Source organism: Salvelinus alpinus, chromosome 5, assembly GCF_045679555.1.
Source record: "Salvelinus alpinus chromosome 5, SLU_Salpinus.1, whole genome shotgun sequence".
Classification (NCBI taxonomy): Eukaryota; Metazoa; Chordata; class Actinopteri; order Salmoniformes; family Salmonidae; genus Salvelinus; species Salvelinus alpinus.
The window spans coordinates 69,855,017-70,082,041 of NC_092090.1; the positions used below are offsets into that span (position 1 = coordinate 69,855,017).

The 227,025-nt window shown below is 43.6% G+C and overlaps 7 protein-coding genes, 1 long non-coding RNA gene and 1 pseudogene across 16 annotated transcripts; 5 read left to right on the plus strand and 4 right to left on the minus strand.

The window, feature by feature from the left end:
- Nucleotides 1-402: 402 nt before the first annotated feature.
- On the plus strand, nt 403-14,706 carry LOC139576627 (septin-5). Of its 3 annotated transcripts, XM_071402920.1 has the most exons (12): nt 403-615; nt 778-791; nt 9,797-9,887; nt 10,545-10,631; nt 10,750-10,873; nt 11,668-11,802; nt 12,060-12,177; nt 12,361-12,462; nt 12,576-12,672; nt 13,001-13,136; nt 13,326-13,428; nt 13,531-14,706. In XM_071402920.1, exons 1-12 carry the CDS (start codon nt 570-572, stop codon nt 13,594-13,596), a joined length of 1,119 nt encoding a protein of 372 aa, XP_071259021.1. In that variant the 5' UTR covers nt 403-569; the 3' UTR covers nt 13,597-14,706. The 3 variants fall into 3 exon arrangements, with proteins under 3 accessions (XP_071259021.1, XP_071259022.1, XP_071259020.1); XM_071402921.1 differs by lacking the exon at nt 9,797-9,887 and having other exon boundaries at nt 491-615; XM_071402919.1 differs by lacking the exons at nt 403-615; nt 778-791 and adding an exon at nt 8,493-8,802.
- Nucleotides 14,707-16,661: 1,955 nt separating this feature from the next.
- LOC139576629 (platelet glycoprotein Ib beta chain-like) lies at nt 16,662-23,789 on the plus strand (annotated as a pseudogene).
- Nucleotides 23,790-35,082: 11,293 nt separating this feature from the next.
- On the minus strand, nt 35,083-40,014 carry LOC139576632 (uncharacterized). Its single transcript, XR_011675155.1, has 4 exons — nt 39,710-40,014; nt 37,805-38,023; nt 36,196-36,264; nt 35,083-35,444 (listed from the first exon to the last, which is right to left on the minus strand). It is a non-coding gene; the product is annotated as an uncharacterized lncRNA (long non-coding RNA).
- A 10,546-nt stretch (nt 40,015-50,560) lies between these two features.
- Nucleotides 50,561-53,783, minus strand: LOC139576634 (phospholipid phosphatase 5-like). Its single transcript, XM_071402929.1, has 8 exons — nt 53,456-53,783; nt 52,862-52,995; nt 52,644-52,752; nt 52,316-52,406; nt 52,050-52,113; nt 51,811-51,935; nt 51,370-51,540; nt 50,561-51,225 (listed from the first exon to the last, which is right to left on the minus strand). The coding sequence occupies exons 2-8, from the start codon at nt 52,930-52,932 to the stop codon at nt 51,056-51,058; spliced, it is 801 nt and encodes a 266-aa protein (XP_071259030.1). The 5' UTR covers nt 52,933-52,995; nt 53,456-53,783; the 3' UTR covers nt 50,561-51,055.
- Nucleotides 53,784-54,026: 243 nt separating this feature from the next.
- Nucleotides 54,027-88,367, minus strand: LOC139576633 (histone-lysine N-methyltransferase NSD3-like). Of its 4 annotated transcripts, none has more exons than XM_071402925.1 (24): nt 88,034-88,367; nt 84,767-85,848; nt 84,374-84,533; nt 84,111-84,265; nt 83,176-83,799; nt 82,921-83,065; nt 82,709-82,809; nt 82,518-82,563; nt 82,253-82,383; nt 81,881-82,006; nt 80,366-80,492; nt 79,685-79,888; nt 79,373-79,552; nt 76,764-76,910; nt 74,630-74,786; nt 74,027-74,229; nt 73,661-73,773; nt 73,114-73,260; nt 72,810-72,932; nt 70,638-70,754; nt 68,975-69,116; nt 68,765-68,871; nt 63,619-63,823; nt 54,027-63,423 (listed from the first exon to the last, which is right to left on the minus strand). In XM_071402925.1, the coding sequence occupies exons 2-24, from the start codon at nt 85,802-85,804 to the stop codon at nt 63,143-63,145; spliced, it is 4,779 nt and encodes a 1,592-aa protein (XP_071259026.1). In that variant the 5' UTR covers nt 85,805-85,848; nt 88,034-88,367; the 3' UTR covers nt 54,027-63,142. The 4 variants fall into 4 exon arrangements, with proteins under 4 accessions (XP_071259026.1, XP_071259027.1, XP_071259025.1 ...); XM_071402926.1 differs by having other exon boundaries at nt 76,764-76,787; nt 82,921-83,068; XM_071402924.1 differs by having other exon boundaries at nt 82,921-83,068.
- Nucleotides 88,368-96,397: 8,030 nt separating this feature from the next.
- On the plus strand, nt 96,398-112,587 carry LOC139576635 (endoplasmic reticulum-Golgi intermediate compartment protein 2). Of its 3 annotated transcripts, none has more exons than XM_071402931.1 (14): nt 96,398-96,418; nt 100,934-101,085; nt 101,404-101,512; nt 101,778-101,824; nt 102,040-102,107; nt 102,298-102,338; nt 102,669-102,770; nt 102,913-103,008; nt 103,228-103,283; nt 103,458-103,556; nt 103,964-104,061; nt 104,181-104,343; nt 106,722-106,801; nt 112,147-112,587. In XM_071402931.1, exons 2-14 carry the CDS (start codon nt 100,977-100,979, stop codon nt 112,222-112,224), a joined length of 1,146 nt encoding a protein of 381 aa, XP_071259032.1. In that variant the 5' UTR covers nt 96,398-96,418; nt 100,934-100,976; the 3' UTR covers nt 112,225-112,587. The 3 variants fall into 3 exon arrangements, with proteins under 3 accessions (XP_071259032.1, XP_071259031.1, XP_071259033.1); XM_071402930.1 differs by lacking the exon at nt 96,398-96,418 and adding an exon at nt 100,444-100,607; XM_071402932.1 differs by lacking the exons at nt 96,398-96,418; nt 106,722-106,801; nt 112,147-112,587 and adding exons at nt 100,456-100,607; nt 105,826-105,965.
- Nucleotides 112,588-115,406: 2,819 nt separating this feature from the next.
- LOC139576640 (300 kDa antigen AG231-like) lies at nt 115,407-120,126 on the plus strand. The gene is made up of 6 exons (XM_071402939.1): nt 115,407-115,691; nt 117,140-117,282; nt 117,489-117,553; nt 118,081-118,191; nt 118,634-118,735; nt 119,513-120,126. Exons 1-6 carry the CDS (start codon nt 115,581-115,583, stop codon nt 119,839-119,841), a joined length of 861 nt encoding a protein of 286 aa, XP_071259040.1. The 5' UTR covers nt 115,407-115,580; the 3' UTR covers nt 119,842-120,126.
- A 5,942-nt stretch (nt 120,127-126,068) lies between these two features.
- Nucleotides 126,069-224,834, minus strand: LOC139576641 (ras GTPase-activating-like protein IQGAP2). 2 transcript variants are annotated; one of them, XM_071402941.1, is made up of 38 exons: nt 224,501-224,834; nt 213,294-213,393; nt 185,595-185,751; nt 184,898-184,975; nt 183,896-183,972; nt 180,500-180,567; nt 179,560-179,673; nt 179,125-179,303; nt 178,243-178,330; nt 177,746-177,909; nt 176,831-176,918; nt 176,529-176,692; nt 176,145-176,305; nt 168,798-168,922; nt 168,155-168,318; nt 162,006-162,096; nt 161,694-161,861; nt 145,226-145,368; nt 144,642-144,812; nt 144,419-144,502; nt 144,191-144,262; nt 143,989-144,058; nt 143,626-143,834; nt 143,176-143,316; nt 142,918-143,081; nt 142,358-142,582; nt 141,008-141,148; nt 140,306-140,390; nt 139,822-140,054; nt 137,262-137,394; nt 134,020-134,122; nt 133,695-133,836; nt 131,408-131,495; nt 130,999-131,211; nt 130,732-130,892; nt 130,322-130,465; nt 128,798-128,906; nt 126,069-128,559 (listed from the first exon to the last, which is right to left on the minus strand). In XM_071402941.1, the coding sequence occupies exons 1-38, from the start codon at nt 224,544-224,546 to the stop codon at nt 128,446-128,448; spliced, it is 4,977 nt and encodes a 1,658-aa protein (XP_071259042.1). In that variant the 5' UTR covers nt 224,547-224,834; the 3' UTR covers nt 126,069-128,445. The 2 variants fall into 2 exon arrangements, with proteins under 2 accessions (XP_071259042.1, XP_071259041.1); XM_071402940.1 differs by having other exon boundaries at nt 145,226-145,371.
- LOC139576642 (proteinase-activated receptor 3-like) lies at nt 163,366-167,737 on the plus strand. The gene is made up of 2 exons (XM_071402942.1): nt 163,366-163,680; nt 164,088-167,737. The coding sequence occupies exons 1-2, from the start codon at nt 163,593-163,595 to the stop codon at nt 165,155-165,157; spliced, it is 1,158 nt and encodes a 385-aa protein (XP_071259043.1). The 5' UTR covers nt 163,366-163,592; the 3' UTR covers nt 165,158-167,737.
- Nucleotides 224,835-227,025: the final 2,191 nt, after the last annotated feature.

Here is a 227,025-nt window from a genome sequence, read left to right on the forward strand (position 1 = left end):
GAAACACACTTGTTGTCAGAGTGCTTTGTTTACAGGTCATAGGTATGATGATGTGCATTTGAGTGGCCATGTAGAAAAACAAAGGCAATGGGATTGAATGGAAACCGAGGTTTCTAGTTGTCAGGCCTTCTAGACATCTATCAAATTGAAAACACTAGATAAGAAGCTGCTGTGGAGGTTGGTGTAGCAGTGTTGCTAAATGGTGAAAAGCTGATAATATCACAGAATGATGCATGGATAGGAAGCATGCCACAGTCTTATTCCCTTACACTTGGTGCACGTCTAGATGTTGAACAATTAAGATTTCAAACATATGAGTGAGAAGTTTGAACAGCATTAATTATGGAAGCTGCATACAATATTGATGATATGGACAGTAAGATCCTAGGAAACCTCTCCATCCACGATTGGGTACCACATAGAGGAGGGCGGGGTTCTGCACGATATTGCAACACCCTCTCCCACAACCTGTCTGGCTGCTGTGGTAGCGCGGAGAAGGAACGGACGCCTGCGTTTACCGAGTAGTCCGTCCGTTCTGAAGCGACACGGAGGGGAGGAGAGCGGTGAAAATGACGACCAACATCAGATACAAGAGCCGTATCCCGATCAAATCGGGTAAGCATAAGGATAATAATTACGATTATGCATAAAGGCAATTATAACGCGGTCTATTTCAATGATTGTCTTTCTCTGTCGGTCTCTCTCGCCTTCTAAATTCTCTATGGGCGTCGTTCTGCATCTCTCCACCTGTGTTTCATCCCCCACAATGACCAACAGACGAGACAATTGAGGTAAGGAAACGTTTATTCCTATTTCTATAAAAAAATATACATGTACAAAATTGTTATCTGTGCTCAAGGCTTTTGATGTAGGTCTAGGCTGTTAGGCGATACATAGAATCATATTTCATATCAAGCGTGGTAGGCTAGACACTCAGTTTTTTCCCAAATTCGCTTCGTATGGCGTCATATAGCCTATGTAGCAGGCCTTGGCCTAGCAAACGTGAGCGGCATCATCATTCCGATGCCCTAAAGATTACTGTTGTTGTCTTGCCACCGCAATACAGGGTAGAGTGAGCATCACACAGCCAGAAGGATAAGATGTAATTTATGCATACAGACAGACACAAGATGCATACGCAGCGAGTGGTACCCAAGGGCTCGCCTCTCATCCTCGGGCATCCATACATCATTCTAGGCAAGCCACTTGTTGTGGGTGTGACAGTGACCCGCTCCCTATAGTTACTGGAAAGCCTATTGGTCTAGTCAGTGAAATAACCAGCTGTTAATTATCACAGACTTTAGATCAATCTCTCTCTGCATCCTCAGTACATCACAGCTCTATATCCCCTCATTGTTTTCCCTCTGTAATCCTGGGGTTGCTTGCAATGCCATGGTTGTGGGTTTGAGTCCCACGTGGACCAGAATGAAGAAAATGTATGCACATGCACTTACTGCACGTAAGTCTCTCTGGATAAGAGCGTCTGCTAAATGACTAAAATGTAAATCTATTGGTCAGATGAGCTCCATTTGATAGATTCCCTTGAGTGATCCCTGTGTGTGTCCATACGTAGCTCAGGTGGAGCTTGGTGGGAGACCAGCAGCACACTGAGTCTCAGGTGTATCGATCTCCTCTCTCTTTGCTCTGGGGATGATGATGACAGAAGCTTTAGATGCTGTTCTGTTCGTAGGTTGTTACTGGAACCTTGTGTAGCTACATTGTGAGTAGGCAGCAATGGTAACTAAAGGCATCATTTTAGCAGAAGTCTATCTCAGTCAAAGCTAATTGCAAAACATTGTACGGCTTCTATATCCTGGCCTTGTTGACAGTATAGTGTTACGGTCATTCAGAGGCTATGGCTCCTGTAGGTCCACTGGTCCTTGCTGATCTATCTGGTGTTCACACATACTGCAAGCAAACATAATTCTTATTGTTTGAGCTGTAAGCTGGGTTTGCTGCAGATAGATTTTCAGTAAGCCTGTGAAATCACATGGGCAGCATTGCGGAATGAACCTCGCTCGAAGACCTTGACCTTGATTACTACATTGCAGTTAATACAGTAGCAATAGCCTGTGTGTGGATTTGGAAATGTTCAGCGTGGCCGTGTCCCCCAAGGAATTTCTTCAATTGTTTTTCCCTGTAAGGACTGTTAATTTTTTTTATATTGCTGAGATTTTATCATACTGTTTGTGCTATGCAAAACTGTGTTGGAGATATTCAAGTAGCATGTCTGTTGCCACAGCACACCCACACACTCTGCGTGACCTGGCCGGGTGCTTAGGGGGAGTGGTTTCTTGGATAGTGAGAGGGACTAACCAGGAGTAAAGTGTGTGTGTGTCAGTCAAAGGTCTGATAGGGGGTGCATATATTTGTCCTGTTTCACACATATACAAGTGTGTAGTATGAAATGGAAATGTGTTTTTTGCATATCCCACTCCACCTGAGACCCTCAGAGAGTGGGGTCACTGCCAGGGTGTGTGTATGAGGGAGATGCAGAGGATAGTCTGGGTGAATCACATTCAAATCATCCCCCTTTGCCCTCCTCTTTCTTCCCTCCTCCTCTTTCCTCCTGCTATGATAATTATTGTGGCTTGGAAGCATCTTTCTCTTATGCTTCACCAAACTGGGCCTGCCAATCAGTCTGGTGTGCTGGTACGTTGCCAGGCAACAGTTAAAAAAATAATAATATGATTTTCATCACTCTCAGACGCTGGGAGAGGAACCTATCCGGAATTTCTCAGGAGGATTGACGCGTTTAGGCTTAGATTTAACGACACCCAGTTATCACAGATCTACGATGCTGTAGAATCTATAGTTCTCCTTGGCACTCGTATACTCACATGGCATGGTTTCCCAGGTCTAAATCAGGCGTGAGGAAAGATGTACTCATTAACTTAGCTACCTATGAACACACACGCCTCACAGTTTCTGATCGGAAAGATAGTGTAGGATAGTATTCACACAATGTATTTATCAGCCGAGGCCATCCAACTCCTATTCATGGTTGTCATGGGAATTCCAAGCCTATTTTGATTCATTACCATGGTCCTACTGGCACTCTGTACAGCATTCCAAATGTATTTTCCTACCACACCCTCCACTAGATTCACATTTACTTGCTTATAGCTTTTAATAGAAAAGGCCCCTATCTGTGTATGGTTGTTTACAGTAAATTGCCTGACCTGGTAGCTCAACTTTCAACTCTCCTGAGGGATTTCTGTGTGTTTGTCTTTGTTCTTTATCTGAACTGAAATGTTTCTGCTCTCTGGCACCTGATGTCATTGTCACGCTGAAAACATGTATGCAATGCCAATGATCCAGTAGAGTGAGTGTGTGAGAGTAAGAGAGGGAGTTCACAACCACCCACGTGAATAACAAGTTTATCTCTAACCCCAGGTCTCCCTCTCTCCCTGTACAGCTTGCCATGTCTCAGCCTTTGGGTAGGCTGTTGAAAATAACCCATGCCTGACCCAGATAGAAGGATTCCAAACCCATTTTCAAGAATGAAGAGTTTGGGTGACCTTGATAACTTGGAGATTAGATGATGTTAGGGGGGGAGGAATCAGAGATTTGGGAGCTAAGATCTAATGAAAATGACGAGGAGAATTAGAGGACTACCTTTACCTCCTACTGTGGGAAGAAAAGCTCCCTTGAGGAATTTTGAAAGATGCTTAACTGACAACTGTAAGATGAATGAAAGCCATATAATGGACCATTAGGAAGCGGAACCTTCTTACTATGGTGATGCAAATTGAGCCGATAAACGCTAAACACAGATTCTGCATCGTTTAGAGGACATTACCAAACATTATCTGATAATGAAATAATAAAATGTGTTGTCATTATGGCATGCCCAGTTAAACCTGTCCTTGGCAAACACTATAAAGGCCATCAGTATGTGAACACTTGTTTTCTTCCACTCATCTGCAGGAAAGTCTAGTTCCCAGTACCTGTGACGCAATACCTCTACTTTCCACTGTATTGTATCCTGGGGGACTCCCTGGTGACCAGCCCCTTGCTGCTGAATGGGCAGATGCTAATGCTAGGATACGCTGGTCAAGTGTCCCTCTATTCCCCCAGTTTTAAACCCCTGTCCCATTCCCGCCTAGGCAATTCATGTAGATCTGAAAGGATCATACAGTGCATTCGGAAAGTATTCAGACCCCTTGACTTTATCCACATTCTGTTACCTTACAGCCTTACTCTAAAATGTATTAAATTACATTTTTTCATCATCAATCTATACACAATACCCCATAATGACAAAGCAAAAACAGGTTTTGAGATTTCGTTTTGCATATGTATAAAAAAACAAAGTATTTAGTCCCTTTGCTATGAGACTCGAAATTGAGCTCAGGTGCATCCTGTTTCCATTGTTCATCCTTGAGATGTTTCTACAACTTGATTGGAGTTCCCCTATGGTAAATTCAATTGATTAGACATGATTTGGAAAGGCACACACCTGTCTATATAAGGTTCCACAGTTGGCAGTGCATGTCAGATCAAAAACCAAGCCATGAGTTCAAAGGAATTGTCCGTAGAGCGCCGAGACATGATTGTGTCGAGGCACAGTTCTGGGGAAGGGTACCAAAAAAAAGGCTACAGCATTGAAGTTCCCCAAGAACAGTGGCCTCCGTCATTCTTAAATGGAAGAAGTTTGGAACCACCAAGATTCTTCCTAGAGCTGGCCGCCCGGCCAAACTGAGCAATTGGGGGAGAAGCGCCTTGGTCAGGGAGATTACCAAGAACCCGATGGTCACTCTGGCAGAGCTCCGGAGTTCCTCTGTGGGACAACCATCCAGAAGGACAACCATCTCTGCAGCATTCAGGGCTTTATGGTAGTGGCCAGACGGAAGCTACTCCTCAGTAAAAGGCACATGACAGCCTGCTTGGAGTTTGCCAAAAGGCACCTAATGGACTCTCAGACCATGAGAAAAAAGATTATCTGGTCTGATTGAACTCTTTGGCCTGAATGCCAAGCATCACGTCTGGAGGAAATCATGCTGTGGGGATGTTTTTCAGCGGCAGGTACTGGGAGACTAGTCAGGATCGAGGGAAAGATGAACGTAGCAAAGTACAGAGAGATCCTTGAAAATAACCTGCTTCAGAGCGCTCAGGACCTCCAGACTGGGGTGAAGGTTCACCTTCCAACAGGACAGCGACCCTAAGCACACAGCCAAGACAATGCAGGAGTGGCTTCGGGACAAGTCTCTGAATGTCCTTGAGTGGCCCAGCCAGAGCCCGGACTTGAACCCAATCGAACATCTCTGGAGAGACCTGAAAATAGATGTGCAGTGATGCTCCCCATCCAACCTGACAGAGCTTGAGAGGATCTGCGGAGAAGAATGGGAGAAACTTCCCAAAAATAGGTGTGCCAAACTTGTGTCATACCTAAGAAGACTCGAGGCTGTAATCGCTGCCAAAGGTGCTTCAACAAAGTATTGAGTATAGGGTCTGAATACTTATGTAAATGTGATATTTTTGTTATTTTTTTTACACATTTGCAAAACTTTTTAAACATGTTTTTGCTTTGTCATTATGGGGTATTGTGTGTAAATTATGGAGGAGGGGGACAATTGAATCCATTTTAGAATAAGGCTGTAACTTAACAATGTGGAAAAGTCAAGAGGTCTGAATACTTTCCGAATGTATGTGGTGGCTAACAGTTCCACCTTGTGATCTGATGGGTCTTTAGAGATCTACTGAAGTGCTTACAAGGATGGGCTACGGGTCAATTTGGAGCTAGGCTGTGGAAGAGCCTATTGTTTTGCTGAATGGACAGACGCTAACGCTAGGCTACGCTATGCTAGCCAAGTGTCCTTTAGAAGGCCTATTGTTGCCAGGCCAATTACACGCTGTTAGATTAGCATGCTGAAGAGCCTAGCACCCAGAGACTCACGTCTCCAAGGAGAACAAACACTACGGATGGGGGGATGGGGGTCCAAAGAGCCTCTTTCTCTCACACTCATTCTCATCTTCAGTCTCTCAATCTTTCAAATTCCACCGTCGTTCCCTCTCTTTCCCCCTTCACCCTCTTTCTCTACCTCCCTCCATTCCGCTCTCTTTCCCCCTTTCTCTTTATCTCCTTCCCTTTCTCTGTACGCATCTTTGGTCTAACACCCTGCCACCGTTTTGTTTCTGCTTTCGGACTTAATTGTGTGTAAAGGCATGGTTGGACAGGACTGAGATGTCTTCAGGAAAGGTCACCTCTCTTTATAGCTACATCACAGAATGTATCCTCTCCACATCTCCTGTCTCTGGAGGGTGTGTGTGTGTGTGTGGCTTGAGTCTCTATGTATTTGCATACTTGTCCACAGTAATAGGTGTGTAGTTTACTGCTGTGACCTTTTTCAGAAGAGCTTCCTGAAAGACCACAACAGTCAACAAGTAGACCAGTGCATCTAACTGTGTGGCTGACGGATCTCTGGATCCATGCCTATGGATCCAGCAGGAAGGCTGTGTGTCTCTCTCTAAAGGGAAGGAAGTCACTGAGCATTCAGACTGTATATATTTGACTTCTAGTTTCGGTCAGCTGTGTGTGTGTGTCACTCTATCATCAGGAGGACTGGGCTTGGCCTCGGATGACTGTCAATTTTTAATCCCCAGCACCTCACATTGTGGAGTGTTTTGACTGGCTAGCCCCTAATAACACACAGGCAGAGGCCAAGGTATCTGTGGTTGTGTCCCAATGGGCCCTGGTCAAGTAGTGCTCTATAAATGGAATAGGGTGCCGTTTGGGAAGCATACAGTGTCAGTCACAGCAGACAGACAGGTTACTGGTTTCTCCTATCATATTTCATCCAGAGGTCAGGACAGACAGACACAGGAAGTAATGGATGGGCTGGAGATGGTTATTACTGCCTGACTGTGTCCCTGAAAAGTGGCGTCCACATGGCCTCCCTTAAACACTGTCCATAGGATGTGCTTTATTAAACTGATGATGTCAGCTGTGTGCATGTTTACGTGTGTGCACGTGCATCAGGTTGTGTGGGTGTGTGTGAAGTTGAGAGAGAGAGCTCAAGGTGCAGTGACCTACTAGAGGCCAGAGGGACAGCTGGCCAGTGAGAGAGAAAGAGGGAGGGGCCTGAAGAGGTATATTGTCATGTCACTCTAGGACCTCTGTTCTATTCAGAGGAATCCCCCCTTTTTTGTTTCACTCTCAAGAGTAAAGTTTTCCTTCAATTGCTGGTATCTGATGTGTGTTCCTATCTCTTCCTAAAAACAGTAGCCTGGCTATATAGCACAGAACATTTCTGCTGCCAATGCCTTCATTGTGTACCACCTGTTCTGTTAAGCTGGGCTCCCATGTGGCGCAGCGGTCTAAGGCACTGCATCTCAGTGCAAGAGACATCACTATAGTCCCTGGTTCAAATCCAGGCTGTATCACATCCGGCTGTGATTGGGAGTCCCATAGGGTGGTGCACAATTGGCCCAGTGTCGTCTGGGTTTGGCTGGGGTAGGTTGTCATTGTAAATAAGAATTTGTTCTTAACTGACTTGCCTAGTTAAATAAAAGTTAACAATTTAAAAAAAAATAAAAGCTCTGTCTCCCTCATGTGAAATAGCTTGGTATTACAGCTTCTGGAGACGTCCCATGAAGAAAAGTCCTTGGGATCCACAGTGTGTTCAGGCTTTTGTTCCAACCCTGCACTAATACATCTGATACAGCTATTCAAGAGCTTGATTAGTAGCTACACGAACATACCATAGATAGAATGTCGTCTGTAGATGTGCCCATTCTGTCTGGGGTATCATAGCTTTCTGAGCTCGTTGTCCTGAAACCTGTGTCCCGTCCTGAACCCACCACTGAACGCACACACACCATAGGCCAACATCTGGCAACAATTGTCCACCACGCCCTGTCTTGTTTCACAGTGTGTGGAGTAGTTGGGCCTCTGGTACCACTCTGGTACCACTACACACATTTCTAATGAGAGAACGGCTCCTTTCATTCTTTTAGTGTAATTTCCACAGCCATGACTTGTTGTTGTATGGCTGATGTGCAGTCTAGACGTTGGCTATGTTCTTCATTTAATCATTCATCTCTGGCTAGTGTTATCCCAGGGGTGGGTTGAGTCCCTACTAGCTTCACAAAGCTCTGTGTGACAGGTTACTGACTCGTACAAGTCCACACTTGAACCACACAAAGGGTTTGTATCTCTGTTAAAGGACACTGTGTTCTTTGACAAATGATCACTATTATGGTCAGATATGGGCTAGATAGTTTAGCCCTCCTGTCTGTCTCTCGCGCTCTCTCGCTCTGGGCTGCTATAGGTCGTTACTGTAGCAGTCAGTGCTTTATTTATCTAACGGTCGAAAAGGGGGAGGGACAACAGGGGGAATGAATGAGTGTCTTTTATTCCTTCACTTCCCCCCCCATCCCTCGCTTCCTCCCCTTAACTGCTACCTCTTACTACCTTTCTCTCCTCCCATTTTATTTCCTCCTGTCAACCCCCCCCCCCCCCTTATTAGCTCTCTCTCCTCTCAGTATTCCTCCCTACCTGTCTGAACAGGGAGCAGTGGGGCAGAGGAGAAAGGGTGGAAATAAAGGGAGATGAGGAGAGAAGGAGTAGGAACAAAGGACAAAACAGGAAAGACGAGTGTGGACGAACGGAGGGTTACAGAGGAGTAGAGGGTGCATAAGAGAAGCGTTCTGGCTGCGTGTGAAGAGGTTGCTCTGTTTTTGTCCTCCGTTGGAAAACATTTCCCCTATTGGTGTTGGCTTGGTATGGATGCTATCATGCTGCAGGAGAAATTGGTGGAACGCTTGCTTTGCCCTCGAGTCAGAACCTCCAGGCAGAAGGTAAAAAAATCTGGAACAGGCGAGAGAGGGGATAGAGGGACACAGAGGAAAGAGAAGGGAGAGGGGGGTCAATGGCTCACACACTCACGTCAGCTAACTCATAAAAACACCTTTCTGTCTCTCTAACATGTCATGTTAGTATGGAGGTGGATAGGACATACTGTTGTCTTATGTCATGTCCTGATGGGTTCATGACAGATTTATGGATAGTTTGTTTGTTCTGTCTGTGGGATTTGTGTTCCCACACACACCCTAGAAGTAAACCAGAAGTTTGTATGATTCCTCATAGGTTATGAATCCAGCGCTGTAGATTTCCGTGTTCTCTGTGTGTGACTTAAGCCCTGGCTTTATTCCATGTGTGTGTGTGTGTGTGTGTGTGTGTGTGTGGTTAGTTAAGCCGTGCCCCAGGGGCTGTCGGAAATGCATATGACAGGTTATGACAACTTATAATAGACCCTGACTGAGTATTTCTTTGGCATGTGTGTTTGTTTTGGGTTTAAAAAGGACCATTCAGGCCTGGTCAATACAGCCTCTGTCAGCCTCTGTTGGCTGCCAGACTCTGGCCTTGGTAGACTGGCAAGGCTATGTGTGTGTGTGTGTGGAGTCTTCAGTTCTGTAGGGTCTGAGTAAGGAGCAGCTTTGGATGATGTGTGAATGGTGTCAGAAGGGGATGGGGAGAGCTGCCAGATAGACAGCTGTGCACGCCATTGTGTAGTGGAAAAGTCATAGATCGGTCATACTTTTCTCTCACTGTGTGTGGAAAAAGCACAGCGCCAGGTCTTAGAGATTTCAAAATGGAATGTTATGAATGCATTTCCCCCCTTTCCTCCCTCCTATTGTCAATGGGTTTTTCCAAACTGTAATTGTAGCATGGTGGGTGGAGTTTGAATTTCAACTGTATTTTAATTTCAATGGTAGTTTTGTGCTCATTCATTCAGCTCTTGGGAATGTTGCTTTGAATTGATCTCTCTCGCTCTCTCTCTTGCTCTCTTAGGAGAAGCAGTATGTGGGTTTTGCTACCCTCCCTAACCAGGTGCACAGGAAGTCAGTGAAAAAGGGATTTGACTTCACCCTCATGGTTGCCGGTTAGTGAAAGTATTGATTGTAGCCTTCTTAAAAAAGTCAAACGACCCAGTGCTATTAAGTACTTAGTGTGTGTTCATGAATGTTCACTCCGGCCTCCCGAGTGGCACAGTGGTCTAAGGCACTGCATTGCAGTTGCTAGCTGTGCCACTAGAGATTCTGGGTTATTAGAGTCCAGGCTCTGTCGCAGCTGGCCCTGACCGGGAGACCAATGGGTCTGCGCACAATTGTCCCAGCGTCGTCCGGGTTAGGGGAGGTTTGGCCGGCAGGGATGTTCTTGTCCCATCGCGCACTAGCGACTCCTGTGGCGGGCCGGGCGCAGTGCACGCTGACACTGTCGCCAGGTGTACAGTGTTTCCCCCGACACATTGGTGCGGCTGGCTTCAGGGTTAAGTGGGCATTGTGTCAAGAAGCAGTGCGGCTTGGTTGGGTTGTGTTTCGGAGGATGCATGGCTCTCGACCTTCGCCTCTCCCGAGTCCGTACGGGAGTTGCAGCGATGAGAGAAGACTGTAACTAGCAATTGGATACCACGAAATTGGGGAGAAAAAGGGGTAAAAATACATTTAAAATGTTCACTCCATGTTAGTGTTGGCTGTGTGTGTGTGTTGCTGACTGTTAAAAACATGTTGTATAATGCTGTATGTATGTCATGTTACAGGAGAGTCTGGTATGGGTAAATCTACTCTGGTCAACAGCCTGTTCCTCACAGACTTGTACAAGGACAGGAAACTTCTCAATGCTGAGGGTGAGAAACACACACACACACACACACACCTTCCAATGTCTACAGCTAAATAAAATGCCATCTCATCAGAGGCGATCTTCCCTCCCTCCATCCCTACCTCTCGCCTTCCCTTTCTCAGAGCGTATCAACCAGACAGTAGAGATCATTAAGCACACAGTGGACATTGAGGAGAAAGGAGTGAAGCTGAAGCTGACCATTGTAGACACACCGGGCTTTGGAGACGCTGTCAACAACAATGAATGGTGAGACTTCTCTAGTCCTCAGCTAATCCTGGCCTAGCCCTGCCCTGATCCTACAGACTCTTTAACATTTTACTACAGTGGGCTAAATCAGGGTCACACAGCGTGATTCTTGGAAGTCTTAAACAAATCTACTTGAAAGAAAAGTATACACCTCACACACATGGGTTATGGGCTTAAAAAGAAGACACCTGTACCATGTCAGATATAGAGTTGAAATCTATTACATTTTGAGTTTGCATCCCAATATTACACTTCATAAACTGTGTGGTTCGAGCCCTGAATGCTGGTTGGCTGAAAGCCATGGAATATCAGACAGTATACCACGGGTTTGACCCCTAATTATAATTTTTTTAACTGTTCTAATTACGTTGGTAACCAGTTTATAAAAGCAATAAGGCACCTGGGGGGGTGTATATGGCCAGTATACCACAGCTAAGGGCCGTATCCAGGCACTCTGTGTTGCATCGTGGATAAGAACAGCCCATAGCTGTGATATTCTGGCCATATACCAAACCTCCCCGGGCCTTATTGCTTAATTATATACATCACAGAAGACTGAAATGTAACGAAACCATTTGACATAGAAACACCCGATTTTCAGCTTTACATTTGTTTTAATGAATAACATTCCAGCCATGAGGCCACTAGAGGGTGATTTGGTCATTTTGACTGCAGGAAAGGGGTACGGCTTCTGTATGGGTTAGTAGATTGACCTGAAATAGGAATGATGGCGGCAATGAATCTTGTATGTTGTTCCTGTAAGCCTTGACTGATTGTGCCGTGTGTGGGTGTAGCTGGAAGCCCATCACCGACTACATTGACCAGCAGTTTGAGCAGTACTTCAGGGACGAGAGTGGACTGAACAGGAAGAACATCCAGGACAACAGAGTCCACTGCTGCCTCTACTTCATACCGCCATTTGGACACGGGTAACACGCATACACAGACAGAGGAATGTGATGGGCTAATGATCGGTATAGCTGTGATGACTAGATCGTAATAAAACATCCTGAGTGTGATGACAGGAGGAGGATATACCTTTAGGATACTATGTAAACAGCACCAATACAACTTAACCAGCAAACACTGTTATTATTCTCCACCTTACTCATAGTCAGTGTGCGCTTTTCCTACATGGCACGCGCACACACACACTGACCAGGTTGTCTCCTCCTATCCCTTGTAGACTGCGTCCAGTAGATGTGGAGTTTATGAAGGCTCTCCATGAGAAGGTGAACGTGGTTCCTCTCATCGCCAAGGCTGACTGTCTCACTCCCAGCGAGATCAAGAAACTCAAAGACAGGGTGAGTCCATCAGAGCAGACAGACTGCAACTGCTGAAGCAGGTCTCGCGTTATGATGGTAAGGTTGGCTGCAGGAACGTTGGGAAGTTAGTCATTTTAATTTGGTTTAGTTAAGAACAACTCCCTCAGCTTCTGCCCTCCCCCTCCAAACAATGTCTCACCCAGTGCAATGTGGTGTGTGTAGGTCCGTGATGAGATTGAGAGGTTTGGCATTAAGGTGTACCAGTTCCCAGAGTGTGACTCTGATGAGGACGAGGAGTTTAAACAACTGGACAAAGAACTGAAGGTGAGACACACAGCTGGACACTGAACATCAATAAGATATCCACAAGTGGAACGAGACCACTAAACTCAACCATCCCTTGTCAATCTATCATGCCAAATCCTGTGTGTGCGTAGGAGTGCTGTCCATTTGCAGTGATTGGCAGTAACACTGTGGTTGAGGCCAGGGGCCAGAGAGTAAGAGGGAGACTTTACCCATGGGGCATTGTGGAAGGTGGGTGACAACAATGGACATAACAGTATTACTCAGGGCTTTGACTCTAAGTTGCATGGTAGAAGAGCATGCTTTTCCTCACATAGTAATTTTTCCTTCAAAAATTGTCATAACTCAAAACTGTGAAAAACGACCAACTATCGCTATGTCTCAACCAATGCATTATGATTAGGCTCAGTTTTCTTGCTCAGAACACGTGGTCAAGTAGAAATCCATGTCCCTAATATTACACAGTGCATCAGTTCTGGTGGATACAACAGAAGGAATGTTTTATCTTAGCAAATCATGTCAGTGTAATATGACCCAGTTTGTCTGTTTTATGTTTCAGTGGAGAACCAGTCTCACTGTGACTTTGTGAAGCTGAGGAACATATTGATCCGCTCCCACATGCATGACCTCAAAGACGTGACCTGTGACATGCACTATGAGAACTACAGAGCGCAGTGTATACAGGACATGACCAGGTGTGTGCTTGTGTGCACGGCTGTGTGTGTGTATATATATATATACTGTAGAGGTCAGAGAGAATGCAAAAGAAAGTATGAGTAGCTTGGTTTATTGCTGGTGTTGAGAATTTTATCTTTAGTTTTGTTTATATTGCATGCCGTTGTGTATGAGTCTGTATTCATGTTCCCTGTGTGTTTTCCCCTCAGTAAACTGACACAGGACAACCGAATGGAGAGCCCGATCCCCATGTTGCCCCTGCCCACCCCCGACGTGGAGACCGATAGACTCATCAAGATGAAAAATGAAGAGGTAATTCTGGGTAACATCACCCATACAGGCTAGTCTCCAGTTTATAGAAAGATGTCCTGCGAGTAAAGACAAAAATGGCATTACCACTCACTCTCTCTGCAGTTGGCGAGGATGCAGGAGATGCTGAATAAGATGCAGCAGCAGATCCATGATGGGAAGGACCAGTGAGCCCCTCCCCGGCAGACCCAGACTACAACCCCATATGCTGGCCAGCCACTGATTTACATCCACAACTTCAGATGAACAAATGCAAACAATACCATACATACCAACATGTTATTTACTGATGTAATCAGCATTGTGTTGGAGGGGGGCGGAAACAGTTGCTGTATATTCATTCATTGGTCATTTGTTTTTTTTGGTGCTTTTTTTATTTGGTCTGTCCTGCAAGGAGAAATGTGTGGATTTAGTTTTTTACTGAACCTGGTGTCCATTTTGAACCCCATTTAATATTTTGAACAGTCCTCCTAGCATATGACATAATATAAACATTTTATTTAAATGACCTGTTCAATGTATCTAATTTATAAATATGCTGAATACTTTGGGGATATTCTGTCAGGTTATGAATACGCATAAGAGGTTTTGTAAATCGGCAATATTACTGATACGGTTTGAGTCTGTTGATTTTGAGTGAGTGTGTCTGTGTGATTTGAGATGTAGGACCCTCTACGAGAACCTTATCCTGCTTTGATACTGTGATAATCTGTTTTCCCTTTCAGTAGCATTTCTTGTGCTTTTGGTACAGACTTAATAATAGGCTACCTAAGAATCTAAACAAATGTAACTTATTACCTTTTTACTACTTCAACTTGTTGGGAAGACCCTTTTCGTTTTTCTTTTTTTAACAGTGTCTTGGCACTTGCAAGTCAGATTGAAAATGTCTTCAGCGCCATTTGCTTACCTTAGTGCATTGAGACCCTTTGACTTTACATAGCTAATGAAAGGGTAGGTTCAGTAAGTGGTGCATGTGCGAGCATGCTGAAGTTACTCATAACTGCTTAGAGCTTAATTTCCACTCTCATATGATGCAATGTGTTTGTTCTTAAATGCATTTTGAGCTATGCCTCAGTACCACCATGTGACGGTAAAAATAGGCCAACTTTTAAGAGCAGCTACTGTATATGCTTTTGTCCAATATAGCATATAGTGTGTGGTGTATGCTGCCCTCTGGCTGTGTTGTTCAGGATGGTGTTTGGCTTTTTATAGTGCTTGTGCTCAGAAAACATGGTGGAACTAGTGACCCGTTTATGATGATGAATAAACAGTCTGGATTCATGTGTTTCTTCGTTTATTTAGCTGTATTATTTCCTAAATAAAGTATATGGTTTCTAGTACAATCTTACGGTCACTAATATTTAGGCAAGCACGGAGCCCTAAAGCACAATACAGGGACCAGGGTGCCATTTGAGACATAGCCCTGAGACATCCTGTAGGCCCTATGCAGGCAGGCCTGTATGAGGGAAGTCTTTCTACTGTCATGACGTGGCCCTCTTTGGGTATAGCGAGTGCCTTCTCCCTCTTACACCCAGGTTCTGTTATCTCAGGTCGTACATTTCTATTGGAGACTCCTCATGGCCAGGCATTATAGTCGGAGAGACTTTCACAGTAGAACAAAGGAACTTCTTCTACATCACAGAACTTGAGAACTGAACAATATCCATGTTTTGGAGAATGTGGAAATGTTTGGTGGAGAATTCAGCTACGACCGGTCCATTTTGTTCTATGATTGTGACCTCAGACCAGCCACATTAACATAACTCTGTTTATACAGGAGCCTCCGTTCTGAGGCTTGCATCTAATTATTGTATAAAATTAATGAGTAAAGATAACTATTTGTGTAATGTGAGAGAATTGTATTTCTGTTTAAAGTTTCACTAAGTCATTGGCCCGCACCCATGAGCACAGACATCGATCTGGTGTCATGGGACAGCCTTTTCTGCTGAATAAAAACCCCACCTGGAGAAGCCCACTTTAGACCATGCGTACCTCGATTACCGAGAGGGCTAAGGTTTGAGTAGAGACCATGCGTACCTTCAGTATAAGCTAAGGTTGTAATGGTTGTTAATCTCTGAGACTATCGATACCGACAGAATAAGAGCAAATCTTCAATACTAATTTCTAGTCTGCAGCTAGAATTTATGTCGACTGAATGCAAAGACCGACAACCGCCGAAACAACTATTCTATAAGAACATTTCTGAATGGGACTCTGAAGTATCCATTCTAACAATGAAAGACTTCATGGGAGAGAGAAGTTCAGATTAACTTTCCAGTAGAAAGACGGACGATTCCAACAGAGATCATGACGACACACAGCGTAAATATATATATTGATTGCAATTATTCCCGAATGAGTGAACGTTCATGTGCAAAGGATTAGCATTTAAATTATTATAATTATCAACTGTGTAGTGTCTTTTGTCTTTCGCGCCCTTCTCAGTCCCTTTGTCTACCAAGCGTCATACCGGTTTAGTCCACTAGGGAACCTCCCCTATCATTTCCTTGTAACCATACCTACTGTTTGTTTGTTATTCATTTCTGTGATTATTTAGTTAGTTAGTAAATAAATGATTAAGACAATTGATGTATGGATGATTATTAGCAAAGACTGGGTTCGTGCAGATAACCAACAATTTGCGACGTTTGGAATGAGACTAGCGTGAGGTAAAGAATAATTAATTAAAAGACTAATTGATCAGATATTAAAATATCTGAAGAGTTATATTAGGAAAATTATAACTTTGTAATCTGAAGATGTTCCTTGGTGCCCCGACTTCCTAGTTAATTACAATTACATGATTAGTTTAATCGCGTAATAATAATTAAAGAGAATTGATTTGATAAAATAACAGTCTTCAATTTAATGATGCCAAAGACACGAAACTACCGTAGCTGAATAAAGTACTGAGTCACAATTTATCTCCTTGGACCTCACTACCCCTCTTGCCCACAGTGTCAGATCTATCACTAACTCAACTGACTGTATGGAGCTGAATGATGGGAAGGGCCTTGCTGCAGCTATAGTATAGTTACTGTGGGAGATGGTGAACCTACGAGCCGTTGTAGGGACAGTTTACCCTGGGTTGTACCAAGAGAGAAGGAAGTATTAACTGTATTCATAAATCCCCCTGAAACTTACATCTGGCCTCCCAGACAGGAGCCTCTGTGGGCAGTAATAAGGAATAAAATGCTGCTGGCATGAAATAGATATGTCCTTCCTGTGTCCCATCAGAAGAGCGTGTGTGCGTACATGTGAGTGTCAGGGTGCTTTATCAGTGCAAGCCAGCTGTGACTTCATACACTCTCATGCCTCTGAGTGACTAGTAGCACAGTCTCACCAACCACTCCTGCCACGAACACACGCAAAGGTAAGTCACCATCTCCTAACCATAACAAGACCATTACACCTTTCAGTATGACCATAACTTTACTGTTTTATTAGGCTGTCTCAGTGTATGATTGGAGAATGGTCTCAGATGTCTGAATAACCTGTCAAAGAGAAGTTTTTCTTCCAGCAGTAGTTGTAGAGAACTACTGTGGTGTATAATTGAACTGGGTAACACTTCATTTTAAGGGGTCCTTTTTACAGTGTAATTACATATTACATATGTAATTACACTAACAAGTATTGTAATTGTAATAATTCATAGTTACACTTTAATAACATGTAAACTGGTGGTAATTGCAGTCTGTAATTACAGGGTTGTAACAATGAATGCTTCTTACCGTGCTTGTTACAAATGTTAAAGTTTCCGATTCACCCTGCACAAACCACATAAGTGTTAGCCAATTGAAAACCGACCACCTCATTGACACAACTCTGCAATAAAGATCTGGAGTCTGAGTCCCAGGCCCAATGGCAAAAACGGGTTTACAAACGGTTCACGTCAAAAAATACTTTAAATTGTTAAATAATGGGTCAATACCTTTAAGCACCAATTATTTATTTTTAGACACGTTACATTGTAGGTCTAAGAAGCTTGTTTGAATAATGGTTTCAGTGGCGATTTTAGCATGTAAATGTTGGTGGGGCAACAGAAAAAAATTGTGGGATGCATGCCAGCAAAGCCACAACACAACACTAAACAATACATTAATTGCACTATACACTGCGACAGCTGAACCTTGTCTGGCAGCGAAACAGTTAATTCAGCCTCATTTTCTGCCCTTTAAAAAAACATAGCTGATATGGCTGACTTGCTTAAACAAATGTGGTTTCTACTGACAATTGAGATGTACAAACTATGCATAAGGGGACGACAAGCGAATAAAAGGCTATCCGTAATTTTGATTAAGACATCAATGAGCGAGCTAGGACAGACGTAGTCAGAACTATTTGTTCAGCACTTTTGACATGTACAGCGATAGAATTCAGAACATGGGCTGTTTTTACATTGTTCTCCCTGTACACCAAGTCAGAACTGTGAGATAAATAAAGGGGGCATATAAGCAGAGAATGAAAGCTTTTACAATATTCTATGATTACATTTCTCAAAAACAGGTTACAGGATACATGTGCACCACCAAGTCAGAACAGTAGGCAAAATTAAGAGGTGAAAATAGACCAAATTATTAGGGTGAGGCACATGGGCTACCAACAGCTTACTACACAACATACACTTTGTATTACTTTATTAGCTACATATACATATCTCCCTGGCATATTACATCATTTATGCAGCAGCATACAATACATTTTTGGACTCACCACTCATTTTTGAATTTGCGATTTCCAACTTGTTGTCTCATGTTTATGACCAATGGCAGATGAGCACATACACATTTTATCTATAATTTCTCTTAATTATTTATCTTCATATGACAAGGATTAAAAAGGATTTGCCAGTAGATTGTCAACTTCATTCATGATGATGACTGCTAGCTAAGATTTTGAAAGTATGATGTTGACATGATCAGTCCAATCAAAGCTACTGTACATATAACATGATTTGACGTTATTTTATCTGTGGCCAGTGACCTTGAGCCTTGTTGGATGGGCACTTCTAACGTAACTCTATGGCAGCACCCAAGGGGATTGCATTTTCTAAATCTACCATTAGACTTGGCGGTGACGTAGTATCCCCAGAACACTGAGCCAATCACGGCGCAACACTACATATTTTCTGCTGGCTTGCCCCACCACCACAGAAGCACTGAGCTAGGCTGAAACACTTGCATTTTGGAGCTGCTTTACTCAAGGAAACAAAAAAGAGACCATGTTTGCAAGCGAATTTATTAACTCAATGATATATATATTTGTTCATTGTTTGCAAACTGATATGTGACACATATTAATGGCAAAATAACATGCAAAACAGGCAAGCCCATTTTCTTCCCAAAACATTTGGGGCAGAGCCCCACCTGCGTCGCCACTGAATGGTTTATAAATGCACTTAAAATGGTCATAAGACCATAATGTAACCTTGCAAGGGTTTCACTGTTGAGGAACATTCTCACTTTTGGATGGGATGCATTGGTGCAATTATTTATTTATCCAAGAATGAAGGTGTCATGTCAAGATCTGCCCTTCTGCTCAACTTAGACGAAATAAAGAAGTTCTCGAACCTCCCCTCAGGAGTTGACGCTGACATCATGTAACAGTGAGCAAAGAACGGGCGGAGGTCAGTTTGCAAAATCCAGACACGATTGCTGAGAAAGTGTTGTAGGTCAAAAACGTCATCGCAGGAATGAGAAAGTAAGTTTTCCATGCAATTTGTTTAGCCTTTTTTGATACTTGAATTTAGCATAGTAGGTAGTTATTTAGGTATCCCTGTACCCCAAGGGTATTACCCGAACGAGAGCACGAGCTGTTCTGGATGACTGTGTGATAACGCTCTCGGTAGCCAATGTGAGCAAGACCTTTAAACAGGTCAACATTCACAAAGCCGCGGGGCCTGATGGATTACCAGGACTTGTAATCAAAGCATGCGCGGACCAACTGGCAAGTGTTTTCACTGACATTTTCAACCTCTCCCTGACTGAGTCTGTAATACCTACATGTTTCAAGCAGACCACCATAGTCGAAGGTAACCTGCCTAAATGATTACCGCCCCTGTAGCACTCACATCTGTAGCCATGAAGTGCTTTGAAAGGCTGGTCATGGCTCACATCAACAGCATCCTCCCGGATACCCTAGACCCACACCAATTCGCATACCGCCCCAACAGATCCACAGATGACGCAATCTCAATTGCACGCCACACTGCCCTTTCTCACCTGGACAAAAGGAACACCTGTTCATTGACTACAGCTACATCACTGTTCATTGACTACAGCTCAGCATTCAACACCATAGTGCCCACGAAGCTCATCACTAAGCTAAGGACCCTGGGACTAAACACCTCCCCCTGCAACTGGATCCTGGACTTCCTGACGGGCCACCCCCAGGTGGTAAGGGTAGGCAACAACACGATTCTTAACACTGGGGCCCCTCAGGGGTGTGTACTTAGTCCCCTCCTGTACTCCCTGTTCACCCACGACTGCGTGGCCAAACACGACTCCAACACTATCATTAAGTTGCTGACGACACAACAGTGATAGGCCTGATCACCGACAATGATGAGAAAGCCTATGGGGAGGAGGTCAGAGAACCGTCAGTGTGGTGACAGGGCAACAACCTCTCCCTCAATGTCAGCAAGACAAAGGAGCTGATCATGGACTACAGGAAAAGGCAGGCCAAACTGGCCCCCATTAACATCAACGGGGCTGTAGTGGAGCGGGTCGAGAGTTTCAAGTTCCTTGGTGTCCACATCACCAACGATCTATAATGGTCCAAACACACCAAGACAGTCGTGAAGAGGGCATGACAAAACCTTTTCCTCCTCAGGAGACTGAAAAGATTTGGCATGGGTCCCCAGATCTTCAAATAGTTCTACAGCTGCACCATCGAGAGCATCCTGACCGGTTGCATCACTGCCTGGTATGGTAACTGCTCGGCATCTGACCGTAAGGCGCTACAGAGGGTAGTGCGTACGGCCCAGTACATCACTGGGGCCAAGCTTACTGCAATCCAGGACCTATATAATAGGCAGTGTCAGAGGAAAGCCCATAAAATTGTCAGAGACTCCAGTCACCCAAGTCATAGACTGTTTTCTCTGCTACCGCACGGCAAGCGGTACCAGAGCGCCAAGTCTTGGACCAAAAGGCTCCGTAACAGCTTCTACCCAAGCCATTAGACTGCTGAACAACTAATCAAATGGCCACCCCCCCCCCCCCCTCCAATTGTTTTGTTCACTGCTGCTACTCGCTGTTTATTATCTATGCATAGTCACTTCACCCCTATCTACATATACAAATTACCTCTAACCTGTACCCCCGCACACTGACTCGGTACCAGTACCCCCTTTATATAGCCTCGTTATTGTTGTGTTATTGTTATGTTATTGTGTTACTTTTTATTATTTTTTACTTTAGTTTATTTGGTAAATATTTTCTTAACTCTTCTTGAACTGCACTGTTGGTAATGGGCTTGTAAGTAAGTATTTCACGCTAACGTCTACACTTGTTGTATTCGGCGCATGTGACAAATAAAGTTTGATTTGATACATACCCAGCATGTTAACGTTAGCTAGCTATATACTTGTGTCAACACAAACACTATTATTGCTAGCTGGATAACAGAACAACTGGCTAGGTAGCAGCTTGGTCTAGCTAGCTGTATGCCTAAACTATAGAAATCATGATGACGATAAATACGGGTAAAGTGTCTATGCTAAATTATCATACATTATTTTTCTCTACCACAGATTCCCACAAGGCTTCAGACTCCATGATGGGAAAATGCTTACAAAAAAAAAACTGATGAAGACAGTCAGAGACAGAGTTGTCGATTTCTATTGTTACTTGTAATGTTAAAAATTAAGAAATAGACAATCCCATTTTTCTAAATTAGCTAGCTATCTAGACTACTCGCCATACTAGAGGCTACAGATTTGAGTCACCACTAAAATTGTTATTTTTATGTTATTGAGTAAGCCTATATCTTTGCTTAATCTAATTAATTAATGTATTAATCTAACAATAAAAATACTTGTTATTTTGAAAGAAATGTCGGGTTTTTTACATGTTGCAATAAAGTTGACTAAAGTAGAAGCTCATCTTTTGTTTGTAGGTATTTTCACTTGGTAATGAGTAATAAGTCATTATATAGAACTTGCTCACAGGTAAGTATAAAGTTACACTTAACTTTAAATAGCAAAATCCTGTGTAACAACTAGCGACAACCTTGTACTTATGCAGATATTACAGATATGTACTCTGTGGTGTATTACTGTGTTGATTTTCTGACTTGGATGACGCTTTCAGAAGCTGATGATTCGATTGTCAGAATGGGTAACATACTTTGTAGGTACACAATAATTACAAGTAAGTACACCTCAAGATATACTTCATTTTAACTAGCTAAATCCTGTGTAACACCTAGTAATTACATTGTACTTATGCATGTATTACATGTACTCTGTGATATACTTGTGGGTTTAACCTCTCACTTGGATGGCAAGGAGGTTCAGGTTGTCATAATGGGTAATGTATTTTATTTATTTTTTATAATCTGGGATGACACTCGTATGGAAGAGCCCAGTCAGTGAGGTTGACCTTTATCTGATCTGTTTTTGTAAACTCAACCAAGTTAACCCAGATGGTACACTTTGTGGGAGAAAGTGCTAGCAACAACATTGAGTGGAGATTTTGAAGAGTGTGCATTCACGGATAGGTAATTCGAGTCTATTGAGCCTCCAACCGTTGTAGTCTCAGACACCCAGAGCATCTGTCCACAAGGGGTTACAACCTTGTGATAGTCAGTACTGAATCAGATGCAGCTGAGAAGAAACTAAACACTAAATTGGTGAATTTAGTGGAAACTTGCCCATTTGTAACAGGCATGGTAACAAGCATTTGTTGTTACACCGCTGTAATTACAGACTGCAATTACCACCAGCTACATGTTGTTATTACAGCGTAACTATGAGTTATTACAATTAACTACAATACTTGTTACAGTGTAACTACACGTGTAAATGTAGTGTTACCCTGAATTGTTATTAAGATCAAAGGTTAGATGTCATTTTCAAATCCTCAAAATAAACATTACACAGTAGTAACTCGTTCTTCCGTACATGGTTAGATGTTAGTTATGTTTATAATATTAGGTTAACACTAACTCCAACTTTAACTGTTACATGGAGAGGGGCAGGTGATCTGCCTGACCCTGAAACGCTGTCCCAAATTGTGAATCCTCACTGTCCCTATTTTCTCACAAGTTATTTTATTTAACAAGGGGACTATTCCAGTGTTGTTACCCATCACTTTTTTTTCAAGAATTCAAACTAGCATCTTTGGCACCCGCTCTCCGGAAATATGTATTCCTTTGCGTGGCTATCTCCCTTGCTTGGAATGACATGTTCTCTTTTAATGACTGATTTCTCACACTAAAATGATATCTACATCCCTCACATGGCAGAGACGTCCACAGACATGAGTTGTAATTGTTTCCCCTCCACCGTTTCAGTATGACATATCCTCTCTCTCTCTCCAGAGTTGACAGTGAGGATGAGGGGGTTCCTGCCATGTGTGACCCCACTCCTGGGTCTTCTCATCTTGTTGACCCCAGGGAGGGTTCAAGGATCATCAAGCTGTCCCCTGTACTGCTCCTGTCATGGTGCTCAGGTAGACTGCAGCAGCCGTGCCATCACCACCTCTTTCTTACCCTCCCGCTTCCCTCCTGCCACCACCGAGCTCCGTCTCCACGACAACCAGCTGACCACGCTCCCAAACAGCCTTCTGGACTTCCTCTCCTCCCTCCGCTCCGTGTCGCTCCACGGAAACCCCTGGGCGTGTGACTGCGGTGTGCTCTACCTGCGTGCCTGGCTGCTCCGACAACCTGCCAACTACACCAGCCACAGCAACATCACCTGCAGTTCCCCTCCCCGCCTGCGAGGGAGGCTGGTGGTCTACCTGGCTGAGGAGGAGGTGCTGGAGTCCTGTCACTACTGGTACTGGGACTTGGCACTGGCCTCCCAGGTGTGTTTGTTTGTGTTTGTGGCGGTGCAGGCGGGGCTGCTGGCTGCTGTGGTCGTGTTCCTGAGGAGGTTTGAGAGCCTGTCCCGCGAGGCCCGGAGGACCACAGAGGAGAGCTTTGCTGTGGGGGGAGGGGCTTACGAGTAATGAGTATAGTGAGTATGAGCCCATGAAGGACAGCATCATCTGACGAGGGGAAGGGAGGGCCAGGTAGGCAAGGAGAGAGAAGAGGGAGAGGAGACACTTGAAGGGGACAAGCTGGTGAGCAATAAAATGATGGAGACCTTTCAGGTCTGTGGTAAGAAAAGATTGAGGATGAGGAGAAAAGGACTTGTTAGATTCACTGGAAACTGGAGATTCCAGAGAAACTCGCAGGACAAGAAATTAGGCTAAATCGAAGTGGTTCTGCATCTATTTTCAGAGACTTCTTGCAATGTGTTTGTTGGTTACATCAGTCAATAACGCTGTTAGAATAATATATCATGCTATGAATCAATAGTACATAGAATATAACATTTAATTTACATTTAATAATGCTGTTTTGTGTCATTGTTTTAAAGCTGCTATTTATAATTTATTTAGATAGCAATAATAAAACAAACAATTGTAAATGGGTGCATTTTTAAAGGTTTCGGATGAATATATACTGAACAAAAATATAAACGCAACATGCAACAATTTCAAAGATTTTACTGAGTTAGAGTTCATATAAGGAAATCAGTCAATTGAAATTTCACATGACTGGGAATACAGATATGCATCTGTTGGTCACAGATACCTTTAAAAAAGGATCAGAAAACCAGTCAGTGTCTGGTGTGACCACCATTTTCCTCATGGAGCGCAACACATCTCCTTCGCATAGAGTTGATCCGGCTGTTGATTGTGTCCTGTAGAATGTTGTCCCACTCCTCTTCAATGGTTGTGAAAACTTTCTGGATATTGGCGGTAACTGTAACATGTTGTACACGTCGATCCAGAGCATCCCAAACATGCTCAATGGTGCAATGGGTGACATGTCTGGTGAGTATGCAGGCCATGGAGGAACTGGAACATTTTCAGCTTCCAGGAATTGTGTACAGATCCTTGCGACATGGGGCCGCTCATTATCGTGCTGAAACATGAGGTGATGGCAGCGGATGAAAGGCACGACAATGGGCCTCAGGATCTCATTACGGTATCTCTGCATTCAAATTGGCATTGATAAAATGCAATATTGTTCATTGTCCATAGTTTATGACTGCCCATTCCATAACCCCACCGCCACTATGGGGCAATCTGTTTACAACGTTGACATTAGCAAACCGCTCGCCCACACAACACCATACGTGATCTGCGGTTGTGAGGCCTGTTGGACGTACTGCCAACATCTCTAAAACGACACTGGAGATGGCTTATGGTAGAGAAATTAACATAACACTTTCTGGCAACAGCTCTGGTGGACTTTCCTCCAGTCAGCATACCAATTGCACGCTCCCGCAAAACTTGAGATTGTGTTTTGTTACAAAACTGCACATTTTAGAGTGGCCTTTTAATGTTTACAGCACAAGGAGCATCTGTGTAATGATCATGCTGTTTAATCAGCTTTTGATATTCCACACCTGTCAGGTGGATGGATTATCCTGGCAAAGGAGAAATGCTCACTAACAGGGATTTAATCAAATTTATGCCCAAGGTTTGAGAGAAATAAGCTTTTTGTGTGTATGGAAAATTTCACAGATCTTTTATTTCAGCTCATGAAACATGGGACCAACACTTTACATGTTGCGTTTATGTTTTTGTTCAGTGTAATTACAATATGATGGTGAATCAGCACAATTTATATTTATTTGTAATACATGTTTGTGTTTATGTATTTTGATACAGCACGTTAGCTATTGGCTATTTTCTATATTTTATTTGGACGTTTTCATTATATAACATTCCTAATTCAGCCCATTAAAAATGACATTGGAAATATGTTTGTGAATTTTCATTCCAGTCGGAATAGAAGCTTGTCTAATTGCCTGCAATGACATCCGTTTTTTAGACCTAATAACTACAGCCAGAGCCATGTATTTCTACTCTATACATGGATCTAACTACAATAGGCTATTCCATATACTTCCACACAGCGCAGTGTAGACACCATTATACACATACACAGTATAGCTTTGTCATAATAGCTATTGTTTGTCAGTTTCATCACATAAAACATAAATATTCACGGGATCATTCAAAAATATTGCAATGCATAAAGCAATAGCTTGCGGAATAAAGTTTTAAGGAAGGAACTTTCCATAGCTCTGTCTGTGTCAGAACACAACGATTCATGTTGTTTACACGTGAGCTTCAGTGGAAAATTAGCTAGCATAATGGTGAACACTTTTGAACTTCTCTATCAAACATATTTGAACATATACAGTGCCAGTCAAAAGTTTGGACACACCTACTCGTTCAAGGGTTTTTCTTTATTTTTACTATTTTCTACATTGTAGAATAATAGTGAATACATCAAAACTATGAAATAACACATATGGAATCATGTAGTACCCAAAAAAGTGTTAAACAAAATATATTTTAGATTTTAGATTCTTCAAAGTAGCCACCCTTTGCCTTGACAACAACTCTTGACATTTTGTCAACCAGCTTCATGAGGAATGCTTTTCCAACAGTTTTGAAGGAGTTCCCACATATGCTGAGCACTTGTTGGCTGCTTTTCCTTCACTCTGCCGTCCAACTCATCCGAAACCATCTCAATTGGGTTGAGGTCGGGTGATTGTGGAGGCCAGGTCATCTGATGCAGCACTTCATCACTCTCCTTCTTGGTCAAGTAGCCCTTACACAGCCTGGAGGTGTGTTTTGGGTCATTGTCCTGCTGAAAAACAAATGATAGCGCAAACCAGATCGGGTGGCATATCACTTCAGAATGCTGTGCTATCCATGCTGGTTAAGTGTGCCTTGAATTCTAAATAAATCACTGACAGTGTCACCAGAAAAGCCACACCATCACACCTCCTCCTCCATTCTTCACGGTGGGAACCACACATGCGGAGATCATCCGTTCACCTACTCTGCGTCTCACAAAGACATGGCAGTTGGAACCAAAAATCTAAAATTTGGACTCATCAGACCAAAGGAGAGATTTCCACCGGTCTAATGTCCATTGCTCGTGTTTCTTGGCCCAAGCAAGTCTCTACTCTAAAAAGTTGATGTTGAGATCTGTCTGTTACTTGAACTCTGTGAAGCATTTATTTGGGCTGCAATCTGATGTGCAGTTAACTCTAATGAACTTATCCTCTGCAGCAGAGGTAACTCTGGGTCTTCCATTCCTGTGGCGGTCCTCATGAGAGCCAGTTTCATCATAGCTCTTGATGGTTTTTGCGACTGCACTTGAAGAAATGTTCAAAGTTCATGACATTTTCTGGATTGACTGACCTTCATGTCTTAAAGTAATGATGGACTGTTGTTTCTCTTTGCTTATTTGAGCTGTTCTTGCCATAATATGGACTTGGTCTTTTACGGAATAGGGTAACTATTGTTCTACAATGTAGAAAATAGTAAAAAGAAAGAAAGACCCTGGAATGAGTAGGTGTGTCCAAACATTTGACTGGTACTGTATATATATATATTTTTTTAATATATATAATTTAGCCAAACAAGGTGGAAATTTATGACTGGGATATACTTTACAGACTAACAACATGAAACATGGTCAAATAGCTCAAACTGAGTGATTACATTTATTTAGCTTTGCACCATAGTTTTTCCACCCCAAAAATTATCACACTTCCTGAATGTGGTGTCATTGTAGGAAGGGGTTGTTTTCTTAAATGGAGAATTACAACTAACAGGATGGAAAGTGATATCAGGGGCATACAGAAAAATCTTTAAATAATAAATACAATAAATCATGAAAAAAACTTTATTGATGAAAGAGACTTTAACTAGGACTATAAAATAATGAAGAAAGATTTTAAACATTGTATTATTTTATCGCTTATATTTCTTGTGGAAGTTGATAACACCTGGGGACATGGCAAAAACTGCAACATCCACTGACTAAAGCTTTGGAAATGCAGAAAATTCCCTTTCAGGATCCATATCTTGGTCTTTTTAAGGTAAAGGACACCTGAATTTATATTTATAGCCTTTTGGAATCCACATTTTACACTAAATATGAACTGATATTTCCTGGGGACAGAAAAGGAACCACATTGTAGGAATGACCCATCTAGCTGTTTAGGCTCTTCCTACCAGTTGTGTGTTCAAAACCAGTTAGCAACGCATTAATATCAAGTACCGACATACAGTATTTAAATGGGTACTTGCTTCACTCACTTCTTTGTCAATGTTACGCTCTCTTTGTGCGATACATACTGTAGAATTCCTGTCTGTTGAGTGCTGTGAGATGGGGCGACTGAGGAAGAGGCACAACTGGAAGGGACAGAAGCAGGATGTTTCCGAAGAAACGGCCCTGACCAAGAAACAAAGGAAACATCTGCAGAAAGTCCTGGAGGTCAAAGAGAAGAAATCCAAGATAACATGTTACATCTGCCTTCTCCGAGCCAGACCAGCCCAGTTTCCGTTGGTGTAAAATTATGAGCTGTGTCACTGGAAATAGTTCTGGCCATAAAACACAAAGTACTCTATTCATCATCATCTCCCTCCTTTGATCCCCAGAGGGCAGACATCCTAACCAAGCTGGGTGAGGTGCAGCTGCCTGACTGAACTAAAGCTGCTTTACACCACCTTAATACTGGGCACAGGAGACGAGCAGTACCAGACCCAACTGTAAGGCAGTGGGACTGTGCCATGCCATTGTAGCAGCAGCATTTGGTTTAGTAACACTTTCCATATGCTCAGGTGGGCTGATGAACAGGGAATAGATTAGATGGAGTGATGATGTACTGTAGGCTTGTTTATGATCTGGATTCTGTGGTGTTCTCTCTTTTTCAGGACTGCTGATGAGGTAGTTGACGGAGCCTCAGGGACCAGGATCAGCAGTCTGCGTGGATTCAACAGGAAGAGGAAACAAAGAGCACAGGAAGAGTAGGAGGAAAAGGAGAAGAGTAGTGGTTGGACTAATCTGATGAAGAGGTGGATGATGGAGAATGGAGGTTGAGGCCACTGATGTCCCTGAATCTAAAGAGCCGGCCGCCTCCTGTCAGGAGATTGAGGTGGAGGAGGTGAAAAGGAAAAGAAAGAAGAGAAAAAGGAGGAGAGAAGTCAGGCCCCCTAGTAAAAAGTAGGGGAGGAGAGAGGAGTCAGGCCCTTCTCCCCAGTAAAAAGTAGGGGAGGAGAGAGGAGTCAGGCCCCCTAGTAAAAAGTAGGGGAGGAGAGAGGAGTCAGGCCCTTCTCCCCAGTAAAAAGTAGGAGAGGAGAGAGGAGTCAGGCCCATCCCCGCAGTAAAAAGTAGGAGAGGAGAGAGGAGTCAGGCCCAGCCCCCCAGTAAAAAGTAGGAGAGGAGAGAGGAGTCAGGCCCATCTCCCCAGTAAAAAGGAGGAGAGGAGAGAGGAGTCAGGCCCAGCCCTCCAGTAAAAAGGATGAGAGGAGAGAGGAGTCAGGCCCAGCCCCCCAGTAAAAAGGAGAAGAAGAGAGAAGTCAGGCCCCCCAGTAAAAAGGAGGAGAGGAGAGAGGAGTCAGGCCCATCCCCCCAGTAAAAAGGAGGAGAGAGAAGAGTCAGGCCCTCCAGTAAAAAGTGGGAGAGGAGTCAGGCCCAGGCCCACAGTAAAAAGGAGGAGAGGAGAGAGGAGTCAGGCCCATCCCCCCAGTAAAAAGGAGGAGAGGAGAGAAGAGTCAGGCCCAGCCCAGGCTATCACGCCTCAGGATATGACCCAGATGCAGACACAGGAGGCGGATAGTACAGTTCTCAGATAATTTATTATAACACGGGGGCAGGCAAAGGGCAGGTCGAGGACAGGCAGAGGTTCATAATCAGTTCAGAGTCAGGCAGGTACAGGACGGCAGGCAGGCTCAGCTTGTGCCATGAATTAATACAAAAAATAGCTGATAACTGCAAAACAAACATCCTGGATAACAGAGAGAACCAAACTATTTATTGAACAGCATTTTGATATGCTCGAAAAAGAATCAGATACATCGAAGCGAACAAGAGAAGACCTCTCTTCGGGCTCTGCGAGCGAAACTGAAGGGAAGCCGCCTTCTAAAATTCTAAATATAACTTTGGAGGGGGAGGTTTTTATAACTGTCTCCAGAAGATAGAGCATTGCTTTCAAGCTTGGGTGAGCAGTTAAAAAAACAGGATCTTTAGCCTGGGCTACTGGTGGAGGATGAGGCCTTAAAAACAGGAATGAATTACAGTAATAAAATGGAAGAAATACAAGTGGAAAGTCAGATATTGAAAACTACCGTGGACTCCAGTGGCGACCCGTCATTCAGGGCAGGGTCTCAAACATGGTCTCTTTTTTGTTTTCTTGAGAAAGGCAGCTCCAAAATGCAGGTGTTTCAAATATGATGGAGTCATATTATATTATATTTTGAAAGAGGAAGCAAAATATTTAAACATATGTTGTCTTTTCTGTCTCCTCCGTTTACACTGAATGATTTCTTTCCTAATAACAATAATAATACTAATAATGTAAAAGAAAAACCTGTGTGAAGCCAACTTACAGAAGAGGAATGTTTTGAGGCAATTAACATTTTTCAGTCTGGAAAAACACCAGGGCTTGATGGTACACCAGTAGAGGTACAGTGCCTTGCAAAAGTATTCATCCCCCTTGGCGTTTCTCCAATTTTGTTGCATTACAACCTGTAAATTAAATAGATTTCATGTAATGGACATACACAAAATAATCCAAATTGGTGAAGTGAAAAAAAAAAAAAAGAACTTGTTTAAAAAATATATTTTATAAATAAAACTGAAAAGTGGTGTGTGCATGTGTATTCACCTCCTTTGCTATGAAGCCCCTAAATAAGATCTGGTGCAAACAATTACCTTCAGAAGTCACATAATTAGTTAAATAAAGTCCAACTGTGTGCAATCTAAGTGTCATATGATCTGTCACATGATCTCAGTATATATGTATATATACACCTGTTCTGAAAGGCCCCAGAGTCTGCAACACCACTGAGCAAGGGGCACCACCAAGCAAGCGGCACCATGAAGACCAAGGAGCTCTCCAAACAGGTCAGGGACAAAGTTGTGGAGAAGTATAGATCAGGGTTGGGTTATAAAAAAATATCCTAAACTTTGAACATCCCACGGAGCACCATTAAATCCATTATTAAAAAATGGAAAGAATATGGCACCACAACAAACCTGCCAAGAGAGGGCCGCCCACCAAAACTAATGGACCAGGCAAGAAGGGCATTAATCAGAGAGGCAACAAAAAGACCAAAGATAATGCTGAAGGAGCTGCAAAGCTCCACAGTGGAGATTGGAGTATCTGTCCATAGGACCACTTTAAGCCGTACACACCACAGAGCTGGACTTTACGGAAGAGTGGCCAGAAAAAAAGCCATTGCTTAAAGAAAAAATAAGCAAACACGTTTGGTGTTCGCCAAAAGGCATGTGGGAGACTCCCCAAACATATGGAAGAAGGTACTCTGGTCAGATGAGACTAAAATTGAGCTTTTTGGCCATCAAGGAAAACGCTATGTCTGGCGCAAACCCAACACAAAAATATAATTCATCTCAAATTTCGTGCACAAATTTGTTAGTGAGCACATCTCCTCTGCCAAGATAATCCATCCACCTGACAGGTGTGGCATATCAAGAAGCTGATTAAACAACATGATCATTACACAGGTGCACCTTGTGCTGGGGATAATAAAAGGCCACTCTAAAATGTGCAGTTTTGTCACAACACAATGCTACAGATGTGCAATAGGCATGCTGACTGCACGAATGTCCACCCAAACTGTTGCCAGAGACTTTAATGTTAATTTCTCCACCATAAGCTGCCTCCAACGTCATTTTAGAGAATTTGGCAGTACGTCTAACCAGCCTCACAGCCGCAGACCATGTGTATGGCGTTGTGTGGGCGAGCGGTTTGCTGATGTCAACGTTGAGAACAGAGTGCCCCATGGTGGGGTTATGGTATGGGCAGGCATAAGCTATGGACAACAAACACAATTGCAGATACCATGACGCAATCCTGAGGCCCTTTGTGGTGCCATTCATCCCCCATCATCATGATAATGTACGGCCCCATGTTTCAAGGATCTGTACACAATTCCTGGAGGGTGAAAATGTCCCAGTTCTTCATTGGCCTGCATACTCGTCTGGATTACTGCAACTCGCTGTTGGCTGGGCTCCCTGCCTGTGCCATTAAACCCCTACAACTCATCCAGAACGCCGCAGCCCGTCTGGTGTTCAACCTTCCCAAGTTCTCTCACGTCACCCCGCTCCTCCGCTCTCTCCACTGGCTTCCAGTTGAAGCTCGCATCCGCTACAAGACCATGGTGCTTGCCTACGGAGCTGTGAGGGGAACGGCACCTCCGTACCTTCAGGCTCTGATCAGGCCCTACACCCAAACAAGGGCACTGCGTTCATCCACCTCTGGCCTGCTCGCCTCCCTACCTCTGAGGAAGTACAGTTCCCGCTCAGCCCAGTCAAAACTGTTCGCTGCTCTGGCACCCCAATGGTGGAACAAACTCCCTCACGACGCCAGGTCAGCGGAGTCAATCACCACCTTCCGGAGACACCTGAAACCCCACCTCTTTAAGGAATACCTAGGATAGGATAAAGTAATCCTTCTAACCCCCCCCTCCCCCTTAAAAGACTGAGATGCACTATTGTAAAGTGGTTGTTCCACTGGATATCATAAGGTGAATGCACCAATTTGTAAGTCGCTCTGGATAAGAGCGTCTGCTAAATGACTTAAATGTAAATGTAAATGTACTCACCAGACATGTCACCCATTGAGCATGTTTGGCATGCTCTGGATCGACGTGTACGCCAGCGTGTTCCAGTTCCTGCCAATATCCAGAAACTTCACACAGCCATTGAAGAGAAGTGGGACAACATTCCACAGGCCACAATCAACAGCCTGATCAACTCTATGCAAAGGAGAGGGCAAATGTTGTTCACACCAGTTACTGACTGGTTTTCTGATCCACGCCCCTACCTTTTTTTTAAGGTATCTGTGACCAAAAGATGCATTTCTGTATTCCCAGTCATGTGAAATCCATAGATGAGGGCCTAATGAATTTATTTCAATTGACTGATTTCTTCATATGAACTGTGACTCAGTAAAATCTTTGAAATTGTTGCATGTTGTGTTTATATTTTTGCTCAGTATGATATTTAAAAAAATGTGTAACCTATATCCAAGAAGAGAAACTTAGGCCTTGCTCCAGAGAAATAGAGATATGCCGGTGGCATGCTACGACACCAACACGCACTTCTTTATGTCAGATGTCTACTGCGTCTGCTATTCAGATATACTGTAGATGTACAGGAGGCTAATTCGTAAATTGACTATCAGAATATTTTGTACAAAGATAGGCATTATATTGTTACATTATAGGAGTAACTCTGGTAGGTCTGAAACATTCTTCCTCACCTCAAGTTCAACTGTTGGAGTCAGTTTGAGCACCAGTGCACACTGCCTTCATATTATAGGCTTGCCGTAGCTAAAGCTTAATAAAAGCCAGAACACACCAAACCTTCACAAAACGTTCTAAAATGTATTAGGGTAATATCAAAAGTAAGTCAAGCCATTGTTTATAGGGAAAATACGAGCAGGCTATTATATTGCGGAAAACAGAGCATTACAGTTGGAACTTAATTTTGCCAAAGAAACTGGCTCAACAGAAACAAAACACTTACGAACTGGTTTAAACTTTCACAAACGTTTTGAACAGGCCATATTGCAGCAATTACCAACAAAGGCAAGTGCCAATCATACCCAACAAATGAAAGAAATAGGCTAATGTGATTTATTTTACAACAGACCTACTTATAACCTATCGTAAACTAATAATAATTATAAAACAAATGATTATAAATAAATGTAAGTTCCAAAATTGCATCACCTAAATAGGGAGTTCCACGGTAACCTGCCTTCTTCTCATCTTAGTCCACTACAATATTAAAAAGTATATTAAATTCCCCTTGTAGGCGTTTCACTACAGACATACTCTTTTTCCTCTCTTCTGTTTTACTTCAATGAAAAAGGCCTCCATCTTGGAATTATATTTGGATGAATGTGAGCATGCCTACGGAAAACTTTTTAAGTAGCCTAATCAGATGAAAACATTGTGACTGGTTGTCTTTATGCCACATATAAATGGTAATACATTTAAAAAGTTAAAAGATAAATATTTAGGCTGTATTGAAGCGTTAGGTTCTAGGTGTGCGAGGAATGGGCGCTCGGATTGGAGAGGAGGCAGAGCATGTGTTAAACTTTCCGGAATAACTGGGCCTGCCGGGAGCATACGGAGAATGATGATCTGCAACAGACTGCGCATTCAGTATCAGAAGTAAAAATACAGCCAGACTGGCCTGTTACTGTGCCTTTCTAGACATTATAAACTGTCGAGAGTAGACCCACAACTGATCTAAATCGAATGAAACATTAAAATCGCATGACTTTTGCGCTGTTATTCAACTGACATTTTCACTGCAGCCTAGAGTAGAATGTTGTACTCACTTGAAAACAATAATGCAATTATTCAATGCATTGTGGTGTTGTCGGTTAGTCTAGTTAGGATACTCGTACTGTCCCTAAACAAGATCAATAGAGGAGATTTTTTAGCTGTGTGTCTCATGTCTTCACTGTTCTTTCATGCTCAGTGATGCAGCTGGCCTCAGCTGTTCTTACTTGTCGATTCATGTTAAACATTTATGCAACTTTGAACGCTTTTATGTGTGGTATGATTGCTAGTTAGTCTATTGCAGATCTGGACAAATGATCCACCTACCACTATTGTTACGTTGAATGTTGGATAGACCGTTAGACTGGTAGACTATACTGACCTGTGGTATAGTAAAAGTTAGCACTTGGAAAAGCGTAGTGCATAATGGAAGTACCAAAACACCCTTGACATAGGGGAGGCGCATGTAAGCAGAAGAGGAAATTTGGCTAGGATGGAAGAAATGATATAGTAAAACTTGCAAAAGAGTGAATGTAAACCAGGGAACAAACGCACTACCCTCCCCTGTGCCCAATAAAGAAAACGACACCCTCTCCAAAGCAAAACATTTTCTTTGACAACCCTCCCCTATTTTGGACCCCCCTCATTAAATTGCAATCTGTCCATTATTATTCTTCATTTTCTCCCTATTTCTCTCATCTCAGTCCTCTTGTCTGCGTACTGCCAGTAGATCCATAAAGCTAAGCACCAGGATGTGGCCAAGACCTGGCCTCACATCTAAGACTGAGGACACTGATACTGACACTGTTGCATGCCAAGCACCCACAACCAAACCAGCCATACTACTACAGTGCCCACAACCCAACCCCATTACCTATACCAGACAACAAACGATATTTTGACTGTTCTGTAAAGAAGGGTTCAGGGGAAGGGGAAGTCTTTTACTTGGACCATGTGTCCTTCTCTGGTTGTACTTTGATGGATTTTTAAGACTGACCGTGCTCGTCTAAATCCTGGTGATTAGAATGTTGAACAGAAGAAAAATCGATGTGGATCTCTTTTTGAAGATGAAGCCTGACACACATTTGAAAAAAGCTTTTTTTTGTGTGAATATATTTATATTAAAAACAGATTGACAGATTTTGCTGTGCATCTTTCAGGACTGCTTCTCCAGATATTGCACCAGGGTAAGGTCTTCATTCTTCAGGCTTTGGTAGAAGTACTTCTGTGCTTCATCCCCCTTCCTGATGATCATGGTCAGTAGAGCCTCATTCTACCGGACCTCCGTGGCTTTGCTGTTCACCTCCTCGATCTCCTCTTCATTCAAAACCCCAATATCACGGAGGGTGCTGAGGATAGGACGTAGGAGGTTTATTCTTTTCTCCAGCTCCCTCCGGTGTTTCAGCAGGAAACTAAAATGGCTAGGAGGAGGAGCAGCCATGGGGCTGTGATGTGACACTGCTCGTGACAGAGAGGTAAGAGAGAAAGAAACAGAGTAGACCGAGACAAATTAAAAGTGCAGTACTCAGCTTTCTGCATCATGGATGTTTTCTAAGTTATGTTGTCTTCTATATTTTCATATAGAAGACAATTTGTATCCAGACTTATTTGCACCCTTGATAAAGATGATCAAAAAACACTGTATAAAATAGTTACAAATACTGTAAAAAAAAAAAAAAAAAAGGGAAATTATATTATTTTATACTAGAGCAAGAGATAGAGGTCAAAATTATTACCAACCCTGTTGTCAATACCTTTCAATACCTCACCTTGCGAGGAAAACAACACAATGGGAGGGATCTTAGACCATTCCTTTGTACATAATCTTTGCAGATATCCTTTGTCTACGCTTATGGATTGCCATCTTCAATTCAAACCACAGGTTTTCAATAGGGGTTCAAGTCCAGATACTGACTTGAAATCTTTTTGGATTTGGGGGGTTATCTTGCTGGAAGATCCACTTGCGGCCAAGTTTCAGCCTCCTGGCAGTGCCAACCAGGTTTTTGGCTAAAATGTCCTGGTACTGGGTAAAGGTTGACCTTAACAAGGGCCCCAGGACCAGTGGAAGCAAAATAGCCCCATAATGTCAAAGATCCACTGACTAGTAAGCTACATAACTAAGGTGGCTGTGTTCTAAATTGGGAGTGATTTTACAGCTTGCATTGATGGTATAAATAGTTAGATTACAAATAAATAAAACATACTTTACCAGGATAGCATTTTGTCGGACAGAGATCTCTTTGGTCCTTGCTATCTGGAATCCTTGGGACATCCCTACCTGATTGATGTTGACATTTTAAATGGTTATGGTAAGGTTTAGGTAAGGGTTAAGGTTAGAGTTAGGGTAGGGGTTAGGGTTGATCAGTAGAAATAGTACCATGGATAGTACACAGTGCCTACAGAATGTATTCACACCCATTTACTTTTTCACATTTGGTTGTGTTACAGCCTGAATTTAAAATGGATTAATTGTATATATTTTTTTGTCACTGGCCTACACACAATACCCCATAATGTCAAAGTGGAATTATGTTTTTCGAAATGTTTACAAATCAATACACATTGGAAATCTGAAATGTCTTGAGTCAATACGTATTCAACTCCTTTGTTATGGTAAGCCTAAATAAGTTCAGGAGTAAAAATGTTCTTAACAAGTCACGTAATAAGTTGCATGGACTCACTCTGTGCAATAATAGTGTTTAACATGATTTTTGAATGACTACCTCATCTCTGTACCCCACACATACAATTATATGTAAGGCCCCTCAGTCGAGCAGTGAATTTCTAACACAGATTTAACCACAAAGACCAGGGAGGTTTTATTGCAACACAACACATTACTGAGTACCCCCCTCCATATTTTCAAGTATAGTGGTGACTGCATCATGATATGTGTATGCTTGCAATTGTTAAGGACTGGGGAGTTTCAGGATAGAAAATGGAAAATGCTTGGAATGGCGCTAAGCACAGGCAAAATTCTGGAGGAAAACCTGGTTCAGTTGGCTTTCCACTAGACACTGGGAGATTATTTCACCTTTCAGCAGAACAATAACCGAAAACACAAGGCCAAATCTACACTGGAGTTGCATACCAAGAAGGCAGTGAATGTTTCAGAGTGGCCAAGTTACAGTTTTGACTTAAATCTACTTTAAAATCTATGGCTAGACCTGTAAACGGCTGTCTAGCAATTATCCACAACCAATTAGAGAGAGCTTGAAGAATTAAGAAAATAGTAATGGGCAAATGTTGCAAAATCCAGGTATGGAAAGCTCTTTGAGGCTTACCCAGAATATGTATATGTGAATATGTAAATTGATATTTCTGTATTTCATTTTCAATACATTTGCAAAAAATATCTAAAAACATGTTTTCACTTTGTCATTATGGGGAATTGTGTGTAAATGGGTGTAAATAATATATTTAATCCATTTTGAATTTAGGTTGTAACACAACAAAATGTGGAATAAGTCAAGGGGTATGAATACTTTAAGGCACTGTATGTATTCAGAAAAAAATTGCAAGAATTGACATTGCCAACAAACAGAAATGTGTTCAGAAGAAATAAATATACACAGCTACTCCCTTGAAAGAGATCAATCATCTCGAAAACTAAAACAGATAGCTTGCTACTGCACACAGTCCATTTAAAACGTTTTACTTAAAGGGATAGTTGGGTAATTATCTACTTCAGTCAGATGAACTCCTGGATACAATTTTTTTAAATCTCATTGCCAAAATCCCGAACTATCCTTTTAATTAAGGTGAACTGTGCAGCTCTCTGCATCATGACTGTTGGCCTACCTAAGTTATTGTGTTACCTTTTTTTGTTGTTGCCTGGCCTCTTTCAGTATATCCAGAGATATGCTCAGGGCCGTCCCCAGAGTTATCTCAGCAACCTTCTGCGTTGGATAAATACCTTCATCCATTCTTCTGGGATAGAAGGTTCATGCTCATCACACTTTCCACTGAATCACCTTGATTATGTCCTCCGCAAGCTCCTCCACAGCGTCAAACATCTTTTCTGCCATGTTATATCACTAGACGAGGAAGAGGTAAATAATGAAGAACAGTGTAATAACTATTTCAAATCAATTATTATTCCCCAAAAATCGCTATGATATTTCTTTTTTTAAACAGTTTAATCTTTAATTTCAAAATGACCCCAGTTGGTAGGCTAATCCATGTACTGTAGGGTTGTTCCATCCCGAGAATAAATCACTCATCCCGGGTAACCTGGTATTTCCCAAAACCGTAAGTGCCATTCGAAAGCATTATAAAGCATATAAATGTCTGGATTTGATTAGAGCTTCGATCAGCATGAAAATTCTAACCTGATGAACCTATTAAATAGATTTTATAAGCCTCACATTAACGACATTTAATGAGCCCAAGCCCAAAAATGCCCAAATGATTGTGCCATTATCCAATACATATACTGTATGATGTAGGCTACTGCACATTACACACGACAGATTATAAAACGGGTGGGTCTAATTCTGAATGCTGATTGGTTAAAACCGCATTCCAGCCGGTGTCTATTCCACAAATTACCACCGGCTACGGTAAAATTTCTATTTACTCTGTTCCATTTGACTACGCAATCCACTATCTCATCAGCCCGGCCAAGCAATTTATAAACTTGATCTCCACTATAAAAAACATCTAGACATTATTTCACATTTATTTTAGACTAACATTTCATTTTCAACAGCGGAGATTTGTATAAACCTTGCTGTCTGTCTCTCCAACATTTGCAACATTGTTTCAATATTCAAGCCTTCTTTTCGATCTACAGCTGTCCTATAGTAATGAACGCGTCGGGACGAGACAGACAGGCAGGCAGCGTTTCTCAGCCAATTGAAATCATGAATCAGCAGGCATCATTGTTGTGGATATATACAAATGTCAATTGAAAAAATCTATAAAACGAAACGAAGTGCAGCTACTGTAGTTTGCAGTCTTTCCAGCTTCAGTTTGAAGTGATTGTGTTAGCTGTGTTGTTGGCTAGCTCCTCTGAACAACTTTGTACTGACGAGTGAGCACATTTTCTATGCCAGGCAATTGTTACGGGTGTATCCACAAAAAGCTTAAACAAATGCAAATGCAGCTACTTTGCTGTTATTCTGGCTGCATTTTTTTGACGTGACTGTAAGTTAGCTGTAGTTGGCTAGCTAGCAAGCAAGGGATAAGAACGTCGCCAGCCAGTATGGCAATGGAACATTTAGAACGAACGACTGGGTTGCGTCCATAGATCCACAACAAAAAGAATGAACGACTGGGTCGTGTTTCTGGCAACCGAACTAATAGAACGAACAACCAGTCAGCTTAGACAGCAACCGTAGATTTGTGTCGGGTCTATATCTTGTGATAGTATGAATAAATTCATCAAAATAAAAATGTTTAATGGAAATATGTCAATCATTATTTGAATATGTTGGTAACCCGTCGTATAAAATTATAATACCCTAGAAGCCAGTGTTTGGGGGATATAGTGGTACGGTTTTCCTCTTCGACTTCTTCTCGGGCCTAACAACACCCGTGCCAATATATCCTCAAAACACCGGCTTCTCTGGCATTATCACTTAAAGAGAACAAGCAATTCTGGTGCTGCACAGGCAGCCTACAAAGTTATAAGTGTAGGCTAGTGAATATGATTTAAATTTTGAAATAGTAGGCTGACCCATATATACCTTTCATAATATTTCCCTTTGTTAGTAGCTTACCTCCTCTTCCTCGCTTTCAACAGTTACATGAAACATTCAGCAAAAAAACGCTCGCGTCCCTCTTCGAAAAGTCTATTGGTATAAGAAATGCAACAAAAAAAAATGATGTCCAGCAAGCTATTCGAGTCTAGCTTTTCCTGCATGGGACTCCAAGAGCTAAGGAACATTTTTTAAGGAGAGGCCAGCGGAAACACAGGTGCTTGCATATTGCACAAGAGACAGAGGCTATAAATTAGAAGCTTATTATGCATGACCCATCATTGATTAGTTCAATCTAAGGCTAATACTGCATTGAATTTGTTACCTGAAAGAGGTAGGCTAGGACATTTATATATAGGGCTATATATCAATCTAGAACAGGATTATCTATTTTGGATGCAATTTGAATGGAGTTGAGGGAGAGAGAGAAAGACTGCAAGAGAGACTGCTCGCATGTGCACTAATTTAATTAAAGCAACGATAGTTGAGTGATAGGCTGTTTTAAAACTGCAGCTGCAATAAAAATAAAAATCTTAACAATTTAAAAACAAGATGACCCCGAAAGCCAGATGGAAATGGGTAAATTAGACGTGCATTTGGTCTTTATATTACTGTAGCATAGGCTATGCTGCAGGAAATGCAGGCCTTCCTGAAAAAAAGTTTCCATGATGAGATGATAGGTCTACATGCATTGTGAACTGCACTGCATACTGAGATGGGTCTGTCCCCACCCTGAGTGTTGGTTCGTCATGCAGAGGCTGTAGAGAAGCCAGAATTAGAAATCACATATAATTTAACAGTTCAATTTCACACAATGCTGTTCATATAAATAATGTATTCTAATTTACTGGTTTCTCGCAGTTATTTATCCAGGGAAAAGTGAGTGGTTTTGAGCGGTAGGGTACTATGGGGCGAGATGCCCCCTGAGTTAAGACCCCCCCCTTGTAGTTCTCACAAAACCACAAGTTGTCAAAAAAAAATGTTAAAACAGTTCTTCTGGTTGCTACTAGTCTTGATCAACTACAAATGTTATCTGTTTCATCAACATTTTTTAAGTCATTCCATCACCAACAACAAAAATGTAATTTAGAAAAAATTGCATATATAATCCAATGAAGTTAGATCATTTTTGTTTAAATATACATGTAGGGAAGCCTTAAGATAAATCATCCACTTGTTTAGAGAGAATTCTTTTGATTTTGAGTAAAGTAGTAATATGTTAGGTTAGTATGTTGGTGGCAAGATGCCCCCGCCCCTTTATGGTTGATCAATTGTTTCTAGCTGTAATTTAGGCAATGGCTAGCCCAGATAGATAACTAGCAACCTCACAAGCAGAAAGTCTGAGGTGAAACAAATGTTTGGCAGCTAGTTAGCATAACTAATGTCTGCTAGCATAGCTAGCTAGCCCCCAGTTTGCTAGCTAGAAACCTCACTAGCAGAAAGTCTGAGGTGAAATAAATGCTCGCAAACTAGTTAGCATCAGATAATGTGTGCTACCACAGCTAACTAACCCCCAGTTAGCAGGGTTAGGATTAAGGTTAGGGGTCAGATTTAGAATAGGGGCCAGGGTTAGGATTAGAATAGGGGTATGGGTTAGGGTCAGACTAGGGGATGGGTTTAGGGTTAGATTTGGGGTCAGTACTCCACTGTTCCTAAGATACTTTTAATTGTTTTATTTTCAGATGAGAGTTTACAAGAAAATATATGATTGTGGTGGCTATGGCGAAGATGTGCCCACGTTGTGCCCTGAATGCAATTGAAAATGGGTAGGGCATTAAGGCAGCTGCCCGTGCTTTTAATGTGCCACCAAAACCCTGAGGCGCCACCGAGACAAGCAGGCCAAAACCCCAGGCCACAGCCATTTGGGTGAGTTACCAGTCTTCACTGTCTATTTCTAATGTGACCTGGTGAGTCAATAAAATGGAAAGAGACCTTTTCGGACTTACAGCATGGGATGACCAAAAACTTGCCTTTGACCTGGCGGAGAGGATTGGAATCCAAAACACATTCAATAAAGAAAGGCGATTGGTTATATTCCAATTAATTTGTTCGAAAAATTTATAAAATTGCAGGTGTAGAAGCTGTTACTCTCTGCCTTACTGATACTGTGAAAACAGTCTGTCAGAAAACCGTTTGAGTTAAGGAAACCACAACTGCTACATCTACTCGTAGCAGTTGTTTCCTTCATTCAAATGGTATGAGACAGTGAAAGAGAATGACATCTCTGGCCTCATTTATACCTGGTGCTAACATTGGTCCTGTGTCCTAATCTTGTCCACATTCTGATTGTGCCCACATTTTCAGATATGCCTCTTCACATGCCTACACTCCCGAGTGGCGCAGCGGTCTACGGCACTGCATCTCAGTGCTAGAGGTGTCACTACAGACCCTGGTTCGATCCCAGGCTGTATCACAACCGGTCGTGATTGGGAGTCCCATAGGGCGGCACACAGTTGGCCCAGCGTCGTCCGGGTTAGAGCAGGGTTTGGCCGGGGTAGGCCGTCATTGTAAATAAGAATTTGTTCTTAACTGACTTGCCTAGTGAAAAAAGATCCAAATTGGGGTGCCTGTGTAGAAGCAGCCTTATTCGTCCACATTGTGACCAGATTTCCTGGAAATTCAGAGTTACGGCATTATTGAAATGTAAAGGTATTGTTCCCACGTTATAGCGGAGACTGCATTCACGGTAAACACTGCAATGTCAGCTCTGTCCCTGAGCAAGGCAGCCCCCCGCACATCTCTGATTCAGAGGGGTTGAGTTAAATACAGAAAGACACATTTCAGTTGAATCAATTTGTTGTACAACTGACTAGGTATCCTCCTTTCCCTTTCAATAAGAAATTACCTAAAAAGTCTAGCACGATATCACAGATTATCCATTATATTGACCAGATACTCAAGCGGCCGCTCTAACAATGAAGAGAAATGTATTCAAAAATGGAATGCTGTCGGGAAGACTCTAGCCAATGAGAGGGCAGATACACGTGTGAACAACAGGAATGGGCGCCACTAGGGATTTTGGGCCCCATGAAAATATATCACATTGGGCCCCACCACCACAGGCCACACCAACCCTTCGCAATTGCTGTAACCACACACCTCCAGGACCCAATTGACCCGTTCAAAGCTTATAATAGTTCAATATTTACTGTACAATATTTACTGACAGTGAGTTGTGAAAATATAACACTGTGCAGACATGCATGCAACATTCTGCATACAGTGGAATTCACTATTTGATGCAAGACTGACACCCTCTATAAGAAATGTGCTAAAGGCCATCTTTTACAGTCTAAATGTAATTTTAATGGTACAATTCTTGAATGGAAAATTCTCTTAACATTGATGAATAACTTAAAATATAACTTAAATATACATTAACCTATTCAATTAAAATAAATGAACATTATCATCTATAGAATGATATAACAAACAAAATAATAAAATCAGCAGCAGATTGTTGAACTAAGTATACATACCGACTAGAAAATAAGCAGCTGTAAAAGTGGAAATGGAAAATGGAAAACAAAATGGAAATGGAAAGGCCTGATGGTGGCGCTAGAGGGAAGGTCAAGTGGTCACCAAATCGCATTGGGCCAGTAACTGAAAGGTCCCTGGTTCGAATCCCCGAGCTGGCAAGGTTGAAAAATCTGCCGTTCTTCCCTTGAGCAAGGTAGTTAACTGCCCAACAACTGGGCACCGACGATGTCGATTTAGGCAATGAGGTCAATGAGTTACCAAAAATGTAATGGCTTTTTTGCTATGTGAGAAAATGTTTTATAATGCATTGTACTGATATAATTAGGAGTTGTGCCTGTTGTTCACACGTGTATCTGCACTCTCATTGGCTAGAGTAGTCCCGACTGCATTTCATTTTTGAAGACGTTTCTCTTCATTGTTAGAGCGACCACTCGATTATCCAATATAATGGATCATCTGTGATATCGTGCTAGAAATGTTAAGGTCATTTCCTATTGAAAGGGAAAGGGGGATACCTAGTCAGTTGTACAACTGAATGGATTCAACTGAAATGTGTCTTCCGCATTTAACCCAACCCCTCTGAATCAGAGAGGTGCGGGGGGGCTGCCTTAAAACCTCTACAGGATCGGTGGGTCCCCTGCGGGACGGTTGCGTTAACATAGGGTAATGCGATTAGCATGAGGTTGGTAGTAACAAGAACATTTCCCAGGACATAGACATATCTGATATTTGCAGAAAGCTTAAATTATTGTTAATCTAACAGTACTGTCCAATTTACAGTAGCTATTACAGTGAAATAATATCATGCTATTGTTTGAGGAGAGTGCACAGTAATGAACTTGAAAAGTTTTTAATAAACCAATTAGTCTCATTTGGGCAGTCTTGATTCAAAATGTTCAACAGAAATACAATGGTTCATTGGTTCAGTCTAAAACTTTGCACATACACTGCTGCCATCTAGTAGCCAAACTCAAAATTGCAACTGGGCTAGAATAATACATTATGGCCTTTCTCATGCATTTCAAAGATGGTACAAAAAACATTCAACACAACGGTTGGCTTTTCCTTTGTATTATCTTTTACCAGATCTAATGTGTTATATTCTCCTATATTCATTTCACATTTCCACAAGCTTCAAAGTGTTTCCTTTCAAATGGTATCAAGAATATTCATATCCTTGCTTCAGGTCCTGAGCTACAGGCAGTTAGATTTAGGTATGTCATTTTAGGTGAAAATTGAAAAAAAGGGCGGATCCTTAAGTTTTTTAATCGACGTCCAGTTGTTCGGGGTTAAATGCCTTGCTCAAGAGAAGAACGGCAGATTTTCCAACCTTGCCGGCTCAGCGTTTCAAACCAGTGACCTTTCAGTTTCTGGCCCAACGCGCTTAATCGCTAGGCTACCTGCTGACATGCACCCTTTGTCCTGATTGTGTCCACATTTGTAGACGATCAAAAGAAGCGATCTGGTTGTGATCTTCCTTCTCCTTTCCTTCCTGCGGAGGTAGTCAGGCACGCATTGTGTCTGGATATCTCACAAGTGTAGATGGGTCTGGACAGTGAAACCATTTAAATCATTATCCCGCCTTGTAAGGGCACTATTCAATCTGTTTTAGCAGATTGAATCTGTTGATCTTTGATGATGTGGCCATTCATTTGTTCTACTGCAACAAATATTTCATTATTGATGGTTCAGTTGAAGAATAGGCAGCAGACGATGTGTAGATTTGAGTGGTTTATTAAGAAACATAATAGTAAAAGTGTCACCAATAAGTTCATCACAACAAATACAATCCGCCTACAGTGTTAACAGAAGCAGCTTGTAGTTGTCTCCTCTACACGCAAAGGCAGATGGAGTGGAAGCTGGAAGGACACAAGCAGTAGCCTAATATTAAAACAACCCCTATACCCTGATGAAGTAGAGACTCTTCAGCAGCGGAACATGCAAGTTGACACCACATTTATTAGTGTGCCTAAATTATCTTCACCAAAATAGATAGTGTGTTGCGTGTAAATTAAAACAATTGGGTACAATCAGTAGTCTATGGAGCAGGAACCTAGCAACTAAATAACATTTTAATTTAGCCCTAAAATGAATTATCTTCATTGCAAACTGACATTACCACATAAATATGAGCTACAAAGAAAAAACATGTACAGTTTTATCAGTAAAAGGACCAGTTATAATTATAGTTATAACAATAAAACTTTTACACCCCTTGACAATTTCTATAACTTCAGATTCTGATTCAAAATTAAATTCAGATTCATTTATACTGACTCACTCTGCCACTTCATTCTAGAACAGTATGTTGGCCCGATTCCATTCTAAACACACCCTGTGTATCCTTACACAATCCACAAAACGCCACCATGTCTACAAACATTTAACCAACAATACATTGGATGAAGTAAAAAGTCAATACAACAAGTTGGAATCAAATCTATACACATTGTTAAGTTCAATTCTGTCTGATCACATTGATGTAAAACAATCAATGTAAGCGTACACAGTAATGGCAAAACTTGAAAAATGCATGCGAGTCGAAGTTTCCTGAAAACCATTCCTTGATGTCAATGAGAGTTGGGTGAAGGTTCAAGTTGCGCTACGACCAAGTGGTTTTCTAGAGACAATACTTAAGTATAAAAAGGAAGCATACACTAAAGTATATACAATTGAAGTCGGAAGTTTACATACACTTAGGTTGGAGTCATTAAAACTCGTTTTTTCAACCACTCCACACATTTCTTGTTGACAAACTATAGTTTTGGCAAGTCGGTTAGGACATCTACTTTGTGCATGACAAGTAATTTTCCCAACAACTGTTTACAGACAGATTATTTCACTGTATCACAATTCCAGTGGGTCAGAAGTTTACATACACTAAGTTGACTGTGCCTTTAAACAGTTTGGAAAATACCAGAAAATTATGTCATGGCTTTAGAAGCTTCTGATAGGCTAATTCACATCATTTGAGTCAATTGGAGGTGTACCTGTGGATATATTTCAAGACCTAACTTCAAACTCAGTGCCTCTGCTTGACATCATGGGAAAATAAAAAGAAATCAGCCAAGACCTCAGAAAAAAATGTAGACCTCCACAAGTCTGGTTCATCCTTGGGAGCAATTTCCAAACACCTGAAGGTACCACTCATATGCACAAACAATAGTACGCAAGTATAAACACCATGGGACCACGCAGCCGTCATACCTCTCAGGAAGGAGACGCATTCTGTCTCCTAGAGATGAACGTACTTTGGTGCGAAAAGTGCAAATCAATCCCAGAACAACAGCAAAGGCCCTTGTGAAGATGCTGGAGGAAACAGGTACAAAAGTATCTATATCCACAGTAAAACGAGTCCTATATTGACATAACCTGAAAGGCCACTCAGCAAGGATGAAGCTAATGCTCCAAAACCGCCATAAAAAGCCAGACTACGGTTTGCAACTGCACATGGGGACAAAGATCATATTTTTGGAGAAATGTCCTCTGGTCTGATGAAACAAAAATAAAACTGTTTGGCCATAATGACCATCATTATGTTTGGAGGAAAAAGGGGGAAGCTTGCAAGCCGAAGAACACCATCCCAACCATGAAGCACGGGGGTGGCAGCATCATGTTGCACTTCACAAAATAGATGGCATCATGAGTGAAGAAAATTATGTGGATATATTGAAGCAACATCTCAAGACATCAGTCAGGAAGTTAAAGCTTGGTCGCAAATGGGTTTTCCAAATGGACAATGACCTCAAGCATACTTCCAAAGTTGTGGCAAAATGGCTTAAGGACAACAAAGTCAAGGTATTGGAGTGGCCATCACAATTAGGATTAAATGTCAAGAATTGTGAAAACTGAGTTTAAATGTATCTGGCTAAGGTGTATGTAAACTTCCGACTTCAACTGTATGTGCAGTACATGCAATGAGTGAATAGCTTATTGGTTTAAAGAGGAATGTAAAAAATAAATAAAATATTGAACAAAGGCACACATCAGTCAGTCAGCTGTTTCTGCTGGAATCTGTTTCTTCCTCACATCCCAAACCATCTCCATCCGATTGCCTTTACTGGGGTTACTGACATCACAGAACTGCCTCCAAAGTCCAAACATTTCAATGGTGTCAGCCATACAGCAGTTTGCATACTGGTATCAGTTTTACCAGCATCACAGTACAACTAAGTAACTTATCTGCAGAAACAACTGTACTGAACGGGAATAAATACACATTACTTAAACGTAAGCCTATGCAACATTAACCAATTGAAAGCAGTTTTGTAGCAATGAGATTTGTGCAGTAGGCTATAGGCCCAATACATTATCACTGCATATTGGCTACTCTTGAATTGCCCTGCCAATGTTGTTCTACTCAGATCATTTTGAAATTATATTTAAAAAATGTTGGTATATGATCACACTGGTAATAGATCATTTGTTTTATTACTTGTGAGACACACCTTAGTGAGCATAATAATTGGCTTTAAAAAAAAAATGGACTAATGGGCAGTATCTGATGTTCAGTCTGAGGGGAGGCAGGGAGCAGCGGTGAGGCTGCCTCTCACCTGACTCACCATCCCTCCTCTCTCCCTCCATCCACTAAGAAAAGGGGACACAGTCTTACAACTAATTGCGAAACATACGTCACACTGCATTATTTCTGCCTCATGCACCAATTCATGTTGTTACTCCTTTGAAAAAGTGAAATATTCCTTGATATAAAAAAACAAGCCGCAAATAATAACAACGCAAGCTTTGCGATACTCATTCATTGCAGCTGCAGTGCTGGTTGTAGCGTGAGTGGAAATAGCAAGAACACACACTTTATGGATTATAAAACTGTTGAACAAAATGTTGACAGTGCTGAATAACAATTGAAACATGAACTTACTCGTAAAAACAGCAGCTCTTTGCTGTATTCGTTGAGTCTCTATAGTTATGGTTTTAAACGTTTTGAAATCTCACATCATCAACTTTGCTGTGCGTTCGAGGCTTCTTTTTACAGTCTATGGCGCAAGGAAACTGTGCAGCAGACACGATAATCTGAGCTATCCGATTGGCCAGCGGTAGGCCTATAGGTGCACTTGATTTGCTCTCTGGGCCTGCCGGGTAGGCGGTGTTCTACATTCAGACATATGAATTGGTTCAAAATGGGAACACTTCCCGGTGCTTGGTCTGCTGAACCAAGTGCACCTACCGCGAAAAGCACGAAACTAATTTTTTTTTAAACTAGGATTGCAAGGCTTTATTGTTGCGTTTTTTACAGAAATGTTTGGTGATCGACTAGGAATGGCTTGGAAATCTGATCACGATCGACCAGTTGGTGACCACTGATGTAAAGGATGAACTCTAAATGTACAAACTGTAATGTGATTCTAGGCCACTGCAATCCTAGTGTTGACACTGAACTCTACAGAAAAGTGCACCCTCACCTCCAAAGACGGGTCTGCCTCCCAAATGGCACCCTATTCCATATACAGTGCACTACTTTTGATCAGGGCATATAGGGCTATGGTCAAAAGTAGTGCACTATAAATCAGACAAAACAAATAGAATATCTTAATATGAGGAAAAAATGATTAACTGCTGTGGTTAATCCAGTGTGTGCGTTGAGAGGACTTTCCTACTTCCAGGGAATACAGATTATTTCAGTAGCATTGACAGCTTAGCACCTGGTACCTGGTGGGCTGAAAAATTCCGGTCCCTCTCCTCCCCACTCAGGGTTAACATTTGGGCCTGGTTCCATTTCTACCACTAGTTACTCAACCACTCATTGAGTAGAGCCATCGGGGTAGTATGTAGTTGGAGATCAGTTGCCCAGATATAAAGAACCCGGGACGAAGGTGTAGTACGTAAATGGTATTTCACTAGAGGGGTAGTATGTAGTTGGATTTGCACTATAGGGGTAGTATGTAGTTGGATTTGAGCTGTAACACCAACATGTTTCAAGCAGACCACCATAGTCCCTGTGCCAAAGAACACAAAGGTAACCTGCCTAAATGACTACCGACCCGTAGCACTCACGTCTGTAGTCATAAAGTGCTTTGAAAGGCTGGTCACGGCTCACATCAATACCATTATCCAAGAAACCCTAGACCCACTCCAATTTGCATACCGCCCCAACAGATCCACAGACGACGCAATCTCTATTGCACTCCACACTGCCCTTTTTTTATTGAACCTTTATTTAACTAGGCAAGTCGGTTAAAAGGTCATTCTTATTTACAATGATGGCCTACCCCGGATAAACCCTAACCCGGACGACGCTGGGCCAATTGTGCACCCCATGGGATTCCAATCACGGCCGGTTGTGATACAGCCTGGAATCGAACCAGGGTCTGTAGTGACGCCTCTAGCACTGAGATGCAGTGCCTTAGACCGCTGCGCTACTCAGGAGCCCGGGAGCCCTTTCCCACCTGGACAAAAGGAACATCTACGTGAGAATGCTATTCATTGACAACAGCTCAGCGTTCAACACCACAGTGCCCTCAAAGCTCATTACTAAGTTAAGAGGATAGGGGGATACCTATTCAGTTGTCCAACTGAAGGACCCTGGGACTAAACACCTCCCTCTGTAACTGGATCCTGGACTTCCTGACAGGCCGCCCCCAGGTGGTAAGGGTAGGTAACAATACATCTCCCATGCTGATCCTCAACACGGGGGCCCTCAGGGGTGTATTCTCAGTCCCCTCCTGTACTCCCTGTTCACCCATGACTGCATGGCCAAGCATGACTCCTACACCATCATTAAGTTTGCCGACGACACAACAGCGGTAGGCCTGATCACCAACAACGATGAGACGGCGTGGTGCCAGGATAACAACCTCGCCCTCAACGTGATCAAGACAAAGTAGATGATCGTGGACTACAGGAAAAGGAGGGCCAAGCACAACCCCATTCTCATCGACGGGGCTGTAGTGGAGCAGGTTGAGAGCTTCAAGTTCCTTGGTGGCTACATCACCAACGAACTGTCATGGTCCAAACACACCAAGACAGTCGTGAAGAGGGCACGACAATGCCTATTCTCCCTCAGGAGACTGAAAAGATTTGGCATGGATCCTCAGATCCTCAAAAAGTTATACAGCTGCACCATCGAGAGTATGCTGACTGGTTGCATCACCACCTGGTATGGCAACTGCTCGGCCTCCGACCGTAAGGTACTACAGAGTGTGTACGGCCCAGTACATCACCGGGGCCAAGTTTCCTGACATCCAGGATCTCTATACCAGGCGGTGTCAGAAGAAGGCCATACAAATTGCCAAAGTCTCCAGCCACCATAGGCATAGACTGTTCTCTCTGCTACCTTACGGCAAGCGGTACAGGAGCGCCAAGTCTAGGTAAAAAAAGGGTTCTTAACAGCTTTTACACTCAAGCCATAAGACTCCTTAATAAAAAACAACAACATGTATTTAAACTTTATTTAACTAGGCAAGTAAGTTAAGAACAGATTCTTATTTACAATGACAGCCTACACCGGCCAAACCCAGACAATAGTGGGCTAATTGTGCGCTGCCCCCCCCACCCCACCTCTACCTACATGTACATATTACCTCAATTAACTCGACTAACCTGTGCCCCAGCACATTGACTCTGTACCGGTTACTCCTGTATATAGCCTCGTAACTGTTATTTTATTGTTGCTCTTTAATTATTTGGTATTTTTCTATTTCCTTATTTTTTTCATTTTTATTAATGTATTGTTTACTTCAGTTTATTTAGTAAATACTTTAACACTTATTTTTTCTTAACTGCATTGTTGGTTAAGGGCTTGTAAGTAAGCATTTCACTGTAAAGTCTACACCTGTTTTATTCGGCGCATGTGTCAAATACAATTTGATTTGATTTTGATTCCAATATTTAGTTGGAGTAGCGCTATAGGGGTAATATGTAGTTGGCCAGCTATAGAGGTAATATGTAGTTGGAGTTGGCCAGCTTGCGTTCCTGCACAGCAGGAACAGTCTCTCTGTGGCGTAGTGACCGGTGACAGTCAGGGTCCTGGAGGGAGGGGTAGTGCTGTCTGTAGCAGAGCCAAGAGAACACCAGGCCAAGACCAGAACCCACCAACACATCTAAACACAGAGGGGACAATGCACACATATACAGAAGTGACACAAAGATCTTAGCACGTCTCTCAATAGTGGATTAGAATAATATTTTCTTATATGTTCATAGCGCTTTTCAAAGTGAACATGGTTAATGGCTAGCCCGCTCACCTTGCCAGTGGTGTTTGTAGTCGCAGGTCCTGGAGAGAGCGATCATGAAGGCTAGGAGGAGGGGAGCGAGGAAGAGACACAGTCTCCAGGCCCTGCCCCGACCCCCCAGACTAAAGCACCGCAGCTTACCCCCCACATACAGCGCTGTGAAGCCCAGTCCAGTGAATGCAACTTGGACAAGACGAGAGGAGAGAGGGGATCAGAGATGGGGCAGGCACATGTATCAAAGTAGGATCAACAGTTTTATTCATAATGACATGAGAAGGCTTAGGCCATTGTCTGAATAAACACAACATTGTTTATCAAAGTTACCACACACATATACTGCACACACACACAGGTCCAGTCTAACTAGCTTTTAATCTGAATGAGCCCACTGTAGTCTCACAGCCAATCAGATCTGCTCTCGCAAGAGGACTAGCCAATCAGATTGGGCCTTACAGGAGGAGTGTCCACTGGGAAAGCTCTTCCTGCCCTCCATGACCACTTCCAGGTCGCCGCTGCAGTGCATCTCCAGGTTCATCTGTCCGTCTGGGAAACAGCGGTAGAAGAAGTCTGGCCGCGGCCTGAAGCACACACAGAACACACACTACATCACATCCAGCCAACATAATGCTGAGCTTGTAGCAATGTAACCCTAACTGTACATCTCCAGACTAGTACTCCAGACTAGTACTCACCGGCCCACGACCAGCTTGATGGCGTTGGTGAAAACTCCATTCAGTACCAGAGCCAGAGTCACCGCTGAGGAACAGAGGCAAAAAACTGGGTCAGTATTATTCTCTCACACACACACACACACACACACACACACACACACACACACACACACACACACACACACACACACACACACACACACACACACACACACACACACACACACAATCTCTGTGCAGCTGCTCTGATGCCAAACAGCATGTGTAGTTCTACAGTCAGGCCTTACCTAGCGAGGCCTCTCTCACGTCTCCTCTCTCAACTCTCTTCAGAAAGGTGAAAAGCAGGATCACCAGGAATGGAGTGAAACACGCCACGCTCTGATACGAGGGACATGGTCAGTACCATAGCAATAGAATTAGTAAGACAGAATGGTAGCACTTTACATTAAAGCACAAGATTACCTGGTAATAACATGGCAACAAGTTATTGTTGCTCTCCAGTTTATCCTGTGCTGTAATCTAAAGTACTACCGGCAGAACAAATATTCACATTCATTGTTCCATGATTCCAGTGAATTCAGTCAGTGCCTCCCCCTGACACACACCAGTACTCACAAACATGAGAGAGGTGGGGACATGGTCATTTTCCACTCTGTGAAATCTATACAGCCACATCTCCTCTGCCTGGATCTCACGAATAAAGGGTGGAAGCTGCTCTGTCACACTGAGGGAGATAACACACACACAGTTTAGTTCATTTGAGTTGCACCAGACAAGTCCATACGGAACACATTTGTCAATGTTATTGCGATGTTTCAATTTTATTTACTCACAGGAAGACAACCAGAAGCAGCAGTCGGATAGACACCTCTGGCAGTAAGCCACGCATCAAACCCCTCTTCATCTTGTTTATCAGGTTAGTTTCCAGACAGATCACTTGGCAAATCCACTAGAATCCTCTCCAAACCTGGGAGGAAGGGGGGAAGAAAGAACATGGGTTCAAAATGATACATTTAACACACGTATAAACACAATTTATAACAAATGTTTAAGTCTGACTTTGTTGACATATGGCAGTGTGAACCAAATAAAATAAATCGATTGGTTAAGAACAGGTACAGGAGAGAAGGCATGCTAGTCTTTCTTGTTCCGTATCGAACCAAGCATCATGATAAATTGATAGGATACACTTTCCTCGTGGTGCTCTTTAAAATGACCAACTAAATCGGATAATGCATATCCTAAACAAATTATTCATAATTTATTAATTTTAAACAGTGTCCTGCTCTTGTATAGATAGCTGGCTACATCTTATATTATTGCTAGTAACATTAGCCTAGCTACATCATCTGTCTCTAGCCACACATCTGTGAATAACATTTGGGGGCATTTCCGCATTTCCAGCGGTCTAAACCAGTAGGACCAACCTTAAACTCGGTGTTTAACTAAGTCTTTCTCCGCATACTCGCACTGCTAGCTACCGTGACGTGGGCCTCTCCATCATCATCATCATCCTTCACCCATCCGCTAAACCGGTATAGCGAGAGAGATGCATGGAGTAGGAGAAAGCTTTGTCGGTCGTGTCGAAGTATAATGGCGCTTTCAAGACAACTGGGAACTCGGGGAAAAAACTAGGTCAAATCATGACTTTAGTGATCTTCAGAACGGAAAGTTGGAGATCTACAAAGATGCCCGAGTTTTCAACTTGGAATTCCGAGTTGGGTGAACATTTAAAACTATTTTTCCCAGTCGGAGCCCGTTTTTCACGAGTTTCCAGTTGTCTTTAACGCAGCATGAAGTGCAATGCCACGTCACGTTAACGGGACGACCTCTACTGGGCAAATGGTAAAATAACAAATGTGATTATTATGACCCAAGTGTGTCTTTGGGCTCATTGACAAAAAAATAAATAAAAATGCAATTACTATCGATTATTTTAATCTGGCAATTTAAAGTGATATTATATTTTCCATGAAGAGATTGACAAATTACTTCCACTGAGACACAGTACAGCTTTATTTAAGTCAAACTTCAGGCATGTCTGAACTCCTCAGCTCCAACTCAACCTCCTTTAGAATGAAAAAAATAAAAAGACAGTCATGTACAAAAGAGCGGCATCCTCACAGTCACACACACATTTAGAAGCAGAATTTCACAGGCAATAGCACGCCACAGTAACATTATCCTATGCAAGTTCAATGCAATTTATGTACAAGTCTTAACATTATGCAATAATGACTGCTGAACAGTAAAACAATATGGTAACTTTGTGTTCATCCACTTTTTAATTGAAGCAACATTAAGAGATAGATACGACCCCGGCGTAATCCCCAAAGCAGTTCCACTATATGACTGGAGAAATTAGTTCCTCTGAAAATACTTTTTCCTAATGTCTGGGAGAGCATGTCAATCACCTGTAATGACAGAAATAACAAATAGTATTGCACAAAATAAAAAATAAACTGGAAGGTGTGGAACAGAAACATATGATTCAGAAAGGGCCCCTTCCAAAGTCTGTGTTGGAAGATAATACTTTGATAACTCAGTCTTCGTAACCCTACTGTTTGACATCCTCTTCAGCGAGGATCATGTAAAAACATGGTTAAAATCTATAATATCTGTGGCAAACAGAATGACGACTATATGGTCATTGTACAGGCTGAATGTTGTGCTCAAGTCCAACTGGCATAAAGTGAGTAAGTTTCAAAACAGGTGCAAAAAAAAAAAAAGGCTATTGGGTTGGCCTGGATAATCTTTGTGCAATACCAATAGAGGATCAAAACAGAATACAATGACCTATAAGAGAATCCACACGTGGTTGTTTTTAACATAACAACAAATGAGCATTAAAAATGGATACAAAATATGTCCCCAACTGATAAAACAGATTCACCTTCCTTTCAGAATGGAAGGGGTGCATCAAGTCTTGGGTGAAAATGATATAGTTCTGCACAAATTGCTTTTGTGTTGGGGTAAGCATGCAATGGTCCAATTTACAATGGTCACTAATTGAAGGCTAGAGAAGGCTTAAAGACTAGGTACTCCTTTACAAACCATGACAAGACAGCCAGAGGACCTGAGATGTGGCTCAGAATGAATACGCCTAATATCCATCATAGATATCTACCATGTCAAATCAGTTATCTGTAAAATACTCATGTTTGTGAACATATTGATCTGTAGTACAAAACAATACAAAAATAATGAAATTAAAGAACAAAATATAATTCAAGTTTTAAAAGGTTGTTAAAAATATGACAGTGCCTTGATGCACCTATATGGTCGTGCGCTGCGTGGACCACAGCCTATTACTGAAATGATCGAAATCTAACACCTATCTACACCTATCGAAAGAAAATACTATCATTTGGCAGGTTTGAGAGCCACTGAGTCCATATTCCATTCAATTGTGTTTACCCTGCTATATGCATTAGGAGAAATCAGCAGGCTTCAATCCCAAATTAATGTAAGATATTGGCACAATCTAATTCTATTTCGTTAAGACATGAATGTGGACACAGTTTGACACAAGACAACAAGAGGTATGGAAACATTTGACAAACGTGTATTTTTCTGTGAGCTATCGTTTTAAAGGCATGGATACATAAATCAGTAATGTTCCAGAGAAGAGAAAGCACAGGCTCAGACAAGATGAGCAGACTACTGTTCTAGGTTCAACATGATAATGTGAGTTTAGGCTGAATTAAGTGCTCGTTTACTTCACATCACAATGTTCAATTGCTTTTAACTGCATTAACATGAGTACAGTGAGTCACAATACAGAGAGCTTGGCCTATGAGGAGCAGCTGTTATCAAACAGTGGTACCATTACACTAATAGAAAATATATGAAATGTAAACGACAACTACATACAGAATCATCAATTTTAAAGCTCCCTATTGTTTTATAGTCTGTTACTTAATACTTTGGGTGGGTGCGGTTTTCCAATAGGTGTTTTTGATACATAAATCAACTAGTATAAAGGGTGTGAGATCATTTCAAAAATCTGTCATAGGAGGACGAGATTAAAAACACTGTACATTTTCTTTACTTATCTGATACCGAAGTACTCTATAACTTAATGTTGGTACAAAACCAATTTGTGGAGATGTACACAGTCATACAAAAGGTGAAAATAAATACCCACCAGGGCAAAATACAGAATGTACTAAATACCTTGAATTAAGATGAGGGCGTTAGTCGTTCTACTATGATAAGAAAACAGAAAATGTGATCGGCAGGAACTTGTGTGAGAAAACGTTTTCAGTCTCAAAGATATTTGGATCATGTCGTTGGACCTATAGCAGAAGTTACAAAACAGTTGAAAATTCCTACATTACTACAGAAAAGAGGTATCCATTTCAAGCATGTACAATGTCATGTGTTACATACATGTATGTTATGACCTACCAAAAGTATGTAGCAATAAACTGTGAAAGTGCTTTAAAGGTTTAGCAGAACAATTTAAAACATAACATTTGCATGTACAGTACAGTACACACAGGATCACTTAAATTACTGCACACATAGCCAATGAACAGCCACCTCTCTCTCAGGTCAGCATATTGGAAATGAGTCCCTCAAGGCTGGCTGCATTACCGTGTACAAACAGACTGGGACCATATCTGTATAATATAACACTTCACTAATCTAATGAAGTGTAACACTAAATCCTAGGAGGAAATAATCACCAGAAAGTATGCTGCTCAACCTCTCAATTTGAATGAAATGTAACTTCCTCTCCAAAAATGCATTCCTGTCTGTTTCCATAGACAGTGAAGGGGGACAGTCATAGAAGAGTGAAAATGCCTCCCTTCTCCTTCTCTTAAACACTTGTGGTTTACAATATGAATCAATTATGTCCACAATGGAGAGAGACTGGGGAACTGACAAATGGAACTTAAATGTAATGTCATACATTACACTATATGCCCTTATAATTCACCTTATTAGAAGGACTATATTCACAAGGAGATCTGCACAATTCTAAACACCTAAACAAACAATACACCATTCACCGAGATGAAGTGAGAATCTGTTTGTAAACATTAACAAATATATATAAACTGGCCACTGAGTATGTATATATACACACACTCAGTGGCCAGTTTATTAGGTACAACCATCTAGCGTATCGTACCCCCAGTTTATTAGGTACAACCATCTAGCGTATCGGACCCCCAGTTTATTAGGTACAACCATCTAGCGTATCGGACCCCCAGTTTATTAGGTACACCCATCTAGCGTATCGGACCCCCCTTTACCTCCAGACCAGCCTGAATTCTTTGAGGCATGGAAACGTTGCTCAATTGGTATCAAGGGACCTAACATGTTCCAGGAAAACATTCCCCACACCATTACACCACCAGCCTGTACCATTGACACCAGGCTGGATGGGGCCATGGACTCATGCTGCTTATGCAAAATCCTGACTCAGCATGATGCAACAGTAACCGGGACACGTCGGACCAGGCAATGTTTTTCCACTCCTCAAATTGTCCAGTGTTGGTGATTGCGTGCACACTGGAGCCACTTATTCTTGTTTTTAGTTGATAGGAGTGGAACCCGGTGTGTTCGTCTGCTGCAATAGCCCATCCGGATTAACGAGTTGTGTGTTCCGAGATGCCGTTCTGCACACCACTGTTGTACTGCATTATTTCCCTGTTTGAGACCCGCCTGTTAGCTTGCACGATTCTTGCCATTCTCCTGCGACTTCTCATCAACGAGCTGTTTTATCATCCGGAGAACTACCGCTGATTGGATGTTTTCTGTTTGTCGGACCATTCTTGGTAAACCCTAGACACTCATCCGTGAAAAGCCCAGGCCGGCCGTTTCTGAGATACTGGAACCGGGCTTGCCTGGTACCGACAATCATACCACGTTCAAAGTCACTTAGGTCACTCGTTTTTCCCATTTAACATTAAATCAAACAGTAACTGAATGTCTCAATGCCTGTCTGCCTGCTTTATATAGCAAACCATGGTTATGTGACTCACTGTCTGTAGGAGTGAACCATTTTTGTGAACGGGGTAGTGTACCTAATAAAATGGCCACTTAGTGAATGTGTGTGTGTGTGTATATATATATATTTATTACATACACACACTGTAAAATACAAATGTAATCTTTGCCAAGATAATCCATCCACATGACAGGGGTGGCATATCAAGAAGCTGATTAAACAGCATGATCATTACACAGGTAAACCTTGTGCTGGGGACAATAAAAGGCCACAAATGTGCAGTTTTGTCACAACAATGCCACAAATGTCTCAAGTTGAGGGAGCGTGCAATCGGCATGCTGACTGCAGGAATGTCCAACAGAGCTGTTGCCAGATAATTTAATGTTCATTCCTCTACCATTAGCCACCTCCAACTTTGTTTTGGAGAATTTGGCAGTACGTCCAACCGGCCTCATAACCACAACCGATGTGTAACCACGCCAGTCCAGGACCTCCACATCTGGCTTCTTCACCTGCGGATTCATCTGGAACCAGCCACCCGGACAGCTGGTGAAACTGTGGGTTTGCACAACCAAAACGTTTCTGCACAAACTGTCAGAAACCGTCGGCTCATCTGCGTGCTGTCATCCTCACTAGGGTCTTGACCTGACTGCAGTTTGGTGTCGTAACCGACTTCAGTGGGCTAATGCTCACCTTCGAGGGCCACTGGCATGCTGGAGAAGTGTGCTCTAAATGGATGAATCCCGGTTTCAACTGTACCAGGCAGATGGCAGACAGCGTGGTGTGGGAGAGTGGTTTGCTGATGTCAACGTTGTGAACAGAGTGCCCTATGGTGGCGGTGGGGTTATGGTATGAGCAGGCATAAACTACGGACAACGAACACAATTGCAACGAACACAATTGCATTTTAAATCAATAGCAATGTGAATGCACAGAGATACGGTGCCGAAATCCTGGAGGCCCATTGTCGTGCCATTCATCCGCTGTCATCACCTCATGTTTCTGCATGATAATGCATGGCCCCATGTCACAAGAATCTGTACACAATTTCTGGAAGCTGAAAATGGTCTGCATACTCACCAGACATGTCACCCATTGAGCAGGTTTGGGAGGCTCTTCATCGATGTGTATGACAGCATGTTCCAGTTCCAGCAATATCCAGAAACTTAGCACAGCCACTGAAGAGGAGTGGGACAACATTCCACAGGCCATAATCAACAACCTGATCAACTATGCGAAGGAGATGTCGCGTTGCATGAGGCAAATGAGGTCACACCAGACACTGACTGGTTTTCTGATCCACGCCCCTATCTTAATTTTTTAAAGCTATCTATGAACAACAGATGCATATCTGTATTCCTAGTGAAATCCATGGATTAGGGCCTAATTCATTTATTCCTTATATGAACTTTAACTTAGAAAAATCTTTGAAACTGTTGGGTTCATATTTTTGTTCAGCATATATATATATATATATATATATATATATATATATATATATATATATATATATCATAATATACATATAATATATATACAATAAAAAAAAGTATACACACACACACAAACTGCCTTCAGAAAGTATTCACACCCGTTGACTTTTTCCACATTTTGTTATGTTACATCCTGAATTAAAAATTTATAAAATGTAGATTTTTTTGTCACTGGCTTACACACAATACCCCATAATGTCAAAGTGGAATCATGTTTTTCAAACGTTTTACTAATTAATTCAAATGAAAAGCTGAAATGCCTTGAGTCAATAAGTATTCAAAACCTTTCTTATGGCAAGCCTAGATAGGTTAAGGAATAAACATTTGCTTAACAAGTCACGATAAGTTGCATGGACTCACTCTGTGTGCAATAATAGTGTTAACCTCATCTCTGTACCCCACACATACAATTATCTGTAAGGTCCAACAGTCGAGCTGTGAATTTCAAACACAGATTCAACCACAAAGACCAGGGCGGTTTTCCAATGCCTCGCAAAGAGGGCACCTATTGGTAGATGGGTAAACATTTGAGCATGGTGAAGTTATTAATTACTCTTTGGATGATGTATCAATACACCCAGTCACTACAAAGATACAGGTGTCCGGACCGCTCCGGGATGACTTTAAAACAGTTACAGAGTTAAATGGCTGTAATAGGAGAAAACTGAGGATGGATCAACAACATTGTAGTTGCTCCACAATACTAACATAATTGACAGAGTGAAAAGAAGTAAGCCTGTACAGAATAAAAATCATGTTTACAATAAGGCACTAAAGTAAAACTACAAAAAATGTGGCAAAAGCAATATATATTTTTGTCCTGAATAAAAAGTTATGTTTGGGGCAAATCCAACACAACACATTACGGAGTACTACTCAATATTTTCAAGCATAGTGGTGGCTGTATCATGTAATGTGTATGCTTGTCATCATTAAGGTCCGGTGAGTTTTTCAGAATATTGTTTTTTCGGAATGGAGGTAAGCACAGGCACAATCCCAGAGTAAAACTGGTTCAGTCTGCTTTCCACCAGACACTGGGAGATTAATTCACCTTTCAGCAGGACAATAACTTAAAAAACAAGGCCAAATCTACACTGGAGTTCCTAACCAAGACAGTGAATGTTCCTGAGTGGCCGAGTTAGTTTTTACTTAAAATCTGCTTGAAAATCTATTGCAAGACATGAATTTGGTTGTTTAGCAATGATCAACCAAATTTGACAGAGCTTGAAGAATTCTGAAAATAATAAATGGGGGAAAAAACAGCACAATCTAGGTGTGCAAAGCTCTTAGAGACTTACACAGAAAGACTCACAGCTGTAATCGCAGCCAAAGGTGATTCTAACATGTATTGACTCAGGGGTGTGAATAATTATATTAATTTAATATTTCATTTTCAACAAAGGTGCAGAAATTTCTAAAACATGTTTACCCTTTGTCATTATGGATTATTGTGTGTAAGGTGAGAAGAAAAAATATTTAATCAATTTTGAATTCGGGCAGTAACAACAAAATGTGGAATAATTCAAGGGGTACGAATACTTTCTGAAGGCACCAGTACCAGTCAAAAGTTTGGACACACCTACTCAATCAATGTTTTTTCTTTATTTGTACTATTTTCTACATTGTAGAATAATAGTGAAGACATCAAATCAATGAAACAACACATATGGATTCATGTAGTATCCAAAAAAGTGTTAAACAAATCAAAATATATTTTATATTTAAGATTCTACAAAGTAGCCACCCTTTGCACATCCTTGGCATTCTCTCAACCAGCTTCATGAGGCAGTCACCTGGAATGCATTTCAATTAACAGGTATGCCTTGTTAAAAGTTAATTTGAGGGATTTCTTTCCTTCTTAATGTGTTTGAGACAATCAGCTGTGTTGTGACATGGTCGGGGTAGTATACAGAAGATAGCCCTATCTTGTGAAAGAGCAAGTCCATATTATGTCAAGAACAACTCAAATAAGCAAAGAGAAACGACAGTCCATCGTTACTTTAAGACATGAAGGTCAGTCAATACGGAAAATGTCAAGAACTTTGAACGTTTCTTCAAGTGCAGTCGCAAAAACCCTCAAGCGATGAAACTGGCTCTCATGAGGACCGCCACAGGAAAGGAAGACCCAGAGTTACCAGCCTCAGAGATTGCAGCCCTAATAAATGCTTCACAAAGTTCAAGTAACAGACATCTCAACATCAACTGTTCAGAGAAGACTGTGTGAATCAAGCATTCATGGTCAAATTGCTGCAAAGAAATCACTACTAAAGGACATCAATAAGAAGAAGAGGCTTGCTTGGGCCAAGAAACATGAGCAATGGACATTAGACCGGTGGAAATCTATCCTTTGGTCTAATGAGTCCAAATGTGAGATTTTTGGTTCCAACCGGTGCGTCTTTGTGAGACGCAGAGTAGGTTAACGGATTATCTCCGCATGTGTGGTTACCACCGTGAAGCATGGAGGAGGTGGTGTGATGGTGCTTCTGCAGCAATATACGCAATTTCGTCTGGTTTGTGCTTAGTGGGACTATTTGTTTTTCAACAGGACAATGACCCAACACATCTCCAGGCTGTGTAAGGGTAATTTGACCAATAAGGAGAGTGGTGGAGTGCTGCATCAGATGACCTTGCCTCCACAATCACCCAACCTCAACCCAATTGAGATGGTTTCGGATTAATGGACCCGCAGAGTGAAGGAAAAGCAGCCAACAAGTGCTCAGAATATGTGGGAACTACTTCAAGACTGTTGGAAAAGCATTCCTCGTGAAGCTGGTTGAGAGAATGCCAAGAGTGTGCAAAGTTGTCATCAAGGCAAAGGGTGGCTACTTTGAAGAATAAAATATAAAATATATTTTGATTTGTTTCAACATTATGACTTACTACATGAGTAGGTGTTTCCAAACTTTTGACTGGTACTATATATATATATATATATATTCATAAGTGTATCAAAAACAGGTATAAGGAATGTCGGAATATAGTGTGATCCTGAAAATTGCACAAATCTATTTTCTTCTCGTTGTGAAAGGAGAGCCAGATAGGGATTGATGGATCATGTCTGGAGTGATGAGGTTGGTAGGAGTGTTGGGCCTGACTCTGCTGGCTCACCAACACACAGCAAAGCCTTCTGGGAACGTGAAGCAGCCCCTGGCAACGGGCCACTAGCAACCCCAGTACACAGGAAGTAAACAAAGAGAAAAGCAGCATGTTGGAAAAAGGTTTAAACCCCCTCTCCAGCCCCCTCACGGAGTTCTTCAAAGTGCCGGTAACCAATGACATAACACTGAGAATCCACACTTGTAGAAATGACAGAATCACACTGAAGTGGTGAAACAAACACTGGTTATTTGGGGTGATGTGCGGCACACCTCTCAATCTCCCCTTGCTCTCTCCTCCACTCCCAATATCCTTAGATAGAGGAGCTCTGCACCGCTCTCTGACATAGAACCACTGACTACTCACACCAAGTCTGCGCCTGTCAGTCCTTCGGTCTGTCAGTCATTCTGTCCAGCCAATGGGAATATCAGGTGTAACTGTTGGCTGCAGTTCTGGTCTCTTTCACTTTATGGTACATCTCTAATCACACCCTATTCCCCATAGGTATAGCGCTCCATTTCTAGTGCACTATTTTAGGAAAAAGGGTGCGATTTGAGACAGCTTTACTCTCGGTCCTGCTGGCTGGGCTCCTCCTCGGGGTCCTCTGGCTCTTCTTTGATACTGACCGTACCAGGGTGGTGTGTGTCAGTATGTGTGGGGTTGGCGTTGGGGCCCAGGGGGCTGAGGGGGTCGTGGTTGGAGCAGCAGGGGCGACCCTCCAGGGTAGAGGGGGTGAGAGCTCCCCCCTCATGTTGCCGGCAGAAGGAGCGAGGGCAGAAGTCACAGAGCGATGAGGCTGGGACACCACACACACTGCAGTCATGCCATGGGCACTCCCAACGACCTACACACACACACACACACACACACACACACACACACACACACACACACACACACACACACACACACACACACACACACACACACACACACACACACACACACACACACACACACACACACAGAGAGAGATTATTAACGTATAGACACACACCCCCCCCACACACACACACCTCCACACACACCCACAGCGTACCATATGGGGGTTTGGTGAGGTTGAGACAGAGCAGGTGATAAGCTTTAGGACAGTCCTTCTTGTCACATATGACCAGCTCCCCTCCCTCTCCGCAGCAGAAACAGAAGTACTCATGTGTGCGTTTCCCTTCCGGTCGCAGCTTACGCTTCTTGGGTTTCAGCTTAGCGTTCCTCGCCTTCTCCTCCTTCTCCATCACCACTGCACTCTGACAGACGGAAAAACAACGTCATAAACAATCGGCTCAGATGATTTTTTTTTATTGTGTGACTATTATTATTTGTTTTGTTATAATGGGGGCGGGGGGTTAAAAAGGTACAATATAGAAATTAATATAATTTCATATTTTGTTTGTATTCACCTGTGGGCTGCCATCTTTTTTAAGGTACGTAAATACAAAGTTGTGATCATTATGATCATATTTCAGTTAAACTCACACATTTAGTATGTAAAGGAAAATAAACTAAAAGTGAGTCTCTCATCCCAATCCCGTTTATCCCTCATGGAGCGGTGCTCTCCGGCGCTCAACATCCTTTCCAACCAATCCGCTAAAAACCTCTCCTCACTCAAAGTACGAAAACACTGCAGCTCCAAATTCGCTCCATTCATTAAAATGACAATTTAACCAACACCATCTATTTTTGTGATCCAGGCGGACCTACCATTTGGTTTTGAAGTAGCCTATTGAAACCAAACCATATGATTTGAATGAAAAGTATTTTAATAAACAGGAAAAGGTGAATGTAAGAAGCGCTCATCATTTTAAATAGGCTACATGTCGTAGTAAACAACATAAACACTAAATAGGGCAGGAGCCACACAGCTAGCCTAAGAAGGAACGAAAATGTATTATTAAGGCTATATTATTTAAATTATTTGAAGGATATAGCCTACAAAGAAATACATTGGGAAGCATTTGTGAGTGCGACACACTAGGCTGGCAGGGACATTAAGAGCTCAGCATTTAAACAAAATGTTGCATTAAATCATTAAAACTGCACATATAGGCTGTAACTTACTTAGAACTAAATACAAACGAAAGGAAACATGCCTTATTAGGCTCTGTCTACAGTGCCTTTGAATTCATTTTTAGAAACATGAGTTCAGGGTCATGCGATGGTGACTGGAGAGCAGACCAGCAGCGGAAAATATCCTCTCCTCGCTTGAAGAGCCACTGGGGATGCTAAACACCCTTCGGGGCCACTCATGCCAGGCTGGGCAGGGATGCGTAATAGTTTTTGTATTTTTCTGTAGGTAGGCCTAAGGATTTTAGGTAAAATAACCATAGCAAAACGGAAAGCTCCTTGAAAGAGGTAATATTTTTTTTTAAATCAATGATGGCCTATTGTATAGTTAATAGAACGGAAATGAGCTGAACTTTTAAGAGATCAGATTTTTTTGTTTTAAATACTTTTCTATAATGACACACTTAGCTAGATACCGACCTCATTCCTTTCTGTTAGCATGTGCACATAGTAAGTACACCATCATGCTTTTGGGATACCGGTCTTTTCAGATACCACAATTACTATTTAGTTGTGGACACTACATTACAGACCTCCCTCTCTTGCTCCTCCTCATCTTTGTAAGTCACCTTGATTTTTCACCTGTGTGTTTTATCAGATTATTTATGAAAAACTCCATGACAGTAGCTACAGCAACAGGCTATAACAGCACACAAGTAGACGACAAATGCATGCTGGATATGCGCTGCTCATGAAGTGAGAGCTACTTTGGTAAATTAAATTGATTGGACGTGATTTGGAAAGGCACACAGTTGACAGTGCATGTCAGAGCAAAAACCATGCCATGAGGTCGAAGGAATTGTCCGTAGAGCTCCGAGACAGGATTGTGTCGAGGCACAGATCTGGGGAAGGGTACCAAAACATTTCTGCAGTATTTGAAGGTCTCAAGAACACAGTGACCTCCATCATTATTAAATGGAAGAAGTTTGGAACCACCAAGACTCTTACTAGAGCTGGCTGCCCAGCCAAACTGAGCAATCAGGAGAGAAGGGCCTTGGTCAGGGAGGTGACCAAGAACCCGATGGTCACTCTGACAGAGCTCCAGAGTTCCTCTGTGGAGATAGAACCTTCCAGAAGGACAACCATCTCTGCAGCACTCCACCAATCACAGGAGTCCTCTTACATTTCTGAACTTTACAGTCCTATGGATCAAGCAACCATGAAAAAGGTAGGTTCTCTCCCGCAGTTATGCACATAAATAACATGGTCAACAACTAATGCTTGCCAGAGCAAGATGATATAAAATCTAATGAAGGAAAATATGATAAACTTTTATATCTAGTTGGCCGTCAAAATTGCACTGAAACGAAGGGGAATGGTAGCCTCCTCATCTTTACGCAGCTTGCCTGCCAATGCATGCTTGTCCCAACCAAGCCCCTAAGCTAACTGGCTAAAGTTAGCTAGCTAGCTACTTCCAGACACAAATGAAAGAACACCTCACTGATTATTTTACTCGCCGTAGCAGAGCTGGTTAGGCTGTTTACATGTTATCTAGAGCCTTCTTGGCCATAACTTTTTTTGCCTAAGTTTATTGAAACCATATTCAGCGGATGTTGCATGTTAGTAAATTAAATCAGGTGTTCTGAAATTGGAGTAGATAGCCTGAGTGAATTTGCGAACGCAAGAGATATGCTAACTGGATAACAGACGTTCAAGTTCTTGCTAACTAACCAAATGACATCTCTAGCTATAGACACGGAAAAACTATATGAGGGGAAAAAGTCAGTCACTCACCCACTCCTCCAATGGCAAAATATGACATCCTCCTAGCAGCTAGCTAGTTATTTAGCTAACGTTAGGCTCCGTGTTTTTAGCTTGCTACATAAATAGATACGCTAGCCTATTAGCCACGTTATGACTGACTTGTGATCATTGCCCTTAATAGTTTGATTGTATTGACAGTTCTAGCCTTAGGTACATTCGTAGGTTTTTGTCCATAATATTGAGTCATTGAAACTGCATCCATCTATTCTGCCAACATGGAATGTTGAGTCAAAGATAACCTATTTTTAAAAGCTCTTATAAAGTTGGCATTGTAGCATTTACTGGTAATTTGATATTTTTGACTGATATGATGATTGCAGATATGAACCAAACAGACAAAGTAGCTAAAATGATGTCAGTTCCACTTTCAACTTTAGGTCACAGGTTACTTTGTGTGCTAAATGTGAAATATTCTTTGCAACGGAAAGTAATAGTTCTACATTTTGATTGGGAAATGGTTAATGGTTGTGTTTTTGTATTCTTATGATTGGGACATACTGGCTTATTATGTCCGAGTTTATGGACTGCTTATCCTTTAACATTATGCTGTGTGTGACTGCTGTCTTTTCATCGGCCCTATGCAGCGATGTAGTGTGGCCTGGAGAAGTGGGTGTACAAAAATGTTGCTCAAAAGTTTCCAAATGGCCCGCCCAGCAAAGGAAAGGCACCCTGTGTGAAAAATCCTGTTTAAAAAAATAAAATAAAGAGTTTTCCTATTGATTTTCACTCTCAAAAATCACAATTTTTTTAATAGAAAGAAATAATGATAATCTACGTCCACAACCATGCTTAAACCACATCAATCTGATTGGGTGGGCCTGTCAGGACCTGGTTTCCCAGTGGGTTGCCCTCAGTCCACCCAGGCCCACCCGTTTCTACGCCCCTGATGCAAACAGGGCATGATGACAATTGCGCATCACAAATAGCCTATTAACCAACAATTTGGACTAAACCTTTTCAATACCTGGTTTGCATACCCATTGTTGCCTTGGTTAGCATTTACTGGTAGATATAAGTTGAAACGTCTTTCCTACCCTACCGGCTACCGATGTCATTGTTCCGTGAGCTGCTCCATGCCAAAACCAGCTGAGAGCTGCACACTCTTGCTGCCTGCAGATGATATTCTGCTGAAACTAGGATGTGTGCAGCCTTTGCGATTGTGTAGGCTACTCTGTGCATGATTTCTCTATTGTACTACATAATTGATAAGTCGTATACCTCCACTGCACTACTTTGATACGCATCAGTAGGGATCAAGAGGTGAGTATACGCAATGCCCACTGAAAAAAGTGCTTATACGGTTTATTCCTGCATATAGCCTCCACAATACCACTGGCCATTTGTGTTTAACAAAAAGTGCACTCTCCTACATGAGTGCGCTGGTATTACCTAGGGCTGTTGCAGTGACCGTGTTACCGCCACACAGGCGGTCACGAGTCATGATGGCAGTCAAATTCCATGTGACCTTTAGTCATGGTAATTAGGCTTCTGCAAGCTCTGATGCTGCTGATGATCATTAGTAGCCTACCAAACGTGCTAACTATGCAATTGTGTGAGAAAACAGATTAATAGGCTCTATTAAAAAGAGGAGGATCCGATCAGCTTTCTATAGGCTAGGCCTATTATATTTATTTCTCAACTTTCCTAATATTAAGCACATTGCTTATCTTTACAACAGGAGTATAGCCTACCTGGCTGGCATGAAAATGAGTCACGGGAACAGCGTCCTCCATTCACTATTTAAGTGCATAGATGGCATGTATTTTTTCCCCTGCCCTTGTTTTCGAGACAGGGGCATGATAATGGTCCATTTTAAATCAAAACTAATTTCACACACATATTATTTAGTACATGTAAAGACATGATTAAATCAAGAAGAGTCTGATGGGTGACAATATTAGCCTATCACTCGTGAATGATATATTATCACTTGTGAATGATGCCCAGCGTAAGGCATGAAACAACGCCCCCCCCCCCCCCAAATCATATTTAAAAAAATAAATAATTACCTTTATTTAACTTGGCAAGTCAGTTAAGAACAAATTCTTATTTTCAATGATGGCCTAGGAACAGTGGGTTAACTGTCTTGTTCAAGGGCAGAACGACAGATTTTTACCTTGTCAGCTCGGGGATTTGATCTTGCAACCTTTCGGTTACTAGTCCAACGCTCTAACCACTAGGGTACTTGCCGCCCCTTAAGTTACAAGCCTTGTTAGGCCAGCTTCTATAGTTCTATACAACATTGCAGACAAACCATGGACAGAAGGGTTCTGCTAAGGTAATACACCAGAAACATGTTACTTAATTCCTACATGATGCAGTCATGATAAGGAGAAAGAGAATGTGGGTGTGTCCCGTACCGTAGGCCGCACCCCCAGGAAGCCAGAGCAGTTCTCAGCTCCACAGTGACACGACGACCTTCTATTCCCCACCAAGTCCAGGTTATAGTTAAACGTCAACTCAGTGCCTGCAGAACACACACAATTATAGTTAAATGTCAGCTCTGTGTCTACAGGACAGATGAGATCAATCACCAAAATTACAGAACATGTACGTGTCCCTCTCCTCACCAGCCTCTATGTCACACAGGGTGAAGAGCCCTATCCGTACATCTCCGTTGACGGTCCATTTCTGCGTCTCACAGTTGGGGCTGCAACTGTGGTTAATGAAGCGAGAGGAGTTTCCTTTGGGCCCCGCGTCTATCACCCGGTCCTGAGGAACACACACACACACACACACACACACACAGCCAATATATGAACACTACTGAAAAGAGAGCGATTCATACACATACTATGGTGCATTCGGAAAGTATTCAGACCCCTTGACATTCTCCACATTGTTACTTTACAGCCTTGTTCTAAAATTGATTAAATAGTTTCCCCCCCTCAATCTACACACGATACCCCATAATGACAAAGCAAAAACAGATTATACATTTTTGCAAATGTATTAAAAATGAAAAAATATAAATATAATTTACATAAGTATTCAGACCCTCTACTCAAGACTTTGTTGAAACACCTTTGGCAGCGATTACAGCCTTGAGTCTTCTTGTGTATGATGCTACAAGCTTGGCATACCTGTATTTGGGGAGTTTCTCCCATTCTTCTCTGCAGATCCTCTCTTAGGGTCGTTGTCCTGTTGGAAGGTGAACCTTTGCCCCAGTCTGAGGTCCTGAGCACTCTGGAGGTTTTCATCAAGGATCTCTCTGTACTTTGCTCCGCTCATCTTTCCCTCGATCCTGACTAGTCTCCCAGTCCCTGCTGCTGAAAAACATTCCCACAGCATGATGCTGACATCACCATGCTTCACCATAGGGATGGTATTGGCCAGGTGATGAGCTGTGCCTGGTTTTCTCCAGACGTGACGCTTGGCATTCAGGCCAAAGAGTTCAATCTTGGTTTCATCAGACCAGTGAATCTTGTTTCTCATGGTCAGAGATTCCTTTAGGTGCCTTTTTGGTGGAGTGCTGCAGAGAAGAAGATTGACTTTCTGGAAGGTTCTCCCATCTCCACAGAGAAACTCTGGAGCTCTGTCAGAGTGACCATCGGGTTTTTGGTCACCTCCCCGACCAAGGCCCTTCTCCCCCGATTGCGCAGTTTAGCCAGGCTGCTAGCTCTAGAAAGAATATTGGTGGTTCCAAATGTCTTCTATTTAAGAATGATGGAGGCCACTGTGTTCTTGGGGACCTTCAATGCAGAATTGTTTTGGTACCCTACCCCGATCTGTGCCTCAACACAATCCTGTTCTCGGAGCAATTCCTTTGACCTCATGGTTTGGTTTTTGCTCTGACATGCACTGTCAACTGTGGGACCTTATAGACAGGTTTGTGCCTTTCCAAATCATGTCCAATCAATTTAATTTACCCCAGGTGGACTCCAATCAAGTTGTAGAAACATCTCAATGATGATCAATGGAACAGGATGCATAGCTTAATTTAGAGTCTCATAGCAAAGGGTCTGAATACTTATGTAAATAAGGTATTTCTGTTTTTATTTGGAATACATTTGCAAACATTTCTAAAAAACAGTTTTCACTTTGTCATTATGGGGTAATGTGTAGATTGATGAGGAATTGTTTTAATTTAATACATTTTAGAATAAGGCTGTAATTTAACAAAGGGGGCTGAATACATTCAGAATGCACTGTATATGTTACTGGTCATGAGGTGGAGAGGTCAAGTAAAGGAGACCATTCCAGACTGTTGGGACACAGCCTGTACGTCGTTACCTTGGTGAGGGTGAGCATGTAGAAGTCAGTCACACGGTTCTCATGAGCGCGTTTGATTCGCTGCTGGCACTCTTCTGAATCTATCACCTCTCCTACGTACTCCGTCACAAAATCTCCCTGCGGAAGAGACACAGACATAAGAGATATTACTTACAACAAAGCATACCTGTGGTATATATTTTTAAAAATACATATTTTGGAGATGTTATCGCTAGTGCAGCGAAATGCTTATGTTTCTAGCATCAACAGAGCAGTTATACCTAACAATACAAAACAATACACACAAATCCCCAAAATAAAAAGAAAGGAATTAAGAAATATCAGAATGAGAAATGTCAGAGTCCTGAATATAAATATATATGATGGTATGTATAGACATGGACAGTATAGAAAAGGTGTGTACAGTTGTAGTTGTACAGGATGAGACGTGACTAGAATACAGTGTATACATATGAAGTGGGTAAAACAGTATGTAAACATTATTAAAGTGACCAGTGTTCAATGACTATGTACATAAGGCAGCAGTCTCTAAGGTGCAGGGTAGAGTACCGGGTGGTAGCTGGCTAGTAACAGTGACTAAGTTCAGGGCAGGGTACTGGGCGGAGGCCAGTCAGCGGTGTCTATTTAACAGTCTGATGGCCTGGAGATAGAAGCTGTTTTTCAGTCTTTTTGTCCCAGAAATGATGCACCTGTACCGTCCCTGCCTTCTAGATGGTAGCGGGGTGAACAGGCCGTGGCTCGGGTGGCTGAGGTCCTTGATGATCTTCTTGGCCTTCCTGTGACACCGGGTGCTATCGATGTCCTGGAGGGCAGGGAGTGTGTCCCTGGTGATGTGTTGGCCCTGCGGTTGCAGATGGTGCAATTGCCATACCAAGCGGTGATACAGCCTGACATGACGTCCTTAATGCTGCATCTGTAGAAGTTTGTGAGGGTTTTACGGGCCAAGACAAATTTCTTCATCCTCCTGAGTTTCAAGAGGCGCTGCTGCGCCGCCTTCACCACACTGTCTGTGTGGATGGACCGTTTCAGGTTGTCAGTGATGTGCATGCCAAGGAACTTGAAGCTTTTCACCCTCTCCACTGCGGCCCAGTCGATGTGGATTGGGGCATGATCTCTATGATGTTTCCTGAAGTCCACGATTAGCTACTTCGTTTTGTTGACGTTGCGGGAGAGGTTACTTTCCTGGCACCACTCCGCCAGGGCCTCACCTCCTCCCTGTAGGCTGTGTCGTCGTTGTTGGTAATCAGGCCTACCACGGTTGTGTCGTCTGAAAACTTGATGATTGAGTTGAAAACGTGAGCGGTCACGCAGTCATGTGTGAACAGGCAGTACAGGAGGGCTACCGTGTTAAGGATCAGCATGGAGGAGGTGTTGTTGCCTACCTTCACCACCTGGGGTCGGTCCATCAGGAAGTCCAGGACCCAGTTGCACAGGGCGGGGTTCAGACCCAGGATCCTATGGAGTCGAAGGCTGAGCTGTAGTTGATGAACAGCATTCTTACATAGGGAGTTCTCTTGTCCAGGTGGGATAGTGCAGTGCGATGGCGATTGCGTCATCAATGGACCTGTTGTATGCAAATTGTAGTGTGTCTAGGGTGTCAGGAAAGCTGGAGGTGATATGTTCCTTAACTAGCCTCTCAAAGCACTTCACGAAGACAGAGGTGAGTGCTACGGGGCGGGCGAAGGTCATTTAGTTCGGTGACCTTCGCTTTCTTAGGTACAGGAACAATGGCGGATATCTTGAAGCAAGTGGGGACAACCGTCTGGGATACGGAGAGATTCAATATGTCCGTAAACACTCCAGCCAGCTGGTCTGCACATGCTCTGAGGACACGGCTTGGGATGCCGTCTGGGCCGGCAGCCTTGCGAGGGTTAACACGCTTGAATGTCTTACTCACATCAGCCTCGAAGGACGAGAGCTCACAGTCCTCTTCAGCGGCGGTTATTAACAATGATCTCTGATCTATACACAACACAGGCTCGCTTCCATTTTGGTCTCCAGCTCTCACCCTGTTCCTATATGAAAGGTCTGGATAGGTACAAACAATACCTATCCAGGCTAGGTGGAGCCTTCACAGTGTTGCTAATATCAGTTAACACCTAAAGATTAGGGGCTAACGATAGAAATAGAGCTGGGCCACACACTACGTCCACCCCAGCACCCCTCACTCACCTTCCTGAGGGCCTGGTTGGTCTTGAGGCCCCAGCCACAACCCTCTGTTTTGATGACCTCTGTCTCGGAGTACAGACGTTTAGAGAAGCATTGGTTCTCACAGCTATCACCTGTCGGACACACCTAGGACAGGAGAACAGGGCCGATTTAACCTCCGCACACGCGCACACACACACACACACACACACACACACACACACACACACACACACACACACACACACACACACACACACACACACACACACACACACACACACACACACACACACACACACACACACACACACACACACACACCAACCTGCGGGTGACACTCGTACTGCAGCATGCGGTTGAGACACTGGGAGTCCAGGCTGCAGGGGTGTTCGTCCGTGGGCTTACAGTTGCATCGTGGGATTTCAGACAGGTCGGCTATGTGCACCTGCACCTTCCCCACCGGCTTGTTGGACTGAAAGAGACATGACAACAATGTGTCAGCGAGGACACACCAAGACTCAAGACTAACATACAAGGTCACATATGAGATCTCAGTTTGCTTGGCAAAGCAAGACTTTGTATTTATTATGGATTCCCGTTAGCTGCTGCCAATGTAGCAGCTACTCTTCCTGGGGTCCAGCTACATTAAGGCAGTTATATACTATTTTAAAAACATTATAATGCACTTCACAACAGATTAAGTGTGCGCCCTCAGGCCATTACTCTATAACACAAAATACATGTATACGTGTGTGTATAGTGCGTATGTTATCATGTGTGTGCATATGCGTGTCTCTTCAGTACCAGAAGATTTGTAGGGAAGGTATGTGTTTGCAGGGTAGGGCTGTATACAGTATGACTGGATGTATTACCTTGATGTACTTGTAAGGCGGTGGTTTGCGTGAGTTGCGTTCCTGCTCTAGGGCCTCCCTGCTCTCCCTCTGTGCCTTGAGCTCCTGGAACCTACGAGCAGCCTCCTCCAGAGCTGACACACACACACACACACACACACACACACACACACACACACACACACACACACACACACACACACACACACACACACACACACACACACACACACACACACACACACACACACACACACACACACACACACACGGAAGGGATGGAATGACCTTCTGCCTGTCTCACACATACTCAGGGATAAGGCAATAGCATATCCCTCAAGCACCAACAGAGCCCAGAGCACAGAATAGACCCCAAGGTGGCCTCACCTTTCTTGAAGGTCTTGTTGATGTTGATTTGGCCCGTGACAGGGGTCTTGTCGTTCTCCACGTAGGGAAACACACGGCCCTGGTTGATCCAGTAATAGTCATGGGAACCAAAGAAGAAGACTGGGAAGGCTCCGATGCCGTGGCGGAGCGTCTGGATGTTGGGGGGCACCAGGCGAGGGTTACAGATCTCCGCTGGCCACCACCTGATGGGGACGTGAGGAAAGAAAGAGCGCTGATCAGTCCATACGGTACAGCTATAGGTGTTGCCGTTTTCCTAACAATAAAGCCAAACCTCTGATTCTAAAACAAGTTTCTGAAATACATGAACCCTTCGTAGTGTACAGTAACGTGCCACTCTCATCCCGTTTCTGCATCCGGCAACAATAATGTTGTTTCCACATATTCCCGAGTTGTGTTGTTCCTCGTCTGTAGCTTCACATTAAATATGCTCTCAGTAATATAAAGGGTAAACACCATTGATGTTGATCCATTCAATTAATGGGAGAATATTTGGAGTGTGCGACTATCATTATTGTTTTACATATGTTTACTATACCATTAGCCGGCACCTCTCCGACAGCTTTTGGGTGTGCATCAGCTCACCTGTAGTTTCCCAGTTTGACCCAGACGATCTGTTTGTAGTGGGGTTTCCTTCCTGATCTGCACTCCCTGCAGGACCACGCCCCCTCTGGCATCGCCATCTCCAAACACTCTGGGTGGAACGACGCCGGGCACAACGCACAGCACAGCAGCTTCTCTCCTGCATGGGGGTGGGTGTGTGTGTGTGTGTATAGAGAAAAGAGCAGCACAGGGTTAGAGAACATACTTCCACACCTGGACACTAGGGGCCACCACACTCTAAACCTTATCCTTAGGCATGCCAGTCATTCAACCCCTTCACTATACACTGTGAGTAATGCTTTGCCCAAGCAGAGAGGAAGAAGCGAAGCGAGAGGGTTTACTGTATGGAGGCCAATGAGTGTCGAATTTGATCGACAAAATATGTAATTGCTCATTTTCTACGTGAGGCTTATTTGATCAAGTTTCGTAATGATTAGGTCGCTAGGAATGCACTGATATAAGTGGACACGTGGCATTTCGGCAAACAAACAAAAAACGACTATTGGAGTTGTGCCTGTTGTTCACTCGCATATCTGCCCTCTCATCAGTTAGAATGGTCCCACCTGATCTCATCTCCTCCTGACTGCCTTCCATCTTTGAGGACATGTCTTTGCTTTGTTAGAGCGGTCACTCGACCATCTCGTCTATACAATAGAAATTATTTGGGCCAAGTAAGTAATATTGTCTTCCAGAGAGTTGGAGGGAGCCATTGTGACATTGCTTACACTCATTACCTCCTTTCATATGTATGGTATATGTCTAAGTATATATATTTATTTTGAACTGGACCATCAAATGGGCCTGAAGTTACCCTTTTCCAAAGGTTTCACAAAGGTGGAATAACTTGTAACTCCCACAACATAATAACGTTTCCTTTATCTATTGAAAACTATGCTGTTGTGGACACCATTTTGATAAAAGAGAGTAGTCTTCACATTACTGCTGTCCTCTGCTTTTTCCTTAGCAGTCGGTCAACAATGGTGTAATGGAATGTCTGACAGGCAGGTTTAGAGTACAAGGCCCCTTGTACAATCACCACACATGCAATAGCACCGATGATAATACAAATCAGCAAATAAACCATAAGTCACAAAAAAGATATATATATAATATATAAGAGGAACGGCACAAAGCTGACATGCACTCCTTCTTGTAAAGGGGGTTGTTCCACTTCTCTGCAACACTATACATACCCCAGACAGTCTTCATGGAATCTCACTTAAACATGTGTTTGTGGAAATGTTTTAAATGTCAAATGAATAACATCATTGATGAGTAATAATTCCCATTGCATGTCAACTAGAAGGACGATTGTCAGCATCTTATTCAAACATTGACAGTTTTGACTTACTGATCAAATTGATGATCTTGTGAGGAATATTATACCGGTCATGGACAATAACCTATTTGAATGAACTGCATTTCAACGCAGAATCAATATTTCTTGGAACAATTAACTCCTTAACACAGCAAAACAGGACCGCCGCAAACATCGGATCACGGTAAAGGCTGATCGCGGTACAGTGAGAGCAGCAGAGAAGCGAGGGACAATTATTTTCATTCAAAAACAGAAGTGAGCAGTTAGAAAAAGTAACTTTGTTTTTCAGATTACGGACAAGCTCAAAGTGCTGAAGCAGAGAAGCTGTGTTCCTCCAGCAGCAACAAGACCCCCCCCCCCCCCCCCCCCCTCATACAGACAGGGCGTAAAATAACCCTGTGAAACTCTTTTCATCCCTCTTTCACAATTCTGATGACGAAACCAAATGATGTGTTATGTTACAGTGTGCTGAGGTCCACGTATACAGATCCCCTTTTGTGTTTGTATTGGAGAGGAGAGTCACATTCCACAGCTTCAGAGATGAGCTTTGCTCACTTTTAATGCCGTTAACACTTTGTCAACGTGGTTCCCGGCTGAACCAGTGCATGTTAGGGTCCCTGAAAGTTTATTTTAAGCCCTGCTGTAGCGTTAATGGCAGCAGATTGTATGTTGACACGCTAGAGGCAGAACAAAGCAATAAGGAGGAACATCAAATCAACTGTGGGGAGTCTAGACACATTCAAACACATACACACGCACCAGTGGGAAAAGGGAGAGAGAGTAAAACAGTTCTGTTACCTTTCCCAATATTCTTTTTGGTAGCTGACGAAGAAGAGGGAATCATAGGTAATTTCAACTCAGCACGATTTGACTCAGTCAGAAGGTAGTGGGACTTATAGGCATATGAACTTAATATGGTGTCAGTAAGGTCCTGCACTAACAGTCCTACACAAGACACACAGGAAGAGACTGGGTGAGCCGTAATCAGACTACAGTACCCATGATTCCACAGGAGAAAAAGAACACATACACTGTTAGAACACATAAACGAGAGAGAAACAGAGGAGTAAAAGTAAACTAAAGAGTCATCCAACAGAAACACTCCGGTTATAAGAATCAACTGCTTTTAGTAACCATGGAGACCAAAATATTTCTACACTTACAATGTACTCTGCAATCAAATTAGTTAGAAAAGTCTAATCATCCAAAACAGATGTATTTCTTGTAAGAGGAGTGCACTGTAAAAGCACAGATCAGTACATATAAAGTGTCTTCAGAAACCCCCTTGACTTTTTCCACATTTTGTTGTATTACAGCCTGAAATTAAAATGGATGAAGTTGAAATTGTGTGTCACTGGCTTAGACACAATACCCTATAATATCAAAGTAGAATAATGTTTTCAGAAATTTTTACAAATTTGTTCAAAATGAAAAGCTGAAATGTCTTAAATCATTAAGTATTCAACCCCTTTGTTATGGCAAGCCTAAATAAGCTCAGGAGTAAACATTTGCTTAACAAGTCAGAGAATAAGTTGCATGGACTCACTCTGTGTGCAATAATAGTGTTTAACACAAATTTTTCAATGACTACTTGATCTCTGTACCCAACACATACAATTATCTGTAAGGATCATTTCAAACACAGATTCAACCACAAAGAACAGGGACGTTTTCCAGTGCTTCTCAAAGAAGGGCACCTATTGGTAGATTTAAAAAAATCTGACATTGAATATCCCTTTGAGCATGATCAAGTTATTAATTACACTTTGGATAGTGTATCAATACACCCAGGCACTACAAAGACACAGCTGTCCTTCCTAACTCAGTTTATGGAGAGGAAGGGAACCGCTCAGGGATTTCACCATGAGGTCAATGGTGACTTTAAAACAGTTACAGAGTTTGATGGCTGTGAAAGGAGAAAACTGAGGATGGATCAACAAAATAGTAGTTACTCCACAATACTAACTTAAATGACAGAGGGAAAATAAGGAAACCTGTAAAGAATACAAAATATTCCAAAACATGCATCCTGTTTGCAATAAAGGCACTTACATAAAACTGGAAAAAAAATAGGCAAAGAAATAAACTTGTCCTGAATACAAAGCGTTATGTTTGGGGAAAATCCAACACAACACATCACGGAGTACCACTCAATATTTTCAAGCGTAATGATGGCTGCATCATGATATGGGTATGCTTGTCATTGGCAAGGACTACAGAGTTTTTTAGGATAAAAATACATGGAATAAAGCTAAGCGCAGGCAACATCCGAGAGGAAAACCTAGTTCAGTCTACTTTCCAACAGACACTGGGAAACAAATTCACCTTTCACCAATAACCTAAAACACAAGGACAAATATACTCTGAAGTTGCTTACCAAGACGATATTGAATGTTCCTGAGTGGCCTAGTTAGTTTTGACTTAAATCTACTTGAAAATCTATGGCAAGACTTGAAAATGGCTGTCTAGCAATGATCAACAACCAACTTGACAAAGTTGACGGGGTGTGAATACTTATGTAAATTAGATATTTCTGTATTTAATTTTCAGTACATTTGCAAACATGTCTGAAAACATGTTTTTACTTTGTCATTATGGGGTATTGTATGTAGATGGGTTAAGAAAAAAAATATTTAATCCATTTTGAATTCAGGCTGTAACACAACGTGGAATAAGTCAAGGGGTATGAATACTTTCTAAAGGCACTGCCACATCAGGTACAACAGGGACAACAGTAATGGTCAAATGTCACAAATACATGTACAAACAGGAGAATGCATCGTAACTATCATGCAGGTTGAATAAATCTCCATCACACAACTAGACAAAGTTAGACATCCAGTTCTTCGCATAGCCACGTTCACGCTACACTTAGCCCAGGGCTAACAGCCGCCTTTCCCTGGGATAGGAGACTGCGGTTTTGAGGACTACTGAGGAGCACCGAGTTGAGAAAGATCAGCCAGCACCAGTAGTCTCCTCAGCTAAGCCTCCACACACATCAATTACCACTAGGGGGATAAACAAAGTTTGAATGATAAGAGAAGACTGGATTAGAAGGGATCAGATTCAGAGAGCGAGAGGGGGGGGGGGATCTGGCTAACCCTTACACCTGAGGGGAACAGAAGGAGTTGGAGCTAGGGCTCTATTCACTCAAACACTGTGTCCAGAAGTCTCAGGGGCAACACAAAGCCACATCCCTCTCTACTGCTTCTCCTTCTGTCCTCCAGTCAAACATTGTGAAGCCACGGGGCTGAAGCTGGAAGCTCCCCTTCGGGAGACAGTGGCTCAGGGGCCCTGGTCAAAAGTAGTGCACTATATAAGGAATAGGGTGCTATTTGGGACACAGAAAGGGTGAGTGAGTCAGGGTGGGTCCCTACAGGAGGTCTAAGGTGGGAGATAGAGCTTACCTCGGGCACAGAGGAAACACCAGTTCACATTGACGGGTGAGGAGAGGAGGCCGTTCCTCTTGGCAATGCCATGGCTGCTGCAGATCATGATGTGGTGGGTGAGGACCATGCTACCCGCTGCCACGCAGCTGTCCCCTGTGTGGTACGCAACAGGGCAGCGCAGACAACGCATCATACGTCCTGGGGATGGGGAGAGGAAAGAGAGATGAATGTTAGACAAAGAGAGACTAACACCTACAGTATGTGAGGGACCATGTCAAAAGCCAGAAGTAGCTTCCATTCCTCATCTGGACCAGTGTTCTGACTCCCTACCTTGGGTGGCTTGGTGCAGGTCTCTCTCCAGACAGCAGGTGGCGCAGGTATGCTGGGGGCAGCAGAACCCCCCGCCCGCACCACCCCCCACTGTGCCAGGGAGTTTACGCACGCAGTCGTCATGGTAATACCGCCCGCAGCCAACCACTGAGCAGCGCAACACCTCCCCTCCCCCTGCCTTACAGCTGAAACACAAGTGAGAGCCTAGAGAGAGAGAGAGCGAGAGAGCGAGCGGGAGGGGGCAGAGAGAGAAAGCGGGAGGGGGCAGAGCGAGAAAGCGGGAGGGGGCATAGCGAGAAAGCGGGAGGGGGCAGACAGAGAGAGAGAGTGTGTGTACAGAGGGGTGAGAAATTGGCAAATGCCAGTCTACTCTTCATTCCTCCATCAGATAAATCTCTCATGTCTGCCGGGTTGAAATCAGAGATTTGTCTGTAGGGTCATTTGCATAATCAGGGTTTAAGCCGTCTTCTCTGTTCACACCCGTAGCGTCATCAGAATTCACAAAGTAGAAGGACGTGCCCTGGAATAACTTAAATAATCCTTTCAACCATTTCAGCCAACACGATACTGTAAAGATGAAAGGAGCAATCAAAGAGAACTTGTCTAATGGTAGTGTAGGTCTAGTAATGATTAGGATGTAAATGCATCGTGTATGTGTTGCGACATCATGCCATGTCTCACCGTTTCTACATTCCAGACAGGTAAACTTGCCCTCAGGTACGGAGGCGAGACCCAGGCACTCCAGATGGAACAGCCGACAGCAGTCTCCCTCACACGACACCAGACCCTCTCCATACACCTCACAGATCTACACATAAAGGAAGATATAGAAACACGCAACCCTCTCCATACATACACCTTACAGTTCTATACAGAGGAAGAGTGGAGTATAACATACCCTGAACAAAAATATGAATGCAACATGTAAAGTGTTGAGGAACTCATCATGTTAATTTCTCTACCATAAGCCGCCTACAACTTTGTTTCAGAGAATTTGGCAGTACGTCCAACCGGCCTCAAAACCGCAGACTACATGTAACCATGCCAGTCCAGGACCTCCACATCCGGCTTCTTCACCTGTGGGATCGTCTGGGACCAGCCACCCAGACAGTTGATGAAACTGTGGGTTTGCACAACTGAAGAATTTCTGCACAAACTGTCAGAAACCGTCTCAGGGAAGCTCTCCTGCATGCTTGTCATCCTCAACAGGGTCTTGACCTGACTGCAGTTCGGCGTCGTAACCAATTTCAGTGGGCAAATTCTCACCTTCGATGGCCACTGGCACGCTGGAGAAATGTGCTCTTCACAGATGAATCCCGGTTTGAACTGTATCGGGCAGATGGCAGACAGCGTGTATGGCGTTGTGTGGGAGAGCGGTTTGCTGATGCCAACGTTGTGAACAGAGTGCCCCATGGTGGCGGTGGGGTTAAGGTATGGGCAGGCACAAGCTACGGACAACACACACAACTGCATCTTATCGATGGCAATTTGAATGCAGAGATACCGTAATGAGATCCTGAGGCCCATTCTTGTGCCATTCATCCGCCGTCATCACCATGTTTCAGTATGATAATGCGTGGCCTCATAATAATGGCCCCATGTCGCAAGGATCTGTGCACAATTCTAGAAAGCTGAAAATGTCCCAGTTCTTCTTCTGGCCTGCATACTCACCAGACATCACCCTATGAGCATGTTTGGGATGCTCTTGATTGACAGTGTGATCCAGTTCCCGCCAATACCCAGCATCTTCGCACAGCCATTGAAGAGGACTTTGGGACAACATTCCACAGGCCACAATCAACAGCCTGATCAACTCCATCAGAACTAAATGAGTTGCGCTGCATGAAGCAAATGGTGGTCACACCAGATACTGACCGGTTTTCTGATCCACTTCCCCACCTTTTTATTTTTAAAGGTATCTGTGACCAACAGATGCATATCTGTATTCCCAGTCATGTGAAATCCATAGATTACATTAGGGCCTAATTTATTTATTTCAATTGACTGATTTCCTTATATGAACTGTAACTCAGTAAAATGTTTGAAATTGTTGCATGTTGCATTTCAATTTTAGTTCAGTGTATATTTATTCGGCTGTCTTCTAAAATGATCACAGAGAGCAGAGAGAAAATTAGGTGAAAAGACAGAAGAGGAGAAAAGATGAGGGGATAGGAGAGGAGGCGTGCAGTGGTGTACCTGGCAGACAGTGTCTGTCTTGGCTGTGCTGCTTCCTTGTCTGGAAAGACTGGAGTCCACTGACTGGCTGTCTGACTCATCCGCATCTGCAGCCGCTGGACTGTCCAAACTCTTCCCAAACAGACTCTACACAAGAGAGAGCATGAGTGGGTGGGCTTTGTGTGTGTGTGTGTGTGTGTGTGTGTGTGTGTGTGTGTGTGTGTGTGTGTGTGTGTGTGTGTGTGTGTGTGTGTGTGTGTGTGTGTGTGTGTGTGTGTGTGTGTGTGTGTGTGTGTGTGTGTGTGTGTGTGTGTGTGTGTGTGTGTGTGTGGGTGTGTGTGTGTGCCTTGCGGTCATTTAGCCTTCTAAAGTCAGGGTTTGAGGTGTGTTTACCTGCGGGTCGTTCAGGCCTCTAGAGTCAGAGTCGGATGTGTCTCTGTACTGAGAGGAGGCCATCTCTACGTCTGTGGAGGCTCTACTGCGTTTCTTCAGAGGCTTACAGGCATCTGAGATCTCACTGGCTCCTACACACCACACCACAGGTTAACACACACCTCCACACTGCTTCCCTTTTTATGACCCAACACGTTCAACAAAGCTAGCATGCTTAGAGCAGGATGGGAAAGAGGGAGTCATAGGACAGAGCTGGAGTCGCTACCTTTCTGTGAGCCTGTTCTCAGAGTGGTCTCAGGAGCCATCTCACCCTGCAGGGAGAGAGAGGAAGCGAGAGATGGATGTTTCAGATCACTCCGTTGTATTGTGCTCCCACTCTAGAGAAGCAAGTGACAGAACCACCAGTTTGGTAAACATTACAGAGGGGAACAGTAAGTGGTAGTAGCAGGTTGGTACCTGTTCCTTTTTGGTCTTCTTTTTGGGGACGGGCTCACAGCCTTTCTCTGACTCTGATCTGCTCCTCACTGACCTGCGCTGCTGCTTACGCTCCTGAGAACCTACCGGAAGGAGACACCTGGTTAAACAACTCTGCTCTGTGGGGAACACATTCCCACCAACAGAATATTCACCAGTTATCACCAGAAGACCCAGAAAACGTGCGTACATACCTGGCGGGGTGCTGTGCTGAGACCCAGGACAGGAGGTGTGCTGTGCTGCTTCCTGGTCACTTCTCTCTTCCCTGTCCTCTTTCTCCTCTCCCTCATCCCTCTTCTCTTCCTCGTCTGGACTGGGTTCTGGTTTAACTCCACAGCCCTGCTGGAGAAAAAAAACTCCACTTAGAAATAATGTTTCAATTCAGTTTAGAGCAACAACATTCACCACCATTGTCAACTAGGGCGTCTAGACCAATAGAGAGCACCCACCTCTGGTGAGCAGTATCCCAGGTCAGCCTGTCGGCCTTCTCCCTCCTCCCTCTCCGCCTCTCTCTCCCTCTCTCGCCGTGGTGAGGGCAGGGCTTTCCTCTGCAGAAGAGGCCATACTTGGTCACACTTGGTGATCTCCACATTTAGTTTCTTCATGGTAATGGAGAGAGGCAGCAGCTTCCTGGCAGCGGCTGTCTTCCAGGCCCGTACAGGGGCAGGGGACTCCTGGGTTCCCCCTGCCTTAGACAGGGCCTCCCGGGCTGAGGGGCTGGGCTGGCCAGGGTCCCGGCTCTGGTCTTTCTCTGAGGTCTGGGGGTCGGCTGGGTCGTCTGCATTAGGAACACTACACTGCCTACGAGGCTGTCTTCTGGACGGCTCCGCCCGGTCCGGTGATGTCACCGCTACTTCTTCTTTCTTACTTGTTGCGATAGAAGAGCGGTGGGTGCGACCGGCCGCCCTTGTGGGGGTCTTCTTGACGGGGGGGGGAGCATTGGGGTCGGGGTCGACGTAGATGAAGGTGTAGTTGTCGATACGTTCCTGCTGTGTCATCAGGAAGGCGTCCTCCGCATGGCCGACGCCCACCTCCCACTGAGCACGCTCTCTCTGGGGGAAGGGCTTCATCAGCTGACACAAACATTTTATTAACATTTTGAAGACACTCTTATCAAGTCAGCGCACTCAACTAAGTTTAGTAGGCCCTTTCTTCGATAGCCGAAAACAGCAAAACATAATCACTACACCAGCTTAATCCCATACATACCCATTACGTCACCTACAATCCCATATACCGTACATATGTACACAACTACATAAATCTCATGTTTGGAGAAAAGTCATGGTGTGAGCTTCAAAACAGGCCAGCCCTTCGCCTATTAAACCGGTGTCAAGAGTGTGAGGAGGGTATACTGTCAGGCTAGGCAGTGCTGTGTCTCTACCTTGTGTCTCTCTGCGGTGTTGGTGGTCTTGCGTAGCGTCTCAGCCTGCAGCTCATCAAACTGGTGCTCTCCCTGGTACATGACCACCCTCTTCTCATGGACCCAGGCCCGCTCGGCCACGCTGCCAAAGAACTGCACATGGTACTCCCTGTGACCTGGAGGGCCAGGAAGAACACAGACAGACAGCAGTTAGAGGCTTTTAAACAGTTATGTTTACAGGTTCTGGACACCTGGAAGAAGACATGAGTCGAATGATTTTTTACCCCGGGTGTTGATGCGTGTGTGGACGTTCATCTGGGGGTCACAGGAGACCATGCAGGGCCACCAAGGGTAGGTTCCCACCTTGGCCCACACCAGGTCCCCCACCTCGTGGTCCTTACAGCAGCCTGTACCGGTTATCACTGTAGGGTACTGCTTCTGGACCTACAGTACAGGGGGAGAAAAAGCACACTCAGTAGGTGACAGGAGTCATGCCCTACCCCCAAGACACTTTCTGTAGATCTAAAAGAATCAGATGGGCGTAAGCAACAATAGGTTGATTCATTTCTTTGTCTGATGTCTGAAACTGTTGAAACAGTTACTCTTTTAGTACTGAATAGTGACTCAATTTAACTGGATGACCTCAACCGACAGACAAGCAGCAAACCAACACATACCTTAGGTGTCTCGGGCTCTGCTTTGATGGGGGTCTTCTGTGGCTTCTCTGTCTGCCCCACAGGCAGCTCCTGTGGTTGGGTCTGGGCCGGGGTGTGGGTTTGGAGTTGTAGCTGGGTCTGGATGTCCCTGGCCAGCCCTACAGTGCCCTCCTGTAGCTGCTCCTGGTCCTGCCCTTCTTCTTGCTCCCTGACGGTCTTTTTCCTCTTCTCCTTCTTCCTCTCGTGTCTGCGGTGGCTCTGGGAGGCCTCGCTGGCCTGGGACTCCTGCAGCAGGTCTCCACACAGCGCAGACTCAAACAGCTCCCTCCCGTTCTGGTACGTCTTTATGATCTTTAGCTTGATCTCTGGAGAGCTGGTTTTCTTCAGGACCCCGATGGAGGGAGCAGGGGGTGTGTGAGAAGGGTGGGAGGAGGGGGTGCTGTCCAGCAGGGACGGGGGAGGGCTGGTGGAGGGCAGGAGTAACGGGGGAGGAGGGAGCACATGGGACATGCGGTGAGGTGGCGGGCTGAGGTGGTGTTGGGAGGGCAGGGGTGGAGGGCTGTGTGGGTGAGGGTGGGGGTGTGGGTGAAGTTGAGGGTGGTAGTGATGAGGATGGTGGTGGTGAGGGTGATGGAGGTGGGGGTGGTGTGAAGGTGGAGGAGATATAGGGGAGGGGGATCTCTCCTGGAGGACAGGAGCCCTCAGGACCGTTCCCTCCCCAGGCATGAGGCAGTGTTCGCCATAGCCCCGGGTGGCCCCGTAGCCATTGGCCGAGCCGTTGGGGAACTGGGGGTACATAGAGAACTTGGCCTGGGGCTCGTACAGGCCCAGCCCAGGGGGGTAACCATTGGAGACCGGTGGCATGTCTTCGGAGGCCGAGGGCGGGTAGGAGAACTCTGCCTCCAGGGCAGCGTCGTAGGAGGGGGCTCCGTCCTCGCCCGCATCGCTGCCGGTGTCGTAGGCGCCCTCCTGCCGGATGTTGGCTGAGTCAATGAGCTGAGGGGGTTGCTGAATTGTATTTCCCATGATCCCTTGCATGAAAGAGAAGGAGAAATCCATTGTTGTGCTCCTGCATCCTTAACTGTCCTTTTCTCTGGCTGGACCTGGAGGAGGATCAAGATATAGGACAGGGGTTGATATGATGTTAAGGGGAAATGGAGAGGATGATGACTGAAAGACAACATAATCAGATCTACAACTGTGCATCTCTCTTTTTTGATAAGGTAAGAACATTTAATCAATCATCACAGTCAGAGAAATAAAGTGACATACAGTATGATAACTGAACTGTCTATTCTAATCTAATCCTACTGGTAAGGAAGAGACTGTTCTGAGGAGAGCTTGTGCTATATCCCCTTCCTACATTAAATAATGAAACTGATCTCCAGTTTTACATACTAGAAATCTCCAGTCTTTCCCATAATAAGACCTAAGTGTTCCCTGCACAGTGTGCACTGAATTTAAAAGCAGGTCTGCTGAATGCTTCGCTATTGCCCATGTTTTTTTTAAGGCTGGTCATCTCTCATTCACATTAATTTAATAGTTGTTATTCGTGCGCTTATACTCAACTGGTAAATGTTCATGTACAGATGACCAAAATGTTGATCATCATGCTAGCTATGAGATAAAAATGTCTTAAAGACATACAGGCCTACAACATCTGTCATTACAGATTCATGTCTCAAAACCCCTGTTGAGCTAGCTTGTCTACCCCTCGGGGAGACCAGTTTTGGGAAACACTGACTGAGTGAGCTAGGCTGCCATGGACATCTCTGGGGCCACTGTATCTCTGTGTAATGTCTGTATAATGGTATAGATCCCTGCCAGTGGTGTAGAGCCAACCTCAAGTGTGCCAATGGCTGTGTTTACACAAGTAGCCCAATTCTGATCTTTTGCCCAATTATTGGCAAAGGAGGTGATCTGATTGGTCAAAAGACCAATTTGTGGGGAAAAAAATCCAAATTATAGGCTGCCTGTGTAAACACAGCCAAAGAGTTCAACTCATTACTCAAACAGCAGACAATTAGCAGCTCTGCACAACTCATAAGGAATGGATTGCTAGGTAATAGGCAATGCTGTGGCTATGAAAAAATTGACCTCTGTTGTAGTTATTCTGACCCGATCAGGAAAAACCAGTTCATGATCGCCTATATGGGTACACTACAGTGACAGCCTACAGTATCAGAGTTTTTCCCTGGTCCGTTCACACAGTATAAATAGACTGCCTGGACTAATAAATGCATTTGTTTTTGCCTCTGCCAAAATAGGGAAAATCCTTCAATTCACTTTTAAAGAAATCCTATTGTTGGATCTTAAACATCACCAATCAATGCAATGTACTATTACGGTATAGGCAAGCACTAAAGCATTTCACCCAGAAGTCAAACTACTCTGGGTGTAAAGGGGTGACAGGGTAGCCTAAGGACCAAGATGACCATGCCCTGGCTAAGACAGAAAGAAGTACAGTGATAATGCATTAATATATGGATTCCGAAATTGAACAGTGTCATATTGAAATAGAAAGTGTCAGAACTTTGTTATATGCACAAAATAACCTTGAATCGATATGTCCTTTTTGGTGTAGACTAAACCTTGATTTGATTCAGATTAAGCAGCCTTTACTGCCATTCACAAGGTGATATACGGGAAAACAACTTATTAATATGTATCACAGCTGCTGGATGAAAATATTAAAAGTTATGTAGATCACACAGTCCAGCTTTGCATACATGAATTGAGACACCGTACCACTGGGGTCATTTTATTGAGGAAAACGATGCACAGACAAGACTGAATTATCGTTACATTGTTTCACTGAGTGATTGAACTGCATCATTATCAGCCGTGCTGTGCATCGTTCTGATGCTATGTGTTAAGTTAGCTAGCGTGGCTAGCTTGCATGAACACTGGCAAATCAAATATAATGTTGCTTGTCAATATAAAAACACGTATCAAAAGCCGAGATGATGTTCTTGTATTCTGACACGGCCGCAATGTTAACACATTGATTTGTTGCCATTTCAATACAATGCAGACGACTAGAAACACGATGGCAAACGAAGCTATACATTGTTACCAATATGGCTGCCATTGCACCTATAAACAAAATTGTCTACCGTGATTAAACACATCAATCATTCGTGTGAAGAAACCGAGGATATAACAATACCCTAAATCTACACGACTAAATGTACCGCTACGATAATGACAGCAAGCTGATTATCAACAAGAGAGAACGTAGAACGAAATGCTGAATCGCGAGATGTAGTAAAATAAAAATGCCAATACCTTCAGCGTGTCCCATTCTAAACACATACACCAGATATCTGCGCTTCTTTGAGCAATTTACAAAAAGAGATCAAATAAAAAATATTCGGACAGAGTGCAGGCCTTCCCGTTTCTAACGCAATTCATTAATAGGGGCAATGTACAGCCACTGCTCGGTCCCCAAGTCTTGTCTATTGGCTGTAGAACCTAAAGGGGCCTAGTATTTTTGCGGAACCTTGGTGGGAATTATGTATAAATCTCGCCCCTTCTGTATTTTAATTTCACTTGCTCCCTCTTCCTCTAGCTGTAACAAAATCACCCTGCTTTGGGCCTTGTCTGTCTCGCTCAGCGCCAAATCACACGCTCTCGATTGGCGGGGGGTCACACAACCAGGAGCACATCGGGATGTGTAGTTCCATTCCATGGAGAAAAGCAGCAGCATAAAAATATATGTAGGCCTACAAAGAAACAATAAAAAATTTAATGCTGTGAAATATAAGCAAATATTTTTATAATCTAGCCTAGGTTAGGTTAATTAGGCCAATTCATATAATGTCAAATTATTGGTGAAAATTCATTGTGAAAATACATAAATTATAAGAGACTACAAATGCCCTGTGCAACTGGGTCCTGGACTTCCTGACGGGCCGCCCCCAGGTGGTGAGGGTAGGTAACAACATCTCCACCCCGCTGATCCTCAACACTGGGGCCCCACAAGGGTGCGTTCTGAGCCCTCTCCTGTACTCCCTGTTCACCCACGACTGCGTGGCCATGCACGCCTCCAACTCAATCATCAAGTTTGCGGATGACACTACAGTGGTAGGCTTGATTACCAACAACGATGAGACGGCCTACAGGGAGGAGGTGAGGGCCCTCGGAGTGTGGTGTCAGGAAAATAACCTCACACTCAACGTCAACAAAACAAAGGAGATGATTGTGGACTTCAGGAAACAGCAGAGGGAGCACCCCCCTATCCACATCGACGGGTCAGTAGTGGAGAAGGTGGAAAGTTTTAAGTTCCTCGGTGTACACATCACGGACAAACTGAATTGGTCCACCCACACAGACAGCGTCGTGAAGAAGGCGCAGCAGCGCCTCTTCAACCTCAGGAGGCTGAAGAAATTCGGCTTGTCACCAAAAGCACTCACAAACTTCTACAGATGCACAATCGAGAGCATCCTGTCGGGCTGTATCACCGCCTGGTACGGCAACTGCTCCGCCCACAACCGTAAGGCTCTCCAGAGGGTAGTGAGGTCTGCAGAACGCATCACCGGGGGCAAACTACCTGCCCTCCAGGACACCTACACCACCCGATGTCACAGGAAGGCCATAAAGATCATCAAGGACAACAACCACCCAAGCCACTGCCTGTTCACCCCGCTATCATCCAGAAGGCGAGGTCAGTACAGGTGCATCAAAGCAGGGACCGAGAGACTGAAAAACAGCTTCTATCTCAAGGCCATCAGACTGTTAAACAGCCACCACTAACATTTAGCGGCCGCTGCCAACATACTGACTCAACTCCAGCCACTTTAAAAATGGGAATTGATGGAAACTATGTAAAAATGTACCACTAGCCACTTTAAACAATGCCACTTAATATAATGTTTACATACCCTACATTACCCATCTCATATGTATATACTGTACTCTATATCATCTACTGCATCTTGCCATCTTTATGTAATACATGTACCACTAGCCACTTTAAACTATGCCACTTGATGTTTACATACCCTACAGTACTCATCTCATATGTATATACCGTACTCTATACCATCTACTGCATCTTGCCTATGCCGTTCTGTACCACCACTCATTCATATATCTTTATGTACATATTCTTTATCCCTTTACACTTGTGTGTGTATAAGGTAGTAGTTGTGGAATTGTTAGGTTAGATTACTTGTTGGTTATTACTGCATTGTCGGAACTAGAAGCACAAGCATTTCGCTACACTCGCATTAACATCTGCTAACCATGTGTATGTGACTAATAAAATTTGATTTGATTTGATTTGATTTGAAATGTTTATTTAACAACCGATGTCGGTTGATGATAAGATGGTAGCGGCAGGTAGCCCCTATCAATTATTGCGTGAATGGATAATTGGTCTTATAAGGGCACAGGAAGCTCTGTGGTTTACTAAACCAATAGAGTTGTATAGAGATTGCAATATTGTATCTGTCCCATGATGGTGTCTGTGAGCGCGCGGGCAGCTCTATTGAGGCCATCTCTATTTTGAAGTAGTCAATTTTCTTCTTTTACAACTTCTATGTAGTGATGGGTCGTTCGCGAACGAGTAGGCTCTAAATGGATCCGGCTCTTGTAGATGAACGTTGGGAGCCAGCTCGCATATCAGAAGAGCCAAATCTATTTATAAAAATTTACAAAAATTAAGATATGAATAATCAAAAGATTTAAATGAATAGAATTAACTAATTCAAAGAACAAAAAAATAAATAAAATAATATAGGCCTAAATGCTCAAGCGCACACACATTCGTTCTGAAAGATCTGTAGATCCTGGTGGAAGAACAAGGCCTCTGTCAACCCACGGCTTACTTAAGTCATGACAGGGAGACTCTGCATAGTGGCCACATCCGTTCCCTCTGAGAGGGTCTTCTCGAAAACGGGACAAATAATTACTGAGAGAAGAAACCGCATCAGCCCCTCGAAAGTGATGCAGCTTGCATTTCTGAATGCAATTCTCTCATAAAAGCAAAATATGGTCAGCATTGTTGTGTGCTGCTGGTTATATCATGGCAATAAAGAAGAGAGAGAAAATAGGGACCAGTTTAATGTTTTAAGTGGGATGTTGGAGTTTTGCACATTGTTATTTATTTTTCTGGTGTATATTCTATTATTATGTTGTTCAGATTGTATTCGTTTTGAATTGTTACATTTATATGCACTTTGTTTATATACATTAAAAAAGTTATACTTTAAATGCACATGTGTAATAGCATCCTTCTTTTTTACATTTATTTCAATTTGTGGGATGCTGCAGTTTTGCAAATTGTTATTTATTTTTCTTTGATATGGTGCAATATTCTGTTCAGATTGTATTCGTTTTGAATGTTTAGATTTATATGCACATGAAAAAGTTATACATTAAATGCAAATGTTTAATTTTGCCAAAAGAGCCTTCTCTATTTGGTGAGCTGAGCCGAACGAGCCGGCCCACTGAAAAGAGCCGGAATGCCCATCACTACTTCAATGAGTTGGTAAACAAACTGAAAGGATGGATACTGCCCCCTAGAGTGTGTTGTTTGAACAGGTATAAAGCCAATGCTGGTGATGTACTGGCACCTGCAGTTATGGAACGTTTACTCACAAGTATAATTAATTGGTGGATCCCTTATGATGATCTGGATTACGTTTACATTTGACTAATTTAGCAGACGCTCTTATCCAGAACGACTTACGAGTGCATTCATTTTCATACTTTTTCGTACTAGTCCCCGTGGGAATAAAATAAAATGTTATTTGTCACATGCTCTGAATACAACAGATGTAGACCTTACTTACAAGCTCTTAAACAACAATGCAGTTCAAGAAAGAGATAAGAAAATATTTACTAAGTAAACTAAAGTAAAAATAGTCAAATAAAAAGTAACACAATAAAAATAACAATAATGAGGCTATATACAGAGGGTACCGGTACTGAGTCAATGTGCGGGGGTACAGGTTAGTTGAGTTATTTTGTACATGTAGGTAGGGGTAAAGTTACTATGCATAGATAATAAACAGCGAGTAGCAGCTGGGTAAAAACAAAGGGGGGGGGGGGGGGGGGGGGGACCATTTGATTAATTGTTAAGCAGTCTTATGGCTTGGGGGTAGAAGCTGTTAAGGAGCCTTTTGGTCCTAGACTTGGCACTCCTGTACCGCTTGCCGTGCAGTAGCAGAGAGAACAGTCTATAACTTAGGTGACTGGAGTCTCTGACAATTTTTTGGGCCTTCCTCTGACACCACCTGGTATATAGGTCCTGGATGGTAGGAAGCTTGGCTCCAGTGAGGTACTGGGCCGTACGCACTATCCTCTGTAGTGCCTTACGGTCAGATGCCGAGCAGTTGCCATACCAGGCAGTGATGCAACCGGTCACGATGCTCTCGATGATGCAGTTGTAGAACTTTTTGAGGATCTGGAGACCCATGCCAAATCTTTCAGTCTCCTAGGGGGGAAAAGGTGTTGTCGTGTCCTCTTTACGGCTGTCTTGGTGTGTTTGGACCATGATAGTTCGTTGGTGATGTGAACACCAAGGAACTTGAAACTCTCGACCCGTTCCACTACAGCCCCGTCGATTTCAATGGGGGCCAGTTTGGCCTGCCTTTTCCTGTAGTCCACGATTAGCTCCTTTCACTTGCTCACATTGAGGGAGAGGTTGTTTTCCTGGCACCTGACCTCCTCCCTATAGGCTGTCTCATCGTTGTAAGTGATCAGGCCTACCACTGTTGGGTTGTCAGCAAACTTAATGATGGTGTTGGAGTCGTGTTTGGCCACGCAGTCGTAGGTGAACAGGGAGTACAGGAGGGGACTAAGTACACACCCCTGAGGGGCCCCAGTGGTAAGAATCAGCATGGCAGATATGTTGTTGCCTACCCTTACCACTTGGGGGAGGCCCGTCAGGAAGTCAAGGATCCAGTTGCAGAGGGATGTGTTTAGTCCCAGGTTCCTACCTTAGTGATGAGAATCATGGGCAATATGGTGTTGAACGCTGAGCTGTAGTCAATGAACAGCATTCTTACATAGGTGTTCCTTTTGTCCAGGTGGGAGAAAGGACAGTGTGGAGTGCGATTGAGATTGCGTCATCTGTGGATCTGTTGGGACGGTATGCGAATTGTAGTGGGTCTAGGGTATCCGGGAGGATGCTGTTGATGTGAGCCATGACCAGCCTTTCAAAGCACTTCATGGCTACCGACGTGAGTGCTACGGGGGCGGTAATCATTTAGGCAGGTTACCTTCGCTTCCTTGGGCACAGGGACTATTGTGGTCTGCTTGAAACATGTAGGTATTACAGACTCGGTCAGGGAGAGGTTGAAACTGTCAGTGAAGACACTTGCCAGTTGGTCAAACCCACAATCGAACCCATAACCCTGACGTTGCAAGCGCTATGCTTGTTTTTTCCCATCACTCACAGCTGAAGATATTAAAATGTTATATTCATTCAATGTTTGTCGTGTTTCTGGATGATGATGTCGCTGCTACTCCAGTGCGCACTGAGTGTGCAGACTTTATCGTCTCTGTTTAGCAGATGGCAACCACCACAAAACAGCATATGTGACCGTGAGTGGATTACGTTGAAAACAACAGTCTGTCATCTTGGAAACGATCTCCAGTTCATAAATATCTCAGTGGTCCCACCCAGTTGATTACTTCAAAATGGTGAAAGTCCTCAATGGCGCTGCCCATGCTAAAACTGGCTCTTGGGCACAAGAGTCCTATATACAACTAACTCTATGACTAAACCTAACAAAACATAGGCTACGGCAGAGTTTCTAAACCATCTTCATACTTTTCATACTGAACCATCTTTAGTTACAGTACCTCAATAGGCAAACATTGAACACTTGGAAATGTGAGAGCATAGTATAGTAACTATCAGTGGCGCACCTTCAGTTTCAGAAGTAGGGAGGATATATATATCTTTTTTTATCCAGTCGGATAAACACTCCAAACAGCTGACCCGACCACTCGGAGGCGTCCGCATGGTCCTAAAGCACATAATTGCCTCATTTTGTATCACATTCCAATGATTAAACTAGTGGGGACAAAAATGCAATTTCAGAATGTGGGGGAGGCATGTCCCGTCCCCAGTGAAAGTTGCGCCTCTGGTAGCTATACTGTATAACTATAGTAGCTTTCCACTGGGCACAGACCTAAATTCAACATATATTTCAAGTTGGTTCAACGTAATTTAATTGAAATGACGTGGAAACAATGCTGATCCAACCAGTGTGCGCCCAGTGGGTTATGGGCAAATTGACCAATGACAGGAATACTACGGTCAAGAAAAATTGGTTATCAAATAGGCCTAGTTGTAATTTACAATGTTCACGTTTCATGGAATGACTTCGATGGGCACGTCTGTGGGACGTGCAGGGAGGCGCTACTGTATAAAGGGTTGTTTTCCACTTTGCAAGCTAAACGGAAGCGACGTTGTGTGAACAGTTAGAAATAGCGGAAAAACAAGCAATCAAACTTTACTCGGTGTGGCGGCGGTTCGGCACAGCTGGGCTGTGATTGGGTTAGAGATGGTAGGAGATAGTGATAGTGATGAAAGTATGGAGTATAGTGGTACAAATAAAGGAGGGAGTAAGAAAGAGAAAAAGAAAGCGGGAGAGAAAGGGAGTAGGGGTTTGAAGGGGAGCGAGAGGTCTATGGAGGTAGAGAGGAGGCAGAAAAGGAAGTCTGAGGAGAGCAACATAGTTTCTAACGCTAGCTGCAGTTCGGAGGTAGAAAGTGCCGAGGGAGGGCAAGATAAGACGCATGGAGGTGAGGAGGAGCATAAAGTAATTTAGAAGTTTAGGGAGGAAGGGGGAGTAGGGGCGATGAGTCCGATAAGGTTGATGGCTGTGATAAAAGAGTATTGGGGAAGTTGTCAATGCTAAAGTGTTAAGAGATGGGAGTTTGTTGGTGTTCTGTAAGGACATGACGCAGAGGGAGAAAGCTCTCGGAGTGGAGCAAGTAGGGAAGTGTAAGGTGGTGTCGAGCAGCTGGAGTGATCAAGCAGGGAAGCAGTGGATTAAAGGGGTGATAACAGGAGTGCCTGTGAGTATTAGCATTCAAGAGGTAAGGGACAATTTGACAGGAGGCGTTCTAGTGAATGTTCATAGATTGCAAGCAATAAGGGGTGGAGTTAGGGCAGATAGCCCGTCTATACTGTTACACTTCAAGGACCAGGTACTGCCAAAATAAAGTAACCATAGTAACCGTACTGAAGCCTTTAAGATGTTATAAATGCCAGAGGTTTGGGCATGTGGCAACAGCATGTAAAGAGAAAAAGAGATGTGGCAGGTGTGGAGGAGAGCATGAGTATGGGGAAATATGGGGATGGTGTACAACCGAAGTGTTGCAGCTGTGCGAGGGGGCTCATAATGTGGCATATAGTGGGTGTGAGGCTATGAAGCAGGCAGTGGAGGTGCAACAAGTGAGAGTAGAGAGAAGGGTGTCTTATGCGGAGGCAGTGAAGGTGGTCCAGGTCCAGAGAGATGGGTAGGAACATCTAGATCGGGGATTACGGGGCAGGTATACATAGATAAGAGAAAGCTGGTGATGTTCTTAGCAGGAGTTATCAACAGCACCGCTGAAGTAAAGTCTAAAACGGAGAAGATTAAGCTAATAGTGGATGCTGCTAGGAGACATCTGAGTATGACAGGCTTGACATGGGAGGTTCACGATGACCTCAATCAGCCGAGGGTGGAGTCATGTATTACTGGATCTTAGTTATGGTGGTAGTACTACAATGGAATGCTCCAAGCCTGTTGGCTAATGGGCATGAGTTCAATAAGTTAATTGTGGATATGCCAGCTAAGCCTGATGTGATTTGTGTACAGGAAACATGACTCAAACCGAATGTGGAGTTTATAATACATAGGGACAGAGGTGTAGGGGGAAGGGGTGATGTGCCACCCTTATAAAGCAAGGACTTCCCTACAGGATGCTAGGCAAAGGTATTGAACAGGAATATGTGGAGATGTGGTTGAGAGGAGATATGGTAGTGAACTACTATAATATGTGTCAGGTATTAGACCTAGAAGAGTTGGAGATGGTGGAGGGCCAGGATAGAAGTAAGGTAATATGTGGGGATTTTAATGTTCACAACACGCTCTGGGGGTGGATGGATGGATGGAAATGGCCAAGTGATGGAAAATTTGATAGAAGTTAAAGACCTGGTGTGCCTGAATGATGGCCGAGGGACCAGGATTGATGTAGTTACAGGGAAAGAGTCTGGATTGGACCTCTCTGGTATCTAGTGTGATGGCAGGAATCTGTGACTGGGAGGTATGGGAGGAGTTTACAGTAGGGACTGATCATTACCCCATAGTATGCACAGTAGGCCAGAGGGAGGAGGAGGTGTCAGTGGATGGAGTAGGCAGGTGGGTGTTTGAAAGGGCAAAGTGGGATCAGTTTAAGGAGTTAAGTGAGCGGGTGATGGCTCGGGTGGATTTGAGAGGGGAAGTGGATAGTATGAATAACTGGGTGAGAACAGCGTTAGTGGGGAAAGCTACTGAGGCTATACCTAAGAGGTCAGGGAGGAGGAGGAAAGGCCGATTAATTAGGGACGATTTCAAGTTTTCATAACAATCGGTAATCTGCATTTTTAGATGTCGATTACATTGCACTCCACGAGGAGACTGCGTGGCAGGCTGCCCACCTGTTACGCGAGTGCAGCAAGGAGCCAAGGTAAGTTGCTAGCTAGCATTAAACTTATCTTATAAAAGACAATCAATCTTAACATAATCACTAGTCAACTACACATGGTTGATGATATTATTAGTTTATCTAGCTTGTCCTGCATTGCATATAATCAATGCGGTGAATGTTAATTTATCATCAAATCACAGCCTACTTCGCCACCTTGTGATGATTTAACAAGCGCATTCGCGAAAAAAATCCTAACAAAGACCATAATTAATTTGCCAGAATTTTACATAATTATGACATAACATTGAAGGTTGTGCAATGTTACAGCAATATCTAGACTTAGGGATGCCACCCGTTCGATAAAATACGGAACGGTTCCGTATTTCACTGAAAGAATTAACGTTTTGTTTTCAAAAATGATAGTTTCCGGATTTGACCATATTAATGACCTAAGGCTCGTATTTCTGTGTGTTTATTATATTATAATTAAGTCTATTATTTGATAGAGCAGTCTGACTGAGCGGTGGTAGGCAGCAGCAAGCATTCATTCAAACAGCACTTTCCTGCGTTTGCCAGCAGCTCTTCGCTGTGCTTCAAGCATTGCGCTGTTTATGACTTCCAGCCTATCAATTCCCGAAATTAGTCTGGCAATACTATAGTGCCTATAAGAACATCCAATAGTCAAAGGTATATGAAATACAAATGGTACAGAGATAAATAATTCCTATAATAACTACAACCTAAAACTTCTTAACTGGGAATATTGAAGACTCATGTTAAAAAGAACCACCAGCTTTCATATGTTCTCATGTTCTGAGCAAGGAACTTAAACGTTAGCTTTTTTACATGGCACATATTGCACTTTTACTTCTCCAACACTGTGTTTTTGCATTATTTAAACCAAATTGAACGTGTTTCATTATTTATTTGAGACTAAATAGATTTTATTTATGTATTATATTAAGTTAAAATAAAAGTTAATTCAGTATTGTTGTAATTGTCATTATTACAAATATATATATAAAACGGCCGATTTATCGGTATCGGCTTTTTGTGGTCCTCCAATAATCGGTTGAAAGATCATAATCGGTCGACCTCTAATTTAGAGTACTGAAAAGGACACTGAACTTCCAACATCTGATTCTGTATAAGCAGGCTCTGGTGAAGAGAACTATTCATCAGGCAAAGAGGTCATGTTGGCATCGGTTCTGTGACACCATTGGAAGGGCGACACCAGTGGGAGAAGTGTGGGGGATGATTCAGAGGATGAGTGGGAAGGATGTGGCAGTAACAGATGAGAAGGCAGAGATGATGGCCAAAGCCTTTGTCCAAGTGCATAGCTAGGCTAATTTGTCAGAGGAGAGGGAGAACAAGAGAGGAGCATCCTGGAGTGCTGGATAGGAGGGAGGATGTAAATGATGTGTTGAATACACCATTTACAATGGCAGAGGTGAAAAGGGCAATAGGTAACGCTGGGTTAACTTCACCTGGGGAAGATGAGGTGTGCTATGTTAGTGTTGGCCCATCTTAGTGATGAGGCACTGGATAAGATATTGGTGTTGTACAACAGAGTGTGGGAGGAGGGGAAACTACCAGGCAGCTGGAAGGAGGCAGTAGTGGTACCAATCCGGAAGCCAGGGAAAGACCCAACGAGGCCAACAAGCTATTGGCCAATAGCCTTAACATCACTAAGATTATGGAGCGTATGATAATGGAGAGGCTAACTTACTTCCTGGAGAGCAGGGGGTCAGTATTGCCACATCAGAGCGGATTCAGGAAGGGTAGGGGAACAATGGACCCAGTGCTCTGCTTAGAAGCAGAGGTCAGGAAGGCTCAGGTGAACAAGGAGAGTGTTGTAGCTGTATTTTTTTGATGTGGATAAGGCATATGATGTGGGTAAGGCATATGATATGATGTGGAAGGAGGGGTTGTTTATCAAGCTTGATATTATGGAGGTAGGATGAATAACATACAACTGGGTAAAGGATTCCTGTTTGGAAGGTCTATCCAGGTGAGGGTGGTGAAGTCTCTCTCAGGCGGCTACATGGTGGACAATGGTACACCACAGGGGAGCGTGATTAGTCCTCTGTTGTTCTCAATCATGATCAATGATGTTTACTCTCAGGTACAGCCGGATATTGGGAGGTCGTTATGTGCAGATGGGGCCTTATGGAAGAGAGGAAGAAATGTGCCATATATAGTCAGGAAGGTACAGGGAGCAATTGATGAGGTTGAGCGGTGGGGATTCAGGTTCTCTGTAGAGAACTCAGACACTGTTCTTTACCAGGGGGAAGGTGGGAGATGAGTTATGCTTGAGGTTATATGGGAGAAACTTGGAGAGGGTGGGGGCCTTCAGGTTCCTTGGGGTATACTTTGATACTACAATGACCTGGGCAGAACACATTGAGAGAGAGGTAGGAAAGTGTAAGAAGGTGCTAAATGTGATGCGCTGTCTGACAGGGAAGGAGTGGGGGGCTGGGCGTGCCTCATTGAGGACCATATATGTTGCATTTATCCGATCTGTAATAGACTATGGAAGTATAGCATATGGTTCGTCAGCCCAGACATCATCGGAAAGGCTAAATGTCATACAGGGACATGGACTCAGAATATGTAGTGGGGCGTTTTGGACGTCCCAGTGGCTGCACTACAGGTGGAGATGGGGGGGAATGCCATTGCAGATTAGGAGACAGCAGCTGGCAATTAATTATTGGGTCCGCCTACAGGGACATGGGGTATCTCATCCTGCGAAAGGGATTTTACAGGCATGCTGGGAACACGAGCGAAGACAGAACACAAGCTTTGGGTGGGTGGATAATACCCATGCGAAGGAGATGGGACTGTATGAAAGGGAGTTTAGTCCAACAGTAGCTATCAGTGTGAATCCACCATGGCTACTCCCACCTCCAGTAGTTGATCTAGAAGTGTTGGAGAGACGACAGAAAGATAGGCAGGGTGTTGATCCATCTGATTGATTTAAGAGACGTCTGGATACTGTGTATCAGAATTTTGTGGCCATATACACAGATGGTTCAAAAGATCCAAAGACAGGATGTACTGGTTCAGCATTTGTAGTGCAGGAATGTGGGGTGAGAGTCAGGAAACGTATTACAGATCATCTGGCTGTATATTCGGCGGTGATGATGGCCATACTGTTGGCCTTGCAGTGGGTGGAGGAAGTTAAGCCAGAAAGAGTAGTTATTTTCTCTGATTCATGTTCAGTGCTAAGGAGTATCCAGTCCTTTATATCACGTAGCAGACAAAACCTGCTTTATGAGGTGCTACAAACCCATGGCAGGAGTAAACAAATGGGTATACAGATACTATTTGCATGGGCCCCAGCTCGTGTGGGAGTGTAAGGGAACGAGGCAGTTGATGTACTGGCTAAACAAGCACTAAGTAGTGGGGAAGTTGATGTGGTAGTTTCAATGAGCAAGGCAGAGGCAAAAAGCATGATATGGACAGTGATGGTGAAGAAATGGCAGGAGCAGTGGAATAGAGATACAAAGGGCAGGATTTTATTTCAAGTACAGAGGAAAGTTGGGGAGGGGAGAACGGCAGTAAGGGACAGAAGAGAGGGGGCTATATTTACAAGATTAAGGGTGGGACACAGCCAGTTGAATAAGACCTTACATGTGATAGGAAAGCATCCAACAGGAAAATGTGAGTATTGCCAGGAAACAGAGACAGTAGAGCATGTATTGATATAGTGTGGACATTATTGGAGGGAAAGAGAGAGGTTGAGATCTAGTATGAGAGAGAAGGGGATACAGAACATTTGTTTATAGAGTATATTGAGTAGAACGTCATTAGATATAGTCTCAAATATTTTGTTATCTTTTTTAAGAGCAATGGGGCTGGCAGGTAGGATTTAGTTTCTCCCTGTCTCTGGCCCACACTCCAGTACAGTAGGTGGCGGTAATGCACCATAACGTTGGATGCCAACCGCCGATAAATCCCACCGAAGAAGAACGGATGTCTGCGCGCAGTCAGTCTGCTTACTGTTGATCACCAGAGGGCGCTGTGGCAAAATTAATGCACTCTACTCAAACGTCTATGGTAGTACACCAGGTCAAAGGTTACCAGTGGCAGTTTTTTTTGTTGCAACAACTAACGCAGTATCCAGATGTTTCAATCCGAAACCAAGCATAGAACAATGGATTGATACAAGAATCGGATTTCCCTCTATGGCGAAAATGAATGGGTACCCGAGACAGTAACGACCGAAGTATGACTATTATAAAATACACAGCCGGGTTTGATAGCTACCGGTAGCCAAGATAGCTAGCTAACTATCAGCTTCCAGTCAGCTGGGCAACGTCAATAGGCAAACAGAATGTAAAAAGTGCCAGGTGTTGGCTCAGAATAGTCTGCATACCTGTGGTCAGAAACAGATGGGAGGGTTTAAACTTGCCATTCTTGTTTGCTAGCGAGGAAATATCGTTTTCATAAAGTCCCTTCCAGCGGCCACTGTTAAAACTATTCGGATATGACATTATTTGTATGAGATTGCTAGGCTATATAACAAAGTGAACTTCTATGTTGAACTTAAAGATTTAATGCATGAGGGATCCAGTGGACGCTTGCCCCAAACAAGATGAGGAGACTAGTGTCCCGGAAGAAGGCTCTAACCCTGGTGAAGGAGCTGGATGCATTCCCCAAGGTTCCAGAGAGCTATGTGGAAACCACAGCCAGTGGGGGAACAGGTGCGTTATTAACTAGCCAATGTAAATATGAATTGCAATTAAACTATTCTTCAAATTATAGATTGGATACATTGTAAAATGGAAAATTAATGTATGCTATTAAGAGTAACCCAACACCTCGAGTCCATCAACAATGTCAACTGTAGTATAAGTGCAATGGACAAACAATAACATATACTGTAGGGCAAAGTTTAGAACAGAGCATCTAGGCCAACCCTAGTATAGTCATGTACCTGTTTTCTTATTTTAATCAATGAGTAGCCTCCTCCAGTTGTAAACTTGGCCTTCTACATCACTCCTCCTTTGCTGTCTTTTCAGTGTCCCTGATAGCCTTCACAGCCATGGCTCTGCTGGCTTTCCTTGAGTTCTTTGTGTATCGAGACACGTGGATGCAGTATGAGTATGAAGTCGATAAAGACTTCTCCAGGTAAAAAACAATTCTCAGACCATGGTCATGTTCATTAGGCACCAAAGAGATTTTTGAAAGTGTTTTGCAGTGGAAAATGAAAGTGAATGTTAGTTGGTCCCTACCAGTTTCAGTCCATTTGCTTCCGTTTGGTGCCTAATGAACACAACCCAACAGTCTGGCATATCATTTTTGAGTTAGCTGGGCAACGTCAGCAGGAAAATACTTACTGTACAGCTCCAGGTGCACTATAGAGCTAACTAACACAATCTTCTCTCTTTTGCAGTAAATTAAGAATAAACATAGACATCACAGTTGCCATGAGGTGTCAATGTAAGTATTTACACTGTTTGAAGGTTGCTCTCACAATTCAGGCCTAGACATGGACATCTAGGATATAATGTGACTGTGTTTGTCGGCAGTAGAATTAACATTTCAGTAGTGTTGTATCAAGCCATTGACTGTAGGCTGCCCTTGTCTTCCATCATGTCATATTGATTGATTATATTATTCATTGATTTGCTGTTTGTCTTGGTGGCTGTATGTAGTTGTAGGTGCAGATGTCCTAGACTTGGCAGAGACCATGGTAGCTTCAGATGGCCTACATTATGAGCCAGTAAGTATGACTCTGTCTGGTACCTGCTATAGCAGCCTAACCAGGCCAGTCAGTTAGGAACAGTTAAGACACAATGACAACATGACAAGATGCAAGTGTGGTGAGAATTCAGGGTTCCATAAATTTCATCATAATATCTTTCCAGTGACAATGCCCTTTCTTAATATTTTTTCCCATTGTCACCTTGCAGGTCACCTTTGACCTCTCTCCTCAGCAAAGGCTGTGGCACAGGTAAGATATATCAGCCACAAGATGTCTATGTCTCCTGACACTATAAAAATGCACCACCAGAATGCATCTGCACAACTAAAATAGTAATGTTGCATACAGTGAAGCAAAAGATGAGAGGATTGGCTACATGTGGCACATTTATACACATTTTAATAATGATGTATAATACCTGTCAAATAAACCTAGTAAAGTAAAGACAGTATGGTGGAGTGATGGCTTTGACCATCTGTTATAACTTCTCACTCCTATATAGTGACTCCCCTCTACAACACTCCCATGTTTAACCTTTCCCTTGCTCACTCATCTCCCTTTCCTCCCCCTCTCCCCCAGAACTCTGCTGATGATCCAGGACCGCCTTAGGGAGGAACACTCGCTGCAGGATGTGATCTTCAAGACAGTCCTGAAAGGATCCCCCACCGCCCTGCCTCCCAGGTCTGGAAAAAAGAATACAGCTTTGCTGTGACACAGTGTGTGTGTTTGAGTGAAGTTAGGTATTGAAGTAATTGATAAACTGTATTGAATGATTACAGTTATGTTATTGAAGTGACTCTTCTCCCCTCTTTTCTCCTTCGAGAGAGGACAGCCCCTCCCAGTCGCCTGCGGCCTGCAGGATACACGGCCATCTTTATGTCAACAAGGTGGCTGGCAACTTCCACATCACTGTGGGCAAGTAGGTCACCGCTCCTCTCTCTACAACTAACTTCTAGCTAGTGTGCCCTAATGAACACAATGAGTGTTTCCAGGTAGTCCTTCCCTGTTTGTCTGTTTTCTCCGTTGGGTGCCTAATGAACATGACCTAGATGTTTGACTCTGGAATGTGTGATGTTGAGTTATTATGCCCTATGTGGGAGGAGTCTCCGCAAGCTTGACCTTTTCACATCACATACAGGGCTATCCCACATCCTAGAGGCCACGCCCATCTAGCGGCCCTCGTCAGCCACGATAGTAAGTTTCTTTGTTTAGAGTTTAACTTCCATACATGATACATAAAAACGTCTTAAACAATTGTAAGTTATGATGGAACTATGTGATGTCTTCACAATTGAGTTAACACATTTAAACCTGACGATATCCATAGACCAGGAGTTAATGATTGTTCTGATTTGTTGTTGATTACAGCGTACAACTTCTCCCATCGCATCGACCACCTGTCGTTCGGAGAGGAGATCCCAGGAATCATCAACCCTCTGGATGGGACTGAGAAAGTCTGCACTGACCGTAAGTAAAAAGACATCACGTCAGTCCTGGGTTCAAATGTCATTCAAAATAATTCAAATACTTACGCCGTGCTTGATTGTTTCCATTGTAACAGGCAAGCTCAATAGAAAAGTTCCAAAAGTGCAATCCCCACACACCTGGCACTCCAGGCAATTATCAAAGCATTGGAAATATTTCAAATAGTATTTAAACCCAAGGCTTTATCACGTCACATCAAACAGGCTACATGACAGACTTCCTAAATGCACAGATCAGTCATGGGTTTTTGGGGGAAGTAGTTTGTCTGCCTCAACATGTTAGTTATGAAGAAGTTGTGACATTATATAGGAATTGTAACTTTGTTAATTTCATCCTTCATTAAAGAATATATCTTCATGTGTGGACTGTTTTTCTCTGATCCTCGTCAGATAATCAGATGTTTCAGTACTTCATCACCATAGTGCCCACCAAACTGAACACCTACCAGATCTCAGCAGACACAAACCAGTACTCTGTCACCGAAAGGGTAGGTCCAGGATGTGTGATTGTGTGTTTGTTTGAGTGTACAAGGTCTATGCTGTGTGTGTGTGTGTGGATGAACTGAAGGTGTGGGTGTATCGTCATCGTTTCACCCTGTTTGTGTAGGAGCGGGTGATCAACCACGCGGTGGGCAGCCACGGAGTATCTGGGATCTTTATGAAGTATGACATCAGCTCGTTGATGGTGAAAGTCACCGAGCAGCACATGCCCCTATGGAGGTTCCTCGTCAGGCTTTGTGGCATCATCGGAGGCATTTTCTCCACCACAGGTACCCACACACAGCTGGCCACAAGTGTACAACAAAAACATGTCTCTTATTGGACAAGTTCAGGTTAGTCCCTCCCTGTTTTGTCCCGTTTGCTTCCTAGGGAAAACACCCCAAGTATGTCCACCTGGGTCATTATCATTAGGGCACATCGTCGAAAAATGTTGTGCAATGGAAAAAGTCCAGGTAGTCCCTTCCTGTTTGTCTGTTTTCTGACGTTCAGTGCCTAATGAACTCGAACCTGATTTACTACACACCTAACAGAACCAATACCTATCCAAAGCCCTTTAGGCAAAAAGAATCACAGAGCACTAGTTGTAAAAATCATCCTTATCATTTTGTGACGTCTAAAGGCATCTGCATGCTTCCCAGCCTAAACAGTTCGGGAGAGTTAGCGCATACAGTACCAGTCAAAGGTTTGGACACACCTGCTCATTCAAGGGCTCATTATGTTGACTATTTTCTACATTGTAGCATATAGTGAAGACATCAAAACTATGAAATCATGTAGTAACCAAAAAAGTGTTAAACAAATCAAAATAGTTTATTTGAGATTCTTCAAAGTAGCAACCCTTTGCCTTGATGACAGCTTTGCACACTCTTGGCATTATCTCAACCAGCTTCATGAGGTAGTCACCTGGAATGCATTTCAATTAACAGGTGTGCCTTGTTAAAAGTTCATTTGTGGGATTTCTTTCCTCCTTAATGTGTTTGAGCCAATCAGTTGTGTTGTGACAAGGTAGGGGTGGTATACAGAAGATAGCCCTATTTGGTTAAAGACCAAGTCCATATTATGTCAAGAACAGCTCAAATAAGCAAAGAGAAACAACAATCCATCATTACTTTAAGACATGAAGGTCAGTCAATCTGGAAAATTTCAAGGACTTTGAACGTTTCTTCAAGTGCAGTCGCAAAAACCATCAAGCGCTATGATGAAACTGTCTCTAATGAGGACCGCCACAGGAATGGAAGACCCAGAGTTACCTCTGCTACAGAGGATAAGTTCATTAGAGTTAACTGCACCTCAGCTTGCAGCCTAAAATAAATGCTTCGGAGTTCAAGTAAGACATTAACATCAACTATTCAGAGGAGACTGCATGAATCAGGCCTTCATGGTCCAATTGCTGCAAAGAAACCACTACTAAAGGACACCAATAATAAGAGACTTGCTTGGGCTAAGAAACACGAGCAATGGATATTAGACCGGTGGAAATCTGTCCTTTGGTCTGATGAGTCCAAATTTGAGATTTTTGGTTCCAATCGCTGTCTTTGTGAGACGCAGAGTAGGTGAATGGATGATCTCCGCATGTGTGGTTTCCTCCCGTGAAGCATGTAGGAGGAGGTGTGGAGGTGCTTTGCTGCTGATTTTAATATTTTTTTTAAATTCAAGGCACACTTAACCAGCATGGCTACCACAGCATTCTGCAGCGATACGCCAATACATCTGATTTGCGCTTAGTGGGACTATCATTTGTTTTTCAACAGGACATGACCCAACACACCTCCAGGCTGTGTAAGGGCTATTTGACCAAGAAGGAGAGTGATGGAGTGCTCCATCAGATGACCTGGCCTCCACAATCACCCGACCTCAATCCAATTTAGATGGTTTGGAATGATTTGGACCGCAGAGTGAAGGAAAAGCAGCCAACAAGTGCTCAGCATATGTGGGAACTCCTTCAAGACTGTTGGAAAAGCATTCCTCATGAAGCTAGTTGAGAGAATGCCAAGAGTGTGCAGAGCTCAAGGCAAAAGGTGGCTACCTATTTTTTATTTGTTTAACACTTTATGGGTTTCTGCATGATTCCATAGTTTTGATGTCTTCACTATTATTCTACAATGTAGAAAATAGTTGTTTTTTTTAAAGACAAACCCTTGAATGAGTAGGTGTGTCAACTTTTGACTAGTACCGTATATTATCACAACTTTATTGTTCGTTTTGGACTTAGGGAAATGTTTTTTTGGGGGGGAGCTGTCGCACACAAAAAAAATCTCCAGACAAGCCGAAGTCTACGCCCCTTTGTCGGTGAATGGTCGAAATAAAGTCTGTCATTTAACAAGAGACGACTCGTTTTCATGCACATTTTTTAATTGAGTAATACTGCACCAAACATCTTAGATGTAAAATTGCGTAACTAACATCTCTGCAAAAACGCCAAAATTAATGAGATTTGAGTTAGATTAATTCGGACTCTTTTGAGCAAGTTTATGCTGGCTACGGCGTCTCAAAATGGAAAAACAGTACTATTGCCAATTTTCTACTTGTTTTTCAAGTAAATGTATTTTTATGGGTGTATGCAAGTACACTCGTTCGAACTCGGCTAGGCACCAGCCGAACTGATTCATTTGGAAGCCTTAAGACTGTCTCTGTCCTCTCCACACAGGTATGATCCATGGAATGGTGGGCTTCTTGGTGGACGTTGTCTGCTGTCGCTTCAAACTAGGAGTCTACAAACCCCGGGAGGTAAGTCAACACATGAAGTCAAACACACTTGTCACAAGCTTGTTGATTCCACAGATGTAAAGTAGATGCATGTCAATTTCTTTAAAAAATGTAAATGTATACAGGAAGCAGCATAGGATACCCTCAACATTAAGTATTTTGATCAATATCTGAATTGGACAGTAGTCAGCGTTGGTTTTTCCTTTTCTCATCGCATGCTGCACTACTGCTTATTTAATTTGAAAATACATCAAAATAAACGTAAACTTGAAGGGGTGGTTTACCGGACAGAGATTAAAGCACGTTTGTTGAAAGTGCTTTTTAGTCCAGGACTAGGCTTAATCTGTTTCCGGAAAACTGCACCTAAGTGTCCCATTTTTTTTTTTATACACTTAACAAAAATATAAACGTAAAGTATAAATGTAAAGTGTTGGACTCCTAATTCATGACCTGAATTAAAAGATCCCAGCAATTTTCCTTACTCAAATTTGTTTACATCCTTGTTAGTGAGAATCCATCCGCCTGACAGGTGTGGCATATCAAGCTGATTAAACAGCATGATTATTACACAAACCACTCTAAAATGTGCAGTTTTGTCACATCACACAATGTCACAGATGTCTCAAGTTGAGGGAGCATGCAATTGGCATACTGACTGCAGAAATATCCACCAGAGCTGTTTCTAGAGAATTTAATGTTAATTTCTCTACCATAAGCCGCCTCCGTTTTAGAGAATTTGGCAGTACGTCCAACCGGCCTCACAACCGCAAACCTCGTATAACAACGCCAGCTTAGAACCTCCACATCCAGTTTCTTCACCTGTGGAATCATCTGAGACCAGACACCCTGATAAAATTGTGGGTTTGCACAAACTGTCACATCTGCTTGCTTGTCGTACTCATCGGGGTCTTGACCTGACTGCAATTCTACGTCGTAACCGACTTCAGTGGGCAAATGCTTACCTTCGATGGCCACTGGCACGCTAGAGAAGTCTGCTATTAACAGATTAATCCTGTACCTGGCAGACAGCATGTATGGCGTTGTGTGGGCGAACGCCTTGCTTATGTCAACGTTGTAAACAGAGTGCCTCATGGTGGCGGTGGGGTTATGGTATAGGCAGGCATAAGCTACAGACAATGAACACAATTGCATTTTATTGACGGACATTTTAATGCACAGAGATACCGTGATAAGATCCTGAGGCCCATCGCCTCATGTTTCAGCATGATAATGCACGGCCCCATTTTGCAAGGATCGGTACACAATTCCTGGAAGCTGAAAATGTCCCAGTTCTTCCATGGCCTGCATACTCACCAGACATGTCACCCATTGAGCATGATTGGCATGCTCTGGATCGACGTATGACAGTGTGTTCCAGTTCCCGCCAATATCCAGCAACTTCGCACAGCCATTGAAGAGAAGTGGGACAACATTCCACAGGCCACAAATTGACAGCCTGATCAACTCGAAGATGTTGCGTTGCATGTTGCAGAGGGTGGTCCCACCAGATACTGACTGGTTTTCTGATTCACTAACCTACTTTTTTAAGGTATCGGTGACCAAGGGCTGTTGCGGTGACTGTATTACCGTCATGAAGGCAGTCAAATTCCACATGACCGTTTAGTCACCTCCAAGCTCTGATGCTGCTACTGGTCATTAGTAGCCTACCAGACGTGCTAACTGCCTGGTACTCAGCACTCTATTGTCCCTCTAATCACTCTGACATCAATGCAAATGAGTTTGAAAATCGAAACAAACACTTCATTAGAGCTCATGTTGCACTACATTTCTATAGGCTATGCAATTGCGGGAGAAATCGGAGTGACGGACGCTAATAAAAATAGGATCCCATCAGCTTTCAATAGGCTAGGCCTAGTATATGTATTTCTCAACTTTCCTAATATTAAGCACATTGCTTATCTTTACAATAGGAGTATAGCCTACCTGGCTGGCATGAAGATGAGTCACGGGAACAGCGTCCTCCATTCACTATTTAAGTGCATAGATGACATGTGTTTTTTTTCCCGCTGCCCCTATTTCGATACAGGTGCATGATAATGGTCCATTGTAAATCAAAACAAATGTCACACATATTATTTAGTATATGTAAAGACATGATTAAATCAAGAATAGTCTGATGGGTGACAATATTAGCTGATCACTTGTGAAGGATGCCCAGCATAAGAAACAATGCCTTTTTTTGCAACTTGTTCAATCATATTCGCACACCTCATGTAGCCTAGCCCATAGGCCTATATGTTTTAATAAGGTTTGTATCACAGCTAAGGTGGCCAAATAACTTCTTAAAATGAAGCACATTAATCCGATTTACAAGGGGTGTAGAGCCTAACTGGCATATATAAGCAGTGTGTGCGTTTCAAGTTTGGGGAAGATGATTGTCACCATAGAAATGCACCTTCATAATAAAAGCGTTACATGCTTAATTGCATTTGTGATCACTTTTGATGATGGTGGTTTCCGTTAATGGAACATTCGTGCTTATAGCCTACTACCATGTGCGCATTGTTGCGCTTATAATGTGAAGAAATAATAGTTTATCAACATTTTAAGATAAACGTTCTGATCTGTTGCGTCAGCCACATTGAATACATTTTTTTGTTGTTGATGATAGTGGTTGTATTAATCTGGGATCTATCGCATCCCACAACTGTCCCAGACTGTTTGGGATATGTATTTCTCGCACAGAATAGAATAAGTCAACTTGTGTACTATGGGGGATAGTAGATTGACATAGGCTAGTGCTGTTGGTTAGGCCTACTCATCTTGTTGGCTGACAAAGTAAATGGACAGTTCATCCAATATCTTCAAAATGCACCTCGGAATTGGATAAGGACTCGCGCAGTTGCGTCCCGGATGTCTGTCTTAACTAGTAGCCTGTGAGAAAGACGAGTTAGATTGCGCAGCACACTCAAGGAGAAGGGCACAACGCAGCACTCCGGGCCGCAAAAGGAATGGATTGTTGAGGCATTATCAAGTGCTTGTCAAATTATGAACGAGAGACTATTGGAGTGTGTACAGCCTGCGCAAAAAACAAAGCAGAGCTCATGCCTTTCAAGTGACTTTCAAATCATCATTAGTCTCATCATGCAGCCTTACAATGTATTAAAAATCAAAACAGTCCTTATGTAGAACTAAAGTTACATTTATAACTCTAAATTAAGCATATAGGAGTACCTACAGTTGAAGTCGGAAGTTTACACACACCTTAGCCAAATACATTTAAACTCAGTTTTTCACAATTCCTGACATTTAATCCTAGTAAAAATTCCCTGTCTTAGTTCAGTTAGGATCACCACTTTATTTTAAGAATGTGAAATGTCAGAGTAATAGAGTGATTTATTTCAGCTTTTATTTCTTTCATCATTCTCAGTGGGTCAGAAATTTACATACACTCAATTAGTATTTGGTAGCATTGCCTTTAAATTGTTTAACTTGGGTCAAACGTTGTGGGTAGCCTTCCACAAGCTTCCCACAATAAGTTGGGTGAATTTTGGCCCATTCCTCCTGACTGAGCTGGTGTAATTGAGTCAGGTTTGTAGGCCTCCTTGCTCGCACACACTTTTTCAGTTCTGCCCACAAATGTTCGATAGGCTTGAGGTCCGGCTTTGTGATGGCCACTCCAATACCTTGACTTTGTTGTCCTTAAGCAATTTTGCCACAACTTTGGAAGTATGCTTGAGGTCATTGTCCATTTGGAAGACCCATTTGCGACCGAGCTTTAACTTCCTGACTGATGTCTTGAGATGTTGCTTCAATATATCGACATAATTTTAATTCCTCGTGATGCCATCTATTTTGTGAAGTGCACCAGTCCCTCCTGCCGCAAAGCACTCCCACAACATGATGCTGCCACCCTTGTGCTTCACGGTTGGGACGGTGTTCTTTGAATTGCAAGCCTCATCAGACCAGAGGACATTTCTCCAAAAAGTACGATCGTTGTCCCCATGTGCAGTTGCAAACCGTAGTCTGGCTTTTTTATGGCGGTTTTGGAACAGTGGCGGCTTCCTTGCTGAGCAGCCTTTCAGGTTATGTTGATATAGAACTTGTTTTACTGTGGATATAGATACTTTTGTACTTGTTCCTCCAGCATCTTCACAAGGTCCTTTGCTGTTGTTCTGGGATTGATTTGCACTTTTCGCACCACAGTACGCTCATCTCTAGGAGACAGAACGCGTCTCCTTCCTGAGCGGTATGACGGCTGAGTGGTCCCATGGTGTTTATACTTGCGTACTATTGTTTGTACAGACGAACGTGGTACCTTCAGGCGTTTGGAAATTGCTCCCAAGGATGAACCAGACTTGTGTAGGTCTACAATTTGTTTTATAAGGTCTTTGCTGGTTTCTTTTGATTTTCCCATGATGTCAAGCAAAGAGGCACTGAGTTTGATGGTAGGCCTTGAAATACATCCACAGGTACACCTCCAATTGACTCAAATGATGTCAATTAGCCTATCAGAATCTTCTAAAGCCATGACACAATTTTCTGGAATTTTCCAAGCTGTTTAAAGGCACAGTCAACTTAGTGTATGTAAACTTCTGACCCACTGGAATTGTGATACAGTGAAATAATCTGTCTGTAAACAATTGTTGGAAAAATTACTTGTGTCATGCACAAAGTAGATGTTCTAACCAACTTGCCAAAACTATAGTTTGTTAAGAAATTTGTGGAGTGGTTGAAAAAACGAGTTTTAATGACTCCAACCTAAAAATATGTAAACTTCTGACTTCAAATGTATTTCTTGTTAACCGCTCAACACAGAATAAGCCTCATGTGCGCATTCACTCAAATGGTTGAGAAAATATTTCTATTTTATTCAGCATTGTTCAATTGTATTCTTCTTCATTTCATACATGAAATTATAAGCAAATCTTGTCTGCTAAATGAACTAGTGTAACCCACAGCCATTTGGCATAGCCACACCAGGACCTAACATGACAACTCAGAGTAGTCTATTCTTTTCTTCAGAAATAGACTACGTTTTCTTCATATCATGCTTCTTTAGACCTGTTTAAAATAAATAATGGATTTATTTTGGAGGTGTAGGCTATATTACATGGACTTTTTAAAATGGCTTGTAGGCTGTGTTTGTTAATTAATGGTAAATTACCGTGAGAATGACAGTTATTTGGTTGACAATCACCAGCTGACAAAATTTCATGACTGCCACAGCCGTACCAACAGATACATATCTGTATTCCCAATCATAGATTAGGGCCTAATGAATTTATTTCAAATGACCGATTTCCTTATATGAACTGTAATTCAGTAAAATCTTTGAAATTGTTATATGTTGCATTTATATTTTAGTTCAGTGTACTTTAATGTTCTCCCTCTCTCATTCTCAGATGGGCCTGCTGGACGACCATGTAAAAAACGAAGCCCCGGCCCCACCCCTGGAAGCTACAGAAAACCACACCCACTGACAGGACTCTCTTGGGCAGGGATCATCAACTAGATCAGGGATCTCCAACCCTGTTCCTTGAGAGCTATCCTCCTGTAGGTTTTCGCTCCAACCCCAGTTAACTGATCTGGTTCAGCTTTTCAACAACTAATTATTAAGAATCAGGTGCGCTAGATTAGGGTTGGAGCAAAAACCTACAGGAAGGTTTTTTCCCCTTTTTTTTTCTTGAGCGGACGGTCATGTGGCGGGAACATAATTGCAAATTGACCTGAATAATAATCATTTTAAACCTTGCTTACATTTGTCTACGATCACATATCTCTCTATAATGCGTGGGAATACTTTGGAACCAATTTTTTTCCAAATTAAAATGACTTGCAGCTGATTTTCTGGTGTTCTTACAGTCATTTTGTCCAACAATAAAATATTATTGGGGGAGGGGGACAAATAAAATCCCTCATGTGAAATGGATGCCAAGAAAGCCAGGCTTCCCCCACCAAAAAAATACCAATAAAAAAAAGAAAATAAATAATTGTCTGTTTCATAATTTTCCTTCTCGATGAGAAAGCGAAACAGCGCCCCTCTGTCTCTAAGTGTTGGCTGTCTATCTGATACTGTCTGGTCCAAACCTGATGATCATTGAAAGGCTGGTAATGGCTCACATTATCCCAGAAACCCTAGACCCACTCCAATTTGGATACCGCCCAAACAGATCCACAGATGATGCAATCTCTATTGCATTCCACACTGCCCTTTCCCACCTGGACTAAAGGAACACCTACGTGAGAATGCTATTCATTGACTAGAGCTCAGCGTTCAATACCATAGTACCCTCAAAGCTCATCACTAAGCTAAGGATCCTGAGACTAAACACTTCCCTCTGCAACTGGATCCTGGACTTCCTGACGGGCCGCCCCCAAGTGGTGAGGTTAGGTAGCAACACATCCGCCACGCTGATCTTCAATACGGGGGCCCCCTCAGGGGTGTGTGCTCATTCCCCTCCTGTACTCCCTTTTCACCCATGACTGCATGGCCAAGCATAACTCCAACCCCGTCATTAAGTTTTTCCGACAACACAACAGTGGTAGGCCTGATCACTGACAACGACGAGACAGCCTATAGGAAGGAGGTCAGAGACCTGGCCGGGTAGTGCCAGAATAACAACCTATCCCTCAACATAATCAAGACAAAGGAGATGATTGAACTACAGGAAAAGGAGGACCGAGCACGCCCCCATTCTCATCGAAGGGACTGTAGAGGAGCAGGTTGAGAGCTTCAACTTCCTTGGTGTCCACATCACCAACAAACTAGAATGGTCCAAACACACCAAGACAGTCGTGAAGAGGGCACGACAAAGCCTATTCCCCCTCAGGAAACTTAAAAGATTTGGCATGGGTCCTCAGATCCTCAAAAGGTTCTACAGCTGCAACATCGAGAGAATCCTGACTGGTTGCATCACTGCCTGGTACGGCAACTGCTCGGCCTCCGACCGCAAGGTACTACAGAGGGTAGTGCGTAGTACATCACTGTACATCACTGGGGCTAAGCTGCCTGCCATCCAGGACCTCTACACCAGGCGGTGTCAGAGGAAGGCAAAAAAAATTGTCAACGACCCCAGCCACCACCAGTTATAGAATGTTCTCTCTACTACCGCATGGCAAGCGGTACCGGCGCGCCAAGTCTAGGACTAAAATACTTCTCAACAGTTTTTACCCCCAAGCCATAAGACTCCTGAACAAGTAATCAAATGGCTACCCGGACTATTTGCATTGTCCTGCCCCCCCAAACCCTGCTGCTACTCTGTTTATCATATATGCATAGTCACTTTAACCATACCTACATGTACATACTACCTCAATTAGTGTTATCTATTGTTCACCTAATACCTTTTTTTAAAACTTAATCGCACTGTTGGTTAGGGCCTGTAAGTAATCATTTCACTGTAAGGTCTACACCTGTTCGGTGCACGTGACAAACTTTGATTTGACCATGATGGTAAGCACCCTGAAACCTGCCGTGACTGCCTCCTGTGACCAGACTCTACTGTCGTGTCGACCTCTGAGGGAGAGACCAGAAGCAGATACATCGTTCTACTCAGTAAGTCAAATGATTAGCTTTGTCCATGTTTTATAGTATCATCACCAATCCCACCAATCTCTCCAGTCAGACTTTAAAAAAAGACATTGATAGTTCAGTTAACCCACCCTCTCTCTCTCAGCGAGGACTGGGAGATTAGAAGCCTCATAACTGGAGACCTTTAAGAAACAGGCAGTGTCTCAACTTCCTCCCACAATACCACTTTGGGGACCTGGGTATGATATAGTTAATGTACTTCTCTCATCTTTTACCATCTAATGAAACATAACTCTCCTAAAAACTGAATGAGTTATTTCGTACTGAGAGAGCATTCACTCCTGTAAATATCTTCTCTGTTCCAGATCTGTGTCCTGATGACTAAAGGAAATGAGACAACAGGCTTAAGTCTAAGCCACCTGATCAACAGAATCACCCATCACTGGGACTGTTCTAACCTTCTTAACGTGTTGAATTGTGTTACAGTATATTCAATTATTTTACTGTACAATGCATTTGGTTGCTTGATACTTATTATTACTAAACACAGTTTCAGTATTTCATTCAAAGTTTCCATGTAGCCCTCACCCTGAATTAGTTTATTGGTTCCTAGTGGTCAGCACATTTGTCTCATTTGGCATAAAAATGTGACAAAGCTAGGGCCCAACAAAACATTTAAAAGAGAAGCTCTTTTGTTTTGGGACCAAGGCAGTTGGTTGCCAGGTAACTCAAGAGAAAGTGTAAGACCCCCTCGTGTGCACAGCAACCAAACCAAGGGCTGCATCCCTCTTCATCCTGCAACGTTGTTTTTACTGTAGTCCTATTCCAAACCAGACACAATGTACATGCTATTGATCATTTAATTATTTAGCTTGTTGCTACATGTAACAAAACGTCCTTCAAACAAAAGCAATTGAGGCCCTTTTCACCATAATGTGGATGTTATCATTTAGCTGGTATCCAGGCTGTCCGTTTGAATTCATTTAAGGACAATAGTCCCAAACAGAAGCTTCTACTTAGAGTGCTCTGGTCCCTAGCTAATAGATGGTGTCTACTCAGTCAGGGAGGGGACATCCATTCAGAGTTATATAAGACAAGTCTGGCAATGCATGCTGATTTAGCCCTCCATTTACCCATTCAAGCATTGAAGCATGTTGAAAGCCTCCCCTCTTACTCCTCCACATTGCCCCTTATGCAACAGTGTTTTTGTCTAAGCCTCCGGGAGGCATATGCCCCAGCAGTAGAGGTGTTCTGCTCTAGCTGTACTGTACGATCGTCCTCAGTGTCTCTGCTCTACCTCTCTCTATGGCTGTTCAGCTGGTTGTAGCTCTCCTGGCTCTAGCCTCTCTGAGTGCTGCATCTGCACCGGACTGTAAAGAACTGGTCAAACCCCTGGTACTGGAGGACCATACCGAGGTAAGTTCTGATCATAATACTAAATATTATAATTTGGACCTAATGAATACGTCTCAGATGACACTCTACTCCCTATCCGGCAAACCTACTATGGACAGTGACAGATGCTGTGAAGTATTTATTAGGATCTGCAATTTACTCTTCCTGGGGTTTCCAAAACAGGAAACACAAATAAAATAAATAATATATAGCACATTTACATTACAATTTAACCATTCAGCAGACACTCCCATCCAGAGCCACCCACAGCTAGTTCATTCGTCTTAAGATGGTGAGACAAGCACATACCACAGTCATATCCCAATCACGTATCACATACAATACAAAATGCATATAAATGTCTGTCTTTCACAGTTCCCGTCGTGATGTAAGGTGTTCTTTTATCTGTTCTTTGAGTCTGGTTTTGTTGCTAGCTTGAGTTACCTGCTGTGGCAGAGTTCCATGTAGTCATGGCTCTATTTAATACTGTGTGTTTCCCAGCCTCTGTTCTGGACCTGGGGACTGTGAAGAGACCTCTGGTTGCATGTCTTGTGATGTACTGATGAGTTTCCGAACTGTGTGCCAACTGCTTCAACAGACCGTTTGGTACCTTCAACACCTCGCACAAAGACCAATAGTGATGCAGTCAATCTCTCCTCAACTTTGAGCCAGGAGAGATTGACATGCATGTCATTCGTACTCCGTGTACATCTAAGTGCAATATGTACTGCTCTGTTTTGCACCAACTGCAATTTGCCTAATTCCTTCTTTGCTGCACCTGACCGCACAACTGGATAGTAGTGGAGGTGTGACAAAACTAGGGTCTGGTTGACTGAGATAGAGAAAGCAGAGCAACGCCTTATCATAGACAGACCTCATCCCATTTTAGTAACCGTTAAGTCATAATTATGTTTTGACCATCATAGCTTGCCATCTAGGTTGACACCCAGCAGTTGTCTCCTCAACTTGCTCAATGGCCACATTCAATAATAGATCTAGATGAGGATTAGGGTTGTGAGTGATTTGTCCCAAAAATTATGCTTTTAGTTTGATATGTTTAGCACCAGCTTATTGCTAGTTACCCATTCTAAAACTTAAGTTATTTTACTGTTGCAGCCGACGTGTATACTGTTCAGTTGTCAGAATACATAAACACATAGGCTTTATTCAAGGAAGGTCATTAGTAAACACCGAAAACAATAAATGGTCCAAGCCGGCTGCCCTGTGGTACTCCACACTCAACCGAATTTGCATAAAAAGGCTTCCATTAAAGAAAACCCTGTGTCTTCTATTGGATAGGTAACTGTACATCCATGATAAGGCAGGGGATGTTAATCCATAACGCCTACACATTTCTTTTACTATACTACCCTTGTGTTTCTTCCAACTTCAAATGGTCCAAATTGGTATAGGATGAGGCAATTAGATGGTATGAAACTCATGTGTTTTTCCTTGTCTGTGACTGGCAGCTCTATGGCAAATGGGTGTATGTGATGGGGTCTGCGGATCATTTATTCTTCCAAAATGCTTTGGGGACTCTGAAAAGCTCCTGGATAGACCTGTCGGCTACATCGGACCATAAAGTAGTCACCCTAAGATGGGGAGACCGCATGTAAGTCTGGCTATATTGTGGATATGAATGCAGACTTTAGTGAATGTCATAGTAGTTTGGAATGGGCTTTATTAAATATCAGGAAATTATGTGCAATGGTAGACATTACATTTCACCTTTCTCTGAAAGCAAAGACACTGTTTCAAGTGGCACCTAAGCAATGAATCATACAACATGCTAACACGTTTTTCAAAATGTTCCATCAGTGATGGCAAATGCGTCGTGGGTACAACACATGCTACCATCTCCGGCATCACTTCCACAGTACACAGTAAGTGACCTGTGCTCTACTAGCCTGGTTGCCATATCTGTCTTTGCTTTAGCCAACACCCTCTGGCATTGTTATGCCAAAGAGGACATCGGCAAAGGAGCAAGTTGGCTGAAGCAGAAACAATCTGGCAACCTGGCTAGTGCTCTACATCTGAGGGATGAAAACATTTAGCTGCTCAATAAGAGAGGGCCTTTATCCACTTAACTATTATTGTGTATATTGCAATGTTATGTCTTCACTGTATGTCATCGTATGCCTGTAAAGATAAATAACAAATAAAATGTACTGTTACTGTATTTTATAGTCCGGTATTTTTTACTTGGAAATTACATGGTAATCATGTAGCAATAGTAATAATAATTACATTTTATTTTCTTTGGTAGTCACTGAAACAAGCACCAAAAAGTAACCTGCCAAGTGTGTTGAATTTGTGTACTGTAACAGCTGAAGCAGGACAGAAAAAAAATCGTTACCAAATGTCCTAATCATAATGGATTAGGCATTTATTTTATTTTGTGGATCCACAGTTCATTTGTCTGAACACAAAGGCCAGTACCTGGAGACCTGCCCTGACTGCCTGCTTTGGTCAGACACATCTCGTAATGGAGATGTCACTGGCAGATACCTGCTCCTGTTCAGTAAGTCCAATCAATCAATTGATTTGTGTAAGTCCATCCCCAAAATTGTCTGGACCCATCTGGATGTGCTTTAACCAATTCCTAACTGCTGGTTCAGTGTCATGACAACGATGATCAGAGGAGTTGGCTTAAGCACATACAGATCTGGGATCAGGCTAACCCCACTTATTGACATTGATAAATAGTAGCAGTTTAGGCATGCTATACTCCAGACAAAGCATTGGAGTTGCCTGGAGTTGACCCTACATCGATAAGGTGTTAAAACGGTATCTTTCTGTCAAAGGGATCAGTCACTATTTCAGAACCAGTGAGATATATTCAATGCTTTGAAAGACTTAATGGAAGATGAGCCTTTTGTTGTCTGTTACCAGCCCTAAAAGATTACACCAGCAAGGTACTGTAGGTCAGCTCACCAGCCTCTCTCTCGCTCTCCCTCTCTCAGCAAGGACAGGGAAAATGGATCACACATACCTGGACACCTATAAGAAACAGGCAGAGTGTCTGAACTTCCCGGAGAAACACCAGACCTACGATGGAAAAACAGGTCAGGAGTTCTCTTTGCTCCTCCTCGTCTTTTTATTATATTTTATAGATGGTAAAAAATCTACAAAATGTGAAACTTGTGTTTGAGGGAATTTAAATCATAAGAGCAGTCACAAGTCCCTCTTTAAATGTATCTTGTGCAGACAGAGAAAACAATGGCCATTCCATTGTTAGGATTGATAGCATGGCCAATGTATTCAACCTTCTCTGACCCATGGTGTTGAATGTTTATCCTTTTAAGCTTGGAAAAGAGATCCTTAAACCTAGACTTCAGTCCAATTAAAGCTACGGCAGATATAACGTGATTTGATGTCAGTTTATCTGTGGCCAATGACCTTGAGCCTTCTTGGAAGGGCACTTCTAATGTAACTATGGTACCACTCAAGGGGCTTGAATTTTCGAGCTCTACCCGTAGATGTTGCGGCGACGTAGCGTCCCCATGAGTGACAGAACACTGAGCCAATCACGGCGCACATAGATTACATTACCAACCCCTACGCTCCGTATATTCCGCTGGCTGCTCCACCACCACCGAAAGCACTGAGCTAGGCTGAAACACCTCCATTTTGGAGCTGCCTTACTTTTAACAAGTTTGTATGCGGCTTTATTAACTCAATTATTTACATTTTTACATTGTTTGCAAACTGATGTGTGACACGTATTCATGCCCAAATAACATGCAAAACAATTTGGAAATTTTTTGCTAAACAGGTGGGGCTCCACCTACCCTGAATGACGGGTCGCCACTGGATATCCTCACACTTTCTCTGTATTTCAGAGCTGTGCCCTGATGACAAGGAGGAGAAGAAGGTGGTGGAGGAGAAGGTGGTGGTGGAGGAGGAGATTATGGAGGAGAAGCAGGCTACGGAGGAGGCAAAGACTACAGTGGAGGAGAAGACTACAGAGGAGGAGAAGGCTACAGAGGAGGAGAAGACTACAGAGGAGGAGAAGACTACAGAGGAGGAGAAGGCTACGGAGGAGGAGAAGACTACAGAGGAGGAGAAGACTACAGAGGAGGAGAAGGCTACAGAGGAGGAGAAGACTACGGCGGAGGAGAAGGCTACAGAAGAGGAGAAGGCTACAGAGGAGGAGAAGACAACAAAGTGAATACGAGAACCAGATCCTCACCGTGTTGCCCAACAAAACCTCCCTTTAGTGGAACTTTGAACCCATAACCACTAACCAAATACCACTTGTACTTCCATGCACTTTAAATCATGTCTTACATACTCATGACAAGTTCTATGTGCTGTATTGTTAAAAAATGCTAAAGTTTTTATCATGAACTGTTTGTCTTTTTACTGTTTATTTGATAACAGTTCAAGGTATCTTAAATAACAAAATATCACTGTTCAAACAAAGACATTTAAATAAACACATTCAACCTGGTAACTTTTTTCCTTTGAAGTTATAAGATCTGAATATAATGTAACACTGGCTGTACAATGTAAAACTTCCTGTACATATCTAGGTTACTTGGGCTATATTGAGAAGTGAGTTAAAGGAAAATTCCACTCAAAAATGTGTTTCATTAGTCCACTGTTGATACGGTCCCAAAATGTTTTGCATGTCAGCAATCAAGTTTTCAAAATACGCATCATACTATGACACTTTCTGTATTTTGAAAGTTCTATATCCTGAAAACTTGATTGTTTGAGGGCTTCCGAGTGGCGCAGCGGTCTAAGGCACCTCATCTCAGTGCAAGAGGCGTCACTACAGTCCCTGGTTCGAATCCAGGCTGAATTCCATAGGGCAGCGCACAGTCGTCCGGGTTAGGCCGTCATTGTAAATAAGAATTTGTTCTTAACTGACTTGCCTGCTTAAATAAAAAAAATTGCTGACATGCAAAACATTTTGGGACTGTATCAACAGTGGACTAATGAAACACACACTAAAAGTTTTACTGGTATTTTCCTTCAAGAAATCAGACAACCGCCAACTACCTCTATACTTAACTTGAAATGTGTAGAGATTTACTGTAAACTATGCATGTTAATACTGTGGTTTTGAAACACAGCATGACAATATGGACCATTTCTTCAAATTTGGAGTACATAGTAATAGACATTGTCATATACACTGAGTGTACAAAACATGCTCTTTCCATAAGATAGACTGACCAGGTAAAAGCTATGAACCCTTATTGAGGTCACCTGTTAAATCCACTTCAATCAGTGTAAATGAAGGGGATTTTTCAGCCTAAATTCAGAGGGTGAATGGGCAAGACAAAACATTGAAGTATCTTTGAACGGGGTTTGGTAGTAGGTGACAGACGCACCGGTTTGAGTGTGTCAAGAACTGCAACACTGCTGGTATTTTTCAAGCTCAACAGTTTCCTGTGTGTATCAAGAATGGTCCACCACCCAAAGGACATCCAGGCAACGGCAGGCCAGTGGTCAAAAACAGGACAAAGGAGGCTGACACGAATTGCACTGGAAAAACACTGGATTGCCAGGTCTGATGAATCCCGGTTCCTGCTGTTTTATGCTAATAGGAGGACTAGGTTATGGTGAAAACCACTTTGTACATGCATCCATCATACCGTGTGTCAACATTGCAGGCTGGTGGTGGTGTGTTTTCATGGAACACATTGGTCCCCTTGATAAAAGTGGAGCAATGTTTGAATGCCACAGGATATCTGAACACCCTTGCCAAATCAGGTGCATCCCTTCATGGCAGCAGTGTATATCCATCTGCAAATAGTTTTTTTCACTGCAGGATAATGCCACAAGGCTAGGATTGTCTAGGAATGGTTCCACAAACATGACAGTGAATTCAGCTGATCTCAATCTAATTGAGCATCTGTGGGATGAGATGTAACAAGCTATTCGGATTAGAGATCTACTACCAGCCAACTTGACAACTGTGGGAAGCATTGGAGTCAACATGGGCCAGCATCCCTGTGGAATGCTTTTGACACCTTGTAGCGTCCATGCTCGACACATTGAGGCTGTTCTGAGGGCAAGCTGTTCTGAGGGCAAAGGGGTTGCAACTCAATATTAGGAAGGTGTTTGTCATGTTTTGTACACTCAGTCCATGTAGAGTGCACACTAACAACATTACTCAATATACAGTTGCAGCAACAAAGCATCTGCAGCAACAAAGCATTTGTAGAATTGTACACACCGGTAGACTGGCATTAAAATATGTCCCTTGACATAACGCAAACAAGGAAAAAACGAAGAAAATTATTAAGACAATTAAAGAGAAGTGCAATTAATTCCAGCTCTGCCACCTGATGAGTTGGACACAGTAAACAGTGGCAGCATCTCCTTGTCTCCTTACTTTCAGCTGAATTTGACTAAAGTACTGGACAGGTGAGAGCAAATGCCTGGTAGGCATCCACATGTTGCCTTCATCTATAATTTACAATGTTTTCAGTTCAGTGCAAATTAAGAGAAGTAGACGAGGAGAGGAAGCCACTCTAGACTATAGAGATGCAGTCCTAGAGTGATCAAATTCTCAGCCCAAAGCATCAGGCCATGATGTCTGAGAGCTGAGCTCTGCCCCTGGCCCGGCCTGTCTGCCGCCTGTCTCTGGCACGAACCAAAGCAGTAGATGAGGGGGTCCAGGCAGCAGCTGAGGCTGCCCACCGCTGTGTCCATGGGCCAGCTTGAGATAATGCACCAGGAGAGTGACGTTGGTGGGGGTGAAGCAGGCCACAAACACCACCAGCACCATCACTGCCATCAGAGTGGTTCTCCATGTTGGCAACGGCCAGGGCCTGCACGATCCGGACGTAGCACACGGCGGTGAACACCAGAGGGATGAAGAAGAAGATGGAGTAGATGGGGAAGAAGTAGAAGTAGTAGGCACAGAGCTTGTCTACGTCCTGCACGTCGTGGCAGGTGGCGATGTCCATGTCCGGGAGGTGGATGGTGGCCGTCTGAGGACTACGAGTAACATATTACATTATGTGAACATGTCATTACAAAGTGCCGAATTAATGCTAGATGAGAAACCGTGGTGTGCAACACACACCTCACTGTAAACATGTATAGGTGGTAGTGATATAGCAAGCAAGCCACAACAGACAAGTGTAGGGGAGAGTGGGGAAAGTTGAAATGGTTAGTTTAGCCACCCGTTGTTTATAGGAAACCATACACAAAATGAATCATGTGACCAAATATTTAAGAAGAGGTCAACATTTCATTGAGTTTGTGAAGGAAAAAAAACACGGAAAAAGTGATAAGCAAGTTAGGTCCCCAAAACAGATTTTTACAAAGTCAAATGAATGTGTTAAAGGTTTCATGATGCTTGTATCTAAACCAAAGTAGATACTTTAAGATTGTTTATACATCAGTTTGGGTCTCTATAAGCTACAACATGAGGTCTTAAACCTAGCAAAAGTGCTTACTTGTAGTTGTGTTGGGTAACAGTCAAAATGTTTGCCATGGGGTAAGTTGAGCCAATGGCCACCATACAAAGGATGATCACATTTAGTCTGTCTTATGCCTGATATGCATAGTATTTTTGCACTGTGTCATGCATATGAACTCAATTTTATTTATTTTTTAATGTTACTGAGAAGACATGTCCCGTGTATACAAAGGTAAAACAAGCAGGGGTCTAGCCCCCTCCCCCCCTTGAGATTCTTCAAAGAGCAGTCAAGGAAGTGAGAGAAGGGAAGAAGTCAAATCACACAGCAGCAAGGGATGAAAAGAATTGACTGAATTACACTTCATTGAACTAAAAAGAAAATGAACACGTACCTGTGCGAAAGAGGCTTAGAGTAGAAGAGGCACACAAGGTCTGATGACATGGAGTCTGAGCTTGCTAAACATATTAATTTAACCAACCAGCACCATCACCCACTGCCACAGGACACCATTATCCACTTACCCCAAGGCAGCGCAACTTACCCCGTCCCTATGCACAAAGTAGATAAGGGTGTCCTGTGACAATGGGTGATGGTGCTGGTCCAAGATACCATTTTTTTGGGACTAGCTTGGTTTTCAAAACGTACGCTACATGGCCAAAAGCAAACAGACACCTGCTCAAAACATCTCATTCCAAAATCATGGGCATTAATATGGAGTTGGTCCCCCCTTTGCTGCTATAACAGCCTCCACTCTTCTGGGAAGGCTTTCCACTAGATGTTGGAACATTGCTGCGGGTACTTGCTTCCATTCAGCCATAAGTGCGTTAATGAGGTTTTGCACTGATGTTGGGCAATTAAGCCTGGCACACAGTCGGCATCTGCCGACTGCCGGTGAAGCGTGATTCATCACTCCAGAGAACGCATTTCCACTAGCAGCAAGCTTTACGCCACTCTAGCCAACGCTTGGCATTGCGCATGGTGATCTTAGGCTTGTGCGCGGCTGCTCAGCCATGGAAACCCACTTCAAGAAACAGTTATTGTCTTGACATTGCTTCGAGGCAATTTGGAACTCGGTGGTGATTGTTTCAAACGCTGACAGACTATTTTATGCGTTTCAGCATTCGGCTGTCCGTTCTGTGCGCTTGTGTGGCCCGCCACTTCGCATTGACCGGGGCAGCTCTGGCAGGGCAGAAATTTTATGAACTGACTTGATGGAAAGGTGGCATCCTATGACAGTGCCACGTTGAAAGTCACTAACCTCTTCAGTAAGGCCATTCTACTGCTAGTGTTGTTTGTCTATGGCGATTGCATGGCTGTGTGCTTGATTTTATACTTCTGTCAGCAACAGGTGTGGCTGAAATAGCCGAATCCACTCATACTCTTGGCCATGTAGTGTATTTTTACATGAATTCTAATTATTTCTAGGGATACACAACAGCCTGAGATATATGTAGATATCTTTGTTAGAAAGAATAGACATTTCTCTTGACATAGTGATGCTGAAGGTTAAAAAAATTACTCAACTTACCCTTCTCTCCCCTAAGTTTGCTCTGTGTGCCGTCCTACCAGGTTCAAGGTATATTAATATACTGCGCACAAAAAAGTTTGTCATAATCAGTTGTGGAAAAATTACCCAAGTCATACTTGAGTAAAAGTAAAGATACCTTAATAGAAAATGACTCAAAAGTTACCCAGTAAAATACTTGAGTAAGTCTAAAATATTGTTTTATATATTCTTAAGTATTAAAAGTAAATGTAATTGCAAAACTATACTGTAGTATAAAAAGTAAAAGTATAAATAATTTCACATTCCTTATATTAAACAAACTGACAGCACAATTTTCTTATTTTAATGTATGGATAGCCAGGGGCACATTCCAACGTTCTCTTTGGGAATGTAGTGAATTAAAAGTTGCCAAAAATATAAACAGTACAGTACAGATATGACCAAAAACGACTGAACTGGTACTTAAATACACTTCAAGTACTTTACACAACTGGTCATAACTCATTGCCGCCGCTGTCTATGCGCCCTCTGCGGGAAAACCCGTGGATATTGCTCTGCAAGTAGCAGTTTGAGTCCGAGGGTTAGTTCATATGTTGGCAATATACATTTTTTCAAAATTCTGTACATCGATGCGACAAATTAATCAGCTTTTTTGTATCATCATTTCAATGTTAAACTGCTATAATAAACACAGAAGCAAAACAACTAAAGACATATTACTTACCATTGTGTGGCACACAGGCTGAAGTTTGGAGAGCAAAAAAGTCACGAATAACCAATAAACCATGGCTGTAATTCACTGTTAACCATGCACATTTGTGGCCTGCTGGAGGTCATTTTGCAGGGCTCTGGCAGTGCACCTCCTTGCACAAAGGCGGAGGTAGCGGTCCTGCTGCTGGGTTGTTGCCCTCCTACGGCCTCCTCCACGTCTCCTGATGTACTGGCCTGTCTCCTGGTAGCGCCTCCATGCTCTGGACACTACGCTGACAGACACAGCAAACCTTTTTGCCACAGCTCGCATTGATGTGCCATCCTGGATGAACTGCACTACCTGAGCCACTTGTGTGGGTTGTAGACTCCGTCTCATGCTACCACTAGAGTGAAAGCACCGCCACCATTCAAAAGTGACCAAAACATCAGCCAGGAAGCATAGGAACTGAGAAGTGGTCTGTGGTCACCACCTGCAGAACCATTCCTTTTTTGGGGGTGTCTTACTAATTGCCTATAATTTCCACCTTTTGTCTATTCCATTTGCACAACAGCATGTGAAATTTATTGTCAATCAGTGTTGCTTCCTAAGTGGACAGTTTGATTTCACAGAAGTGTGATTGACTTGGAGTTACATTGTGATGTTTAAGTGTTCCCTTTATTTTTTTGAGCAGTGTATATATATATATATAGGAGTTTTTAGACCATTTCTATTCAGTGACCTAAACTACTATCTTGGACCAGGTGTCTTGAACAGGCTGTGTTGCACAGCTGGGGTGACACTAATGACAGTTAAAAAACGAATCAAGCTTTATTTTTTTTTTGATGACCAAACAATTATTTTAAAATCATTTTCTTATAGCACTGTGTTAGTTTTGATAACAAACAAGAAAAATCACAGATATTTTGATTTAACCTCATTAAAACATTTGAAATTATTTATTTATACTTGACAGTATAATCTTTTTAAAAAGCAGTGAAACTAGGAAGAATAACTTCATTAATAGTCTTTAAAAGATATACAGCTTCCCAATTTACTGTATGTAGATTAAAAAGGCACTGGTTAACTACTGTACTTCAATCCATGCTGGTTATAGCTGGACAGGAATGTTGCGGTCTAATCTCCCATTCTGACCATTAGGCAATAGTGCATTGTACACATCTAATTCCAAACACATTCTTTTTTACAAAAAAAACTTTTTTTGACAATAACAATGTGTTTACTTACAGTGCATTTGGAATGTATTCAGACCCCTGGACCTTTTCCAAATTTTGTTACGTTACAGCCTTATTCTAAAATGGATCAAATGTATTGTTTTCCTTGTCAATCTACACACAATACCCCATAATGACAAAGCGTACAGGTTTTAAGAAAACATAAATACCTTATTTACATAAGTATTCAGATCCATTGCTATGAGACTCGAAATTGAGCTCAGGAGCATCCTGTTTCAATTAATCATCCTTGAGATGTTTCTACCACTTGGGAGTCCACCTATGGTAAATTCAATTGATTGGACATGCTTTGGAAAGGCACACACCTGTCTATATAAAAGGTCCTACAGTTGACAGTGCATGTCAGAGCAAAGCAATGAGGTTGACGAAATTGTCCGTAGAGCTCCGAGGGGATTGGGTCAAGGCACAGATCTGGGGAAGGGTACCAAAAAAGGTCTGCAGCATTGAAGGTCCCGAAGAATAGTGGCCTCCATCATTCTTAAATGGAAAAAGTTTTGGAACCACTCTTTCTAGAGCTGGCCGCCCAGCCAAACTGAGTAATCGGGGGAGAAAGGCCTTTGTCAGGGAGGTGACCAAGAACTCGATGGTCACTCTGACATATCTCCAGAGGTCCTCTGTGGAGATGGGAGAACATTCCAGAAAGACAACCATCTCTGCAGCACTCCACCAATCAGGCCTTTATGGTAGTGACCAGAAAAAAGCCACTTCTCAGTAAAAGGTACGACAGCCCGCTTGGAGTTTGCCAAAAGGCACATACAGACTCTCCGACCATGAGAAACAAGATTCTCTGGTCTGATGACATCAAGATTGAACTCTATGCCTGAATGCCAAGTGTCACGTCTGGAGGAAACCTGGCAACCATCCCTATGGTGAAGCATGGTGGTGGCAGCATCATGGGGTGGGGATGTTTTTCAGCGGCAGGGACAGAGAGACTAGTCAGGATCAAGGGAAAGATTAACAGAGCAAAGTACAGAGAGATCATTGATGAAAACCTGCTCCAGCGCGCTCAGGACCTCCGACTGGGGTGAAGGGTCACCTTCCAACAGGATAAGGACCCTAAGCACAGTCAAGACATCGCAGGAGTGGCTTCGGGACAAGTCTCTTAAAGTCCTTGAGTGGCCCAGCCATGGCCTGGACTTGAACCCAATCTAAAATCTTTGGAGAGACCTGAAAATAGCTGTGCAGTGACGCTTCCCATCCAACCTGAGAGCTTGAGAGGATTTGCAGAGAAGAATGGCAGAAACTCCCCAAATACAGGTGCGCCAAGCTTGTAGCGTTATACCCAAGAAGACTCGAGGCTGTAATCGCTGCCAAAGGTGCTTCAACAAAGTACTGAGTAAAGGGTCTGAATAATTTAGTAAATGTATTATTTCAGTTTTTTCTTTTTAATAAATTGGCAAAAATGTCTAAAAACCTGTTTTTGCTTTGTCATTATGTGGTATTTAATCAATTTTACAATAAGGCTGTAAAGTAACAAAATGTGGAAAAAGTCAAAGGGTCTGAATACTTTCCGAATGCACTGTATATAACTTCTACATATAAAATGTAAATGCCATTATAATATACTTCTGAAAAATATATTCCATGTACAATTAATTACCCAGTGGAAAACTGAACATGAAAAAAAAATACAATAATTAAGCAACAGATATAACATGACAATACAAGCAACAAACCCATTTCAATGTGAGCTTCATTTTGGTATAAAGTGATTAATCAAATGTGTGTGTGTGTGGCTCACCAGCCTGAGGGTGTGTGTGCGTGCAGGTGCGTGCGTGTGTTTAGCTCACCAGCCTGAGGATGGCCAGTCAGACGTACATAACACGTTAACCACCATTCAAACATCCTATCCCAATTGTTGCTTTGTCAAAAGGCACACAATCCTTTCACACCTATGCCCACTTAATCTTTTCCCCTCCATCTTTGGTTCAATAATCCCTCATTTTCCATAGAACTTCTTGTTGAGGAGGAAGATGAGCAGGTTGACGTTGACTTTGGCTTTGTCAAACATCTTCATCACCGCCACTCCCTCGTACTGCAGCTGGAGCAGATCCTAGATAGGGACAGTGACACAGAGACAACAGTCAACTATGGTTCTACGATGATAAAATAAAATATATATTTTAAATAACTATGGAACTACGGCTGGAGGAGGTCCTACACGGGACAGAGACAACAGACAGAAACATGTCCTAGTCAACAGACAGGGACACGGAACTATCAGTCTGTCAGCATGACAGAGAGGAGCCTTGACAACCATGAGTTGTCGTCATTTGGGAGAAAAGCATCACCTGGAAATGGAGTTGGACTTTTTCCATCTCAACTCCCATGAACTTGGCCTTCACCTCAAAGTCCCCAACTTCCTCACTGGGAGAGATGTCAAACATTACATTTTTGAACCTGAGAAAAGACAAAAACATGCAATTGAATTAATCAAATTAAAAAACAGGATACAGACAAGACAATAGCAGGACTATAGTTGGTTAAGGTCACAATGTCAGGACAGACTTGTTTTGGCATAACATTTTAATGTAAATTGTGAGAAATAGTATGATCAGAAATATAAGCTTAGATATCCAATTTTCTCAAAAGGTTTCTGAAATGCATTGACGATATTGGGCCATAGTGTAGTGTGTTTAACTGGCTTTAAAGAGTACATAGCGATGCCTTCTAGATACTAGCTCTCAGTTTCCACTTTGACATGGCCTGGAACTCCCACAGAGCAGTGAGGAGCCACAGGAGCTGACTTTGGCTCTCCTCAGCGCCACTCTAGCTAGAACAGCCTGACCAAAACATGAAGGACAGGAGCGAGTGTTCGGAGAGGGAGAGCGAGAGAAAGTGAAGGAGAGAGAGTGGGGGATAGAGCAAAAAATACAGAGAGACAGAGAGAAACAAGAGCGAGAGAACACTGTGGGTTTCTGTATGGACAATGTTCCTTAATGAGGTTGTTCCTTCCTCCCCATCTCACATAGAGCTAACACAGCTCACTCCTCACATCAAAGACCTGCCCTTGTCCCCGTCCAAATACTTTACCCACGCATCCTTCCTTTCTCCCTTTATTTAGAGTTATCACTGATCTGATTGGTGAAAGCTATGAAAGGCTCATGCATTTGTGAAAGTATTGGCGAATGTTCCCTTGACTAGCACAATACCCGAGACCTAGTCTGGTACCAACTCACTTCAGGATTCAATACCATGTTCACATTTGGTGTCCATAGGCGGGTTGTCTGACAACGTCACGGAAATGCTGCACATGCATCACAGGGGTAGAAGGCCATCTGCTGTTATGATTCTGAACAGTCAGATCGCTAGCAACAATGACAAAAAGCTGCCATGTGGGGAATCGTAGGTCGCTTGTTTTAGCTCGTTGTATCTTGTTCTTGATACCATGCCTTGTTTTGAGGTGTTTTGACTGATGTCATGTCTATGATAATATGGCAACAATTTGCTAGCTAGCTAACAACTGTAACAATGTATTCGAGAGACAAATGCATGTTTTCAATAAACATTTGCAGACGAAATATAGTTTACATGTTGTCAATCATATGATTCTAAGCCAACCTCTGTTTCGCCCCGAAGATGCGCACGCATCAGTTTTGTTAAACACACCCATCTATACTCCAAGTCAACCACACACTACCTCTGAATCACAAAACCCTGGCTATTCGTTGTAAAACGTTTTTCCGTTGCATAACATTTTGCTATGGTTTGACATTGTGTGTACAAATGAATACTACTCCGGTTTCGGGAAGTTGATGTCACTGCAGAATGCTAAGCTAGCTAGGACCAGCTGTCCTCAGTGCTGCTCCACTCACTGGTTGGTCTGCAGCCCCTCTATCTCCAGGATCACTCCCTTCTCGTGCAGTCGGGCAGCCGTATACTTCAGAGACTGATGCTTCCACTTCTTACTGCCCTTCTCCTCCACCTTCCTTTCTAGCTTGATGGACCGCCGCGTGTTCCTGTGGACACACACACACACGCGCCAGATAAGACACACGCATGGAAGTCACACAAACACATACATAACACATCAAGTTTTGAATAGTACCAATAGCAATGACAATATATTTCAACACTAGCCCATATGGCCCAATTCCAAACCAATCCATCCTCTCCATCTCTAGATCCTTGTTGACTTGCAAGGCCCTGTACAGTGTTTGTGAAGTTCAGATGAACTTCGACTTATGGTTAGTGGCGAGGGATGGGTTTTGTAGGGAACACTCACTTCCTGTTGAGGTTGTCGAGGCAGGTCTTGATGTAAGTGTCGTAGTAGTTGGTCTGGTCCTGATAGAAGGCTGTCTTGGAGTTGAGCGCGCTCAGTGCCTGCTGGAGCTTCACCAGCTCCGCCTTCCTCCTCTGTCTGTAGCGTCTCTGGTAACGAATGTCCTGTCAATCACACGCAGGAGGGACATGATAGGTTAAATTGGTTATCTACAACACAAACGCTGAAGGCCATCAGTGTGCGTGTGTTTGTGTTTGTGCGCATTTGTACCTTGGCGATGTCGTTGATGAGGTCCTGGTACATGTTGCTAGCGGTGACCAGGCCAGCCTGCTCCAGGGTTCGGAGGTTGCGGAGGATCTTCCTCTTCTTCTGCTCTAGAGGCAGCTGTCTGTCCTCCAGCACCGCCTGGCTGCTCTTCAGCCCCTCTGGGGTCTGGGCGTCCTGCACCGCACGCAGCGCCACCACCTTAGAATGCTCACACTCCTACAGGACAGCACAGGTAGGAAGAGGCAGACACACAAAAACAGAAAGGAAAGTTAGCATGACTACTCAGTCCACTCTTTCCCACTCTGGCACGACACAAAGGGAAAAGCATAAAAATAAAACCACTAATAGAGAAGTAGGCTATTTGAGGTGTGTGGTTGGCTGGGCTGTGTAAGGGTCATCATTATGACATCACCTGGAGGGCAGAGGCCGGGGTCTCAAGGGTCTCTGGGAGAGTGTCTCCTGGCTGGATCCTGATCACATCTACTATCAGCTTCTTAGTCCTGAGAGAGAGAGAGAGACCGAGAGAGAGGTAGATGGAGACGGATTAAAAAGGATTATAATGTCATTTCAACTAAACAGCGTAGCTCTCCTCAAACATTTAAGTCTTGTTGATTTGGTAGTGTGTTGAGCTCTGGCCTCTGCTTTGCACTGGGCTCAGGGGGAGAGCAAACATCTTGCTATGTTAACACACACACACAATGGACATGTCACTGTCCCGTTGGAGTTTCCATGACTCTGCAGTAGGGTATGACGCCACTCAAACACATTTCCTGTTTTCTGACCCAGTGCATGGTGGACCAACACTTACCAGGACCACAGTGACACTCTGTATGCCTCCCAAATGGCAGCCTATTCCCTTTATAGGGCCCTGGTCAAAAGCGGGGCCCTACAAAGGAGTAGCGCACTATAAAGAGTAGGGACGCCATTTGGGACAGAGCCTGAGACAGCAGAGCTGGAGGGTTGACATCCCAAACATCTCAACTACTGTAGGTCAGATGAACAGAGTTGTCTAGAGATACCATTTATAGTATCATAGGTAGGACCAGGAGGTTTTCCTGACCACATGATTAGTCGTGATTATTGGTGCTCATGTCGCAGGAAACATGATGTATACATTCACATCAGCAGAACAGAGGCCGTCTTTTAAACACAGCCTTCTCAAGGAAGAGCAAGAAATTGGTTAAAAATGTCAGGACAGGAAGTGGTAGTGGAGCAGGAAAGAGTACGTAGAGCTGTCACTGAGCAATAGCCACTGTGGTTATTTATGTATGTACCTACTGGAACGTCATAACACAGCATTGAAACAGTGTTTCATCTGGCTTCTTCCAAGTTTGCTTGGTCAGAACAAAACAGCTTACAGTGCAGTCTCCAGGGTTGGGTAGGTTACTTTCTAAATGTAATCCATTAGTTACTAGTTACCTGTCCAAAATTGTAATCAGTAACGTAACTTTTGGATTACCCAAACTCAGTAACGTAATCTGATTACATTCAGTTACTTTTAGATGACTTCCCCTTAAGAGGCATTAGAAGAAGACAAAATTGTATGTTACCAATTAAATGACATCTATTGCAGGATAAATCAATGTTAAAGTTTACATAGCTGGCCATATATGGATATTAAATGTAACTTTATGTGTTGGTTATGTAGGCTTCTTCTAACCCATCGCTTTCTACTACATATAATATGATTAAATTACATCTTTACATTAATATATCTAACTTACAAGTCCAAAAATGGATCTTGCAACTACAGATTGCCCCTTTAAGTCTATCAAAAGCGTGTGAGTTGAGAGCATGTGTCCATTAGGCCTATGGATAAAAAAAAAAATCAGTATGAATTAGATTGAGCAATAAAAGCCCCACTTTTATTCCACAGGCTGGGATCCGCACTGTGCAGCTGTTGCAAAAGCACATTTTTCATTGGCTGTCCACTGGTTTCAAAAACAATGATTGATAGGCAGCTTAAACTTCTTGAATTCAACCATTATTGGGTTCAAATACACATTTAGATTTGTGAACAGTCATCCACAACAACCACAATCCGTAAGGCACAAATAGCTAAATGAGAGAGCTGCAGTGTGATTCACATAAATGCGCTATGTAGATAACAATAATAAGTTATATCCATATAGCCGTAGACTACACCACTGCGGTCATCCTTACCTTCAAGCGTTCATTTAAGTTGGATAATCTTTGGATGCCGACAGCAGTCGTACCATTGGAAGACCGCTTGGACTGTAGCCAACAAAAACCTATTCCTGCTCTTTTCCAGCGGTCCATCAAACACATTTGGTGTGTCATCATAGTGGTCTCTGACTTGTGGTCAGACTCGCCCAGGTGGAACAAACTTGAACTTGCGCCTTTTTTCAATGCTGATTTGAATGTCATTGAGAAAACAGTGTCAAATATTTTTATGCGCAAACATCCTTTCTGAATTTATAAGTAATCCTCAAATTAATCATCTAGTTTTTCAAAAGTATCTGTATTCTGATTACAATATTGTAGCTGGTAACAATGGATTAGTTACCCTTTTTTTGTAATCCCTTACATGTAACGGATTACATGTAATCTGTTACTCCCCAACCCTGGCAGTCTCTGTGTGTGGATGGAGATTCTAATAGGTCACCATAATGGAGAGTCAATAAGAGATCCACTATATAGGGAATAGGGTGCCATTGGGGACTCATCCAGTGTCTTACTTCATCATCAGGCCCTTCGTGTCCTTGTCATCTCCCTCCAGAAGCTCAAACTTGCTGGTGAGTGTGAGGGAGATCTCCGTCTTAGCCAGCTGACTCAGGGTGCTCTCCTTGTTGGGATGGTTAGGATCCACGGCTCCTTCTCCTTCAGAAAAGACAAACACGCTTAGCTCTCCCTGCAGGCAGCTTCCTGACTCATTCTGAGACTGTGTGTACATGCTTATCACAAATTAGGATTCTGTCCTGTAAATGGATCTTCTAATGCCGTGTGTTTCTAATGTCTGGGAGGAACTGTGGCGTGTAAGAGGTATGGTGGTGTGTGTGGTACCCAGCAGTGCCTCCACATCAGGCGCGTCCCCCAGGTCCTCCAGCAGCTCATGCAGCAGGTCGTTGTGGTCGGGGGAGATGGCCTCCAGGTGCTCCAACACCAGCTAGGACACACACACACGGTTAATCACAGTAGCTAGGACACACACACACGGTTAATCACAGTAGCTAGGACACATACACGGTTAATCACAGTAGCTAGGACACATACACGGTTAATCACAGTAGCTAGGACACATACACAGTTAATCACAGTAGCTAGGACACACACACACACGGTTAATCACAGTAGCTAGGACACACACACACACACGGTTAATCACAGTAGCTAGGACACACACACACACACGGTTAATCACAGTAGCTAGGACACACACACACACGGTTAATCACAGTAGCTAGGACACACACACACACACACACACGGTTAATCACAGTAGCTAGGACACACACACACACACGGTTAATCACAGTAGCTAGGACACACACACACACACGGTTAATCACAGTAGCTAGGACACACACACACACGGTTAATCACAGTAGCTAGGACACACACACACACACGGTTAACCACAGTAGCTAGGACACACACACACACGGTTAATCACAGTAGCTAGGACACACACACACGGTTAACACTAGCTAGGACACACACACACGGTTAACACTAGCTAGGACACACACACACGGTTAACACTAGCTAGGACACACACGGTTAACACTAGCTAGGACACATACACGGTTAACACTAGCCAGGACACACACACGGTTAACACTAGCCAGGACACACACACGGTTAACACTAGCGAGGACACACACACGGTTAACACTAGCGAGGACACACACACGGTTAACACTAGCGAGGACACACACACGGTTAACACTAGCGAGGACACACACGGTTAACACTAGCTAGGACACACACGGTTAACACTAGCTAGGACACACACGGTTAACACTAGCTAGGACACACACGGTTAACACTAGCTAGGACACACACGGTTAACACTAGCTAGGACACACACGGTTAACACTAGCTAGGAAACACACGGTTAACACTAGCTAGGACACACACGGTTAACACTAGCTAGGACACACACGGTTAACACTAGCTAGGACATACACGGTTAACACTAGCTAGGACACACACGGTTAATCACCGTAGCTAGGACACACACACACACACGGTTAACAGTAGCTAGGACACACACACACACACACACGGTTAACACTAGCTAGGACACACACACACACACACGGTTAACACTAGCTAGGACACACACGGTTAACACTAGCTAGGACACACACACACACACACACAGTTAACACTAGCTAGGACACACACACACACACACGGTTAACACTAGCTAGGACACACACACACACACACACGGTTAACACTAGCTAGGACACACACACACGGTTAACACTAGCTAGGACACACACACACGGTTAACACTAGCTACAACACACATACACACACGGTTAACACTAGCTAGGACACACACACACACACACACGGTTAACACTAGCTAGGACACACACACACACACACACGGTTAACACTAGCTAGGACACACACACACACACGGTTAACACTAGCTAGGACACACACACACACGGTTAACACTAGCTAGGACACACACACACACACACACGGTTAACACTAGCTAGGACACACACACACACACACACACGGTTAACACTAGCTAAGACACACACACACACGGTTAACACTAGCCAGGACACACACACGGTTAACACTAGCGAGGACACACACACGGTTAACACTAGCGAGGACACACACACGGTTAACACTAGCGAGGACACACACGCTTAACACTAGCTAGGACACACACGGTTAACACTAGCTAGGACACACACGGTTAACACTAGCTAGGACACACACGGTTAACACTAGCCAGGACACACACACGGTTAACACTAGCCAGGACACACACACGGTTAACACTAGCGAGGACACACACACGGTTAACACTAGCGAGGACACACACGGTTAACACTAGCGAGGACACACACACGGTTAACACTAGCGAGGACACACACACGGTTAACACTAGCGAGGACACACACGGTTAACACTAGCTAGGACACACACGGTTAACACTAGCTAGGACACACACGGTTAACACTAGCTAGGACACACACGGTTAACACTAGCCAGGACACACACACGGTTAACACTAGCGAGGACACACACGGTTAACACTAGCGAGGACACACACACGGTTAACACTAGCGAGGACACACACACACGGTTAACACTAGCGAGGACACACACGGTTAACACTAGCTAGGACACACACGGTTAACACGAGCTAGGACACACACGGTTAACACGAGCTAGGACACACACGGTTAACACGAGCTAGGACACACACGGTTAACACGAGCTAGGACACACACGGTTAACACTAGCTAGGACACACACGGTTAACACTAGCTAGGACACACACGGTTAACACTAGCTAGGACACACACGGTTAACACTAGCTAGGACACACACGGTTAACACTAGCTAGGACACACACGGTTAACACTAGCTAGGACACACACGGTTAACACTAGCTAGGACACACACGGTTAACACTAGCTAGGACACACACGGTTAACACTAGCTAGGACACACACGGTTAACACTAGCTAGGACACACACGGTTAACACTAGCTAGGACACACACACACACGGTTAAAACTAGCTACGACACACACACACACACGGTTAACACTAGCTACGACACACACAACATAGTTAACACCAGCTAGGACACACACAATACACACGGCACTTTTGTGTTATCTACTAGACACGCTTTTCTCCAACCCTAGGCCTCTCCAGCTCAAGATGTATGTAAGCTCTGTGTGAGATAACAGTTCATGAGGTCAGCCCTGTTCTTCAAGAGTCCGTCAAATCAATCTCAGCCCTACATCTCTCTCTCATCGGAGACGTCTAGAACCTCTGATGTCCTGCGTTATACACAAGAGGTCTGTCACCATTACCACTCCCTTACCCAGGGGATGGAGATAAGAGAAGGGGGCAGTAGGTTCCAGAGAGGGGCAATAGAGTCCTAGGTCACGTCCCAAATGGAACCTTATTCCCTAAATAGTGCACTACCTTTGACCAGGGCCCATAGAGCTCAGGTCAAAGCCCTGGTCAAAGTTAGAGCACTATATAGGAAACGGGGTGCCATTTGGGATGCACCCATAGCCTGGGCTTACCGAGTGTGTGTTGATGATCTCATCTATAGAGATGTAGATGACAGGCTTGCTCAGAGTCACCATGTCAGAGTACTCATCCACGTTGAACTTCTCCTCTGGCTCGGGGACATCACACGCAGCCTGGAAAAACACCCTGCCAGACAGGATCAAAGCATTCGGGTTGTTCACTACCACACCAGGAAGATTTAAAAAAATGTTTTATTTAACCTTTATTTAACTAGGCGAGTAAGTTAAGAACAAATTCTCATTTTCAATGACAGCCTACACCGGACGACGCTGGGCCAATTGTGCGCCGCCCTATGGGACTCCCCATCAGGGCTGGTTGTGATACAGCCTGGATTCGAACCAGGGTGTCTGTAGTGACGGCTGTAGTGCCTTAGACCACTGTGCCACTCGGGAGACCCAGATAACGGGACACATTTGTAATAGTAATATTATCAGTTTACAAGGAACCATATACACTGCTCAAAAAAATAAAGGGAACACTTAAACAACACAATGTAACTCCAAGTCAATCACACTTATATGAAATCAAACTGTCCACTTAGGAAGCAACACTGATTGACAATAAATTTCACATGCTGTTGTGCAAATGGAATAGACAAAAGGTGGAAATTATAGGCAATTAGCAAGACACCCCCAAAAAAGGAGTGATTCTGCAGGTGGTGACCACAGACCACTTCTCAGTTCCTATGCTTCCTGGCTGATGTTTTGGTCACTTTTGAATGCTGGCGGTGCTCTCACTCTAGTGGTAGCATGAGACGGAGTCTACAACCCACACAAGTGGCTCAGGTAGTGCAATTCATCCAGGATGGCACATCAATGCGAGCTGTGGCAAAAAGGTTTGCTGTGTCTGTCAGCGTAGTGTCCAGAGCATGGAGGCGCTACCAGGAGACAGGCCAGTACATCAGGAGACGTGGAGGAGGCCGTAGGAGGGCAACAACCCAGCAGCAGGACCGCTACCTCCGCCTTTGTGCAAGGAGGTGCACTGCCAGAGCCCTGCAAAATGACCTCCAGCAGGCCACAAATGTGCATGTGTCTGCTCAAACGGTCAGAAACAGACTCCATGAGGGTGGTATGAGGGCCCGACGTCCACAGGTGGGGGTTGTGCTTACAGCCCAGCACCGTGCAGGACGTTTGGCATTTGCCAGAGAACACCAAGATTGGCAAATTCGCCACTGGCGCCCTGTGCTCTTCACAGATGAAAGCAGGTTCACACTGAGCACATGAGCACATGTGACAGACGTGACAGAGTCTGGAGACGCCGTGGAGAACGTTCTGCTGCCTGCAACATCCTCCAGCATGACCGGTTTGGCGGTGGGTCAGTCATGGTGTGGGGTGGCATTTCTTTGTGGGGCCGCACAGCCCTCCATGTGCTCGCCAGAGGTAGCCTGACTGCCATTAGGTACTGAGATGAGATCCTCAGACCCCTTGTGAGACCATATGCTGACACATGCACATTTGTGGCCTGCTGGAGGTCATTTTGCAGGGCTCTGGCAGTGCACCTCCTTGCACAAAGGCGGAGGTAGCGGTCCTGCTGCTGGGTTGTTGCCCTCCTACGGCCTCCTCCACGTCTCCTGATGTACTGGCCTGTCTCCTGGTAGCGCCTCCATGCTCTGGACACTACGCTGACAGACACAGCAAACCTTTTTGCCACAGCTCGCATTGATGTGCCATCCTGGATGAACTGCACTACCTGAGCCACTTGTGTGGGTTGTAGACTCCGTCTCATGCTACCACTAGAGTGAGAGCACCGCCAGCATTCAAAAGTGACCAAAACATCAGCCAGGAAGCATAGGAACTGAGAAGTGGTCTGTGGTCACCACCTGCAGAATCACTCCTTTTTTGGGGGTGTCTTGCTAATTGCCTATAATTTCCACCTTTTGTCTATTCCATTTGCACAACAGCATGTGAAATTTATTGTCAATCAGTGTTGCTTCCTAAGTGGACAGTTTGATTTCACAGAAGTGTGATTGACTTGGAGTTACATTGTGTTGTTTAAGTGTTCCCTTTATTTTTTTGAGCAGTGTATTTCTGATATCTACCCCAAAATAAACAAAACAACAAATAATATTGAAATCAACATAACGGCTTAAAGACAAAACATATCCTGTTGAATCAGGGTTTCTTCAAAAAAATTGACAGTTGTGGTTTTCAGTGACTGGAGTTCAAATTGATTGCCAGTAAAGATGAGTCAACTCTGTTTGGAGGGAGGGGCAGAGAACTCTGGGAACACAACTGTGTCCCTTTCTCTCACTCTCTCTGTGTGTGTGTCTAGTGTTTGAGTGTGTGTGTGTCTTGAGTTTGAGTGAAGACACACTACCCCACTTTCCTGGCCGACTTCTGCACTTTCACTTTCTCCTGGCTCACCTTTGGCTCACGTCAACTTAACCCTGTTCTGACTTTCCTGTGACCTCCCAAGCGTTTCCCGCTACAGCCCGCTCTGTCTTAAATGATTCCTTTCTGCTTCATTAGATGGAACATTTCTCTGAGCAGTTCTATACAGAGTGAAAGTGAACATTATCCAATAGGCTTGAAAGTTGTAGTTCTTTACTCTCACCTGAACTTCTGGTAGGTCTGGGAGATGTAGTTATTCATGGAGGTCATGTGGGCATTCTCTCCCTCGAACAGCTTGTTGGCGGCGGCATGCTGCAGCATCTTGGCCACGGAGCCCAGGTTACGACGCTGGTCAGAGTGGAGCTGACCTCCGGCTGACATGTCGATGATGTCGAAGCCGTCCGGAGCCACTATGGCTGGGTTCATGTAGCGGTAGTACAGCAGGTTGCCTACAATCTGACAGCCAACGCGCACACACACACACACACACACACACACACACACTTTGTTAAACATAGCTGCATAGCTTCCCAAAGGACTGTTATATCTAAGGACCTGTATTAATCATTGCGAGCTGGATGACTACCGTGTCAGTGAACACTAGAGGAACTGTAACAATATCCACAACAATATCAGCAATATACATGGAAGGTATACGAATGGCAAAAGAACGATCTAATGTCACATGTAATACTCCGGTCTTATACCTTCAACAACTCATCCTCTGTAGCGTCAGGGAACTTTTCATGAAGGGAATGCTTTAGGACCTTTGCAATGTATCTCATGCCATAGCTACATGCAAAACAAAACATGGAGATCATGTGAAATTGACAGTCATTACATAGATACACAACACAGTGATTTGATGTACAAATGATAGGAAGCAATAACATAAAATGCAGGGGACTGTGACCATTTCAGAATGAGGGGTGTATTTTGGGCAGTTGTATAAAATAATACCTTGGTTGCCCCCTTGTGGAGTAAATTGAGTACTGCAGAGTGTGGAGTCAACAGTTGTCTAAACCAGTAACATGGATGGTTTCTAACCCTCTATAAGCACTGATTTGTTTACCCTTCCATAAACACACCACAGGGTTGCCTCCCAAATGGGACCCTATTCCCTTTATAGTGCACAGGGTGTCATTTGTGGCGCAGCCTGGCAGTTTGGGTTTCTGCCCTGGCCCAGACTGACAGGATGTTTTCTAGTCCTGTTCCCATACAGCTTCACTTTTCAAAATGCATCCTTCCATCCTCCCTTGGAGTGATCGCTGATCTATCACTATTGGAGTTCTGCTACAAGGCTTTTACAGAACCACTCATGTCAGATCAGTGATTGCATCAAGAAATAAAAAGGAATGAAAGAAAGACGGGTGCATTTTTAAAGAATTCCAAAAAGGCCTGAGACATACGGGATGTTATCCAGTGACGACACAATGGAGTTGAGCACTTTGTCTGTGGCCGTCCGCAGCGCCTGACTGGAGGACTCCAGCTTGGCGCGCACCTCCTTGTGTGACATGGCCTGGTCCGGTGTCACCTCGTAGGGCAGTTTACTAAGAGAGGGGGTACAACAGTGAAGTCAACGTGTGTATGTGCATGTCAGACCTGGTTCAAATACATGTCTATTTTGATTGTATTTGATTATTTGAAATACTTATTTTCTGTGTATTTGAGTATTGTCTAATAACGTGGCCTGACTATTGGAAATATTTGAAAGTATTTTCAAATACTTATTTCAAATACTATTTTGAAATGCCTAGGTTAAATACATGGGAGTGTATTTGAGTCAGTGTGTTTTCAAATAAATCATATCTAAATACTTACTTCCAAAGGTCTTTGAAAATGATTGAAATACCCTAAATAGTATTTGAACCCAGGCCAAACAATAAATGCATTACGTTGGTTCAATGCTGTAACACAGAATAAAACAATTGATGGTAATGACTGCCCATTACTATCACTTATAAAGGCATCATTTATTGACATTGCTTTGCCAAATAAAATATTTGGGTTCTGTATATTACATATGTTTTTAGTATGATAACGACTTTATTATTATATTTATAAAACCACAATGATAGTAGTGACTGCCCATTACTGCATAGCACTTATGAATAAACCATCCTTTAAACACATTACTTTAATAAAATATTTCAGTTCTTGTGCTGATAAACAAAATATTTGATGACTTATTTTATTCTTAGTCATCATCTCATCTCTGCTCAGGGAGTAGCAACCTGCCAGCCATCTACCTCCGTGCTCCCAAAAGAGTCATCCTCCAGAGCTGGCTAGCTGCCTGTGGTCTGACGAAATCACTATTTCAGTAGTTCTTCTAAGTAGATAAGGCATACTTTTAAGACTGCCAAATAACAACTGTCAATCAATTAGCTGTATTGTCGGGTAGAGAGACATCTAAGCAACCGCTCTATCTCTCTCTTGTCTCTCTTCCTCTCCATGTCTGTCTACGGCACTGAGGTATAATAAGAACAGGTCTGCCGGTCCCACAGGCTTGCCCGGCAAGAACCAATGAGAACAAGCAGCTTTCGGCGCAATGGATTCTGGTCATTGTAGTTAATTGCCACATTTTCTGCACTTAACTATGATGAGTTAACGTCTCACAGAAAAATCTCTCCAGAGAAACGGCACATGGCACGTTGAGTGCACAGAAATAATTGAACCGTCAGTCAACCAGTTATTTAAAAAACGAAAATAAACTGAAAGGTTGGTTAATCGCTCAGCACTAGTGTGTGTGTCTGTCCCACCTGGCCTCTCCAGTGTTGGTCTCCAGCTGGTTGACCCAGGCCTTGTACACATCCACAGGGTTGGTGTTGATGCCCAGGCCCTTGTCCTCGATGATCTCCTTAACAACAGGCGCCAGCAGCTGCCGCAGCGTGTTGTGACCACGGGCTCCACGGTTGAAGCTCACCACCATCTTGATGACCGTGGGGTTCCCGGTCACGATGTCCTGGATCTGGTCCACCTTGGACCTGAGGGGGGGTGGGGGGGTTTGATAGATTTATCATACAACTTTAGTATTCCTTTATATTCAATCAGGAAATATCAGACAACAATTTAAGAACAAATTATATATAATACTGTATATGATTGGAGAGGGTCCTTGAGTTATGAACAAGGGGGACAGTGGATTCCCTAGTAGCCTGGTTTACTGACTGTTGCATTAAACAGCGCTACTGTACATCGTTGCCCTATCTGACCAATGAGCTAGCAAAAATGAGAGAAACAAAGGCACCCAGGAAAAACCATCTATAGTTCCTGTATAAGGGGTGTGTACGATTTGGGACAGGTGGACACTTCCACTCACTTGATCTCCTCCTCCAGAGCGGTCTTAAAGAGTTTGAGAAGCAGGTACTCCTCTCTCTGGTTGGAGGCGTAGTTATACAGGGTGAAGATCACTGTGTCCATGAACTTAGTGGACTTGTTCTGTGGCATCTGGAAGATCAGCTTGGCCAGGTATGAAGGGTTGGTCTGTGGAGCAGGAGAGGACCTAGGGGTAAAAGAGTTTGCGTGTATGTGTGTGTGTGTGTGCGCGCATGTCTAAGCGTGTGTGTTTAGAACTCACCTGTAGCAGGTAGAAGAGGTGCTGGTAGGCCTCTAGTTTCTTCCTTTTGCCTTTGCTGAGGCCCTTGATGCCCTGCCTGTCCCCTGCAGCCAGCTCCTCTTTACTCTTCTTCTTCAGCTTCTTACTGTGGGACACCACATCCTGGGAAGACAGACAGCAAAAACAGATGCGGCAGCATGTAAAAGGCCCTTCTCACCTATCCAGTTGTATTTGATCAGTGATAGCTTTAAGGAAGACAGGGATGTATTATCAAAGTATCTGAGCAGCAGGCCTATTACTGTTGTAGACAATAATGTCCTGTCTCCAGAACCAGTTGTTATCAGCAGCATAAGGCAAATGGTTTTGGAAACTGTGGCAGGTCTGTTTGTTAAAAGCATAGTTTCTCAGTTGAGTTGGAAAGCACTGTTTGTCAGTTGTGTTCCCTCAGTGTGTTAAACTATAAAATGTCACCTGTAGGGTGATCCTGTTCTTGACCAGTAAGCCGATCTTAATGTCCATCAGGTTCAGGTCTTTCTCCATCTGCTGATTGGAGCGGATCTTCGTGACCACTTCCTCCCTGAGCCGTGTCACTTCCTGTTCCTCCAGCAGGTCCAGGCTGCTTTGTTCCAGCAGGTGGACGAACTTACGCACCACCGAAAGAGGAGGGTCCTGGGCCCCGGCTACAGGGCAGAGAAAGACACAGAGAGAGAGACACACACACACACACACACAATGGTTTCGCATTGCATCAGAGAAGTTCAGGTAGTTCCATCTCTCTTCGAAATCGTAACTTCTTTGAAACCGCGTGACGTATTAAATGCTGTCTAAACTCACTGAGTGTTCTGTAGTCGTCTCTGGCTTTGTTAGCCTTGAGGAAAGCTTGGATCTTCACTATTTCTTTCTCCTGAACATACAAACAAGACAGAAGGGAATCAATCTTCAGTAAATGTCACTGAGGTATAATAGGAGTCATACTATATGACTCCATCTCAATGACATAAACCCTCATTTTTTATGTAGGTGTTGTGTTACTCACATGGTCTATGAAATACTGCAGTCTTTGAGAGTATTTACGTTTAGCTCTCCACATCTTTACAAATGACTGAAGCTGGACCGGGAGGAAAACAACAATGTTAGCAACTCGTAGCTGTGTGTTTCTGTTGAGGTTAAACTGTGTGTGACATCTCTCCTGATTATTGACACTTTATTTCTCACTGTTTCAAACAAATGTTTTCTCTTTCAAATAAGGCTCACAACTTGTTACCTTGACGACAGTCCCCACGTTGCTTTGCAACACGTTGAGTCTGTCTTTGTATACCTTCCTCTGTTTGTAGCCCTTCCAGGAGGCCTAGACACAAACATTATGACATTAAAATCATCTGTGTGTGAGTAAACTCCAAAAGCAGTATGTGAATTTTAACTGTAAATAGGAAATTCTTGTTTTACTTAAAAAAAATAAAAACAGTGTAGAACATATGACACCGTACCTGTAGTCGGACCACGTGTGGCTGTTGTTGTAGTAGGTAGTCCAGTCTCTGGGCGTGAGCTCTTCTCACCAGGTAACCTCTGATCCTGGCCTGTAGCTGGGTTACCAGGGTCTCGTTGGCCAACCATAACTGTTCCCTGTTATACTCCGCTGTCACACCTCCAACCACACTCTGACCAGAGGACACATACAACACTAGATTAGATTTAAATGTGTAAAGCATTATAAATGACTCAGAACATGTGTGTGGTCTCTGGTGGTGTTCTGTGTGCTATGTATGGAGAAGGGTATTCTGTTAACTGATATTTTGTGGTCTGTGTCATGCAACAAGAATAATACATCATGTCTTAGGGGGCGGCAGGAAGCCTAGTGGTTAGAGCGTTGGGCCAGTAACCGAAAGGTTGCAAGATCGAATCCCCGAGCTGACAAGGTAAAAATCTATTGTTCTGTCATTGAAAATAATAATTTGTTCTTAACCGACTTGCCTAGTTAAATAATGGTAAAATGTAGAAAGAATACATTATTTTGTCTGAAGAAATAATACATAATTTCTTATGTAGAATCCAACATAAATATGACAGGGACCTGTATTTCCTCTCTGCGGAGCTGTGTGCTGTTGTGTGTGAAGTCCTCTGGCTCCTCCCAGGTCCCCTCTCTGTTCTCCAGGTTGTAGTAGTAGTCATAACTGTCCTTGATACAGTGTCTCACCCACACACTGTCACTGCTGCCTGCTAGAGGAAACAACACCTGGACATCACACCCACTCTCACTGCTGCCTGCTAGAGGAAACAACACCTGGACATCACACACACACTGTCACTGCTGCCTGCTAGAGGAAACAACACCTGGACATCACACACACACTGTCACTGCTGCCTGCTAGAGGAAACAACACCTGGACATCACACACACACTGTCACTGCTGCCTGCTAGAGGAAACAACACCTGGACATCACACACACACTGTCACTGCTGCCTGCTAGAGGAAACAACACCTGGACATCACACACACACAGTCACTGCTGCCTGCTAGAGGAAACAACACCTGGACATCACACCCACTCTCACTGCTGCCTGCTAAAGGAAACAACACCTGGACATCACACCCACTCTCACTGCTGCCTGCTAGAGGAAACACCTGGACATCACACACACACTGTCACTGCTGCCTGCTAGAGGAAACAACACCTGGACATCACACACACACTGTCACTGCTGCCTGCTAGAGGAAACAACACCTGGACATCACACACACTGTCACTGCTGCCTGCTATAGGAAACAACACCTGGACATCACACACACTGTCACTGCTGCCTGCTAAAGGAAACAACACCTGGACATCACACCCACTCTCACTGCTGCCTGCTAGAAGAAACAACACCTGGACATCACCCACACACTCTCACTGCTGCCTGCTAGAGTAAACAACACCTGGACATCACACACACTGTCACTGCTGCCTGCTAGAGGAAACAACACCTGGACATCACACCCACTCTCACTGCTGCCTGCTAGAAGAAACAACACCTGGACATCACCCACACACTGTCACTGCTGCCTGCTAGAGGAAACAACACCTGGACATCACACCCACTCTCACTGCTGCCTGCTAGAGGAAACAACACCTGGACATCACACACACACTGTCACTGCTGCCTGCTAGAGAAAACAACACCTGGACATCACACACACACTGTCACTGCTGCCTGCTAGAGGAAACAACACCTGGACATCACACACACACAGTCACTGCTGCCTGCTAGAGGAAACAACACCTGGACATCACACCCACTCTCACTGCTGCCTGCTAAAGGAAACAACACCTGGACATCACACCCACTCTCACTGCTGCCTGCTAGAGGAAACAACACCTGGACATCACACACACACTGTCACTGCTGCCTGCTAGAGGAAACAACACCTGGACATCACACACACACTGTCACTGCTGCCTGCTAGAGGAAACAACACCTGGACATCACACACACACTGTCACTGCTGCCTGCTAGAGGAAACAACACCTGGACATCACACACACTGTCACTGCTGCCTGCTATAGGAAACAACACCTGGACATCACACCCACTCTCACTGCTGCCTGCTAGAAGAAACAACACCTGGACATCACCCACACACTCTCACTGCTGCCTGCTAGAGTAAACAACACCTGGACATCACACACACTGTCACTGCTGCCTGCTAGAGGAAACAACACCTGGACATCACACCCACTCTCACTGCTGCCTGCTAGAAGAAACAACACCTGGACATCACCCACACACTCTCACTGCTGCCTGCTAGAGGAAACAACACCTGGACATCACACCCACTCTCACTGCTGCCTGCTAGAGGAAACAACACCTGGACATCACCCACACTGTCACTGCTGCCTGCTAAAGGAAACAACACCTGGACATCACACCCACTCTCACTGCTGCCTGCTAAAGGAAACAACACCTGGACATCACCCCCACTCTCACTGCTGCCTGCTAGAGGAAACAACACCTGGACATCACACACACACTGTCACTGCTGCCTGCTAGAGGAAACAACACCTGGACATCACACACACACTGTCACTGCTGCCTGCTAGAGGAAACCACACCTGGACATCACACACACACTCACTGCTGCCTGCTAGAGGAAACAACACCTGGACATCACACACACTGTCACTGCTGCCTGCTAGAGGAAACAACATCTGGACATCACAAACACTGTCACTGCTGCCTGCTAGAGGAAACAACACCTGGACATCACACCCACTCTCACTGCTGCCTGCTAAAGGAAACAACACCTGGACATCACACACACTGTCACTGCTGCCTGCAAGAGGAAACAACACCTGGACATCACACACACTGTCACTGCTGCCTGCTAGAGGAAACAACACCTGGACATCACACACACACTCTCACTGCTGCCTGCTAAAGGAAACAACACCTGGACATCACACACACTGTCACTGCTGCCTGCTAGAGGAAACAACACCTGGACATCACACACACTGTCACTGCTGCCTGCTAGAGGAAACAACACCTGGACATCACACACACTGTCACTGCTGCCTGCTATAGGAAACAACACCTGGACATCACACACACTGTCACTGCTGCCTGCTAAAGGAAACAACACCTGGACATCACACCCACTCTCACTGCTGCCTGCTAGAAGAAACAACACCTGGACATCACCCACACACTCTCACTGCTGCCTGCTAGAGGAAACAACACCTGGACATCACACACACTGTCACTGCTGCCTGCTAGAGGAAACGACACCTGGACATCACACCCACTCTCACTGCTGCCTGCTAGAAGAAACAACACCTGGAAATCACCCACACACTCTCACTGCTGCCTGCTAGAGGAAACAACACCTGGACATCACCCACACTGTCACTGCTGCCTGCTAGAGGAAACACCTGGACATCACACACACACACACTCTCACTGCTGCCTGCTAGAGGAAACAACACCTGGACATCACACACACTGTCACTGCTGCCTGCTAGAGGAAACAACACCTGGACATCACACACACACTCACTGCTGCCTGCTGCTGAGGAAACAACACCTGGACATCACACACACTGTCACTGTTGCCTGCTAGAGGAAACAACACCTGGACATCACACACACTGTCACTGTTGCCTGCTAGAGGACACAACACCTGGACATCACACCCACTGTCACTGCTGCCTGCTAGAGGAAACAACACCTGAACATTACACGCACACTCTCACTGCTGCCTGCTAGAGGAAACAACACCTGGACATCACACACCCACTCTCACTGCTGCCTGCTGCTGAGGAAACAACACCTGAACATCACACACACACACTCACTGCTGCCTGCTAGAGGAAACAACACCTGGACATCACACACACTGTCACTGCTGCCTGCTAGAGGAAACAACACCTGGACATCACACACACTCACTGCTGCCTGCTGCTGAGGAAACAACACCTGGACATCACACACACTGTCACTGCTGCCTGCTAGAGGAAACAACACCTGGACATCACACCCACTGTCACTGCTACCTGCTAGAGGAAACAACACCTGAACATCACACACACACACTCACTGCTGCCTGCTAGAGGAAACAACACCTGGACATCACACACACTGTCACTGCTGCCTGCTAGAGGAAACAACACCTGGACATCACACACACTCACTGCTGCCTGCTGCTGAGGAAACAACACCTGGACATCACACACACTGTCACTGCTGCCTGCTAGAGGAAACAACACCTGGACATCACACCCACTGTCACTGCTACCTGCTAGAGGAAACAACACCTGGACATCACCCACACACTCTCACTGCTGCCTGCTGCTGAGGAAACAACACCTGAACATCACACACACACTCACTGCTGCCTGCTGGAGGAAACAACACCTGGACATCACACACACTGTCACTGCTGCCTGCTAGAGAAAACAACACCTGGACATCACACACACTGTCACTGCTGCCTGCTGCTGAGGAAACAACACCTGGACATCACACACACACTGTCACTGCTGCCTGCTAAAGGAAACAACACCTGGACATCACACACACACAGTCACTGCTGCCTGCTAGAGGAAACAACACCTGGACATCACACCCACTCTCACTGCTGCCTGCTAAAGGAAACAACACCTGGACATCACACCCACTCTCACTGCTGCCTGCTAGAGGAAACAACACCTGGACATCACACACACACTGTCACTGCTGCCTGCTAGAGGAAACAACACCTGGACATCACACACACACTGTCACTGCTGCCTGCTAGAGGAAACAACACCTGGACATCACACACACTGTCACTGCTGCCTGCTATAGGAAACAACACCTGGACATCACACACACTGTCACTGCTGCCTGCTAAAGGAAACAACACCTGGACATCACCCACACACTGTCACTGCTGCCTGCTAGAGGAAACAACACCTGGACATCACACCCACTCTCACTGCTGCCTGCTAGAGGAAACAACACCTGGACATCACACACACACTGTCACTGCTGCCTGCTAGAGGAAACAACACCTGGACATCACACACACACTGTCACTGCTGCCTGCTAGAGGAAACAACACCTGGACATCACACACACACTGTCACTGCTGCCTGCTAGAGGAAACAACACCTGGACATCACACACACACTGTCACTGCTGCCTGCTAGAGGAAACAACACCTGGACATCACACACACTGTCACTGCTGCCTGCTAGAGGAAACAACACCTGGACATCACACCCACTCTCACTGCTGCCTGCTAAAGGAAACAACACCTGGACATCACACCCACTCTCACTGCTGCCTGCTAGAGGAAACAACACCTGGACATCACACACACACTGTCACTGCTGCCTGCTAGAGGAAACAACACCTGGACATCACACACACACTGTCACTGCTGCCTGCTAGAGGAAACAACACCTGGACATCACACACACTGTCACTGCTGCCTGCTATAGGAAACAACACCTGGACATCACACACACTGTCACTGCTGCCTGCTAAAGGAAACAACACCTGGACATCACACCCACTCTCACTGCTGCCTGCTAGAAGAAACAACACCTGGACATCACCCACACACTCTCACTGCTGCCTGCTAGAGGAAACAACACCTGGACATCACACCCACTCTCACTGCTGCCTGCTAGAGGAAACAACACCTGGACATCACCCACACTGTCACTGCTGCCTGCTAGAGGAAACAACACCTGGACATCACACCCACTCTCACTGCTGCCTGCTAAAGGAAACTACACCTGGACATCACCCCCACTCTCACTGCTGCCTGCTAGAGGAAACAACACCTGGACATCACACACACACTGTCACTGCTGCCTGCTAGAGGAAACAACACCTGGACATCACACACACACTGTCACTGCTGCCTGCTAGAGGAAACAACACCTGGACATCACACACACACTCACTGCTGCCTGCTAGAGGAAACAACACCTGGACATCACACACACTGTCACTGCTGCCTGCTAGAGGAAACAACATCTGGACATCACACACACTGTCACTGCTGCCTGCTAGAGGAAACAACACCTGGACATCACACCCACTCTCACTGCTGCCTGCTAAAGGAAACAACACCTGGACATCACACACACTGTCACTGCTGCCTGCAAGAGGAAACAACACCTGGACATCACACACACTGTCACTGCTGCCTGCTAGAGGAAACAACACCTGGACATCACACCCACTCTCACTGCTGCCTGCTAAAGGAAACAACACCTGGACATCACACACACTGTCACTGCTGCCTGCTAGAGGAAACAACACCTGGACATCACACACACTGTCACTGCTGCCTGCTAGAGGAAACAACACCTGGACATCACACACACTGTCACTGCTGACTGCTATAGGAAACAACACCTGGACATCACACACACTGTCACTGCTGCCTGCTAAAGGAAACAACACCTGGACATCACACCCACTCTCACTGCTGCCTGCTAGAAGAAACAACACCTGGACATCACCCACACACTCTCACTGCTGCCTGCTAGAGGAAACAACACCTGGACATCACACACACTGTCACTGCTGCCTGCTAGAGGAAACAACACCTGGACATCACACCCACTCTCACTGCTGCCTGCTAGAAGAAACAACACCTGGAAATCACCCACACACTCTCACTGCTGCCTGCTAGAGGAAACAACACCTGGACATCACACCCACTCTCACTGCTGCCTGCTAGAGGAAACAACACCTGGACATCACCCACACTGTCACTGCTGCCTGCTAGAGGAAACACCTGGACATCACACACACACACACTCTCACTGCTGCCTGCTAGAGGAAACAACACCTGGACATCACACACACTGTCACTGCTGCCTGCTAGAGGAAACAACACCTGGACATCACACACACACTCACTGCTGCCTGCTGCTGAGGAAACAACACCTGGACATCACACACACTGTCACTGTTGCCTGCTAGAGGAAACAACACCTGGACATCACACACACTGTCACTGCTGCCTGCTAGAGGAAACAACACCTGGACATTACACCCACTGTCACTGCTGCCTGCTAGAGGAAACAACACCTGGACATCACACACCCACTCTCACTGCTGCCTGCTGCTGAGGAAACAACACCTGAACATGACACACACACACTCACTGCTGCCTGCTAGAGGAAACAACACCTGGACATCACACACACTGTCACTGCTGCCTGCTAGAGGAAACAACACCTGGACATCACACCCACTGTCACTGCTACCTGCTAGAGGAAACAACACCTGAACATCACACACACACACTCACTGCTGCCTGCTAGAGGAAACAACACCTGGACATCACACACACTGTCACTGCTGCCTGCTAGAGGAAACAACACCTGGACATCACACACACTCACTGCTGCCTGCTGCTGAGGAAACAACACCTGGACATCACACACACTGTCACTGCTGCCTGCTAGAGGAAACAACACCTGGACATCACACACACTCACTGCTGCCTGCTGCTGAGGAAACAACACCTGGACATCACACACACTGTCACTGCTGCCTGCTAGAGGAAACAACACCTGGACATCACACCCACTGTCACTGCTACCTGCTAGAGGAAACAACACCTGGACATCACCCACACACTCTCACTGCTGCCTGCTGCTGAGGAAACAACACCTGAACATCACACACACACTCACTGCTGCCTGCTAGAGGAAACAACACCTGGACATCACACACACTGTCACTGCTGCCTGCTAGAGAAAACAACACCTGGACATCACACACACTGTCACTGCTGCCTGCTGCTGAGGAAACAACACCTGGACATCACACACACACTGTCACTGCTGCCTGCTAAAGGAAACAACACCTAGACATCACACCCACTCTCACTGCTGCCTGCTAGAGGAAACAACACCTGGACATCACACACACACTGTCACTGCTGCCTGCTAGAGGAAACAACACCTGGACATCACACACACACTGTCACTGCTGCCTGCTAGAGGAAACAACACCTGGACATCACACACACACTGTCACTGCTGCCTGCTAGAGGAAACAACACCTGGACATCACACACACACTGTCACTGCTGCCTGCTAGAGGAAACAACACCTGGACATCACACACACACAGTCACTGCTGCCTGCTAGAGGAAACAACACCTGGACATCACACCCACTCTCACTGCTGCCTGCTAAAGGAAACAACACCTGGACATCACACCCACTCTCACTGCTGCCTGCTAGAGGAAACAACACCTGGACATCACACACACACTGTCACTGCTGCCTGCTAGAGGAAACAACACCTGGACATCACACACACACTGTCACTGCTGCCTGCTAGAGGAAACAACACCTGGACATCACACACACTGTCACTGCTGCCTGCTATAGGAAACAACACCTGGACATCACACACACTGTCACTGCTGCCTGCTAAAGGAAACAACACCTGGACATCACACCCACTCTCACTGCTGCCTGCTAGAAGAAACAACACCTGGACATCACCCACACACTCTCACTGCTGCCTGCTAGAGGAAACAACACCTGGACATCACACACACTGTCACTGCTGCCTGCTAGAGGAAACAACACCTGGACATCACACCCACTCTCACTGCTGCCTGCTAGAAGAAACAACACCTGGACATCACACCCACACACTCTCACTGCTGCCTGCTAGAGGAAACAACACCTGGACATCACACCCACTCTCACTGCTGCCTGCTAGAGGAAACAACACCTGGACATCACACCCACTCTCACTGCTGCCTGCTAAAGGAAACTACACCTGGACATCACCCCCACCCTCACTGCTGCCTGCTAGAGGAAACAACACCTGGACATCACACACACACTGTCACTGTTGCCTGCTAGAGGAAACAACACCTGGACATCACACACACACTGTCACTGCTGCCTGCTAGAGGAAACAACACCTGGACATCACACACACACTCACTGCTGCCTGCTAGAGGAAACAACACCTGGACATCACACACACTGTCACTGCTGCCTGCTAGAGGAAACAACATCTGGACATCACACACACTGTCACTGCTGCCTGCTAGAGGAAACAACACCTGGACATCACACCCACTCTCACTGCTGCCTGCTAAAGGAAACAACACCTGGACATCACACACACTGTCACTGCTGCCTGCAAGAGGAAACAACACATGGACATCACACACACTGTCACTGCTGCCTGCTAGAGGAAACAACACCTGGACATCACACCCACTCTCACTGCTGCCTGCTAAAGGAAACAACACCTGGACATCACACACACTGTCACTGCTGCCTGCTAGAGGAAACAACACCTGGACATCACACACACTGTCACTGCTGCCTGCTAGAGGAAACAACACCTGGACATCACACACACTGTCACTGCTGCCTGCTATAGGAAACAACACCTGGACATCACACACACTGTCACTGCTGCCTGCTAAAGGAAACAACACCTGGACATCACACCCACTCTCACTGCTGCCTGCTAGAAGAAACAACACCTGGACATCACCCACACACTCTCACTGCTGCCTGCTAGAGGAAACAACACCTGGACATCACACACACTGTCACTGCTGCCTGCTAGAAGAAACAACACCTGGAAATCACCCACACACTCTCACTGCTGCCTGCTAGAAGAAACAACACCTGGAAATCACCCACACACTCTCACTGCTGCCTGCTAGAGGAAACAACACCTGGACATCACACCCACTCTCACTGCTGCCTGCTAGAGGAAACAACACCTGGACATCACCCACACTGTCACTGCTGCCTGCTAGAGGAAACACCTGGACATCACACACACACACACTCTCACTGCTGCCTGCTAGAGGAAACAACACCTGGACATCACACACACTGTCACTGCTGCCTGCTAGAGGAAACAACACCTGGACATCACACACACTCACTGCTGCCTGCTGCTGAGGAAACAACACCTGGACATCACACACACTGTCACTGCTGCCTGCTAGAGGAAACAACACCTGGACATCACACCCACTGTCACTGCTACCTGCTAGAGGAAACAACACCTGGACATCACCCACACACTCTCACTGCTGCCTGCTGCTGAGGAAACAACACCTGAACATCACACACACACTCACTGCTGCCTGCTAGAGGAAACAACACCTGGACATCACACACACTGTCACTGCTGCCTGCTAAAGAAAACAACACCTGGACATCACACACACTGTCACTGCTGCCTGCTGCTGAGGAAACAACACCTGGACATCACACACACACTGTCACTGCTGCCTGCTAAAGGAAACAACACCTAGACATCACACCCACTCTCACTGCTGCCTGCTAGAGGAAACAACACCTGGACATCACACACACACTGTCACTGCTGCCTGCTAGAGGAAACAACACCTGGACATCACACACACACTGTCACTGCTGCCTGCTAGAGGAAACAACACCTGGACATCACACACACACTGTCACTGCTGCCTGCTAGAGGAAACAACACCTGGACATCACACACACACTGTCACTGCTGCCTGCTAGAGGAAACAACACCTGGACATCACACACACACAGTCACTGCTGCCTGCTAGAGGAAACAACACCTGGACATCACACCCACTCTCACTGCTGCCTGCTAAAGGAAACAACACCTGGACATCACACCCACTCTCACTGCTGCCTGCTAGAGGAAACAACACCTGGACATCACACACACACTGTCACTGCTGCCTGCTAGAGGAAACAACACCTGGACATCACACACACACTGTCACTGCTGCCTGCTAGAGGAAACAACACCTGGACATCACACACACTGTCACTGCTGCCTGCTATAGGAAACAACACCTGGACATCACACACACTGTCACTGCTGCCTGCTAAAGGAAACAACACCTGGACATCACACCCACTCTCACTGCTGCCTGCTAGAAGAAACAACACCTGGACATCACCCACACACTCTCAATGCTGCCTGCTAGAGTAAACAACACCTGGACATCACACACACTGTCACTGCTGCCTGCTAGAGGAAACAACACCTGGACATCACACCCACTCTCACTGCTGCCTGCTAGAAGAAACAACACCTGGACATCACACCCACACACTCTCACTGCTGCCTGCTAGAGGAAACAACACCTGGACATCACACCCACTCTCACTGCTGCCTGCTAGAGGAAACAACACCTGGACATCACCCACACTGTCACTGCTGCCTGCTAGAGGAAACAACACCTGGACATCACACCCACTCTCACTGCTGCCTGCTAAAGGAAACTACACCTGGACATCACCCCCACTCTCACTGCTGCCTGCTAGAGGAAACAACACCTGGACATCACACACACACTGTCACTGCTGCCTGCTAGAGGAAACAACACCTGGACATCACACACACACTGTCACTGCTGCCTGCTAGAGGAAACAACACCTGGACATCACACACACACTCACTGCTGCCTGCTAGAGGAAACAACACCTGGACATCACACACACTGTCACTGCTGCCTGCTAGAGGAAACAACATCTGGACATCACACACACTGTCACTGCTGCCTGCTAGAGGAAACAACACCTGGACATCACACCCACTCTCACTGCTGCCTGCTAAAGGAAACAACACCTGGACATCACACACACTGTCACTGCTGCCTGCAAGAGGAAACAACACATGGACATCACACACACTGTCACTGCTGCCTGCTAGAGGAAACAACACCTGGACATCACACCCACTCTCACTGCTGCCTGCTAAAGGAAACAACACCTGGACATCACACACACTGTCACTGCTGCCTGCTAGAGGAAACAACACCTGGACATCACACACACTGTCACTGCTGCCTGCTAGAGGAAACAACACCTGGACATCACACACACTGTCACTGCTGCCTGCTATAGGAAACAACACCTGGACATCACACACACTGTCACTGCTGCCTGCTAAAGGAAACAACACCTGGACATCACACCCACTCTCACTGCTGCCTGCTAGAAGAAACAACACCTGGACATCACCCACACACTCTCACTGCTGCCTGCTAGAGGAAACAACACCTGGACATCACACACACCTTCACTGCTGCCTGCTAGAGGAAACAACACCTGGACATCACACCCACTCTCACTGCTGCCTGCTAGAAGAAACAACACCTGGAAATCACCCACACACTCTCACTGCTGCCTGCTAGAGGAAACAACACCTGGACATCACACCCACTCTCACTGCTGCCTGCTAGAGGAAACAACACCTGGACATCACCCACACTGTCACTGCTGCCTGCTAGAGGAAACACCTGGACATCACACACACACACACTCTCACTGCTGCCTGCTAGAGGAAACAACACCTGGACATCACACACACTGTCACTGCTGCCTGCTAGAGGAAACAACACCTGGACATCACACACACACTCACTGCTGCCTGCTGCTGAGGAAACAACACCTGGACATCACACACACTGTCACTGTTGCCTGCTAGAGGAAACAACACCTGGACATCACACACACTTTCACTGCTGCCTGCTAGAGGAAACAACACCTGGACATTACACCCACTGTCACTGCTGCCTGCTAGAGGAAACAACACCTGGACATCACACACCCACTCTCACTGCTGCCTGCTGCTGAGGAAACAACACCTGAACATGACACACACACACTCACTGCTGCCTGCTAGAGGAAACAACACCTGGACATCACACACACTGTCACTGCTGCCTGCTAGAGGAAACAACACCTGGACATCACACCCACTGTCACTGCTACCTGCTAGAGGAAACAACACCTGAACATCACACACACACACTCACTGCTGCCTGCTAGAGGAAACAACACCTGGACATCACACACACTGTCACTGCTGCCTGCTAGAGGAAACAACACCTGGACATCACACACACTCACTGCTGCCTGCTGCTGAGGAAACAACACCTGGACATCACACACACTGTCACTGCTGCCTGCTAGAGGAAACAACACCTGGACATCACACACACTCACTGCTGCCTGCTGCTGAGGAAACAACACCTGGACATCACACACACTGTCACTGCTGCCTGCTAGAGGAAACAACACCTGGACATCACACCCACTGTCACTGCTACCTGCTAGAGGAAACAACACCTGGACATCACCCACACACTCTCACTGCTGCCTGCTGCTGAGGAAACAACACCTGAACATCACACACACACTCACTGCTGCCTGCTAGAGGAAACAACACCTGGACATCACACACACTGTCACTGCTGCCTGCTAGAGAAAACAACACCTGGACATCACACACACTGTCACTGCTGCCTGCTGCTGAGGAAACAACACCTGGACATCACACACACACTGTCACTGCTGCCTGCTAAAGGAAACAACACCTGGACATCACACACACACAGTCACTGCTGCCTGCTAGAGGAAACAACACCTGGACATCACACCCACTCTCACTGCTGCCTGCTAAAGGAAACAACACCTGGACATCACACCCACTCTCACTGCTGCCTGCTAGAGGAAACAACACCTGGACATCACACACACACTGTCACTGCTGCCTGCTAGAGGAAACAACACCTGGACATCACACACACACTGTCACTGCTGCCTGCTAGAGGAAACAACACCTGGACATCACACACACTGTCACTGCTGCCTGCTATAGGAAACAACACCTGGACATCACACACACTGTCACTGCTGCCTGCTAAAGGAAACAACACCTGGACATCACACCCACTCTCACTGCTGCCTGCTAGAAGAAACAACACCTGGACATCACCCACACACTCTCACTGCTGCCTGCTAGAGTAAACAACACCTGGACATCACACACACTGTCACTGCTGCCTGCTAGAGGAAACAACACCTGGACATCACACCCACTCTCACTGCTGCCTGCTAGAAGAAACAACACCTGGACATCACCCACACACTGTCACTGCTGCCTGCTAGAGGAAACAACACCTGGACATCACACCCACTCTCACTGCTGCCTGCTAGAGGAAACAACACCTGGACATCACACACACACTGTCACTGCTGCCTGCTAGAGGAAACAACACCTGGACATCACACACACACTGTCACTGCTGCCTGCTAGAGGAAACAACACCTGGACATCACACACACACTGTCACTGCTGCCTGCTAGAGGAAACAACACCTGGACATCACACACACACTGTCACTGCTGCCTGCTAGAGGAAACAACACCTGGACATCACACACACACAGTCACTGCTGCCTGCTAGAGGAAACAACACCTGGACATCACACCCACTCTCACTGCTGCCTGCTAAAGGAAACAACACCTGGACATCACACCCACTCTCACTGCTGCCTGCTAGAGGAAACAACACATGGACATCACACACACACTGTCACTGCTGCCTGCTAGAGGAAACAACACCTGGACATCACACACACTGTCACTGCTGCCTGCTAGAGGAAACAACACCTGGACATCACACACACTGTCACTGCTGCCTGCTATAGGAAACAACACCTGGACATCACACACACTGTCACTGCTGCCTGCTAAAGGAAACAACACCTGGACATCACACCCACTCTCACTGCTGCCTGCTAGAAGAAACAACACCTGGACATCACCCACACACTCTCACTGCTGCCTGCTAGAGGAAACAACACCTGGACATCACACACACTCTCACTGCTGCCTGCTAGAGGAAACAACACCTGGACATCACCCACACTGTCACTGCTGCCTGCTAGAGGAAACAACACCTGGACATCACACCCACTCTCACTGCTGCCTGCTAGAGGAAACAACACCTGGACATCACACCCACTCTCACTGCTGCCTGCTAAAGGAAACAACACCTGGACATCACCCCCACTCTCACTGCTGCCTGCTAGAGGAAACAACACCTGGACATCACACACACACTGTCACTGCTGCCTGCTAGAGGAAACAACACCTGGACATCACACACACACTGTCACTGCTGCCTGCTAGAGGAAACAACACCTGGACATCACACACACACTCACTGCTGCCTGCTAGAGGAAACAACACCTGGACATCACACACACTGTCACTGCTGCCTGCTAGAGGAAACAACATCTGGACATCACACACACTGTCACTGCTGCCTGCTAGAGGAAACAACACCTGGACATCACACCCACTCTCACTGCTGCCTGCTAAAGGAAACAACACCTGGACATCACACACACTGTCACTGCTGCCTGCAAGAGGAAACAACACCTGGACATCACACCCACTCTCACTGCTGCCTGCTAAAGGAAACAACACCTGGACATCACACACACTGTCACTGCTGCCTGCTAGAGGAAACAACACCTGGACATCACACACACTGTCACTGCTGCCTGCTAGAGGAAACAACACCTGGACATCACACACACTGTCACTGCTGCCTGCTATAGGAAACAACACCTGGACATCACACACACTGTCACTGCTGCCTGCTAAAGGAAACAACACCTGGACATCACACCCACTCTCACTGCTGCCTGCTAGAAGAAACAACACCTGGACATCACCCACACACTCTCACTGCTGCCTGCTAGAGGAAACAACACCTGGACATCACACACACTGTCACTGCTGCCTGCTAGAGGAAACAACACCTGGACATCACACCCACTCTCACTGCTGCCTGCTAGAAGAAACAACACCTGGAAATCACCCACACACTCTCACTGCTGCCTGCTAGAGGAAACAACACCTGGACATCACACCCACTCTCACTGCTGCCTGCTAGAGGAAACAACACCTGGACATCACCCACACTGTCACTGCTGCCTGCTAGAGGAAACACCTGGACATCACACACACACACACTCACTGCTGCCTGCTAGAGGAAACAACACCTGACATCACACACACTGTCACTGCTGCCTGCTAGAGGAAACAACACCTGGACATCACACACACACTCACTGCTGCCTGCTGCTGAGGAAACAACACCTGAACATCACACACACTGTCACTGTTGCCTGCTAGAGGAAACAACACCTGGACATCACACACACTGTCACTGCTGCCTGCTAGAGGACACAACACCTGGACATTACACCCACTGTCACTGCTGCCTGCTAGAGGAAACAACACCTGAACATTACACGCACACTCTCACTGCTGCCTGCTAGAGGAAACAACACCTGGACATCACACACCCACTCTCACTGCTGCCTGCTGCTGAGGAAACAACACCTGAACATCACACACACACACTCACTGCTGCCTGCTAGAGGAAACAACACCTGGACATCACACACACTGTCACTGCTGCCTGCTAGAGGAAACAACACCTGGACATCACACACACTCACTGCTGCCTGCTGCTGAGGAAACAACACCTGGACATCACACACACTGTCACTGCTGCCTGCTAGAGGAAACAACACCTGGACATCACACCCACTGTCACTGCTACCTGCTAGAGGAAACAACACCTGGACATCACCCACACACTCTCACTGCTGCCTGCTGCTGAGGAAACAACACCTGAACATCACACACACACTCACTGCTGCCTGCTAGAGGAAACAACACCTGGACATCACACACACTGTCACTGCTGCCTGCTAGAGAAAACAACACCTGGACATCACACACACTGTCACTGCTGCCTGCTGCTGAGGAAACAACACCTGGACATCACACACACACTCACTGCTGCCTGCTAGAGGAAACAACACCTGGACATCACACACACTGTCACTGCTGCCTGCTAGAGAAAACAACACCTGGACATCACACACACTGTCACTGCTGCCTGCTGCTGAGGAAACAACACCTGGACATCACACACACTCACTGCTGCCTGCTAGAGGAAACAACACCTGGACATCACTCACTAACCTCCAAATGCATGATTTACACAATAGTTGACTGTAATATGTGGTTGTCGTACCTAGCTACCTAAAGACAAATGCACTAACTAAGTTGCTCTGCATAAGAGCTAAATGACTGAAATGTAAATGACACGCTAGAAGTTGGGGAGGTAATGTATTGAGAACAAACATCCATAATAAGCTGATTGTATGCCAGGTTACCAGTGGTAGTGTTGAGGTCCTGGCGCTGGGCCAGCTGTGTCTGGTAGGTGTCTGCACACTCAGACAGAACACCTCTCAGCCCTGCCAGGGGAGACTGGAGGGCCTGTAGGGTGGTCTGGTAGTCCCCCTCCGCCACCTCCCTGTTGATATCCGCCACAGCTCCTGCCACTGCCACAGACAAAACACACAGGATCAGTTATGACATTTAACATTTTGGTAATTTACCTCTCATCCAGTGGTTGGAGAATTGTGATGTGAAGAACTACTAAGAAATGATTTGTTCATGGTTTTGAGTGAGCATGGTGTGCCTACATGCGAGAGCCTCCTCTTCATCTTGGTTGGCTGTGTGTATCCCTTCTTGAATCTGGTCGAGCCACAGCACAGCAGACTCATCCCCTGAGCTCTGGAGTCACAGACACAGGGTCAATCTCTGCTTTCAGAGTGGTAGACCACACAAACATTGACAATCCACACAACGCAGTGCATAATTCTATCTTGAGATGTGCACACATCATTTGAACTTTCTGGTAAAATCAAGTGTTTGAGATACAACCACAGATCTCAAGTTTGGCCTGAGCCCTAACTGAATGTTCTTCTTCTAAGCACTAACCAAGACAGCACATGTAAAAACAAAAACAACAAAAATGCTCCCCCCAAAAAACATACCTGGGTTAAAATACTTCGCATTTTGTGGTACTTTCTATTGGTTTATTAAGCCAGACATGGCAGAGATAACATTTTTGTAAATATTGTAAGTATTTGAAACCCAGGTATGAAGCACATTAACAGCTACAAAGACAGCACAAGCATGAACAAGAAGTTGTACCATTTCCTCTGTACCCAGAGGTAAGACCTGAGGGAAAATGTCAAAACACATTGTTAATGGACAAAACATCCTCAGCTCAGTCCACACCATTGGTCATGGGTCCATGGCTCAAACACAAATACCACTTAAAATAGCAGAGAAACCACACTGAACGTTTATTCAGCCTGCCTGACCAGCATTTTCCTTCTCAGACTAATTGTGGAGACCTTTGGGAGCAGAGAGGTTGTCTCCCCAATGACACAAAAGGCAGGAAGGAAGCCAAGAGAAAACAGGCCCCCTTGGTATGTCAGGAAGTAGATCTGCTTTTGACCAGTGAATTCCCCACTGACCATACAGTATATAAATACCTTTAGGACGTGTAGAGATAAGCAAGAACTCGTACAAGCACAAACATAACATACAGACCAAAGCTAAATAGGAACTTGTGACCATACTTTCTAACTTGACAATTGTAGTTCCGATCACGTGGAATCAAAATGTGTGTGACTCAAAAAGTGGAATACTGAAGGTCAAAGCAGGTTCATGGAAACTGTTCCAGGAAGCTTGGGTTTTGAAATCATCCTACTGCTACAACTGTATGTTGGATGTTACCCAAGCTGATAATCTTGTTACTTAGTATAACCGGAGTTAATCTTTTTACTCTAACATTAGTAATTTTGCATTAGACAAGCCATATATTCAGTCACAGAAAACTGAAAGACTTGAGAAACCTGCACAAAAAAACAAACTATTTTAGGAATGACCAACTAAACAGTAAACTATTTGGACCGTCTCCTCCCACTCGGCTGAATCCGTAGATAGGGTCTGACGCAGAGCAGGAATTCAGTTTCAAGCCTGGACAGGAAACACACACAGAGTATACACACACCCTACGCACACAGCCTCACGGTCCAGTGCTAACACCAGTGTAGCATGGACTTCCAGTACAGTAGCCTGCTTGATCATGTGAACCAGCTATCTGGATGGCTAGTTGATTCTGCTAGTTAATCCTGATAATGAACAACTAGCCTATAGCAAGTCTATAGAAACACTAGAGGACTTTGAGTTGGAATAAAACAGGGATAATAATAACAATGTGGAGGAGACAGGAGAAAGACCGGACCAATACACTGGCTGGGATTCTCTTCTGTCTGACGGTAGGACTCTCTCTCCAGGACAATGGTAAGTCACTTTCTTTTTACATTTCTCCATAGGATTTTAGAGGACATCATTCTTAAGCCTTTCATATTACAATTGGGGACTTTGCATCCACTTGGTCAAGCTGCATTTTGGTAGGGCTTCACCAGTTCTGTTTCCCCTCCATCAACAACATGCTTGTTATGCCTAAATGTTTGCCAGTAAATCAGCTTCACAATCGCTAGTGTACGGTTGTCACACATCTTGTATGAATTGTGTAACATCATGCATGTTTTAAACAGCATTTTGAGCCAATTAACTTAAATAATATCTAGATTATTATAATGGCATTTCCATTCAATGCTGTGTGTCAAAGGGGAATAGTTGCATTCAAAGTAGAAAACCTCACACCGGAATTAAAATCTATGTTCTTCCCCCCCATTTCACCACAGAGGAGAAAGTCAACAAGACAAAAATAACCACCTTAGCTGTGTTGGACCCAAGGACGTTCAATGGCAGGAGAGTTCAGACCAACTGTACGGCTGCGGCGGGGCCCCCCAGCTTGGTCAACCTGTCCCCTGGGGCCCCTGGGCTGGACGTGAGGCTGGAAGACCCTGCAGTAGCCTACACCACGGGGCTCCTCAGCACCCGGCTCATCCCCTCAGCCTACCTCCTGGCCATGGCAGTGGGCATTCCCTCCAACGCTTATATCCTGACCTTCCTGAGGCTCCGGGCCAGGTCTTTCTCCACGGCTGTCCTCTACCTTAGCCTGGCCCTCTCTGACCTACTCCTCCTGCTCTCCCTGGCCCTCCGAGTCCACTACCACCTAAACGGAAACAACTGGGTGTTCGGCGAAGCTGCCTGCCGTGTCGTCACCGCTTGTTTCTATGGCAATGTCTACTGCTCTGCTCACACCATTGCTTGTGTCAGCCTGAAGCGCTACCTGGCCGTGGTGAGGCCCTTCCTGTACAGGCGGCTGCACAAGACGGCCTGGGCGTTGGGGGCAAGCCTGGGGGTGTGGGGCCTGTTTGGGGTGGCTGTGGTGCCTGAGCTCCTGGTGAGACAGAGCTTCCTGCTGCCTCGTCTGGGCTTCACCACCTGCCACGACATACTGCCCCTGGAGGACTCCCCCCACGCACTGCTGGTGCCCTACAGGTTGGCACTGGTCTGTTTAGGGTTACTCGTGCCCTTTGTGGTCTGTGCCTGGACCCATGTGGCGGTGGTGCGGCATCTGGGTCGCTCGGGCCTTGACTGGACACCCTTCATCAGGGTCAGTACACTGGTCTTCCTCATCTTCACTGTGTGTTTCGCTCCCAGCGGCGTCCTCCATATCGCCCATTACGTGAGGCTGTCCACCAGTGGAGAGGACGGGCTGTATGTGTACTCCAGCGCTACAGTGTGTCTGTGCTGCTTCCACAGCTGTCTGGACCCCTTCCTGTGTATTCTCATGTCCAGGACAACCGCCTCCAAACTGCGCTTCGCCTCTCTCAGGAGGACACAGCAGACACCTGTTCTGGTGTAGAGACTGTGTGTATGTGCCCATTGTATTTAAAACATATATATATTTCAGCTTTATTTAACCACGTAAGCTAGTTGAGAACAAGTTCTCATTTACAACTGCGACCTGGCCAAGATAAAGCAAAGAAGTGCGACACAAACAGAGTTACACATGGAATAAACAAGCGTACAGTCAATAACACAATAGAATAAAAAATAAAAAAAGAAGTCTATGCAAATGTGTGCAAAAGGCGAGAGGAGGTAAGGCAATAAATAGGCCATAGTAGTGACGTAATTACAGTTTAGCAAATTAACAATGGCGTGATAGATGTGCAGATGATGATGTGCAAGTAGAAATACTGGTGTGCAAAAGAGCAGAAAAGTAAATAAAAACAATATGGGGTTGAGGTAGGTAGATTGGGTGGGCTATTTACAGATGGGCCATGTACACCTGTACAGTATCTTCCATTGTCAGAGCGCAGTGGGGGAGCCCAGAGCATGAACAAGCAAACTACTGAAGATGAAGAGGAAGGGAAGCCGTCTGGAACTACACGCTGTAAACAAGTGAACAGGAAACAGCTCTGCTTGAAATCTGAACACAATGTTATGCTATGCGTTCTTCCCTGTGGGATACTATCAGAGCTACTACTAAGTTGACGGTTTAGCAAATGTTTTCATTTGTGTACAGTATCAGCAAGGATGTCCTGAAAAACCAGCCGACGGCAACAGTGACGACAAAAACAATTCTCCCAGAGATGATGTTGAGAAACCAGACTGTTTCGGCATGTCCAGGCCACTCATTATCTCAGCCAAGGAAGGACATGCTTACTTCAAAGTTATCATTATGTACTGTTTTGATTTGTTCACAAGGACAATTTGAAAATATAAAACCCTTGCAATACAAATGAAGTATATTCATGTATTACCATACATTCATTTATTAGTTAATTCCCATTTTAATTCTGTATATTCTGTTGTCCACATTGATAGGTGTAGACTGCACACGCCTTTCATTTTAGTCATTTAGCAGACACTCTTATCCAAAACAACTTAGAGTTAGTGCATTCATCTTAAAATAGCTAGGTGAGAAACTACATATCTTAGTCTTAGTAAGTACACTTTTCCTCAATTTTAGTAGTAGAAAAGTCAGTGCTAGTAAGGGGGAAAAAAGTCAAGTGCGAGTGTTAGTTCACGACAGGCTATTTTTATATGTGAAGGCCGGAGTCGCCTCTTCACTGTCGACGTTGAGACTGGTGATTTGCAGGTACTATTTAATGAAGCTGCCAGTTGAGGACTTGTGAGGCGTCTTTCTCAAACTTGATACTAATGTACTTGTCCACTTGCTCAGTTGTGCACCGGGGCCTCCCACTCCTGTTTCTATTCTGGTTATAGCCAGTTTACTCTGTTCTGTGAAGGGAGTAGTACACAGCGTTGTACGAGATCTTCAGTTTCTTGGCAATTTCTCGCATTGAATAGCCATCATTTCTCAGAACAAGAATAGACTGACGAGTTTCAGAAGAAAGTTATTTGTTTCTAGCCATTTTGAGCCTGTAATCGAACCCACAAATGCTGATGCTCCAACTAGTCTAAAGGCGGTCAGTTGTATTGCTTCGTTAATCAGCACAAAAGTTTTCAGCTGTCCTAACATAACTGCAAAAGGGTTTTCTAATGCTCAATTAGCCTGATAAACTTGGATTAGCTAACAACGTGCCATTGGAACACAGGAGTGATGGTTGCTGATAACGGGCCTCTGTATGCCTATGTAGATATTCCATAAAAAATTTGCAGCTACAATAGTCATTTACAACATTAACGTCTACACTGTATTTCTGATCAATTTTATGTTATTGTAAAGGACAAAAAAAAGGTGCTTTTCTTTCAAAAACAAGGACTTTTTTTTTTTACCCCTTTTTTCTCCCTAATTTCGTGGTTTCCAATTGGTAGTAGTTAGTCTTGTCTCATCGCTGCAACTCCCGCACGGACTCGGGAGAGGCGAAGGTCGAGAGCCATGCGTCCTCCGAAACACAACCCAACAAAGCCGCACTGCTTCTTGACAACGCACATCCAACCCGGAAGCCAGCCGCACCAATGTGTCGGAGGAAACACCGTACACCTGTCGACCTGGTCAGCGTGCACTGCGCCAGGCCCGCCACAGGAGTCGCTAGTGCGCGATGAGACAAGGATATCCCTGCCGGCCAAACCCTCCCTAACCCGGACGACACTGGGCCAATTGTGCGTCGCCCCATGGACCTCCCGGTCGCGGCCGGCTGCGACAGAGCCTGGGCTTGAACCCAGAATCTCTGGTGGCACAGCTAGCACTGCGATGCAGTGCCTTAAAAACAAGGACATTTCTAAGTGACCCCAAACTTTTGAACGGTAATACATATTATACACACACACTATTTATTTAATTAAATATTTTAGGTGGGGGTGCTGTGGGATTATTTAAGATAGTCTTTGAAGAGGTAGGGTTTCAGATGTTTTCGGTAGATGGGCAGGGACTCCGCTATCCTAGCTTCAGGGAGAAGCTGATTCCACCATTGGGGTGGATACAGTACATGTCATAGAATGAGCAGGGTTTTAAATAAAGGTGAGGGCAGGTTCATTCCGATGATGTTCTTGACTCCAGACAGACCTGTTTTAACATGCTCCCATTAATCACTGAACATCTCATTCATCTCTGTCACTGTCCCTATCCTTCTCAACTAAACACCTTATTAGGTCTAGGTTACAGATCTACAGTCATTCCAAATGGCCCTCTAGTCCCTATATAGCGCACTACTTTTGACCAGAGCACTGAGCGCTAGTCAAAAGTAATGCACTATATAGGAAACATGGCAACCTAGATCTGTAGCCTGGATCTGTAACCTAGATCTGATCAACAGCTGTGACCCCCAGCCTCTGGGTACTAAGGCCTTCTCCGTACAAATGCCTTCTCCGTACATGAGATGTATTAAGATGGAGGCTTCTCTGCTCGAGGGAAGATATCTATAGGATCTCATAATAGCTGACAGTCCAGTACCTTACAGATGAGTAGCTTGGTGTTCTGCAGGACGTCATGGTAGTGTTTCGCTGTTGCTGGGTTTACCCCCTGCAGTTTGGCCGTGGGCAGGAGCAGAGCAGAGAGGGTCTGTTCAGGATCCCCAGAGCTCAGCGCCTCGTTGATCTCAGCTATAGCAATAATACCTGGAGGGGAGTTGAGACAGACAGCATGTGTAATGACACTGAGTCAGGGGGAGTTGAACCTCCCCAAGCAGCAGGGAAACAGCCCTAATGATACTGATCTCAGGACTACTTCATCATCGATGTGCGCTTGAGCAACCCACTTAATCCTAATTGGCTCCAGGGACGCCGTACTACTACTACTGTATGGCTAATCCTGTAAAACAACACATCTTCTGCACCTATCTGGTGTACGTGACAATAAAACATTGTATTATTATTTAGACTGTGTATTTATTTAGTCAAGACACTGCTAACTTTTCTCCCAACTAAGTGAATGGTTAGACTTGGGAGACATTGTCTACATCCCAAATGGCACCCTATTCCCTATTCAGTGCACTACTTTGACCAGAGCGCTATGGGCCCTGATCAAAAGTAGTGAAATAAATAGGGTGGCATTTGGGATGTAGTCAGTGTCAAGACCGTTAGAGGACTTGACTTACGCTCGTGTTCTTCGTGGACCTGTAGGTTGACAGTGTCGATGGTCTTCTGAACATCATTCCAGGTGAGGAACTCCAGGCCTTGGGACAGGCTCTCGGCTCGGAGACTGATTAGAGTGTCTGCATACCTGAGAGACAGAGGGGGAAGGGGCAGGGCCAGGCGAGGTTACACATTAGGCAGACAGACGTTTCGTCTTCTAGTTGTTACCTGTGTGTGTGTGTGAGTAACTGGAGTTCCCTCTCTGGAGCAGGGGTCTCCAACAGGTCAATCGCGAGCTACCAGTAGTTGGCCAAACATTTCTGAAAGTACATGCTTTTTTCACGAGTTCCGCCGCAAACTTTCATGAACAAATCTCACAAGTATCAGACACCGCAAGCTTCCAGCTACTATCCAATCAAAGCCATCTTGACATTATCCCACCCCTGGTTAGCCACTATTGGCTTAAAAAGCCAAGCATAACATCTGCCAATTAATTTCAAGCAATATTGCCACTTTAGCAAACTCAGCATGTGCAACAGTACAGAAACATTGCTAGACCGACACATTGCTCTCTCTCTAGATCTGCAATTAAAGGGGGAATTACACTCAAAAATGTGTTCGCTTTTTTCCAGACCTTAAAAATTGTCTTTTGATGTGATTTAAGCATTGACATGGACTCATTTTTATTTTGTTTGTGAAAAATATAAACAAATCCAAAACCTGGAAAAATTCAGCCGAGAAGACAACATTTGGGAAAATACTAAACAGATTTTATAGGGTTAAAGTTGTTTATTAATTTCAGGAAACTAGGCATATCTCGCGCATCACAACTTCACTGGAGAGCCATTTGAACGTAAACTTTTTATTTTTTTTTATCAAAATGCATTTTTTGGGCAGAAATGCCTTCTGGAACATGTGAACTTTCATGTGCCTTAATAACAAACTTGTATGCAATCTGTAAATACGAATAAAATTACTCAATTAGTTGGTTTAGCCACAGAAATAGGTAGCAACCTTCCTGCTAGCCATGATTGGCTGAGAATGAGTGGGCTGGACATGCCGAGAGATGAGTTCGGATTGGTCTGCCATGTAGCAGGCTTCTGTCTATTTGAGCTGGTCAGTATGTTTAGGTAATCCTGTCTAACGAGACTTTAAATATATATATATATATTGTAGTAGAATTGCATTAGTGTTGCTCTCCACTTTCTGGAGGACCGAGGTTTGAAAATCAGTGGAATTAGAGTATGATAGGTAAGGAGATGGAGAAAACAGATGTCTCCGGATTACATCTTCAAACTAAGGGCAACCATGGCATGCGTGAGAGAGGAAGAAGCATCCATCCATGTAACAGTCTATAGCAAGCTACATTTTCAGATATTACACGTTTCAAATTTTGTCAGAAAGTTGTTTTCATTTCAAGATAAAGTGTACTGTTAGCTAGCTAGCTAATGTTAGCAGGCTGGCTCGCTAGCTAGCGTTACGTGTATGATCTGTGTAGTAATATTATTCTTATCTCAGAGCCATTTGCTTTGCCAGTTATAGCTAACATTGAACCTGGTTGGTTAGTTACCTGCAGATTCATGTAGGGATTTTAACTTCTCTAGGATACATTTACATTTACATTTAAGTCATTTAGCAGACGCTCTTATCCAGAGCGACTTACAAATTGGTGCATTCACCTTATGATATCCAGTGGAACAACCACTTTACAATAGTGCATCTAACTCTTTTAAGGGGGGGGGGGGTTAGAAGGATTACTTTATCCTATCCTAGGTATTCCTTAAAGAGGTGGGGTTTCAGGTGTCTCCGGAAGGTGGTGATTGACTCCGCTGACCTGGCGTCGTGAGGGAGTTTGTTCCACCATTGGGGTGCCAGAGCAGCGAACAGTTTTGACTGGGCTGAGCGGGAACTGTACTTCCTCAGAGGTAGGGAGGCGAGCAGGCCAGAGGTGGATGAACGCAGTGCCCTTGTTTGGGTGTAGGGCCTGATCAGAGCCTGAAGGTACGGAGGTGCCGTTCCCCTCACAGCTCCGTAGGCAAGCACCATGGTCTTGTAGCGGATGCGAGCTTCAACTGGAAGGATAGGGGGCAGCATTTTCACTTTGGATGAATAGCGTGCCCAGAGCCTCCTACTCTGTCCTACATAATAATATATGCATATTATTATTACTATTGGATATAAAACACTCTGAAGTTTCTAAAACTGTTTGAATGATGTCTGTGAGTATAACAGAACTCATATGGCAGGCAAAAACCGGAGAAAAAATCCAAACAGGAAGTGAGAATTCTGAGGCCGGTCGATTTTCAACTCATCGCCTATTGAAATCCCAGTGGGATATGGATCTGTTTGCACTTCCTACGCCTTCCACTAGATGTCAACAGTCTGTAGAACCTTGAATGAAGCTTCTACTGTGATGTGGGGCCGGATGGGAGCTGTTTTAGTCAGTGGACTGGCAGAGTGCCAGACGTTCGCCTGGATCTGCGCGAGCGTTTGGATATGTGTACTATACGTGCTAACAGAAGTAGCTACTTGGACATAAATAATGGACATTATCGAACAAAACAACAATTTATTGTGGAACTAGGATTCCTGGGAGTGCATTCTGATGAAGATCATCAAAGGTAAGGGAATATTTATGATGTAATTTCGTATTTCTGTTGACTCACGGAGAAATGGCAGAGAAATGTTGTTTATATCCGAGCGCCGTCTCAGATTATTGCATGGTTTGAAATCTGACACAGCGGTTGCATTAAGAACAAGTGTATCTTTAATTCTATGTAAAACATGGGTCTTTCATCAAAGTTTATGATGAGTATTTCTGTTATTTGATGTGGCTCTCTGCAATTTCTCCGGATATTTTGGAGGCATTTCTGAACATGGCGCCAATGTAAACTGAGATTTGTGGATATAAATATGCACATTATCGAACAAAACATACATGTATTGTGTAACATGATGTCCCTATGAGTGTCATCTGATGAAGATCAAAGGTTAGTGATTCATTTTCTCTATTTCTACTTTTTGTGACTCCTATCTTTGGCTGGGAAAATGGCTGTTTTTCTGTGGCTATGTACTGACCTAACATAATCGTTTGGTGTGCTTTTGCCGTAAATCATTTTTGAAATCAGACATGTTGGCTGGATTCACAACAAGTGTAGCTTTAATTTGGTGTCTTTCATGTGTGATTTCATGAAAGATTGATTTTTATAGTAATTTATTTGAATTTTGTGCTCTGCATTTTTACTGGCTTTTGGCCAAGTGGGACGTTAGCGTCCCACATATCCCAGAGAAGTTAACGTCCTGAGTTGGGAATATGGTTCATTGTTTAGCTAGCTACATGTCTTAACAAAAAACTCTACTATGCAAGTAACCATTTCAATAGAAGGTTAATGTCACTGCGACAACTGTTGATAGACGTAGCTGGTAAATTCGCTCTGGCAATTGACATGACAGTCATGTGAGGATCAGAATGGGTCAGATCAGACTGCCGAGATTGTGACAGTAACCAGGCCTCTCTCTCTCCCACAGAGGGGAGAGGGGGAGCTGCTGGATGGTCGACCCTTCACACTCGGTCGTAAATTACAAGACGGAGACTCTCTTTCGCTTTAGCATTAACTAAAGGAATGTCTTTGTTCAGACACTTTTGCCCGCCCAATACACATAAAGCAATTCTAGGTCTTGTGGCATATTTTGGTTAAACTATCCCCAATTCAATGGAATTGCAACCCTCTACATGCACAGTACATGCACATTCTTCCATCACATTTTCAAGATCTTGCATGCTAATGAGATGCTATTGAGCCCACACTACTACACCGTCTGAGCCAAGGACTACATGCCTTCTGGTAAGTTTTGATTACAATACTGGGTGGGGTGAATATATTTTACATGACATACATGATTTTTTTGTTAACTAGTAAATAGTAGCCTACAGCAAAGTGTGTTTAAATCATTTCTAACTTGTTAACAATTTCTGCTAGTTAGTTTTTGCTACCATGTCTCTCCAAGACATGGCAATATCACAGTCTGCCAATATGGACAGCCCCATCAAGTGGATCCTCCTGGATGATGTATTTTGGGAGAGAGTGGTAAGCAGCCTGAAACTCCTGAAACCTATAGCAGTAGCCATTGCATGGATTGAGGGAGACAATGCCATCCTGTCTGATGTTCAGACTCTGTTTGCAGATCTAAGAGAAGAAATCCGTACTGCCCTGTCCACTTCACTGTTGCTCGAAGCAGAGGAAACTGCAGTTCTGAAATACATGAAAAAGCATGAAGACTTATGCCTGAAGCCCATACACGCCACAGCGTACATGTTGGACACCAAGTATGCTGGCAAGAGCATCCTGTCTGGTGCAGAGATCAACAAGGCCTATGGTGTCATCACTACCGTGTCTCGCCACCTTGGCCTGGATGAGGGCAAGGTTCTTGGCAGTCTGGTGAAGTACACTTCCAAGCAAGGGCTTTGGGATGGAGATACAATATGGCAGTCATGCCAACATATCTCATTGTCCACCTGGTGGAAGGGACTTTGTGGATCTGAGGCTCTTTCCCCTGTTTCCTCCATCCTCCAAATCCCACCAACATCAGCTGCCTCAGAGTGCAACTGGTCCTTGTTTGGGAACACACACACCAAAGCACATAACAGGCTGACCAATACAAGTGTTGAAAAATTGGTGGCCATCCGGGCAAATTTTAGGCTTTTTGAGCCTGACAACGAGTCATCCTCAACAAGGTTGGAAAGTGACAGTGAAGATGAGGCCTCAGAGTCTGATGTTCAAGAGGTGGACATTGAGGAGGTCCAGGGAGAAGACATCAAAGCCTGAGAGGAAAACAACCAAAGCTTTAGTTTCAAGACTATAATTTTACAGATGTATGTTGAAAACGTTTTTGGGAGATGCGAAGGATCATTGGGGATCACTCAATATTGCCTTTCTTTTGTTGTTCAGTGAAATCATACCATGTGAAGAGTCAACTAATTAAAGTTCAATTCATAACTAAATAGGTTTTTTTCCATTGGAAGAATTTAATCATTTGCAATTATGTCTACTTATGATAAGGTAAAAGGTTTATGTTCCTGTCTCCATATGATATGGTAAATATATCCAATGCAAAAAACATCTTCATTTAAATGGTATTAATATTAATTTGCATATATATTCCTGTTAATTCCCACAGAAAGTTCCACCTCTGAATAGTCCCAAAAATGTGCAACCATATATTTAACATAATGTGGGAAGTGGTCAGTGGGGAACTATGGAAAACTAATGTCACATTGTTTTTCATTTTGTGATGTTATTAAAAACTGTAAGGACCAAATACTTTAACTTGGAAAGGATACCCCCTTTATCTGTCAAGTTTTTATCCAATATGTTGTGAATACAATATGGAAAGTAATGAAGGTATGTGTTTAGAAATGTGTTTTTCATTTTGTGATGTTATTAAAAACTGTAAGGACCAAATACTTTAACTTGGAAAGGATACCCCCTTTATCTGTCAAGTTTTTATCCAATATGTTGTGAATACAATATGGAAAGTAATGAAGGTATGTGTTTAGGAATGTGATTTTAGTTTTCTAATGAGATAGTTTTTGATATCTTTTGCACATTAAGTAGCCAGGCCCTGAGTAAGGTCAGAGAGCTTGTCAGTATAACAGAACGCCCCTTTTGACCAAGAGTGCATAAAGGCTTGGAAGAGGAATCAACCCTTAAACGTGAGGCTGGTAGCTATATGTTGGAAATGGTTGAAACTTTGAACCTCAACACGAGGTGAAGAAATGAACACCTTCCTTTGGACCAGAGAGACGAAAAGCTGCATATCATGTCAATCGTGGTCCGAATCCTGAATGCCAATACGATAAGGAAGAGGCGAGAAGCTCACCTTAGACAATCACTTGTTCAGCTGATTAGCTGTCAGATCGCGAAAAGCGAATCTAAGTGAGACTATCCTACGACGCTCATCACCAATGGGAACCGTCGACTAGTTATCTTCCAGATTGAACAGTAGAAAACGTGAAAGGGGAGACCCCTTGCGGACAATCAGAGCCATACAACTGGAAGGCCAACAACTTCCCGAGAAGGCTTGGTTCCGACCGAGAGATATAACGAACGAAGGCATTTCACACGTAAATATATTAACGATCTCTTATTCCAAACGGGCGGTAGTTTGTGTGCAAAGTTTGAGGTTTATGGGAGAATAGTTATAGAATGTGTTCCTTCTTCTCTGTCTCCCTCTTTTCCTCCCTCTCCATCTGTGTAATAAACCGTCATATTTTGTCAGTCCACTAGGGACCTTAGTCTCATGTAAAGGGTGTATGTTTATTCTGTGTTATAATTTAGTTAGCTAGTAAATAAATAATTAACACAATTTGTGTAGTACTGAATAATGAGCTAGACTGGGGTTTTCGCAGATCCAAGAAGATTACGACTGGTCAGAATGATGATTTGATAAGAGGTAATGATTAATAAGATGACTGTTTATCGATGAAATAGGTAAAGACCTGAGAGTTTAATTCGGGAGATGGTAACTCTAAACAAATTCTTCCGTGGTGCCCCAAATACTAATGTTAATTGTACATGATTAATTAAAAATTGGGTAATAATTAAACATAGTTAAAGGATTAAATAAATAAGTCATCAGATTAATGGAAGTAAAGTCACGACACTATCTACTCCGATTTCAGAGCACTCTCGTCTGAGTGTGCCAGAGCGCAGAACGACTGACGAATTTACGAACGCTCAACACCCGTTGAATACGGCCGGTGTTAGTAAACGTTGGAAAAAGAGTGTAAATTAGTGCCGGAAGCACAATTGCAGTCATCAACGCTCTGGATAACATAAAAACAGCCTAACCAGGTCAGGTCAGAATAATTTGAGAAGTAACAGTACTATGACATACACAGACAGGAGACAGGGCCATGACTACACCAATGAGAGGAACCACTTAAGTTCCTGCCTAGCAACAGAGATGTATTGGCTGTCTAGATGTGCAAGGAGTTGACTCCGCCCAGTAGAGGGTCTAAATATATGTACTTGTGGAAACATGTCTGTCTTTTCAGCTGTTTAACCCAGTGGGTGAATAAACTTGTTTTGAGCTTTTTCTAGTTGTCCGTTTGAGTTAACTTGGTTTGTCAGAACCTAATAACATCAAGGACCTGTGAAGTGTTGCAGGGGAGAAGAGAAGCAAGCTAGACAAAAAAATAGTAACTTGCGATAAGTTACATTTCCTTTAAGTAGCTCTCATGCAAGAAAAGGTTGGAGAGGGTTTGTCCCTGCTCTAGAGGGACAAAATGGTAGATAGTTGTGGTGTTACCTGTGATAGGTCAGATAGTTATGGTGTTGGCTACCTGTGCAGGTTGTGGTGTTGGCTACCTGTGCAGGTTGTCCTGATCCATGTTGCTGAAGCCCAGAGGAGAGTCAGTCAGCTGTTCAGTAACAGCCTGGGGGTCCTTGGTGTCCAGGACCTCGTTGAGCACGGCCACCGCAGACAGCATCTCTACTGCCACACACAGCTCCTCATGCCCCAGTCCTGCCTGCTCAATACAATCAGTGACCATATACACCTGGACAGACACACAACTGTCTGCAAACTGGCGAACCAAGCTAGAGAAATCTATTACTACTTTGTTGTGCCAACTAGCACCTGCTCACAACTGTACAAGTTTATATCATAGCTTAAAATAGGAAAGTGTAATTTCAACTCAAATGTGCGTGTGTGTGTGTTAGTGTGTTTGAATGCCTGCATGCGTGCGTCACCTTTGCCCCCTGTATCTGCAGGCTGAACAGTTCGGTCTGGTAGAGGTTGGCAGCTGTCTGGTAGACAATAGGAAGCTGGGCCTCTGGGTTCATCAGCTCCTCCACCGTCTCTGCTGCTACGCCATGACGAATGGCCGCGTTGATCGCTACAATGGCCTCCAGTTCTGAACAGGAAAACCATCGTACTCATCAATCTTCTTATAATGCAGATGGCAAAGGATTAGCAACCTACAAATACTCAAACATGTTTATTCTGATGTAATTCATATAAATTACTGGAATGGGAGGCGAGGGGTGCTTACTTCGTTTCTCTGCCTCAGCAAAGTCGTTAGTGGAGCTGACCACCCTCTGAATCTCCTCCCTCTGCAGCATCATTGCACCTCCAGTGTCCTGAGGTCAAAAGAGAAAGTGTTTGGGTGACAAGTTCAATTTAATAGAAAAATCCTGGTTCTGTAACTCTAATGCAACTTTAATCTACAAATAAAGTCTGGGGCTGTTGAAGGCAAAAACACATCTACACAGTGTGTTAGTATTCTGCTTTCTTTTGACAGGACACTTTATATCCCGACACCTGTAAAGACCTACTAGACATGCGTCCACTACTTTGACCACTGGCCTTACCAGTGGTGTAAAGTACTTCAGTAAAAATACTTTAAAGTACTACTTAAGTCGTTTTTTGGGGTATCTGTACTTTACTATTTATATTTTTGGCAACATTTACTTCACTACATTTCTAAAGAAAATGTACTTTTTACTCCATACATTTTCCCAGACACCCAAAAGTACTCAATACATTTTGACAGGAAAATGGTCCAATTCACACGCTTATCAAGAGAACATCCCTGGTCATCTCTACTGCCTCTGATCTGGTGGATTCACTGAACACAAATGCTCCATTTGTAAATTATGTCTGAGTGTTGGAGTGTGCCCCTGGCTATCCTTCAATAAAAAAAAATTAAAAAAAATTGTGCCGTCTGGTTTGCTTAATGTAAGGAAATTGAAATGTTTTAGACTTTTACTTTTGATACTTAAGTACATTTTAGCAATTCCATGTACTTTTGATACTTCAGTAAAAGTAAAAAAGTATTTGGTTTTAAATATACTTAAGTAGTATTTTTACTGGGTGACTTTCACGTGAGTCATTTTATATCAAGGTATCTTTTCTTTTACTCAAGTATGACAATTGAGTACTTTTTCCACCACTGGGCCTTACTGACCCGAGCCTTGATTTCGCAGTAGGAGGTTAAGTGCTCCAGGTACCAGTGGGAGTTTGCCTCCTGGACCCCCAGCATTCCCAGAGCGGGCACCCTGAGCCCAGTCAGCAGAACAGCCTCGTCCTGGGCAGAGATGGCCTGGTTCACCTGCCGCACCGCCACCTGGGCTGGAGAGACAGACAGGAGGGAGCAGGGGTTGGATGGAGACACTGGCCACACACCCCCCTCGGACACTACCTCTAGACCATGTGTGGAGGGCCGAGAGTCTGCGGATTTTCACTCCTCCGTTGTACTTGATTAAGGTCATTGATTAGTTAGAAACTCCTCTCACCTGGTTGTCTAGGTCTTAATTGGACACAAATTGAGAAGAAATAAGGAAAAGCAGCAGACACACGGCCCTACAGAATTTGAGTTTCACACCCCTGCTCTAGACATTCTGAAGGCCTATCCTAGAGATGTTCATTATAGAACTGAGGTCATAAGACAGGAACTGTAGTTACTGTTGACAAGGTCAATGCAGCTCTGGATCTCCTGCTGGGTCAGCAGCTCCTCATAAACATCTCTCTCCTCTGTGGCTACAGATGAGCGCTGAACACGGAGACAAGAGAAAAGCATCGTGTTAGATGGACTATAAACGTACATTCTTAAAAGGATAATACGAGATTCTGGCAATCAAGCCGTTTTCTACTAAACCAGAGTCAGATGAACTCATGGACACCATTTTTTTGCATGCTAGCTATATCGGTAGACTTCCAGGCATTGCTCTAATACTAGTTAGTATTGGCTCACAAAACTACCTTCAACTTCCTTCAAACTGCACGGAAAGATATAAAAATGGTATACATGAGTTCATCTGGCTCAATATCGCACTATCCATTTTTAAATGTTGTGCATATTGAAACTAAATCTGTCATGCTAAAATTGTTGATAATCTGGACATCATATTAACTTCAGATTTCTTGTCTTTGCTGAAGAAATGTGTAATTTAACATAGTGGGTCATGTTTACACAGAGTTAGTAAGGAGTATGGGAGGAGAGATGCCAGTTTGTTTGGGAAGACTAGTGTTGTAGTGGGAGTTCAGCTGACGCTGCAGCCACTGGAATGTCATGGCAAGTGTTTCAGGTGGTAGTCACTGCAGACAAGACTCATATACTACCAATTCTCACTACCTCTCTGCCTGGTCTAAGAGGTTTCTGTTCAGAACAGGATCAAGTTGCTGATCCAAGATCAGTTTGGAAAATTCTACCAGAATCAGGGCCCATAGATCTCTGGTCAAAAGCAGTGATCTTGAAAGAGAATGAGATGCCATTTGGGACACAGACTTTCTTTTACTGATTTGTGTGGAAAGGACAACAACAGGGAGGCTCTCAGAGTTCCTCACCCTGCCTGAGGCCTGGTCCTCCTTGCTAGCCTTGGCCCGGCTCAGTGTAACCTGGTAGTCCTGGGCCAGTTCTTCCCCAGTGTTCCTCAGCATGGCATTGGGGTTCTTCAACGCCCCCATGGTCACCGCTGCCTCACCCTTATCCACCGCCTCGTTGATGGCAAACACAGCAGCGTGCACTGGGGACAGAGGCAAGAATAAATACCACTCAGCAGCAAAAATGTCTATCTATGGGAGGTCAGACTTTTGTTGAAGCCCAGCACTAACACAACAGATTCAACTAATCATCAAGCCCTGGATTATCTCAATCGAATGTTTTTGTGCTGTGCTGGAACCAAACCCTGCACACCCTATGGGTCTATTCAGGAGCAGGATAGAAGACCAGTGGTCTCCAGAAGTAATCCAGTGGACGGAACAGTGTACTGTACTACTTACAGGCTGCCTCGTCCACTGAGAGCTCGTTGGCCAGGATGCCTCCTATCTTACTGAAGGTTGGCATCTGGATGCCGTACTTCTCCAGCTCACTCCGCATGTTACTGATCTCTTCCTCTGTGGGACAGACAGGATCACATTACAACAGGTCAGCCAAACTGGCACAGCAGGAAACCTCTATACCCTAGGAGCAAAGGAGGTTGGTGGCACCTTAACTAGGGAGAACGGGCTCATGGAAATGACTGGAGCGGAATCAGTGGAATGGTATCAAGTACATCAAACACATGGTTTCCAGGTGTTTGATGCCATTCCATTTGCGACGTTCCGACCAATATTATGAGCCGCTCTGTGCCTAGGAGAGGGACTGCTCATTCACTAGCAACCTATATAACATCAAGACACACTGGAGATTTTAAACAGAACCGTAAAGAGACGTGTTTGGTATTTCACACTTCACTCATATCAACCACGTTACAAATCATCTCCACAGTGCTTATCGAATTGAACACGCAGCTGGTAGCAAGTGATGACATTCTGTTTCGATCAAAACCAAACATGAGCACCAATTATGTGTCATTACCGCACGCGCACACACGCCAGCCGAGGCAATTTAAATGAGACTTCAGAAGACATGTTTTCCTTTAGTTTTAAAGGGAGGTAGTAATCACTAGAGTGGTTCTTTCTTCACGACAACGCCGTATGTTATGTCAGCGTTCATTCTGGAGCAGTTAGCTACATGCAACTTGCTCATTACACTGTCGTACAACTACACAGCAACTGTTGTTACAGGTTCAAGGACCCAGCCTCCAGTTCAAAACTGGCTGGTGCCAGGCAGAGAAGAACGCTATGGGTTGACGTTAGAGTACAGGATGAACTCCAGCTATGGCTCTTATGATACCTCAAACTATCATGATGTAGTAGAGCTGGTATAATCTGGTCTTACCTGTGAAGGCCACTTTCCCCAGCAGGTCCTGGATCTGTGGTGCAATGCCCAGTTTGAACAGGTATAAGCTGTGGAGGGGGGGGGGGGGGGGGGGGATGGAAAGGAATGAAGCTTCAAACTTCAACTCATTAACTGATCTAGATTTAACGGTTAGGAAGAAAGGGTAGCAAGCTGAAGCTAAGATGTGGCTGTTGACTCAATAACTCAGAGGCAGGGGAAACCTACATTTACAAAGATCTATACATCTGCATCCATCCACACTTCAGCTGCGCTTCAATACTTCAGAAATGAATCCTTCCTCTTGCCTTGGGCTAGCAAGGAATCCACCATATTCCATTCACCTATGAAAGCATGTCAATCCGATCAGTGATGACTTGAAGGAAATTAAGGAAGGAAGGATGCATCCCAACAGGACCTTGAAACATCCATCTGCTCCAGACCGAACTAGGAGAGCGTCAGCCAAATGGCAATGTCCCCTTCTCCCCACAGGGGGGCATTGGGTGCTCAGAGAAAGCAGCAGTAACAATCCTGACATGCAAACTGCACCGTCCTGAGTCCCGTCAGCCTGAAACTAACCTAACACGGCAGGCGTAGAGAGACACCTGAGCAGAGTCCCCATTTTCGTTTTTCAGGGGAAATGGAAGTTGAAAATACTGTATCCCTGAAAACCAGAAATATCTGCTTTCTGCCAACGGCGCTAACTAAGGGTGGCCTGAAACAAACAGGTGGCTGGAAACGGCATTAAACTTTCATCTGCCAGCAGGTTCCTGATAAGTTGGCATTCATTATATTGGGCCAGTGCCTGTAACTGTGTGTACGAGGAGGCTATGATAGTGCTATGTTAGCCTCTAAACTCTAAGTGTGTGTGTGTGTGCATATGTATGTGAGTGTAAACAGGGACACAGGTCTCTTCCTTAGGGCTGTAGAGTCTGCTGAGACAGAGGTAAGGCCAAAGGTTTAATACGTTGTTAACCCATGGCTGGCTGGCAGACTCAGCCCTGCTGTGAGATAAACAGCTGACTGAGACTGAGGATAATGATGGAGGCTTCGTTAGATCATCCTGCTGACTTGGCCAATAAGCACGTAGGAAGGACACGGAACAACATCCTCCTTCCTTTCCCTCCACACAAACACACACTCTCCCCCCTCTTCACACACACACACACGCATACACAAAACGTGACACCGTCACCAACACACACACACGCATGCCCAACCAATCCCATCATATCCGGAGTGAATACTTATGTTCAGTTTCCATTCTATTGTGGTGCCTTTCAATTTTTCCACTGTACTGAATTCTCAACAAAGACCCATTAGCCCAGTGTGTCTACTTCTCCTCAGAGCTAGTGTATTCCCTGGCTCCCAGTGGGGGTTAGACCAGCCTGCCAGGAAGGAAGATCACGTGTGTGTGTGTGTGTGTGTGTGTGTGTGTGTGTGTGTGTGTGTGTGTGTGTGTGTGTGTGTGTGTGTGTGTGTGTGTGTGTCCGCGCACACACAGGGAGGGAAGGAAGCTGATCCTCATGGGCCCTGACCAAACAGCAAAAAAAAATTAAGAAAACAAGCCAACTCGCTAACACGTTCACTCCAATTCTGTGCCACATTCAGATGCGAGCCACCCTTTTCTGTACACATTACAGTGTACATGACATAACTGTATACATGACAGTCAGTGTGGGCACAGAAAGCAGAGCCCGGGGGGAAAAACTGTCAGTACAAAACCTCCTACTAGTAGTGACACTATTGACATCACACAATGACTAAGTGTCACTACAGAGCTGTTACTTCTACTAGCACCACTATTACCACACTATGACAGCAGCTCTCAGGTGAGAGACTGAGGTGGTCTCAAATGGCATCCTATAAATATTGCACTATTTAAATTATATACACTGCTCAAAAAAATAAAGGGAACACTTAAACAACACAATGTAACTCCAAGTCAATCACACTTCTGTGAAATCAAACTGTCCACTTAGGAAGCAACACTGATTGACAATAAATGTCACATGCTGTTGTGCAAATGGAATAGACAAAAGGTGGAAATTATAGGCAATTAGCAAGACACCCCCAAAAAAGGAGTGATTCTGCAGGTGGTGACCACAGACCACTTCTCAGTTCCTATGCTTCCTGGCTGATGTTTTGGTCACTTTTGAATGCTGGCGGTGCTCTCACTCTAGTGGTAGCATGAGACGGAGTCTACAACCCACACAAGTGGCTCAGGTAGTGCAGTTCATCCAGGATGGCACATCAATGCGAGCTGTGGTAGAAAGGTTTGCTGTGTCTGTCAGCGTAGTGTCCAGAGCATGGAGGCGCTACCAGGAGACAGGCCAGTACATCAGGAGACGTGGAGGAGGCCGTAGGAGGGCAACAACCCAGCAGCAGGACCGCTACCTCCGCCTTTGTGCAAGGAGGTGCACTGCCAGCGCCCTGCAAAATGACCTCCAGCAGGCCACAACAGACCCTTTGCTATGATACTCGAAATAATATAACGTGTATAGGAAGTCACCTCATCAGTTCCAAGAGTGAGTTTGGGAAATTACTGCTTATTGCCACACCTTTGTCACTCAAATGTTGAAGATGGCACATGCTTTAACCACAAACTGAACCCAAAAGGACCACAGACTATAATAGTTTCAAAGTCAACGTTCATCCAGTCTTTTTCACTTGTCTTGGTTCACACAATCTTGTTAGCTTTTTCAAATGATCCCCTTTAGACAGTGATATCATGTGATATGCTTTTAGGACTCATCAAACCGCAGAAGATGAGCTAAAAACATACAATGCATTTGGAAAGTATTCAGACCTCTTGACTCATCAATTTACACACTATACCCCATAATGACAAAGCAAAAACAGGTTTTTAGTAATGTTTGCAAATAAAAACAAACTGAAATACCACATTTACGTAAGTATTCAGACCCTATACTCAGTACTTTGTTGAAGCACCTTCTTGGGTATGGTGGCTGGGCCACTCAAGGACATTGAAACTTGTTGGAAGGTGAACCGTCGCCCCTGTCGGAGGCCCTGTGCGCTCTGGAGGAGGTTTTCATCAAGGATCTCTGTACTTTCGTATTTCATTTTTTATTTATTTATACATTTGCAAACATTTCTAAAAACCTGTTTTCACTGTCATTATACTGTGTGTAGATTTTTGATTTCATCCATTTTAGAATAAGGTTGTAACGTAACAAAAATGTGGTAAGTCAAGAGGTCTGAATACTTTCCGAATGCACTGTAGACCTCCAAAATATAAAGTGTAGTGAAGAAACAGAAACAAGAAATAGACTAGTGTGTGGTAGACACAAAGAGTAAGATGATGTAAGCAGTAAGCCTAAAGGGGAAGGGGGGGACAGTAAGACACAAAAAACATATTGTGTTGGAATTCTGTCTTACCTTAATGCGTGTATGCAGTACACTACCTTGGGCATGTTTTTGCGATCGTACACATCTGTCGTTTCGGGATAGAATATCTGAAAGTAGAAACCAGAGGAGGCATTAGTCATGGATCTTTCATTAGTGTCTTCTGATACCTTGTTTAGTGCAGCGGCCAAGGAGTCATATCAAGAACACTACATCTTTCAGGCTGTCAGTTTCATTTTCAAGCTGTGGCAGTCTGACACTATTCCTCTGTATCCTCCTGGTCACTGCCACACACCTTTAGTTGCCTTTGGGTGTATTACAGTGTGTGCTTCTTTTCTATACATACAGTACATCTGGCTGCTGTGTACGTGCATGTGTTTTCTCAGAAGGGAACAGCACTGCTGGACAACAGTGAAGGGAACAACTGTGAAGCAACCTATTCCCCTGCCCTGATCATTCTTGTGAATTAAAATTAATAGAGAAACATTTTCAAGCATCAATAATGACAAGAGCCCATAATAACCATATGAATAAACAATAGCTCATATTCATTAGTTGTATGTCTACTCCTAAGATTCTGCTTCCCCCAAAACAGAGGAATTGATCGATTGATTTGATCATCAAACAGGCATCTCCAGAGCGGTTCCAGTGTTACCATCACATGGCATGACGATAAGGTGTTAGCATTCTCCATATCAGCTCCAGTGGGAACACCTTTTGTCACCACCCATAAAAGATGCATTGGTGCTGATAACACTCTATTTGTGCTAGCAATAGTAGTACAGGCACCACAGCTACACCCTCCTAGCGTTGGTCTCAGGCCTCTCATAAGAAAGCAGTAGAACGGCGTGCTCTATTTACCCGGCCCAGTGAAAGTCTCACAGTTGTTTGTCTGCGTAGGTGTGTCCTTTGACTTAGTAAAATCTGTCATAAAACAGGCAACTCAACCTTGTGATATCACCAGTTACTACCAGGTTATGATACTGTATGCCACTGGAAGGAGGGACTTGGGCAGTGTGTGTGTGTTAGTTTTACCTTGGGCAGCCCTACAGATTCCATGGCCCGTAGCCACTGCACCGTGTTGTCGGTGTGTCTGAAGTGAAGTCCTGTGTGCTGGAGACAAAAAACAGGCAAAACAGAAACATTAGATCCCAGCAACTGAGTCTGTTGTATATAACAAATAGCATGTTTTTGGTAGGAAACGCACGCACCAAGAGTTGGAGTGTGTGTGTGTGTGTGAGTGTGTTGTGTCAGCACAGCTGCTGGCTGTAGGGGGGGTTGCTATCTCTCTGCCCCATGGGAGATGGTTGACAGGAAGTGGAAATGTCTGCAATGGATCTGGGATTAGACACTTCCTGTCTGTCTGACTCCATGGCGGTGTGGGGGGGGGGGTACTAGATAGGGGAGGACGTGTGCGGGAGAGCAGAAGAACTAGATAGAGGGAGGGAACTAGATAGTGCCCACTGCCACCCAGATTTGTGGTCGTGTGTGTGTGTGTGTGTGTGTGTGTGTGTGTGTGTGTGTGTGTGTGTGTGTGTGTGTGTGTGTGTGTGTGTGTGTGTCAGTTTTATTCAGTATCCTAGTTGTTTAGTTAAATGAATAGTCTGAAAAATAGTGTCAAGTAACTTGACAAGAGCTTCAACAGAGCTTGATAAGAAATGGCATCATGCCAACTTGATAGAATGTTGATCTGAAGTGTAAGAGTATTCCGTGGTATGAGGACAAAGGTCACCTTGTAGCGGGCCTGGTCCCTGTCGTAGATCTTCTTCTCAGACACCATCTTGGGGGCGAAGAACTTGGCCAGTTTTCCAAGGTAGACTCCGTTCCTCAGACCCTCCTCTAGCTCTGTGGTGGGGGGCAGCTCCTCCTCTACACACGCCTCCATCCACCTGGGGATACGCACAAACACTGATCTCAGAACGGAAAACATGGAAATAAATAAAAAAGATTTCCTGCTTTGCTCCTTTGGGGAGGCACCCATTATAGCATAATTGACCTGAATGGGGATGGCCGTTCTACTAATTCTATGATGGCAACATCAGTTGTCATTCTTTTGGAGATGATTGGAACATAAACAGAGATCTCACAACAAAATGGCCACATCTCTCAAGTCATTCATATGGAGCAATAGGGAAGAGACACTGATATCACAACAGAATAATACAGTAATTTTCTAGAAACACGGACCAATGTTTCCTTTCGATGATTTGTTAGGCTGGGTATAGGGTTCTGTCCTGCCCTTTTATCCTAACGGTGAGGCCAGATAAACACAAGCAGAGACACTGATCCCAGAACTTCGTAGGTACATTTAACTATCACAGCTTTGAGGAGCTTATGGATAATGTCATTTCCATTTAAAAGGACCTATGAGCACCAACATGTGACGTTCACAGAAGCATATCAAATTGGGTGTCAAAGAACCTATATTTTTGGGAAATTAAAGCATAGATACATTTTTCAACCATTTTCCATCCAAAAAATTAGGCCTAAGTAATGGCTTCGATTTCTGGTCAAACGTATTGAAAAGAGGACTTAGAAAACCTCTACTAGAAAAAGTTAGAAGAAATTAGAATTTTACAAAATGCAATATTGTTTAAGTAAAGACGCCTGCCAACTAATAACCACACTTATATTTAGTTTTGGATAAATAATTTCTGTAAGTTTAAGAACCATTGCCTTGTGCCTTGTAATTCCTTTACCAAAAACCCACACAAAGGCCTATCAATTAGTTTGTGTTTTTACTGATATACATTTAAGTGATTATAACTCATAATTCTGTTACCAAATCGGAATTCCAGCGATTTAATTGGCTACAATGGAAAATCATAGTAGTGACAAACCACATTTGGGTCACCTGCTACTGTCCTCCCTTCCACTGGCATACTGTTGTTCAGCTCATCTCTCTCATGTTACCTCTCCCGGCTCTTACTTACACCTACCCATGAGCCCCCTCTCTTTTTATTTACTGTAACCAGCATCTGCACCCACTGAGCACCGACTGACACCGGATGTTCAAAAGTTATTGAAGGTGGGTCAGTCTGCCCGGACCTTGATTTCAACGTCCATAGACGTTTTTTGGGCCGGTCCGGAATGGCCTTGATTTGACCTGAATTTAATTATTTTAATTTTTTTTACACATTCTTTCTCTCCCCAATTTCATGATATCCAATTGGTAGTTACGGTCTTGTCCGTACAGTAGTTGCAGCGACGGGACTCTGGAGAAGCGAAGGTCGAGAGCAATGCGTCCTCCGAAACACGACTCTGCCAAGCCGCACTGCTTCTTAACACACTGCTCGCTTAACCCGGAAGACGGCCACACCAATGTGTTCGGAGGAAACACTACAACTGGTGACCGAAGTCAGCGTGCATGCGCCTGGCCCTCCACAAGGAGTCTCTATAGCGCAATGGGACAAGGACATCGCGGCCGGCCAAACCCTCCCCTAACCCAGACGACGCTGGGCCAATTGTGTGCCGCCTCATGGGTCTCCCGGTCGTGGCCGGCTGTGACACAGCCTGGGATCAAACCCGGGTCTGTAGTGACACCTCAAGCACTGCGATGCAGTGCCTTAGACCGCTACACCCCTCAGGAGGCTCCAATTTGGCCCAAACATTTAGAGTGCAGTCCAGTACAGCACTCTAGAGTCAAGTACAGTATAATGTACTGGTAGTGTACTCTGTGATGTACTGTACTGTCCTGCGAAGTCCAAACTTGTGAAACAGACGTCCATGATTGGTTCAGATCTGGTCCGGACCAACCAAATGTGGCCTTGTTTAGGGGCGAAGCTCATTAGAATAATAGCCAGTGTGTAGAACAACACCCACACATGCAAAGGATGATATTGCATTTTTCTAATTGTGTACCTATTCAGGATACATCACCAAGAAGAGAATGGCATTCATATCCATAATTATGCATTTATGTGTAGTACAAATCAGGGACCCATGATGTAATTCCATAGTTCTGTAATTCTTACTGTAGTTCAATACCCAAAATAGATGTTTTCATACTCAAGGTGTCATGTGATAGCTAACACCCCATTCTTTCTGCAGTTTTGGGAAAACGTGGCCGCATAAAAGGGAGGATTGACACATATCAGAATAAAAAGAAACGCATGGCTTTTCTCTGCAACTTCACTATTACACTTCATTATTATCCTTTTAATTATTATTATTCCAGTTATTACCTCTAAATGTTAGTCTGGTATACAAATTAAGAAATGTCACATTTTGATATTGACAACTTAACACATCCACTATCAGACTCAAGACATGTAATTTCACGATTGCATTACACTTCCCTGCTTTTCTTTCCCTTTTCATTTATTCTTTGTTTTTGATGCGTACATTTTGGTTAAATGTACAGTACCAGTCAAAAGTTTGGAACCATTTCCCTGTTTGACCGCTAGGTTTTGTAGGCCTAACATACAGCACCAGTCAAAAGTTTGGACACACCTACTCATTCAAGGGTTTTTCTTTATTTTTACTATTTTCTACATTGTAAAATAATAGTGAAGACATCAAAACTATGAAATAACACATATGGAATCCTGTAGTATCCAAAAAAGTGTAAAACAAATAAATATATATTTTATATTTGAGATTCTTCAAAGTAGCCACCCTTGGCCTTGATGACAGCTTTGGCATTTGTAGTTCCACAAGTTAGGGGGAAAATTAGCTATTCATGGGTTGCACGTTTCGTCACAATATTGTTTTGAACATTTGTTTTGGACTGATGACCAACTGAGCATTCTACTTAATGCAGTGTCAATGAGCACAGATGAAGATTTCATCAAAAGTGCATTACAGTGTCTTGGAAATATAATGACATTTCAAAAGATGGCAAATAATTAGTAGGACAAGCTTTTGTCATCATTTTGATGTCACCAGATTGACTTTAGATGCAGTATAACGTTAGCTGGCTAGCTAAGATTGAGGGGAGACCACCAGATTTTTGCTAGCTAACGTTAGCATTGCTAGCTATGACTAACTTTGCTAGCTAATGACAACATTGCCATCTGTCTAAAGTAGAAATTTGACAACATGATAATGATGGCAAAGTTATTTCCTACTAAATATTTGCCTACTTTACCAATGTCGTATTTCCAGGACACTAGTGTAATTTAGACTAAACAGTCGTCAGCCTCCATTCAGAATGACTGGGGTTCTAATGATTTTCGGGCACCTCAATGGCGCCGCCGGCAGAGGGCCGCTTGAGAATGTTCATAACAATGACGTGTGACGTGACGAAGGTGCAACCTATGAATTTTCCACTCGTTCTTTGGCTTCAGTTAACTTCTCTCAATATGAAAGCTGTCGTCATGGATACAAGCAGATATAAACAAACAGAACCTTGGTCTGTCCCTTACCTGAGATCTAAGAGCATGTGAGCAATCACCTGACTGACCGCCTACACTAGTGCCATGAGAGTCAATATTGGCTTTTGCCTGTACCTACAGTCCACGTCCAAGAACAATGTCGTCAAGTTTGTCAAAAAGCACCCTAGAAGCACCTGGATGATCAAGACTCTTGGAAGAATGTTCCATGGACAGATGACTCAAAAGTCTAACTTTTTGGACGACATGAGTTCCATAATGCCTGGCAAAAAACCAAACACTGCATTCCACAATAAGAACCTCATACCAACGTTTAAGCACGGTGGTGGTAGTGTGACCGTTTGGGGACGCTTTGCTGCCTCTGGACGACTTGCCTAGATAGAAGGAACCATTAATTCTGCTCTGTATCAGAATTATACAGCAGAATGTCAGGCCATCCGTCTGTGAGCTGAAGCTGAACAGCAGCAATGATTCAAAACGGACAATAAGTCTACATGAAACATTTCTAAAAAGCAACAAATTTGAAGTTTTGGGATGGCCTAGTCAAAAGTACCGACCTAATCCCAATTGAGATATTGTAGTAGGACTTGAAAACAAGCAGTTCATGCTTGAAAACCCACAAATGTTGATGAGTTACAGCAGTTCTGAATGGGAGAGTGGGCCAAAATTCCTCCACGGCGACATGAGAGACTGATCAACAACTACAGTAAGTGTTTGGTTGGAGTTCTTGCAGGTAAAGGTGGCACAACCAGTTATTGAGTGTAAGGGGGAAATTACTTTTTCACAAAGGGCATTGGGTGTTGCATAACTTTGTTTATGAAATAAATTAAGTATGTAATTGTTGTGTTATTTGTTCACTCAGGTTCCCTTTAACTAGTATTAGGTGTTGGTCGAAGATCTGATAACATTCAATAAAAAAAGAAAATGCAAAAGTAGAGAAAATTACAAAGGGGGCAAATACTTTTTCACGGCACTGTATACAAGCAGCTACTGACATAACACATTACATGTCAGTGTGTCTATATATGGACTGAAATGCTTGGTGATGATAAACCGTCTCGGTCTGTGGCATTAATTGACTGGTACTGACCCAGTGGACCCAGAGAGAAGAGGCCATTGATCCAGCTCCCACACTCACTGTCCAGCATACAAAGGCTTTTTGGAACCAACACCTTAGGCCACACATTAGACTGGGGAGTTTTTCAGGATGAAAATAAATGGAGGCAAAATCCTTGAGGAAACCCTGCTTCAGTCTGCTTTACACCAGACACTGGGAGGGGAATTCACATTTCAGCAGGACAATAACCTACAACAAAGCCAAATATTCACTGGAGCTGCTTACCAAGAAGCGAGTGAATGTTCCTGAGTGGCAAAAGTTACAGTTTTAACTTACATCTGCTTAAAATTCGAGGGCAAGACCTGAAAATTGCTGTCTAGCCATGACCCCCAACATCTTGACAGAGCTTGAAGAATTTTTTAAAGAACGGGCAAATATTGCATAATACAGTTGTGCAAAGCTCTTATGGAGACTTACCCAAGAAGACACACAGCTGTAATTGCTGGCAAAGGTGTTTAAGATGTATTGAGGGGTGAATACTTATGTGGGGTGAATAATTACTAATCAGGGTATATTTTTATTCATCTTTAAGAAAATAAATCCCTTTGACATTTGAGTATTTTGTGTAGATCGTCAGTAACATTACAACTTAAAAAAAAGATGAATTCTTTAAACCTTTACTCCTGGGAATTGGCCTACATGGACAGGGCTAAATTGAAATGTTTTTTACAGAAATATGAAAATAATTTGCATAATCATGGTAGCAATTGAAAAGGAACGGCTTGGAGATCACAGGAACAATTTTAGACCAAAAGGTGAGTACATAACAGTTCACCTGACAAACTGAACCCAAACATTACTGTTGATTTTATTTGCATTTTACATTTACTCTACTTTTCACCACATTTGTTGATAACTAAATCTGAAAGTACTCTGGATACATTCAGTAAAATAATATTCCTGGAAAATGGGGGGTAGATGCAACATAAGACAAAATAATTACAAGGGTTTAAATGAGAGGACCAACTGGTATCTCCAAATGCCCCCACACCTCTCCAAAGTGTGCACAGTTCCTAAGCAATTTCAATGCACTTTTATGACTCGAAGAGTCTTTAACGATAAGGTACTTATTTTTAGCTCTCTTAGCTGTGCAGTTGAGGAACTAGAGCAAGCACACTTGTAGTTGTTTCATTTGAAACACAACCCTGTGTCGTGAATACCATTGATGTGATGACTTATTTTATAAAATCAATTAACTATGTTTAATTATTACGTGATTAAATTATTCATTTAACATATAACTCATTAGCATCTTGGGGCACCACGGGAAAAGTTATTTAACGAGCTACTATCTCCCGACTTAAACTCAAAAGATCTCTTACATCAATAACAGTAAAGTATTCATTATTATCATCTCATTCTGAATGTCGTTGACTTCAACTCTGCACAAACCCAAGTCTAAATGATGATTCAGCGATAAATAAATAATTAAGCCAATTTGTGTAACTAAATCACACAGAATTACATAAACACACACAATATATGTTGAATTGATTACTAACATAATCCAATGAAAAGTCCCTAGTGGACTAACCCAATATGACGGCTGGTTACACAATGAAAGGGGTGGGGAAAGAAAGAGTGGGAGAAGGAAAGAAAGGAATTCAACTATCGTAGATACAGTTGAATAATACGTTCATCGTGAATATCGATATTTAGCACCCGCTCATTCAGATTTAGAAACGCAACATATTTACGCTTATATGTCTTTGTCGTCTCTCTGTTGAAACCCCTCGATCCGTCTGTGACCAATAGTTCAACAGAAAGTCTCTGGTTGTCCACCAGAGGTCACAATGTCCTTACTAGTTGGCTTTGTTATGGACGTGTTCGTTAGACTGGATTCATTAGACATTCCAATGGTCGTTTCTCTTTTCTCGTCTTCGGTTGAGTTTCCTAGACTATGTTACATGCAGAGCTGTAGGCGGTGCATGTCTTATTCTCTGTCGAGTTTCAGAGGGTCTTACCATTTCGTAACATTCAGCTCACGCCGTCGGTCACGCTGCACATATACTGGTCTAGTAGTTTTAAACCATTTACACACTAGTAGCAACCCGGCAATGTACTGGTCTAATGTGTTAATTCTTTAGGAGACCTTTATAAGCACTCTGGCAAAGGGGGCGTTCCATCCTTTTGGCATAATGTCTGTGGTCACGTGGGCATGGTTACTGACTGGGTAAACCTTTATATGAAAAACATTTCTCATTTAGAAGGCTAAAATCACATTTTATCTTCTCACAAATAGTTTATTTAATAATATAAGTTACAACATTTAGATATAACTCTGACATATACATTGTGAAAGCCCTTAAAATTACAACGTTTCCGTTATAGCGTCTTTAATGATATCACAAAATAATAAAGAACAATCATGTCAGATCATTTAAGTCCCTCTCAACCATTTCCCACATTTTTTGTTAGAAATATTGCTCCATTATCCACTTTGATGTTGTGGTTTTGGCGGGAAGAATCTCTTCGTAACAAAAGGGTTGTGTCCCCTCAATACTGCCTGGCATGGGAGAGAAAGTTCCTGTAAGGTATTTACGACCGTCACAAAACTGTCCAACTCCCCCAGGAGACGAGGGCTTTGAAACCTTTGATCTCCATCCAGGAGGGCAAGTCCTGACACCTGCCATCACACAATTACTGTTGTTTACGCAATCCAAAAACTGTCCATTATAAAACCGCAATCGAGGTCTGATTTGAAAGCTTGTTATATTGCCAACATGACTAGCTAAGATATAAAATACAATCTTACAGTGTTAGTCTTTCAGAAGTCAATTTCAGAGAAACAGATTGTAATTTTTGTTGACCAACTAGTCGCATTTTGCAACCCTTTGACTTGGCTGTGTGAGCTAAATTTGTAATTGATCGCACTGTTGCTAGCTGCACAAGGTACCTGGTCACCTCAATCAAAACGTCCTAATTTTGGGGCGTATAAAACCATGAATTGGTTAAACAGTGAAGTGCATTATCCTCATCCTTCCTGTAATAAAAGTGTCCACCCGGCTGCTGTGCCTGCCCGTTTCGATGCTGTAATGACCGAGTTTCTCACCACCCTTGTGTTCCCCTAATGATTGTTCAACATTTCAAAATGCAAATTGGGAAGCAACTACTGTAGTTGTCCATATTAAAGAGAGGAGTGTTTCGACTATTGCAGTTTTTTTTAGGACATTACATTTAATGTTAGAGTAATACATGGCTACTAGCAGTAGGTGTTACATTATAGGAGTTAGTGATCTAGCTAATGTGTTTTGAGTTTTCACTTCCTCAGGTGGTGAATTAGCACCAATTGAGTTAGACTGAGTATATCAAACATTAGGAACACCTTCCTAATATTGAGTTTTGCGCTCAGAACAACCTCAATTCGTTCGGGGCATGGACTTTACAAGGTGTCGAAAGCCTTCCACAGGGCCAAGTTGACTTCAATGCTTCCCACAGTTGTGTCAAGTTGGCTGGATGTCCTTTGGGTGGTAGACCATTCTTGATACACACAGGAAACTGTTGAGCATGGAAAAACCCAGCAGCATTGCAGTTCTTGACACAAACCGGTGCGCCTGGCACCTACTACCATACACCGTTCAAAGGCACTTAAATATGTTGTCTAGCCCATTCACCCTCTGAATAGCACACATACACAATCCATGTCTCAATTGTATCAAGGCTTAAAAATACTTCTTTAACCTGTTTCCTGCCCTTCATGTACACTGATTGACGTGGATTTAACAACTGACATCTATAAGGGATCATAGCTTTCACCTGGTCAGTCTGTCATCGAAAGAGCAGGTGTCCTTAATGTTTTGTATACTCAGTGTATAATATTAGCCCAAATAAAGATGAAGACAAATTCATCTCTATTGTAATTTTTTTTTTATCTGAACATTCTGGAGCTCTATTTTGACAGCACAATATAACAACAAAAAACAAAGTCAACCAAAAACTCATGACAATCACTGTATAAGGCTGCATATCAAAATATGCTGAATCATGCACTACTGCTTGGACATGTTAGACATAACAACTTATTATGAATAACGCCTCATTAAAACAGGCCTAAAGAGAGTACTCTTTAGAAAGGCTTTCTGTTGATAGCTGTGCTCCTTGGTGTCCTTCTAGCGTCAGCTGTGTCCTTCCGGCGTCAGCTGTGTCCTTCCGGCGTCAGCTGTGTCCTTCCGGCGTCAGCTGTGTCCTTCCGGCGTCAGCTGTGTCCTTCCGGCGTCAGCTGTGTCCTTCCGGCGTCAGCTGTGTCCTTCCGGCGTCAGCTGTGTCCTTCCGGCGTCAGCTGCCCTGTGTAGTTGTGTCCATAATTTTTTTTTACCCCAATTTCGTGGTTTCCAATTGTTAGTAGTTACTGTCTTGTCCGTACGGGAGTTGCAGCGATGAGACTCGGGAGAGGCGAAGGTCGAGAGCCATGCATCCTCCGAAACACAACCAAGCCGCACTGCTTCTTAACACAGCGCGCATCCAACCCGGAAGCCAGCCGCACCAATGTGTCGGAGGAAACACCGTACACCTAGCGAGCTGGTCAGCGTGCACAGCGCCCGGCCCGCCACAGGAGTTGCTAGTGCGCGATGAGACAAGGATATCCCTTCTGGCCAAACCCTCCCTAACCCAGACGACACTAGGCCAATTGTGCGCCGCCCCATGGGTTGTGTCCATTTTTTGTCTTATTTGGTTTTAAATTTATGCACTTTGAGATTATTCTGCATAATGAAAAGTGCTTTACATATATAATAATGTATCTTTATTATCCTTATTATTATTTATTCTCAGTAGTTTATTACACTTCTTAATAAAGCATTATGAATTACTAACTTTTTAAGATGCCTCAAATGTATTGTGTTTTTGTCTGTTCTATTTTATTACAACATGTTTTCTTTTACTAAAAAACAGGTGTCTTGACTGTGATAAGGGCTCAGGAAATATGACTAACTTGTCTATGCCATTGCACAGCCACAGACTTCTACAAGCTAGCGCCACTGCTGAAGTTACTGCCTTCTTAAAGATTGTGTTCCATTATATAATATAACCCGCTCATATTACGGTTTTTATTGACTGAAAACTATTTATATAAATAAATAATGGGGCAATTTAGCAATCATGATTTGTTATCTGTATGGTTTTGATAAATTAGGCATTGTTGCACATTGTTGGCATAGGCATTTAGATAAATGTGCTCATATTTCAAATGCCCATCCCTAATCCAGCCTACCCTTCTCCATCCTGCCCACTCCATCAGGCCTACCCCACCTCTATCCTGCCCGCTCCATCAGGCCTGCCCCACTTCCATCCTGCCCGCTCCATCAGGCCTACCCCACCTCCATCCTGCCCGCTCCATCAGGCCTACCCCACCTCCATCCTGCCCGCTCCATCAGGCCTACCCCACCTCCATCCTGCCCACTCCATCAGGCCTACCCCACCTCCATCCTGCCCGCTCCATCAGGCCTACCCCACCTCCATCCTGCCCACTCCATCTGGCCTGCCCTCCTCCATCAAACCTTTCATGACAACATCCCTCCTTAGTCTGCTTTAATTGAAAGGTGTGCGCGCGCGCGCATATATAGGCTAAATCACCAAAGCAAAGACAACACTCTGCCGCAACACGCGTCAGCACAATGAACACAAGCAACACACCATCCCCTCTCCTCTGTCAGCACTAAATCATCTGAGCGTGTGGTTCTTAATGGACAACCACAACAAACAGAGGGGGAGACATGATGTTATTATGGCGAGTCAGCCCATTCCGTGCAATGGTACCCTATCATGTTGATTGATTTATGCATTTAACTTCATTGTGCATTGTAGAGTTTCATTGCAGAATGAAAGGTTCATTGTATCTCCCCTCCCTATCATTGTAAATTCCTTTTTGTCCTACAATCTTGCTAAAGGGGAATAGCTAAAGTGATAATATGCTGTAATTCTTCACCAAAACCCTGCTGGCGAATGCCAAGATAGAGTTTATGGGGACGTATTATTACAGCAAATTGTATACCAAAAGGAAACGTGAGAGGATGGTGACGGACACAGAAAAAGAAACTCTTCTTAAATAGACTGCAAAAACGATGAACAAAACAGACTACTTGTAGGTGACAAGAACAGGTCTGCCTCTTGGCCTGGGCTAAAATAACCGGAACATGAACACCTTTGGCACATTTAGCCTTTGAGGGTGCAGTAACCAACACCAGTTAAGTCCAGTACCATTCAGTGAAACCAGAGCCTGTATTTTTAAAGTGTCTCAGAGTGGCAGTGCTGATCGAAGAACAGATTAGCCTTTAAGACCATAATGGATAATATTACATGGACAGGAAGAACCTAATCCTAGATCAGCACTGCTATTCTGAGACCCTTTGTGAATACGGGCCCAGATATTAGTTGGTCAAATGCAGTCATTCTGGGCCATCATTTTCCTGGAAAACTGGGGAATTAGGTTAACAGGCCTGGAGAATGACTGTTACTGATAAACTAACAGGATAACTTACTCTTCACTTACAGTAATTTGTAGCCCGTTTCTACCACATTTGTTGTGGGATGAGTAACACACAGTGTCCAGTCTGTGCATTGGGAGTTATGCGCTGTGTCAGATCGGCACACTTCTGCACTAACATGACCAAATGTAAATCTAGCATCTTGGAACTGTGCCATGGCCACTTTCCACTCACTGCAGTACTGTGACTACCGAACTGGCCCGGGGGACTAAAGGAAAAACACAACCAGGCCGGCCCTCGCAAAAAGAACCACAATAACAAATCAAGAATAGAGGAGGTATGACTGGCGGCACAGAGGGCTTTGGTGTGGGTGGCTGATAGAGATAGCAGCACATCATACTATGTCCGTCTGATGACGGTGAACACTTCATGAGAGTTGGTTGCGTGGCAGGTTGGAAAGAGGGCCGGCCTACTGTACTGTGCACTGGCTAGAGCTGATGTAGTGGAGGAGAGTGGAAATTGAAGAGGGTAAAGATACAACGCTGGGAAGGTTATAGTGACACACATGGGAGTTTTAGTTCACTGATGTAAAGGACAGGAAGAGTATTAATGCAAAATGAATAAGAAGAGGGCGAGATGGGGAAAAAAAAGAGAGATAAACAAGGTAACAGTAAACATGTCGTCTCCCACGAATGATGCCAATGGGGCAATCAGTGCAATTTTGTAAATGACGGATCTCTATAGCAAGACGCATCATTCACCTAAATTACGTCCAAGTCGGGCCAGTGGTGTCTGAGATACTGCGTGTGACTAATGTACAGTTGAAGTCGGAAGTTACCATACCACTTAGCCAAATACATTTAAACTCAGTTTCACAATTCCTGACATTTAATCCCAGTAAAAATTCAACTTTGGAAGAATGCTTGGGGTCATTGTCCATTTGGAAGATCCATTTGCGACCAAGCTTTAACTTCCTGACTGATGTCTTGAGATGTTGCTTTAATATAGCCACAATTTTCCTACCTCATGATGCCATCTATTTTGTGAAGTGCACCAGTCCCTCCTGCAGCAAAGCACCCCCACAACATGACGCTGCCACCCCCGTGCTTCATGGTTGGGATGGTGTTCTTCAGCTTGCAAGCTTCCCCTTTTTTCCTCCAAACAGAACAATGGTCATTATGGCCAAACAGTTCTATTTTTGTTTCATCAGACCAGAGGACCATTTCTCCAAAAAGTACGATCATTGTCCCCATGTGCAGTTGCAACTCGTAGTCTGGCTTTTTTATGGCGGTTTTGGAGCAGTGGCTTCTTCCTAGCTGAGCGGCCTTTCAGGTTATGTTGATATAGGACTCGTTTTACTGTGGATATAGATACTTTTGTACCCGTTTCCTCCAGCATCTTCACAAGGTCCTTTGCTGTTGTTCTGGGATTGATTTGCACTTTTCGCGCTAAAGTACGTTCATCTCTAGGAGACAGAACGCATCTCCTTCCTGAGCGGTATGGCGGCTGCGTGGTCCCATGGTGTTTATACTTGCGTACTATTGTTTGTACAGATGAACGTGGTACCTTTCAGGCGTTTGGAAATTGCGCCAAAGGATAAACCAGACTTGGAGGTCTACAATTTTTTTTCTGAAGTCTTGGCTGATTTCTTTTGATTTTCCCATGATGTTAACTTTTAAAGGCTAGGGGGCAGTATTCGGAAGTTTGGATGACTGAGGTGCCCAAAGTAAACTGCCTGTTACTCAGGCCCAGAAGCTAGGATATGCATATGCATGGTAGTATTGGATAGAAAACACTCAAAAGTTTCTAAAACTGTTAAAATAATGTCTGTGAGTATAACAGAACTGATTTGGCAGGCGAAACCACGAGGACAATCCATCCAGGAAATTTCTTTTTTGAAGTCATTGGACTTTTCAATGGGAAAGTCTAATAATTAGGACCCAGATTGCAGTTCCTATGGCTTCCACTAGATGTCAACCGTCTTTAGAAATTGTTTCATGCTTGTTTTTTGAAAACTGAATTCGTATTCTTTCGAAGTGTCCCTCAGAAGGACTTTAGTCTTTTGGCACGCGTGAATGAGAGCACGCTCCTTGTTCTATTTCTCCGGTATTGAACACAGTATATTCCGATTATTTACATATTAGTGTACCTGAGGTTGGATTAGAAACGTTGTTTGAATTGTTTGGACGAAGTTTACAGGTACATTTTTAGATTCCTTTGTAGGCACGTTGGCGAGTTTGATTCAGAAATCCACCTGTTCCAACGCGCCAAATAAACTGACATTTTTGGGATATAAAGAAGGACTTTATCGAACAAAACGACCATTCATTGTGTAACTTGGGACCCTTTGGATTGCAAAAAGATGAAGATCTTCAAAGGAAAGTTATTTATTTTATCGCTAATTTTGAGTTTTGTGACACCTGTGCAGGTTATGAATTCATGTTAATGCTGGAAGTGGGGGAGGCGCTGTCCTCAGATGATCAAATGCTATGCTTTCGCCGTAAAGCCTATTGTAAATCGGACAAAGCGGTTGGATTAACAAGATTCTAAGCAAAAGAATGGTGTAATACTTGTATTTTTATGAATGTTTAATATTACTACTTTTGTATTTTGCGTTCTGCAATTTCACCGGATGTTGTCGAGGTGGGACGCTAGCGTCCCAATGATCCGAAAGAAGTTAAGCAAAGAGGCACTGAGTTTGAAGGTAGGCCTTGAAATACATCCACAGGTACATCTCCAATTGACTCAAATGATGTCAATTAGCCCATCAGAAGCTTCTAAAGCCATGACATCGTTTTCTGGAATTTTCCAAGCGGTTTAAAGGCACAGTCAACTTAGTGTATATAAACTTCTGACCCACTGGAATTGTGATACAGTGAATTATAAGTGAAATAATCTGTCTGTAAACAATTGTTGGAAAAAGTATTTGTGTCATGCACAAAGTAGATGTCCTAACCGACTTGCCAAAACTATAGTTTGTTAACAAGAAATTTGTAGAGCGGTTGAAAAATGAACTTTAATGACTCCAACCTAAGTGTATGTAAACTTCCGACTTCAACTGTACATACAGTTGATTACTCCCCCCTTGGGCCAATCAGTGTAATAACATTTGTTTTAAACTGACCTCTATAGCAAGACACATCATTCACATAAACGTTGTCAAAATCGGGCCAGCGGTGTCTGAATATCGAGTGGGTTAGCTAGACTCATATCCCTGAGCATGTGTGCCAAATTTTAGCACTCTGCGTCAAACAGATTCAAAGACAAACATGTGCCCGTTATAGCACCACCTTGTGGCCAATATGAATGTTCTTGCATATGTAGTGTTGACAGTGTTTGCAACAAACTGTTACCATACGAATATACTGTAATTGACTGATTTATATGCCAGACCAAGCCCACGTGAATGTTTATTGGTCAATATCAACCATGTTGTTTTATGTATTAGTCTGGAAAATGTTGCGTTGAGACCTTTGTCCACAGATGCAACATATTAAGTTTTATGCAGATTGGTCATTCGGTGCCAGAAGAGTAGCATTTTAAGTGTTTTTCACAAAATTCTAAATAGCAGAAAATCGATCATAGCAGACCTTATGGATCCCTGAAGCGAATTTGACCCTTGTGAGGAGAGGGACCCGTACACTGAATTCGAAGACTTTAGGTCAAATGGGGTGAGGGGCATGACCTTTCAAAGTTTGCATTTTCAATCTTGTTATAGCACCAGCATCTGGCTAATCAGCGTAATTATCTAACTGCCAGATCTCTATGACAAGACGCAACATTCATCCAAAATCGGGCCAGTGCTGTCTGAGATATCGCGTGTGACTAACATATGAACGGACGAAGAGACGGAGACAGATCCACAGTCCCCTCCCCGATTTAATTGTGGGGGGGACAACAGAACAAGAAAAAGAAACAGGGTAAGTTGAAGTGAAAGAGAGGAGCATTCAGGCTCAGTCAGTAACAAAGCCCTCCAGCCTCTGAAACTGCACTTCCTGGAGTGAAACAATGTGGTTGTTTGTATACAGCTGCATGGAGCACAGGTCCAACAACAGTGTTTACAACTCCCCAGCCACTTTTTCCTGTCATTGTTACTGTCAGACCTGTGGCCAGGCTAAACAACATATTGCCTACTGCTCTCTGGGACAAAAGGAGACAACCCACACCAGTCCACATTAGCCTAAACTAAAACTGTTTAGCCAAGCGCTACTAAAGTAATTGTATGTATATAATATGTACTATGCGCCGTAAGCCTCCCCTCCCATCTCATGTTATGTTATGTTATGTTGTGTGTGATACTAGTGGCACGGAGGGTATTTTTGCATGTTTGATTAGACAGCTCTTTATGCTTCTTTAGCTAAGTTAGTCAAAATATAATTTAGGCTTAAATAAATTATCAAAGATCAGTCAAAATGGAAGACAAACACTTTTTATTCCAAAGTTCTATAGTTGATAGGCCCATTTCTTGCCCAACTTATAAAAACTTAACTAAAACTTAATTGATGAAGTGAAGGGTACTAAGGGTAAAAAAAAGAAGACTCCATATCAAAAAACCCACATCATGTGCAAGCTGACAGACTGTTTACTCAGCACTACAGGTACAAAGTCCCCCTTTACCACAGGGGGGTGTGTGTGGTTTTGTGTGTGAGACAGAGAGTGGGTGTGTCTCCCGGCTGACAGCCTATGAGTCTGTAAAGGAATGTCTAGGCTTATGCCTAGCCTATATCAGCAGCTATGTGCCGTACAAGGCTGGTACCAGTGCAGTGTTATCACTGCACTACAGTTTTGGTTAAACAGACTGAGGTAGGCATACATTCTGTAAATGAATGTCTAACGTCTGGTCATTGTTAGTAAGCCCTTTTGCAAGGCTGTTACGGTAAACTATGGTTGTAACGTGTGAGGCACAGGGCAGGTGTGAGGCACAATACCACTGTATTATCTTAGTTATCATACCTGTAAACAACATTAACCTCATTTACCAGAGAAGACAAAAGCAGCATTCTTTAGTTGTTATAATCAAGACATTCTCCTGGGTGTGGTTGATGGGCCGATTAGACTGGGGCTGCATGCCTACCCTGTGCCTGTGACTCCTGACCCTAGAATGGAGGCAGAGCAGAGCATGGTTACAGGCCCTAATCCCGCTGCCCGACTCAGTCACTAATAGCCTGATTAGCAGGCAGAACCCTAATCCTAGATGACAGGCTTCCCAGAATAGTGGCTTTACCAGTGATGAAGGAGAGAGATGGGAAATCAGCCGTGCTTCCAAGAGAAACACCACAGGAAGGTGTGTGTGTGTGGGAAAGAGGTATGTCCTGCTACCAGGTTGGGGAGTAACGGATTACCCCCAAAAAAATGCAATCCGGTACCAACAAAAATATTGTACTCCGATAAGCAAAAAAAAAACTTGACACCTTGGTTCTCTCAATAATTCAAATCAGTACCAAAAAAAAGCTGCACAGATTTTTTTAATTTAACCTTTATTAAAAGTTGGTTCCGCCTAATCGAGTCTGACCACAAGTCAGAGACCACTAACACACCAAATGTGTTTGATGGATTGTGGGAAGAGCAGGAATAGGCTTTTGTAGTCTACAGTCCAAGCCATGTCTTCCAATGGTGCGACTGCTGTCGGCATTCAAAGAAAATCAAACATAAATAAACGCTTGGCGGTAAGGACGACAGCAGTTGTGTAGCCTACTACGGCTGATACAGATATCATAAATGTTTTATATCTACATAGTGCATTGATGTGAATCATACTGCTGCTCTCTCATTTAGCTATTTGTGCCTTACAAATTGTGGTCGTTGTGGAAGGCTGTTCACAAATGTACAATGCATTCGGAAAGTATTCAGACCCCTTGACTTTTTCCACATTTTGTTATGTTAAGGCCTTGTTCTAAAACTGATTAAATTGTTGTTTTTTTTCTCATCAATCTACACACAATACCGAATAATGATAAAGCAAAAACAAGTTACACATTTTTGAAAATGTATTAAAAAAAAACTGAAATATCACATTTACATAAGTATTCAGACCCTTTACTCAGTACTTTGTTGAAGCACCTTTGGCAACGATTACAGACTCGAGTCTTTTGGGTATGACGCTACAAGCTTGGCAACACCTGCATTTGGAGAGTTTCTCCCATTCTTCTCTGTAGATCCTCTCAAGCTCTGTTCATCTTTCCCGACTAGTCTCCCAGTCCCTGCCGCTGAAAAAACATCCCCACAGCATAACTTTACAGTAGGAACGGTGATAGGTTTCCTCCAGAAGTGACGCTTGGAATTCAGGCCAAAGATTTCAACCTTGGTTTCATCAGACCAAAGAAATTTGTGTCTCATGGTCTGAGAGTCCTTTAGGTGCCTTTTGGCAAACTCCAAGCGGGCTGTCATCTGGCCACTCTACCATAAAGGCCTTTTTGGTGGAGTGCTGCAGAGATGGTTGTCCTTCTGGAAGGTTCTCCCATCTACATAGAGAAACTCTGGAGCTCTGTCAGAGTGACCATCGGGTTCTTGGTCACCTCCCTGGCCAAAGCCCTTCTTCCCCAATTGCTCAGTTTACAAGATGGACAGCTCTAGGTAGCATCTTGGTGGTTCCAAACTTTTTCCATTTAAGAATGATGGAGGCCACAGTGTTCTTGGGGACCTTCAATGCTGCAGAAATTTTTGTACCTCAACACAATCCTGTCTCGGAGCTCTATGGACAATTCCGTTGACCTCATGGCTTGGTTTTAGCTCTGACCTTATATAGAGGTTGATCGATTATGATTTTTCAACGCCGATACCGATTATTGGAGGACCAAAAAAAAAAGCCCATACCGATTAAAATCGGCCAATTTTATTTATTTATTTGTAATAATGACAATTACAACAATACTGAATGAACACTTATTTTAACTTAATATAATACATCAATAAAATCAATTTAGCCTCAAATATATAATGAGACATGTTCAATTTGGTTTAAATAATGCATAAACAAAGTGTTGGAGAAGAAAGTAAAAGTGCAATATGTGCCATGTAAGAAAGCTAACGTTTAAGTTACTTGCTCAGAACATGAGCACAGATGAAAGCTGGTGGTTCCTTTTAAGATGAGTCTTCAATATTCCCAGGTAAGAAGTTTTAGGTTGTAGTTATTATAGGAATTATAGGACTATTTCTCTCTATACCATTTGTATTTCATATACCTTTGACTATTGGATGTTCTTATAGGCACTTTAGTATTGCCAGTGTAACAGTATAGCTTCCATCCCTCTCCTCGCCCCTACCTGGGCTCGAACCAGGAACACAACGACAACAGCCACCCTCGAAGCATCGTTACACGTCGCTCCACAAAAGCCGCGGCCCTTGCAGAGCAAGGGCAACAACTACTTCAAGGTCTCAGAGCGAGGGCCGTCACCGATTGAAACGCTATTAGCGCGCACCCCGCTAACTAGCTAGCCATTTCACATTGGTTACACCAGCCTAATCTCGGAAGTTGATAGGCTTGAAGTCATAAACAGCTCAATGCTTGAAGCACAGCGAAGAGCTGCTAGCAAACGCACGAAAGTGCTGTTTGAATGAATGCTTACGAGCCTGCTGCTGCCTACTACCGCTCAGTCAGACTGCTCTATCAAATATCAAATCATAGACTTAATTATAACATAATAACACACAGAAATACGAGCCTTAGATCATTAATATGGTCAAATCCGGAAACTAGCATTTTGAAAACAAAATGTTTATTCTTTCAGTGAAATACGGAACCGTTCCGTATTTTATCTAACGGGTGGCATCCATAAATCCAAATATTCCTGTTACATTGCACAACCTTCAATGTTATGTCATAATTACATAAAATTCTGGCAAATTAGTTCGCAACGAGCCAGGCGGCCCAAACTATTGCATATACCCTGACTCTGCGTGCAATGAACGCCAGAGAAGTGACACAATTTCCCTAGTTTAATATTGCCTGCTAACCTGGATTTCTTTTAACTAAATATGCAGGTTTAAAAAAAAAAATACTTGTGTATTGATTTTAAGAAAGGCAATGATGTTTATGGTTAGGTACATTCGTGCAACGATTGTGCTTTTTTTCGCAAATGCGGTTTTGTTAAATCATCCCCCGTTTGGCGAAATTGGCTGTCTTTGTTAGGAACAAATGGTCTTCACACAGTTCGCAACGAGCCAGGCGGCCCAAACTGCTGCATATACCCTGACTCTGCTTGCACAGAACGCAAGAGAAGTGACACAATTTCCCTAGTTAAAATAAATTCATGTTAGCAGGCAATATTAACTAAATATGCAGGTTTAAAAATATATACCTCTGTATTGATTTTAAGAAAGGCGTTAGGTACACATACACATTGGTGCAACGACAGTGCTTTTTTCGCGAATGCGCTTGTTAAATCACCCGTTTGGCTAAGTAGGCTATGATTCAATGATAAATGAACAGGCATTGCTTATATGCAACGTAGGACAAGCTAGATAAACTAGTAATATCAACCATGTGTAGTTAACTAGTTAACTAATGTTAAGATTGATTGTTTTTTTTATAAGATACATTTAATGCTAGCTAGCACCTTACCTTGGCTCCTTGCTGCACTCGCATAACAGGTAGTCAAGCCTGCCACACAGTCTCCTTGGAGTGCAATGTAATCAGCCATGATCGGTGTCCAAAAATGCTGATTACCGATTGTTATGAAAACTTGAAATCGGCCCTAATTAAATCGGCCATTCTGATTAATCGGTCAACCTCTAATATAGACAGGTGTGTGCCTTTCCCAATCATGTCCAATCAATTGAATTTACAACAGGTGGACTACAATCAGGTTGTAGAAACAGCTCAAGGATGATCAATGGAACAGGATGTACCGGAGCTCAATTTCGAGTATCACAGCAAAGGGTCTGAATACTTATGTAAATAAGATATGTTTTTTGATAAAATGTCTAAAAACCTGTTTTCGCTTTGTCCTTATGGGGTATTGTGTGTAGATTGATAGGGAAAATGTACTTCTATTTTAGAAAAATGCTGTAACATAAAATGTGGAAGGGAAGGGGTCTGATTGCACTGTATGTGTATTTTAGCCCACTAGGTATAAAGCTAACATTTGGTTGTTTTTTTAATGACCCCTTTATGTATATATATAAAAAATAAAAATACAATTTAAAAAAGGAATTTGGCCTTTACTACTACAGCCCATAGAAACGCATTGAGTAACATTAATAAATGGCAAAAAAAAAATATATATATATATATATATGGTTTTGTAGTGTCTGTCCTATATCTAGACGATAAGAAAGTGCAGGACATTTTTGGGACACATATTTAACCTCTTATTTTTGTTGGCACAAAACTACCTCCATACATCCATTTGTTTGTATGGGATTCCTTCAGACACGTCCCGTGACACTTGGGGGTTACAGAAGAAAATGAAGAACACCATCGTGTTCATTAGAGGATTTTTTAAATAATGTTACATAGATTGAAGCACGGGTGCATCAATAGACTTATAATTACAGTGGCAAGAAAAAGTATGTGAAACCTTTGGAATTACCTGGATTCCTGCATAAATTGGTCATCAAATTTGATCTGATCGTCATCTAAGCTTAAACTAATAACACACAAATTATTGTATTTTTCTTGTCTATATTGAATACATCATTTAAACATTCACAGTGTAGGTTGGGAAAAGTATGTGAACCACTAGGCTAATGACTTCTCCAAAAGCTAATTGGAGTCCGGAGTCAGCTAACCTGTAGTCCAATCAATGAGACAAGATTGGAGATGTTGGTAAGAACTGCCTTGCCCTATAAAAAACAATGACAAAATTTGAGTTTACTATTCACAAGAAGCATTGCCTGATGTGAACCTTGCCTCGAACATAATAGATCTCAGAAGACCTAATATTAAGAATTGTTGACTTGCATAAAGCTGGAAAGGGTTACAAAAATAGCTCTAAAAGCCTTGATGTTCATCAGTCAGTCGGTAAGACAAATTGTCTATAAAAATTGAGAAAGTTCAGCATTGTTGCTACTCTCCTTAGGAGTGGCCGTCCTGCAAGGATGACTGCAAGAGCACAGCGCGGAATGCTCAATGAGGTTAAGAAAAATCCTAGTGTCAGCTAAAGACTTACAGAAATCTCTGGAACATGCTAACATCTCTGTTGACGAGTCTACGATACGTAAAACACTAAACAAGAATGGTGTTCATGGGAGGACACCACGGAAGAAGCCACTGCTGTCAAAAAAAATCTTTTCTGCACGTCTGAAGTTTGCAAAAGTGTACCTGGATATTCCACAGCGCTACTGGCAAAATATTCTGTGGACAGATGAAACTACAGTTGAGTTGTTTGGAAGGAACACACAACACTATCTGTGGAGAAAAAAATGCACAGCACAACATCAAAACCTAATCCCAATTGTAAAGTATGGTGGAGGGAACATCATGGTTTGGGGCTGCTTTGCTGCCTCAGGGCCTGGACAGCTTGCTATTGTTAACGGAAAAATATATTCCCAAGTTTATCAAGACATTTTGCAGGAGAATGTAAGGCTATCTGTCCGCCAATTGAAGCTCAACAGAAGTTGGGTGATGCAACAGGACCATGACCCAAAACAAATTAGCTTCAACAGAATGGCTTCAACAGAAGAAAATACGCCTTCTGGAGAGTCCTGACCTCAAACTGATTGAGATGCTGTGGCATGACCTCAAGAGAGCAGTTCACACCAGAAATCCAAATATTGCATGAAACATGAAGATCAGATCAAATTTGATGACCAATTTATGCAGAAATCCAGGTATTTCCAAAGGGTTCACATACTTTCTTGCCACTGTAAACAGCTGCAAATAATCAAGATATCATGGTGTCACCAACAAAAACATAAATAGGCCTATACGAAATGCGCGAAGCATTTTTCACACGCAAATAGCACTTTCGGGTAGTGTGCGAAGCATGCCATTTCATGGGAGCAGCATCTCTTTTTCAACTCAAAGCAATGGCCCAATCATTCATCTATGACAACACAATCATAAACAGAGTAGACTATAGGCTAATAAATCCTTAGTTTATGCCCAGGTAAAACAATTTAGATAATCTATATTTCCAAGTCATATTCTTGAAGATCAAGGGGTATTAAATTAATTGGAATGACTTATGCTTGGAGTATTTGGAAATAGCCAAGGGATGGTTTTTCCAATACAGTCAATAGTAAAAACTATTTATTTGAAGTTCTTAGAAATTTAATATTTGTAGCTACTTTAAGTAAATACATGCAATCAACTTGTGAAATATGTTAGAAGATAAGATAGCGTTCATTTCACCGGTCACACTATTTTTCATTATGAAGCTTACCATTAGTAGCCAGTCATGTGGTGTTTGTTTACAAGCAAACAACAACGGGAGACCGGAGCCTTGTGAGTCACTCACTGTTGTGCAGCACGCGCCAAGTGATCTAGTTACAGTATGGAATTCACAACTAAATCTCTCATAACTATTAAGTTTAGTTCTAAAATGTGCTAAATGCTCTGCAGTTGTGCATTCAGTTGACTAATTTAGTAGCTAGTTAGCCATCTAGTTAGCTTCTTCCAAAATCAAGCCTCGCTTGCCAGTAACAGCAGAGAATCCCCTCCTGGATCAAGAGCCTTGCTGTCTAATACTTGTTTTGTGCATCCAGCCAACTGTGAGTAGCATTTTGGAGTTACTTGTATAATGTTAAGAACTGGGATGTCTGTCCTGAAAATACAGTGCCTTTGGAAAGTATTCAGACCACTTGACTTCTTCCACATTTTTGTTGCGCTACAGCCTTATTACAAAATTGACTAAAAACACAATACCAATAATGACAAAGCAAATTTTTATTGCAAATACATTTATTTATTTATTTTTTAACCGGAAATATTACATTTACATAAGTATTCAGACCCTTTATTCGGGTACTTTGTTGAAGCCCCTTTGGCAGCGTTTACAGCCTCGAGTCTTCTTGGGTATGACGCTACAAGCTTGGCACATCTGTATTTGGGGAGTTTCTCCCATCCTCTCAAGCTCTGTCAGGTTGGATGGGGAGTGTCACTACACAGCTATTTTCAAGTATCTCCAGAGATGTTAGATCAGGTTTAAGTCCGGGCTCTGGCTGGGCAGGGACATTCAGAGACTTGTCTAAGCTGTGTGCTTAGGGTTGTTGTCTTGTTGTTAGGTGAACCTTCTCCCCAGTCTGAGAACCTGAGAGCTCTGGAGCAAGTTTCCATTAAGGATCTCTGTACTATGTGCCGTTCATCTTTGCCTCAATCCTGACTAGTCTCCCAGTCCCTGCCATTGAAAAACATCCCCACAGCATGATGCTGCCACCACCATGCTTCACTGTAGGGATGGTGCCAGGTTTCCTCCAGGCGTGACGCTTGGCATTCAGGCCAAAGAGTTCAATCTTGGTTCATCAGACCAGAGAATCTTGTGTCTCATGATCTGAGAGTCTTTAGGTACCTTTTGGCAAACTCAATAATTTAAGAATGGAGGCCACTGTGTTCTTGGGGATCTTCAGTGCTGCAGACATTTGTTGTACCCTTCCCCAGATCTGTGCCTTGACACAATCCTGTCTTGGAGCTCTACGGACAATTCCGTCAACCTCATGGCTTGGTCTTTGCTCTGATATGCACTGTCAACTGTGGGACCTTATATAGGCAGGTGTGGGCCTTTCCAAATCATGTCCAATCAATTGAATTTACCACAGGTGTACTCCAATCAAGTTGTACAAACATCAAGGATGAGCGATGGAAATAGGATGCACCAGAACCTCAATTTCACCTCTCATAGCAAAAGGGTCTGAATACTTGTTTTCACTTTGTCATTATAGGGTAGTGTGTGTAGATTGCTGAGGATTTTTATTTATTTAATCAATTTTAGAATAAGTCTAACTTAACAAAAAGTGGAAAAAGTCAAGTGGCCTCAATACTTTCCGAAGGCACTGTAGTTTAGGTCAGAGACTGTATAAAATGTTTGCAATACACTCGTTGGCATTTAGTAAGCATTCTCTATGGGAGTTTACATGTACTTGTTAGCATGGCTAACCTTCGGATTACAAAGGCTCAGTGGGATTTGAAAATAGTTCCCCTTGTGTTCAGTGCCGGTATTACCGAATATTCCAGTATGGCACAAGGTCAGTATCAAAGTATGACAATAAGGATATCGCCCAAGACTAGAATGATTTAGGTTTTTAATATACATTTAAAAAATAGCCTAATCGTATTATCTTTAGTAGAAAGCAATGGATTAGAAGAAGCATAACCAACCCACAAAGTAAAATGCAACATCCAATTATTGCCAGCTATGTCAACTTTTAATATTGATTAATCTTGCAATAGATGTCATTCAATTGGTAATATTAATTTGTGTCTTCTTAAAATACCTTTTTAAAAAAGGCAAGTTACACCACTTTTCAACCTCATTTTCATTATCTCCAGCACAATACCAGTTTCATCATAGGTGAAATTGGGGCATTTCTACGTTTTGTATTAGTTTAAAAGGTCTAGCCGATGACATCACCAAAAGTGAAAATAGGGATTTTAAAACAATGAGATTCTCGGTGATGTGGGGAGCAAGAAAATACCCTCCCTCTGGCTAGAAACTAATTGCAGGTTTTGAAAACCACTGTTATTCTTACTTTTAATCCTACCCTGTGATGTCACAGAGAAGCATTCTTTAGGACCTTTCTCTTATCTTTTTTAACCACAGATCATAGAAATGTGTATTTTTCACATATGTAGACACTGGTATTGTGCTGGAGATAATGAATGAGGTTGAAAAGCAGCGATTCCCCTTTAAGGGGAAAGTAATCTAAAAGTTACGTTAATGGTTACAATTTTGGAAAGGTAACCAGTAACTGTAACTGATTACATTTAGAAAGTAACCTACCCAACCCTGCCTGCTATTGTCTAGATGGGTGGTGAGAGGGCTGTCTCTTCCAGGTTAACAGGACAGAGTAGTTTGTCAACAGACTCCATATTACACTTTGACAAAGACACAGATCCATGACACCAATAAAGTTACAAATGATTCCACTACAGATGTAGGATCTTAATTTGAGAAAGTTTGCTACAGCAGAAAAATAATCCTGCAGCAAAAGGAAATGTGAATTATTATATGGGTTATGAATGGACATTTTTGTAGGGGCTGATACTTTTTCATAAGGAAAAAAGTAGAACTTCAGAAGCCTTTTTAAACCTTAAATACACAACTTTTACATTTCCTGCATTGCAGGAAAGTTCTCCAGCAACAGGGTGTTCAAATTAAGATACTACATATGACCCAATTCTCTGTTCTCTACCAAATCAAAGTCCACATTCTGCAGTCAAACTTGAATCCAAAATCTCACCAGGGGGTCAATGCAGTGTCATACCAGTGCACAGCAAACTCTGACCTCAACACATATAGGCTAGAAGTGTTCAAACCACCCACTGGTTGGTGATATAACCATGGTACAGATATAGCAGCTTGGATTTTGGTATGATTATTCTGGGTTGCTTGCAGAGGTGTGGTGGGGAAGTAAAAAAAAAAAAAAGCACGCCAGAACATGAGGGGACGCTTCCTGTTAGGTGCCTTCACACAGAGGACAGGAAGTGGTTCAGTATCAGGTACGCTCAAAGCTCTCAGGAAAAGTCTGTTGTTTTTTCACAACCAATCAAATTTTTTTCATCAACCAATATTTTATTACTGTATGTCATCAACCAACTGTATTAAGAATCCTTCACACTAAACTTTTTTTTATATACACTACCGTTCAAAAGTTTGGGGTCACTTAGAAATGTCCTTGTTTTTGAAAGAATACCACATTTTTTGTCCATTAAAATAACATCAAAATGATTAGAAATACAGTGTAGACTTTGTTAATGTTGTAAATGACTATTGTAGTTGGAAACGGCAGATTTTTTATGGAATATCTACATAGGCATACAGAGGCCCATTATCAGCAACCATCACTCCTGTGTTCCAATGGCACGTTGTGTTAGCTAATCCAAGTAAAACATTTTAAAAGGCTAATTGATAATTAGAAAACCCTTTTGCAAATATGTTTGCACAGCTGTAAACTGTTGTTCTGATTAAAGCAGCAATAAAACTGGCCTTCTTTAGACTAGTTGAGTATCTGAAGCATAAGCATTTGTGGGTTCGTTTACAGGCTCAAAATGTCCAGAAACAAAGCACTTTCTTCTGAAACTCGTCAGTCTATTCTTGTTCTGAGAAATTAAGGCTATTCCATGCGAGAAATTGCCAAGAAACTGAAGATCTCATAAAACGCTGTGTACTACTCCCTTCACAGAACAGCGCAAACTGGCTCTAACCAGAATAGAAAGAGTGGGAGGCCCCGGTGCACAACTGAGCAAGAGGACAAGAACATTAGTGTCAAGTTTGAGAAACAGACGCCTCACAAGTCCTCAACTGGCAGCTTCATTAAATAGTACCCGCAAAACACCAGTCTCAACGTCAACAGTGAAGAGGCGACTCTGGGATGCTGGCCTTCTAGGCAGAGTTGCAAAGAAAAAGCCACATCTCAAACTGGCCAATAACTAGAAAAGATTAAGATGGGCAAAAGAACACAGACACTGGACAGAGGAAGATTGGAAAAATGTGTTATGGACAGACAAATCTAAGTTTGAGGTGTTCCGGTCACAAAGAAGAACATTCGTGAGACACAGAATAAATGAAAAGATGCTGGAGGAGTGCTCGACGCCATCTGTCAAGCACGGTGGAGGCAATGTGATGGTCTGGGGGTGCTTTGGTGGTGGTAAAGTGGGAGATTTGTAAAGGGTAAAAGGGATCTTGAAGAAGGAAGGCTAATACTCCATTTTGCAACACCAAGCCATTCTCTGTGGACGGCACTTAATTGGAGGTAATTTCCTCCTACAACAGGACAATGACCCAAAGCACAGCTCCATATTATGCAAGAACTATTTAGGGAAGAAGCAGTCAGCTGGTATTCTGTCTATAATGGAGTGGCAAGCACAGTCACCGGATCTCAACCCTATTGAGAAGTGCCCATCATGGAAGCATGGGGTGAAATCTCTTCAGATTACCTCAACAAATTGACAACTAGAATGCCAAAGGTCTGCAAGGCTGTAATTGCTGCAAATGGAGGATTATTTTACAAAAGCAAAGTTTGAAGGACACAATTATTATTTAAATTAAAAATCATTATTTGTAACCTTGTCAACATCTTGACTATATTTCCTACACACACTACAGTGGTGGCCCCATGTTGACATTGTGGGCTCTAAAGTGTGAATGAGATTACAATAGCTGTCCTCTTATGCATCTCAAGCATGAACATTCATTCTTCCTTTAGTCCAATGGGAACCAAGCTCTGTCAGTTAGTTTACCTGAATCCCCAGCAGAATCAGTAGTTATCAGCAGGAGCGCTAGTCTGTCTTTTGAGTCATATACTCAACTGCTTATCACACACTACAATGAGCCGCATTACAGTCTGCTGTCATCTGAAGAGAGCAGACATGCACACCAAAAAGCCACTCAATATATCACAATCTACTGCCCCTTCTCATGTCATGCCTCATGACTCTCCTCCCCCTACTCCTCCTCTCTTACTGTTTGGCCTCCTCCAGGTGACAGAGGTACTCGTAGGCGATGTTCTGTCGTCTCCTCTCGTCCATCTCCTCCGCCGAGATCCTCTCATCGTCCTGAATGGCTGCAGACAGAAACAAAACATGAACCAACTAATTTACAGATGCACACGGGCCAGTGGGGAGAGGATTGTCTGGTGTTTTACCTCATAAATTGTTGGGTTTGACATAAACAAAAACTCCTCGACAACATATGATCCTTTCTTTAAAAAAATTAAATAATCAAAAACCTGCCTAGTAGTATGATACTTGGGACAGTATTACCTTGCTTTATAACACACAGTAATATTCAAAAGAGAGGTCTGCATTACTTGACCTTCTCCTCCTACAACCTCAGTATTCAGACAGAGCTTACATTAAATCACATGGTCTACTGGGTCTCTCTGAGAGCTGTATGTGAACAGAGGAGTTAGTAGGCAGCCTGAGAGCCATTTAAAACAGGCAGTCGGAGGAAGTCAGAGAAGCAAGTGATTCAGCTGAGTTGACATTTACCTGCCCACTAATGAGATCCCCTCCCCCTGATGCTCCTAAACTCTGCTTAATCCAATCAAATCCCTTTATTTCTGGCTGAATGGAACACACTGATTGGAACATTGCCTCTAGTTTTATCTTATCTTGATTATTGCCCAGTCATATGTTCAGGTGCTGCAAATAGGACCTAGAAAAACTGCAGCTGGCCCAGAACAGAGCGACACGTCTTGCTCTTCACTGAAATCAGAAGGCTAATATCGCTTGATTAAAGGCATTACACTTCTTTCTCTAAGAATGACATTAATGTGTAGAAAATTCCCAATTGTTTGCAGTCAACTTACACACAGCTCTGACACACACACGTATCCCACTAGGCATGTAATCAGGGGACTTTTCAAAGTCCTCAAATCCTAGTGCTGAGCGACTTGTGCTTTTTGAGGTCGGGTTCAGTTTCGTTAATAAAAAATAAAAATACACTATGCATTATGTGGGTTGAATGCTATAACACAGAATAAAACAATTAATTAAAGTCCAATGATGGTAATGACTGCTTTTCACAAATAAACCATCAGTTATTCACAGTACTTTAATAAAATATTTCAGTTGTGTATTACATTTGTTTTATTTGACTATAATTTTCACTCCAAGTCAACTCATCTCTATAGAGCTGCTGCCTATGCTGTCTGACAAATATCACCATTTTAGTAGTTCTTCAAAGTAAATAAGGCCTACCATTATGACTGCTGAATACCAATACCTGGCGAAGCGACTGCTCTCTATGTATCCCCTCTTGATCACGCATTCTTGTCTCTTACGTAGCAGGCGTAAAGGAAACAGACCGGACAAGTCGCCACGCAATGGATTATGGTCATGGTACTTTACACATTTTCTGCAACATTGGCTTGTTGTAAACTACAACTCCCTACTACATCAAACAGTTCGGGCATGATCCGATTTATCTCTCGAGAAACTGCAGCGCACCATTGAGCTCACAGAAAAAAACAGAACGAAATGCAATTCAAATAATTGAACCTTCGTTGGTCAATTAGTTGTTTAAAAAAAACAAAAAAAAAAAAACATTTTAGTTATGCAGAATAAATGCCAGAAAACGTACAGTATTATATAGAGCCATGATTGCATGGAACTCCCATCTCCCTTCCAAATGAACAGCAAACCTGGTTTTTTTTTAAAACATAAAGCAACACCTCACAGCACAACACCTAGATATGTATGTAGTTATGTCCTTGAGCTGTTCTTGTCTATTAATGTTCTGTGTCAAATCAAATCGTATTGGTCACATCCACATGGATAGCAGATGTTATTGCGAGTGTAGCGAAATGCTTGAGCTTCTAGTTCCGAAAGTGCAGCAAAATCTAACATGTAATATAACAATTCCAACAACAACTACCTGATACCCACAGCAACTACCTAGGAAGTTGTGGACCCCAGGAAGTGTAGCTCCGGCTTTCACAACAGCTAATGGGGATCCTAATAAAACACCAAATACCGTCCAGCCCCTGAGATTGGGCCTCATAACAGGGAGGATTGGACTGGTTGGCCCAAGTGGCAGTTACTGAGGCTGTACAGTACATGGAGAGTGTGAGGTGAGTATATACACATGTATTCTACATCTGATGAGTGCATGTCTATGCTGCAACTCAGTCTGTAGAAGGCGTGTAGTGGGTGACTATGTAGTAGATGGACCATTATTAAAAGGGCTTAACTGGTTAAATCTGCAGAATGATTAGACCAAAGTTACTGGGGCGACTGACTGAAAGTACCCTCAAAACTAGAGGTCGACCGATTAATCGGAATGGCTGATTAATTAGGGCCGATTAAGTTTTCATAAATCGGTAATCGGCATTTTTGGACACCGATTGTGGCCTATTTTTTATTTATTTTTATTATTATTATTATTTTTACCTTTATTTAACTAGGCAAGTCAGTTAAGAACACATTCTTATTTTCAATGATGGCCTAGGAACGGTGGGTTAACTGCCTTGTTCAGGGGCAGAACGACCTTGTCAACTCGGGGATTCGATCTTGCAACCTTCCAGTTACTAGTCCAACACTCTAACCATACGCGAGCGCAGCAAGAAGCCAAGGTAAGTTGCTAGCTAGCATTAAACTTATCTTATAAAAAAACAATCAACCTTAACATAATCACTAGTAAACTACACATAATTGATGATATTACTAGTTTATCTAGCGTGTCCTGCGTTGCATATAATCGATGCGGTGCGCATTCGCGAAAAAGGACTGTCGTTGCTCCAACGTGTACCTAACCATAAACATCAATGCCTTTCTTAAAATCAATACACAGAAGTATATATTTTTAAACCTGCATATTTAGCTAAAAGAAATCCAGGTTAGCAGGCAATATTAACCAGGTGAAATTGTGTCACTTCTCTTGCGTTCATTGCACGTAGAGTCAGGGTATATGCAACAGTTTGGGCCGCCTGGCTCTTTGCGAACTAATTTGCCAGAATTTTACGTAATTATGACATAACATTGAAGGTTGTGCAATGTAACAGGAATATTTAGACTTATGGATGCCACCCGTTAGATAAAATACGGAACGGCTCCGTATTTCACTGAAAGAATAAACGCTTTGTTTGAGATGATCGTTTCCGGATTTGACCATATTAATGACCTAAGGCTCGTATTTCTGTGTATTATGTTATAATTAAGTCTATGATTTGATAGAGCAGTCTGACTGAGCGATGGTAGGCACCAGCAGGCTCGTAAGCATTCATTCAAACAGCACTTTTGTGCGTTTGCCAGAAGCTCTTCGTTGTGCTTCAAGCATTGCGCTGTTTATGACTTCAAGCCTTTCAACTCCCGAGATTAGGGAGATTAGGCTGGTGTAACCGATGTGAAATGGCTAGCTAGTTAGTGGGGTGCGCGCTAATAGAGTTTCAAACGTCACTCGCTCTGAGACTTGGAGTAGTTGTTCCCCTTGCTCTGCATGGGTAACGCTGCTTCGAGGGTGGCTGTTGTCGATGTGTTCCTGGTTTGAGCCCAGGTAGGGGCGAGGAGAGGGACAGAAGCTATACTGTTACATTGGAAATACTAAAGTGCCTATAAGAACATCCAATAGTCAAAGGTATATGAAATACAAATCGTAGAGAGAGAAATAGCCCTATAATTCCTATAATAACTTCAACCTAAAACTTCTTACCAGGGAATATTGAAGACTCATGTTAAAAGGAACCACCAGCTTTCATGTTCTGAGCAAGGAACTTAAACGTTAGCTTTCTTACATGGCACATATTGCACTTTTACTTTCTTCTCCAACACTTTGTTTATGCATTATTTAAACCAAATTGAACATGTTTCATTATATATTTTAGGCTAAATTGATTTTAGTGATGTATAATATTAAGTTAAAATAAGTGTTCATTCAGTATTGTTGTAAAAAAAGTTGGCCGATTATTTGGTATTGGCTTTTTTTGGTTCTCCAATAATCGGTGTTGAAAATCATAATCGGTCGACCTCTACTCAAGACCCAAAGTGGAGTAGTGGGCCCTGGCAGGCTCAGAGACAAGACAATTCAGCTGACTGAGTAGCCTTGGCTACATCTCTGCAAAGCCCATTCATTCAGAATAACATAGTATACTGCTGACACCACCCACACACACACCTTGGTGAGCATTGCAAATCAGGCCTAGAACTCTTGTTAACAAATCCCAGCAGAAATCAGGCCTAATTGGTGCCCCTTTATTGGGCCATACCAGTGACATCTAGCCCTGTAGCTCTTGTAACCTACTCGCACTGGGGCAGGTGACAAAGACAAGCTCACCCAAAAACGACAACACTCACCTCATCAGTCTCACTGAAGGGCAAATTGTGACGCAAGGGTCTGCTTGAAACATGACTTAATTGGACAAGCCATTGCACTTCTAGTTTAGGGGTAAATTAATAAAGGGTCTGTTCACCCTGAAATGATGATGTCAAAAACCAAAATATGTGTGGTGGGGCAGATGGACAGACACAAGAGAGGGTTGTGACACAGGACAGTACAGGGCAATGAACCCGGACATAAACTCGATTGAACATCTCTGGAGAGACCTGAAAATAGCTGTGAGGGCAGAGCTTTAGAGGATCTGCAGAGAAGAAGGGGAGAAACTCTCCAAATACAGGTGTGCCAAGCTTGTAGCGTCATACCCAAGAAGACTTGAGGCTGTAATTGCTGCCAAAGGTGATATTATTATTTTTTACTGTTTTTGCTTTGTCATTATCGGGTATTGTGTGTAGATTGATGAGGGGGAAAAAACGATTGGCCTGAGTACCAGGCCATTAGGACCTGATGGTCATTAGCAAGTTGAGTACTACCAAAGCATGTCCAGAGTGCATAAGAGGAGATTACCGTGACTCAACGGTCAAGTGGAATTTTACTGCAGTCATGACTTGGTGTGGCGGTAATACGGTCACCGCAACAGCGCTAGCTGAGACTCAGATTTTCGAATTTCAGTACAATCTCCCTCAGTATTTTATGTCCACGTTTTCCAAAAACTAAAATGTCGCCTCCGAATTAAGATTCAACGATGTCTGCAGAGTGAATGGAGTGTCAACTATGACATGACATATTGATTTTGAAAAAATCTATTTTGGTTATTGAACTACAGCAGGTGGTATAATTTCATCACGGTCCCTGATCTGTATTACAAATAAATACATGAGAGAAAATATCTTAAAGATGTGGGTTTTCGGTAACGGAATTTCAAAGCACAAGGCAATGTTTACAGAAGGCCCAGGGTAAGATGTATGACCATAGGATCCATCAGTCTGAAGGCCACGGGGCCAGCTGTGTTATTGGAGGGGACCAGAGTGTTGGTAAACTCTCACCCCTGAGGCATTGGATCCCCAGGACATCCATTACACACACTACATGGAAGGCCAGCCTGCCTGTTGACTGTGCTGGGCCATATTTAATCTGTCGCTTCCTTCATCCATCAGAACACCAGTAGTAATGGAGGGAAGGGAAAATAAATAAATATATACAGTGGGGAGAACAAGTATTTGATACACTGCCGATTTTGCAAGTTTTCCTACTTACAAAGCATGTAGAGGTCTGTAATTTTTATCATAGGTACACTTCAACTGTGGGAGACGGAATCTAAAACAAAAATCCAGAAAATCACATTGTATGATTTTTAAGTAATTAATTTGCATTTTATTGCATGACATAAGTATTTGATACATCAGAAAAGCAGAACTTAATATTTGGTACAGAAACCTTTGTTTGCAATTACAGAGATCATACGTTTCCTGTAGTTCTTGACCAGGTTTGCACACACTGCAGCAGGGATTTTGGCCCACTCCTCCATACAGACCTTCTCCAGATCCTTCAGGTTTCGGGGCTGTCGCTGGGCAATACGGACTTTCAGCTCCCTCCAAAGATTTTCTATTGGGTTCAGGTCTGGAGACTGGCTAGGCCACTCCAGGACCTTGAGATGCTTCTTACGGAGCCACTCCTTAGTTGCCCTGGCTGTGTGTTTCGGGTCGTTGTCATGCTGGAAGACCCAGCCACGACCCATCTTCAATGCTCTTACTGAGGGAAGGAGGTTGTTGGCCAAGATCTCGCGATACATGGCCCCATACATCCTCCCCTCAATACGGTGCAGTCGTCCTGTCCCCTTTGCAGAAAAGCATCCCCAAAGAATGATGTTTCCACCTCCATGCTTCACGGTTGGGATGGTGTTCTTGGGGTTGTACTCATCCTTCTTCTTCCTCCAAACACGGCGAGTGGAGTTTAGACCAAAAATCTCTATTTTTGTCTCATCAGACCACATGACCTTCTCCCCTTCCTCCTCTGCATCATCCAGATGGTCATTGGCAAACTTCAGACTTGCCTGGACATGCGCTGGCTTGAGCAGGGGGACCTTGCGTGCACTGCAGGATTTTAATCCATGACGGCGTAGTGTGTTACTAATGGTTTTCTTTGAGACTGTGGTCCCAGCTCTCTTCAGGTCATTGACCAGGTCCTGCCGTGTAGTTCTGGGCTGATCCCTCACCTTCCTCATGATCATTGATGCCCCACGAGGTGAGATCTTGCATGGAGCCCCAGACCGAGGGTGATTGACCGTCATCTTGAACTTCTTCCATTTTCTAATAATTGCGCCAACAGTTGTTGCCTTCTCAACAAGCTGCTTGCCTATTGTCCTGTAGCCCATCCCAGCCTTGTGCAGGTCTACAATTTACCCCTGATGTCCTTACACATCTCTCTGGTCTTGGCCATTGTGGAGAGGTTGGAGTCTATTTGATTGAGTGTATGGACAGGTGTCTTTTATACAGGTAACGAGCTCAAACAGGTGCAGTTAATACAGGTAATGAGTGGAGAACAGGTGGGCTTCTTAAAGAAAAACTAACAGGTCTGTGAGAGTCGGAATTCTTACTGGTCGGTAGGTGATCAAATACTTATGTCATGCAATAAAATGCAAATTAATTACTTAAAAATCCTACAATGTGATTTTCTGGATTTTTGTTTTAGATTCCGTCTCTCACAGTTGAAGTGTACCTATGATAAAAATTACAGACCTCTACATGCTTTGTAAGTAGGAAAACCTGCAAAATCGGCAGTGTATCAAATACTTGTTCTCCCCACTGTATATACACACACACACACAGCTACATATCGGGATATTATTTCTGACGATATATCATATCGCTTTGACAATATCGCAATATTAATTTTGTGCTAGTTGGCTGTACCTGCACCAAAACAGTATTTCTCCTTCATAGCTTGTTCTCCAACTTCTTTTTAAATAGGGAGACAATTTGTTTTCAGCACTTTTATTCATTTTCTCATGGCTCCCTCTTGTCCCTCTGCAGCAGACATATGGTGAGCAATGTGAGGAACGTCGAATTGCAATAAAATCACAGTATCTAATAGTAATACATATATAATCTTGAGTCGTGGGAATCGCCATACATCGTATCGGCACCGAAGTATCGTGATATCATGTTGTGAGGTTCCTGGCAATTCCCAGCCCTAAACACCACTGGACATGATTTATAGACTTGATGACTTACTCCTTTGTTAAGGTAATGTTTTTCTATCCTGAGGGAGTGACAAATCAAGATACACGAGGTGCTAAGGGCCCATGCCATAGTATTACAAATACAGAGAAAGGGCTCCAGGTGTAGCCAAGAGAGACCGTACCATCCTTGCTCTGGTATGTGTATGTCCAGTCATAGAGGGCCACAGCCATGCTAGTGTTGTTTCTCTCCACTCCTTAATTGATCAATTACGGTTTATTGATTGGCTAGAGACCCCATACACCTGCTTACCAAGGTCTTAAATCAGTCTCTGATTAAAAGGCCTCGACTCAAAAAACAGCTTACGGTGTTGCCGTCCAAGACCAGAGGTGTGCATCACTAATCAGATAGGCTACATAATCAATTGTTCTCGAATAGGTTTGGTAGTCTACACTACATCTCACTAGAAAACTCTACTCCACCAGGGCGCAGCAGCAACCATGTCCGAGTGCTGTACTGCAAAGCCTTGATAAGGACAGGTGATGCCAAATAAGGGGATCGTCAAAGGAAAATGGCGTCCCTTTAGAGGGCGAGAACAAGATGTATGTCAGGAGAAGTGCAGTATTATCATAAGGAGACGTATACTTGGAATACGGAGGAGGAGTGGAGGGAAAAGCGAGGCATAGGACGTCAAAGAGTAAGGGAGGAAGAGGGTGAGCTTGAATCGGTTAAATTGTGGGAAAAAGGGAGATGGTTTGCTGAAGAAGAATGGTAGAAAGTATAAGCAGACTGAGCTGTACGCCAAATCGAAGACAGGAGGAGAAATGGAAGTGATTGAGGGGGGGGGGGGGTAGGTGTGGTGAAGTCCTCAGAGCCTGAAGCTTGCACCGAGGGTCAGGATAAAGAAAAAAGTTTGTGACGGTAGGAGTGACATTTTTGGAAAAAGTGTCTGACCCATTTGTGGTTTCAGGGTGGGTGAAAACAGAGTTGGGTGCTGTGGAATCGGTGAAGGTAACCAGAAGTGGTCTGGTGATAATTGTTTGTGTTTCTGCTGGTCAGAGGGAGCAGGTGCTCCATGTTAAAAACAAATGGGGACAAGAGAGGTGAATTGTTTTGCTCTCAAGGAAAGGGTGCCATCGAAAGGAGTGATTACTGGGGTAGCGGTAAATGTGAAAGTTGACCAACTGAAGGGGAAGACTCCCGGTGTTTGTGATGCTAGTCGTTTGGTGCGACGCATACAGGGTGGCGTGAGTGGTGAAACAGAAGTCGTTTTCTGTTCTTTAGAGTTTTGATGTTGAGTCTGCCCGATAAAGTGATGTTATAAATAAGTTATCCTGTATGAGCTTTTGTGCCGAATACATTACATTGTTACACGTGTCAAGCTTATGGGCATGTGGCAGTACTGTGTAGGAGGGAGGTTCCTAGGTGTGAGAAGTCTGCAGAAGGGCATGAGACAAAGGAATGTGTAGCATTGGGGAAAGTCGTGTTATGTGTTAATTGTAGGGGTGCCCATGGGGCTGGGGATCAGAAATGTCTGGTGCGAGAGAGGCAGGTTGAGGCTTCCAGAAGTTGTCGTATGCTGAGACAGTGAAGAAAGTAGAGGAAAATGGGTCAATGGGGAGGGATCCTGAGAGGAGTAGATCTGTACCTGTACAGAGGGATATGCCAACAAGTGATATATGCTTCAGTAAGATTAGATTTTTTTGGTTTATAGTAATGGTTATCAACTGTACTGCGGGGATGAAACGTAAGTCGCAGACAATTGAGGTTGTGGTGGCAGCTGCAGAGGTATTAGGGTGTATGAGACTAGTGAGTGTGTGGTTAGATGGTAGGGCATTTGTTGATTTATTTTTATATATTTTTTTTTTCAAGCAAAGTATAAGAGTTAAACTCCAGTCTAGTAGGTGGAGGTAATTCAACATTTATTGGATGCCAACCGCTGTTAAACCTCATCGAAGACGCTGATGATTAAGGGGATCGCCAGTCAGTGTCCCAGCTTGCAACCCGTGAGGCTGTTGGTTTGTTTGGTGGCCATGAGGCCTTTCGTTTTGATTCTTTAGTTTAGGCATGCCTGTTAATAGTTTTCCTTTTTGTATATTTGTTTCCATCACCATCTGAACATAATAATCCGCTTGGGCTCGCTGACCCAAAGGAATCAATACAGAGCTGGCCCAATCCGGGACTCGAGCGGATCCGGATCCAGAATTCTAAATAAATGTCACGGGTCTGATCTGATATGATTGTCACGGGTCTGTGTACAATCTTACTGACTTGTCCGGAAGGACTCATACAGACCCGAACGCGACTGCTGCAGTAGAGAAAGAAAAATTGCATAATTTACACTGCTGTTCTTTGTTTTTCACAAGAGTGGCGTGTGTAGCTTGTTGTTGGCCAATCATAAGTCATCAAAGCAGCAATAGGCAACAGTCAGAGCCTCCATGTGGGGCTCCCTCCTCCTAGTGTCACTCGCTCACAGTAGCTTGCTGTGTGCAAGGCCCCTGCTAGAGCGTCATCTCTATACCTCGTGCTTTATCAGCTCTGGTTAATAAAGTAACTTAACTTGACTTTGCTGCTGCTTCTCTCACTCGGATCGGGTCTGACCAGGTCTATACAAAACAGGTGTAGTTGTTCTCGTGTCCGTTCCAAACGGGTCTCAATATTTTAAAAAATGTATTTATGAATATCTGAGTCGGACGGGAAAGCCCCAAGTCCATTTCGGAATGGGCCCAAGAGGCCTCTAAGGAGTAAGGACCACCTCTGCCCCTCCAATAATAAACTCCTCATTTTGTGTTAATGACACATCCACTGCAAACAATACCTTCAACCTTTCCTGTTTGGACCCTTGGAGCCAGAGTTCATGTTAAAACAGAAAACAACCATGTCAGGCCAACAAACAGTTTGAGGCATTTCCACTATAGCTGACAATGCAGCTAAGCTATTCACTGGTTTGTCTCAGAGAAAAAAAGACTATTGACCTTATTGCTTGATTGAATCTCACACCATTGCACTTTGCCATTGCTCTCAGATCTGAGTGAGCATAGGCTGAAATGTTGTCAATAACACACAGGTCTAAAGTGACAAACAGGTAAACATGTTATTGTCGTTTGAAACCTTAGGAGATGTATTGACTGTTAAATTGCTGTAATACCCATGCAGAAGTCAGGTGTGGATTTCTTAACAGTAATAGAAAAAAGTTAATATTTAACCACTGCGAAAATGCCTTCTGTCTGAGGCCCTGGACTGTCGACTACATTAATTGTGTACTAGGACTAGTCATATTACTGTAAGGTTATATTTCACAACTGTAAGGACTTAATGGCAACGTTTAGTTGTTTGCGACGGGCAATGTGTCTGTCTGAGGGACATGGGTATGAGGGGCAGGACACACAAATTGTCTGACAATAGCCAGATTGCATTCATTCAATAAAAAAATACACACTCCAAGTTCGATATCATCACAATGTGATAGGCTTCTGAAATCTTACACCTAAATGCGTAAGAGTCAAAGCTTAATGCTATTTGTTGTAAAACTATATTTCATCTATTCTATACGGTGAACTGCTCGTCATCGAGCATGCGGTGCATAAGCGCGTGAGGTTCGCCCTGCCAAAACAGCCTTTACAAAACCACTTGTTTCATTTAACAAACATGTAGGCTACAACAACAAAAAATGTCTATGTAATTGATTTGCAAATGGTGGATTAGGTCACTTTTACTTACTTCCATAACGTGGCTTGTGTGAATTAGCTTTTTCTTCATAGTACATCCTGCCTCGGTTCCTTCGGTAATAAACTTAAATGAACGTAGCCCAGTCAAACCAACGCTAGCTAGCAGCAAACCATAAACCGCACCTCGAGTTATAAGTTCAATATAAAACAAGAAAGCTAGTTTGTAGTGGTGCCACTATCAATAGCAGCGGCTAAACAGTTTTCTAAAGTTCCTTTCCGTGTCGAAATGCACCGCATGCCTCCTGTCACTCGCTCAGCAGAACTCCCATCGCGTTCACCCTTGATGGAATCATGTCAGAAAGAGCTTGTCATTCAATTTCCCTCTGGTCCAGTGCAAGTGTTCACAGTGGGTGCGCTCTGAACTGTCCAGACCGCATTAATTATTTAGCCGTCTCTAGCACCACCTGGTGGCCAATCTATCATGACATGATGTCCCTCTCTTGCGAGAATAAGGGCGACAAAATAGCATCGGTGGAAAAAGTACATAATTGTCATACTTGAGTAAAAGTTAAGATACCTTAATAGAAAATGACTCAAGTAAAAGTGAGTCACCCATTAAAATCCTACTTGTGTAAAAGTAAAAAAGTATTTGGTTTTAAATATACTTACATATCAAAGGTAAAAGCAGATATATAAATCATTTCAAATTCCTTATATTAAGCGAACCAGACAGCACGATTTTCTTGTTTTTTTTAATTTATGGATAGCCAGGGGCACACTCCAACACTCAGATAATTTACAAACTAAGCATTTGTGTTTAGTGATTCCGCCAGATCAGATGCAGTAGGGATGACCAGGGATTTTCTCTTTGAGTGCGTGAATTAGACAATTGTCCTGTCCTGCTAAACCTTCAAAATGTAACGAGTACTTTTGGGTGTCAGGGAAAATGTATGGCGTAGAAATTGCATTATTTTCTTTAGGAATGTAGTGGAGTAAAAGTAACAGTTGTCCAACATATAAATTGTGAAGTACAGATACCCCCAAAAACGACTTAAGTAGTACTTTAAAGTATTTTTACTAAAGTACTTTATACCACTCCAAAATAGCCTCAAAATGGCAAATGAATGGGTGAAGATGTGGTGGCTATCTCGTCTATGGAATCATTAGAATAAAAGGGTCGTTTTTTAAAGTTGATGTAGTTGGTATATCAAGAAATGCATGGATAGTTTGGGATGACATTACACTTGGCTTGCAGACATCAGCATAGTTGTGGACTCCAGTCACATGACTTGGACTGTCTGACTCCAGTTGCAAATTTTATGACTTGAGATTCGACTTGATGGAAAATAAAATAACTTGACCTGGACTTGGAGCCTCAAGACTCGGGATTCGACTTTGATTTAAGACTGATACCTTGAATTTATATGGCCAGGTTTTGTAATGCTTTGTCACTCATTTTGTGGCACAGAGTCTATGTGGACTACTCTACACGCAGCCAGAGACAGCAGCCGCAGCACTGCACTTGCAAAAAAAACTGCAACAGATTGGCTAGTGAAACGCACACTCCGCACTCTGGTTGAACTAGAAAACTGTCAATCAATACAGGTCGTGGGTGAGCTAGCGAACAGATTGCTGATTTTCTATACAGATATAGGATCTGGTAAGGCGCAAACGTCAAATTATAGGAAGAAAGGATTGCCATGATAAATACAAATTATTTTCTGATCAAGAATATTAACTCAGCAATGGGGCAACAATTACTAGCAATTACAATTACTATGTAAAAATGTAATGTAAATGTACTAGCACAGGCCTACTGGTATTTTGGTATGTAACAATTGCTTGAAATTGATAGTTTACTGATGAAGCTTGCATTTGGAATTTGTTTAAAATGAATTATTACTGTGGCGAAGACGCACCATAGGCGAGACTCTTCACTTGCCCTCTCCAAATTCCCACCAGTGGAGAGTGCTGTTTTTCTCTTGTTGAAACGTTTGCTCTTGCTTTCACACGTTTAAATGCATAGGCCCTATGTGATATTCCATCTGATACTAAAATAATTGTTAGCGTTTCATTATTCCATCCCTGTTCCGTTTACCAATGTTACAATGGATGTGGATTTGATTTGATTTATAGGATCCCAATAGATTTACTGGGGTATCGACACAACGAAAAATATATTACAGACAAAAGACTACAATTTACGTACACACACTCACGTTCATGTTTTTACATGTATCTATCAGTTACACGTACAGTACACATGGAAATTGCCTTTTACATTGTAGAACCAGTTTATTGGTTGTAATTGCCAATTGGTTAATTGTATGATCCTGGGGTCCAATTGCTTATATTATGTAGGCCTACCTGTTTGAGCTTCTGTTACACAGATTCGATTTGGTTTCTTAAGGGGAAGCTATGAAGTCTTGCCCTCTACCCGAGGCTATTTCTTTTGGGCTATTACCGGTGTAAATTTGGTAAATCTACTTTTATATTTTGTATGATATGGTGCTTTCACCATTGGATCACCAGGACCTGTAAATATATCTACACACTGAACATGTCAACCTGCCTTGC

Coding starts and splice junctions, on each gene's coding strand:
- LOC139576627 (XM_071402919.1), top strand. CDS start 8,728: ATGGATGCTATCATGCTGCAGGAGAAATTGGTGGAACGCTTGCTTTGC. Junction 13,137..13,325: donor TGTATACAGGACATGACCAG/GTGTGTGCTTGT, acceptor TTTTCCCCTCAG/TAAACTGACACAGGACAACC. Junction 13,429..13,530: donor TCAAGATGAAAAATGAAGAG/GTAATTCTGGGT, acceptor CTCTCTCTGCAG/TTGGCGAGGATGCAGGAGAT.
- LOC139576634 (XM_071402929.1), bottom strand. CDS start 52,932: ATGAAGAGGGGTTTGATGCGTGGCTTACTGCCAGAGGTGTCTATCCGA. Junction 52,407..52,643: donor TCCCCACCTCTCTCATGTTT/GTGAGTACTGGT, acceptor CCCTCGTATCAG/AGCGTGGCGTGTTTCACTCC. Junction 51,226..51,369: donor CTACAAACACCACTGGCAAG/GTGAGCGGGCTA, acceptor CTCTGTGTTTAG/ATGTGTTGGTGGGTTCTGGT.
- LOC139576633 (XM_071402924.1), bottom strand. CDS start 85,804: ATGGATTTCTCCTTCTCTTTCATGCAAGGGATCATGGGAAATACAATT. Junction 82,810..82,920: donor TCAGCACAGCACCCCGCCAG/GTATGTACGCAC, acceptor TCCTTCCGGTAG/GTTCTCAGGAGCGTAAGCAG. Junction 82,384..82,517: donor GAGAACAGGCTCACAGAAAG/GTAGCGACTCCA, acceptor TGTGGTGTGTAG/GAGCCAGTGAGATCTCAGAT.
- LOC139576635 (XM_071402931.1), top strand. CDS start 100,977: ATGAGGAGACTAGTGTCCCGGAAGAAGGCTCTAACCCTGGTGAAGGAG. Junction 101,086..101,403: donor CACAGCCAGTGGGGGAACAG/GTGCGTTATTAA, acceptor CTGTCTTTTCAG/TGTCCCTGATAGCCTTCACA. Junction 103,284..103,457: donor GGCCCTCGTCAGCCACGATA/GTAAGTTTCTTT, acceptor TGTTGATTACAG/CGTACAACTTCTCCCATCGC.
- LOC139576640 (XM_071402939.1), top strand. CDS start 115,581: ATGGCTGTTCAGCTGGTTGTAGCTCTCCTGGCTCTAGCCTCTCTGAGT. Junction 118,192..118,633: donor CAGATACCTGCTCCTGTTCA/GTAAGTCCAATC, acceptor TCCCTCTCTCAG/CAAGGACAGGGAAAATGGAT. Junction 118,736..119,512: donor GACCTACGATGGAAAAACAG/GTCAGGAGTTCT, acceptor TCTGTATTTCAG/AGCTGTGCCCTGATGACAAG.
- LOC139576642 (XM_071402942.1), top strand. CDS start 163,593: ATGTGGAGGAGACAGGAGAAAGACCGGACCAATACACTGGCTGGGATT. Junction 163,681..164,087: donor ACTCTCTCTCCAGGACAATG/GTAAGTCACTTT, acceptor ATTTCACCACAG/AGGAGAAAGTCAACAAGACA.
- LOC139576641 (XM_071402940.1), bottom strand. CDS start 224,546: ATGTACTATGAAGAAAAAGCTAATTCACACAAGCCACGTTATGGAA. Junction 213,394..224,500: donor ACACAAGCCACGTTATGGAA/GTAAGTAAAAGT, acceptor TTCTGTCTGCAG/CCATTCAGGACGATGAGAGG. Junction 141,149..142,357: donor ACCAACACTGGAGAGGCCAG/GTGGGACAGACA, acceptor CCCCTCTCTTAG/TAAACTGCCCTACGAGGTGA.